General features: G+C 34.5%; 1 non-coding gene and 1 pseudogene across 1 annotated transcript; one reads left to right on the forward strand and one right to left on the reverse strand.

Moving 5' to 3' along the window:
* The first annotated feature begins 122,501 nt into the window (after window positions 1–122,501).
* LOC114208706 (proteasome subunit beta type-5 pseudogene) lies at window positions 122,502–123,293 on the forward strand (annotated as a pseudogene).
* A 102,308-nt stretch (window positions 123,294–225,601) lies between these two features.
* Window positions 225,602–225,731, reverse strand: LOC114208767 (small nucleolar RNA SNORA63). The gene has a single exon (XR_003609132.1). It is a non-coding gene; the product is annotated as a small nucleolar RNA SNORA63 (small nucleolar RNA).
* Between the last annotated feature and the right edge of the window lie 62,627 nt (window positions 225,732–288,358).

The following is a 288,358-nucleotide window of genomic DNA, read 5'->3' on the forward strand; positions in this document are numbered from 1 at the left end:
TTTTCACACATGAATATCCAATTTTCCTGAAATGCAGATACCTGTCTGTACATTTTGATGGCTCTTATAAAATGAGTACTTTTAAATTAGATTTAAATTAGAAGTGTGTATACTAAAGGGCCTTAATTCCACATTTGCTCAGAAATTGTTTGGTGTATTTTATATTCAACTTACGTGTATATGGCACATGCAAAAACTAATTTTTTGTATAATATGGGGAAGAAAAGGAAGCAGACTCAATGCATCTTCAAATCTGAAAGCTGGCAAGTAGCAGAGCCCCTTATATATAGATCTGTTCTGCACCCACATATTTGTCACTTTGTATGTCAAGCTGTTCCAGTCATTAATAAATTAGGTGGCACCTCATGACCTAGTTTTAGTGGGAGGGCAGAACAGGAATATGAGGAATCAAATTGGTCCCACTGTCAGTGAATCTGATCCCTCATTTAAATATACATTTGGGTTGTTTTGGTGACTATACAGATGTGTAACTATACACATCTATACAATGTGTAACTCCTTTTGTTTGATTTAACAAATTTTGGAGGCTGCCTTGTAAATTCAGCTCTCCAAATGGAATAGAAAACATAATTTATATACCCTTGCTTTTTTACACCTTGACTGTTGAATTTAGAAATGCTTTCTTTTTGGCTCACTCATTCATTCATTATCTATTGAGCATCTGAGCACCCAAGCTTTACAGGCAATTAAACTATACCCTGGGGATTCATATAATAAATAATATACATTGTTTTGTCATTAGAGGTTTTCTTTCTATGATGAAAATTGAGATGTTATCATTGATTTAAAAAATTATAGGCCAGAAAATAATAAAGCAATGATTACTATTAATATTTTTATTGTGATTATATTGATAAGTTAATATAAATTAGTAGCATTACACATATTACCTCACTTAATGAGATTTATTTAATTATCCATTTAATAAATAGCTAACTGATGTGAAGTCCATAGCAAAGAATCTGATCCAAAACAGGTATTCAATATATGGTTATAATTACAATTCTTAATAACTATTATTATTGTTCTTATCTGAGAGGAAAGGGAGTTTCTATCATGAAGATGTTAGGAACAGAAACAGATGTGATAGAGGCAGGATTCAAATCTATGTCTATATGATTAAAAATTATGTGTTTGGTTTTTATGATGAACATACTATGGACATGGTATATGGATTATGATTCCCAGCTTCACTTCAGTTTGGAATTCTCTTCTGTTTCCTACTGATTTGCTTATTTCTGCCTAGTATACAACAAGGACATCTTAAGGGCTTTGTCAATATTTAGACATTTAAGAGTTCTAAGAGGAAGGATTGCACAAGCCTAATACCTAGATGTGGAATGAAACAAGACTGAGAGTAAAACTTCAGATGCCCTGTTTATGAATTGAGTCATAGAGACTCATGTAAATTTGATCCAAGACAGAATGAACTTTAAAAGAAAGGGTGATAATTTGACTTTCTAAGATGAGGACTCATTTCTATGTTTCTCACTGTGCACAAATGGAGAGCATTCTTGATAAGGTACTTAATTGCTTGATGTAGGCATGTGGCCACATAAAGGAGAGGAATAACCAAACCTGCTGCTAGTATCTAAAGCTGTGCTCTCCAGTATGGTAGCCTTGGGCACATGTAGCAATTGCACATTTGAAGTGTGGCTAGTTCAAATTAAGATGTGCTATAAGTGTTAAATATAAATCAGATTTGGGAGTTTTAGTATGCTGAAAAAAATGATTTTTACATTGATTATGTGTTGAAATAATGTTTATACATTAGGTAAAATCAAATACGATATAAAAATTTATTTCACTGTTTTTACTTTAGTTAATGTGATTACTAGAAAGTTTAGAATTACTAATGTGGCATAAATAATATTTCTATTGGACAGCACTGATCTAGAATGCCATGAGGAGTTTTCACCATCTTGTAAACAGTTGATGGATAGGAAAATGGGAAGCCATACTAGTGAAGTATTAAACATGCAGAACCAAACAAGACCACCCAGAGATGAGGAACCATTTCACTAGAATGTGCAAGATGGGTCATCCAGAACAGGGAGGCACCAGTGGAATCACTAGCCTGGAGGGGCCCCCAGCATAAAAGTCACTATCTTCCTCCTCTACTTCATCATTATCATTATCCAGTGGTATCTTCAATGTCACTTGGAGAATACTCAGGGGATAGTAAGATTAAATACTTATGCTTTGCCTATGTAGATTTCACCCTTCTAAATATCTTTTTTTTAAAGATTTATTTATTTATTTGAAAGAGAGAGAATGAGAGACAAAGAGAACACATGAGAGGGGGGAGGTTCGGAGGGAGAAGCAGACTCCCCGCTGAGCAGGGAGCCCGATGCGGGACTGGATCCCGGGACTCCAGGATCATGACCTGAGCCGAAGGCAGTCGCTCAACCAACTGAGCCACCCAGGCGCCCCCACCCTTCTAAATATCTTATCCAGAGTGCTTTAATTTGGTATCTTGTCATTGTTTAACTGGGTGTTTATTATGAATTTTTTAAAAAGGTTTTTAGCTCTATCCAGTTTATTATGAATTTTTTAAAAAGGTTTTTAGCTCTATCCAGGAGAAGGGCAACACTGCCTACTCCCCTCAAATAATGATGCCTTCACATACTATAGGAATTTCAAAATTTCATGGTTAAATGTATAACACATAAAAATGGTATTTTTTATTTTCTATAAATTATCCCTACTAATAATATCATTATATAACCCGTTACTCCTGGAGAAAAGTATGACAGGAAAGAAAAGATATAGTAACATAAGGAAAATATGTATGTAAATGATAATATATCATTCCTAGTCAGCTTTTAATGAAATAAATGGCTGTGTTTTGAGATGAATCATCCCACCCTGGACACTGGTACTTACAAAAATTGTTTATGAATACTACCAGCAGGCAGACTAGGAACGTAAAATCACTCAAGACCACTAGATCCCATCAAGACTGCTATCATTTACTGAAAACTCCAGATGGAAATTTAAGGAGGAAAGAGGAGAGGAAAGGAGTCCAATTAAGACAGTTCAGGATTAATTTTCTTTAAGAAGTATAGTTGCTCAGCTGCTTGACATTAAGTTCTTCCTATAACAAAGCTACATCTGTCACTACTTATCTTCTCTGTGAACAAGACAGGTATCAGATTGCAAAAATTTCCAAGTAAAAACTTGTTTTCTTTTTCTCCATAAATTATTTCCTATATTCTGTCTTCTTATTTCTTCTGTTTCCCATTTATAACCAAAAAAATTTGTGGTTCCTTTATATTAAAGGGTCTTTGGTGGCTCTCTCTCTCACATAAAGAATTGCTGAGGTAGAGGAATAGTTCATGGTGTAGGGAAAATTGTATTTTTAAATCTGTTCAGCTTGTGTTCATAGTTTTGCACATGGTTATTCATGGTTACTTTACACGTGGCTTATAAGAAATTTCTCTGTATTTCTAGACAAAGCAAGTTAGTCGGCCTGATACTAGTATGGTTACTATAATCACCAAACCATTCAGTTTGTATTGCAAAGAGCAGTTAAAGTTGTGTTTGGACCTATCCAGAAGTCAAAGCCTTTTGTGAAGAGATATGTTTCTCTGCTTACCTGATATTTCCAATGTAGACCATCAAGACAAACGAGGGATAAGAAGGCCTCTTTTTGATAAATCAGTTTTGAGATAGAAACCGAATAGCCCATACCTCTCTTACTTTCAGAGATACAACTTTTATTCAATGTCTAATAAAAAGAGCACGAGGACTACATCTCAGAGACCCTCAGAATTCTTTTCAGGAATAGGCTCTTCTCCTTCAATTAATAGGATTTCCTCCCTCAGCTAATATGCTCCCTCAGATTGGTTGAGAAATATTTGTATGTTTCATAAACAAATCCTGGTGGCTATTTATCACCTCCAAAATATGCCTTCTTTATACTGTCTTCATTATCTTTTGCTACGTCTTGAGATTTGGTTCCTTCACTTTATGATTTTATTAAATAGTGTTCTTTCCCTTCAAAGCACTCTCTCCGTTAGTAGTCATGTGTTAATTAGGAGAATTATTTGATTATTATCTGTCTTCCTCATTTGACCATAATATCATAAAAATAGAAATCATGTCTGTTTTCACAAATTTTTATACCTTAAGTTCCTAACACAGTGCCTAGTTCATATGAGTACTCTAAAAGTAACTAATATTTGGGGAATGAAAGAATATTTATACTTTGCATGAATACCACTTTGCACTGAGTTGACAAAGGTTCATCCTTAATTCTAAAAGCTTATTACAGGGCAAGATAAACTTTACTCGAGGATTAAGGATAATAGAAAATGTAAAGAGTACCTTATCACTGCTAATTAGGACCCAGTGCTCAACAGGTCTCATTGGTCAAAACTATGCTCAAGTCTCCCCATTGAAATGTCAGGTTTCTCATCACTTCACACACCTAATCCAAACATCAGCCCCAGGGTGAGGAGGACTTCTGTCTTCCCCACATTTTCTGCCACAGGATATTTTATAGCTATTCTCATCAGGAAGAAACTTCATTAGGACTCAGGGTAACAATCTGCACTCAGGAATAAGGACAGTGCATTTAATCATAATGTTCAACAATATATTCCCCAAACTCTAGCTTATGTTGTGTTAAAAAAAGTTAGACCTTACTGTGTATGAAGTCTCTCACCACAAATCAGATCAAGCCTCAAGATTTACCTGTCAGTTTTCAGGAATTATAAAATATGAAGAAACATGTAAAATGATAGTCTAGTATCAGGAAAATCCATGCTTTGGGAAATTCTTTGAATCAAGTGCCTCAGTTTTTTTCAACAAATAAATTACAAGGAGCAAAAAGAGGTATTATGGAAATATATAATTAAATATTAATTACTTGAAATAAGTAATTAAAGGAGACCTAAGAAACATTGATCTCATTTGTATCCAAGTTAGATCAAATTATTTTTTAATCTGGTTATTTGGTGATATTAAGAAAATATTAATTTTCTTATCTGATAATATATTGTGATTGTTTTTATTTATTTTTGTTTTTGTTTTTGTTTTTTTGAGAGAGAGCATGCACTCATGAGAGTTGTGGGGGTAAGGAGTAGAGGGAGAGAATCTTAAACAGACTCTGCCCACTGAGCACAGAGCCTGAGGAGTGGGGGAAGGGGCTCGATCTCACAAACTTGAGATCAGGACCTTAGCCAAAATCAAGAGTCTGACACTCAACCAACTGATCTACCCAGGTGCCCCTGGGGTTATGTTTTTAAAACTCCATTTCTATCTGTCATCTATCTATCTATCTATCTATCTATCTATCTATCTATCTATCTATCTATTCAGATGAAGTTTTTAAAAAATCCAATTCATTAAGTTCATTGACTTAAACCGAAAAATTAAGTAAATATCAAAAATACAAACATACAAAATCAATATGTTCAATCTATTTAATATCACACCAAGCAGAGTCACTTTTCATACTTTTTCTTAAAGTATATCAGAGTATCAGATCTAACCATTTTACCTACAACACTATGGTCTTTCACTTTCCTACCAGTAAATTTCAGGGTAAAAAGACAAACCTTTCATTTCCCAATAGCAAACAATTTCCAGGCAAGAGGCACCTGATTATGAGCTTGTATTTAGGAAGGAAAAAAGGGAAAAAAAAAGAGAAACAAACAGAAATACTTACTTTCTAATAGGAGTATTTTGCTAATAATACCCCAATTTTCACCAGGAATAATATGTTAGTTAATACTTGATTATTTTGGGTAATCCAGTTAAAGCCAAATTTTTTGTGTCCCAAACATATTTTGAAATATTAGAATTTTATGAGGCATACTTGAATTGGTTAGATTTCTAAAAATTTTTAAATTTGAAAAATTTTTAAAAGCAAGTTTTTAAATATATTAATCTTTTTATACTGGCATTAAGAAAAATGATCTGTAGAAATAACAATTACAGGGGCGCCTGGGTGACTCAGTCAGTTGAGCATCCTACTGTTGATTTCAGCTCAGGTCATGATCTCCGGGTCCTGAGATCAAGCCCTGTATCAGGCTCTGTGCTCAGTGGGGAGTCTGATTCTCTCCTTCTCCCTCTCCCTCTGCTCCTATCCCCACATGCACACTCTCTCTCAAATAAATAAATAAACCTAAAAATAACAATTACAAATATTATTCCATCATGATATAATTGATAGATTGATATATATTATACTTTTTTGAGAGATGGAAATCTGATTCATGAAAATAACAATATTGAAAACCAACAGATTGAAGACTTTTTAAAATTGCTTTTTGTATTGCAGTATGTTCTTCCTTAATAGAAACCTACAACTGAACCAGTGGTGTATAGAAATGTTTCTTTCTAAGGGCCTTCTAAGGGCAATTTCCATTGATGGAAATTGAAGTAAATTATCTTTAATAACAATATTACATACTGTGGAAGAAAATGAACTTTTTACCCAATCATACTTATCTAGTAGTAGTTGGTAGGTATATTTTTTATTTTTATTTATTTTTTTATTTATTTTTTTTTAAAGATTTTATTTATTTATTTGAGAGAGAGAGAATGAGAGATAGAGAGCACGAGAGGGAAGAGGGTCAGAGGGAGAAGCAGACTCCCCGCTGAGCAGGGAGCCCGATGCGGGACTCGATCCCGGGACTCCAGGATCATGACCTGAGCCGAAGGCAGTTGCTTAACCAACTGAGCCACCCAGGCGCCCGGTAGGTATATTTTTTAAATGTTGTCTTTCCATGACCGCAGGTGTGATAGAATGAGAAGAGCAAGCATTGTGATACTTTGATTTGATATCAAAGCAAACATTTTAAACTATTATCTTTTCTTGACAAAATTTTTTTTCCGTGAAAATTCATCTTTTTCTAAAATCAACAATAATTTCACTTGGCTTTTACATATTGATATTAAAAGTTTTAAAATATAACTTAGAAATAAACTCAAGGCCTTTTCTTATTACATTTTTTAATCAAAATGATTGGAGTGATGATGTTTTGAAGTGCATTCTGAAGGTGAGTTGATGACTTTTATATGATGTTTCTCCAGTTCCAAAAAGAAACAATAATTAAGGCCCTACAGAACATTTTGTTACAAGGGTAAAAGACATCATGGAAGGCAAGTCAAAAGGAACATGTTCTTTATCAGACTAAATGGCTTATACATCCATTAAGTCAAAAACAGTTTGCTGGCTTCGTAGTTAGCCATTGTTCAGTGAAAAGTGGTGATACCCACTAGCAGCAGAATTGCAGAGCTATTGAATGAAGAGATCTTCTGAATCTTATAACTTGAAGCATACACCTTACCCTAGAAGCAATGTTAGACATAACAGAGTCTCTCAAACCCTGTCAACTCACACACGATGCAACTTGAAAGCCATATGGTTAATAGTAGAGCAAGGAATGAAATCCTGAGTTCTATGAATTTTCAACTTTATAGATTCTTTCTGGAGTTAATAATATGATTTAATACTCATCTGTAAGGTAACAACAGAAAATTAGCTTAACTAAATTGAAGAAGGGAAAGAAGGCATGGAAAAAAGAACATAGGAAAAAACCCCTGAATGTTATACTGAAAGAGATACTAGAAGTCAACATTACATATTTAGAGAGTTAGTGCTCTAGATGGTTATTTCTATTATTTTTAGTTAAATGATGTGAGAACTAATAGTATCATATAGACATTGTCTTGAAAAATCTCTTGTTTGATAAAAGGGCACAATTTATTAACCTTAACTTGTCTATCAAGCCTTTTAGAATTCCACTGTTTTGGTTAGTAAACTTTTTTCTGTGTTTTAAATTTTTTATTAAAGGTAGATAAATTTGTAAGTATAGTTATGCAAACAGTGTTGGTGTGGGGGCTTATGACTTAAGTCACTGGTAGCTTATAGTAATTTCATATTTGATGAAATTTCACATATGGTTTGTAAACATGATAACATTGACTCTTATGGATATTAAACACCCTACAAAACTTTAGTAAATCAAAAAGAAAGGCAGACATTTATACCTCTTGCCATTATACTACATTACTACCATTTCCTTATTCTCTGCCTTTGAAAAAGATTCAGGGATTTTTTACTCAGAGAATTTGCCTGTTTGTGTTTTCTTAAAAAGAAATAAAATTGGTTTGTATCAAATAATAGTGTATACCTCGTTAGAAAACATCAAAATACTGCAGGTATGATATAACCCCAATAGGTTCTTGATTTAAAAGAATTAATCATGTGTCTGGCAAGCAATTGTCCCTAATATACATTTCAAGGCATCTGTGAAAACTCATAAAGGAATGTGAAGAATAATGTAGCACATGTATTCTTTACATCTCTTTAACTGGTAATTCCACTAGGCAATCTAGTAATTCTATGTGAGATAATGATTAAGCTGTGAATGAGATACTAAATCACCATATAAGAAACAAATGTAATAGATTTTTTCCACTAACAATTTCAAAATCCAATTTTATCTAAATGGCTTATTAATGACCTTTATATTCAAAAGATTTTTGATAAAATATAAAAGTCTATACCAGTGCATTACAAGGATTCCTATAAGTCAATTTATGTTTAGTGTGATTATAGATTGGAGATATGATCTATGTGGCTCTGCTAAGCAAGTGGAGTTCTTGTTTAGATTTGCTATGTTATTGAAATTACAGTAAGTGCAATATATTATAATTCAATTAAATTAAATACTTTTTTTGAAGTATAGCGTGGCTATGAAAAACTTTTAACACATTGAATATTACTAGCATACCAAAATTCCTCCCTGACATCCTTCCCAGTCACCAGTACTTCACCCCAAATAAAATACTATCATGATTTCTAATTCTACATATTAGTCTTGCCCAGTTTTGAACTTAATATAAATTTTGTAGTTCTTTACATATATATATATATATGCTTTATGTATTCCATAGAAGTGATGTTTGTGAGATTACATCTTATTGCATGTAGCAGTAGTTTATTCATTTTCATTGCTATATAACATTCAATTCTAATAATACATCACAGGTAATTCATTTATTCTAATGTTGATGAATAACTGGGTTGTTTACAGTTTCAGTAATGAAAATGCTAGGTCATTCTTATAAGGAATTGCTGAATGAATGAAGATGCTAGGTCATTCTTATAAGGAATTGCTGAGTCACAGGGTATGCATATGATCCACTTCAGTAGATAATACCAAATTGTTTTCCAAAGAGTTGTACCAATTTACACTTACTACCAGTGTATGTGAGAATTCTCGCTATTCTGCATTTTTGCCAAAAATAGATATTTTCAATCTGTTGTATTTTCTTTTAATTTAAGGTAGTGAGTTTGTGATGATATCACATAGTGGTTTTAATTTATATTCCCTTTATATCAGTGGCACTGGACATTTGTTTAGGTGTATGTTAGCCATTTGGATATCCTGTTCAAACGTTTTCTCATTTGTGTTCCCTTCTTTTCTATTGATATATGAGGATACCTCATACATACTGCATATGAATCCTTTGTGGTTTACGTGTATTGCAAATAATCCTCCTCCACTCTGTGGCTTACATTTTTTATGCTCTTAATAACATCTTTTAATGAGCAGAAATTCCAAACCAAGAGCAGGGAAACATTCTCCTTTCTAGTTATCTCACTGTCATCCTTACCTTACACACTTGTATGTACAAACACAGAAGAGAACTTTAAAATTTTCCCTTTTTGCCATATCAAGCTCAGTTGAGAACTGAATTTCTTTACTATTAAAAACAACTCATTGCTTCCATATGGTTTGAAAAGTGATATGCCCAACTTCAACATTCTTTCCTTCATCTGACAATTTATGGGACAGGAATCATCAGCAGTGACATACCTAGCACAGGTGATACCCTGAGTAGGTTATTATCAAGCAGTAATCATGAATGAGATATCTAAAAATAGTGACCAGAAAGAGAACACAGACAGTAAAGATATATATATATATATATATGTGTGTGTGTGTATATATATATATATATATATATATATATATATATATATAATGATTATGTCAGTTAAAGTTAGAGAATATAAATTTGGAATTATTACAGTACAAAATAGGGAATAATGTAGTGGGTAATTTTTTTTTTTTTAGTTATTATTGTACTTTTAAAGAATGGGAAAGTATCTTACGCATATATTGGTCTACAGCTGTAATAAATTATAATCACTTTAAATTTTCTGTTTGCAAGTCTTAATCTGCAGGTTTGTCGATGACTTTATCAGGATTATCTTCTTAAAATATTTATGGTCAGTAGGCAATATAACCAGATTTGCAACTCTAATTCTGCTTGTAGTTAATCAACAAACATTTTTCATTAATTTTAATGAAAAAAAATCTTTCACATAATACAGTGGATATACATCATTTAAAAAATATCTAAAATATGAGGAAAAGTTTGGCAATATAATGATAAAAATCCTGTTTTACAATAAATTCCAGAAAGTACAGTATTATTTTACATTGTTGTTTCTTTAGGATCAATTCTTTTTTTTTTTTTAAGATTTATTTATTTATATGAGAAAGAGAGAGAAAATGAGAATCCTCAAGCAGATTCCCAGCTGAGCACAGATCCCACTAGGCTTGATTCCATAACCATGAGATCATGACCTGAGCTGAAATCAAGAGTCAGTCACTTAACCACCTGAGCCACCCAGGCGTCCCAGGACCAATTCTAATAGCTTCCAGTATTTTAAACTCGGACTTAAAATTCAAATGATCAATTCAAGTTTTTTCTGCCATTTTGTAATCACTGAACTATAATTATTTATTTCTACTCTGTTGTTTAAAGTGAGGCTTAAACTGTGCTTAGAGAGATCTCAAATGATTCCAAATCTTTATGAACTCATTCTGGAAACAAATGCATATATCAAGCCCAGCTTTAAACTGAGATTTAAATTAAATTCCATGTAGAATACAATGTTTACTAGAGGATAAATAACACAAATGTGCTAATTTGAAGCTTACATATATATTATTAAAACTCAGTAGTAACTGTAGCAATTGATTAGAACTTTGAACAATACAGAATTTTTTCTGGAAGGAAAATTTTATCATTGATTTAAGGTATGGTGTTAATAAAAAGTATACTAACTTCAGTCAAACTATACTATTGTTTTTAAATTCTCTACAGTCAATGTACCTCATGGATTGCCTACACCACAGATGGACTGCTCCTATGCCTATCTTTGACTTGCCTCTACCAATCACTGTGAGTTTTTTAACTTTAAAGATATCCAGATTTAAACTTTTAACTGAATTTCTGATTGATGCCAATACTTAATGGTAATGCACTATGAGAGGAACATCTCTGTTTGACATGTAAAACATTAAATTCTTCTCTTGAATATCCAATTGACAGCATTAAATAGTATTCAAGTTGCCTCTCAGGGAACAGATGTGCACTATTTAAGGTCAGGAAGGTTTATCACAAACTAGAAGCACAGTAACATTCTCACTTTGTATTTATGAACTTTACTTTGGATTTACAGCTCTCTGATGTCTATCATAGTATCATAAAATGCTCATTTTCATCACTCAGTGTCTTCAACAAGGATTCTAGTATTAATAAAAAATAATATTTTTTTACATTTCCATGTCCTTTATAGCTTACACAAACGACAGAATATTTTCATGTACATATACATACAAATCAAACAGACATATAGTTTCTTATTGCCATCACAGTTCAGATGTTTTTATTTCCATTTTTCAAGTGAGGAATCTGTGACTCAGAGAACATTAACAATTTGTCTGAGCTCATGTGTTTATTCAATCAACAAATATTTATTTAGTCCTTATGACAAATTCTACATGAGGAAATGGGAATAAAACGAGGTCATGCACAATTATTCCCCTCAAAAAGTTTTGAACGAATGTATGGCTAAGCTTGAACTTGACCCAAGATTTCAAACTCTTGGCCCATAACTCTTTCCACTCCATACTACTACTCCTGTGAAGCTCAGTGAGTGAAGGCAGATATATTGGAAAATCCCTGCAAGAATGCATTCAAGTAAAGAACATTGTTAGGATTACATGTTTTATATCTTAATAGTTTCATGTCTCTGCCATCCTGGTTTCAGGCTCTTGACATCAGGCTGAATGCAGTATGCTCTATCTTCTTATTGCACAATATGAAAGATCAGTGGGGAAGGCAAGATATATGTTTTTAAGTACAGAATATCAGAATGCATTCTAAATTGTGCTAAGGGGTGTGTCTTTATTCCTTCTAACAAGAACCAGAAGTAGCAGGGAAAATTCTCTTTAATGGTTGTAACTTCATTGATTTTTTTTTTTATCATTGTTGTCACAGAAGATGTAAAAGATTTTTTCTTAAGACAATTCTTTTCATGATGATGATAACATTTATATTCTACTAGCCTTCCAAAGGGAAAAAGGCAGAGTATAGTATTATGTTTCTTATTGTGTAAAAAGAATGGAGTTGTGTATAATGAAGTGGAAAAGAAAGAAAATGAACACAATATCATTATACTATATTATAAGCCATTAAGAGCAAGTGAGACGTACATGGGTTTTGTTTGGTTGTCCAAAGTTCTTTCAAAGCAGCTGCATTAGTAGTTGATGTTTATACTGTAAAGAGATTTTCTAAAAAGTTAAAGAAAAAAACTTTTATGGTTCTAAGGTGGTATTCCTTAGAATATGAGAAAAGGAAAATGAATTAAAAAAACGAGTGCAACTACTCTATATGTTATTGTTTATCAGAATTTATTTAACAAATCATTGGGTGAATGAATATAGTTCTTCCCATATGACTTGACTTCCTTTCGAAATTCTGCACATTTGCAAGTAGATATAGTTGTCTTCTGTTATTATTTATATACTTTCCTTATGCCATAAACTATTTGGGGTTTTCAGTCTGAATAATACCTAACCTCGCATCTACTATCTGCATAACTAAAGAAAGGCAATATTGGTATAAAGGCAAAATAAGTGTAGCTTGAACTAAGTTAGATTATTTATCCAAAGCCTGTGAGATCTTCCTAACCATGGATTCTCACCTGCTGATTGGCTGGTGGTATTATCTTGCCTTCTTCTCAGAAACAGTGATAGGAAATATATAGTATATTGGGCAGAGTCAGTAAAATGTCGTTTAGAATCTCAACTGTACTACTTTGTAAAAGTGCTGTAACAATATAAAATAGAATATCTGTGCCTCATGGTTATTATGGCTTTTTCCTAAAAATTTCCTAAAAAGAAATGTCCTAAATTTTTCTCTACAAATTGTCTAAAACCAAGTAAATACTTGGAAAATGAAAGCTATCATTAGCAATATTAATAATATAAAGATGAAATCAGTGGTGGATATGAAATATTGTTCATAAGGTTATTCATGTACAACTTATATTTTATTATTATCACTAACTTTAAAAGATACAATAAATCATATTGTATTGTATTTTTTCATAATCCACATGCAGTACTCAGTTTCTTAAGATAATAGAATCTCAGAGTTAGGACACAAAATGCCAAGCGCTCGTAAGTCAACATGATTTTTCAGATTCTTCAAATTCTCACACTTTTTTCTTATTTGACTATATATAGCAAGTCCAAGAAAGAAAAATAATATGCTAAAATTAAATATAATTATATATGATTTATATATATATATATATATAAATCATATATATTTATAATATGATTTCCTGCTTTATACCACTAAAACCTGTACTGTCATAATGACTGAATGGATACTCAGTTGAGTTTTTCTTAAAGACTCCGTAATAGTTATTTTCATTAGAAGAGCATCTTTTAATTATGAGTTGCCTATCTTTAATGCTTTCTCAATAACATCTAAGCCTTACAAGAATGAGGATCAATTGTAAAGTTGCCCTGTATTTAACATAGGCATGCCCTAGAAATCCTTGGTTCTACAAAGCATTTATTGAAATCAAGATTCACTTTTTAAATCTGTATAGAGAAGAAACTCTATTGATTCAAATTCTACCAAGTGGGAAGTGTAATGATTAGTGAGCAAAAACAAAACCTTAGAGTGTTCAGAGAGAGAACACACATTGATAGCTCAGCTGAATCAAACACCAAGTAAACAAAGTTAGAACTCTGTTGCTTCAGCAATTCTAACAAAACACCACATACCTATATTGTATGTGAAGTGTATTACATACTATTTTTCCCATGTGGTAATGTATGGTCTCTCACACAAATTGCTCTCTTTTACTATATTATGTTCTAGCCATTTTATTTAAAATATTTTACTAAAAAGATAATATGCCTTAAAACTATGATAAAAATTTCACATGATTTTACATAGGCCACCTTCCTCTGAAAATTTTCTTTCTCTCTTAATTTGAGCTTATCTCTTTTCAAAGTTAGTTTGAGATTATAGTACTTTGAAAATGATTAGTCGGGCAGTTCTCCATTTGTAAATCGCATTGTGAAAAATCATATTGAAATAAAATTTAGATAGGGAATCTCACAAACAATAATCAATATTTTTAGAAAAAATAAAAACATAATGAAGGCATTATTTGCAAGGTGATGCATAATTTCTTTACTTTGGGGAATATATGCTGCACAAAGAAAGAAAGATATTTTACTTAATATTCTTTTTCTTAAACACTAATGTCACAGGAAAGGCAATAATAGAGCACCTGTGAAAAAGAAAATCATAGTAAAATCTCAAAAAATTATGGCTGAGTAGGAATAACATACACCAAGTCACTGACCTTACGCTACAGAAAATTGATCCATTCATTAAAGAAAGGCTGAAAATGAACAGGATGGAATCATGATAGTAATTGTAATATGAGGAGACTATCAGAGACCCAGTTAAATATTTGGAGAGTGATCAGATGTATTTATGATGTTAAAGTTTTTCAGGATTGTACTAAAACCAGAAAATAATAGCTGCTGAGAACCTTTGCCTGTAACCCATAAACATCTGAGCCTAGCCTTCTTTACTAAGGTTTAGAGGATGTCAGATTGGTCCTGCAGCCATTAATCTACTACCACTCTCCAACAGACCAAGAAAGGGAATGGGTCTTTGGGCTTGTCCCTTAGAGAGGTGTTTGTGAGGAAAGGTTGTCAAGGGAAGAGAGAGACAAGGGCACTCGTAGGAAGAAGGGGAATCTAGCACATTATTCACTTCTCTCCTTGACATTTACATAAATGTGCACTTGCTGAACTGTCCCTTTTTCGTATGAGAACAAAGAGAGATGGCTGTTTCAAGAATAGGATAAAGATGTGTATGGGCTTGCCATGGTTGAAGTGGGCACCTGGAAAAGTAGCTTTATTTGAGCTCTGCTGCCTGTGCCCCATAGAAGAATTTGCTGGGCGAGGAAATCCCAGCAACATGTGCCCCTTGGGGAAGAGCTAAGGGAGAGTGAATGAGTTTGTGTCCAAGTAGGATCTCTCAAATGAGGATATTATGTGGTGAAGAGGTCTGCAGAGGTCTCATACAGTTTTCAGAGACTCCAAATGCCTAGAGGAAATTAAATAAGCAAACAAACTGTCAATATCAGTTACATAAAGGTACAATTTAGAAAAAAGTAAATAAAATAGTGACCAGTTTGAGTGATCTATATCCCATTTCTACCCTTCTACTTGTCTAGTGAGAAGGAAGAGCAGGTGTTGAGGAGGGAAGGAGTTTCACTCTTCATTAATCTTTAGCAAATTAATTTTCTACATCAAGATGGTGAACCACTCACAAGAATAGTGTACTGAGAACTCTGCAAACATCTCTGACTACAAATAGTAGCCAGTTGTAGGTATGTCTGTTTGCTTGATCCTTTCCAGGAATTCTTATTAAAACTTATAACCTTATTTATATGAAGGAAAATTAAGGAAAAGTCATTTTTGCACTTTTATTTGAGAGGGGTACAAGAGAAAGGAGCATTCCTAAGGGCCGTGATGGTAACTACAGAGGTCTGAGAGTATCTCAGTGGACCTGGACCATGATTTAATTCATATACAAACTGACCATAGAGCAACAACATAGATGGAGCTAAAAAGTATAATGCCAAGTGAAATAAGTCAGTTTATTATCTTTCAGAGAAAGATAAATATCGTATGATTTCACTCATATGTGGAATTTAAGAAATAAAACAAATGAACAAGGGAGAAAAAGAGAGACAAGCCAAGAAACAGACTTTTAACTGTTGAGAACAAACTGATGGTTACCAGAGGGAAGGTGAAATAGGTGATGGGGACTAAGGAGCACACTTGTCATGAGCCTTGGGTGATGTATGGAACTGTTGAATCACTATATTGTACACCTGAAACCAATATAACACTGTATGTTAACTAACTGGAATTTAAATAAAAATAAATAATTTTAAAAAGTTCGCACCAAATAAAAATAAACTGTAACACAAAAACATAGAAGTGGTGTACCTACTCATAGGACACAGACGTGCTACATTTATATAGCCATTCTCAGATGCAGGAATATTTCAAATCTCAGAAAATATAATAGAAAATAGCAATGCCTAAGTAGAGGTATATGACATTAATGACTGAAAAGCAGTTGATAATAAATTTACTTGGCCATCAATTATGTGAAATTATATAAGAATTATTCCCACTTTTTTTTTTTTTTTTTAAGAGAGGGAAAGATAGGGTGGGGAGGGGCAGAAGGAGATGATAGATAGAGAATCTTAAGGAGGCTACCCACCCAGCCTGATGCGGGGCTCAATCTCACAACCCTGATATCATGACCTGAGCCAAAATGAAGAGTTGGACATTTAACCAATTGAGCCATCCAGGCGCCCCCACTAATATTTTTAAATTAATCATGAAATTAGTCCTAACAGTGGATCTATAAAGCTATCATTCAGATTGTTTAATCTTACTATAAAAATCAGTCTTCACCTAAATCCATGTAAGTTACAAATTCCTATAGTCATACACTGTTCTTTTCAAGAATATCTTAAGTAATTTTTAATAGTATTTTTACTCATATTTGTATTACCACCCCTGTTGATTGTAACATATATTCTACCCAATCATAAATACTGCAAAGAGGCCTGAGGCAGAGGGGGAAATTAGTTCATTTAATGTAATGAAATTTAATTTTCCTTTTTGAGTGAAAAAATACAGAAACCCAAAAATAAAAATAAAGAGTGGAATTAAGTTATTGAATCATTCAATACTGATATTAAGCATCCAATATACCTGTAATAATTACTTAATTATTGTCATTTAAAAAGTTAAATACATAAAGCCTCTGTTTCAAGATATTAGGCTGAGCAAATATGTATTTCTTTCACCCTTCCAAGACCCTTCAAAAACATGAAAAAGGATATAAACCCTTCCCTGGGAAGAATACCATAAGAAGCCAAAATATTTAAATACAGTTTTAGACGATAGAGAGAGGATGGACAAAAATGACAGATTAAAAGAATAAAGAGAGAATAATTACAGATAAGCCAAGGAGAGACCCAAAGTGGAATAATGAGATTTGTTGAGGAGACTATTGAGAAGACTCGTGGAGATGTATTACAAGAAATTTCAGTAAAAAGTATATAAAATTTTTTTACAAGTTAAAAAATCCGTTTGAACATGAAACATCCTAGGATACAGTTTATTCCATTTGTTGTGTTTCATCCTTAAATTATGTTTCAAAGTTATTAAATTTCACTTTAACTGTAATTATAGAGAACTTAGTAGAACACAGAATTTAAACAATGCTTAATAGTAAAGTTCTTTTGAGATTTGGGGTATTAAATATGGAATGATATAGCATGCTGTTTAGGAATACTCATTATGGAGCCAGATGGACAGAAGCTCGAATCTAGCTCTCCTGCTCAATAGCTGAGGGTTACTGGGAAAGTACCTGAAACTTACAAAGCCTCAGTTTCTTTCTTTCTTTCTTTCTTTTTTTTTTTTTTAAAGATTTTACCTATTTGACAAAGAGACTGCGAGAGAGGGAACACAAGCAGGGGTAGGGGGAGAGGGAGAAGCAGGCTTCCTGCCAAGCAGGGAGCCCGATATGGGGCTCGATCCCAGGACTCTGGGACCATGACCTGAGCTGAAGGCAGATGCCCAACGCCTGAGTCACCCAGGCGCCCCATGAAGCCTCAGTTTCTTTTTCTGGGAAGCAGAGATGAGGACCACCTGATGGAGTATCTGTCACATATAAAGAGATAACACAAGTAAAGCCTCTAGTTAAAATGACATTTGGCACATTCAATAAATGTTAGCTTTTATGTTATTACTTATTATTTATACAGAGGGTCAACATTTCTTCCTTTCTTCCCACCATATTAACTAGTGTAGCAATATAGCTGCAGATAAATCTCATTCTTCACTTCACATTCTGGTTGAGCAGTGAAATGTCTCTCTCCCAGGAATAAATGGAAGAAATACTCTCCCAATGCTAGCTGCATGTATATACTATTGTTTCTAATCCACTGTACAGTTTCTGCATAGAAAACAAGAAAATGATGGTTAAGAATAAGAAAATCAAAATAAATCAAATGAATTGGGGTTGAAGCTGGAATTTCCTTTCCCAGAAAGGAGAAGAATGATGCTTGGATTATTTTATATAATTCTGTCTTTTCCTGATAAGTAGTGTACCAGAGAATGAATCTAGATTTGATCCTCTCCTGACAAAGGGAAGGAGTAAAATCCAGATTAGATGTTATAACACCAAGTGCATGCATAGAAAGGCCAGGTGAAAGCACAACAGGGGGGCTCTTTTCCTCTTCGTTTTATACCTGCAGGCTGTGTCTGTAGACTTTATTGCATTTCTTATGGACTTATATATGTAAAGGCATGCACTAGAGATAAGGTTTTAATGTTTCAACTCCAGTAAAAGAATATTGTTAATGTTAGGCAATGCCACTTCACCATCACACTCAGGTTGAAGATAATGCTCTATGAGAAGACTATGTAAATGAAAGTTCTCAACAAAGTAGGAAATTGGGATTTCTTTAGGGAAAATTTTGGTTTATTCAAATCAAGTTCATAATGGCCCTTGGAAAAGTCAAATAAAAAATTCTGTTAAAAATAGCTACCATATTCTGAAATTAATCATCTTTTCTCATTCAAATTATTCTTTCTAGCATGTAATACATATTATGCTATATGATGGGCACTTTAAAATTAGTCCAGTTATGTGAAAATATAGTGAAAATACATATTTCACATTATAAAATATCCATACTTAATTTAATATTGCATGTCAAAATACTTCTGATGCAAAGCACTGAGACCTACTTTCTTGCTTTAAGAAGGTTTTTAAGTGAGATGAACTAATAAGATACTGGAAATGCAGGAGATGATTGCTGAAAGTTCCTGAAGTTGCTCTCCATGGAATAAAAAGCCAAAAAAATACTGTTAAAATAAGAAAGGATAAAAGAAAAGGGAAGAAATCTCAAGGAGCAGAGGTAGAAAGGTATGTGGGATTCTGCTGAGGATATGTGGAAATACAAGCACAGTGGGGCAATAAAAAATAAAAATTAAGCCCATGCCTGGACTATATGTCAAAGAAAGACTTTTATGAGTTCATTGCTGAGTAGGAGGTCAAGCTATTATATACAACCTTATGACTTGTTATAAATACTTAAAAAAATGAAAATATTTCAAATTATTCTCCATGAGCAGTTACAGTATGTTTTCACTGCCCTTTCTGGGTCACACACCTTTCTTAAATGCATAAAACCACAGCACCCTCCTTCAAGTTTCCACTTGATTCAATTCTTAGAAAACTTGTCAAACTAAATCCACCTGGGTCCACTCACTTCCAGATATTCTTGCACCTGTGTGTATCTTGCCATGTCAATAGGAGCAATATGCATGTCTCTATCATTTATGTTTGCAGAGATTTATTTATCCTGGAGCTAACTTCTGTATTACATTGCCCTTGCAGGCAAGAAATATATCTTCTGCTTCTTTTTAACTCCTTGTGGCAATCTAGTATTGGACACGTACAGGACTATTAAAATGTATTTTGCTGTGTTTCTGGATAGTCATGTAATAGTTGAAGAGAATAAAACATTCATAAACATTTTAAGATTCTAGGGGAGAAAGATTTATTTCAGAATCATTCTCATTTACAATAGAATAGAAAGAGGTCTCAAAAATAGATGATTAACATGAGTATTATATAATGAGTATTTTCCTACAGCCACATAGATGTACAGATAGATGGAGACTTTTGAGGTCTATCCAAAAAAACTTAAATGTATTTCTTCCACTGGTATTATTTACGGATTTGTTCAACAAACATTTATTGAGCACCTGTGCTTCACTTGGGACACATTGATGGATAAGTAAAGTTTTCTGTCCTAGAGGGGTTTACAATTCAATAAGGCCAAGAGGGCTATAAGTAAACAATGGCACAGATTCAGCAAAAGCATAGATAGTCCCACAGTGCTATGGGAACATAGAAGAGAAAAACATATGTCTCTGTCATTTATCAGAAATTTTTTGAGCATCAAATATGTTCAAACACTTTTGGATAGATGGTAGGGACTTAATAATGAGTAAGTTTTCATAGAGTTTATATTCTGGTGAATGAAAATAGCAAGTAAGCAAATAATAGTATGATAGAAGAAATGCATTCAGAATTATAGTATAGCATGAGCAAAGACAGCTTGCCTAGGTACAAAGTCTGTCTCTTTCACTTGCTAAAGTTCAACATGGGATAAATTAATTAATGTCCCATTACCTCATTTTCCTCGTTTCTAAAATGTGGATGATAACCATGCTTAACCTGCAGCATTATTATGATTATTAAATACTCTAATATATGCAAAGTACTTAGAAGAATGTTTGGCACGTGTTAAATACTACATGTGTTTGATATTGTTATCATGCTATGATACCACATTAAAGGGATCAAATCAACACTTTGATGCTCAGGAAGACCTGCGGGAGGAAGTAATATCTATGGTAAAGATGGAAATGTGCTAGAGGATAGCTGTTGGAAGCTAAGAGTGTGAGGTAAAGGGGGAGGAGAGGACATATCAGACTGAAGTGAAAAGATCATAGCATTTGGGAGAAATTACTTTGATATTTCTGGAGGGAGGGTGATACAGAAACTGGAGAAAGCTAAAAGTTTGGAGAAATAATAGCCAGATACGAAGTATCTGAAAGAAGTAGTACCAAACTAAATTTTCAAGAATCAGCAATAATTAAATGGATCAAGACAGCCAGCTAGGAAGGACAGTCTCAGAGGACCGAGAAGTGAGAGGAGAGGTAAGAGTTGTACGGCGTTGCAGTGTGTTCCAGGACCTCGCACACTCTGGTTTTACCAACATATAAAGCGTGAGAAAAGCAGTGAAGAGAGATGAGGCTTTATAGTCACATAGGGATCAGGTTTCAGAGAAGGACTAGAGCAGAGATGTTCTTCACGGCCACAAAATGCCTCTTAGGCACTATCCTGTGAATAATGGGGAACACTGAAGTATTATATGAGTCATAGAGGACAGTGGAAGGATTTTCAGCTACAGAAGTGGTAGATAGTTTTGTTTTAGTGTGAGGGGATGGGTTGAAGCCACGTGACCTTCCTTATTAGGGCGTTATTGAAATAGTACAGGTAAGCACTGAATGAAGCCTGAATTTAAAGTGGATGTGGTAGGTATCAATAATTGAGAAGAAATATTTAGGATTCATACTGATGATAGATAGCATTGTGGGTTGCACTGTAATGAGGTAACCAATATGCTTGCCAATTCTTTTTTTTTAAATTTTTTTAAAAGATTTTATTTATTTATTCATGAGAGACAGAGAGAGAGAGAGAGAGAGAGGCAGAGGGAGAAGCAGGCTCCCAAGGAGCAGGCAGCCCGACGTGGGACTCGATCCCAAGACTCTGGGATATGACCTGAGCCGAAGGCAGACGCTTAACCATCTGAGCCACCCAGGCGCCCGCCAATTTTCTTTTTTGGGGTGACCAGAGGAATATAGAGGCAAAGCATGGAAATCTCTTACATTAATTTTGGACATGATGAATTTGGTGGTGGCACATTTAAATAAGGTGTTATGCAGATAAGTGTCATATAAGCCATCAGGAAAATTATGGAACGGAAATGCCAGTGTTCAGTCAGCTCCCTTTTATATTTTGTGGAAATGATGACAGTGGTTCAGATCACACTTGGCAGGTATTCAGAGGAAATGAATACCAGTAAACCAAATTCACAATTTGGGAGTATACTGATATGCCAAAGAGAGACCTGCAAAGACGGCCATCAATGAATAGTTCCAGAAGCATTCCGAGTCTTGAGAGACAATATTTATATGGAATTCAAAACACTTTTAAGTAAATACTTCTAAGAAAGATTAACAGGGTTGAATTAGTTGAAAGGCTATAAAACAAGATCTTTCTCTTGAGGTTATAGAGGCCATCAGGGACCTCTGAAAGGACAGGGTTTTTGAAATGGTGAGGGAGAGAAAAGACCACAGTCAGCTGAGAACTGAATGGAGCATGAGTCAGAGACAGTGATTATAGTTACGAAGGATGAAAGGTAAATGGAAAGGCATTTTTATTATAAGACACCTGGCTGTATGCATTGCGCTAAATTTAGAGGCAATGTGAGTAGAGAAATAGAGCTTTGAAACTTAACGGTGGCAGAGGAAGAGGAGAGGAATGATGATGGAGAAAAATGATAGTGGAGAGGATGGAATCAAGAACTACTGTGGAGGTATGTGCTTTCAAAAATAGGAGGGAAAATAATTTTCTAATGCTAAAAAGTAGAGTAGAGATGGAGAGAAAGCTTCTGTTTTAGGATTCAAAGAGACAAGCATAGCTGGTGCAGCCTTTTTTCCTCCCCCACATTCTCTTGACTTGAATGTTAATGCAAAGCTAGGAGATGGAGCTGTTCTCTGTAGCCATGGACAAAGTGCAAAAGAATTTTAAGAATGTTGATTGTGGTGTCAGTGGGCTGTTGAACCAATTCCAAGAGGCTCCTCCCTCCAGGGTCATAATGATTAAAATTTTAACAATTTTCATTTATGACATTTTATTTCAAGATGGTTTTTTTGCTGTTACTTACAGCCACAAGAATCCTAAATGATCCATTAAAAAATATCCCTGAAACACAGGAGAGGGAAACTTTAAACATATGTTGAAGTGCTTTTGTGGCAGTAGTATTTAGTTGGCATTTCATAGGAGAACAGAGAGTAGATTTGAGATTAAGCTGGGATCTTTCTTGGTAGTAATGGAGGAAGGTCAGAAGTGTAAGAGTTTTGAAATGATGAGTCTTGCCTGGGCCAAGGTTCAGGATGAAGTTGTGAGAATAAGTGACAAAGTAAAGTAAGGTGAAGATCACTGGTATTGAAAAGGCCAAATATCTGAAGATAAGGAGTTGGATGCGTTGTCTGTGTGAATACTGAACAAACCAAACACAAACGCATAAACTGGGGGTTAGAGGAACATTTTGAACTAGGTTTGATTGCAATATAACATATCTTACTTCATGTACTCAGATGTTATTTATCAGAAGATAATTCCAAAGTATTTATTTCCAATATTTCCTATACTTAACTGTCCTCAATTTTCCAGTTATATATTAAGCTGCCTCAACATCTCCATTTGGATAGCATATTAACATCTAGAAGTTAGAATGTCCAAAACAGACTCTTTGATTTATCTCTCCAAACCTGCTCTACCCTGTCTTTTCCATTCCATAAAAAAGCACACAAATCACCAATATTTTTGGCCAAAAAAATGTCCTCCTTCTAGAAGGAATCCATTAGTTCATCTTCTGTCTTCAAATACATGTCCCATATCTGTCCTTTTCTCTCCATCTCCACTGTTGCAACACAAGTCTAAGCCATCCTCCATCCTCTTTTTTTGTGTTTGTTGTGTACTGCAACCAGTAAGTAGTCTCCCTGTGTGTACTCTTGTGTGTGCTTTGTATAATTTTTCAAAAATTTTAATTAAAGTATAGTTGGCATATTAGTTTTTTGTGTACAACATAGTGATTTGATGATTTTGTACAATATGAAATGCTTATCATGAGAAAGGTAGTTATCATGTGTCACCACGTAAAGTTATTGCAGTATTATTGACTATATTCCCTATGCTGTGCTTTTCATCCTCGTGACGGATTTTATAACCGGAAGTTTGTACCTTTTAATCCCCTGTCTCTGCTCTTAAGTTCTTATAAGCCATCCATAATGAAGAAAACAAAATTGTATTGCTAGCTCTCATATCATATGATTGATCTGTCTAAAACAGATCAATCTGTTTCAGTGGATTCTTCAAATGGAATGAAATCTAAATTCTCAATGTAGCTTATATATTCATATCATATCTGATCCTTCTTTTTCCTCTATTATCTATTTTACATATTTATTCCCTAATTTACCAAGCTTCAGTCATACAAACCTTCTTTATACTCCTTGAACATAGCAGGCTACTCCCTACCTTAAAAAATTTGCACCAGCTGTTTCTTCTATCTGAAAGACTGGTCCTTTTGGTATTCACAAGGCTGGCTTGTGATCCCCTATGATACTGAGATCTCAGACTAAAAGTCACCTTTTCACTGGTGCCTTCTGTGAACATACAATCTTGTCAACTTTATCAGTTCTCCTTGTTTTAATTAACAGTATAGTACTTGACACTTGATGCTTGACACTGTTTTTTTCAGCTTATATTTTTGTTGATCCAGTGTCTTTTCCCTTCCCTCCCTACATGTTAACAGCTCCATGAGAGAAGAGGTTTTGAAGTCATGTGCACTGCTGTATTCTCATTGTCTACAAATTTCAGAGTCTTTTTTTAGGTATTTATTAAATTTTTGTTGCATGAATTAATGTATTTATGTTTGTCCTAGATTAAGAGTTCTAGTAGAGATTTTTGAAAATTATGGAAAATTAAGGACTGGAGATAAAAACATAGCATATGATTGAAGACAGTATGAGAGCAATAGAAGGAGGAGTGGTTAACTCATATCACATCTTTACAGAATACCATCCAAAAATTACTGGACATTTATACAGTTTAATTTATCTAAATAACTTTTCTTGCCCAAGACAGAGTAGGACTGAAGAGCATTCCACTGAAGAGAGTATATGAAACAACCATACTCAGGCAGAGGAAGTCCACACCAAACAGATGTCATAAAGAGCACAAAACAAACAAGATGCCTCATATGTTGGCTGAGCCCCTGTTGGTTCAATGCAGATTCTCAGCAGAAATCATTAAAGTTTATTCCTCATATAGAGTTCTAAACTTTTTAAAAATAAATTTACCAGGGCAGCAACTACAAAAATTAAAAATGGCAACTTAACATATATATCAGGATTATAGTTTATTTTATCTTAGAATATAAATGTGGAAAACTAAAGCAATGTTTGTGAGCAAATCTAGATATTAAAACAACTTATATTGAAGTGTGAAGATATTGGTATGTAGATACATTAAATTACCAAAAATTGTTATGATTGAATACTTAGAAATATTTAAATACTATTTATGAGGATGTTTTTTATGTCTTGGCAAATTGCTTATGCTATAATACAAAGCTATTAAAAGTAAAATACAAAGTAACACACACAACATATAATCTACAAATGCAGAGAAAAAAACAGCCATTAATTTATCAAATTTTAACAGTGGATATGTGTGGGTAGTGAAATTATTGATGGCTGTTATTTTTTTCTTTAAACTTTGCCATATTATCCAAATGAATGTGTATTTTATTTAAAATCAGACATAATAAATGTTTAATCATGAAAATCCCCTTGTAAATAAATAAATGATTCATAATATTTGACAAATGAAAAACACACCACTACTTGTTACAGTATTAATTCTCCAGAGATTTGTGGTACACTTTTCAGAGTTTTCATATTTGTAGGGGCAAGAGTTGAAGAGAAATAACTAATTTCTCCATCCCCAAAGCGGCTCTAACTTCAGATCTCAATTCATTGACAATCTGGTCAGATCATTTATTATATCACAGTAAGCTGGCCAGAGGCTTCCCTTGCCAAGGAATTTTGGCAGGCCAACTGTTCCAATGAACAACGTACTGCATTGTGTCTTGAAAAGATGTAAGCCACCTTGCTTTTCTGTAGCCAAATGTGAGGTCTTAGAAAAACCTCAGAATGACAAAAATAGTTAATTTTAAGGTTTTCCATTTATGACAAGTCAGTTTTTTGCTCTTTTATTCTAGTTCAGCATTGATAAATATGAGGAAGACAAAGAAACACATTCTGGACTTTATCCAACCACAATTTTGGGTGGAGAATACACACTGATTAAAACATTTCCATAGACATTTTCATCCTGTCCTCTGCTGACCAGCTTGGGAGATAAATGTGGTATTACTATTTTCAGGTCAATTATACTGAGTCATGGATTTTTCATGGCGCTATACATTTTAGACATGTTATTGATTTTATTCAATGTATATACACAGTAAAATACATATTATTCAAATACATTCAAAATACTCAACCTAAGGCCCAGGCATATGTTAAACAAGTAAAAACTATATCAAATCTGAAAAATAATTTTTTAACCAATGGGAAATAGTTCATATTTTATTTGATTATACCGCATGCATTGTACCTGAATATTCAGGATGTACATTTCATGCTGTAAATCTGAGATATAATAAACATAACAGCTTAATCTCTTGCCAATATCTAAATCTTTCCTCCTTTACAATGACCAATGCCAGATAACAATTTTCAGTTACCAGAGGGCCTTATCAGTGCTTTGGATCAATACATCATATGCATAGAAAACTTTTAATAACTTTTAAGTTATTCAAAATAAATTTTGTGTTTCTACTCATCATTCTGTTTGTTTTGTTTTGTTTTTCCAGCTGAAATAAGTAACTCACTTTTTCTTTTTAGGTTTAAGCTTTCAAATCATGCATTACTCAAAGACCAAAAGGGAAGACTGACCATCAGTAGATTTCATTCTGTCCTAAATGTTTTACTTTAACTATACAGTTGACCCTTGAATGCAGGGGTTTGGGGCTTCGACCCCCCATGTAGTTGAAAATCTGCACATAACTTTTGACTTCCACAACTATTAGGTTACTGTTGCCCAGAAGCCTTCCTGATAACAAACAGTTAACACATATTTTGTATCTTACATGTATTTTGTATCTTATTTGTATCTTATATGTATTCTTACGATAAAGTAAGCTAGAGTAAGGAAAATCTTACAAAGAAAATTCTAAGCGAAAACATTTATAGTACTGTGCTGTTAAAAAATCCATGTCTTGAGTGGACCTGCACAGTTAAGCCCATTTTGTTCAAGGGTCAACTGTGTATAGAAGATTGTTTTCATCTAGAATATTTGTAAGGAATCGATATACAAAAGTTTTAAATTCAGTGTGTCTTTCTACCTCTTCTTCCTCTATCATATTGATACCTACCTCAAAGTTGATGTGCCCTGATGCTTTCATGCAGCTCCCTAGCTTCCCAAAACTAGTCTTCTTCCAGCTTACCTCAGACTGTTCCTGAGGTAAAACTTTAATGACATACAATTTAGGCAGAGAAAGGGAGGACATGCTTGGACATGTCTCTTTGAACTATATTATACCTTCTTTTTTACTGAAATTTATATGTATTTACCTCATCTGCTCAAGGAAAATCTCTTTGTACCTTCCAAGGTAGAAAATTGATCCCTAGTGAAGGGGAAAAAAAAAAAGAGAGATATCCCTGTTACACATTAGGGTTTCTTTCCTTACCAACACAATGGTAACACATTTTGTTCAGAATTCTAGAAATAATGCCTCTGTTGCTCTGATCTAATCCACAGTCTCTAAAATTATTTCCAAGTAAAGGCAGAAAACATTTTGGAAGATCAATATGGTGACATTTCCACAGAACCAGATTTAAAGTATCCCTTGAAAGACATGATGGTCTGTTACCATCAGTTACTGCTCAATTATTGGGTAAATTCTATTCTCAGAGACAGCGTTCACGGATTTATATCAGTGGTCTGCAAACAGTGGTCAATGGAAACAAATGGCAAAGAGAACAAATTCGTCTTGCCTCATGTTTATGTATAGCCTGTAAGCTGAGAATGGTTTTTACATTTTTAAAAGGTTTAAAAAACTCAGAAGCAGAATAATATTTTATGACCCATGAGAATTATATGAAATTCAAATTTGAGAACTGAAAAATAATGTTTTGATGAAGATAACTACAGTTATTCTTTATGTAGTGTCTGTGCCTTCTTTCATGCTACAACATCCGAGTTCAGTACTTGTGACAGAGATGGTATGGCCTACAAAGCCTAAAATATTTATATTCTGGTTCTTTACAGAAAAGTTTGCCAACCTCTGGTTTACAGCATAACTTTTTCATTACTCACATCTTCCCTTCATTGCCCGGAGAGATTAAGACAACCTGAACAAATCCCCCAATGACACACTAGCTTCAGACAAAAATGCAATGGATAATTTTTGGAGAGGTGACAGTTACTGAGTCCATAAAGAAGTAAACTTCTCCCTGAATATATCTTGGCTCCTGATAATCCTTAGGTTGATGGGGAATTGTTACCATAATGATGAGTTTTAAATTTTTGAAGAAATGTAGAAATGGAGTCTCAAGTATATTCTTTTGACTACATATACATTTTAGTATTAATATTACTTATAAACCTTCCTATTGAATATACCACAGTGTATATACAAGCTTTAAAATAGTCTTTGTTACATTAAGAGTAGATGAGCTTTTGAAGTTTATTCAAGGATCATCATTAAAAGTAGGATTAAGAAGCACTTAATTTTTTTATTTTAATTTTTTTAAATTTAAAATTCTAGTTAACTACAGTATAATATTAGTTTCAGGTGTACACAGTAAAGTAATTCAACACTTCCATACATCACCTTGTGCTCATCACAGCAAGTGAACTCTTCATCCCCTTCACCTGTTTCCCTCATCACTCCACTCACCTCTCCTGGTAACCATGTTTGTTCTCTATAATTAAGAGTCTGTTTCTTGGTTTGCCTCTCTCTTTTTTCTTTCCCTTTGCTTGTTTGTTTTGTTTCTTAAATTCCACATATGAGTGAAATCATATGGTGTTTGTCTTCCTCTGACTGACTTATTTTGCTTAGCATAATACTCTCTAGTTCTATTCATATCATTGCAAATGGCAAGATTTCATTCTTTTTTATTTAAATTCAATTAATTTAACATATAGTATATTATTAGTTTCAGAGGTAGAGTGATTCATCAGTGATTCATCAGTCTTATATAACACCCCGTGCTCATTATACATCATGTGCCCTCCTTAATGGTACCCAGTTACCCCATCCCCCCACCCACCTCCCCTCCAGCAACCCTCAGTTTGTTTCCTATGATTAAGAGTCTCTTATGGTTTGTCTCCTCTCTGATTTCATCTTGTTTTATTTCTTTTTAATGGCTGAGTAATAGTCCAATGTGTGTGTGTGTGTGTGTGTGTGTGTGTGTGTGTATATATATATATATATATATATATATACACACACACCACTTCTTTATCCATTATTCATCAGTCAATGGAAACTTGTGCTGTTTCCATAATTTGGCTATTGTGGATAATGTTGCTATAAACATTAGGGGACATGTATCCCTTTAGGTTAGTATTTTTATATTTTTTGGGTAAATATGTAGTAGTTCAGTTACTGGATCATAGGGTAGTTCTATTGTTATCATTTTGAGGAAATTTCATACTGTTTTCCAGAGTGGCTGCACTAGTTTGCATTCCCACCAAAAATGCAAGAGGGTTCCCCTTTTACCATATCCTCATCAATACCTATTGTTTTCTTGTGTTGTTGATACAAGCCATTCTGACAGGTATGAGGTAATATCTCAATGTAGTTTTGATTTGCATTTTTCTGATGATGAGTGATGTTGAGCATCTTTTCACATGTCTGCTGGCCATCTGGGTGTCTTCTTTGGAAAAAATGTCTATTCATGTCTGCCCATTTTGCAATTGAATTTATTGTTTTTTGGGTGTTGAGTTCTATAAATTCTTTATAGATTTTGGATACTAACCCTTTATCAGAAAGGTCATTTGCAAATATCTTTTCTCATTCCAAAAGTTGCCTTTTAATTTTGTTGATTGTTTCCTGCACTGTGCAAAAAAGCTTTTTATCTTGAAGTTCCAATAGTTCATTATTGCCCTTGTTTCCCTTGCCTCTGGAGACTTTATTAAGAAGTTGCTATGGCCAATGTTAAAGAGGTTACTGTCTGTTTCTCCTCTAGGATTTTTATGGTTTCAGGTCTCAAATTTAGGTCTTTCACCTCTTTGGTTAGGTTTATTCCTAGGTATCTTATTGTTTTGGGTGCAGTTGTAAATGGGATTAATTCCTTAATTTCTCGGGGTGCCTGGGTGGCTCAGTGGATTAAGTGTCTGCCTGCGGCTCAGGTCTTGATCCCAGGGACCTGGGATTGAGCCCCACATCAGGCTCCCTGGTCAGTGGGGAGTCTGTTTCTCCCTCCGCTCTGCCCCTTCCCCCACTCATGCTCTCTCTCTCTCTCAAATAAATAAATTCTTTAAAAAAAATTCCTTAATTTTTCTTTCTGCTGCTTCATTATTGGTGTATAGAAATGCAACAGATTTCTGTATGTTGATTTTGTATCCTTTGATTTTACTGAATTTGTGCATCAGTTCTAACAGTTTTTTGGTGGTGTCTTTAGGGTCTTCTGTATAGAGTATCATGTCATCTGCAAATCATGAAAGTTTTCTTTCTTTCTTGCTGATTTGGATGCCTTTTATTTCTTTTTGTTGTCCAATTGCTGTGGCTAGGACTTCCAGTATTATGTTAAATAACAGTGGTGAGAGTGGATATCCCTGTCTTGTTTCTGGAAACAAGAAAAAAATCAGTTTTTTCCACATTGAGATTAATACTAACTGTGGGTTTTTCATAGATGGTCTTTATTATGTTGAGGTATGTTCCCTCTAAAACTACTTTTTTGAGGTTTTTTTTTATCATGAATGGATGTTGTACTTCGTCAAATGTAGTTAGCACTTAATTTTGATAAGTCTGTATTGACAAAAAAATGAACTGAAAAAAAAAAATCCTTTCCACTCCCAGATTCTTCTCCCAAGATTCAACATTTCCATTAAGCATAAGCTAATCTTACTGGTAAATCCTCCTTTTGTCAGTGATAATTACAAACCAAGGATTATTATTCAGTGTCATAATGAGCGAGTCAACAATAACTAGTAGCTTTCATTCCAGTGTACATTATTGATACTATCCATTTTTCTGTATGTTAAACCATTAGGAACTATAATATCTCTGGAAAAAATAGTCATCTTCCATAATAATCTCTAGGATCATCAGGCCTTTAATTGCCTCTGTTTTAAGGAAAAACAAACAAATGAAGAATACAAGTGCATTTTTAAAATAAAAACAAAATAGTAATCTTTTTTGAAATTTATCTACTAATAGTCAAAGTAAAGGAAAACAAATTTAAAATTGTTGCAAGCAGGTGTGCACTTAACTATTATATTTTTAGGAAAAAAATATAAAAAATGATATGATTCCATTTTAAATCTGTAGTAAACTTGTCTGATACCTTGTATTAGCTTTATTACTATATTTTAGGATATCCACATTGGAATGAAGAGGTACCCTTATATATTAAAGAGAAAGGTATAAGCCTAATGATTACACATAGTTTTAAATATAAAGAAATGTATAGTTATATTAGTAACATCCTGATGAAAACTGATGTGTGGTTTAGAATTATAATGACTGTGATTAAGTTTTTGTGATATCAATTTACCTGAAGTAGGTCCTATGGCATTTTGACATTTCCTCTTCTAGGTGATTTCTTAAAATTGCTAACATCTTATCAGAATTACATCTGAAGGGTCCATCACTGCGTAAGTCCTATTTTTTTTGCCATAGACTGACAAAATTCTATTACTGAATCAGAGTATGCTTTCATTTTAGTATCTTCTTTTTAGTAAAATTGAAACACAAATAAGAAGAAAAGAATCTCACTATTATAGTGGATATTTCTTGGAAGTTTTATCACTATCAAGAAATGATAACTGTAAGCATTAGAAAGCAGATTAAAGCTAAAATAGTTTATAACATTATCATTCTTTATTCAAAGAATAACCTGAAAGGCTACTAGAATATATAAGCTTAGCAAAGTTTCATTTATGAAATAAGTATAATAACAATGACCAGTTACATAATGGAACAAAAACACTCATTCACAGTAGCAATACAATTTTTTAAAATGAGAGCAAACTTAACAGGAAAAATCAGAGTGAATATGAAAGAAAACTTTCTGAAGGACAGCAAAAAAGACTTTAGTAAGTAGAGTCAAATTTGGTCCTGAAGGAAATTACTCATTATTATAAATACATTAGTGTAAGTCAAATCAATATATACATATTATAGGCAATTATAATGAAAACCTTAATAGATTTTTTTTTAAATTGAGGTAATAATGTTAACATCCATCTGAGATGTTTAGGCAGAAGTACACAAGAAAAGATTGATGAATGAATAAATGATATTTGAGTCCAAGTGCCCAGATCTTGGTTTTAAAAACCATTATTGGATTAAAGGAAGTAGGGTTCCCTTGGATAAATGATTGTTCCAGGACTATGGCAGGAATATACAAGATGAGCCTAGAACATCTTTCAGTGTCAGAAAACTACTGCTCAAAAAAAAAAAATAAAATAAAATAAAAACACATACATGTCATATAGCAAAAGGAAGCAGGAACCAATAGAAGAGCTCCCAATGACCCTAACTACAATTTGAGCAACAAAATAAAAGTAGCATGAAGTAAATACTCATATACTCATCTTTATATAAATAAATGATTGAATAAGTAAATGGGAGAGAATAAGCAAATTTCCCATGCAGAAGAATTTCAAACCATTTATATATATACTCCACCCTCAAATAAATGGAATGAGCCTAACTCTCTACTTCTTAAATGTGAACTGCGTAGTGACTTCATTCCAAAGGATATAGTATGGAAAGAGGAAAAAAAAAAGTTTCTTTACATTGGAAAACCTGACAAACACTACCTGAGCCAGGTGATCAAGATTAACAGTGGTAAGTCATGTTGATAGTTCCCTTGATACGATACTATGAAAAGGGCACTTTTCCTCTGTGTCATTCCTTCCGAAAACCTATAACTGTAGTTTAATCTTGAAAAAAAAATCAGAAAAATTTCAGTAACGATGAAGTCTACAAAGTATCTGGCTAGTACTCCTCAAAACTGTCAAGTGTGTTGTCTTAGTCCCTCCTGGCCACTGTAACAAAAATACTGTAACCAGATAGTATATAAACAACAGAAATTTCTCACAGTTCTGGAGGCTGGGAAGTATAAGATCAAGATGCCATCAGATCTGGTATTTGGTAGAGCCCATGCCCTGGTTCATAGACTGCTACCTTTTCGGAAGCAGAAGGGGTGAGGGCTCTCTCTCAGGTCTCTTTCATGAGGGCACTAATCTCATTCATGAGGGCTGTACTCTCATGACCTAATCACCTCCAGTAGGTCCCACCTCCTATTACTAACACATTGTGGGTTAGGATTTCAACGTATGAATTCTGTAGGGACATAACCACTCAGTCCACTGCAGTCATCAAAAGCAAAAAAGTCTGTGTAACTTTTATAGCCAAGAAGAGCCCAAGGAGACAAGAGGACTAAATGTAATGTGGTATCCTAGAGGGATTCTTGGATTAAAAAAAAAAGACATTAAAGAGTAAAAAGACATCAGATAAAGAGTAAAGTATCTGAACAAAGTGTAGACTTCAATTAATAATAATATATAAAGAATAATTCATTAACTGTAACAAAGGTAATGTACTAACATAAGCTGTTAATAACCAGGTAAACTGGGCATAGGGTGTTAGGAACCCTTTGCACTATCTTTACAATTGTTTTGTAGATCTAAAATTATTCTAAAATAAAGACTTTTTTTTTTAAAGGATGTTTGAAGTGCCAAACTTTAAAGTTTACTATAGAGATGTAATCATTTCTAGAACAAAGCACTGGTACAAATTTGGACAAGTAAATCACTTTGTGTGTCTAGAAACACAACTAACAATTATATATCAAGCTTTTAAATCATTAATTAAACAAATATTTATTAAGAATTGTGTAAGTGCCAGGCACCATTCTAGCAATGAAAATAAAGAAATGAACAAAATATATCTCCCTCACCCCCACCCCCTCACAAAAAGCCCTCATTAAACTCACTTTCTAGTTGAATAGGCAGACAATAAACAAATTAGTAAAATATTATGTATTTCAGGTGTTGTTAAGTGCAATGAAGGATAATAAACAACAAGGGGAATATGGAGTGCCAGCTCTGGGGTGGCAATTTTAAATAGAATGGTCAAAAAGGCGTAACTTTCAGTTAGCAAAATTTGAGAAAAACTGAGAAAGATGAAGGAGTGAGCAGTAGGAATGTATGGGGAAGGATCATTCCATAGAGAAGGAAAGTGAAAGTCCCTGAAATGACTCTGCTTGGCATATTTGAAGACAAGCAAGTGGACCAGTGTGACTGAAACAAAAGAAGAGAAAGCCAGTACTTTAGGCTGTGAGACCAGGGCGGTGACACAGTGAATGTTCTTGAGGAGTATCATAAGGTTTCTAGAGATTTCCTCGGAATGAACTACTTTTAGATGGCTATGAACAAAGGCAGTCCATGGTTCATCTGTATATTAAAAGCAATGATTTGGTATTGTGCTGAGGATTGAATGTAGAGGGAAAATAATGAAGTCAGGGAGACCAATTAAGAGGCCTTTGAAATAATCCAAATAAAAGGTGTTGGTGGCTTTGACTAGGATGGTAGCAGTGGAAGTGGTGAATTTTTGATAAATTTTGAATAGAAAACTGATGGTATATTATCATTGAGTAGATGTAAGCTCTCAGAGAACTAGAGAAGCTAAGATGAATCCAAGACATTAGTCTTAACTAACCCAGTGTCATTAATATTTATTAAGATTAGAAGGATTATAGGAAAAGCCTATTTAGGACCAAAGATAAGGTATTTTGGTTTTATTTTATTAGACTGGAGATGTTCCTTAGATATGCAAATGATGATATCAAATAGGTATATGAATATATAATTTTGAAATACAGGGGAAGGTTCTGGAATGGAAATATAAATCTTTATGTAGATGTATTTAAACCAAAGACTGGACAAAATCATCAAGGAAGTAAATGTAGAAACAGAAGAGAAGAGGTCTAAGAGCTGAACTCTAAGAAACAAGTCAGGGAGCCTGAGAAAGCACAGCTGGTGCGCTAAGAGAAAGGAAGGAGTAAGCAGTGTTTCAAACAGTGGTGTTGCAGCAGGTAGGAGGAGAACTGAGGACTGAAATTTGGATTTAGTAAGGTAAATAGGGTTAGTGTTCATGATAAAAAAATTAATGGCCCTGAAAAATCAGCCAAAGCTTGATTCGAGCGTGGTAAAAGAACTGTGAGAGAGAAATTAGAGCCAGCAGATTACACAGTTCTCTGGAGGTAGAATTTATAATTGTTGGAGAAAGATTTAATTATTGAATAAGGAATGCTTAAACAATTAGTCTACCACTTATAGAAAAAAATAAAATAGAAGGAAGACAAAAAGAAGGAATATACAAATACTCAGAAGAATTAAAATTTAAATGTAAATTTATAAATATATTTAAATCTTATACTAGGGAAGATTTATATATATATATATACTTGCCTATATAATTACACATAGAATATATTTAATCAAAATACCAATGGTAGAAAACAGAAGAAAATGATAATTTTTTTTAATATTTTATTTATCTGACAGAGAGACAGCGAGAGAGGGAACCACAAGCAGGGGGAGTGGGAGAGGGAGAAGCAAGTTTCCCGCTGAGCAGGGAGCCCGATGTGGGGCTGGATCCCAGGACCCTGGGATCATGACCTGAGCTGAAGGCAGAGGCTTAATGACTGAGCCACCCAGGCTGCGTCTTCACAAGACATTATAATACAAAAAGATAAGTGAATGACAACCTGGAAAAATATTACAATTTATAAACATTATACAAATTATTTGTCATTTGTCTCTTGGTCCCAAATTGGTCCTTGCCTTCTATATGCTGCTTTGTGCCTCTATAGCTAGACACTTTAAACTTATTTAAAGTGGTGGTCTCAGTGCCACTTTGGAGCAGGAGCTGCTACAGCTGTACCTACAACCAAGCAGCAGCAGGTGCAGGCTCATGGCTCCTGCTCAGGGGTATTAGTGCCTTTCTCATCTCAGGGTAATATCCTATCATCCTTTTAATTCTTCTAACATTCCCCTCTCCTTTTGGTTCCTTCACAGGTTCCAAAACATTATTACCCTATTTCAGGTATTAAATTCTCTCTGTTTGAAATAGCCAGTGTGGTTTCTATTTTTTGACTGGGTTCTGACTGATATGGAAAGCCAAGGTTTTGATGTCCTTAATATTTAAACAGAAATAAATAAAAAATTAATGTGCCAATAAAAATGGGTAAAGAAATGAGCAATTTTCTATCAAATAAAAGTGTCTAATACATGTATATATACACATACATAGTTTCAAACACACTAGTAATAAAAATGAATTCTCAGTGAGATTTAATTTTTATTCATCAACAGAGAAAGACTAAAGAAATTACATATGCATTATTGCCAAGTGTAAATTAAACAGGAACTTTTATACAGCGCTGCTGAGACAAACTTTCCGGAGGGCAATTTGGCATATATACTAAAACTCTTAAAAATGTACATACATTTGACTCAGCAATTCTTTCTAAGAATTTATCCTAAGGAAATAAATATGAATGTTTCCATGACAAGTTTGTTAGTAGTACTTTGTTAACAGTAGTAAAAATTGGGGAGAAATAATCATAGGCAGTTTGTCCAAAGTAGGAAATATTTCATATAAAATATATGGTACATTCATAGAAAGGAATAATCTACAGCCATTAAAATTTTATGAAAGAAGAGTATTTATTAACATGGGGGAATGATTATAATATATATTTAAGGAACTGAAGAAGAATAGGTACTGTATAAAAATCTTATTTATAACTGTTATACACATTCACATCTATCCAACAGAATAATATATCAAGGACTCATGATACAATAGAGGTTTCAAGCGAGTAAGATGACAAAACAAACTGAAAACTTTCAAAATAAACATTTGAGAATTGTTTTGTGGCAGGAAGGCCTTTCTTATTGGGACTCCTGACAGAGATAGAAGGTAGGATCAGATCCAGTGAATAAAAAAGAAAGTTTGTGGACAGGGTTCAGTTTTGTTTTGCTTTCTCTTTTGGAAAGTGTTTCTTCTATGCTGTGGTTCCCAGTCCCCTGCCCATTACCTCAAGTTCATTCACAGGAGCTCCACAGAGGTTCATCAGGTAGCTTGAAATTCAGTCCCAGTATTTAAGAGAGCACACTGAGCTGCTGTCGGGAACATGCTAAAGGGATAACAAGAACAGAAGAAAGACGTGGTTACTCCCGGAGGCAGTGAGGAAGGAACAGGATATTTGGGAAGTAAGCGCTCCCAACTCAGGCTTAAAAATGTATGGGAAAGAGAGTCTAGAACCATTGTAAAGCCTGCCTGTGAAGACTGCCTGGAAGGTTCTGCGGGACATGGATTGTAGGAAACACTAGGACTGCAGGAAGAATACTCACCTGGAAGAGATGCATCACAGCTATGCAGAGTTGTGGCAGGAGTGGGCAGGTGAGAGGGGCCTCTGAAGGACCCAGGAAATACCATGAAAGACCAAGTCAGAAATCACATATCCCACTGCCACTCCATCCCTCCACTTCTGATACCCTGAGCTCAAACCTGATGATCTGATAAGGTGAGAACCAAGCAGTTAATAGAGCAGTACAGAGAAGGACATACTAAATATACTAAATGCTGAACAAAACAGGGAAGCACTCTCCCTGCTGTGTCCCTGGCCATGGGGAGGGGAGAAATTCAAATGCTAAAACTAGTTCACAGTTTTGATTATTTTCTGGGACTGTAAAATTAGAACTGCTAAATTAAGACTATATTTACAATTAAAAATGACTGAAGATATTTTAATATCAAAAAATAATCAGAAAGATAAAATTGTGGAGAGTCTCAACCAGAGTCCCAGGTTTCATCAGAGGGCAAGGGAAAATTTTAATTTCCCACACCAAATACATTTTAATTGTTTATGGTAGAAAATACAAAGTTATATTTTTATTGTATTCTGCAAGAGAGAATGATTTTATATACTGGATACATACTGATATATATATATATAGAGAGAGAGACAGGCAGAGACAGAGACAGAGAGACAGGGAGAGAAGTGAGTCACTTCGTGATAATTGTGATCTCTGCATTTTTGGTATACATGATGTACTCCAATAAAATGTTTCTTATTAAAAATGGAAACATGTCGGGGCGCCTTGGTGGCTGTCATTAAGCATCTGCCTTTGGCTCAGGTCATGATCCCAGGGTCCTGGGATCGAGCCCCACATCGGGTTCCCTGCTCAGCTGGAAGCCTGCTTCTCCCTCTCCCACTCCCCCTGCTTGGGTTCCCTCTCTCGCTGTGTCTCTTTCTGTCAAATAAATAAAATCTTAAAAAAAAAAAAAAAAGGAAACATGTTAACCATGATTTCATTTAAATCAGATCACTTGAGAATTTCTGGACAGTCAGTGAAAAGTATTTTAAAGGTTAAGGTTTTAGAAAAATTATTTTATTATCATTCAGGTTTTGTCCATAGTGGGTGAATAATGATGTATAGAAGAATTTCCTGCCACTGTATCCAAGTTGTTTTAAGAGCAAAAAGCAGGTAAATGTATCTAGGACAGAATGTATCCAAATACTATCTGTAGACCTAAGGTCACATGAAATTTCAAAATCAGATACACTGAGGGTGCCGGGGTTGTGCAGTTGGGTAAGCATCTGACTCTTGACTCTTGGTTTTGGCTCAGGTGGTGATCTCAGGGTTGTGGGATTGAGGCCCCCCCCCCTTCCACCCACTGCCCCCACAGGGCTCACACTCAGTGAGGAGTCTGCTTGAGATTACACAGGGTAGGAGTGGGTCATCCTCACTGTCTTCTTGCAGTGACTAAAGCCGGGTTCTAGAGCAAAAAGGGATTGGACAAGATGAACTGATTAAAAAATTTCTAGAGGTAACTATGTTACTCGTAACTACTACCAAATGGTGAGAAACAAAATTAGGATTAACTCTTCTAAGAAATCAGCTTTCCTTTGTTTGAATGACTGATTCATCTCTAGAAACGGCTCACACCATTTAAGTCTTAATACATATACCTGTCTCCAGTCCCTTTAAGCTGGATGTCAACTCTGGTGTCCAGTCTTTTTTTTTTTTTTTTTTTAAAGATTTTATTTATTCATTTGAGAAACAGAGATACAGAGAGAGAGAGAGAGAGAGAGAGCATGAGCAGGGGGAGAGACAGAGGGAGAGGGAGAAGCAGGCTCCCCACTGAGCCAGGAGCCTGATGTGGGGCTCGATCCCAGGGCCCTGGGATCATGACCTGGGCCGAAGGCAGACGCTTAACCATCTGAGCCACCCAGGTGCCCCTGGTGTCCAGTCTTATTTAGATTTGTCCAGTATGATTGACTGAAAGTCTATCCCTTCTGTGGTGGAATAGTGTTTTCCATAATCACTGCTGGTTATATTTGATCATTTATGGACCATCAGACAGTCCTTACCTTGCTAGTGTGATACTCTTCTACATCATCCTAGATGTGGAACTCAGCTCCTATCTCCTGAGTTTCCCCCCAAACCTCACTCACACAAGTATAGACGTATATGTTTTAGTGCAATGAGAGTGTTTACATGGACCCATGGCTCTATTCTCTCCCCACCTTAGAATCTCTTCCTCTCCCTTCAGTTTCTTTCTTACTGTCATGCAATTTCTAGACCTCTTTTACCATATTTGAAGACTCTAATATCTCTGCCAAAACAAAAGAACCAACAACTCCCAAACCTACAGTTTAGCACAAAAAAATCCAAATGTCAATTCTCTTGTATCTCACTGTCAATTTCCAAGAAGGGACAAAAGCAGCATAAATTTATTTCCCCTTGGATTTGAATTTTGTATGTCTCTTTACAAAGGCTAGTTGCCTACAGTACTGGATAAAATGAGAAAAAACATACCTTCTCTTACTTTACTATTCTACTATTTCACTGCCCACATCTTCAACTCAATCCCCACCTGTACTTGATCCCCTTATTAATTTTTTCCTCCCATTTTTGTTTCCTTTTCCCAATTCATGTTCTTGCATCAACCATCCCTTATTGTTTCTTATTATGCTTTTCTTCTGTACTCCATCTTCATTCACTTATATGTCAAGGTTAGAAAATTTGATTTGAATCCAAGTCATTCTTACTTCAATGATCTTTTTCTCTGTACTTTATCCAGCTGTCTGTACATATATGCATTGGTACTACTTTTTTAAAAACAATTTCTGTCATGTTTTAAAATGCTTAAAGTTATCAAATAGCACAGTGAATCATTTTACATATGATCCTAAACATAGTTAATTAAAATGTAACAATATGGCCGTACTAAATCTAAATACTATTTGTTGTTAGCCTGCCAGTTTTAGAGTTCTTTTAAATAAAAATATATATTCTGATATAGAAAGTTTTTGTTTGTATTTGCACCTTTATAGTCAATGTAAGAATGACTATATTCACAACTTGATTTATATATATTCACTACTAGATAGATTTATATTATCTCACATGTTATTATTCACTTAACAAATATCTGAATGCACCTACATTATGTTCTGTATTTCAGAGAGAAGAGATAGACATAGTGATATGATAAGAATTAAACTAGAGCTATATACAAGGTGCTGTGGAATAATGAGGGATATAAGCAGAATATACAATAGTAATAATAATAATGACAGTAACTGTCATATGGAAAACTTTCAAAAAAGTGGTATTCTTATAGGTTTCCATTTTACAGATGAGGGGAAAAACAGTTTGGGTCATTTAAATAATTCTAGATTAATATGTGGATTCATGTATTGAAAATGTCATTTAAAGGCAAGATTTGAACACTTGCCCGTTTGACCATAAAGTCCATTCATAGTACTGTATTGCCTTCATCTACAAATTGCACCATTCTATGAAGTTCATTAATAAATACACATAACGGTAGACATAAATAACTTTAACTCAGTAAAAGCATTCTAAAAGAAATTTTCATTGGATAAACATTTCCATCCTCTCTGTTTCAAAAGAAAATGTTTGCTCAGCCTATACAATGCAGTGTGATCACTGGCAACTTCTGCCTGTAGTGCCGATTAAGATTTCTGCTAAATGACTGCAGAATTTAGGTTGTGGAATAAGGAGGAGAAGGGTGAAAGTCGGCCTGACCTGTGCTCAACCATGTCTTGCAGGGGCGGGGACAAACACGTGAACGTAGTAGTATTTAAAGGTAGCACTGCTCAGAACAGTGCTGGCCAACAATTAGAGACATTGCTTACAGGGGACTCAGCTCAGAACAGTGCTGGCCAACAATTAGAGACATTGCTAACTAGGTAACTCTCTATCTTATATATTCTGATTAATTTAAAAGACATTCCGTATGTTTTACCTCTGGGGATTAACTGGGAAATACTCATCAGTGAATCAATGGTTTATGGGCTTCTAAAATGTTTACCTTATATGACAGATAACTTTTCATTATAAAGTTATTTCATAAGTGAAATTAAAGTTGTACAAACAAGGACTTGCTTTTGATTCCTGTGAATTGGACCACCTAACAAATTTATAAGCTAAGACATAATATACCTTTGGTAGAAAACATTTTTATGTTTTTTCTCATTTTATCTAAAGCCATCATTTATGGCATACAAAAGTAAGCATCATAGGCACAGAAGAAGCCAACATTGACCACCAAAGTCATCTCAACTACTAGCACAAAAGTTAACAACTGAATGTTAAATCTGATTCAAGACTATAACATATTCCACGTAAATAAAATCATTTTTTAAATAATGCAATATTGGGCGGCGGCCTGGGTAGCTCAGTCGGTTGAGCATCTGATTCTTGATTTTGGCTCAGGTCATGATCTTGGAGTCATGAGATTGAGCTCTGTGTCAGGCTTCATGCTGGGCATGGAGTCTGTTTAGGATTCTCTTTCTCTCTCTCCCTCTGCCCCTTCTCCTGCTCATGCTCTCTCTCTAAAATAAATAAATAAAATCTTTAAATAATGCAACGTTGGGATTGAGTTACTACTTCTATCAGTGGGATCTCTGCCCAAAATTTAAAAGACATTACAGATCCTATTACTGTGTGTTTGTCCAATATTTCCTGTCATTGAAGAATAAATAGGAGATTTTTTTTTGAAACTCCTAGGCAAGAGTTTCCATTTCAGTTAAAGAAAGATGTTTATAATCAGCCATAAATTTGTCAGCTCAATTTGAATTTGTCAGCTCACAATTTTAAGTGTCCTCAAAAGCCCTTTCTTATGTTTGGAAAGTCCATTCCATTCTACTGTACTCATCACATCTTTGCTTACATCTTGCTCACAAATCATTTCTACATAAAGCCATCATCTAAGTGATCTACCTTCATATCTGATTATCCTGCTTGCAGCTTTTCTTAGCATTTATTTTGAAAGTTTTTAGAAATCTTATTTGTTAGCAGTTTTTCATGTAACATTTTATATTTTCCCACATACACTTATTTCATAACACCTTGAATGAAAACTTACACATTTTCTGGTCTTGTACCTCCCCAGAGTATTTCAAATTTCTAGCTTTAGCTGTTTACTTAGAATTCTTTATACTAACTCCACTTTCTTCACAACCTCCCTCAAAAGACTACCTATACAACTAGAAGGAAAAAGTACTTTGCCTGTTGATTTAAATTTTCTAGTACAATCCTGAGAAAAATTTGCAATACATTTGTTTATTGAGCACTTAATACCAACAACAATGGTAATAAAATATTTTGATTAAATTATGTGCTATGCATCAGAGTATTAAGCAATTTATATATTTAACTGAGAGCAACTATCATGTACAATATTATCAAGGCCTTATTTAAGTAATTTGGCCAAGATTACACAAATTGTACATGAAATGGCCAGTATTCTAATCAAGGTTTGTCTGAATCTAAAGCACATTCTAGTTATTATGTATGAATAGTTTCCTTGCCAGTGTGGGAATGATCAGAGCAGATAGTTCAAGCAAATGTCACCTGTAGAACAAATGTGTATTGAGTTTTCTATCCACATTCTAAGCATGTGATCAGATGACAAGTCGGAGTTTTCTCTTGCTAGCGTAAGCTTCACGAACTGTGTCATTAGTACATTTTCTCTGATGACAATATTAATACTAGATACATTTTAATATAGCATATTAATTTTTACTCCAATTGTTTTGAATGTGATTTTATTTCTTATCAACTGTCTTGAGTTGAACAGCAAAATTATGTTGCCTAAATAAGTGAAGCTTATCTTTTTTTTTTTTTTAAGCCAGCATCTGTATTTTATAGTAAAAAGAGAACTAGCCTAGAATGTGCCCTGCTGAGTAGTATCCTGATTTGGTCACTGAAGAACTGTGGGCCACCTACAAGTTATATAGGCCTCTGGACCTAAGTTTTTTTCTTTTTTATAGATATAAAGGATTAGAAATGATTACCTTTGTAGTAGTACCCAGTTATAATAGAAGACAGAAGGTTTACTATCTAGTTGGGATACAAGGGCACATATGCTTATTATATAAATAAAATAAATTAATTAAGACCCACAAATAAAGTGAACCAATGAAAAAGTGATAGTGCTATTATGTGATCCCTGGGTTTATTTTTAAAAACTGGGATACAGAAAACAAAAACAAAAACTATCTGAGTTCTACCCAACCATGTATATGGGCAAATCAAACTAAAATTCATAGAACCCATATCTTAAAAAGCAAGTGTATTTATCACAGCTCTAAAAGGCAAACAGGAAATAGTGGTAGATAAACTAACCCCCTCTGCCAGCTATCATTGAATCCTCAAAGACTAAGCAGTTTCTCTAAGAATGAAAGAGGTAGATGGCAGTGACTTTTCTTGGACCATGTTTAATTGATATCAGAACCCAGTTTCAGATGCTGTCTGGTGGGTATTTGGTGCCACATTGCCTGAGTTTAAATTATGGCTACACACTCACTATCTCTATGACCTTTGTTCATCTTTGTTATGCTTTGGTTTCCTTGTCTTTGTATATTAATATTCCTACCTCATAGAGTTGCTGTGAAGATTAATACAGTTAATATAGGCAGAGCATTCAGGAAGTGCTATATTAATCATTTAATAAATGTAACTTATATTAGTGGAGGGTATACGCTAAAGACTACAGATGGTTACCCAAGCATCAGGTTGTGACTAGAGGCATTCTTCTTGTAGAACATTTCTACTTTCTATCATTAGAGGGATGATGCTTTTTACCAGTCCATCTCCTGCAAGAATGCTTTATCAGAATCGGGGTCTTATTTTTAATTGTCATAATCACAACAGACATGGGAATCTACTCCCTATTTTTTTTTTTAAGATTTTATTTATTTGACAGAGAGAGACACAGTGAGAGAGGGAACACAAGCAGGGGGAGTGGGAGAGGAGGAAGCAGGCTTCCCATGGAGCAGGGAGCCCGATGTGGGGCTCGATCCCAGGACCCTAGGATCATGACCTGAGCCGAAGGCAGACACTTAACAACTGAGCGACCCGGGCGCCCCTCTACTCCCTATTTCTAAAATTGTATTAGTAGAACAAACTTTAACAACAAAGAATGTGCCCTTATCAGTTCTCCTTTACCCAAGATAAAATGTTCGTAGTAATATCTTTCCACACAAATAAAAGCTTATGACTTATTTACATAGATGATAAATCTGGAAGCATTAGAATTATCAAGTTTTGATCAGATTAACTCAAAAAGATTTGATAGTGGGAGTGAACTTTGGAAAAACAAATAAGGAAATGACAAAGATAAATGGGGAATGTATTTCAGAGTTCTGGCTTGATGAAAGTCTTGGAAATTAAGAGTGAATTTGTTGAACAATATATGCAACCAGGATTTAAAAAAAAAAAAAGACAACCTCCTAAATATGAAAAAAACACTTTTCCGGGGGGGAGTTGATTTAAATTTTGGAAACCTATTTCTTTCCATTACTCAGACCAAACTCAAATCTAGACACACCTCTCATTAATTTCAAATATATTGGATCTATAAAGTATATCAAATAAATGATAAAGTAGCTGGGCATGCATAAAGAATGGGTAAGCAAGAGTAAACCAGTAAAAATCTGCTACACAAATGGAAGTACCATATATTGAAGTCTGCCTAATATGAGACAAAACCAAATCCTCAGGCACCTGCAATAATTTCAGGGTGATCGGCTACTCAAGAAATGAAACCAACTTGGATCTATCAAAATAAGAACAAGGCAGTGCAAAAATAGGCCTCTTAGCCAAAGTGAAAATGAAAACACCAGGAAGCTTTCTCCAACACCCAGTTTCAAAGTCCAGAAAAGAGAAATCCTTTCTGGAAAGCTTTCGAGATATAATTACTTAAACTTTGTTTATAGTGGCACAGTGAAGTCTTTTTCTATTCTTACCTTGCCAAAAAATAAAACCTTAAATGGATTAGGAGAACATCAACAACTGAAATACAGAAAACCGTAGAGTAGAAGGATGCCAAGAAGTATGAAATGTTTCTATTTCCTCCTTTGTGTTAGCAGCTGGACTCTACATTACTTTCTTTCAACTTTATCTGTGTTCTCCCTTTTAAAAGTCACTTTTGTCAGTTGCTTTCAAGTTTTCCACTTTGTGTTGAGTTAATAGTATTATGGAATATACTGTCAGGAGTTATAATTTATATATATAAATGTTTTATATATATAAATATATAATTATATATAAAGATTTATGTAAATATATTTTATATAAGTAAAATATAAATATATTTATATAAAGATAAAATAATAAACATATAAATATAAAACATATTTATATAAATAAATAAATAACCATCTTACTTCCGTTACCTACCTAGTTTCTCAATATATGTGATACTTGACATATTTATTAACAAATTTTATAGTCTTGAGCTGCCTCACAAAGGAATTTTCTCCATAGTCAGTTAATTTAATTATAATTCTACTTGAGCTATAAACATTAACTGAGATATTTTACATCTTATTTTGAATGGAAAATGCTATGATTTTGAATTTCCCTATTTCATTTCCATGAAAATAACTTTTTTTCTCATAAACAAATTCGTTTAAAAAAAATAAGTACATATTTTGCACTGATTCTGTTTTATTCCTTCTGTGTATGTGCCAACTATTAACAAATAATTACATGTGGCATTTTCTTGTCCACAAACTAATTTACACCTGCGGAACTCTGAATAATGATCCTGGCGGACTCCAGATTTATGAAGCTCAGCTGTTTTAATGACCATGAATATGTTGCCAAACCTCTTTTATTTGTCTCCAAGCCTCTCCTTGTAAATCACAGTCCTCTTTTTCAGCCCCACCTGATTATCCTAACTGCACTATCCTCATTTCTAACCAACACCACATAAAAATTCTTTCCTTATGAAGACCTGCACCTAAACTGCTTCTTCCCCTTTCCTGATCAGACTGATTGGTTTGGCTGCATGTGTTTTTTTATCTTCTGCTCTCATGTTGGTTTTCACTCCCCCCACCTCAGCTCTCTTCCCTGGAGGTCAAGCCACCCTACTTTCCCAATTATGAAAATTCCAAATGCCACAGAGAAATCAAAGTCTTACCACTTGAGTAGGAGTGTGTACCTACACACACACAACTATACACTATATATATACATATATACATACATATATATATAGTTGTGTTTTATGCTTATATTAAGCAGCAAACATAAAATGTCCTGTCATATAAGCATTCTTGCTAGAAATGAATTTTAATTATTATAATCTGGCATTAATAAACACGGTGGCCACATATCATTTATGAAAATAGCACATTGTTTCATAATGGTGGTTGATTTAGAAGCAAAGTATCACAGCTTAAAAGAAGACAGACAGGTATGGGACCAGAAAAGACCCCGAATAGCCAGAGGAATGTTGAAAAAGAAAAGCAAAGCTGGCGGCATCACAATTCCGGACTTCCAGCTCTATTACAAAGCTGTCATCATCAAGACAGTATGGTACTGGCACAAAAACAGAAACATAGATCAGTGGAACAGAATAGAGAGCCCAGAAATGGACCCTCAACTCTATGGTCAACTTATCTTTGACAAAGCAGGAAAGAATGTCCAATGGAAAAAAGTCTCTTCAACAAATGGTGTTGGAAAAATTGGACAGCCACATGGAGAATAATGAAACTGGACCATTTCCTTACACCACACACAAAAATAGACTCAAAATGGATGAAAGACCTAAATGTGAGACAGGAGTCCCTCAAAATCCTAAAGGAGAACACAGGCAGCAACCTCTTCGATCTCAGCTGCAGCAGCTTCTTCCTAGAAACATTGCCAAAGGCAAGGGAAACAAGGGCAAAAATGAACTATTGGGACTTCATCAAGATAAAAAGCTTTGGCACAACAAAAGAAACAGTCAACAAAACCAAAAGACAGCTGACAGAGTGGGAGAAGATATTTGCAAATGACATACCAGATAAAGGGCTAGTATCCAAAATCTATAAAGAACTTATACAACTCAACACCCAAAGAACAAATGATCCAATCAAGAAATGGGCAGAAGACATGAACAGACATTTTTCCAAAGAAGACATCCAAATGGCCAACAGACACATGAAAAAGTACTCAACATTGCCCAGCATCAGGGAAATCCAAATCAAAACCTCAGTGTGATACCACCTCACACCAGTCAGAATGGCTAAAATGAACAAGTCAGGAAACGACAGATGTTGGCGGGGATGAAGAGAAAGGGGAACCTTCCTACACTGTTGGTAGGAATGCAAGCTGGTGCAGCCACTCTGGAAAACAGTATGGAGGTTCCTCAAAAAGTTGAAAAGAGAGCTGTGATATGATCCAGCAATTGCACTACTGGGTATTCACCCCAAAGATACAAATGTAGGGACCCGAAGGGGTACGTGCACCCCAATGTTTATAGTAGCAATGTCCACAATAGCCAAACTATGGAAAGAGCCAAGATGTCCATCGACAGATGAATGGATAAAGAAGATGGGGTGTGTATATACAATGGAATATTATGCAGCCTTCAAAAGGAATGAAATCTTGCCATTTGCAACAACGTGGTTGGAACTGGAGGGTATTATGCTGAGTGAAATAAGTCAGTCAGAGAAAGACATGTATCATATGATCTCACTGATAGGAGGAATTCTTAATCTCAGGAAACAAACTGAGGGTTGCTGGAGTGGTGGTGGGTGGGAGGGTTGGGGTGGCTGGGTGATAGACATTGGGGAGGGTATGTGCTATGATGAGTGCTGTGAATTGTGTAAGACTGTTGAATCACAGGCTTGTACCTCTGAAACAAATAATACATTATATGTTAAAAAAAAATAGCAGGAGGGGAAGAGTGAAGGGGGGAAATCGGAGGGGGGACAAACCATGAGAGATGATGGACTCTGAAAAACAAACTGAGGGTTCTAGAGGGGAGGGCGGTGGGGGGATGGGTTAGCCTGGTGATGGGTATTAAAGAGGGCACGTTCTGCATGGAGTACTGGGTGTTATATGCAAACAATGAATCATGGAACACTACATCAAAAACTAAAATGGGGGCGCCTGGGTGGCTCAGTTGGTTAAGCAATTGCCTTCGGCTCAGGTCATGATCCTGGAGTCCCGGGATCAAGTCCTGCATCGGGCTCCTTGCTCAGCAGGGAGTCTGCTTCTCCCTCTGACCCTCCACCCTCTCATGTGCTCTCTCTCTCTCTCTCAAATAAATAAATAAAATCTTAAAAAAATATTTTGAAAAAAATAAAATGTATGGTGATTAACATAACATAATAATAAAAGAAAAGTAAAAAGAAAGACAGCCAGTACTGTCTAAACAATTGTTTCTTAATTTTGTGTATCCATAACCCAATTTTTTGGACTAATAACTTGAAAAAAGGTTTTGCTCTTAAGCATTGACATACCTTATTACCTAATAAAATTTATTCCATGTTCTAATATAGTCAGTTTCATTATAAGACAATAATGGGGCTCTGACCTAATTATAGAATGAATTTTTAATGTCAACCAAAACAATCCTAACTTTAATTAAAAATACATTGCATCTCTAATCCTACTGATATCCAAAGTAAATATTTTTATATATTAATTTCAAATATAGTTGTAATATTCTTTATTTTGAAAAATGTATATGTTGGCCATAATAAATTTAGGAAATACAAAGAAAGTTAAAAATGAATGTAAATATCCTGTAATTCTTATGCATAAAAATAACAGTGACTATAATTGAAGATACCTTCCAATCATGATATGGATAGCATGGATAATTCATACCTTACAATAAAACATATAAGATAAATATTTTACATACAATGTCACTTATTTTTCCTACTTAAAAATAGCTCCTGAACCTCTCTTATGCCATTGTATCCTTCTGTACTGTGCTATCTAACCACAACCTCACTGTCTCCCAGCCATTCAACACACTGTCCTTAGTAGTATTTTCTAGATATCAGACAACTGGTAGTAGTAGTATTTAATTATTATTTCTAAATTACATATCTTCCATTTTAAACATTTTTTAATGCAGTTTTAATCTGAATTTAAAAATTTATTTAGCTTCATCTATGGACAGTTCATTTTAATGTTTCTTGCTGGTTTCCTGTTATAAGTTTTCAATTCATTAACATAATTTACTTTGTTTTTCAATAATTTATGTAATTATTTAAAAACTAATTCATAAATTATGTTTCTGAACATCTGCATATTTGAGGATGTACTTTTTTGGGTCATATATCTAAAAATCAAGTTCATTGGGTATAAAAATATTGAATACAGCTTTTATATGTCAAAGCTCTCTATTTTTTATTTTAATTTTTTATTGTTGGAGAAAAGTCTGTTGTCATACTAGTAACTCTTTTATATTCAACAAAGTTTTTCAACCGGGTATTTTTCATAGTGTTTTCTCATATGTGTGTGTGTTTGTGTGTGTGTGTGTGTTTAAGTACAATTTTTAAATTCAGCGGGTACCAAAATATGTATTACTTGTTATTAGATCTATTGAAACATTGTGAAATTTTTCATCTGAAAGAACAACCTGATTTATTCATCTCTGGAAAAATTTCTTATGTTCTAGATTTGATTAATTGCATTTTGAAAACCTTTTTTTCTGAATTTTCTTTTTATCCTGAATATTTCTTTAGGTCATTTTCATGCATGCATTATGTCCATGTGCCTTCATAAAGCTGCTCCTATGCCATATAGTACAAAATGTTTTCAGAACTCTTTTTTTTTTATTCATTAACACTTAAAAATAAGACTCTGATGTAATATTTGCCAGTAAATAAATAAATGTATACCTATATAGGAAGATCCCACTTTATTTAATGTTTTAACCCAGAGGTCAGCAAACATCTTTGGCAAGGAACCCAATAGTAAATATTTGAGGCTTTGCAGGCCATACAGTCCTTGCCATAGCTACTTAACTCCATCGCTGTAGCCAAAGACAATATGTAAATAAATGAGTGTGGCTGTGTTCCAATGAAACTATCTTTACAAAAACAGTTAGGGCCAAACAGGGGGCTTCAAGGCATAGTTTGCCAACCCCTGCTCTAATCTATAAGGTGCTTTTGGCTCTCTCCTCTTAATTATAATGAGAGAACAAGGTGATACACAGATCCAACATGATGACCTGCCCCTAGTGCAATACTCTATTATTCTAGTGCAATACTCTGGTATTCTAGTACAGTACTCTAGTACAGTACTACTACCGTGTTAACCCAGGGAGCTCATCTACTTCCAGTGTCTTGGTCTGATATTTGAACTTATACATGCTTGAAAAAACTTCATACTCTGGCATATTCTGCTATCATAGATCTTCTTCAGCTGCTTATCTGTCCTGCCTGTAGTACTCTACTCGTGGGGACTGTTTATCCAACATTGAGATGATCAAGCCTGTGTAATTTTCTGGTTATCTATTGTTGCAAAATAAATTATCACAAATTTAGCAGCTCAAAACAACACACATTTATTACCTCACAATCACCATGGGTCAGGAATCTGGGCGTGGCTTAACTATGTTTTCTGCTTAAGCCCTCAGAAGACAGCAGTGCAGATAATGGCTAAGTAGTGTTCTCATCTGAAGGCTTAATTGGAGAAGAACTCACTTCTAAGCTCACTTGTGTTGCTGGCAGCATTTCTTTCCTTAGTTGTAGAACTGAGGGCACCTCCTTCTTGCTGGTTATTGTCTAAGGTAAACTCTCAGCTTGTATAGGTTATCCACAGTTCTTTGCTAAGGGAGTTTTTCCCAAAATGAGAGCTTATTTTTTCAAGCCAACAAGAAGTCTAAAGGGAGTTTACTAGCAAGATGAATTCTCACGTAAGGTAATTTGATCATGGGAATGACATTCCATCACTTTTGCATATTCTGTTGCTAGTACCAAGTATAAGCACCAGGAGGCAGGGGTGATAGGGTCACCTCAGAAGGTATCTGCAATACTATTGACACTAAGCCTCTAAATTAGGAAATAAGGAACAATAAATGTATGAACTATTTTTTTGCCTTTATATTTTCATCTGTTTTATAGGAAGCATGTGTATACCATAATTGTAGGTTATGAAGCTTTAGAGCTAATTCCCTGATTTGGAAAATAGATTGTTAATTTTTTTATCTTTTCTAATCTTCAGAATTATTATTGGTGGAAGTTATTAAAGGTTGCATCAGATACTTTTTAGCCAAGTGGGGCATTTTAAAGCAGAGATCTCCAGGACCAGTCAATTCTAAACATAGTATTTCATTTGAAACATCTTGTCAAGAAGGCAGAACTTTCCTGTGTCCATTTAATAGAGGTAAATTCCTTTTAGGCAGCAACTACTCAAGCATGATGGTTTGAATCCAAAGGTATCATCATGATCTTGTAACAGAATAGCTTGACAAAATGACCTATGCTTACCAAGGTTTGCCAAAGCACCCTCATTATATTTAGAAGGTACCTTGACAAGGCTAGTTCACATATGCTCGTATTTCAAGCTATTGTAGCTCTGATACTTACTAGAAAGGCAAAGGACAGGAACGTAAGTCAGAATGACTTGGCCAGATTAAGTTCAAGGACAGGTAAGTGGCTGTTATTAAAACTTGAATCAGTCATCTACTGATTTCATATTCCTGAGTCATTATTACATTCTTTAAGCTACATAGCTTACCAGTCATTAAGATAGTTTTCAGAAAAATGTAAGTTCTGTAACTTTTGCTCACTCACTTTAGAAATTTAAGGCAAAAGATACATAATATCTGCAAATTGAGATTTAACATTCCATTTATCCTCTCATCTACTTTTATAGAAGTAGGTTTAATTTATAATTAGCCCTAAGTTTTCTCCTAAAATCATTAATTATTTCTCTAAAAATGCATGTGGATTATCTAAGACTGTTATTTGAGAATATAACCTTTTAATATTTATGCTATGATTTAAAAGAACTTTTTTTCCTAAAATTAAGGCTTATCTTACACATATATTCTTAAGATTTTCTTTTTAAAATTTTATTATATTGGTTAGTTGTATTTCATATTTAATCGCTGTTAAATATTAAACTTTGTTTTTTAAAAAAATTATTATGAAATATATCAGACATTCTTAAAGACTAAAAATTAGTATAGGAAACCTGTGTATCCCCAATCCAATTTATACAAAATGCTGAAATCATGAATATTGCACTTAAAAACTCCATTCCCCACCTCTTCTCATTATACTTAACTATTTTCAAAAATTTGGATGTTGTCATTTCCATCTATTTCTTTTTTACATTTTTTCTGAAAAGTATATGTATACAAAACATATATTATTGTTTTATACCAAATTTTTTTTACAAAATCTAGTCTCATATATGTAACATTATGCAACTGTTTTATTCAGTGATACAGTCCTGAGATTAACTTGCATTATTATGTAAACAATAAATAATTTATTTTCATTTCTCTGTATAAATCCATTGTATACATAACTACAGTTTAGAATCCATTCTCCTGCTGGTGAACATTTAAGTTGTTTTGTTTCTTTTCCCTATTTAAAGACACTGCTACTAGAAACATTCTTGCCTATCTCTGTCTCCCTATACAAATAAATATGTGACAGACGTTCTGTGTTCTATTACTTGAGGGGACGTTACTGTGTTATATGGTGAGTGCATCTTCAAATTTGCTAAATATTGCCAAATTGCTCTCCAATTTATACCAATTAATGAATTAGAATTACTAATTTTTTATGGTATGTTTTTTGCATCTTGTTTATAAAACTCTTCCCTACCAAAGTGGTATATTCTTTTATATATTTTTGTTAACGCTTTAAAGTTTGTTGTTTATGATATGAGCTGGAATCTTATTGTTTTTAATTATAAATAACTAAAGGTCACAAAACTGTTTTTGTCTAAGATACTATTAGTTACTAGAGTGTCATATTACAACCTAATATTGGTTAGGTTAAACCTCACTAAATTGTTCTATGAAATTTTCTTGGCTTCTCTTAGTCATTTGCTTTCTGTATAATGGTGAAAATCCATGTGCCAAATTAATTTTTGGCACAATAATTTTTATTGGAATTGTGAGAAATTTATGAATTAATATGAAGATAATTACCATACTTAGGATATTTTTCCTCTCGTAAATATGTTATATATTGCAATATAGTATTTATTTTTAATGTCTTTCAATAAAGTTTTTAATGTTCTCCATAAACATTATTGTACAGCTATTGTTGAATTTATTCTGAGACATTTTATAATCATTATTATTATTTTAAATGGTATTTTATATATTTTAAATGATTCTTGATGATGTATAAAAATGCAGTTTTACTTTTCACATTATTTATATTATGTTTGAGAATTAATCATCACTCTTATTAATAGCATTAATTTGTCTATAAGATCTCTGTGCTTTTTATGAAAACCATAATAATTGTAAATGATAAAAGATTTCTTTAGAAATTTTAGGGTCTTTGAAAATCTTCTTTCATTTCCTTTTTGTCATCCAACATTGTATAAGTCCATCATTACCATGTTAAATAAAATAATAATGGCTTCTTTATTTCTATTTGGCCAAGATACCTTTATCTTATGCTTTCGATTTTTTATCTTTTTGGTTTTATAAATGACATATGACCAGATTTCACTTTTAATCTAGATGTTTCTGTATTTTTTAAAGTGTTGACTCCATATGACACTTACATATTGAAAATAACATTTGAAATAGTTTTTGACAGTTAAGTCAGTGCCACATATTTTATTATGCTGTAAAAAATGTCACTCCAGATACCAACTTTTCTCCATTATTAATCAGAATAATATGATTAAGTAGTAGGAACAAACACTCACCAACTTTCAATGACTTAAGGAAAAAAAGTTATGTTCTGTTTGGTTTGGTTTGGTTTTACTCCCTCGTATTCTGCCATGTCCAGATAACACCCAAAATAACTCTGTTCAACAATGTCACTCAACAGTACACATTGCTCCAATCTTAGACTGACCATTTCAACATAAAGTTTTCTCCCAAGATTGCCACAAAGTAGAAAAGAGAAACAGCAGTACCCATATGCTTTACACTGGCTTATGCTGTAAGTAACACAACTTCCTGTCTTATTTCATGGTTCATAATGAGTCAGGTGATCTTCTAGCATGGGCCTGAGAAGGGCAATCTCCCTTGCATCTGAAGTGGGTAATGAAGCAGTTAATAGTACACACTAGTGATTTTTGATAAAATCCTGATGATGTTTTTAAGTGTCACAATATTAAATATGTGAAATAATAGCAGGAATAAATAAGATGATGATGTTGAGACTTCTTTTCTAATAAAATAGGTAGCCTTTCCATTTGTTTACAGTTTTCTTTGTGTCACTCAGGAATATTTATATTTTTAATGTAGAATTAGAGCATTTCTTACAAAGTTTATTTTCCATCCAATTTATCTTACTCACTACTAAAATAAATAGAACATTTACTCCATCATATTTCTTCTGGCTTGTCGTTGTTTTTGAAGTATATGAAAGTTATTGATGTTTTATATTATTAGCCACTAGTATATGCTAATTTTTTGTTCTACTACCATAATCAGTTATTTTCACTTGATTCTCTTAAGCTTTCCAGGTGCAAAATCAAGTCATCTGCAAATATTAGTCAGCCTCTTTCAATGTTGATATGTCTTATATTTCTTCTTTCTAATTTTATTGGATAATGGCAACAGAAAAATTTTAAATAATAGTGGTAATATATTTTTTTTCTCATTCTTGACCCTGGTAGAAATGTTTCTAGTGTATCTTTCCATTATGAATAATACTAGCTTTGGGGTTGAGAGTAATACATTTTCTCATGCTAAGCAAACTTTAGCTATTCCTGTTTTTTTTTTCAATTTTTCCTAGTTTTTTTTTTTTTTTTTAATAATCTGAGGACTTGAATTTCATCAAAGGAATTTTCAGCATTTACAGGAATACTCAGATGATATTTTGGTACTTCCCAAATAATGTAAGTTATATTAATATATACCCAATATTGAACCAATCTAGTCCTGTCATAAACCTCACTAAATTATATTATGCTCTTAAGTATTCCTGGATTTCTGCTAATATTTTAGTATGCATTATTACATCAAAACTCATAACTTATTTTTTACAACTTTATTGAACTATAATTAACAATTAAAATAATATGTATTTAAGGTGTACAATTTATGATTTGATACCACACCAAGATAATTAACATATCCATTATGTCCTGTAGTTACCATCTTCTTTTTGTCTATATAAGAAAACTTCAGGTTTGTTCTCTTAGCAAATTTCCAGTATACAATACAATATTGTTAACTATGTTCACAGTGTTGTACATTAGATCTCCAGAACTTATTCATCTTGCATAACTGAAAGTTTGTACCCCTTGACCAATATCTCGTTTCCCCCTTTCCTCACACCCTTGCAACCACCATTCTACTCTCTGATTTTACAAGTTTGACTATTTTAGATTCTACGTATAAATGAGAAACATGCAGTGTTTCTTTTTGTACCTGATTTATTTCACCTAGCAAATGTCCTCCAAGTTTATCCATGTTGTTGCAAATGGCAGAATTTCCTTCTTTTTATGAATGAATAATACTCCATTGTTTATATAACTGCTTTTCTTTTATCCATTCATCCATCAATGGGCATGTAGGTTGTTTCCATATGATGACATCTGTCTTTTAAAAAAAATTTAAGTTAAAATAAAAATTGTTATAAAACTTATGCTTGAAATGTAAGAATTTAGAAATTTTCTTTATTTTCTGTTCTCAATGGCCCTTTGTATTCTTTAAATATTTCATAGTATTTCTTGTGAAACCAAGTGAGGTTAGAGCTTTCAGGGGAAGTAATGGTTGGTTATTGATTTGAAAATGTTATTTCTTCAATGGAAATTGACTCTCTCTCTCTCTCTCTCCAAATATAATATATTTGTAGTTTTTCAGGTTTCTTGTGTAAGGGCTCCATTTTCTTTGGCTACAGCAATAGGCTGTTATAAAACATGGTATTTCTGTATTGTTGGCCCTCATAGAACCGGGTCTTGTTCAAGAGGGCTTTTCCATAACCTGCATCTCGCTAGTTTCTTAGAGTGCTGGATCTAGGGATGATAGCCTTCCTGGATGATGCATTCTTTTTTGAAGGTATATTTTGCTGCCAAATTCTGATACCTGCCAGCTCTAAAATATGTTTCTGGGACTCCAGTCCTTTACCCTGTCAGTTTTTTTCAGAGGGGTTCCCTGTGAGGGTGGATCTACCCTCTGAAAGTGAGTATTTGCTGAAGATTTCTGAGATCTATCATTACAAGGCCCCCTCACCCTTCTTGTTCTTTCCCACAGAACCATTATGACTTGCATAGCCTTCATAAATAGTTCCTTTGGTCTCAACTGCTTTAGGTAACACTCAGTGGTATTTGGATGGAGTTCTGGGTTTTCTTTGACTTCTCATTCTACTGAAAATGTACTCAATGTTTGTTGTTGGTTGTTGTTCTTCCAAAGACAATTTTTTAGAGCACTTTTAGGTTCACATCAAAATTGACAGAAAGATACAGAAGTTTTCCAGATACTCCACCGACCCCATACATGCATAGGCTCCCCTATTATTGATGGACCCCCACCAGCGTTATACATTTGTTACAATTGTTGAACCTACACTGACACATCATAATCTCCCAAAGTCCGTAGTTTACATTCTTGTTGGTTGTACATTCTATGGGTTTGGATAATGTATAATAACTTGAATTTGTCATTAGAACATCATACAGAATAATTTCACTGCCCTAAAAATCCTTTGTGCTCCACCTATTCAGTCTTTCCTTGCTTCCTCAACCACTAGTAACCACTGATCATTTTACTGTCTCCATAGTATTACTGCCTTTTAGAGCTGGGATCATACACTATGTAGTCTTCTCAGATTATTTTATTTCACTTAGTAATATGCATTTAAGGTTCCTCCATGTCTTTTCATGGCTTAATAGCACATTTATTTTTAGTGCAGAAAATATTCCATTGTCTGGAATGGAATATTTCTATTATACAGTTTACTTATCCATTCATCTAGTGAAGGATATCTTGATTGTTTCTAAGTTTTGACAATTATGAATAAAGCTGCCATAAATATCCATGGGCAGGTTTTCTGTGTGGTAGTAAGTTTTTAACTCCTTGGTAAATACCAACAAGCAAAATTTCTGGATCAAATGATAAAATTATATTTAGTTTTACAAATACTAAGTTTTTATTGTTGTTCTGGTTGCTTTGCATGGGAGACTTTAAAGTTTAGCACTGCTATTTATTCTTCTTACCAGAACCAAAAGTCCTGCTCACATCCTCTTAAATGAGATATCTCAAAATCAAAAGCTAACAGAATCCAGTCAAGAAAAAATAAATGAGGAAATTTGGCTGGATTTATGAAAATGCTATCTTGAATTTTCTGGGCACACATATTGCATATATTAGAAAGTAAGAATATTCTTCATTTCCACAATAAAGTGTCTTCTCTAATTTCTTTGAATATAAAACCCTCTCTTTAATGTTCCACTTTTGGTTGTCAAAGGAGAAGAAAAGCAGCAGAGGAAATAAAATGCTCTATGTGAACCAAGACTCGACCTCATTACAGGGAGTCATTACAGATTAACAAGGAGGGTAGCAAGCTAGAACGTGTGCACCCCAACCCAGCTTGAGCCCAGTGTGCCAGCTAATCAGATTATTCAAGAAACCCCAGAAATTTGAGTTTGTTTTAATTGATGGTGTATTTTAATTGATGGTGTATTTTTAAAAACATATTCAAGTCAAACAAACATTTGTTAGCTGTGTCTGAGCAGCAGACTCTAAGCATATGAAATCATCCTGATCCCTTAAACTTAAGTGTTATTGTTACATTTGGCATCAGCTCAATTTCTGTGTGTCTGAAAGTGGGCACATAAATGACATATTTCATTTTTGACTTTTATGTCTAAGAATATCACTGGCAGTGTAGGCTTACATTTTGTTTTAACTGATGGAGAGCACAGCTACTTCTATGTCAGTAAAACCTGCCAGTCATTTCTCATTTAAACACTTCATTAAATTATATATATTTTTTCTATTCCATGCTTTTGGTTTATTTTAGACCTTGATAAATTGAACACTTTTACATTTTACTCTCAGATATTCTATGCCTGATGCTCTGTTTACTACAGCAACATAAAGGATGGGTTAGTGATTTTACTGGGGAGACAGGGACATTCATTTACAGCATCCTCACAGACGTCACAGGGCTGTACAGTGCTCTAGATAATTACAACAAATGCCCAAAGAAAACATCAGAAAATGGCACGGGGGGAGAAATGAAGTAAAATCAGATTGTATTACATTAAACAATTTTATAATTCATAAGATACATGTGTTTATGATACATTTCAGCTTAAAGAAATAAAGGAATTAATCAGAGAAGCAAAACAAAACAAATAAAACCTTGAGTTTTATTTTCTCCTTTTCTTTCTTCACTTCTAAGTCTGTCTTTTAACAAACTTTCAGCATATAGTAAACTTCCAGCTTTCTCTGAATCACAGTGGACCCAAGACTTCTCTTCCTTCTACCATTTAACTTTGAAATTTTGATAAAAAATGTGATAAACTAAGTAGGATTATTGTAAGTTTTCTTTATTGACACCAACACCTACCAGCACATAGTAGGTACTCAACCAGTTTTTCTTTAAATAGCAAATTAATAAACATCACTGTATTGACGTCTATTCATTTATTCTAGCCTCATGCTAGAATTTTCACCAGCCTGGTGAAATTGGTTAATCTGAAAAAGACCCCTAAATTGTATCTCTGTACACACTCTCTCAATTACTACTTAATTCACTAAGTTTTCAGGCTACAGAGGGTGGCAGAATATGCAGCATGCTAAGTTTTGGGGTTTGAGAAATTCTTATAATTCAGTAGCATCTGTTAAAATTTTTAAAGCTGCATATCATTTAATCTAGTGGTTCAACTTCTAGATTATACTACCGAATGTACTCCCTCATTTGCAAAATTATGTTTTTCAGAATATAAGACTAAAATTTACTTTATATCCACCAGTCAGTAAGAAGATCAAGTATGGTACATTTAAGTAATGGAAGACTTTGCAACATAAAAAAAAGTTAGATGTCTAGTGATTTACATGCTGTGTACTAACTTTTAAATAATGCATGCTAGGTAAAAATGTGCTCTGTATTATGTTTCTGTTTGTAAAAAGTGAAAAAATATTCATATATACCCGCAAGGTACACAAGTACATATTATATGTATAATGTTCTTAAATATAAGGACTATCTCTAGATGATGCACAAAAGTATCGGTTTTGGGGTAGGTAACTGAAGGACTGGAGGTCTGGAATGAGAAGCTCATATTGTAATGAAGTAATAGTAGTAGAAGTATAGTAACATCTAACTACATACCAAGAAGTTCTATTTACTTTACACAGAATATTTCATTAAATATACGTTAAAATGACCAATAGGTCCTAGTATCATCTCTTTTATTCAAAGCAAAAAACTGACTCACAGAGAAATTAAATAACTAAAGTCATGGAATTAGTTATTTACTATTCCAGAATTAGCTCAACCTAACTCCAGAAGCAAGGCTCTTAAACTTTGTATTACACTGTATATATGTCTAACTTTTGTCAAGTACTTTTAAAAATTAAATCAAAGTTGTACCTGCACATTGTTTGAAGGGTCAAACAATTCCTTAAGGATAATTATGAGAAACCTTTATCACCAAACCTATAATTTTTTTTTCCTCCCCAGAGTCACCTACTTTCAATTTTTGCTAATATTCAAAGTGTTTCACCAAATGTTGTATACATAATATTATTATATAGCTACTCCCAGTTTTTCAGTTTTAGGCATTATCTATTAACTTCTCACTAAGAAAGATGTGATTTTTGCTTTATTATTCTCTTCCCTTTCCCTCCAATATTCCCACAACAAATAAGCACACTTGCCTCCCATTCTTCTAATGCAATTACTTCAAGTCGGGATTAGAACATTATCAAGTATTTAAAATGATGATTATATAAATACTATTCATCACTGAGCTGTAAAGCATATTTCTTTTCTTATTTTCCTCACAGTGAATTTTGTCTTGTTTTGTCTTGCTGTTTATTTGAATAGTTTTCTACTTTTATAACTTAAAACATCCAGCCAAGTGTCCAAGAGTCATTGAAATGCATTCAGACTTAGCAGATGTACAATCAATTCGATCTTATCAAAAAATCCCTGGCTACATCTCACCTGCTCCAATCTGGACTTTGACCTCTGCCTGTAGAGCACCATCATGTAGGTTTCTTGCTTTGTCATTATCCTGGAATCTCCCTTTGTCTCTTTGCCATATTTTGACCCCCTGATTCCTGGATCCCATCATATGTATTACCCTTTCAAAATTGTTTTTAATTTCTCATTTTGATTGAGTCTCTCAGTAGTCTTAGCTATCTTCCTGAACTTATCTTTACCCTCGTCTTTGTATGAAACTTCAGTTGGATGTAGAATTCTGGATTGGAAATCCGTTTTGCTCAGTAATTTCATTGTATTTTCCTTTTGCCTTTAAGCATACTATTCTGAAATTGAAACAGTAAAAATTATTCTTTTTCCTGAATCTTTGTGTAAGACAAGTTTTTCTCAGAAAGCTTGTAGGATTTTCTTGTTATCTTCATGATTGGAAATTCAGCAGTGGTGTATCATCTGTTTTCATCCATGACTCTGGATATATGTAAATCCTTCAGTCAAGAGACTCATGATTTTTAGCTCTGAAATATTGAATAATTTCATTATTTCCTCTACTCCAGGCTTTCTCTTCTGCCTGTTTCTGGATTTGTTTACTACTAGGATGTTGAAAATTTACACAAGCAGTTTATTTTTTTTTCTTTTTGTCCTATATTTCATTTTGTTCCGCTTTTCTCTTGTTTGGGGAGCAGAAACTTTACAGAACTGCTGTTGAGTTTTTCATGTCTACTTTTCACATTATTAATTTTGAAAAATTTTGCTTTTGTCTCTGATTTTCCTTTATTAACAATATAGCATCTCTTTTTGTTTGTACATCCAACACTTCCTGTATGTCTCTATAAATTTGATACAATTAAAAATAAGTAGTTTTAAATTTTAATTGTATACAGTGAGCTTTCACTTCTTTTTAGTTTCAAGTTTTTATTTAAATGCCAGTTAGTTAACATACACTGTTAACATTAGTTTCAGGTGTAGAATTTAGTGATTCAACACTCATACAATGCCCAGTGCTCACCACAACCGGTGCCTTCCATAATCCCCATCAGCCATTTAACCCATCTCCCTGCCTACCTCCCCTCTATAGTTAATCAGTTTTCTGGTTTGCCACTCTTTTTTCCCCTCTGATCATCTGTTTACTTTCTTAAATTCCACTTACGAGTGAAATCATATGGTATTTATCTTTCTCTGACTTATTTCGCTTAATAGTCTCTAGCTCCATCCATGTCATTGCAAATGGCAGGATTTCATTCTTTTCAGTAGCTGAGTAATATTCTGTTGTGTATCACAACAAACAAAGATGTACCACATCTTTATCCATTCATTAGTTGATGGACATTTGGGCTCTTTGCATAGTTTGGCTATTGTTGATAATGCTGCTATAAACATCAGGGTACATGTATCCCTTTGAATCAGTATTTTTGTATTCTTTGGGTAAATAGTAGTGTAATTGCTGGATTGTAAGGGAGTTCTGTTTTTTTTTTTTAAGATTTTATGTATTCATTTGAGACACAGAGATACAGAGAGAGAGAGAGAGAGAGAGAGAGAGAACATGAGCAGGGAGAGAGGCAGAGGGAGAGGGAGAAGCAGGCTCCCCGCTGAGCCCGGAGCCCGATGTGGGGCTCGATCCCAGGACCCTGGGATCATGACCTGAGCCGAAGGCAGACGCTTAACCATCTGAGCCACCCAGGCGCCCCAAGGGTAGTTCTATTTTTAACCTTTTGAGGAACCTCCATACTGTTTTCCAGGAACCTCCATTCTGGCTGCACCAGTTTGCTTTCCTACCAACAGTATAAGAGGGTTCCCCTTTCTCACATCCTTACCAACAACTGTTGTTTCTTGTGTTGTTAATTTTAGCCATTCTGACAGGTGTGAGGTAATATCTCATTGTAGTTTTGATTGGTATTTCCCTGAGGATGAGTGATATTGAGCATCTTTTCATGTGTCTGATAGCCATCGGGATATCTTCTTTGGAAAAAATGTCTATTCATGTCTTCCGCCCATTTCTAACTGGGCTTTTTGTTTTTTGGTGTTGTTTCATAAATTCTTAAGAGTTTGGATACTAACCCTTTATCAGATCTCTCATTTGCCAATATCTTCTACCATTTCGAAGGTTGCCTTTTAGTTTTGTTGATTGTTTCCTAAATTGTGCAGCTTTTTATCTTGATGAAGTCCCTATAGTTTATTTTTTATTTTGTTTCCCTTGCCTCTGGAGACTTATCTGTTAAGAAGTTGCTACTGTAACTGTTAAGGAGGTTACTGCCTGTGTTCTCTTCTAGGATTTTGATGGACTCCTGTCGTATATTTAGGTCTTTCATTCATTTTTTTAAAAGGTTTTATTTATTTGTTTATTTGCCAGGGAGAGAGAGAGAGCGCACAAGCAGGGGGAGCAGCAGAGAGAGGGAGAAGCAGACTCCTCACTGAGCAAGGAGCCTGATGTGGGGCTCAATCCTAGGACCCCAGGATCATGACCTGAGCTGAAGGAAGAAGCTTAACTGACTGAGCCACCCAGACGTCCCTCTTTCATTCATTTTGAATTTATTTTTGTGTGTGGTGTTAGAAAGTTGTCCAGTTTCATTCTGCATGTTGCTGTCCAGTTTTCCCAACACCATTTGTTGAAGAGGCTGTCCTTTTCCCATTGGCTATTCTTTCCTGCTTTGTTGAATATTAGTTGAACATGTAGTTGTGGGTCCATTTCTGGGCTTTCTGTTCTGTTCCATTGCTGAATGTGTCTGTTTTTGTGCCAGTATCATACTGTCTTGGTCACTGCACTTTTGTAATAGAACTTAAAGTCAGGAATTGCAATGCCTCCAGCTTTGCTTTTCTTTTTCAAGTTTGTTTTGGCTATTTGGGATCTTCTGTGTTTCCATACAAATTTTAGGATTGTTTGTTCTAGCTCTTGTGAAGAATGCTGGTGGTATTTTGATAGGGATTGCATTAAATGTGTACGTTGCTTTGGATGGTTTAGACATTTTTTCAATATTTGTTATTCCAATCCATGAGCATGGAATGTCTTTCCATTGCTTTGTGTCCTCTTCAGTTTCTTTCATAAGAATTTTGTAGTTTTCAGAGTACAGGTGTTTCACTTCTTTGATTAGGTTTATTCTTAGGTATCTTACTGTTTTTGCCACAATTTTCAATAGGATCAATTCCTCGATTTCTCTTTCTGCTACTTCATTATTGATGTATAGAAAGGCAACATATTTCTGTAGGTTCATTTTGTATCCTGGACTTTACTGAATTCATGGATCAGTTCTAGCTGTTTTTTTGGTGGAGTCTTTTGGGTTTTCTACAGAATATCATGTGGTCACAAATAGTGAAAGTTTGACTTTTTCTTGCTGATTGGGATGCCTTTTATTTATTTTTGTTATCTGATTGCTTAGGCTAGGACTTCAGTACTATGTTAAATAACAATGGTGAGAGTGGACATTCCCATCTTGTTCCTGTCTGTAGAGGAAAAACATCTCAGTTTTTCTCCATATAGGATGATAGTAGCTGTGGGTTTTTTGTATATGACCTTTATGGTGTTGAGGTTTGTTCCCTCTATTCCTAGTTTGTTGAGGGCTTTTATCAAGAATGGATGCTGTATTTTATCAAAAGCTTTTCCTTCAATTATTGAGAAGATCATGTTTCTTATCCTTCCTTTTATTAATGTGGTGTATCATGTTGATTGATTTGTGAATATTGAATCACCCTTGCAGCCCAGGAATAAATCCCATTTGATCATGGTGAATTATTCTTTTAACGTACTGTTGGATTCAGTTTGCTAGTATTTTCCTGAGAATGTTTGCATCCATGTTCATCAGGGATATTGGCCTCTAGTTCTCTTTTTTAGTGGAGTCTTTGTCTGGTTTTGGAATCAGGGTGATGCTGGCCTTGTAGAATGAGTTTGAAAGTTTTCTTTGCATTTCTATTTTTTGAATAGTTTGAGAATAGCTATTAACTCTTCCTTAAATTTTTGTTATAAGTCTCCTGTGAAGCTATCTGACCCTGGAATTTGTTTGTTGGGAGATTTTTGATTACCGATTCAATCTTTGCTGGTTATTGTTCTATTCAAGTTTTCTATTTTTTTCCTGTTTCAGTTTTGGTAGTTCATATGTTTTTAGGAATTTATCCATCTTTTCCAGATTGCCCAATTTGTTGGCATATAATTTTTCATAATATTCACTTACAATTGTTTGTATTTGGATATGATCTCTCCTTTCTCATTTGTGATTTTTTTTCTTATTTGGGTCCTTTCTCTTTTCTTTTTGATAAGTCTGGCTAGAGGTTTATCAATTTTTTAAATTTTTTCAAAAAACCAGCTCCTAGTTTCATTGATCTGTTCTACTGGTTTTTTGTTGCTTTTTGTTTCTGTATCGTTTATTTCTGCTCTAATATTTATTATTTCCTTTCTTCTGGTTTTAGTCTTCATTTGTTGTTCTTTTACTAGTTCCTTTAGGTGTAAAGTTTGTTTGTTGATTTGAGGTTTTTCTTGCTTTGTCTTACTTTTTATTGTTGTGTACTTCCCTCTTATGACTGCTTTTGCTGCATCCCAAAGATTTTGGACCATCATGTTTTCATTTTCATATATTTCCATGTATTTTTTTAATTTCTTCTTTAATTTCCTGGTTGGCCCATTCATTCTTTAGTAGGATGTTCTTTAGCCTCCATGTATTTGTGGTGTTTCAATTTTTTTTTTTTTCCTTGTGGTTGACTTCACATTTCATAGCATTGTAATCAGAAAATATGCATGGTATGATCTCAATCTTTATACTTGTTGAAGCCAGATTTGTGATCTAGCATGTGATCTATTCTGGAGAATATCCCATTGTGGACTTGAGAAGAATGTGTATTCTGCTGCTTTCGGACGAAATGTTCTGAATATATCTGTTAAGTCCATCCAGTCCTGTGTGTTTTAAAGCCATTGTGTTCTTGCTGATTTCTCCTTACATGATCTGTCCACTGTTCTAAGTGTGGTATTAAAGTCCCCTACTGTTGTATATACAATCAGTGAGTTCCTTCATGTTTGTTATTGTTTTATATATTTGGGTGGTCCCAAGTTGGGGGGCATAAATATTTATAATTGTTAGATGATCTTGTTGAATAAACCCCTTTTTTATGATGTGGGACCATTCTTCATCTCTTGTTACAGTCTTGGGTTTAAAATCTAGTTTGTCTGATAGAAGTATTGCTACTCTGGCTATCTTTTGACATCCACTAGTACGATAAATGGTCCTCCATACCTTCACTTTTCAATCTCCAGGTGTCTTTAGGTCTAAAATGAGTCTCTTGTAAGCAGCATATAGATAGATGGGTCTTGTTTTTTTATCCATTCTGACACACTGTGCCTTTTGATTGGAGCATTCAGTTCTTTACATTCAGAGTAATTATTGATAGATATGGAATTAGTGCCATTATATTACTTCATTCATCACTGTTTTTGGAGATTTTCTCTTTTCTAGTCTTTTTCACTTTTGGTCTTTCTCACTCAGAGAGTCCTCTTTAATATTTCTTGCAGGACTGGTTTAGTGGTCATGAACTCCTTTAGTTTTTGTCAGGGAAACTCTTTATCTCTCCCTCTGTTCTGAATGACAGCCTTACTGGATACAGTATTTTTGGCTGCATATTTTTCCCATTCAGCATGTTGAATATATCATGCCACTTTCTTCTTGCTTGCCAAGTTTCTGTGGAGAGTTCTGCTGCTAGTCTTATTTCTCTTCCTTTTAAGTTAGGGACTTCTTTTGTCTTACTGCTGTTAGGATTTTTTCTTAATCTCTATAGTATGCAAATTTAACTATAATACATCTTGCTGCCCTGCTTTTGTTGATTTTGGTGGGAGTTCTGTGTGCCTCCTGGATTTGGATGTCTGTTTCCTTCCCCTGATAGGAAAAGTTTTCAGCTGTAATTTCCTCAAATAAATCTCTGTCCCCTTTTTTCTCTCTTTTATGGTATGAACATTATTACATTTTTTGGAGTCACTGAGTTCCTAAGTCTACATTTATGATTCAACATTTTTCTTTACCTCATTCTTTTCAGCTTCATTAATTTCTATAATTTTATCTTCTATATCACTTATTTATTCCTCTACTTCTTCCATCATTTGGTCATTGCATCTAGTCAGTTTCACATCTCAGTTATTGCATTTTTCAGTTTGGCCTGACTAGTTTTTAGGTCTTTTAGCTCTGCTCCCCTGGTGTTTTCTATGCTTTTCTCAAGCCCAGCTAGTGTCCTTGTGATTGTTGCTTTAAATTCTGGCTCAGGCATATTACTTATATCTGTTTTAGTTAGATCCCTGGCCATGAACTTTTCTTGTTCTTTCTTTTGAGATGAATTCCTCTGTCTTGGCATTTTGTCTAGGTCTCTGTCTTCTTCTGTGTGTTGGGAAAGCCTGTTATATTCCTGCTCCTGAGAGTAATGGCTTTCCTACAGTGGGGAATGTTTGGCCAGAGTGTGGCAAGTTTTAACTAGGTGTGCTCTGATCTGCTTGTTAAAGTGATCTGATGCTATTTCCCCTAGAGCTGAAGCTTTGCAGAACTCTATGGTTAGTAGACATGGTACATGCAAGTGGTTTGTTCTGGTCTTCTGGTGGAGGGGCCCATGGCTCTCCTTCTCAGGCAACTTGCCCAAGAAAAGTACCTGCAGAGCACAGGGGGAAAGGGTTTGGTGTAAGCAGTTTAGACTGCCACTTTTGGCACTGTTCTGCTTATTAGAGTTAGTTTATGCTGAGGGGTGGGTTAGGGAAATGGTGCCAGCCCAGCCCATTCCCTCATCCTGGAGAGGGGAATTCATGCCCACCGCTGTCTGGGAAGCCCTTTCAGAAGAGCAAACAGTTTCCCCTCATGTGTCCCACGTGTCCCTCAGATCTCTGCCTTCACCCTGTCTGTGTTCAGGTAACCTGTCTACCTGTCAGTGCAGTGCACCTTGGTCTCTATCCCAGGCAGGCTGGCTGAGTTTTACAACTCCCAACTTAAGGGACCTGGCATTGCAGGGACCCATCCTGGTCCTCTGGGGGAAGGTCTCACTGCACTAGGACTGATGTTGGTTTGTCCCAGAAGGGCAGTTGCACCAAATTGCAAGGGCATGGAGTTTGTAGTAAAGCCCAGCAAAGAACCAAAGTCCAGGTTAGCTGCTCTCAGCAGGTGTCTTTGTGCCTATGCTGCAGGGTGGGGGAGAGAAATGGTGCCCTCTGGCTCTTTTGTTTCCAGAGAGGCAATGCCACCTCTCCCAGATGTGCTCCAAGAAGGGGAAACTTCCCTCCCATGTGTCTCAGAATATCCTCAGATCACACCATCTGCCCCAGGACTATCTGCCCTCCTTCTTCACAGGAGTACTGCAACACCCTCAGGTCTCCACAGCAGCCATGCCACAGACTTCTAAAACTTCAGTCTTTGAGCTGCACTGGTTATAAAATCTCATGAAAATCAGCCCCTCTCATATTCCCAGTTAATGGCTTTGGGGAAGTTTTTCCTTGTGCAATCCCCTGTGTATTTCTCTCTCTCTCTCTCTCTCTCTAGCCTATCCCTGTGACCAACCCTCCCTCCCCTCCTGAGCACCCCTGATCCATTTCTCCCCCAAACCACCTCTCTGCACCTCCTACCTTCCACAATTCTGTCCTCTTCTCTCCCTCCAGTTGTGCAGTTTTGATAGCATTGTACTTTTAGAGTTAGCCAATTTCAATGGTGTGAATTCTTCCACCATGGTAAATTTCAAGGTACCAACATGGAGTGACTAAATGGTGGGAGAAGATACTAACTATTGGCTCCTGCCCCCAAGCTGGTAGGCTCCAGAAGCATATTACTGAGTGATAGTTTATTTTAATTTATTATATTTAATTATTTAATTATTAGTGTCTTTAATTATTTTGATACTAACTTTCCTTTTATATATTTTGATCCTTGCTTACCATCTCATCTTTAAGAGTAATATGCTATAAAGCCAACTGGAAGCTCTAAGTATGTGTGTGGGGCTTATCAACTGGACTTTGCTATAAAATATCTAGCCTGAAATTTCCAATATTGATGTAGTATTTTATCTTAGGGTGCTTTGTTTCTCAAAGAAGGATCTTCTCGTAGCCTGCCTGAGAATAAAGGCCTAGCTGTTAGTATCCCAAAACAGAGTGGGGAAGAAGTGGTATTTGTTTCAGAATATATTCACTTATTTAATGCCCTTGTATTCTGTACACTAGCCACTTATTCAGATATGCATGGCCTCTGTAGGGTAGATACCCTCTTTTGCCCTCCTCAGAAAATAAGTCTTCTGCAATTTGTACCTTTTAGAATTTGCATCATGAAGGCCCAAGTACTTTTGTGGCAATTGTCGCTGATAATAAAGATAGAGGGTTTTGTTGTTGTTGTTCTTGTTTTTTTAAGGTATATTTTTTTGACACATATTATTGTTAAGAAATGAAAGTAAGAAAATAGTAAAAGAAAATATTTTCACTGTTCTTACTGTCCTGTGAGATCCCTATATTACTAAGGCTCTCATTAAGAAAGATTTTATTTAAATTTGTATTTTAGAGTGAAAGACAAAAACTAAAGTTTCTGTGTGTAGCCTCCAGTCCTTAATGCAAGCCAAACCATCAAGAGTTCTCACATCATCTGTAAACACTGCTTAGTCTGCATTGCACTGACCTCCACACAATGGGCATGAAAGCATCTTATCTGTATAGTCTAGTAGTCTTTTTAGTCACTGTCATTTAAAACTTGCTAAATTCCCAGGATTCTGTTCAATTTTTGGAGGCTTCAGTTTTTCTTACTCTCATTTTGGTGGTATGCTTTCTTTTCCTTAATACAGTGAAAAAGGGCTTTGAACTATAGTTGAACAATGATATATTATGCCTGTTAAGTTCAGTAATGCCTGGTTATATCTGTTGCATTTTCTGAGAAATTATGTGCATATATTCTTGAGAACACAAACAAATCTATAAAGTGTTTTCCATTTTTACACTTTTTTATGTCTTGGTTTACTTGATTAACTTATTTGGACCTCAGTCTACTCACCTATAGAGATATCATTAATGATGATCAATGAATAAAAATGTTAAAGAGCTGTATTTCTAATAAAATATCTACTAAAATTACTTATTGTATATACAAATGTTGAATAACACTTTCGAGAACTTTTATCTGACACTACACTTTGACAAAATCATACGTTTCTTTTTCTTTTTTTTTACATTAATGAGAGGAGATTCTAGAGACTTTTTGGCACAAGAAGGGAATATCATTCTACAATGGAATTTGTTTCTTGTAGAAAATTTAAAGTTTATCTGAGAATTATTTTTAGGTGAAAATTCTGTTACTGAATCATCACTGAATTACAGGAATTTTTGATAATATCATTGTGAAAAAAGTTGTTTCTTCCATTGCTAGTTGGGGGGGCCTGGGTGGCTCAGTCAGTTAAGCATTTGACTCTTGATTTCAACTCAGGTCATGTCTCAAATAAATAAATTAATTTTTAAAAATATGTTCAAAGTGATGCTAGCTCTATTGGGCAAATGATTTTCATCTAGGCATACCATGATCTGTGTTAGAAAATATGTTAAGAAATATGTGAATATTTTTTGAGCTGCTTACTTCATAAGCCTTAGTTTTAATTAGTTTATACATAGACTAAAATAGTCTCCTCTACAAGAGAATAAGCACATTTTAAAATATATCTTTTCACTTTAACGTCAGTTAAAGAAGCTAAATGTTACATTTAGTGATACTTTTTTTTTTCCTTGAGAAAAGTTGTTTCCATCAGAAGTGTTGACTCAGGTTGTCATTTTAATATGAAATTAAGACTTCTGAAATGCAAGCACAATATATTTATCAGTGGTCCTTCAGGACCCATAAGCAAAGTGCAAGCTGTCAGAAAGTAAAGACCAAACAAGTAGATGAATTTAGTGTATACATAGAGAATGAACTTGTTTTTGTAATTGTCGATTTGCTATTTTTAACCTAATATTAAGAAGGCATTTTAATGTTTATATACCATTGACAGATTAATAAAATAATAAAAATAAAACCAAAATGACACTGTAGTGTTGTTAGGAAAAGCCTATTGCTTATATACCCTCTTGTAGAATAATGTGGCAAAAAAAATTGAAAACCATAGTTAGTTTCATACCTTTCAAAAATATAATCTCTTTCCAAATATTTAAGCCTGAGGAAATAATTGAGGTAAAGAAGTATGCTCTGGAGATCTTCTTAGGATCTATATACCTAGCAATTTTAAAACATCCTAAAAGTTTCACAGATGTAAGGCATAGTTTAAGTAAATTATTGGTATTGATATCAATAGTGACATATTGATTCAGTGACATTGTAAGATGTCACTTAAATGATGATACAGAGATTATGTAAAAACATGAATCAGTGTTTATGAAGTAGTAATAAATGAAAAAGTGGCACACAAAATTTATGTGCACAATTAATGTAACGGCCAAAATATTTTTGTTCATGCATAGAGATGGAAAGAAAATGCATTAAAAAAAAAGAAAGCAAAAAAAGAAAAAGGTAATACATTAAAACAAAGACTTATCAGTAGGGTCATGAGACTAAGAATAATTTTAAAAGGTCTTTTATTTATAAAGTAAAAGAGAAGAATAAAAAAAATATTGATTCAAAAGTCTATATTTGAAACCATTGCATATATCATCTGAAATTGATTTTAAACTAATACTATTACTTTTAGTAGTAGAAATTATTTTAATCATTTGTATTTATTGAGTAGATTAGATATCAAAACTTGGTACAGTTGAGGAGTCCCATAATCCATGGTTCCAGTTTCATATTGCTGAGTGATTATGAATACAATTTTATCTTTATTGACTCTCAGAAGTGATAAAATTTAATTTTGGTAATTGAGCTGAGCATTCTCAATGATATTTCCCATTTTCAAAATATTTTTGCTTTTTCTCAATGAAACATTTTGTTCCCTAAAATCCAAGTGTCAATGGAGTAAAATATAGATGTTTCTGTGTGCACTATAACTGTATTAATATCCATAATAGCAACACTTCCCACTGTTTGATATTTTAAAATAGCCTATTCTTATCAACATATAATTCATTTCACTCATTATCAGTAATATTTCATATGATTCAGTGAAACTGTTCCCTGAACTGAAAATGAGGGCACTAGACAAAAGAATTTTTTTCCTTTGATGTGTAATTTATTATTCATAAATGATTTTTACAGTTATAAAAATTAAATTCTGCTACTTAAGCTTTTAAGTAATTGCCTTTGCTGAATACAATTTCATGAATGAGACTGTCCCATAAAGTTGAAGAATATAGTTGAATTATACCTTTTGCTATTATATTTCCACCTTAAAATGCATTGCCACACAAATTCATACACAGATTCAGTCACAAAATTAGCATTTTATAAAACTAGCTAAAAGCTCACATCGGGCACTTACTGAATGTAAGTTAGTCTACAACAGTTATTTAATTATCCTGCTCATAATAATAGCTGCACATTTTTGAAATGAGGAAGTTGTACAAATGTGCATAGCTGGCAGATGGCAAAATTGAAATCAAATTCTAAGTAGATACGCTTTAGAGCTTACATGGTTAGCTACTACCCCATACAGCTTCCCATAAAATTGTAAAGATATTTGTTACATAATTAAGGACTTATAATGTTAAGTGGTGATATATCCATATGTTTGTGTGCATGTGCATGCATTAATGCATGTGTATGTATGTATGTCTAGTATACATATCTTCCTAAATACATAGTTATATGTGTGTATATTCTATGTGCATAATTATCCATACCTGTGTAAATACATATAAACATAAAATATATTAACATGTACATACATGGTTCTAAAACCTTCATCATGTATATGTGCACATGATGATTTTTTTAAATCTTTTATGAAAGATAGTTTAAATAGCATATGTGTCAAACTGATTATCAGGCAGCTGCTTCAGGGTTTGTAATTAAAACAATGCAAAGTGCAATGTCTTGGAACAGTGGTGTTAGTGCCACTTCACCTTTTCCAAAAAATAAAAAATAAGGGAAAGAAAAAGCAAAACATACATACTAAAGCATGATTGAACTTAAGTCTATACAGAGCCCTTAATTTGAGAATACAAATCAATTTTAATTTGTGTAAGTAGGTTCATAGTAATCAGACAACTAAATGCAAACAGTAGTAAAGTCTGTAGTTGGTTCTGTGATAAATAAGAGAGAAGTGGTTTAATACCAAAAGCCATAATTATCCACAGCTCTCAGTTTACAATTAGTTTTCTTTGACAGTTATAGTCATAAATGCCAGCTTTAATCATGTGTTCAGGTTGAATTAGGCTCTGCCAATGCTGGAAGAGATCTAATCCGCTTTCTTTCCTACTCATAATGAAATAATAATGCAAATTCACTACATTGATGGGACGACCCATGTGAATTTATTATAGGCTTGGAGAAGTCTCTTGAAAGGGATAAATTCTTTCTGGGTACAGACTTGAGGTAATTCAAACCAGACAAGGAAAAAAATGGAGCTGTCATCAGAGGCCAGGATATGGAATGGATTTAATTTGTATGAATAGGCTTTTTAATAAGTGTAACAGGGCTAAGCTCCAGCTTTAGTTGGGGAATATTACTGCTGTCAGTTTCCAAATCTGGATGCACTAACTTTATTTGGGAGGATAAAGACCATTTCCAAAACTCATTTCTTGTAATAGCACAGGTCACTGTAACTAAAAGCACACTATGCAGCAGCCATGGTGAACAGGTCTAATTGTGGGAATTAAGTCAACAGGACAAATCATTTTCATAATTGGCCAGTGTCAAATGCAGTTGACATTTCCAACTACTGCTTGAATGTATATTTTAGACTACAGAAGATGTCAGTGAAATAGAATATATTTTAGTGACTTACTTTTTTTTCTTTTTTGGGTGAGAAGCATGTTAATTTAATACCATCTAAAGGATAAATAATCCTTTTTCTAAACCAATAGAAGAATCATAAGGAAAACACAGCTTGAAAAACAATACAAATAACACAGACTTCCATCACATCAACACATAAGGAGCCAAAGTTTGACCATTATAAATATTTCAGCCTTCTAAAAATTCATGTAACTTGGCGCATATATATATATGTGTGTGTGTGTGTATCATATATGTATATATGTGTATACACACACACACATGTATATATATATATATATATTTCTTCTTGAGGCCATATGACAAATTTACCCAGTTTCCTCAAACACTTTAAACTCTGTATCTTTGAAACAGAACTATGGAAACAAAGCTTATGGGTATAATGTCATTGATTGGTTTGATAAATCTAGTAAGAGATTAAGGAATGATGAGTATTCAATGAAGCAAAATAAAAACATCAAAAAACCCCACAAAATTGAGGGGTGCCTGGGTGGCTTAGTTGGTTAAGCATCTGCCTTCGGCTCAGGTCATGATCCCAGGGTGCTGGGATTGAGTCCCACATCTGGGTCCCTGCTCAGCAGGGGGTCTGCTTCTCCCTCTGACTCTTCCCCCCCTCATGCTCTTTCTCTCTCTCTCTGTAATAAAATAAATAAACAAAAACAAAATGTAGGTATTTCAAGTAAAAAATGTTAACTTTCCTCAATTTATTGTTTGGATCCACTGAATACATTGTTTTGCCTTGCATTAGCCTGAAGTACAATATACATATTTTATTCATTTTAAGAATTTAGGTATGACCTTCAAGTAGTTATTTTTCCTCATTTTAAAATATTTTAATTTTTATGAATAAAGTTCCAAATGAATTATTTCATCTAAAATTATCACAGTTCTTGATCCTGTTTTACATGTGAATGATGCAGTCTTTATGTAGTGAAAAGTATCATTCATTTTTATTGCAGTAGGGTCCACTGTTATTTCATGAAACACCTAAAATAAGGTCACTAAATAGATTATCAGGAAATAAGCTACAGATAATATTCAGTATTTCATCAGAAATCCTTTTGAGGATGACAAAGATATCAAAGAACTCATTTCTATTGTTTTTTAGTTTGCTGTGCTCTATGGAATCTTGTGTTATAAGTTGGCATTTAACAAATTGTGTCTACATACTCACCATGCTCAAAGAGCACATTTTACCAGATGACAGTTACATTGCTCACATTACAATTATAACTGTAGCACTGTAAGTAATTACTGTATCATAAAACAAAAAATGCATCTATATTATTACAGGGGCTCTCAGAACAGTGTAATATGTAACATCATGGGACAATGTGGGAGGAAGCAAAAGTCAATGAGAGGACTTTTATTCATGCAAAGGCTGTGTGATTTCCCCTAAAAAATTTTTTTTGAGTTTGATGAGAAATAGGTTCAGTGTTATAACCAAAATAAATTTAGAGTAGATTGTACCTCTGATAAGTTAAATGGTACTAGATAAAAATCAGCAGCAGTGTGGAAGTTTCATAAATTTTTTATACAGTAAAAATGACTCAAGTATTGTTTCGTAAGTAACACAAATAATTTGGTTAAAACTTAACTCAATGTTATGTATTCCAGTGGAACTGGTGTGAATGAAAAACTTGAATTATTGAACTCATATTGTAAAAGCAACAGCAGATTTGTTCTAAAAATACATACCTCGCGACACCTGAGTGGCTCGGTTGGTTAAGCGTCTGCCTTCGGCTCAGGTCATGTATCCCAGGGTCCTGGGATCGAGTCCCACATTGGCTCCTTGCTCAGCAGAGAGCCTGCTTCTCCCTCTGCCTGCCTCTCCCCCTGCTTGTGTGCTCACTCACTCTCTCCCTCTCTCTCTTTCTCTGATAAATAAAATATTAAAAAAATAAATAAATAAAAATAAAAATACATACCTCAGGAGCACTATGACAATCACTAATTAATTGCAGATAAAATATCACATTTTTTTATGTCCTATATAGTCAATAGTCACAAAAATATATCTCTATTATACTGAAAAGTAAAGCCACTATTACTAGGTTTCCACAAATACTATTTCAGAAAAAAATCCAAAATAATTAGTTTTATGTTGTGAATTAAGTGGTATGCATTTTAGTTTAGTTAGTTTAAAATAAGCACTTAATAAATATTAGCTATTATTATTATTATACCTGTTAAGTAAGTTAGGTCACTTACAAAGTACCATCAGTATTTGAGGGATTGAGTATAGAGAAAAACATTCATGGGCTTTATTAAATATACACAAAGAGGATTTATTGGACTAATATGAGCAAAAATATACATTGTTTTAGCCTGTTTTAAAGAGAGGTTGCCTAAGATTCAACTAAACAAAATGATCCATAATTTATTTCTTGCACTGTAAAAATGAAAACTTTTCTTGTTCACATATTTCATGGTACTTTCCTTCCACTCACTTTATTTTACTTTCACTGTACACCAAATGGTCAGAAAGGACAGGAACCCTGCAACTTACTTTATACTTGAGAAACTGAGACAGAGAGAGGTGGTGGCACACACAAGAGTGACTCATAAGCTAATTATTTAATTATAGTATTAGAATTTTAGAGAAAATATAATTATCTAAATTTATTCCTAAGCAAATGGAGCTCCTAAAATGTCAAATAACCTGTTCAAGTTTATATAAATAGGTAGTTGCAATGTTCAAATTATAATGAATCTTTTAAGACTTTCATTGTACTTTCCAACATTTCCAGCCATATTTTAATAGGAAATAATGGACTGAAATCCAGGATGGTATTCTTAATCTGAGAATGTTGGGTTTGCTAAGTAGTGAGCATGATCAAGAAAAGTTGATATGGCCTGTGTGTAGTGGACATTTGTTATCCTTCTACCCAGCAATAACATCCCCATCATCTTCTTTTATTTAGAGACTTTCCTGTAACTCTGAATTCAAGTAGTTGACAAGACTAATTCCTTTCTTCATCATAAGAGGTAGACATAAAACCTAGGCTGATCCAACGTATTTACAAACCTATGGCCAAAGTGACTTCTTCATGAAGAGCCTAAGAAGAAAATCCAAATCAATCATTAAAACTTTTCTGTAACTACAATATGGGGGAAATGAATCTCCTTGAGCAAAGGTTTCTGAGAATAAACCATGTGAAGACCATCTTGCCAAGACATGTGAAGAGCTTGCCTGAATGAAACTAAAATAAATGAAGTAGAGATGAGGAAGAGTGACTCCTGATGTCATTTGAGTACTTAGATCCATCTATACCTGATCAAACACTGGAAATTTTCGGTAGATGTTTCAATAAATTCCCTTTTTTTCACTGGAGCCAATTTGAATTGGATCTTATTCAATCATCATCAACCATCCTATTAAACTGTTTCATAACATATACTGATGTGGATAGCTCGCTTCCTAATTCAGGATGAATAAAATGAGCAACAAAACAGTATGTACCCTTGAAGTCTCAAAGGAAAGTGAATATTGCCATAGAGTCTCACAGGGAGTGTCTATCACTGCAAAGGAATTTCTACAAGGAATAGAAGCATTTTTTAAAAGCAATTTCTTGTTATCCTCAAAAAGATACGAGGCTACAGGAGGATATAGCCACATGGGGAAAATTGGAGGAGATAAGCCAAAAATTCAAGGAAGCCAAAGTAGGAAAAAAAATAAGTATATCTGCAACAAAATATTGGTTAACATAGACAAAAAATAAAGTTTTAACAGTAGTAAAGCTTTAATAAGTATTGTGGAAAGCAAAAATGGAAGGTGTCTCAGAATGCAAATAGAAGTCATGGGGAAGATGATAGAATGACTTGGAGAATGGAGATACCACTTAAGAATCAAAAATGAGGAAGTAGTTTAAATTGATTTCATTTTTCTTGGGTTAAAATTCAGCTTAAAAACATGTCTCAAGCAAAATGCCAGAATAGCTTTGCCCTAACTAAATTATTTAAGATAAATTATACTTTAGGTTATAAATGTTTAGAATTCTGATAACTTTCAGAGGCTTAGCTTTGTATTTGATATAATAATTTCAAATGTTTTATAAGTGGCAATATATTTTATGTGATAATGTATTTGAAAAATAAAATGGAGGATTATTTTTAATACTTTACAAATAGGAGTCCATTAAAATCCTAAAGGAGAACACAGGCAGCAACCTCTTCGATCTCAGCCACAGCAACTTCTTCCTAGAAACATTGCCAAAGGCAAAGGAAGCAAGGGCAAAAATGAACTATTGGGACTTCATCAAGATAAAAAGCTTGGCACAACAAAAGAAACAGTCAACAAAACCAAAAGACAGCCGACAGAATGAGAGAAAATATTTGCAAATGACATTTCAGATAAAGGGCTAGTATCCAAAATCTATAAAGAACTTATCCAACTCAACACCCAAAGAACAAATGATCCAATCAAGAAATGGGCAGAAGACATGAACAGACATTTTTCTAAAGAAGACATCCAAATGGCCAACAGACACATGAAAAAGTACTCAACATCGATCGGCTCAGGGAAATCCAAATCAAAACCTCAATGAGATATCACCTCACACCAGTCAGAATGGCTAAAATGAACAAGTCAGGAAACGACAGATGTTGGCGGAGATGCGGAGAAAGGGGAACCCTCCTACACTGTTGGTGGGAATGCAAGCTGGTGCAGCCACTCTGGAAAACAGTATGGAGGTTCCTCAAAAAGTTGAAAATAGAGCTACCATACGATCCAGCAATTGCACTACTGGGTATTCACCCCAAAGATAAAAATGTAGTGATCCGAAGGGGTATGTGCACCCCGATGTTTACAGAGCAATGTCCACAATAGCCAAACTGGAAAGAGCCAAGATGTCCATCGACAGATGAGTGGATAAAGAAGATGTGGTATGTATATATATATATATATATATATATATATATATATATATACAATGGAATATTATGCAGCCTTCAAAAGGAATGAAATCTTGCCATTTACAATGATGTGGATGGAACTGGAGGGTATTATGCTGAGTGAAATAAGTCAATCAGAGAAAGACATGTATCATATGATCTCACTGATATGAGGAATTCTTAATCTCAGGAAACAAACTGAGGGATGCTGGAGTGGTGGGGGGTGGGAGGGATGGGGTGGCTGGGTGATAGACATTGGGGAGGGTATGTGCTATGGTGAGCGCTGTGAATTGTGTAAGACTGTTGAATCACAGACCTGTACCTCTGAAACAAATAATACATTATACATTAAAAAAAAAAGATAGTGGGAGGGGAAGAATGAAGGGGAGTAAGTCGGAGGGGGAGATGAACCATGAGAGATGATGGACTCTGAAAAACAAACTGAGGGTTCTAGAGGGGAGGGGGGTGGGGGATGGGTTAGCCTGGTGATGGGTATTAAAGAGGGCATGTTCTGTGTGGAGCACTGGGTGTTATGCACAAACAATGAATCATGGAACACTACATCAAAAACTAATGATGTAATGTATGGTGTTTAACATAATGTAATAATAAATAAAAAAAATACTTTACAAATATCCACATCCTTAGAACATCTTTTTTTTAACGTTCTCAGTATATTGTGTTTTATTGCCATTACGTGAATACTATTTTTTTAAAGCTTTATTTATTTATTTGAGAGAGAGAGGGAGAGCCTGCAATGTTATGGGCATGAGAGAATGAGTGGGGGAAGGGCCAGAGGGACAGAATCCTGAAGCAGACTCCCCACTGAGTCTGGAGCCAGTTGTGGAGGTCATTCTCATGACCCCTGATATCATGACCTGAGGGGAAACCAAGAGGTAGATGCTTAAGTGACTGAGCCATCCAGGTGCCCCATACCTGAGTGCTATTTACAAACATTTATTTTATTTTCGTTGCTTACAATTAAAACAGTATAAGATTTATGAAACTCTAGGAATGAAATAAATTTGAAATTTTCATCTATTAAAGTATCTTTTAAAATTCAACCAACATTTATTGAGCACTTGCCTGGTGTCAAGAAATGCTCTAGATAATGGGAATATAGTGATGAATAGGACAAACCATAAAGTCCCTACCCTCAAGGTGAAGAGAGACAAAAATAGAGATGAAAAATATATTACCAATTTTTCAGACTGTGTTAAAGTACTGTAAAGAAAATAAGCAGTCTCAGAGGTACTGGGGTTAGGTATTATAGTTAAAAAGACTCACCACGATGATTTTCATATTACCAAAATATTTATTTTAATGTTTGCAGCAATTTCAAAAGGCTAGCATGTTTCATGACTTTGGAATAAGCAGACCTTAGTTCAAAATCTGCAACATGAACATATTAATGGAAAGGATAGCTGGGTAAAGGTGCTAATAAAAATAAAGTTATATTTTTACAAATCTATGGGAATGGGCATAATTTATAAAAAGCTGTAGCATAGTCTAGATTGTTACTAAATATTTCCTGTCCATAGAAAGATTTTTTAACAAAACAAAAAAAGAAGTGTCCGAACAAAAGTTAATTCCAGTGTCATTATTATAACTCCTCTTTAATTATGTGATAGTTATTCACCAGGTAGTTGTTATAATGTGAAATGAAAATGTCCTTGTAAATAGGAGCAAATCTTCTGTAGCCTTTACCTTCAGTTTGTGTTTTTCTGTGAAGGCATTTTCAGTAATCTCGTATAATAAGTTCTCATGGCTAAAATAATAACTAATCATTCTCCACCATATAAATTTGCACAATGGCAATATTCAAAACATATTCTCTTACCTAGTACTGGCTAATTCTGATCCAAATAAGGGAGACAAAACTGCAAAATGCCAAATGAGCTCTTACTATAGCCACTTTGAAAGGAAGTTGAAGCAGTATCTAGGCAAAGAGATTTTTCTCCTTTGCATGCTAATTTGATTTACATCTGCCACCACTTCAAAAATGGTAATACTGGAATACTGCTTCTTATACTATGGTAGCATGTGAGACACCTTCTCACATATTCTCTGTCAATCACAGTAATGGAGGCCATTGGGGGAATGCTTTTTTTGTGAAAAATTATCTGCAGAGAAAAAGCTATTGAGGAATTGGTCCTATTAAACCAAACCATGAAAGTGGCCAGCTCATCTTCATTTTAAATCCTGGAGCAGGATGGAAAATACTTGAAAATTTTTAGGAGTGCTATTTACTAAGACCTAGGATTTTTCTGCATTCATTGTTATGAATAAAAACTTCACTGTTTATATTGTTTTTTGTCAAATAGTTGTGTCTTCACAGAGCTTGTGTGTGTGTGTATGTGTGCATGTGGGTGTGTCTCAGGATTTTAAAAGTCTATTCATAGAACTATAAGAAAATAACTATAAAATATAATTAGTATATAATATCCAAATTCAAAACTTTTTTGAAATTGATAAATTAGTCTTCATTATTTCATGATAGGAAAGGATTATAATTATAATTATTTTTCAGTTTATAATTAAACATAGTGTGTTAGAAGCAAAATGTAGAAATGGTATAATAATCTAACCGTGATTTAAGGAAATAAAGTATATTACATCATGCATGTGAGTGTTTCTTTGACCTAACATGTCTACTTCACTTTGCATTTGCTGACCTTTTATCGAAGCTGAACCAGCACAATCAATCTACAGAAATTTCAGTAGGGATGCCATGATCGGTTTTCACAGCCGATGTCACAGCTGTAAAGAGGAATGTATGATAATTGTGACCTTACATCCATACCAAGTTTTAACATGTTTGAACTCCCCCATTATATAACAAGGCATAGTCCTTGTTATTTAATATAATATAATAATATTTCATAATATTTCAGATTTTAAAATTTTATACCTATTGATATTTTTCTTTTTTTAAAGATTTATTTATTTATTTGAGAGAGAGAGAGAGTGGGATTGAGGGGCAGAGGGAGAGGGCGGGAGAGAATCTCAAGCAGACTCCCCACTGAGGGGAGTCATCTCAAAACCCTGAGATCATTACCTGAGGGGAAATCTAGAGTCAAGACACTTAACCGACTGAGCCACCCAGGCACCCCTAAACATATTGATATTTTTATTAAACTTTAAGACACTTTCAAAAAACTCAACATTTACTTAACTTGTCTGGACATGCTAGAATAATTATTACTGAAAATATAAACATGTTTTTCTTTGGGTACTTTTTCTCCATCATTTAGTCTATTTGAAAACTGACCCATTAATCCAGAACTTTGAATTTTTGTGTTATGAGAAAGGTTGTATAATAAAGATTTTTCTATAGTTATAATGACTTATTTTAAAGTTTTCTTTTTTTATGCACATACATTACAAAATAGTTACAAATGTATCTAATCCTGAAAATAACTTTAGCAAACTGATGTCTTTTGGGAGGAGAGGGGCAAGACTTCCTAAATAGAATTGTAGTTCCACTGATTAAATCATTGGGTGATCATAGACTTACCTAAGTTGTGGTTTTCTTATCCCATTTATTTCTCACACAAAGCCTCTGAGGTAATAATATAAAGTTCTAAGCAAACTGTGGTCTACAGTTTATTCTCACTTTTTACAGTCATTTTATACTTTTATGTGCATATTCACACATTCTTTTTTAAACAGATTGTATTTTAATACTACTTAGTAACCTGATGTTTAAAAAATTTATTGATACATTATGAACACATTTCCATGTAAATAAATATAGATCTTTTCATCATCTTCAGTGACTCTAAGTACTTCATTACCTACTCCATCCCACTCCAGCAAAGGAAATACTTCAACTACTCCACTTTAATTGCTTGTGTCATAGTCACAAATCACTTCCTTGAGATTAAATCCAGTGGATGCTTTTCAACCACTATGTTGTTTGGAATTTCTGTATTATTTGACAGTATTGGTCATTCACCCAAAACAGTCTCTAATTTTCCCTATGGCACAACAACTCACTTGGTTTTCTACAACATTGAATATTCTTTTTTGGCCAGTTTTTGGTTTCTGCTACCTTCTTAAATTTTGGTAATTCTCGGAATTGTTGTAGGCCTTCTTACCTTACTCTACACACTTTCACAAATGATCTCATACATTCTTATGTTTCAACACAACTTCTGTGCCTCAAGAGCAAACATGTCCATGACTGCTACGTGTACTTCTCCAAATACCACCTAAGTTTCTTCTCTAGGATATCTTTGTGGCACTCAAATACCACATGAACATGACCAAAATTCTGCTGTACTTATCATCGCTGTCCCACCCTTCAAAACAAAACTGTTTCTATTTTAGTGTTCTGTATTTCATAAATAACACACAATCTGCTCATGTGTCTAGGTCAAAACAAGAAAGTCATCCTTGACTCTAGAGTTCCCCTCCTCATACCTCACATCCAGTTACCAAATCCTTTCACTTCTCCTTAAATGCTTCTTTATTTTTTTCATATTCATTGTCACCAACTAGTCCAGGCTGTAATGTTCTCTCTCTGGGACATTAAAACCACAACTTACCTGATCTTTCTGCATGAATTAGAGTGTACTCAACCATTTTTTATGACAGTTTCACATGGTTCAACTTTATACTAAATCTCTCAAATTTATTTGATATATTTTTTCCTAGAGTATTCTTTTTTTCTCATGAGTAAATGTGTGAAGCTATACTTAAATTTTTAACCCACTACCAAATTTTGCTATAATATAAATATTTCACTTGTATAAAAAATTCTATTATAATAAAGTTTTCATACACTACCCTCTGTACATGTCTAATTAATCTCTCAACAAACATTTTAAGGTAGAACTGTTGGGTGCTTCTCAATTTGCATCGCTGACAAAGAGGCCCAACTTCTATTCTGAGTGTGTTTGAACTGAACATATAACCCTAAACAAAACCAAGACAGAATTCAAGAGAGCACACTTCATAAATCCTGGAAATGATACTTTCTTAAAACATGCCAAAAGAGAGTTTATACACCCAAATGGTGTTTGCTAGATATTATTTTACCTAAAACATTAATTCATTGTAAGCAAGTTACCTAAAAGTGTCAAAAGTTTTTTTTTAACTTTAAGGATTTAATTATTAATTTTTTTTCTAAGAAAAAAAATCCCCTTTTCTGTATTTTCTGAAATGTATGGGGGAGGAGGGTTCCAGTTTGTCCCTGCTGTCACTGTTCTCTACAATGCAATATTACATCTAATAAGCATCCAGCAGAAAATTACAACAAATATCAGTAATATTACTTGCTAACCAAGTATTAGATATTGGAATCATGATATATATGTTACTTTCACTTTCCATCTAAAGAAATTATTATATTAAATGATGGCTAGAAAAGGCAAGTATGTTGAAATGATAGAAAGTAGATAAAAAAGGATCCCCTGAGAGACAAAGTTGTGTTAGAGAATTATATGTATGTGAAAAGCTTTAAATCAAATTATTTGATATTTAGCAGTAGTCAGCAGTACATATTTAAAACAAACAAACATTAAACCAAAAGTGAGGCAGAATAAATCAAATACCTCATCTACCCATTGATGTGTGCCACTATGTAATCATTGCTAGTATTTTAAAATCTGTGAAATAAAGTATCACATTTATTATTTGAAGCATTAGCTTTAATTTTAATCTACTGCCTTCAGTTAAAGGGTGAGTGTTCAGTTATCGGTGTTGTAGGTGGAATTTTTATTTTATGTAAGTTTTAATACACATCTTTATGGACCATAAATTCACTTATCAGTAAACTTTACCTATCTATATGCATTCTTAAAACTATACTCAGTATCATTGTCTTGGACCATGTACATTTATTATCAGAGCATTTCCACAACTCTGTATGATATTATTAATACCCATTTGCAATTTAAGCATCACTCTTTCTTTAGGTATCAGATATCACAGCTTTTTTCCAAAGTTTGTTCTCCACTTCAAGGGTGGCAGAATAGAGACAAAGAACAAAGCATCATATTACCTGGTCAAAGACAGCAGAGGTTGTGTTCAGGGCTGTCAGTGTTATCAGGAACTCAGGAAAAATTCCAGAGTGGTGAAAACTATAGAAAAGGAGAGTAAAACTAAAAAAACCTGTAAAAAAAAATTTCTTCTGCCTGTTGGCTGACTCCTTTACTACACATGTGCTAAGTAAATCTCAAAGAAACACAACTTAGAACAGCAACCATGTGGCTAAAGAAATGAACAAAAATTTGAGTAGCTATGGAATACTGGGAGATAGATTTCAGAGTTAAAACTTTACCAAAGTGTATGAACTCTAATCAATATCGTAGACCACTGGTTAAAACTCCCAAAATGTCTTGCTGTAAAGACTATACCCAAGAAATAAGTATGGTGCCTATGAATAAGGACTACACCTTATAAGGAAGGACAAACTGAATAGACAAGCCCTAGTAAAGCCTTAAATCTAGACACAACAAGATCAAGTTAATCACCAGAATACTAAAGCTTATAGAAGAAAAGTTTGCCCTTTTGGAAGAAGAAAACATTATCAATGTTTTCACGAGTGTATTTCAACAATGTTCACCATACTTAAGAGGAATACTAAAAAGAGATTGAAATGACTGAAAATTAATATAAATCAAGGATAGTAGATGAGGGCCCACAGATAATTCAGATATTGAAATTATCAGATAGGGACTTTATGACTAATATGTGAACCATGATAAAAACCTGAAAGAGAAGATGGAAAATAGACTAAAAAGTAAAGATATAAAGTAAAATGCAAGAAACATGTGAGACACTATCAAATGTTCTAACATATGCAAAATTTGAGCCCCAGAGAGAGAGGGGGGAGAGAAAATGACATCGAATAGATGTTTGAATAAATCACAGCACATAATTTTTAAAAAACTGATGAAAATTTCTCTGTGAATCCCATGCAGATGCAAATATTTCATTCAATTCTATGCAAAATAAATATTTTTAAAAAGACATATGCAATTACATCAAAGTGAAACTGTTGAAAATCAAAGATGAAGAGTAAACTTTGACAGTAACCAGAGAACCAAAAGATGTATTTGTTACCTTCAGAGGAGTACTGATATTGATGGCTGAACTTTTTTTTTTAATTTTATCTTATTATGTTATGTTAGTCATCATACATTATTACATCAGTTTTTCATGTAGTGTTCCATGATTCATTGTTTACGTATAACACCCATGATGGCTGACTTTTTAATAGGAGCAATCAAAGATACATTACAGTTTGATGATATATTTAAATGCTGGAAACATTGCCATTCACAATTGTATACTCAGAAGAAATATCCTTCAAATATGGAATAGCAGGTACCAGTCTCCCCTCCACAGCACTCTAAACAACTATAAAACTGGAAAAACTATACAAAGAAACACTCTTTAGCTCCTGAACAACACATGGAACAAGGCTTTTACCTGTAAGAGAAAGGAAACGCATTAAGTAAGCATCACATTCACCAAGAATTCAACTAAGGGTGGGGTAAACTTTCTGAACCATGATAAAAGAAGAGGAGCTCAAGAAGATATAAGCAGTCTCCCTGAGAAGAGGAAATCAACAGTTGGAATATGGGACTCCTGAGGCAGCTGAAATTTGGAAAGCAGGATATGAGAGAAAAAAGGAGATATGCAGAGAAAGAACACCAGAAATCTGCACAGGGATCCTTTGAGCCTTTGGCTGAAGATTAATCTGCAACGCGCACAGTCTGTTACTGCATGAAACTTGGCGGAGGACAACTACCGAAGAACTGTATGCCAAATAGAAATTCTGGAGGTTACAAAATTCTGGATACACTGGAGTTCATATAGCCAGTGTGGAGAGACTTCATGCTCACTCTGGACATTCAACAGAAATGACAGAAAGCCCTTTCTATAGAAGTAAGGCTACTGTCATGCTAGGTAAGGCTACTTCAAAACTACCCTAATAAATTCTATAATCAAGACTCAACTAGAATTGTAAATGAATTTTCTGTAAGAACAAAATTCATCAATTTCAAAGGAAACCAACAGAACCCAGACTTTCAACAATGTAACATCCATAAGGACCAGTATATAATCACAAACTGATAATCATATACAGAAGAAGGATCCTATCATCTGTAGCTTAAAGGAAAAGGTCAAGAGAGATTTAAGGATGTCACTAAAATTTAGCAGATAGGAAAATTAAAAGAGCTATTATATATAAGGTCAAAGATTTAAAGAAAAATACAGGCATCAAGAGGTAAGAGGTGGAAAATTATGAGAGAAAAATGGAAAATACAAAAAGGAACCAAATTATTCTGCTTCAGAGAATAATCAAGGGGCACTGGGTGGCTCAGTCAGTTAAGCGGCTGCCTTCAGCTCAGATCATGATCCCAGAGTCCTGGGATCGAGCCCTGCATTGGGCTCCCTGCTCTGCGGGGAGCCTGCTTCTCCCTCTCCCTCTGCCTGCTGCTCTACCTATCTGTGCTCTCTCTCTATGTGTCTGTCAAATAAATAAATAAATCTTTAAAAAAAAAAAAAAAGAATATTCAAGTATATGTTACTAGGCTAGCTCTCCTGCCATAAACAACCAGAAAATGTTTTCAGACATTGGACACTAGACAGTACAGAGCTATAATCCCAATAGAAGAAAAACAAATGAGATGAATTTTATGATTACTCTAGCTTGCTGACTGCCTAGAAGCACTTTCTGGACTCTAGTATAGTGAGGGGGAAATCAATCAGAGGAAACATCATCTCCGTACAAAGAAGATAAAGATCAGAGCTCATAGGCAGTGGGGATATATGGTGTAGAATACATATAAAAGATTGTTACACAGAAGAAAGAGCTCCAGAAATCTATGTGGACTCCTCTCCAGTGTTCACCAGAAGACTAGTCAGCTATATAACCATAAAGGATGATACTGCGCAAGACAGGACAATGAGCAACTACCTTGGATCTGTAAACTAAACAGTAATCAAAACTCATATAGTATAGGAAGACATTTGAATTGAGACAAGGAGGAGAGGGAGATATTATTGAATACTCATGGCTATAAGTAGAGTCACCAGAAATGGCTTACATACATTTTGAGTAGTGATAAACCATTCCTGAAGTAAAGACTACTGTAGATGTATTCTAACAGTGGATGTGGCCAGCTTTCAGAGGATCAATCTAATCCACAAATAATTTAACTTCCTGCCAAAAAAAATCAAGAAAGTATAAAATTTCATATATTCAAAAATGTAACATTTATAATGTCCAGCATTCAATCAAAATATATTAGGCACATGAAGATCCAGGAAAATCTAACCAATAACCTGATAATAATAAATTAGAAGAAACACATCTAGAAATCAATGCCTACAATTGAGAAACAAAATTTTAAAAAACACATAAAGATGTTCAAGAATCTAAAGGAAAGTATAACGATAATGAAAATAAATTCTATAGAAACAAAAAATGGAAATTTTAGGGATGACTATACAGTTCACTGGAGAGGAGTAATAGCAGATTATACACAGCAGAAGGAAAGATTAGTAAACTTGATGATAGGGCCTTCCTAATATAGGACATAAATGTTATAGATTTGATGAAGTATCAATGCCATTTGCCCTTTTACTGCTTTTTGTGTGCTAATTCATGGTTCTAAAAGAATCTACAAATGATGAATTGTAATTAACAAATATCATGACACTTGAATATTTTGCAATACTGAATAATTCATATATGTGTCTAAATGAAACATTTGTGATGATGAATGTAGTTATTGTACAAATCTAGATCTATTAAAAATGGTAAAAACTGCAATAGAAGTTAGTGATTTCTGTGATGAAATTAAAATATTTCTGTTTTAGGATGATAACATCTACAACTCCATTTCAGAATTTGGTCTCAACTTCAAAATCCTACTTTATTTCTGAATCTAAGAATTGCTTCAAGAATTTTATAGACAATTTCATTGCAACTTCCCCAAATAGTAACATTTTTTCCCAAATTAATGTTAATAGGACACAACATAAGAACTACAATGACTCAGAAAAAAATATGTAATTTGGCATTACTTTCAATTGAACAAAACTATGTGGAAGGGTAATTTTTTTAATTAACATAATGTATTTGTTTCAGGTGTACAGATCTGTGATTCATCAGTCTTACACAATTCGCAGTGCTCACCATAGCACATACCCTCCCCAATGTCTATCACCCAGCCACCCCATCCCTCTCATCCCCCCTCCACTTCAGCAACCTTCAGTTTGTTTCCTGAGATTAAGAGTGTCTTATGGTTTGTCTCCCCCTCCGGTTTCATCTTGTTTCATTTTTCTGTCCCTTCCCGCATGATCCTCTGTCTTGTTTCTCAAATTCCTCATATTCATGAGGTCATAGGATAATTGTCTTTCTCTGATTGACTTATTTCACTTAGCATAATACCCTCTAGTTCCATCCATGTCATTGCAAATGGCAAGATTTCATTTTTTGATGGCTGCATAATATTCCACTGTATATATATACCACATCTTCTTTATCCATTCATTTGTTGATGGACATCTAGGCTCTTTCCACAGTTTGGCTATTGTGGACATTGCTGCTATGAACATTGGGGTGCATATGCCCCTTCAGATCACTACATTTGTATCTTTGGGGTAAATCCCCAGTAGTGCAATTTCTGGGTTGTAGGGCAGCTCTATTTTCAACTTTTTGAGGAACCTCCATACTGTTTTCCAGAGTGGCTGCACCAGCTTGCACTCCCACCAACAGTGTAGGAGGGTTCCCTGGAAAGGTTATTTTTAACAACATATTTAGTGATTTTGCTGAAATTAAGGCATAAATAACAATTTTTATGAAATAATTATATAGTAATTTGTTAATTATTTTTTATTCACTCAAACATTGTAAGATGATTAGGAGATAATTCTCCATGGATGACTCATAGTTCTACACATGTTGCCAACAGAGACACTGTCATTCTTCTTATTACAGACTACTTTTTAAAAAATATTTGCATGGCAGACAGACTTGGGAGATAGCGATAGTGTGTTCTTCCAGGAAAGAGGACAGAATTTTTCTATTCAGAATAATGTCTCTCTCAGGTGCCAAGTTTGAACAGGTTTGTTTCCAGCTCCCTTAAAAGATTGAGATTTCCTATGGTCAGATTTTCACTCCTGTACTACAAGTCGCTGCATGCCCAGGCATCATGTGGCCCTTGTCCTGTCACCATGTGGGAATTGGGCTCAATAATCTGGTATAAGTGATAGCATTCTGGTTATTCTAATGCTGTGAGTAATGAGGTCCTTTGTCTCCAGCCCAAGATTCTCATGTCTTCTTTCAGTGTCCATGTAAGGCAGGCTAATTTGTTAGGTTGCAAGGACAGCAAAATTTCCCACATTTAACAGTTCTTAAATAGGGGCTATCCAGAGAACTATTAGAAATAAATACAAAGATTTGTCATCTTTGATATGTTTCACTTTAAAACTAGATTTTCTATTTTTTTCATTATGAAGATATATTTGTCAGAACAGGGCTACAATATCTGTTATGAAACATTTTATTAAACTCATTAATTTACAAATTAAATATTTAGTCAGGTGGCATGTGGACCTCCATTTTTAGTCTTATCTCAGACTCTATATATAATAGGGTAGACTTACTCATATGAGGTGATCCCCAGCCAGAATCCTTAATCCAAATATAGAATTACTCCAACCTTGAACATTGAACTTCCAGAAATTCTAATGTGAACTTTATTTCCTTATACTTCATGTGCCTACTGACAAGGCCATTTAGGTAGACTTGGAATGTTACAGCTCCTGTCATTAGACAGTATTGCCTACTCTGCATCTTATCCTAACCCTGATGATATCCTATCATATTTTTTAAATATGTAAATCAAAATTGATTTACTCATGTTGCCTGTATAAATAAAAACTTAAAATTGCCATTTGTCAATAAGGTAGTTGTACAGCTTTTCACTAATAATCTCTGCTATTTTTTATTTACATCTTTTTATTGTTTTAGATATAAAAGAGAATCTGGGTAGTTTCCTTTTTTGTCTATAAAAGAACATTCATATAGATGCACTAATTAACTGGATCATCATTCATTCATGGATTCATTGGACATTTGTTGAGTACATATTATGTGCCAGATTCTTTTTAGGCTGGAAATAAGACAAATTTTTTTTTCTAAAGTTTAGTAGCAAAATATAAGTAATAATAAGAAAAATGCAGAGCTATTTCAACATATATTGCCTAAAGAAATGTATTTCAACAAAGCAAACTTTAGCTTGAAGGGCTGTGGACAAAAGAACATAATTTCATTAATGGCATTTTTTTTAAGTTGGATGTAAGATTTCCAACTGACTACACGTAAAAACATCTAGATTTGTTTTTCCTAATTTAGTTTTGGGGTCAAGAGAACCTTAGAAATTTGGGAAAGATGGCAGATTTAGCACATTTTACAAAAATACCACTATCCAGTATATATTTAAATGAGAAAAAATAACAATAGAAAAGAAATGAAGTTACAGAAAGTCATTCACCTCATGTTACATTAAAATTTGGGTTATATTGAAAGGAAGCTAAATAAGCTCAAATTAAAACTTTCTGGACTCCGTACAGAATGACCTCTCAAAAGTGGGTGCCTTTCTGTTAGATTGTATTAGTATTTATCAGTTTTGAAAAGAGTGCTGAAGAAGTAGGTGAGCTACTCTACCCCTTTTAGAAATCATTTTACCCTTGCTGATAGACAAGAGTTGTAGAACTGAAGGAGAATATGGTAGGCCAAATACTAGCATAATTTCATTTTTTCCCCAGTCCAGAATCCTAGAAGGAAGAGTGAGGTATGAAAGCCAACCTCCTTAGGGTTCAGAAGCAATGTAAACATACAGACAAAATTACAATATAAACTCGATGAGTGGAAGAGTTTCATTCCAAATAAAACCTCACCAAAGTGAGAATTTATACCCAAATTCCAGGAAAAACAGTTATGGAAACAAATCATTGACACATAATCTCTCAATTTTGTTTGTCTGGCTGCAGATAACTTTTCAACAAATTCAGAGAGAAACTACAGAGACAATGTTATGAAATTCTAGTTTTCCATACATCTAGATTCCCCCGTCCCAGTCAGGAAACTGACTGAAGTGTAATTCAGGAGGGCAAAAAGAAGTAAGAGCCAGGGAATTAATTTCCTCCTTTGACTTGGGAAGACTTAATGCTGACTTTCTTTTGTGTTGGTAAATGAAAAATATTGGTTAAAAAATTATTTCAAACTACAAACATAACCACTAATAGAAGTAAAATTTTATGAAGCCAAATAAGGTAGCCACAAGCCATATGTGACTCCTAAACATTTAAAATATGGAAAAGGAACTTTTTTTCATATTATTCAAGTTTAAATTTAAATAGCTGCTTGTGACTAATAGCCACTGTGTAAAACAGTGCATGTACTGAACATTAATAACGTTTCTTCATAGAGTTTGCTTTCTAGTGGTGAAGAAACACTGCATATATTGAACATTAATAACGTTTCCTCATAGAGTTTGCTTTCTAGTGGTGAATAAAACAAAAAAGACAAGAAGTATGTAAACAATCACATGAAGTAATAAGATAATTCCAGACTGTGATGAGTACCATGAGTAAAATAAATAGAGTAATATTTTAAAAATGAATGTAACATGTGTATGTTTGTTGGCAGATAGATAGGGTGATGGAGAAAAGTGCTGGAATTTATGTTCAAGCCTAAAAGACAAACTGAATAGTAGACACGTGATTTTCCAGTCTCTCTTAGATGACAGTCAATGTTCAGAGTTCTTTGATTTCTCTGGCATGGCCCAAGTTTCGCTGATCATCTCCTTCTCCTGTGCTCATTATTTACAAGGGACATCTGCAACTGAGTGGGTGGCTTTCATGCACTGAGACCCTTATAATTATCCATAATATGTTCATTCTCTTACCATCTGCAGTTTTTTGGTTTGTTCTTAAAGCAGAGTTTTGAATATAGTCTTTCTAAAGAAACTTTGCAATTTTTAAGTTCTGCTGGATGTCAGCTGAAAATTTTAATTCTCCCAGATTTGCACAGAGCTGGCTCTCCCTTCTCTTCATTTTCAGTTATGGTGTTATCTTCTGTGAGGGAAAAAAAAAAAAAGAAGTATACTTTAATCATTAGAAATAATTCTCTAATTAAATTTGGATGGAATAAAGTATTTTCTTTTTTGCAGCAACTGACTGTGGGAAACCATTTAATATCCCACTTCTTGACTTTCAATGTAAAGCGATATTCATTTGTAGTCGGTAGATATCCAATAGTTTGTACAGTACTTGGTATTAATCATGGAAGTATACCCAAGGAATCAGTGGATCACAGGTTGAAAGGAGTTTCACTCAACTTAAACAGCTATAAAAATCTTTTCAAAGGAAATTGTTAGGCTTAAACTTCAGAATATAATAAACATATGGTATTGTGAAAAAACAAGCATAAAACTAAGGTTAAAAATTAGAAACTGGAAACGGGTTGATATAACTTTAGATATAACAAAATTAGAACATTATTTGTAGCAAACTATAATTATATAGATAATGTGATACTTCATAAAATAGTCTGCAAGTTCATAAACTCTTCATATTCTTAAATGAGAAAAAATCCTTAATAAAGTAATATGACAATGGCTTATTAATTCTGTTGGGGGACAAAAATCTAGTATTTTACTCTCTAAGTAAATTGTACATTGAATCCAGGGGAAATATGCTATTTTACTATAATGAAATCCATAGTATAGTGAAGATTTTGTTATTGATTTTACAGTTTACTTACCTGTTAATGAGCCTAGGATTGACAGTTTGGTCATTTGGAAATTCTCTCATAAGATATAAATCTGTAGGGCCACCTGGGTGGCTCAGTCTTCAGGCGTCTGCCTTCGGCTCAGGTCCCACATCAGGCTCCTTGCTCCGTGGGAAGCCTGCTTCTCCCTCTCCCACTCTCCCTGCTTGTGTTCCCTCTCTCGCAGTGTCTCTCTCTGTCAAATAAATAAATAAAATCTTAAAAAAAAGAGTTTAAGATATAAATCTGTAAATATTTTTAAAGATACAAAATTCAGCAATCTTATATGTTGACGCTAAAATAAGAATTCATTGTTTTATACATCGGTAAAATTACCTAGAGGATAATTCTATTAAGTAATTATGTTCTGGTGAAGGACAAAATTGAATCACATCACAGGGATGAGTATCATTTTTCACGTAATCAAACTTATAATCAAGAGTTAAAACAATTGAGTTGTTTTGCTAATTTCTTATTTGGTAGATTGGGGATTAACTTTGCAAGTAGTTCTTTAATAATGAATCAACACAGCTGCATTCTTTCGCAGTCTAGAGACAGAGGGTGTAACACACGCAAAAAACTCATCAATTGTTCTTATTATTAGTAGCTTTATTTGTTTTAGCATTTTACTGAATTTTCAAACAATAATTATATAACAAAGGATCAAACCAAGTAGATCCCATATTGCCATTTAGCTACAATACACACTTAATTACAAATAATCAGCATACTCATCAAACAACACTTCTAAGGGCTTGGATTTTTTATTACTACCATAAAGCCCTTCATTAAGCATGGAAGGGAGGAGGAGCAGTGAACTCTGTCTAAGAGAACAGAGAGAAAAATGCCTACAATGTTTAATTTATAATAAGACTTTTTCCAATAAAGTAGTCTAAGTTATTTATTACTTTTAGTTATATATTTATTTGGTTAATGCATTATTTGTCACCTAATTTTGCCTTGAATCAGAAGACTACCAAATAAGAAGGAGTGTTTAAGAAACAATTAAGGTATCCTATTCCACTCTTAAATATAACCTCTTATTTGAAAGAAATGTCACCTCAGCAAAATGTCATTGGCAAGACATTTTTTGGCATACTGTATAAAATTCTCTGATCTGAAGTTTATCATTACCACTTATACATTTTTTGGACTATGGATTGAAATATGTAAATACCTAAATTTAATAAAATATTCAGGCTTCCAGAGTTTTAAAAATAAAGAAAATATTAGAGTGAACATATTCAAGTTCTAGTATATATCGTTTTAGTAATATAAGATGCCTCTTTTAATAATGTAAAGAAAAACAGCAGTCAATTTCAGTGGGAAACTGTTCCATGTTGTTCTGTGCAGTGGTGATGACAACTAGTAATCAGTATTAAGTATCCATAATCGATATTAAGTATCTATACTGTATTCATCACTTGAAGGTTGAAGATTGGTCAAAAAATTTTTTTAAAGATTTTATTTATTTGACAGAGACACAGCGAGAGAAGGAACACAAGCAGGGGGAGTGGGAGAGGGAGAGAAGCAGGCTTCCTGCCAAGCAGTGAGCCCGATGCCACCCAGGCGCCCCAGATTGGTCAAAATTTTAAGAACACTATATAGTAATATATGGTCCTGGACTGTGTTGGTATTCAGTAGTGGAAACAATATCTGTATTATATTACCTCTTGCTTAATTATAAAATTGTGATATTTATAAAAATTCAGAGTGGAGTCCCTTATTTTGTTGAAAGACTCAACAAAACTCAGTTGTAACTTGTTATAAATTCTATTAAAGATTAGTGAAAAATCCCAGAAAATATTATTATCCATATTCAATACTATGGCAGTTTGATGCTCATTAGAAATTTTTTTCTTAACTAGATATTACGTGAGGTAAATACTTCCTTAAACTAAGAATTCTCAGGGGTGCCTGAGTGGCTCAGTCGTTAAGCGTCTGCCTTCGGCTCAGGTCATGATCCTGGGGTCCTGGGATCGAGCCCTGCATCAGGCTCCCTGCTTGGTGGGAAGCCTGCTTCTCCCTCTCCCACTCCTCCTGCTTGTGTTCCTGCTCTCGCTATCTCTGTCTCTGTCAAATAAATAAATAAAATCTTTAAGAAAAAAACCTAAGAATTCTCAGATTAAGGAAGAGGAAAGACTAGTTTTACTGATATGAGGAAGATGTTTTAATTTTTATGTTTTAAATGTGTTGTTGCTAGGGGGATAAAATTGAAAACACTGTCTTTAATCAATGCACAATATTGTTAAATCTTCTTCTTTTTATTATTTTAATTAAACAGGTTTTAAAGTAGGCATATTTACTGATTGCTTTAGGAACAAAATGCTGTGAGTTGAAATTTGATAACATTACCTCAGCCAACTATGTTTATGGGCATTAAGTTCCCCAGTTACAGTAGTGGCATTTTGGAATTGGTATCTACTTCTATATATACCCTTTTTGTTTGTTTGTTTGAAGTTTTTATTTAAATTCCAGTTAGTTAAGATGTAGTATAATATTGGTTTCATGAGAGGCACATGGGTGGCTCAGTCGGTTGAGTGCCCAACTCTTGATTTCGCCTCAGGTCATGATCTCAGGGTCATGAGATGGAGCCCCACATTGAGCTCCATGTTCAGTGGAGAGTCTGCTTGAGATTCTCTCTCTCCCTCTCCCTCTCCCAGTCCCCTAGCTTTCAGGCATTGCTATAAATTAAATCAATCAATCAATCAATCTTTAAAAAAAATTAGTTTCAGGAGTAGAACTCAGTGATTCATCACTTACATATAACACCCACTGCTCATCACAAGTGCCTTCCTTTATACTCATCACCCATTTAATCCATCCCCCCACCCATCTCCCTTCCAGCATCTCTGTTTATTCTCTATAGTTAAGAGTCTGTTTTATGCTTTGCCTCTTTCTTTTTTTTCCCCCTATGTTGATCTGTTTTGTTTCTTAAATCCCACTTAGGCGTGAAATCATACGGTATTTGTATTTCTCTGAATGATTTATTTCACTTATCTTAATAGTCTCTAGCTCCATCCACGTTGTTGCAAATGGCAAGATTTGATTCTTTTTTGTGGCTGAGTAATATTCTATTATGTATATATACCATATCATCTTTATCCATTCATCAGTTTTTGGACGTTTGGGCTTTTGCCATAATTTGGCTATTGTTGATAATGCTGCTATAAACATGTTACATGTGTCCCTTGGAATCAAGTATTTTTGTATCCTTTGGGTAAATACCTAGTAATACAAATGCTAGGTTGTAGGGTAGTTCTATTTTTAACATTTGAGGGACCTCCATACTGTTTTCCAGACTGGCTGTACCAGTTTGCTTTCCCACCAACAGTTGAGAGGGTTCTCCTTTCTCCACATCCTCCCCAACATCTTTTGTTTTGTGTGTTGTTAATTTCAGCCATTCTGACAGGTATGAAGTGATATCTGATTGTAGTTTTGATTGGTATTTACCTGAGGATGAGTGGTGTTGAGCATCTTTTCTGTGTCTGTTAGCTATCTGGATGTCTTCTTTGGAAAAATGTCTATTCATGTCTTACACCCATTTCTTACCTGGGTTATTTGGTTTTTTTGGGTGTTGAGTGTGGTAAATTCTTTTTTTTTTTTTAAAGATTGTATTTATTTGACAGAGAGAGACACAGCGAGAGAGGGAACACAAGCAGGGGGAGTGGGAGAGGGAGAAGCAGGCTTCCTGCGGAACAGGGAGCCCAATGCGGGGCTCTATCCCAGGGCTCCCGGATCATGACCTGAGCCGAAGGCAGACGCTTAACGACTGAGCCACGCAGGCGCCCCGAGTGTGGTAAATTCTCTACAGAATTTGGATACTGAGCCTTTATCAGATACGTAATTTTCAAATATCTTCTCTCATTCTGAAAGTAGCCTTTTAGGTTTGTTGATTGTTTCTTTTGCTGTGCAGAAGTTTTTTATCTTGATGAAGTCCCAATTGTTTATTTTTGCTTTTCTTCCTCTTGCCTCAGGAGATGTATCTAGAAAGAAGTTGCTTCATTTGATGTCAAAGTGGTGGTTATCAGTGTTTTCCTGTAGGATTTTTATAGTTTCCTGTCTCACATTAGGTTGTTCATCCATTTTGAATTTATTTTTGTGTATGGTGTAAGAAAGTGGTCCAGTTTCATTCTTATGCATGTTGCTGTCCAGTTTTCCCAACACCATTTGTTGAGACTTTTTCCCATTGCTTATTCTGCTTTGTCAAAGATGAGTTGAACATACAACTGTGGGTTTATTTCTGGCTTTTCTATTCTGTTCCATTGATGTATGTGTCTGTTTTTGTGCCATTACCATACTGTCTTGATCACTGCAGCTTTGTAATAAAACTTGAAGTCAGGAATGCCTCCAGCTTTGCTTTTCTTTTTCAAGATTGTTTTGGCTATCCAGAGACTTTTGTGGTTCCATACAAATTTTGGGATTGTTTATTCTAGCTCTGTGAAAAGTGCCGGTGGTATTTTAATAGGGATTGCATTAAATGTGTACATTGCTTTAGGTAGAATGACATGTTAACAATATTTGTTCTTCCAATCCATGAGCATGGAATGTCTTTCCATTACTCTGTGTCCTCCTCAATTTCTCTCATAACTGTTCTATAGTTTTCAGAGTACAGATCTTTTGCCTCTTTGGTTAGGTTTACTCCTAGATATCCTATGGGTTTTGGTGCAATTGTAAATGAGATTGATTCCTTGATTTTTCTGTCTGCTTCTTCATTACTGATATATAGAAATGCAACAGATTTCTGTGTATCCTTCAACTTTACTGAATTTGTGTATCAGTTCTAGCAGCTTTTGGGTGGAGTCTTTTGGGTTTTTCTACATAGAGTATCATGTAGTCTGCAAATAGTGAAAGTTTGACTTCTTTATTGCAAATCTGGATGCCTTTTATTTTGTTGTTGTTGTCTGATTGCTGAGGCTAGGACTTCAGTACTATGTTAAATAACAATGGTAACATGCCTGTCTTGTTGCTGACCTGAGAGGAAAAGCTCTCAGTTTTTCCCCATTGAGGATATTAGCTGTGGGTTTTTTATATATGGCCTTTATGATGTTGAGGTTTGTTCCCTCTATTCCCACTTTGTGGAGGGTTTTTATCAAGAATGGATGCTGTACTTTATCAAAAGCTTTTTCTGCATCTATTGAGAGGATCCCATATGATTCATATCCTTTCTTTTATTAATGTAGTATAACATACTGATTGATTTGCAAATATTAAATCACCCTTATAGCCCAGGAATAAATCCCATTTGATCGTAGTGAATGATTCTTTTAATGTACTGTTGGATTCAATTTGCTAGTATTTTGTTGAGAATTTTTGCCTCTTGTTCATTAGGGATATTGCCTATAATTCTCTTTTTTGTGGGGTCTTTGTCTGGTTTTGGAATTAGAGTAATGCTGGCCTCCGTAGAATGAGTTTGGAAATTTTCTTTCCATGTCTTTTTTTGGGGGGGAGGGGGGGAGGACAGTTCCAGAAGATAGGTATTAACTTCTCTTTAAATGTTTGGTGGAATTCCCCTGGGAAGGCATGTGGCCTTGGACTTTTGTTTGTTGGGAGATTTTTGATTACTGGTTCAGTTTCTTTGCTGGTTATTATCTGTGCAAATTTTCTATTTCTCCTCCTTCAGTTTTGGCAGTTTATATGTTTGTAGGAATTTATCCATTCCAGATTGCCCAATTTGTTGGCATATAATTTTTCATAATATTCCCTTATAATTGTTTGTATTTCTGTGGTGTTGGATGTGATCTCTTCTTTCTCATTTGTGATTTCATTTATTTGAGAATGTTCTCTTTCCTTTTTGATAAATTTGGCTAGAGGTTTATCAATTTTGTTAATTCTTTCAAAGAACCAGCTCCTAGTTTTATTGATCTGTTGTACTGTTTTTGTTTGTTTGTTTCTATATCACTTATTTCTGCTCTAATCTTTATTATTTCTCTTCCTCTGCTGTCTTTAGCCTTCATTTGTTGTTCTCTTTCTAGGTCCTTTAAGTATAAGGTTAGGTTGCATATCTGAGATTTTTCTTGCTTCTTGAAGTAGGCCTGTGTTGCTATACACCTCCCTCTTACGACCACTTTTGCTGCATCCCAAGGGTTTTAGACCATCATATTTCCATTTTCATTTATTTCTATGTGTTTGTTTCTAATTTCTTCTTTAATTTCCTGATTGACGCATTCATTCTTTGGTAGCATGTTCTTTATCCTCCACTTATTTGTGGTCTTTCCAGATTTTTTTCTTGTTGTTGACTTCATGTTTCATGGAGTTGTGGTCAGAAAGATGCATGGTATGATCTCAATCTTTTTGTATTTGTTGATGGCTGATTTGTGAGCCAGTATGTGATCTATTCTGGAGAATGTCCCATGTGCACTTGAAAAGAATGTGAATTCTGCTGCTTTAGGAAGAAATGTTCTGAATGTATCTGTTAAGTCCATCTGATCCAGTGTGTCACTCAAAGCCATTGTTTCCTTGTTGATTTCTGCTTAATCTGTCCATTGCAGATCTGGTGGGGTGTTAAAGTCCCGTACTATTATTGTATTATTATCAATGAGTTCCTTTATGTTTATTTTTAATTGTTTTATATATTTGAGTGCTCCCAAGTTGGGGGCATAAATATGTATAGTTGTTAGATCCTCTTGTTGGAGTTTCCCCTTTATCAAGATATAGTGCCATTCTTCACCTCTTGTTATAGTCTTTGGTTTAAAATCTAGTTTGTCTGATAGAAGTATTGCTACTCCAGCTATGTTTTGACATCCATTAGTATGATAAATGGTACTCCATACTCTCACGTTCAATCTACAGGTGTCTTTAGGTCTAAAATGAGTCTCTTGTAAGCAGCATATAAATGGGTATTGTTTTTTTTTTATTCATTCTGACACCCTTTTGATTGGAGCATTTAGTCCATTTACATTCAGAGTGATTATTGACAGATTTGAAGTTAGTGCCATTTTATTACTTGTTCTGTCATTGTTTCTGGAAATTTTCTCTGTTCCTTCCTTGTCTTGTCTTATCTTAAACTTTTGTTCTTTCTTTTCCTCTCAGTGACCCCCTTTGATTTTTCTTGCAGGGGTGTTTTAGTGGTCATGAACTCCTTTATTTTTTGTCTGTCTGGGAAACTCTGTTCTCTCTTTCTATTCTGAATGGTAGCCTTGCCGGATAGAGTATTTGTGGCTATGTGTTCTCCCCCCTCAGCATGTTCAGTGTATCATGCCACTCCTTTCTGTCTTGCCAAGTTTCTGTTAAGAAATCTGCAGCTAGCTTTATTCGTTTTCCCTTGTAAGTTAAGGACTTCTTTGTCTTGTGGCTCTTAAATTTTTTTCTTTGTTGCTATATCTTGAAAATTTAATTACAGTATGTCTTGTTGTTGGCCTGCTTTTGTTGATTTTGATGGGAGTTCTCTGTGCCTTCTGGATCTGGATGTCTATTTCCTCCCCCAGAGTAGCGAAGTTTTCTGCTGTTATTTCTTGAAATTTATTTCTTGAAATAAATTTTTTGCTCCCTTTCCTTTCTTCTTCTTGACTCCTATAATATGAATGTTATTACATTTGATGGAATCACTGAGTTCCCCAAGTCTATTCTCACATCAAATTCAATTCTTTTTTTTTAGCTTCACTAATTTCCAGTATTTTGTCTTCATATGTCACTAATTCATTCCTCTACTTCTTCCAGCCTGCTATTCATTGCATCAAGCCTGTTTTCAATTTCGTTTATTCTATTCTTCCTGTCTGATTGGTTCTTTTTTAATTTTTTATCTCTGTGTTAAGCATTTCACTGATGTCTTCTATTCTTTTCAAAAGCCCAGTGAATATCCTTATGATTGCTGCTTAAAATTCTTCATCAAGCCTGTTACTTGTGTTTGTTTTACTTAGATCTCTGGCTGTGGCCTTATCTTGTTCTTTTATTTGGGATAAATTCCTCCATCTTATCATTTTTTCCTAAGTTTGTGCCGTCTTCTGTGTGTTGGAAAAGCCAGTTATGTCTCCTGCTCCTGAAAGTAATGACCTTATGAAGAACAGGTCATGTAGTGCCCAGGGCATGGCGCTTCAGGGTGTGTCTCCAGTGTGTGCTGCATGGGCTCTGCTGTTATATTTTCGCTGCTCTATCCTTTAGGCCAGTCATACTCAGAGGCTCAACTTGCCTGCTGTTTGGTCCCTGGCCTGAATGTGGTGAGTTTTAACTAGGTGTGCCCTGGTCTGCTTATGAGATGAGAACAGACACCAATTTTACCTGATCTGAGGCCCTAGAGAACTCTCTGGTTGGGAGATGTTCTGTGGGCAGGGGTTTGTGCTGGTCTTCTCAGGGAGTGGCCTGCCTTGCTTGACTGAGAAGGGCAGCCCCACCAGAGAGTAGGAAGGTGGGGCTTGGTGTAAGCAAGTTTGGCAGCCAGTGTCAGTGCTGCACTGCTTCCCACAGGTGGCTCAATGTTTATGATAAGGGGTGGGGGAGGAAAGTGGTGCCAGCCAGCTCCCTCATTCCCCGAGAGGTGTCTCCAGGAATGCTGCCTCTCAGGACTATGTTCCAGAAGATCCCAGGCATTTTTCAGATAGCTGGGGTTGTTCAATCCACCTGGGGTTGTTTGCCTGCCTTCTCTCCTGGAGCTACTCAGTGTTCCTGGGCTCTATGCCAGCCAAGCCCACTGACCTCTAAAACTCCTGGAATGAAATTCAGACCCTTCATTCTCCAAGCCAGTGGCTTTGGGGAAGTGTCCTCCTTGTGTGTATCCCTATGTGCTCCTTTCTCCTACCCTTCTCCACAACCATGGCTCCCTTCCCTCTGCAGAACCGATAACCCATTTCTCCCTTAAACCATGTCTCCACACTTTCTACCTTCTTCAATGTGGCCTCCTCTCTCCCTTTAGTTGTTTGTTCTGTCAATCTTTAGGTCAATTTCTGGGGTATTTAGGATGATTTGATACTTATCTAGTGTATATGTGACAAGATAAGCCTAGGGTCCTCCTACTCCACTGTGATCATCCTCCCCTCCCTGAAAATTTTCTAAAATAATAAAAAAACACCAAAATACAGATCTAAGAAGCTCAGAAAACACCAAGCAAAATACATGTTTGAAAGAGAAAGAAATTTATATATATATATTTATATTACCTCAGACATATCATATTCCTACTTGTGAAAATCATTGATGAAGATACTGTCTTGAAGGCAGCCAGAGATAAAAAGATACATGACATGCGGAGGGAGCAAAGGATTACAGCAAACTTTGTACAGAAAGTATGTAAGCCGGAAAACAATAGAGTGACAGATTTAGAGTATTGAGGTAAGGAAGGCAACTGCCTACCCAGAATTCTATAAGTGGTGAAAATATTTTTCAAAAATAAAGGAGAAACAAAAATTGAGAGAATTCATTACCAGTACTCATATACTGAAGAAATATAAAAAGGATATCCTTTAAGCAGAAGGAATATATTGACAGAAAGTCAAATCTACATAAAGAAACACTTCTAAAGGCAATATAAAGACTCAAACTAAATTAAAACAAACAATGGTCATTTCAACATGACAAAAATGAGTCTATATACTTCACTGGAATATTAGATATTAGAAAATGATAAGCAGTAGAATAGGAGATATATCTAATAGGATTTCAGAAATAGTCTACCCTACTATTCCTGGAAGATAATGATGATGATTATGATAATGATGATGATATGATGATGAAGATTATGACAACTATATGCAGGGCAAATCTTTAGGCACTTTACGTATGTTAAAGTCTTTACTATTCACCACATATGATGAGGTAGGAGACATTATTATCACCATTTTTACCAGTGAGAAAACTGAGGACCAACAAGATTAAATACTTGACCAGGGTCACACAATCTGGAACTACAGCATCTGTATCTACTACACAGAATCAAAAGTACTTCTGTGATAACTTTCTTTTTCTTTTTTTTTCTTTTGTTTTGTTTTGTTTTATTTTGTTTTGTTATGTTATGTTAGTCACCATACAATACCTCATTAGTTTTTGATGTAGTGTTCCACGATTCATTGTTTTCATATAACACCCAGTGCTCCATGCAATACGTGCCCTCCTTAATACCCATCACCGGGCTAGCCCATCCCCCCACTGCCCTCCCCTCTAGAACCTTCAGTTTGTTTCTCAGAGTCCATAGTCTCTCATGGTTCATCTCCCCCTCTGATTCCCCCCCTTCATTTTTCCCTTCCTTCTGTGATAACTTTCAAAGCAGATATTTTTGAAGAAAATCTTCATGATATCCCATGGGCCTTTTATTGATGATATGCTAAGGTAGTAATAGCAGAACTGGCAATATTTTTAATTAACAAATAAATGCATCCTCCTTTACATTAATGAGTAAGATTTTCTTTTTGACTCTTAATAATCTCAAAACCTAAGTTTTAACCAACTGAGCCACCCAGGCGCCCTCAAAACCTAAGTTTTAGATGTGAAAAAATAAATTGTGATTTCTTCTAAAAAGCGATGTTTTTAATAAATGTTTATGAACCAAGTACATAAGATATAAGCTGTTCTCTATATTATGCATTGGATTTGTTCACCTTACAGTCTCTACAATACTCTAGTAAAATGTATTTAAAGAAACATATAGGAATCAGTTAATGTGCTGTTACTATTGTTGCCATATTCATAATAGAATGGTGCTTAATTATGCTGTTTTAATAGCCATGTAACTTAAATTACTGAATATTCACAAAATAATATGCTTAATTGGTACATCATTCAGTGTAATTTCAGTCACTTTAAGCATCAACACCTTGGGGTGTTCAGTATTTCAGAAATGTGATAATATGTTTCAATATAAATTATTTACTATGGATGCAGTGTAGCAGAAATGTAAGTATAAACAACTTAGAGGTTAGAAATAAGTCCTTAAATTTGGATTACTTGCACTGCAGCATTGCTTCCAGCAGCAGAAGGAAGGAAGGAAATAAAGGAACAAGGAAAGGACGGGAAGAAAGAAAGAAAAAAGGAAGGAAGGAAGAGAAAGAAAAGAAAGAAAACAGAAAGAGGAAAGAAAGAAAGAGAAAGAAAGAAAAAAGATCAATTAGTAAGAGACTTACAAAATAAATTACTATATTAGTACAGTTTGCTCTCTATTTTTGGTTCCTCACTGTCTAGGGTCATGGTAGGATGAACTTCCCTTGGCCCATGAAGTTTGGCATCCACCATAAATTTTAGCATACATTACCTGGTCATTTCTGGACTGAAATCTTAAGAGCTTAGATGTGTTTTACTCTATTTTCTCTTTGCACTGACACTCAGCAAATCTTCAGATGGTGGCTGCTTGGTCATTCGGGGTCCAACAGAGAAGAAGATTAAGGGCAGAGCCCACAAGAAACCTGTAATAAACGTGTCTCATGAGACATAAAGAAGTCTTTGTTGTTTTAAACCAAAAAGATTATGGATGTCATTATTACTATATGATTATTTACCCTATGTTGACGTATATTTTATAATCATAAACTGAAATACTGCATTTCTATTTAAAAGCATAAGATTCATCTATATATCAAATGGAATTAAAAGTATAAAGTTCATCTACATGTTGAATATATATACATATATAAAATTAAAAAAATCTGGACTCTGTGATTGAAGGAGCTGGGTAATGCAATATTACAGACTAATGCACAGTGATAGAGAGAGAGCAGTTGAGATAGATAGTAATGGTTTTTTTCTTCTGAAGGAAAAATGTTTTCTGATAAACAATGTAGTAAAGGAAATCAACTGCCTTATAGCCACATAGCTTGGATTAGGAAAAGTACTTAGTAATATTTTTCAAATCTGTTAAATCTAATTGGAAAGTTTCTCATAGACTACCCTGGGAGACTGAATAAATGTTAAATAATTATCCCTTACCATAAAGGCTGTTCTTGAATATACACAATTATGTAAATGAGGCAAAATGTTGGGCATTCAGTATTTTTGAAACTAAGTAAGAAAGGACATAAAATACTAACAAACACCAGTATTTGTTTATATTATGTTCAAAACACTAACTTTAAAAGCCCCAACTTTATTTTCATATTTTTCTATATAACAATTTTTTAAAGATTTATTTACTTATTTTAGAGAGTGAGAGAGAGACAGCACGAGTAGGGGGGAGGGCAGAGGGAGATGGAGAGAGAGAATCCTTAAGCAGACTCTCAACTGAGCACTGAGCCTATAGGGCTTGATCCCAGGACCTTGTGAGCATGACCTGAGCTGAAATCAAAAGTCTGCAGTTTCATATCTCTACTAAATATCTACAGAGACAAACTACTAGCTTAAAACAATTGTTACATACTTTAAATCTCTTTTAAATGAAAAAAATTGATTACCAATCTTCAAGTTAGATTACTTGATAAATAAAACTTTCTGAACAATTGACAAAGCAAATGTATGAAATAATATTTGATACCTTACCTCAGGAAAGGGCCTCTTATTTTACCTCACAAAAAAGTACATAGGACAGTGCCACAATAAAGTGCAAAATTGAAAGTATGGCTTTGGCTTTATTGTTGTTTTTTAATATAAAGGAAAATTTTATTGAAAACATTGAGAATTCAATTGATACTTATTAAAATATTTGTCATCTATACATTAAAATATTTAGTGTATTCTGAAAAGAACAAAATTTGTAATATGCTGTTGATACTTAATTACTATTGCAATATAATGCTTACTTGTAAATATTCAGATTTGTTTTAGCAGTACCTTAAAATAACTTCTTAAAATAATATTGGTCATCTTTTCCTACTGACCAGTTTTATCTATTTATTTGAATAATTATTTCACATCTTGTAATTGTACACCTAAAGATAGGGAGGCAAAAGAATTTTTCCTTGGTTGTGTATAAAAACTTTCCAGAGAAAAGTGGGAAAATGGGAAAATATCCTCTAATGGAAAGCCAAACAAGATCAAATTTCTTTACTCATGCACAAAAGCTAAATTGAAAGCCTGGCTTGTCAGCAAATGTTTAACTACAATGTAATCCATGCCTACCTCTAGGACCCTAATTGGAAATTCCAAAATAGTTGAACTAGAAGATATTCCACATAGTAATCTTATAGCAACATTTCCTTAAAATTTGGTACTCTATCTTTTCATTAAATATTCATCATTCTGAGTATAAACTTCTTCAGAATACTCTTCTTTTAAAGGAAACTGGGAAGAAATTTGACTTTAAGAATAGAAATTTTCAATCGATAGGAAAATATCTATTAGCTATAGATAAAATTGTAATAGTCATGTTTTACCACCAAATAATGAAATACCACCATAAAAACCTATGAAACATAATAAGGATAATGAAAAGAAGTGCTCATAAAGAGAATCTTCATCAGCATCAGAGTAAATGGCATCTAAGCAAATCTAAGCTTAATATCATAGTGATAGAAATAAAGAAGAAAACAATTACAATGAAGACTTCCTACCTTTCAGGTCATATAAAAATGAAAATAACAATGTAGATTGTTGTTATATTAAAGGAAGCAGCCTCTCCCAGGACTTCCAGAATGTAAGGAGACAAGGGTTCATACAGTACCTACGTACCAGCCGGTCAAATGACTATCTAGCCAGCAGCAGGTAGTTAAGTTGTACTGAAGCCAAAGGAAAATGTAGGAGAATAAGGTAAGGACACCAGCGGGGCCACAGGCAAATTTTCCTTCATCTTTTCACTCAGGTATTCATTCAGCACAGATTTATTATGTAGCTAGTATATGGTACACACTGTCCTAGATATAGCAGATATAAAGATGAATAAAACAATGTCCTGTTCTCTCAAAGGACTAAATCTAGTAAAGGAACACAAATAGATGAACAAATTGATGTAACAGGGCATTGGAGGTGCTCAGATAGAAGCAGTGAAGTCAGTTCTGCCTTCAATTTGAATAACTTTTTGAAAATTTCCCCTCCAATTAAGCAGAACAATTTTTTCCTGCATCCCTAGGATCCTTGTTCCATATTTAGATAGAATCTGAGAGATGATACTAATTACATTATCAGAATATACATAATTAAATGACAATTGAGTGGCATATACAAAATTTTCTGAAGGAGTATGTAGAGGGGAATAATGTGGGCTGGAGTACTAAGACATGAAGTCAGAGGCAAGATGGAATTAAAGAGAGATGGGAAAAGAGTCTGTAGTTAAGTACGTAGGTACATTGGATTTATACTGTAGGTATGAGAGAAACCATTATGTTCTTTGGTGTATCTGCATCCCTGCAAAAGCTTTCTAATGATGCTCCATCATACCTGCTTTTTAACTGGTTCTTTTATGAAAACCTTAAGTATTTATTTTTATTTTTCTTGTTATTGGTTCTTTCTCCTCAGTTCTTTCCTGTTGGCCGTATTTTTATTAGATCCTTTAAATATTTATCTTGGTTACTTTAAAGTTGCTATCTGATTGTTTTAATATTTGGCTTCTCTAATAAATCTGATGATTTTGAATTCTTTATTCCATGATATTGGTGTGTGTGTGTGTGTGTGTGTGTGTGTGTGTGTGTGTACTGTAATTTTGATTGAACACTGACATCGTATGTAGGAAAAAGACCAAAGTCAATATTATTTATACCTAGAAGTGGGCAGCCTCACCTGCCAGACCATTATTGTGGGAGATTGAGTTAAATGAATTAGAGACTGAGATGGATTTCCATTTTGCCATTTCTGTCCTGTCCATTAATTCACCAGAGTCCAGTTCCTCCAGAGAAGGGCTGCTATTACCTTGTGCTTAAACTGTGGCTTGGGATTCTGAATGGTTTTTCTCATTGTTATCGCTCAACCTTCAGCTTTTAGTGGTCCTAACACATACCTGTGCCCCTGAGGAGGTCCTTCAGCACACTCTTACCCCTCCCCCCGTGGTAGATTGATTTTCTTGTTGGTGGGAGCAATGTAGCTTCTGTTCTCCTGGCACAACTTCAGTCTTCCACAGGGACCTGTGCTCCCAAGTGCTCAGTTTCTCAACACTCCTACTCTTCTAATGATAGCCAATTTCTGCTTTGTGTCTGTGTCTTCTTGAGTAGAGGAGTTTCCTGACTCCCAGAAAGAGCAGGCCTTTCCTTTTTATCGTAAAGAAGGTTCCTTGATCCTCCTCAGAAGTAGAGGACTTTTGCTTTTACCCAACCACCAAAAGCAATGAATATTTGCCTTGACCCTGGAGGTGACAGTGTTTGTTGCCACCGGTGCCTTTAAGATTTTGCTACATGATGGAGTATGTCTAGGGAAGAAGGTGATGTTCAATTCTTGTCCCGCAGTATCTGATCACCTCCTGTCTACTGAGTTCCCAAGGGGACTCTCACCTGTTCCCTGCCCTGCCCCCCCTTCAGTCTTTGTTTCTTTTTCTTTTTCTTTTTTTTAAGATTTCATTTATTTATATGAGAGAGAAAGAGAAAGAGAGCATGAGCAGGGGGAGGGGCAGAGGAAGAAGCCCACTCCCAGCTGAGCAGGGAGCCTGATGCAGGACTCAATTCCAGGCCTATCCCAGGCCCCTGGGATCATGCCCTGAGACAAAGGCAGATGCTTAACTGACTGAGCCACCCAGGCGTTGCCCACCCTCCACCCCCACCCCAGTCTTTCTTGTGAGTACCTAGCAAAGGATCAGGGGAAAGAATTTATGAGTGAGTGCAGACTATCTTGTGTCTTTGGCTCCCAGTGATTCAAAACTAACATGTTAGCCTATATATCAAGGCTTTAAGGATCTGTAAAATTTTAGCTGATTTCTTCTTACCTGCTTGTACGGTGGTCAGTTTTTCCTCCAGAAAACTGCCAAAGTGAAACAAATGCTATGACTCATTTTTCCTTTGTTGTCACTTCTTGTAATATAATTACCTACCTTGCAACTGTAGTTTTCAGATGGTTTTAGGAAAAATTATGATTTTTGCCAGTTACCTGCCTTTTTTCTTCTTAAGTGACATTCTTTTGCTAATTTCTATATCTAATCAGAAAACAAGAGCTAATGTTTTCTTTGAATTATCAACTTAAGTCTTCTTGATATTACCTTAATAAGAAAGGAGACTGAAGAGGATTTGCTTAATAATTATTCAGTATTTTACATTGCTTTGAGGCTTGGCCAAATGTAGTACTAACCAAAATTTTTGTTAACAATAGTGCAGGTTTTCTAGAAATGAATATAATAAAATATGCACTGATATATCATTAAGCTGTAGCCTTGCTTTTTGAGTAAATACATTTAATCATATCTCAGGCTTCTCTGTAGAGATAGAATTAACTTCTCTGATTTTTCTCTTTCTAGAAATAAATGGAATAATGTATGATGGAATAATGTAATAATATTCAAACTTTTTACTCATGCAGCTCTTTCATCAAATGAAAGTTGCATATATTCTTAATATAGAATTATCAGGAGAGTAGGAATGATCTATTTAAAAGTTGGGAGGGGGAAGATGAAAAGGTAACTTTCTGTTCTGCTCTGCATCTGTCCCTCAAAACTCCAGAGTGGGCCATGAGCAGCCTCAGAGTAAACTGGGGATTTCTCAGTAAAATAAAGCCAAACTAGCCCAGACCTTCTCAATCTGAATTGTTGTAAATAAAGCCCAAGCATGTGTATTTTAATCTGCTCTTTAGGTAATTCTCATGCTCAGTTGGGCATTTTGTAGCAAATGTTAAGACCACTGAAAATAGCAGAAAATTACCATTTTAATTTGACTCTCTAATTTATCAAGTAAGTACTCATGTACAGTAGTTTAAATAGGAACATTCAAACTCTGAAGCACGAATTTCACTAAACTTTCAGAAAGTCTTATACTAAAGACCATCTCCACATTTTTTTCTAAATAGTTTTGATTTACTGTTTTATAAGAGAAGTGCCAAATTAAAAATTGCTAAATGGAATGGTATATGAAAATATAGAAATTAGGGAATACAAAAGTGATACATTATAGTTATTTTTCCAATTAAAATATGCCAACTCTTTTTATACACTAGAAATGGAAAATAAATACTTGTTTTAAAATAAGCTACAAGAACTATTATTTTAAAATTGGCAATCATGTGAAACACATACCCAAAGCTTCTGGCATTTTATAATACATCTATTGAGACTGTATGAAATCTTATCTGAGAAGTGTTAAAACATATTTAAAGAAGAGTTACAAAAAACAATTTAGCATAGAATAATCATAGGATCTGTCTGTTAAATTTCCTCATTTATAACTAATTGTGCATAAAGAAATGTTGAGGGTGCCTGGATGGCTCAGTCGTTAGGCAACTGCCTTTGGCTCAGGTCATATTCCCAGGGTACTGGGATCGAGCCCCTCATCAGGGCCCCTGCTTGGGAGGAAGCCTGCTTCTCCCTCTCCCACTCCCCCTGCTTGTGTTCCCTCTCTCGGTCTCTCTGTCAAATAAATAAATAAAATCTTAAAAAAAAAAGGAAATGTTGATTTATGGTAGGTCTGGAAGTTCAGGTTGATAAGCCTCATGTATTTGAGTTTACAAAGTGATTTGAGTATTTTGCAACTGAAAAGAAACAATATTTTTTTTTCTGATTCAGAGAGACTCAATATTACTTTATAAATGTTATAAAATATACAATTCACTTTTTTCAAAGTCTGGAAGAAAATTGTTAAGTGTGAAGTATGGGGAAATTATTATCTAAATGAATGAATATGACATTATTCCACTATGAAAATGCCACAAAAAGAAAACCTCCCAAAGAAAGATTCTAACTTAGAAGAAGTGAAACCAAGAACTCTAAGGAAAGAAACTGGTGATGTGAAGCCCCCGGAGCAAGGGAACCTTGAGTTAGACCTACCCCGGAATATATAAAGGCAAGAAAACATACTCCATCGTGATTAAACCAGATTGTGTTGTGTCTTTGTTGTCACTTAAAATCCAGAGTCCTGAGGCTTTGCCCATTCCATCAAATGAGTATGAAGTATTTTTATATCATTCCCATCTACTAGCATAAAATGTATATAAGGATAATTACCGTAAAACTATGAGACTAGAGTATTCTCTTAAAACGTTGCATCTAAGGGCACCTGGGCGACTCAGTTGGTTAATCCTCTCTCTGACTCCAGATTTCAGCTCAGGTCATGATCTCACAGGTGGTCAGATTGAGCCCCTTACGGGTCTATGTGCTCAGCCGGGCATCGGTTTGAGATTCGCTCTGTCCCTCTCCTGATCTGTGCCCCCAAATAAATAAACAAATCTTAAAAAAAAAAAAAAAAGATTGCTTCTTAATTTTGTTCTGCCCACTTCTATTTTTCTGTGTTGGGTATGTTTATTTTCGTCTTCATTTCCTGACCAATTTGTCGTTTCTCTGTTTTTTGAATTTTTTAAATGAATAGGTTTGCTAGTTATACTATTCTCTTATTTCATTGACTTTCCTTTTTAAAATATTTTTTAATCCTTAATTTAAGGTATTTTTTCTGTTTTGTTAAGCATTTTGTAATTATTTTCTTAGCTTGTTTCATATTTATTTTGATAGCTTATTTTAATAAATAATATGAAAATTTATAACATGATAAAATGATATAATTAAATGTATTAATTTTAATTCAAATATCTTATTTGTAATGTATCATAAATTTTTACTTACAACAATTAAATGAAATTAGTTTCCAGTTAAAATGTTTTTTTTGGGGTGCCTGGGTGGCACAGTTGGTTAAGCATCTGCCTTTGGCTCAGGTCATGGTCCCAAGGTCCTGGGTCCCATGGTCCCAGGAACCTGAGCCCCGCATCAGGTTCCCTGCTTAACGGGGAGTCGGCTTCTTCCTCTGCACCTCCCCCTGCTCATGCTTTCTTTCTCTCTCTCAAATAAATAAAATCTTTAAAAATAAATAAATAAATGTTACTTTCTTTTTTATTTCTTCTCTTATCCAATGGTTAAAATTTTTAGTTTTACATACTTTTTTTAAATTTTTTATTGATTTACATACTTTTATGTTTTGTTTACCTTTAATTTCTATCTTCATTACATGCTGATTATAGAAAATGTTCTGTATAACTCCTATCTAAAATTTGTTGATTTTTTTGTGGCCTTCTATATTTCTAAATATCCATTTACATTCTACTAGTCTATTGTCTTTGTTTGTGTACTTGTAGGTTATTTTGTTTGTGGGTTATTTATCAATAAAAGCTTATTCATTAAATTTCTCTTCTACATCATACATCTTTTAATTTGTTCTATCAAAAACTGAAAAAAATGTTGTCTAAAATCTGTAACTATGTTGTAGCCTTGAGTTTTTATCTTTACACAATTTTTCAGCAGATACTTTAGTATAGTATCAATCATTGCTGTGTCTAGGGTCTCATTTCTTGAGACATGGCACCATATAAGAAAGAGATGCAATATGGAGCCACAATAAATTTACTTTTATAAATGGTATGACCGAGTTATCAGAGATATAAAATATATATGGGTCCCAAGGATCCAAAACCATCATCTTATAATTTCATCCCTTTTTTAAATGATGAAAACTCCTCTAAAACACGTACAGAACCTAAACCCAAAATACCAGACCATGTCCTAAAGCAACCAGGAGTGCTCATGAGCATTGTAATTTTTACTGAGTTCCAAGTTCTACTTGTTGGGTTTCAGCTGAGATCTTGGCTCATTACTTTGTAGTACAAGGACTCTGAAATTCCTCTCTTCATCTTACCTGTTTCTCCACATTAGCTTGCTGACCTGGTACCAATCTCCTGAATTCATTAATTTAGCACACTTTATTTACATGTGTATTAATTTTATTTTGCTATGTAACAAATTATCACAAACTTAGTGACTTTAAAGAATACTCATTTATAATCTCATTTTATATGAGAAGTTCATGAATAGTGTGGTTAGGTTCTCTGCTCAGAATGTGTTAGCTGGGCTGTGTTCTTTCTGGAAGCTTGAAGAAGGATTACTCCCACACTCATTTAGGTTATTAGCTTGCAGTTTTAGGACTAAAGTCCCTGGTTTCTGACTGATTGTTAGCCATGAGCTGCACATAAATCCTAGTGAGGTCCCACATTCCTTACCATCTGGCCACTAATGGACAATCTCACTGATGCCAAATCCCTCTCAAGCTTTGAATCTCTGTCTCTCTAGAAAAAGCCCAGTTTTTTTTTTTAAGTACTTTTTTCATTTTTTTAATTGAAGTAAAATACATATAATAAATCGAGAGATGTAGAAAGCCTTTAATTGAGAGAGATCAATTTCTTAGGCAACCCAAAAGCAGCACTTGCAGCCGAGTTTTTGCTATGGAAGGAAAGTGGATCTTTAAAACAAGAGGCAGACACTGAAGGAGGGGACAAATAGCTAGGCTACTCTCTTTCATGAGGCAAAGTCCAGGTATTATAATGTGAGCTCTAGTTTGCTTGGATTTATTTGTTTATTAATTGTTTGCTTGTTTGACGTAAAATAGTGCCTTTAAATTCATAACTATGACTAACTCCTCCCATAATTTGACAGTAGTTTAGCTAAAGTATTTATATTCAAGTTGGTTTTTTTTTTTAAAGATTTTATTCATTTATTGTGACAGAGAGAGAAACACAGCGAGAGAGGGAACACAAGCAGGGGGAGTGGGAGAGGGAGAAGCAGGCTTCCTGCTGAGCAGAGAGCCCTACATGGGGCTCGATCCCAGCACCCTGGGATCATGACCTGAGCCAAAGGCAGACGCTTAATGACTGAGCCACCCAGGCGCCCCTCAAGTTGTTTTCATTTCTCTTTTTCTTTTATATGGATTTTAGTGATAAGTTCAGAAAAGGAAAGTGGTTTTCAGGATTAATTTTAAGCCAGAGTAAACTAAATCAGATTTTAATAATCAAAATATATAATTCCATAATAAGATGAGTATTTTTATAAGACTCACAGTGAAACAATGAATTTTCATTGGGAATAGAAAATTGTTTTTTACATTTACATTGGAAAGTGGAACACTATGCACATTATCATAATAAATCAACATGACATCAAAACATTCTTTCAAGTCAGTCTTTCAATAAATATGTTTTGAGTGTCTACCATGGTAGAGAGACTGGGGAAAAAATGAGTATCAGAACTGTAAGGAATTTATATCTTTGCAGAGACAGAGCTAGCATACACTGGAACATAAATTCTACACACCAATTACCTACTTGGGCAGTTCAGACCATAAGCACTAAAGAACTTCAGAAGAGGACAAAATCAATATGGAGAACTCTGTAAATGAGGTAACCAGGAAATAAGAACAAATCCAATTTGGTTGGACTAAGTTATGAGAAGTTCCACCCTGTCCCCCCATGAATATATGTATGTATGTCTGTGGTCTCACAGGGAGAGACTCATCTGTTAGAACTTTAAAGCCACACAAATATATGTATAGAGACATATAACATATATATACTATATAACCCAAAGTGACAGAGTGACATGGGAAATTATCTCATTTGATAACAGAGTATAATGACATGATTATTGAAGTTTAAATTAATTTTTTGAGTCACTAATAATGTATTGATTTAAACAAATTTAGGAATGGTTGTATTTAAAAATTAATGTAACACCCATATTCATTTGGGTCATGTGGTTCTGTTCAAAAGAAATATCATAGTCTTCAGCCCTTCTCCTAGGAAGTTACCTTTTTTTTTATGTTAGGTTAATCACCATACATTACATCATTAGTTTTTGATGTAGTGTTCCATGATTCATTGTTTGCGTGTAACACCTTACCTTTTGATAGGCTACAATTCATTTGGCAGAATTTCTGTTGGATGACTTCCCTAATTGGTTTTCCCCCTTAAAATGACCATGTTTTAATGTATATATTTTTCTGATTTCAAAAGCAAGTATGTGGAAAATATAAGAAAGCATGAAAGAAGAAGAAAAAAGATTAAAAAAATACATGATCTGATAAAAAAAGAAAGAAAAGAAAGAAAGAAAGAAAGAATTAAAAAAAACTAAATGTGCCAAAATTCTCACATTCAGAGATTACTATTTTGTTTAATTTGATGTCTTTATCTTGCATAATTGTCTCTCCTGATTTTCTCATGTCATTTAAAATTTAAATGGCGATTTATAAAATGAAATTTTCTTTTGTAGTATCCCTTAGATATCAGTTTCTTAGTACATGTTCCCTTTAATTGATATCAGTTGTCATTTGTGATATCCATCTTGCAAATATATCCATCTTGTAAGCAAAATAACTTCAGAAAAAAATTGCAGAATGCACATTTAACAAATTAAAACACTAAAAAATAATAAAAATTACTTTTTCCTAGAACACAATAGTATTGCACTAACCACAACTCTCTTTGATTATTTCAATACCTACAAAGAAACTTAAAAATTGTTACAGTAGTTTCATTTATATAAGCCTTATCAGGAAGTTTGCTTCTTAGGAAATGCTACTATCCCCTCTACCACAGAGTTTCATCTCCTTAATACAGCCTCTGAAGGCTCTTTAGTTAATGTGTATTTGAAGTATCATTCTACTCACAATGAACTGTACTGAAAAGTACCATCAAGCCTTTAGTATTGAAAGAAATCAATCTAGTGATGGTAAATGGTCTGTGGTCTCACAGGGATAGACTCATCTGTTAAAACTTTAAAGCCATACAAATCAAATATCCTTTTCTTTTGTAGAGTGCTTTATGTGGAATTAATGTATTTTAACCCACACAACACTAGCATTTTCTATTCTTGTGATATGTACAGAAAACTCATTTCTTGAAGGTGCTATGAAATTAACCATTTCAATTTGATTCAGCTTTTTTCACTGATCATGATGATCAGATGTGGAGACACTGATCAGTGACCAAACAGTGATTTAACTTGTTTGTTGTTTTGTTATTTTGCACAGCCACAATTAACTATATGTGTGCCAGTAATTTGCAAAATTCTAATAACAGATTTGATAGACTCTTAAATACAGCATTGGCAATTGCCTGCCGTTTCAAAATAGCTGAATCATATCTGAACCATCCCCATGCCACCTACAATAAAATAAAACCATACAAATATATATTGTTGAGACTGAACGGACACAAAAGTGATTTTATTAAAATGACTTTTGTATTTTAAAATCGTGATCACAAGAGAGCTATAACTTTCCCAGTTTGCAATAAAGTCTAAAATCATGTGGCTTTTCCCACCTACTCCTTATGGACAAAAAACCAAAACCAAAACAAAACAAAAAACTCACATCAATTTTTCATAGAAATTTTAAGACAAACTTATCAAAGTAAATGCATAGATTCTGAAAATTTGCTAGATACAATATAGTTTTTCATTTTAACATGAATAAACATTATTCCATTTTCAAAACCATATTTAGTCACCAAACTATGGCTTTGGTTTAATTGTTTGATTTTGTTCAAGCATTTATTACTTCAGAGTAAATTTTACACTTACTTTCATGTGAATAGGGAATATGCTGACAGAGAGATTGTAGGTCTGTTTTTGTTTTCTTGTACTCTTGGGTATTAAACATTCTGTAAAAACACTTGGAAAAATGAACGACTTCATTTGGGAGAGACATTTTCATTTGAATGTAGATAATTCAACAAAATCAACAATTTTAATACAATATTAATTACTTTGGAGCACAAAGCCATAAAGGCAACAGAAGCCTAGCAATACTGAGAAGCTTTTCTGTGGGCCCAGAAAGCAAGTAAAAGCCAGGACAAGTGGTAAAAAAATTATACTGAGAACTTTTACCAAAGAGAGAACGTATTGCCAAGCTACTAAGGAAAATTATTTTGCTAACAAGAATTATGTAATTTCCTCCATTGGATATCAAGCATATATTTATTTAGCTTGTTACTCACATACTAATTTAAAAAAGAAAAAAAAAACATATTCTTTTGAACCTACGAGTTTATGACATACTTTGTTTTTAAGAATTCCCTGAAAGATACAAAGCTAAAATTTGGGTTAACATAGTTCATAAATTTCCTAGGAATTAAATAGTATTGCGGATAGTCCTTGAAGAGGACCCCTGGAATTTTTCAGCATTAACAAGCTTTTCGGCAAACCAAAGCAATTCAGTAAAACCATTATACAAATGTGAGAGTCTCCACATATTTTCTCTTCCCCTTATAAGCATAGATAAGTATTAAGATAGTTTTCTATACAATTCACACACACACATACACACACTCCCTTTTGCAATATGTTAGCTATTGTTTTGGTCCTTAAGAGTGGTAGTGTCTCTTTAGGAAACACTAGCACTAAGAGAGTAGCCCTCTAAAATTCCACAACGTCCTGGGGAAAAAAAAATTCAAACATAAATCTTGGAGCTATGCTCCTCTCCTCCCATTGATTGCTTGAAAGCTAGAACACAATTTGTAGCACATCCCTAGCAGTAAAATCCTTGAATTACCACTCTTACACTTATTTTTATTTTACCCTATTATTATTCAGATCTGTTTTCATCACTGACAGCTAATCTGGTTTGATCCTGGCTAATGTTAACATATAAGGAGTTTATCTGAATGAACGGGAAGAATGGCGGAACTTCTTGGGTATCTAAGCTATGAATCTAAAAGATCCAGTCAATCAGTTATGGAACACTTTGATGATTAATACTGGTTTGTTAAATTATTCTAATTTATTGCTATAACCGCCCCTTCCAATTTCGATAATGAGAATGGATAGATAGATACATACATACATAGATGAGAAACCTGAAATAAAAAGAATAAATGAAAACATAAACTGGTGATAAAGGAAAATCTCTGCCTATCAATAATTAAGACACATGGTGGTATTGATGTATAAGTAATCTGCCCTATGTTATGTAAACCATAAACTATTTCGGAGTGAGGGAGTGGTTGTCCAGAGCTAAAAATATTATGAGGCTATAATTATTTTATATTAGATTCCTTTTGCATTTTAATATAAATCAAAAGCATTTATTGTACAGGGCATTTTTTAAAGTTTGGGTAATAAAAGTGGTGATTCAAAACATTAAACAGCATTTCTAGCTGTGACTGTAGGTCATGTGGAATGTTAAATGCCAGCATGCCAACCAATCACAATCCAAACTCTGAGCTGCTCTTAAGATTATATATAATGAATAACAGATTGTAAATTGTGGGTTTATGCATGATTCTAAGATCTTTTTAAAACCTTTTTCTTGAGAGCTTGTTTGGAGGTTCTAGCAGGGGAGCGCAGCTACTCCTATACCCTTGACCGAAGAACAGTCCTCCTCTATCGGGGAAGGTCGTCCTTTTCACCTGAGCGCGTGGCTTCGGGAGGGACGCACATGGAGCAACGAGGGAGGAAGGGGACACCCACCTAGCCAGCCAGATCAGCCGAATCAACCCTGGCGATCAATGGGGTGACAGATGTCGCAGCCAGATCGCCCTCAAATCCTTAAAACCTTTTTCTTAAAATGTTGCCTTTCGACTCTGCCTGTTTGACAACTACAGCCATCTTTACATGACAATGCCACATTATCTCATAGTATATGGTTGTTCAAACTAAGATAAGCTGCTCCCCAAGATCACAGAACAATGACAACAGGAGAGTTTGTATTTTACTTTTTATGCATTAATCACTAAAATTTCCACATTCAAATGAAAATATGCCTCTCCCAAATGAAGTCGTTCATTTTTCCAAGTGTTTTTAAAGAATGTTTAATACCCAAGAGTACAAGAAAACAAAAAAAGACCTACAATCTCTGTCAGCATATTCCCTATTCACATGAAAGTAAGTGTAAAATTTACTCTGAAGTAATAAATGCTTGAACAAAATCAAACAATTAATTTGGCAGATATTCACTAATTTAACAGTATCTATTGAACACCTCATAATTGCCAGAAAATACTTTAGGTGTTTAAAATGTAACAATAAAGACTTTGGACAAATTCCTTATTCTCGTGGTGCAGAGACCTATAGTGCCAGAAAAGCAAATTATGCACAATTACACAAACAATTTTTACTATCTGAAATATAGTATAGGATGTAAAGAAAAAGCAGAGTAGATAGGATGGTGAGAAAAAGCCCTTTAGATGAGGTGATATTAGAGTAGAGACCTTAATGAAAGGAAGTCAGAGGTTGGGGACTGAAGGAAAACCATAAACAAATTCCTGATCCATAGGCAACCTTGGAGAGTTATCTTTAACTTACATACTTAAATATTAATGTGGGAATATAAATGTCTCTTTTTTTAACCATATACGCTGGGGATTTATCAAACATGCAGTATCACTTTTACCATATTAGTATATGAGGAGTTATCATTCAAATGCAAAAAAATAGCATGAATCTGATCACCATTGGAATTATAGAGGAAGTAATCCACTAAACAAAGGAAATGCTTAATTTTATATAAAGATCAAGTGAATCAAAATATATTTTAAAGCACTGTAAAAGGTAGAAATATTAATTTCCCAATTAAATTACTGTCTTTTTTTTAATTTATTTACTTTAGAAAGCGATAGAGCACAATGGGGAGGGGCAGAGGGAGAGGGAGAGAGAATCTCAGACAGACTCCCCACTGAGCAGGCAGTCTGACGAGGGGCTCAATCTCACCACTGAAATCACACTTGAGCCTAAACCAAGAGTCAGGCACTTAACTGACTGTACCACCCAGACATCCGCCAATTAAATTACTTTCAATGGAAGCACCGTAAAAGAAGAAAGTGAAAATAAAAAACTTTCATATTTATTAGAAACATTTGTTAGGATGCATAAAGTGTTCATGTGTTTGAATCCACTGATTCTCATTCTAAGATCCTAGACTAAAAATATAATGGATAAAACAGTAAATACTTTATGATGGGATTATTTTTCCTGTTTAAAAAAAGTCTATGACCAATATAAGTCAAATGGCTAAGTAAATTATAGCGAGGCCATGTTTGCAATTATTCACCACCATTAAGTATGGCATTTTCCAACACTCTAATTATCCTTAATTAACAACATCATAGCCCTAAATTGTAGGTAACAAAAATGTGTTACAAATAGTATGTAATATAAGATATCTACTGTTTAATATGAAAGTCTGGCTTATCAAAAATGCATATAATACACAAAATATTTATAACCAAAATGTAGAAAGATCTTTTACTGATTAAAGAGAACAAGCAGGATAATAAAATAAATGAACAAAGGTATAAAACAATTTCAAAACAGAACTGCAAATGAAAAGGAAATAAAACCTTGCTTCCTTTAAGGTCTAGGATAAAAGTAGAGCGAATATGATGTAACTGTTTTCATTAGATTGTGAAAAATTTAATCCTGTCATACATTGTTGAAGGAAATGAAAAAATAGGAAATATTTAGTAGTATAATTTCAATGCACTTACTTTGATTTAGCCACTTTACTTTTGGGGATCTATCAGCATATCTATGAAACAATATTTACTGCAGTATTATCTCATTGATCCTAAATAAAGGAAGGATAAAATACATTAGTTATATTCATATACGTTATGTAAATTCTGAAGGTATTAAAAATAAGAGTTATATGTATTAATACAGATGGAGGCATGTGATGTGTTTAAGTTTTTATTTTAATCACAGTTAACTAACATACAGTGTTATATTAGTTTCAGGTGTACAATAAAATGATTCAACAATTCCATACATCACCTGGTCCTCATCAGGTGTTTAACCCATCCCCCCCACCCAGCTTCCCTCTGATAACCATCATGTTTGTTCTCTATACATCAGTTTTTCTCTATAATTAAGAGTCTGTTTCTTGGTTTGTCTCTTTCTCTTTTTTATCCCCTTTGCACATTTGTTTCTTAAATTCCACATATGAGTGAAATCATATGGTATTTGTCATTCCCTGACTGACTTATTTCACTTAGTGTTAAACTCTCTAGCTCCATCCGTGTTGTTGCAAATGGGAAGATTTCATTCTTTTTATGGCTGAATAATATTCCATTTTATGTATATATATATATATATATATAAATATGTATATGTATGTATATATATACACTTATATAAATATATATATAAATATATATATACATACACACACACACACACACACACACACACACCATGTCTACTTTATCCGTTGACCTATCCATAGTCACTTGGGCTGTTTCCATAATTTAGCTGTTGTAAATAATGCTGCAGTAAATGTAGGAGTGCAAGTATCTGTTGGAATTAGTGTTTTTGTATTCTTTGGGAAAATACCTAGTAGTGCAATTACTGGATCCTAGGGTAGTTCTATTCTTAACTCTTTGAGGAACCTCTATACTGTTTTCTTCAATGGCTGTAGCAATTTCAATTCCCACCAACAGTACACAAGGGTTCCTTTTTTCTACACACACTTCCCAACACCTGTTGTTTCTTGTGTTCTTTGTGTTATGCCATTCTGACAGTTATGAGATGATATCTCATCATAGTTTTGATTTGCATTTCCCTGATGATCAGTGACGTTGAGCATCTTTTCATGTGTCTGTTAGTCATCTTTATGTCCTCTTTGAAGAAATGTCTGTTTATGTCTTCTGTCTATTTTTAAGTTGGATTATATGTTTTTTGGGTGTTGAGTCTTACAAGTTCTTTATATATTTTGGATACTAATCTTTTATCAGATATGTCATTTGCAAATAACTTCTCCCATTCTGTAGGTTGCCTTTAAGTTTTGTTAATTGTTTCCTTCACTGTGCAGATGCTTTTTATGTCAGTGTAGTCCCAATAGTTTATTTTTGCTTTTATTTCCCTTGCCTCAGAAGACCTATCTAGAAGAAAATTGCTACAGCCAATGTCAGAGAAGTTACTGCCTGTGTTCTCTTCTAGGATATTTATAATTTCAGGTCTCACATTTAGTCTTTAATCCATTTTAAATTTATTTTTGTGTATGGTGTAAGAAAGTGGTCTAGTTTCCTTGTTTTGCATGTTGTTGTCCAGTTTTCCCAACACCATTTGTTGAAGAGACTGTCTTTTTCCCACTGGATATCCTTTCCTGCTTTGTCAAAGATTAATTGACTATATAATTGTGGATTTACTTCTGGATTTTCTTTTCTGTTCCATTGGTGTGTCAATTTTTGTGCCAATACTATACAGTTTTGATGACTATAGCTTTGTATATAACTTGAAATCAGGAATTGTGATGCCTCCAGCTTTGCTTTTCTTTTACAAGATGGCTTTGGCTATTCGGGGTCATTTGTTGTTCCATACAAGTTACATGAATAGAAATGTAAAATCCTCAAAGAATACTGTGGTATTTCTGATCTCTTCTGGTCAGATCTCTTAAAGAAATGTGTTCAAGCTTACTAGACATGGTGCTGGCCAGTGTATTGGAGAGGCCGCTACCGGTGAATGGGCTCGGGTTTTTCAGACCCGGGGGTCATGCAGATCTGCTGGACCTGGGTCCAGGGAATCCCAGCGATGGGCTAAGCCTGGCCTTGCCCAACTGGGGTGTCACGGAGGAGCCGAGAATTGAAATGCTTCATGGAACCACCACCCTGGCCTTCAAGTTTCAACATGGAGTCATTGTTGCATCGGACTCTCGGGCCACAGCCGATGCCTATATAGCCTCCCAAACAGTAAAGAAGGTGATAGAGATCAATCCCTACCTTCTGGGCACCATGGCTGGGGGTGCAGGGGACTGCAGCTTCTGGGAGCCGCTCTTGGCTTGGCAATGTTGAATCTATGAGCTTCAAAACAAGGAACGCATCTCGGTAGCAGGTGCCTCCAAGCTGCTTGCCAACATGGTGTATCAGTATAAAGGCCTGGGGCTGTCCATGGGCACCATGATCTGTGGCTGGGATAAGAGAGGCCCTGGCCTCTACTATGTGGACAGTGAAGGAAACCGGATCTCGGGGGCCTCCTTCTCTGTAGGTTCTGGCTCTGTGTATGCTTACGAGGTCATGGATCAGGGTTACTCCTATGACCTAGAGGTGGAACAGGCCTATGATCTGGCCCGTCGAGCCATCTACCAAGCCACCTATAGAGATGCCTGCTCAGGAGGTGCAGTCACCCTCTACCATGTCCAGGAGGATGGCTGGTTCCAAGTCTCCAGTGACAATGTAGCTGAACTATGTGACAAATATAGTGGTTCTACCCCTTGAAGGAGGGTGGATGTGGCTGCTTGCATTTCGTGGGGGGACTATTGCTGATAATGTGGATACAGCTCCCTATCCTGTAGTGGAGGGGTCCTCAATTGTATTGATAATTTTTTTAAGCTCTGGTGCCATTGACCTCTATGTGTTACTAGTTGTTAATGACCTGCTGCAGAAGTGATTTTACTTTCTTAGATGTTAACATTGCACTACTCGAAAAAAAAAATGTGTTCAGTTCTGGGCAGTAAGATTTAAGAAAATATGAAAAATAAATAAATACAACTATTAATAAAAATAGCAATGATAATAAACCAGATAAGAAATAGGGATCAAGCTGCTATATGGAAATAAAAGTCATATCATATAAGGGAGGTCTCCAGGTTGAAGGAAAGAGTATTCAAGAAAGACATCTTAACTGTTTCAGATATTTGGAAGTTTTGAAAGTTTTTTTAATGGAAAGAGATAAGAACTATTTAAAACTCTAGAACAAAAGAAAAAAAGAACCAGAGTAAGTGGGTTTAAATGAGAAAGATTTCTGTTACATATAAAGATCACTTTAATTTTCACAATTCAATGAAGATGGAAGGAATACCTCCTGGGAGGTGTTCAAAGCAGAGACTATAAAATCAGGATAGCAGAAATGTTATGCTGGAATATAGACCTGTTTAGTTGTTGGAATATCCATCTGTTGCAAATTCACTGCTACAAAATGCCATACAGGAAGTCAATCAAATGGGTCTTTTTTAAACAAAATTATTACACAACCTACCAATTAGAGTTAAATATTGTTAAATAACAATTTTTGCAGTGAAGCTTAGGTTATTTTCAACTAAATTTAAGAAAATTTAAAAATTTCTTTTTATTGTGTATTTAGAAATAGAATCATTGGCCCAATTAGTCTATTGTTATGACTAAATTTACATAAAGTCTCCTGTTTTGGATAAAGAGAAGGGGACGAGGTACATGAGGCCTGAAAAATGAGAAAGAGATTATAATTTGTACCCTTCCCCAAATATCCAACTCAGCCACAGAGGATGTTTGTATTCTACTATAGGGGTAGGCAGAAGTTAAAAGAAATGTTTTCATGAAGGATATTTTTTAATTGAGATAAAATTTACATACAGTAAATATATAGTTCTATGAATTTGGACAAATGCATAAAATTGAGTATCCACAACCATAATCAAGGTATAGTTCCATAACCCCCTAAACCTCCTTCCTGCCCCTTTTGTAGTCAACCCTCTTCCTTACCAACAGTCCCTGGCAAATATTGATCTGTTCTTTGTTCCAAAGTTTTGCCTTTTCTAGAATATCATATTAATTGAATCATACAGGATGAGGCCTCTTGAGCCTGGTTCCTCCATGAAAGTCATTTAATGACTGAGAGAAAAGTAGTGCCTTTTAAAGTCTGTCTTGTTTAGGCTGCATTGAGATATCATAATCAGGACAAATATAGCAGAATGATGAATGACAAGTTGATACAGTCAATCAACAGTGGAGACATGGGGGTAAAACAACAATACTGTGATGTGTAAGATCAGTACTGAACAAATGTGAAACACTCCCTAAAGAGTCTCAAGAGTACCAGTGAGACTTTTCAGGGGGTTGAAATCCCGTTGTTGTGCAGGTAAAAGATAACACCAACATGGAATTCCCACATTAACGTTAATGTGACCTCATTTATATCTCTTGGTTGATGAGTCTTATGAACTTTAGGCTACAAAAGCATAACAAAATTGTTTAAAATAAATAAATAAATACCAAACTCATAAACTAAATGCTTTGTCAACTGGAATGTTGAAATAATGCTGACAATCTGAGAAAGATATAAATATACTGCATTTGTTCCAAAACTCAAGATGAAGGAGTTCAAAGAAAGAAAGCAGAAACTATATGTGGCCATGGACCAGATAGAAATAGATTAGTGGAAGGAAGGAAGTTGTTAAGTAAATGGTTCTATTCTAAGAAGTTGCCATCAGACTTCTTTTTTAACCATGGTCATTGGTCAGGTTCATTCTAGTGAATTTCACGACACTAGATAAATTCAAGGATGAGCTGAAATCATATAGTTATTCATAGTGATGTAAATAGAAATAGTTTACTCAGAAAAAAAAGTTTAGTCAAACTTCTAAAATGATCAGTCACAGATTTTGGGTTGTTTTTTTTTCCCAAATATACTCAATAGTGACAATTTTTTTTATTTAAAGAGACACTATTCGGAATTGAGGATTTTTTGTTTGCTTATTTTGGTTTGTTTGCTGTTTATGTGTTTTTAATGGTAATGACAAGGTTGGTTAATAGCTCAGTTTTGCTCAGCCATAAAGTCTTACACATAATATGTACTCATGTGTTTGTTGGATGAATGGTAAAAAAAAAAAAAAAAAATTATTATTTTTAGTTTGCTTATGAAAAGACATTGAATCTATAAAATGACTAAAGTTTTCTACCAAATGCCTTGGCCTTACTCTAGAAAAGAATTTCTTAGGCTAGATACTAAGATAATCTGGCCCCAAATAGCTATTGTCAGAAGCATACTGTCTTATTGTTAGTAGAGCACTGTGATTCTACAAATCCCTTTTAAAGGCAAGAGAAGAGTAGGTAGCTTGAAGGAGAAAAAGGAAGCTGTATCTCATGCCTTAAGACTTTTAGGAAGTAAATGAGTCATTCGGTCAGCATATCTGTCCCTATGCTCCTTCCTCTCTTTCTTCACTGTGGCATACATGACTAACTTGTTATAGAACATGTTTAGACACAAACTCACCTAACATGTTTTCTTTGCTGCTCAAATCGAATACAAGGCTTTAGGGGAACTTCAGAAGACACTGTCTTATTATGGCAAGGAATCTTCCTTCTGTCTAAAAAGTTGTTACCAATTTACCCATGGGAAAGTGTTACACAGGGAAATTGGCTCTCACTTGCTCCTGTGTTTGGATGCTACTCCTCTTTCTCTGGCTCTTAACAAGAATTTAAATTGATGGTGTATCATATGACAAGTAATTCATAGCTCCATCTCTGCAAGGCCTCACATTAAGTGACATAAGGTATGCTACTGTTCAATCAAGAAAATTTTTGACACACTTGGGTATACTAGTGGTTAGAGATAGGTGAGGACTCTTTTCTCTCATCCACAGAATAAAAAAGTGTACTGTACACAAACATTTGATAGGTTCCTGCTAAAGAGAAATATTTATTACAAAAGCTCCGTAAAAACAGCCCTATACCTTTTTGTGGTTTTGAAAAGTTTCTTTCCTATTCCTAGATACCTTCAGAGACCTTAAATGGAAAACTAAAGGCAATAACATTCTCAGAGCAGGCACAGTGGCTTGGTAGTCAGGACGAGAAGAAGGGTGCTCCACTCACTACCAAAGATTGAGATCTCAAAAGATGAAATCAAAGAATTGAATCCTTATCTAAGGGCAGAAAAGTGTGCAATATTCCTTACCAATCTAACATTAATGCTAAATACTCAACTTGGTAAAGACATTAAAACTAACTTAATTATACTTAATGGTGAAAGTTAAAATGCTGTCCCTATAAAATAGGGAAAAAAGGCAAAGTGTTGACTCTCAACATTCCCATTCAATGTAATACTAAGATGTAGCTCCTGAAGTGAGGCAAGAAAAAGGTAAGAAAGACCTATAGATTGGACAGGAAGAAATAAATCTATCTCTATAGTTACAGATGGTATGATTGTAGAAAATCACAAGTAATCTACCATAATAGTCCTAGAATCCTAGATCACAGGATACAAAATTAATATCCAAAAAATTAATAGTATTTCTATATACTAACAATGAGCTTGAGAAAAACAGCAATTGAAAGCACAAATACTGCTTACAATTACTCCAGACATAATGAAAACTTAGACATACATTTGACAAAATATGTACAGGACATATATATTAAAATTACAAAATTCTGATGGAAGAAATAAAAAAAAACCTAAATAATTGGAGAAATATACAAAGTTCATGGATTGGGAGACTCAGCATAATAAAAATTCTCCCCAAATGGACTTGTGGGTTTAATGCAATCTCTACAAAAGTCCCAACAGAGATTTTTGCAGACATAGACAATTCTAAAATTTACATGGAAAGTTATAAGCTCTAGAATAGGCCTCATTATCTTGAAATAAGAATAAATGGAGGAATCACTTTATTTGATATTTAAAGTATACTGTATAGCTACAGTAATCAAGACACTGTGCTTCTGGCAGAGAAATAAACACATAGATCCACATAATGGAATAGAAAGCCCAGTAATAGCCCCCACAAATGTGCTCAACTGACTTTGTAGGAAGGTAAAAAAGCAAGTCTGTGAAAGACTGCCTTTCAACAAGTGGTACTGAGAACAGTTGAGCAGCCAGAGGCAAAAAATGGACCTCAACTTAAATTTCACAGCTTATTTTACAAAAACTAAAAATGGATCATGAACTTAAATGTAAAACTTAAAACCATAAAGCTTTTAGAGAAAAGAAGGAAAGTCTTAAGGATTTTTCAGCAAAGTATTTTTAGGTTTGACACAAAAAAGTATGATACGTAAAAGGAAAAATTGACAAATTGAATCTAATCAAAATTAAAGTCTTTTGACCTGCAAGAGCTCATAAGAACATAAAAAGACAAGCTACAGATTGGAAGAAAAAATTTTAATTACATATCTAACAAAAAGCTGGTATTTAAAATATGTAAAGAACTCTCAAAACCCAATAGCAAAAATAAAATTCAATAAGAAGGGCAAAAGATATGAACATATATATTTCACTGAAGAGGATACACTGAAGGCAAATAAGCACATGGAAAGATGTTTAGCATTATGAGCCACAAGGGAAATGCAAATTAAAACTACAATGAGCTATCACTACACACGATCAGAATGGATATAATAAGAAATATTGACAAAAACCAAACATTATTGAGGATGCAGAGAAACTGGATTGTTCTACATTACTGATAAGAATGCAAAATGGTATAGCAGTGTGGAAAGCAGTTGAACAGTTTCCTAAAAAATTAAACATGCAATTATCATATGACCCAGCAATTTTACTCTCTTTAGCATTTATCTCTGAGAAATGAAATTTTATGTTCACACAAAAACTTAAACCAGAAATTCATAGCAGCTTTATTTGTAATAGCCCCAAATGGTAAACAGCTCAGATATCTTTCAATAGGTGTATGGTTAAACCATCTCTGGTACATCCATAATATAGAACACTACTCAGCAATAAAGAGAAATAAGCTATTGATATATACAGTGACTCCAAAGAATCTCTAGAAATTATTTTAAGTGAAAAAAGACAATCTGAAAATATACTATATGATTTCTTTTACATATCATTTTGATATGACAAAATATTTGAAGGGGAGAACATGTTAATAGTTGTCAGTAGTCAGACCAGAGACGACAGGTTGAGGAATGGAAGGAGATGAACATAGCTGTAAAAGGACAACAGGAAGAAGCCTTGTGATAAAACTTTAGTTTCTTAACTGTGACAGTGGATGCACAAATCTACCTATAAGATAAAATTGTAGGGGCACCTGGGTGGCTCAGTCATTAAGCGTCTGCCTTCAGCTCAGGTCATGATCCCAGGGTCCTGGATTGAGCCCTACATCGGCCCCCGTGGGAGGCCTGCTTCTCCCTCTCCCACTCCCCCTGCTTGTGTTCTCTCTCTTGCTGTGTCTCTCTCTGTCAAATAAATAAATAAAAATTTCAAAAAAGATAAAATTGTATATAATTTAAATACACAAATGAGCAAGTAAATCTAGAGAGATATGGATAAATGGGTGGATTGTATTGATGTTAATACCCTATTTTTGATATTGTACTCTAATTTTGCAATATGTTTTCATTGGAGTAAACTGAGTACAAGGTTCACATGATCTCTGCATTATTCCTGAAAACTAATATAATTTATGTCAATAAAAATGCCAGTTAAAAACAAAGTACAAGGGAGACAATGAAATAATCCTCCACAAAAAGATCAGAAAATAAGGGGAGACTAATGTCCATTCCCCAGTCTTCTATGGATCAAGCCTCCTTTATGGGTTTAAGAGTACCACGGATTTCAAAAGAACAATATATAAAAGGTAGTAACAACAGAGTTTTGTAACTTTGTCACATTAAAATATTTTTTAAATTTATAAGGACACTGAGAAACTAGGACATGGCAGTTACAAACTCCATCTTTCTCTTTTCAATGCCCTCTCCTTTTACTGAAACATTTTACTTTGTCTGCCAGGCCAGTGTTTCTACCCCACAAAACACAGAGAGCTCTTTCCTTACAATCCTCTCCCAAACCCCAATCTATTCCCTGTCCATGCCTTCTAAATTTGAGTGCCTCAGCCTTCACCTATGAAAGAGGGAAGGGAGACTTCCCAAATTCCAGTACAAGAGGAGGTTTGCCCAATTTTGCATTAATTGACCTAAAAAAACAAGTACATGCAAAGGTGGGGATGAACCTTTGTCAGAAACAAGCACTACATTTTCATAAGGTGTGACTTAACCACCTGTTAACATTGCTATGACCTTGCCCTTTATACATAATAGCCCCAAAGAATCACTCACTCTTCTCTGAGAACCTGTTTACCACTTGATGGCTCTCTCTCTGCTTTCCAGGACAAATGGCAATTAGAAGAAATCAGATTAGATTACATTGGATCCCATTACCAATACTCTTTACCCTCACGATAAATCAACACACCACAGAGACAGGCAGAATTTCCACTTACCTCATTGTTTCCCCAGATTCTCTTTTCATTCATCTCTCTCTCCCCCAAAGCCTTGTGAATCTAGTTCTCCAAAAAACACGGGTCCTGTGCCTCCCAGTAGTGCCACACCTCCATAGTTACGCCTTACTTCCCCTTCTAATTTTTTTTTTTTCTCTTAGCCATTCAGGATCTTTTTCTTCTTCACTATCTACTTCATTTCTTGTGAACGGAGAAGTATCACTATGGAAATAAAGACGATTGTGTCCACTACTGTGCGTTTGCTGCCGTTCCACTTCTCCATCTTCAGATTCAAGAAATTCAGACATGCTTGCTTTTGTTCGTTTTGGTCTTCACACAAGAATGTGTGTGACAGGTGTTCTCTTTACTGGTCCATTGTGACTAAAAGCAAATTCAGGCTGGCGATGAATATCCTGAGAATTTCCTGCAGAGGAGCCATCATAATACTCGTTGATAGAAAAATCTATCCTAGCACCTTTTGGCTGATAAACATAATTGAAGATAAAGCTGCTGTGGCAGAGTTCCTTCAGCATATTGAAATCATCCATCAGAGCTGTTCTCTGCTAGATACCACTTCTTCAAATGTAAATAGCTGATATGCCTAAATTTTATGCCAAAGGCAGGCTTATTAACGAAAAAGTAGGACTGAAGAGAGAAATGCTTCTAGGCTGAAACCTTGTAATGTTTCAGACAGGGGCACTAAGCTAAGCAAAGCAAAGCAAAGCAAAGCAGTATAATACTGGAGGTCAGAAGTGCTTCAGTCAGATGTTTTACTTGATCATCCCTAGAACTATGTATGTATCTTTGGATTCAGTTAAACTACAGATTTTCAGAGTCAGAGAATGAAGGAGTTGGCAACTTATAATTATTTAAACGATTTATAATAAACCCACTAAAACTATGAATTCCCTATATGGATGCAGCCTTTCTTCAACTTCTTTTCTGAAATAAAGGTATATCATTTCCAAAATATAATTGTCATCAAGAAATATTAAATTATCCCATTAACATTCAAATAATAGTATATTAATTTGATAAGGCTAAATGTCAAATATTTATGCAAGTGTGATAAAAACTTTTTTTTAAAGATTTTATTTATTTATTTGACAGAGAGAGACACAGCAAGAGAGGGAACACAAGCAGGGGAAGTGGGAGAGGGAAAAGCCGGCTTCCCGCAGAGCATGGAGCCAGATGTGGGGCTCCATCCCAGGACCCTGGGATCATGACCTGAGCAAGGCAGACGCTTAACGCCAGAGCCACCCAGGCGCCCCTGTGATAAAAACTTTTAACTTCAAAATTAGATAAGCTATTTTAGAGTTTAAAAAAAATTTAAAATTTGATTGCAAAATTTTTGCCTTAGATAATTCCTATATCTAATGAATCTAATGAATATTGTAGTTGAAGCCAACCAATAAAAAAAGTAAAAGAAGAGAAAAAATATCTCTAGGCTTTTTTTTTTTTTCAAATCAAGTAAGGTAAATTAAACATGCTAGGAATTATCGTTACTGTGCTTATTTGTAGGCAAAGTAATTTTTCACATAAAAGCCTTACAAAGAAGTTTACTTTAGATAAGAGTCCATATATTGAATAGGAGAGGGGAAGAAACAGCACAGATATTTACAGCAAAGCAATACAAATACTACTTGAGGCAATTTCACTTACTAATTCTATTTTTTGAAGAAAAAGTCATTTAGAATGATTACCTTACCTTGAATTTGTCAAGATAACTAATTTTCAAAACATCCCTATAGCTTGCAGTAAGTATTCTATATATCAAATGGAATATTCAATTTTGTATAATAACCAATACCTTCAGATTGGAAAGGTCACTCAATTCACACTGAAATCCATCCATATATCTCTCAAGCTGTCATGTAAACTGGGCTTGAACACCTTAATAAAGAGAATTCCATGTCCCAGGACAGAGAGTTACATTTTAGGCCAGGCATGAAATTAGCAGGTCAGATATATAATGAGTAAAACCTGTATCCCTCTAACTTACACTCATCAGATACTATTTCTGCCTCATGGAGTGCATTCTGAAAAAGCTTTAATTTTCTTCCACATGACACAATGTATTTGAAAAAGCTGTTATTTCTTACCTTCTAGTCTTTAGGTTAAACATCAACTCCTCCTCAAATTGTGCTTCGTATTATATAATTCCAGTGCCTTTGACCATCATGAGCAGATTTCAGTTAGTGTCTAATCTGTTTAAATTTTGATGCCCAAAAATGAATGCAATATTTCGGGTAAGAATGAAAGGTAAGCTAAGTGTTATCATTATCCTCACCTAGAGATTTCTTAAAATGCAACTAACAATGGTCATCTTTTATTTATAATATCAGACTCAAATTTATTTTAAATCTCTTTTCATTAATTTTTTTAAGATTTTTTTTATTTATTTGACAAAGAGAGTGAGAGCAGGAACACAAGCAGGGCAAGTGGGAGAGGGAGAAGCAGGCTTCCTGCTGAGGAGGGAGCCCGATGTGGGGCTCAATCCCAGGACCCTGGGATCATGACCTGAGCCAAAGGCAGACACTTAATGACTGAGCCACCCAGGCACCCCTCTTCATTAATTTTTTGACACCCCATATTCACTTTACCAATTAAATCCCATCAGCTCTTCCTTCAAATAAATTCAGAATCTACAACAATTTCTCATTGTGGTTTAATGGTGAAAAATGGAATATTTCATCGTGGTTCAAGGCATCATCATCTGTCACCCAGACCATTGCAACAATCTCCTATCTGGTTTGTTTCAAATCTTGTCCACTACAGTCTATTCTCTATACAGTGCCAGAGTGTTAAAGTGGCCGTTCAAAAGAAGTCAGATCATGTCTCTCCTACTCAAAACTTTCTAGTGCTTTTTATTCTCATTCAGAATGTGGATTTGGACTTTCCATTTTTACTAAAATATAAGGTCTATGAGGGAAGGGAATTTTGTCTATTCACTGATGTATCACTAATCCTTAGAATAGTGTCAGGCACTTAATAATTTTTAGTAAATAATAGTTAATTGTGACTAAAGCAATAAAATCATTTTCATAATTGCTATGATACCTAAGCCATAGCTCTTCCGAATGCTGTGTTAGATTTCATTGTAGGACATTGCTGAGCTTCATCTTGTATATGGAATTATACCTTTAAAAATCTAAGACAATCAAAATGTATTTGGACTAATTAGAAAATTAGCCAACTGGATAAGGTGCAAAACCCAATATATCTTCCTGTATTGTGATAAAAATCAATTATGAAATATAATGGAGGAATACTCTCATAATATTAATGAAAAATATAATCAGCCTAGCAAGAAACTTTAAAAGAAATATAAAAACATATCAAAAGCACTATAGAATTGTATTTATGCACAAAACTGACTTTCATAAATGGAAAAATATGACATGTTCTGAGATAAATACTGTGAAGGTGTCAATTTCTTTACAATTAATTTATAAATCAAATGAAAAATACGTTTCACTCAAGATGCTCAAGATGCTCAAGGTAATATGGAGAAATCTGTTAACTTTAGTTTGGGGGATTAGCTACTAGAATATTAGTTTAAGGCAAGTTTTGAAAAAAATTTAAATGTTTAATGAATTAAGCCAAGTAACAACAGTCTAGGCCAACCAGACAGCAATGGACATTTATTGTTTAACATAATTGACATAATTAATTTTAAAAATCATTATTTTAGTGCAAACCATATTTTTAGCCTATCATTGTCTTTTAGTTCATAATTTTTCAACCAGTAAATGAATATCCTTCCCACTTGAATGTAATCAGCATAATTTATGACCATACTCTCAAAGTGTTTTAATAGTTTAATCAACCAATATTTATCTGCCTAACATGTTGCAGTATAAATCATTGACAAAATGTTAATTATGACAATCTTTCGTAAGGCTCTTAATTATAAATTTTCCTTCAAATTTATACTTATTAACTTGTTTTTGTATATTTCTCAGAATAAAGTTTAAAACATGGTTTTTCCTTTAGAAATTCCTAACATATTTTCTATACTGCTTTAAAGAACCTTACATGGATGCCTGGGTGGCTCAGTCAGTTAAGAGTCTGCCTTTGCCTCAGGTCATGTGGGATCGAGCCCCATGTCAGGTTCCCTCTCCCTCTGCCCCATGCCCACCCCAATCCCCGGCTTGTGCTCTCTCTGTCAAATAAATAATCTTAAAAAAAAATAAAATACCCTACATGTAGTAGTAATACAATACACAATAATTTAAATTTTTGTTTTTGTATTTCTCCATATTGTCCATAAACATAAGAAGTTGTTTCAAACTTCTGACTAATGCTGAGACATTATTTTTTTTACCATATTTCTAATCTAATAATGTATAAATTATATAAGATATTGATGCAATTATTCTAAAATGGTTTGTTCTTTGCCCATTCATGTGGATCCTAATCATCACTGATTAATTTTTCATGTTAACCTAAGGCATCCTTTAACAATATCTTCTAAACTCTTCCCATATATTGACTTGAAGCTCACCAGTCACTTTGTTTTCTGGTTATTTGATTTGGTTTATTGCCCATCTTCTGGAACCTTTCCCAGTTTCTGTTTCTCTCTAAAGCCCTGGCAGTGCTTCACTAATCTCATTTAAGTAGACTTACAGTGCCCTGAGCTGTAATTGCAAACTTTATTTGATTAAGCTTTGTTTTAATTATTTCATCTTGGCTTTCATATTCCTCTTTCATGACTTCCTGGATGTACGCTTCATTTCAAGTTTATGTTATGGTCACACCAACTTGACAGATATCATCAGAATTTGCATTCCTTTAGGAAGTTCATATAAAATTACATAGTGAATTTTTGTAACAGTACTATTTAAAGATATCTTCAGAGGACTTAATCAGTTTATAGAAAAGGAACTACTTGAAAATCTGGAAATGCCAATTTTATGGAATGCATCTCATTAAAGGATTTTGCCCATGCTCTATTTTTGAAACTTTTGTGTTATCTGTGTGTTGACCATGAGAATAAATTTTAAAACTTGGGTTTTCCCTTTTATATATTCATATCACATCTCTCATTTTTATTGCTTTACAATGTCCTACATATAGTGATCACGTATATATCTACACGACATGGCAATGGTGTATGCCTTACCTTTGATTTCAGCCCAAAATTTAATTAAAACATGGTAGGTGCTAAAAACAAAAGGGAAGAAGTAAATATAATTGAAAGAAGGATTAGTAAAAGTTTAATAAACAAATCAAAATGTATGTATTCAGATGTGATATTGTGCTCAATCAAGTTGGCAAAAGTTTTTTTTCTTTCTTTTCTGTTTTATTTTTTGGTGAGAGTTTTAAATTCAGATATATGCAGTATATAATGAGCATTGCTTTTGGGAGAGTTCTGTTGTGTGTGTGTAAAAATTTAACATGATGTATGAAGAGATAAGAAAATGCTTTTAATTTAAAGAAGTAACCAAGGGGTGCCTGGGTGGCTCAGTCAGGTAAGCATCTGCCTTCGGCTCAGGTCATGATCTCAGGGTCCTGGGATTGAGCCCCATATCGGGCTCCCTGGTCAGCGAAGAGTCTACTTCTCCCTGTCTCTCTGCTCCTCCTCCCAGCTCATGCTCTCGCTCTCTCAAATAAATAATTAAAAGAAAAATCTTTAAAGAAGTAACCAAAAATATATATGTAGCAATTACTATTCTCTTCATAATAGCTAAAATTGGGATTAACCAAATGCTCAAAATATAGAATAATGTGAGCTATTTACAGATACATTTTGAAACACCATGCAGGTGTATAAATTGAGGCTTTTGAGTTTTTAATAGTAAAAATACATATACACCTCAAACAAAAACCAAAGATAGGAAAGTGCTAAGTTATATATACAGTATGACATCTATAAAAAAGGAGGATGCTGAAGGGAGTATGTGCAAATTAAAACAATTATCTCTAAATTATAAAATAATGAATAATTTTTATTCTCTTCAATCTTCCTGAATTCTCTATATTCCTAAAATGTTTTTTCAGTAGTTATATATGAATAAATTGTTTTAAAAAATTAAGAAAAAAAAAGTATGGGCGCCTGGGTGGCCCAGTCGTTAAGCGTCTGCCTTCGGCTCAGGTCGTGATCCCAGGGTCCTGGGATCGAGCCCCGCATCGGGCTCCCTGCTCGGCGGGAAGCCTGCTTCTCCCTCTCCCACTCCCCCTGCTTATGTTCCCTCTCTCACTGTCTCTCTCTCTGTCAAATAAATAAATAAAATCTTTAAAAAAAATTAAGAAAAAAACACAGTTTTGAAAAGAAATAGGATGACAGTAAAAACAGTTCAATACCCAGAGTTGTAACTAATAAAATTTCATTTTATACCATATTTAGAGGCATAACTACTATTATTTTTAACTAGGAACTCTAGCTCTCCATATTCTTGCAATTGTTTACTCTCCAAAAATAATTGCAGCAACAAAATGTCATTCACCCAGATTTTAGATCTCATTTGAATCCTAACCCCACAAAGTAGCCACAATTTCACTCCATCGCTCCAATAATGAACTGAGAACATGAAAACACAAGATTGATGTGTTTGTTTTAAAAGAGCTAATATGTCATGCTTGGCTAATGCTGCTCAACTTCATCAATGATAAAGAGAAGAGAATGTTAGTAATGAAGCATCTACTGCACATAGTTCAGTGATAGAAAGTGACATGAGAAGTACAGCATTTGCTATTCTCTTCAGATTCAATCTTCTGAACCATGTTGCTCTGGACAAGTCATCTTTTAATCATTTATAGAGAAACCGAGCAACTTGATGCTTCAGTAGTAGAACCCAGCTCAAAATTTAATTAAAGCATTCCAGGTTCAAATAACTGAATGGAGATGTAGACCTAATGAAAAACAAGGAAAGGAGGGGCAGAGGGACTGAGAGAGAATGGAATAGATAGAGGGAGAAAATAAGCTCAAGGAAACTCTATGAGCTTAAGACAAAACTAATATATTCAGGCAATGCTATTTATTTTTAGACCTTATTCTTTCCACCTGTATCATCTGTCCTTTCTAAATTCCTTAAACAATAGCCACATCAAGAAAAGTTATAATTTAATCAAGTGTGTGTGCTTTACCTCTCTTTACATACACTGTATGTTTGCTACCAATGTAAGTTTTGTGGGAAAACACTTTTTTTTCTCTATGATGTCAACTATTAGGCATCTATTTTCAAAGGATTTCCGGTTCCCCACAAAAATGTAAAAAATTGACTTTTCTGAATTACGCTGAATGTGAAATCCTCACCTACATACTATACAATGGGAAATATTATTTATTCTTCTTTTTGTTTTAATCTTACAGAGTCTGCTGAAAAAATCCTGCCCTTACTGACACTCAATTATTGAGCCATTAGTTCGTGTATGCTAGTTTTGGGCCTTTTCATGAGAGGTCAGTGGCATATCTAATACATGTAATATATTAGAGCTAGAATGGGCTTGTTTTCCTGAGATGCCCTTGCTTGCTTTTTCTTAGTTCTTTCTACCTTGGTAAATTTGGATGAAAAGTTCAAAAATACATCCCAATTTCTCACATATTTGGGGATCAAAAAGGACTTTGGTCAGTTTGGAAGAGTTAGGTTCCTATTTGTATTTGTGTGTTAAGCATCCATTAAATGAACAGCAAGATAGTCTTTCCAATTTTCTTCCTAAAGATCAAAATTTAGGCACAGGTGCTCACCCAGGACCAGTGTTCATATAGCTTCCCCTTTACCTGGAGTAGGATGGCTCTCTGATTAGCTGATTTCCTACCATGCCCTCTTTCTTTTTTTATTACTTCCCAGTCTAACTGCTCAGCCATGCCACTGGTTTGCTGTTTAGTTACCTTTTCTTACTGTTGTAACTGCACCTTGCTCACCAATCCAGTGATGATTTTTTTTTATTTTTATTTATACATGCTAGTAAATATTTGTAGAAATGCACAAATGATTTACATGAGCTAAGGGAAATCAGAATTCTGTTTCCCTCCCAGCTACAGGAATGGATATTACTAAAATCTAAATTGTAGAGTGATAGTTTCCAAGTGAGTCATGTTTATGGACTTCGTCACTTGTTTTTAAGCAGAGGAGGAAAAAAGCCTTACTGAAATATTCTGAGTCATGAACCTGTCTTTTCTTTCCTTAATCGCACAACACGTGGAATTAGTATATACCTGAAAGGACTATGAGCAGAGCTCTTATGACTGCACGTTTCCACCGGCACCTCCTGGCAGGTAGCCAATGCTTGTTGCAAACTAAGGAAGACTTAAAATTAGCCACTGGCAATTCATTATTAACGCTCGTATATTCTCCTGTTGCCGCTGTGGAGGGCTAAGGCAATATATTTAGTGTGAGAAAACTATAAATGTTCTAGAAGAAAATTAGAGAACACAATAAAATGTAATGAAAAGAAAACAAGCATAACTGTAAGGCTTGAGACTAGATACTGAGAACACTTCTAAAGAAAATTCTTCATACAATTAAAACAAGTTGACATGTGGTATACTCTTCATTGTTATCCTTCATAATGGAAAGTATAAAATAATCCTTCCATTTAGGCCTTTTTCATTTGGAATGCAAGATAATTTCGACAGTGGTTCAATGTTGAAAAAAAAAGGCTTAAAGTCCTATATTAATTGCGCAAAAAAAAAATAAAGGAATTTGAATTGTTGACTTACAAATACAAAAATTGAAGAATTTAGAAAGGCTTACATATAGCCACACAGTCTTACATAGTACTGTATATTTAGGAAATTTATATTTTTCTATTGTATCTTATATTATTTACTCAGAAATACTTTCCTTTGTTTGCCATAAGATTGGTTTATAATGTAACAAATGACCCTAACAAACTCTTTGCCTCTTTAGTTTGAGAAAATATCACTGATTTCTCACTGTAGTGGGGGATAAGTACCCATAAAAAAGGTACCATAGAGTCCTGTTTCATGTCATTTTAAGAATTCCAAGATATCAGACCATATCCCTGAGAGAAATGGCAAAAGGATTCCAGTACTAACAAGTAAAATGCCAGAATACCCTTCATCACAAAACAAAAACAAAGGCTGCACCAAGCTCTTAGGGGGTAAGGGGACACTGTCTTACCCTTTGATTAAACTTAGTTGTCTCATAATACTCTTAAGTCCTCAATTGATGAAGATTATTGAATTAGTCTGTATTTGTTAGTAGTGACCACTTCAGGGCAAGGAAGTTGTAATGGTGCACACCCAGTGGAAGATGGGGTAGATATAGTGATTGCCAGGATGTAAAGGGGGTGACTATGTGATCAATGCTATTGCCACTTTTTTCTCCCAAGCTTAAATATAGTGCCTAAGAAAAGCCACATACATATAATTTGCACTTCCTTTTCTTATCACTTTTCAGACCCTCTTAAATATGATAGAAATTATATCAGATACACAACTTGACTTTGGAACGTGGGGAATACACATATATGCATGGAGAGGTGGCAGGCGGTAGATATTTAGGACATAGGAATTAGAGGTAATGTACACACAGACATACATTTGTGAATTAGCTGTGCAACTGCCATTGTGGTGATGAGTAAATCAAAATGACCTTGTCTCCTACATTTCCTAGGAGATGATCCTGACTCTTAGTAGTTACTGTATTTGTATCTGAATCAAGAAAAAGATATGCAGATTTGGATATAGAGGAAATAGTTTGCTAATAATAGCCATTCTCGTTAGTAATGCCAAAGCCAAATATGAATCTTACCGTATTTCCTGTTTGCTTCTCTTTCTTGTCACATTACAGAAGAAGAGACTTGTTAAATATCACTTTAAAATTGTATAGTACTTTTAGGAACATGAAATCTATGGTTTGACAATGATTGGATTAGTAAAACCAGGAGGTTCTATTGGAGCTAATTTTTTATCTTTGAGATAAAGTGGCAGCATTCTAATGGTGCCATTTAATAACCCTTTGTCCATTTTATTTGAAGAGTTGGTAAAATCATTTGTAAGGGTTACTTAATGACTGTACTAGTTTCCTGGGACTGCTATAAAGCACCATAAACTGGGTAGCTTAAAACAACAGAAATTTACTCTTTCACAGTCTGGAAGCCAGAAGTCCAAAATCTGGAGGCTGTAGGGAAGAATCCTTCTTTGCCTCTTTCAGCTTCTAGTAATTATTGGCAGTCCTTGGCTTACTTGGCTTGTCACCACACCAGTCTACTCTCCTTGTTTCCACAGCACCTTCTCCTCTTCTTTCTGGCAAATCTCCCTTTTGTGTCTCTACAAGGACATTTGTCATTAGGTATAAGGCCTACCCAAAATAATCTCTTCATCTCAAGATCCTTAATTACATCTATGAAGAACTTTTTGCCAAATATGGCAAAATTTAAGGATTCCAGGGCTTTGTGTGGGCCACTCTTCAACCCACTACACTCATTTAGAATGTGTAGGGGAAATGCAATGATGATATTTGGCACATGTGGGTCAGGTAAGTCCTGAGGAAGAAGACTTGATGTGCTCTGTAGAAGTCATTTTAAAAAGTTTAGAGGTATGCTTCCTTCCTTATTATTTGGGGTGCTCTGTCCATGAAATATATAGGTGAGAGCAATGCTGTTTATCCCATGGAAGCAGGTTAAAAGTACCCTAAAGAACTATTCTCCAAGGGTGCCTGGGTGGCTCAGTCATTAGACGTCTGCCTTCGGCTCACGTCTGGGAAGCCTGCTTCTCCCTCTCCCACTCCCTCTGCTTGTGTTCCCTCTCTCACTGTCTCTCTTTCTGTCAAATAAATAAATAAAATCTTAAAAAAAAAAAACTGTTCTCCCTACCTGAAAATCAAAACTGTCAGATAAGATACTGAAACTTAGGTTAGGAAAAAGAATACTTTAGCTCCTCTTTTTTCCTTCTCACTTCAAACACTGTCTTAGTCTTTGATTAAACTTAGTTGTCTCATAATACTCTTACGTCCTCAGTTGATGAAGATTATTGAATTATTCTGTATTTGTTAGTGTGACCACTTCATTGATAATATTTTCAAATATGATTCAGGTCCTTAATAAACATAGAAATATACTCAGTTGCAGAAGATTTTGACAGTAAAGTTTACTCAGTATTGTGATGGATTATCCCTGGCTCTTGAGATAGCATTAAGATGTCTTAACATATGCAGTTAAACTATTAAAATATTCTATTCTTATAGTCAAAGCTTCAGAAAGTTTGCTGCAATTATCTATAGTTTTAAGAGTTGCCTACAAGATGTCAAAGAATTTAATCTGTGTCTGAATTTTACTAAGAAGGAAATTTGTATGAAATCTTTTTAACAAGCTATTGAGTCTCTATATTTGAAGGAGTAAAGAACACACATATTTATTATGAAATAAACCAGGCCCTCAGCATCATACTAGTGGGATTAATTAGTGTAATTAAATTAAAAATAATCAGAAACTACCAGTTATCATATTGCCCCAATAAAGAAAGGTCTATATTTGCATTTAAAATTTTAAACAATAAAATATGAATCAAGAGTTATGCAAACTTAAATGTCTCTTTTTCAAATTTAGATTCAGAGGGCATAAATACACTCTGAAAACCACAGTGTTCACCATTTCCTGTTCAATTTACTTTCAACCTCCTATGCTTTCTGAGAATGAGAAGAAGAGCAGAAATCTATCTTGGCATAGTTTTATCATTTCTGAGATCTTTCAAATGTAAAGGAAAAACAAAAGACATTATACTGGCATTATGTACTTATTCCTGTTAAGCCAAGATAATTGAAATCTAGTACATTATAAAAAAAAGGGATTTTTCATTAAGCAAAATGACCAGATACTTTAAAAAAGCAATAAACTTACTTCTTTATATTAAAACATTTGAAAATGCAGTTCAATTTTCAGTTTGAAGTAGATTTCATTTTCTCATTTACTACTTGCAAACATGCCTCTTTCAATGCTAAAGTCATCTTAATGGTGTCTGTGATGTTGAATTAAGAACTCTAGTATGATGATTACAAATGCATATATCAAACTCCCATCTCAAAGTCAATAGATACAATTTTACACATACATCGGACATTATGATTTTTGATAATCATTTAAGGTAAATAAATAATGAGAAGGGTGCTTACTTGTTAAGCAGTAGGACAAATTCCTAACGTAACAACAACAGAAAGGTGTATTATAAGAGAATATATCTTAAACTATCCCTAACTCAAGTCAGTGGAATCTCCACACAATGGTAAGGAGGTTTTGGACTGTTTTACATTTCTCCACTCAATCAGAAGAAGAGTAGGTACTGACCAGAATATTTAATCTGAAAATGATTTAAATGACTGTTACATGTCTGTGAGCTTTGTTCTCTATTTTGTAGAAGACAGGGGTATCTCAGAATTTTGCTAATTGACTCTCCTTCTCTCTCTCTCTCCTTCACCCTTCTCTCTTGGTCTCTCTCTCTCTCCATATATATATATACATATATATATACACATATATATATATATCTAAATATATATATATATCTAAATACATATATATATATCTAATATATATATATATGTATATATATATCTAAATACATATATATATGTATATATTTAGATATAATATTTTGCAAATATTACAGAAAATTTACTCATTTCAAATGCTGACAGTGCTCTTTTGTTTCCCTGTTAGGAATTCAACAACTCCAAGTATACATTGGTATGTTTAGTCATATATATAAATTTTGGTCAAAAATCAATACATTTTTTAAAAAGTAATAAATAGAAAAATAGGCCAACATGAAATTTCAAATAATCTTTGAAAAGTAAATATTATTGTTATATTTGGAAGGGGAGATAAATCACAGGATATTTCAATTTTGCTGGCAAATGTGATAAAATGCTAGTCCTTATTATAGACACAGCCTCTATCTCTGTGAAGAAAATCTTAAGAATTGGGATGTTACCTAGCTAGAGATCTATCTGTATGTTGGTGTATTTTAGGCGTCTGCCTTCGGCTCAAGTCATGATCCCAGGATCCTGGGATCAAGCCCCGCATCAAGCCCCGCAGGTACATGGAAAGATCCTCAACATTGCTTATCATCAGGGAAATGCAAGTCAAAACCACAGTAAGGTATCAGCTCACACTTGTAAGAATGGTTATCATGTATTTTAGCTATATGGAAATTTAAATTTTAAATCCGTATCTAATATATAAAGAACAGTTTATCAACACTCATCACTTAATGAATTTCTGAAGGTGTCAAGTCACATAAAAACTACGGATAATCAGTACAGTTGTATTTCAAGCAGATGTATTTCTTTGCTATTTCACTGTAAACATTTTTACTTCATACATATAGCAGTTTCAAATGGCAGAGCCACTGGAGTTGTCAGGAAAAAACATGGCGTAAAGCATTAGCATTTTCATTTTAACCAGAACTGAACTGTGAGAGTAGCAGAGTCTCATTTCTTTTACACTTGATTTCACACCCACTGTGTACTTTCTCCAGGAATGTCCCCCAGATTAGACAGATTAGTGAATAAAAACATCTCCTATAGGTTCAATGATATCTGGTATTCATAAGTCCTTTGCAGACATCATTCTTTTATTGATTTAAAGATGAAATATTGTTAAAATGTCCATATTAACCAAAGCTATCTACAGATGCAATGCAATCTTTATCAAAATTCCAATGACATGTTTAATAGAAAAGCAATACTAAAATTTGTATGGGACAACAAAGGACTCTGAATAGCCAAAACAGTCCTGAGAAAGAAGAAAATCAGAGGCTTCACATTTCCTGATTTTAACTTATACTACAACACTATAGTAATTAAAATAATATGATACTGGCATAAAAACAGACACATAGACCAATGGAACAGAATAGAAAACCCAGAAATAAACCCTACTTGCATATACAATCAACTAATATTTGACAAGGGAGCCAAGAATACTCAACGGGGAAAGGATAGTCTTCAATAAATGGTGTTGGAAAAATGGATATCCACCTATGGAAAAATGAAATTTGACCTCATCTTACACCACTCACAAACATTAATGGGAAGTAGATCAAAGACTTAAACATAAAAGTTGATATTGTAAAACCTTTAGAAGAAAACAGGGAAAACCCTCCTTGATACTGACCTTGATGGTGCTCCTTGAATATGACGTCAAAAGCATAAGCAACAAGAACAAAATAAATAAGTGGGACTACATCAAGCTAAAAAGCTTGGCCCAGCAAAAGAAACAATAAAAAAAAAAATGAAAAGGCAAACTAAGGAATGGAAGAAAATATTTGCAAACCATATACATTATAAGAGGTTGATATCCAAAATATATAAAGAACATTCAATAGCAGCAACAACAACAAAACAAGCAACCCAACTGCAAAATGGGGAGAGCACCTGAATAGACATTTTCCAAAGACATACAAATGGCCAACAGGTACATGGAAAGATCCTCAACATTGCTTATCATCAGGGAAATGCAAATCAAAACCACAGTAAGGTATCAACTCACACTTGTAAGAATGGTTATCATCAGTAATACAAGCAATAACAAGTGTTGGTGAAGATGTGGAGGAAAGGGAACACTGCCCTGTTGTTGGGAATGTAAATTGGTTCAGCCAGTATGAAAAAGAGTATGGAGATTCCTCAAAAAATTAAAAATAGAACTACCATATCATTCATACCATATCATCCCACTTCTGAGTATATAGCCAAAGAAAATGAAATCAGCGTATCAGAAAGATATCTGTACCCCCATGTTTATTGCATCATTATTTATAATAGCCAAGATATGGAAACAACCTAAGTGTCCACCAACAAATGAATGGATAGAGAAGAAATGAGAGATATATCTATATCTATATCATTGATATCTATCTACACACATACACACACATAAACACACTGGAATATTATTCCACCACAAGAAAGAAGGGAATCTACAATTTGTGACAACATGGATGGCTGTGAGGATATTGTGCTAAGTGAGATAAATCAAACAAAGGAAGAAAAATACTATATGTTATCACTTTATGTAGAATCTAACAAAGCTGAACTTGTACAAACAGTATAGAATGGTGGCTGAGATGTGGAGATTGGGGAGATGTTGATCAAAACGTACAACCTTTCAACTAGAAGATGAGTAAGTTTTGGAGATCTAATGCACAGCATAGTGCTTATAGTCAACAATACTGTACTATATACAAAAATGGTAAGAAAGAATAGATATATAAATATGTGAGAATTTGAAATAATCTTTTTATATTAGAAAATGGGCATTCCTCAGGCACTGAATAATGAAACATTGTTTCCATCTTGATCTGTACCCTTGAGATATTCTTCACCCAGTTTTCACCTAAATTAAAGTCTATAAAACTAGCCATAGACAGTATTTCCATACATAATTCCAGAGTGTCTAATTGGGACTGGTGTGCCTTTTAACACTGTTTTCTTCCTTGAATGAAGGGAATAGATCAAATATGATGAAGGTCCTGTTTACATCAAAGAAAGAACTTTTTCTTTATCTAGGCTGTCATTACATGGTGGACATGCAAATACACCACTAAGAAGCCTGCATTTTAAGTCTACTTCCTCTTTAAAATGAAGAATGAGAATCATGTCTCTATTTCATGAAACGAAGTTTCCAGAAAATCTGGAGTGAGAAAGTAATTTCGCTAGGATTCAGACTTAAAATTGAGGTTAATAATGCAATCTGTAATAGATTTTCATGTCATCGATTCTACATACATTGCCCATAGAGATCAAAAGATCTCATTCACTCAAGAGGAGATATACCCTCTAGTAAATGAGTTGTTTCAGGTCAGAAATAATTCTGGTCCTTGTAAATTCCCTGGGGATTCCTCAGACATAAACTATTTGTTGAATATAAATTCTATCATTCAATTTTTTCTACCTTCCAAGTGGAGATTATAAATATTATTAAAATGCATATTAATAAAATACTCTCTCCAAACTGCCCATTTTCAAGAGGCTTTTCCTCTCATAAAAATAGAATTAGATTTCAATTTATAAGAGAATAAATATTTCTGAGTGTTTATTTAGTGTTTATCAGTACTGCCCAACACACCATATGTATAGCTTTGTCAGGTTTAATCCTTGCACATAGAACCAAAGAGGTTGGGGCTATGCTCATTCCCATTTTTCAATTGAGGAAATATGGCATAGAGAGTCTAGTTAATTAGTTCAAGGTCTCTGCTTCTGTAAATGGTAAAAAAAAGATAAGTACTCCAGTATTCTGGCACTTCTGGCACCAGAGCCTGCAATATTAATCTTTATGTTGCCTTTTTTTTTTTTAAGATTCATTTATTTATTTTAGAGAGAGAGAGAGAGAGCAGGAGGGGCAGCGGGAGAGGGAGAATCCCAAGCAGACTCCACACTGAGTGTTGAGCCCCACGTGGGGCTCCATCTCACAACCCTGATATCACGACCCAAGTGGAAACCAAGAGTCAGACGCTTAACCGCTGTGCCACCCAGAAGCCTTGATTGGGCAAGTCTTTTAATTTATCTTGATACCATCTGTGAAAAGTAGAGGTTGAGGACTTCACTACATAATTCTTATGGTCCCTTTGGCTCTAAAATTTGATAATACATTGATTAATATTTTCCTTTCAGTACAGCACATGTTACAGAAATGGACTGTGATTATTAAATATAAACATTTAAGATGTATCAAATAAAAACAAATAAAGGGTTATATATATAAATTCATATATAATACAGATAATATGTATATGTATATATGTGTAGTCCATTGTACTTTCTGTTTATTTAATTATTCAAGGTTAATTATTAATGTTTCCAATAAATATACAAACGAACATTAGGTTGAAAATGCCAATTTCAAGTAAGAAATTCTAGATAACACTAAAAAATTTGCCAAGTATTCATGCTACGTATTCCACAATCCATGCTAATGACAAAATACCTCAGTAAATTTTAAATGAAGACAAAATAACATAATAAATAATTATTTTTAAAAGTCTCAAGGTGATATAAGGTAATGAATTGCATGTCTTGAATTCAATCTATTTGGCTCAAAGATGAATCAAGCTGGAGATGAAGAATTACACAGATATTTATCAAATGCCCACTCCATCTTGTTTGTGAACATACTGTAATTTGGGGTTTTCATTTCTCTGTGTCATTTACCAATTCTAATCCCAGAAGAAGGGAGAAAATAATATTTGGGGGCTAGTTTCCCACCATATTCTAATAAGTAATGAAAAAGACTAGTACATCAGTCCTAGGTAATGAGTTTGGGGGATAGCTATCTCATAAAAGCTTATGAATTTATCCTGAGAAGTAGTTTGAGAGGTCAGCTTGTCTCTTTCAACTTATAATGAGACAGCAACTAAACTATCCAAATTGATGGTATCTTATCCTATTGTACATGACCTTGAGACAAGATTATCCCATTTCTTTTCTTGATAATACAATGCAATAAAAAATCTAGCCATAGCCAGAGCAATGCAAATTTACCCTCCTTCAACAATGACAGAGGTTATTGCCACATGAAAAACAAAATGAGTAAATTTTCTATAGTGCTTAATTTACTGTTAGAAAATAACTATGGAACTCTTTGAAGGCTGAAAATACACCATTTTTATTTAAAATGAAGGTTTAATCCTTGCACATAAAACCAAAGAGGTTAGGTCTATGCTCATTCCCATTTTTCAGGCTGAGGACGCTGAATATAACTAGAATGGTCAGTGATGAAAGCCCTCAACTTATTCCATAGGCTTTCCTTAATTCTCCTCACTCTAGAAGGCTGGAGATCAGCGCTCTGATGCTTAGCATTGCCACAATCTGTCCAAAGTCTTCTCTGCACAAGATATCCAAAAGTTAAGAGTGCCATGCCCTCAAACTGTGCATCTTCCAACTTCTCAGCACACTACTATTAAAGATATGACAAACTATTCAACACTATTATGGTAATAACAAGCAGACTGATCTATTATTCCCACTAAGAAGGTTAGCTATTTTATAACAGGCAGGTTTTAGATTTCAATTTAAGGGAAAGTATCAATAATATTTTATACCAAATTTATTTGCCAGAATGTCATGTAGTTGGGATCATATAGTATACTGCCTTTTCAGATTGGCTTCTTTCAGTTAGTAATATGCATTAAACGTTCTTTCTTGTCTTTTCATGGCTTGATAGCTCATTTCTTTTCAGTGCTATATAATATTCTTTTGTCTAAAGTATGACAATTTATTTATCCATTCACCTGCTAAAGGACATCCTAGTTGCTTCCAAGTTTTGGCAGTTATGAAGAAAGCTGCTGTAATATCCATGGGCAGGTTTTTGTGCAAACATAAATTTTCAACTCATTTGGGTAAATACCAAGGAGCACAATTTGGTTTTATAATTTTTTTAATTTTTATTTATTTTTTTGAGAGAGTGAGAGATAGTAAGAAGGGGGGTGGGGCAGAGGAAGAGGAGAGAGAAAATCCTAAGCAAACTCCACCCTCAGCTCCACGCAGAGCCTGATGCAGGGCTCAGTCTCACCACCACGAGGTCATGACCTGAACCAAAACCAAGAGTCACCCAACCAACTGAGCCACCCAGGCACCCCAGAGTATATTTATTTTTTTAAGAAACTAACAAACTATCATATGATCCTCTCAATAGATGCAGAAAAAGCATTTGACAAAGTACAGCATCCTTTCTTGATCAAAACTCTTCAGAGTATAGGGATAGAGGGTACATACCTCAATATCATAAAAGCCATCTATGAAAAACCTACAGTGAATATCATTCTCAATGGAGAGAGGCTGAGAGCTTTCCCCCTAAGGTCAGGAACGCTGCAAGGATGTCCACTATCACCACTGCTATTCAACACAGTATTAGAAGTCCTAACCAGAGCAATCAGACAACAAAAAGAAATCAAAGGCATCCAAATCAGCAAGGAGGAAGTCAAACTCTCACTCTTTGCAGATGATATGATACTTTATGTGGAAAACCCAAAAGACTCCACCCCAAAACTGCTAGAATTCATACAGGAATTCAGTAAAGTGGCAGGATATAAAATCAATGCACAGAAATCAGTGACATTCCTATACACCAACAACAAGACAGAAGAGAGAGAAATTAAGGAGTCTATCCCATTTACAATTGCACCCAAAACCATAAGATACCTAGGAATAAATCTAACCAAAGAGACAAAGGATCTGTACTCAGAAAACTATAAAATACTCATGAAAGAAATTGAGGAAGACACAAAGAACTGGAAAAGCATTCCATGCTCATGGATTGGAAGAACCAACATTGTGAAGATGTCAAGGCTACCTAGAGCAATCTACACATTCAGTGCAATCCCCATCAAAATACCATCCAATTTTTTCAAAGAAATGGAACAAATAATCCTAAAATTTGTATGGAACCAGAAGAGACCCCAAATAGCCAGAGGGATGTTGAAAGAGAAAAGCAAAGCTGGCAGCATCACAATTCCAGACTTCCAGCTCTATTATAAAGCTGTCATCATGAAGACAGTATGGTACTGGCACAAAAACAGACATACAGATCAATGGAATAGACTAGAGAGCCCAGAAATGGACCCTCAACTCTATGACATCTTTGACAAAGCAGGAAAGAATGTCCAATGGAAAAAAGACAGTCTCTTCAACAAATGGTGTTGGGAAAATTGGACAGCCACATGCAGAAGAATGAAACTGGACCATTTCCTTACACCACACACAAAAATAGACTCCAAATGGTTGAAAGACCTAAATGTGAGACAGGAGTCCATCAAAATCCTAAAGGAGAACACAGGCAACAACCTCTTCGACCTCAGCCGCAGCAACTTCTTCCTAGAAACATCGCCAAAGGCAAGGGAAGTGAGGGCAAAAATGAACTCTTGGGACTTCATCAAGATAAAAAGCTTTTGCACAGCAACAGAAACAGTCCACAAAACCAAAAGACAACCGACAGAATGGGAGAAGATATTTGCAAATGACATATCAGATAAAGGGCTAGTATCCAAAATCTATAAGGAACTTATCAAACTCAACACCCAAAGAACAAATAATCCAATCAAGAAATGGGCAGAAGACATGAACAGACATTTTTCCAAAGAAGACATCCAAGTGACCAACAGACACATGAAAAAGTGCTCAACATCACTTGGCATCAGGGAAATCCAAATCAAAACCTCAATGAGGTACCACCTCACACCAGTCAGAATGGCTAAAATTAACAAGCCATGAAATGACAGATGTTGGCGGGGATGCGGAGAAAGGGGAACCCTCCTACACTGTTGGTGGGAATGCATGTTGGTGCAACCACTCTGGAAAACAGTATGGAGGTTCCTCAATAAGTTGAAAATAGAGCTACCATATGATCCAGCAATTGCACTACTGGGTATTTACCCCAAAGATACAAATGTAGGGACCCGAAGGTGTACGTGCACCCCAATGTTTATAGCAGCAATGTCCACAATAGTCAAACTGTGGAAAGAGCCAAGATGTCCATGGACAGATGAATGGATAAAGAAGATATGGTATATATATACAATGGAATATTATGCAGCCATCAAAAGGAATGAGATCTTGCCATTTGCAACAACGTGGTTGGAACTGGAGGGTGTTATGCTGAGTGAAATAAGTCAATCAGAGAAAGACATGTATCATATGACCTCACTGATATGAGGAATTCTTAATCTCAGGAAACAAACTGAGGGTTGCTAGAGTAGGGGTGGGGTGGGAGGGATGGGGTGGCTAGGTGATAGACATTGGGTATGGTACGTGCTATGGTGAGCGCTGTGAATTGTGCAAGACTGTTGAATCACAGATCTGTACCTCTGAAACAAATAATGCAATATATGTTAAGAAAAAAAAAGAAGAAGATAGCAGGAGGGGAAGATTGAAGGGGGGTAAATAGGAGAGGGAGACGAACCATGAGAGATGATGGACTCTGAAAAACAAACTGAGGGTTCTGGAGGGGAGGAGGGTGGGCGGATGGGTTAGGCTGGTGATGGGTATTAAAGAGGGCATGTTCTGCGTGGAGCACTGGGTGTTTTGCACAAACAATGAATCATGGAACACTGTATCAAAAACTAATGATATAATGTATGGTGATTAACATAACAATAAAAAATTTAAAAAAAAGAATTATACTAACAACAAAAAAAAAGAAACTGACAAACTGGGGCGCCTGGGTGGCTCAGTTGTTAAGCATCTGCCTTCGGTTTGGGTCACGATCCCAGGGTCCTGGGATCGAGCTCCACATTGGGCTTCCTGCTTAGTGGAGGCCGGCTTCTCCCTCTCCCACTCCCCTGCTTGTGTTTCCTCTATCACTGTCACTCTCTCTCTCTCTCTCTGTCAAATAAATAAATAAAATCTTAAAAAAAAAAAAGAAACTGACAAACTGTCTTCCAAAGTTCCTATACGATTTTGCACTCCCATTAGCAGTGAATGAAAGTTCATGTTTTTCCACATCCTTGCTAGCTTTTGGTGTTGTCAGTGTCCTGAATTTTGGCCGTTCTAATAGGTGTGTAGTGGTATATGATTGTTGTTTTAATTTACAATTCCCTAATGGCGTATGCTGTGAAACATCTTTTCATATGCCTTTTTGCCATCTGTATGTCTTCTTTGGTGAGGTGTCTATTCCAGTCTTTGGCCATTTTTTCATTGGGTTCTTTATTTTCTTATTTCTGAGTTTTAAAAGCAAATTTTCTATTTTGTCTATTTTGGACAACATTCTCATAGGGGATAGGTCTTTTGCAAATTTTCTCCCAGTCTATGGCTTATATTCTCATTCTCTTAACATTGTCTTTCACAGAGCAGAAGTTTTTAATTTTAATGAAGTCCTGCTTATCAGTTATTTACTTCATGACAATAATTTAATGTATCTAAAAAGTCATTGCTATATTTAAGGTTACCTAGATTTTCTTCTATGCTGTCTTCTAAGAGTCTTACAGTTTTGTGTTTTATATTTAGGCCTGTGATCCATTACGAGTTAATTTCTGGGAAGAGTGTAAAATCTGTGTCTAGATTCATTTTTTTACATGTGGATGTCCAATGGTTGAAGCACCATTTATTGAAAAGACTACCTTTTTTCCATTGTTTGCCTTTGCTCCTTTTCAAAGATCAGTTAACTATATTTGCATGGGTCTATTTCTGGGCTCTCTATTTTGATTAATCTACTTGTGTCTTCTTCTAATACCACACTGTATTATTATTATTGTTGTTTTTATTTTTATGTAAGCTCTATGCCCAGAGTGGGACTTGAACTCATGACCCTGAGACCAAGAGTTACATGCTCTACCTACTGAGCCATCCAGGTGCCCCTCCTGTCTTGATTATTGTAGCTTTATAATAAATCATGAACTTGGATAGTGTCGATTCTCTGACTTTTTGTTCTTCTCTTTAAATATTTTGTTGGCTAGTTTGGGTCTTTTGCCTCTCCATATAACTTTAGAATTCGTTTGTCAATGCACACAAAATAATTTGCTATGATTTTGCTTAAGATTGCATTGAATATATAGATCAAATTGGGAAGAACTGGCATCTTGAAAATACTGAGTTTTCTTTTTCATGAACATGACATATCTCAGTTTATTTAGTTCTTCTTTATATCTTTCATCAGTTTGTAGTTTTCCTCATTTAGATCTTGTACATTTTTTAGGGTGTTAATGTAAATGGTACTATGTTTTTAAATTTCAAATTCCATTTACCCATTTATGATATATTAGACACTTTAGTTTTTTTGGAATAGCTGAAATATTCTGTTCATGTGACATATTATGCTTTTATAATCATAACTTTTATAATGGATTCTGTATCTTGTTCTTAATCTTTCATTCTTTCCAACTCAAAGAAAGATATAATGTACTATAACCCCCAGGTAAAAGAATGTAAAGTGTTTATTTACTTTTTCAACAAAAATATACAGCATGCCTCCTTTGTGTCCATCATTATGAATTCACATGCAATAATAAATAAGGAATGGTCCCTGGCCTCAAGAAAGCTTTCTGGCTAATTGGGAAGACAGACATAAACAGAGTGAACATGGAGCAGCAAGCTGGCAAACATTGTCTAAAGATAGTGGAAGATACTTGTATCAGTTGCATGTCTTCCTGTTGGCTTTTTACAAGTTCATAGTCAAGTCAAAACCAAAATTGTCTTATTATGACATACCTTACATTTTAGAAATTCACAAAGTATTTTTTAAATGGACAGAAAAAGGAATTTCAGAGGTAATAATCAACCTTCTGTAATGACATTTTCTTGAATGTAGCAAAAGATATATGGTCATTAGCTGGATTTCTGTTATTATCATGATCTCAAGTCCATGCCTGTGAGATGTGATACACAGATCCTGATGTTAAAAAGTTAGCATTCTTCTTTATAATTTTGTTTAACCAAATGACTTTAAGAGAAATCCATCTTCACTTCTCAATTAAGAGAATAAATGTTGGTATCACAAATAATTAGTAAAGGCATCTTTTACGTGAATATCCATGGTGATCATAACCCCATTGAAAATAAAAAGCAATAAGACATAAAGGCAAAATCTCTAACAGTTAGCTTTTTCTCCAGAAAATGTCATACTTCTGCCAGATTCATTCATCTAGCAGTTTTCACCATCTCCAACTGATTGCCAGATGCCTATGACAATATTTCTGTGTGTACACATTAAGCAAGATTGTTGTTGTTATGCTTTATTTTTTATTTATGTTAATGAGGCAGAATCTATATAGTAGAGAGCAGGAAATTTTCCATTCTGATGGATAAATAACATCTGGGAAAATTTTAAACATTCAAAATGTGTCTGTCTTGAGCAGCATGAGCCACCAAATTTTAATGACAGACATACAAACACATTCATCCAGAACTACCTGACTGGATTAAAAATTCCTACCCCATTAAAATAATATGCAGTGTTCTCTTTGCAGCTGTAATTTGTATTGATGTGGGAGATGAAGTATCAGTGTAATATTCCACGATTAGTTGTGCAGATCTGTTGAGGCCCCTTTACAAGCTCAGTGCTATGAATAGATTCAGTGAGTTAAATATCAAAAGCCATTCAGATGGGATTGAAGCATTATTCTCTAATCATTATTAAAACTGAAGTCTACAGTGGGAGGGGGAAGTACAGAATGAAAGTAATGCTGAATTAACCACACCCTTACTGAAGTCTCTCAGGGAGTCTTAATTTAAACATTTTTTCTTTCTCCTAATGTGGTCCTGACCTTCTCCACTTTCACCCCAGAAGACAGAGCTTTCGAGGACTACGGTCCTCACAATGTGCTTCTTTTTCTCTTTGCTTATTTGGTATTAATGTAAATTATTATTGATAGATCAGATCTTCATTTCAGCCCAGTACTGTGGTATAATTTGCAACATACTATTTTCACTTCAGAAAGCCTCTACTATTAGTAATTTCTGACTCCTGATAAGGTATAGGAGAGGAGGAGAGAAGGGGAGCAGGAGAATTGTCAGCTTTTCAATGAAATTATTGCTGGAAATTAAAACGCCTAATAGGGCTGTCTGCTCCAATCAAGGATTTTATATTTTAAGATAACATGTATTTAAATATATGAATAAAAAATAAATATATTGATATATTTAATATAATTCTTAAATAATATTTTAAAAATAAGATATAGTGAATGAAATTATTCGATGAAATTATTTTTTTCTTAAAGTAAGAATTGCCCAGTTAGGAATAATTTCAACTATCTTCTAGAATATTAGTATGTAAACTTTGATTAACAAAAGAAATTTACCCACTATATTGAACATAAGAATGCCATTAAGCTCTCCCTATGCACCTAAGTGAGAACATGCTCTTTCACCAGTAATACTGAAGTTTCCTCATAAAATCAAATGGATTTAATCATTTTCAACTGCTGATCTGAATAATTTCAGGAAGTAGTAGACCTATGAATTCAGTTGTCATTTTTGACTTATAAAATGGAGCCAGTTTGTCAAATAATAATGGTCTATGGGTGCATTTTGCTTTACACATGTTCTCTCATCCCTCAGGTCACAGCTTAAATGGCACTTCCTCTTTGTTGGTTTTTCTTTCACCTGGCCTTGTGTTAAGCACTGTAGCTATGTATGCCCAGAGCAGCATTTAATTCTCCTTTTTATTGCAATTACAGTTAGAGTCTATTGAATTGTCTCACTTACCCATGAGGCGATATGTTCCACAAGGGCCACCACTATGCCTATCTTATTCAAACATTTTTTGAAACACTAAACAGAGTGCCCGACACATGGAAACCATGATAAATATTTCTATTATTGCTGATAGTATCGAAGAGAGACTCAGAAGAATAAGTGAATGACAGGGTGAGACTCAGCATCTGACAACTCCCAATCCAGATCCAGAATCCGGACTAGAACAGGCTTGCTGGAATTAGAACTTGTCACTCCTACCAGATTGCTCTCCCCACAACATGGCCTCTCTCTGGACAAAGACTGCATTGGCAGTTGGCTACAATGCAAGATGTTATGGAATGGTCTCCTTCTTTTGGATATGTTTCATTCTCAGAAAGGTGTATAAAAGACTACTTTTTTTAAAAAGTGGCAAAGATGAGGTAGTTTAAGGAACAATTTCAACAAAAAATAATCTCAGTGTGACAATTTATAACACCTTTTTTTAAAGACTCTCAAGGTACTTACAAGCATGCTTTGAATTTAATTTCCACATAATATAAGCTTTTCTAGCAAATGAATATTCATCAACAATTAGTATTTCTAAGCTTGCTATGTATCTCTTTGTAATGCAGTTTATTAGGCCAAAAAAAAGCATTATCATTTATCATTATTGATTTTGCCCCAAACGTGAATTTTGGTGTATCTAAAAGAGCTTTTGTTTGAATTATGAAAACACTGCCTTTATCTCCCATAGCAGCCCCCAAATCTCCAGAATAGGGCATAATACCCTTTATTACTTGAGGGTCTGTAAACAAACCCTCACAGGTATGGCTGATTTTCTTTTAATCTCTGAAGCTACTGGAATTAGTTCAGATTCTAAGTTTGCATTCAGGCCATTTGTTGAAACAATGCTTGTGCATTTTTAAAATGCCTCATTGATTGAAGAGTATACCGTTAAACTGTTTTTCACATATTCCACAGCTGTGCTTTCACGGTTTGACTTAAGGAAAAAAATCTGAGAAATTAATTGATACCGGAACTTGTTGGCCATTTTAAGCACTTGTCTATAAGTTCCATTTACTGAATAAGTAGTTCTATTATCCTCAAACACTAGCAATTTCTGCATGTGAATACCACATGCAATACCTACTTGAAAATAAATAAGTGCTAAATTTTGTTTTGCCTAGGAATTACATGCTAATTGGCTGGCTGCCTTGATGCAGATCCCAGACAAGATTCCAAAATGACTAATCCAAAAGAGTGAACCCATTCTCTTGATGTCTACATTTCTGAAACTAAGCTAGATTGCTGGTTTTATTTTCCAACTTGCATTGAATCTTACTAAGGCACATGAAATGAACAAGATGATATTGCTTATATATTACCTAAGATTTACAGTTCTGCTCAGGAATGTCTAATATTATGTTGTATATGAGAAAATAGGCCCAGGATTTTCTTTTTTATTTAAAAAGGAAGAAAAAGAAAAACAAATCCAAGCCTATCTAATTACCATCTGGTTAATCCAGGTGAGATTATGTCCATCTGATTCCAAAACTGAGTTTCTCCTCCCACATTATACTGAATATAAAGAAATACTGTGATATGACTACAATTTTAGCATAGGTAACCCTATAATTTCTTTTATGCCCAGAGCTTATTTTAATTCAATGCAATTCTACAAGTGCTGGGAATGAGAAAACAAACAATTCATTCATAGATGTTTCTCCTATACAGCTGAAAATCTGTTTGAGAAAAACTGTATCCAGTCATAAGCAAGCAAGGCCAACAATGAAAAGTGAAGACGAAAAGTGCAGTTTTCTTTGGTAGCACAAGTGAGAAAAATATTGTTTCAACTGGAGAAAATTACAGAATGAATCACTGATGCACAGAAAAAGTGAATCTCTGAGTAGAAAGTAGAAGGAAGGCTAAAAAATCAACAGGCATGAGTGTGGTAGAGTGAAACCCAGAGCAAAAGCACGGTATGAGCAAGAGCAGATCAGGGATATTTGCTAAAAACTTATATTGCTTCATAAGCCTAAACATAAAGTAAATCAAAGGGACTGGGAGATACATATGGAAATGCCACCTCTCTTCCTTCTTTACCTGGCAAACTCTGCTCTTCAGCTCTGTAATATCTCCAGTGTGGAATTCTATTATCTACTCTAAATGCAGGTAACAGAGGCAGCAATAAGAGCAGGTATATTAGTCATCTAGAAATGTATAACAAATTGCCCCAAAATTTAGCAACTTAGGACAATAATGTTTTTATCTTATTTCACAGTTTCAGTGGGTCAGGAATCTTGGAGCAGCATTGCTGGGAGGTTCTGGCTCAGGTTCTCTCACCAGGTTGCAGTCAAGCTGTTGTCCAGGGCGCAGGCATCTCAAGTCTTGACTGGAGCTGAGAATGCACTTCCAAACTCTCTTGTGTGGTTGTTGGCAGTACTTGCTAACCACTGGCCAGAGACCATCATTCCTTGCCATGTGGGCTTTCCATATTCTGCTTGTATTTGAGCATATGTATGTCTATGTGGGATATATTTAACCATAGATAAATATTTGAGCATTGCAGAACAGCATAGAATCTTTCTCTTAAAATCAGGTCCCTATTCTGTTTTTGTAATCTCACCTCTATTGCTGCCACCCTTTAAAAACAATAGAAATAAATCTCCTTTTAATGTTAAGTATTGTTTTAGTAGCTATAGCTAACTTTATGTTTTAATCAAAAATAATGGTGATGGTATTAGCCACTTTGTGGTTATAGTATATTGTGATACTTAAAAGGGCATTAAAATATTCCAACTTAATATTTCCACTACAGTTATTTTAAGTATTACCTTAAAGTTCATTTGTTGTAATACATACATAATGCCTCATATTCATTTGTACAAATACATTTCATTGACTCAATTAAAATAATTATAAACCAACTGATAAAAATATTTGCACCTTGAGATGGCCATTTCAACTGGTAATACTGAAATAGTAATGTCTCTATACTAAGAGAAATTTTTCACATCAGATTTAGTGATATGCATGAATTATATTTATTCTGAGTGATATATTTATCAAACAACTTTTAAGCTTATCTGATTTTTAAAATTTCAATTAAAGTCATTTCTTAAATGATGACATATTATTATTCAGTGACCCTCAGTTATAAATTCCAATTCCTTTGGAAATTGAATGAAATTATTATTAATGGCAATTCAAAGATCATCAACAAAACAAATGGAGGTTTTATCCACACAAATAATTAAAGAACTCCAATTAAGGGAAGATTTTACAATACGTAACAAGTATATACTCTGTTTAAAATCTTGCACAGATTTCCCACAAGGGCATGATTCTCTCCACTGGCTGCAAAATAAAATCTTCTGGAATATTTTATAGGTACCATTTCCTTTAGGGGAGGTATTGGCATTGGTGTTTTTTTGAAAAATTGCCAAGTAATTCTATGTGCTATCCAGATTGAGAACCACTGCAGTAAGCAAAGGATGACAGATGAGACTGAAACTATATTGATTAATCATCTGTAGTTACCAGTAATTAGGAATACATATATGTAATTGAGAGAAAGAAGATAGTTTTCAGTATTGGTTTTAATTTTACAATTCATATATATATATTCAGTATATATTCAAATATATATATTATATATCTATGTTATACATACACACACTCAAAACTATCTTCTTTCTTTCAATCAACTGGTTATTTTTAACAGTAGTTCTTCAAATTACATTAGATTTTTAGACCTAGGGATATAGAGTCCAATCCAAATCAATTAATGGCAGACACAGGAATGATAATTTCTAAATCCATGTTCTCTATTATAATCACTATTTTCTCAACTTCTGTTAAGTGATAATTGTATAAAAGATATAGAAATTTAAAGAACTTTTGTATATTTATTCATATATAAGTGAAAGATACTGACATTAATTGAACAACCACTATTATATGCCCATGACTATTATAAGTACTGTGGCTAATTTAATCTTCAAAACTATCCTTTGAGGTAGAATTTTATTGTTTTGTGTTCTTTTTAAAAATAAATTGAACTTGACATAATTCATGATTATTATTATTGAAGTAATACAAATTATTTCAAAGAGGTCTAAGATCCCTTTAGACCACACACACACACAAACACACACGTATACATGTATATCCACAAAAAGTATATAGTATTTTGTGTGTTTGTTTTGTTTTGTACAAAGTCATCATCCTGTATATATCCATCTTTTACTTACTTTTAAAAAGTATGTGCTTTGGATGTAAGGATCTTCATTATTTTTCTTAATTAGTGCCTAACAATCCATAGAAAAATAAGCCAAAATTTATTTAGCCCCTCCCCTTTTAATGTCTTTTAAGTTGTTCCATTTTTGCTGTGAACCTCCTACTTGTGGAAACAATACCTCCATAATGAACATCCTTCCTGTGGAAACTGGTGGATATTTCTAAAAGGAAGATAATGAGAAATGGAATTGCTATGTCATGGAATGAGTATATTTTTAAGAGATAATGATGAATTGCCTTACATATGACTGTACCATTAGTGTCTCCAAATATCCATTTTACCATTTGTTCGCCAAATCTTGATATCATCATACTTCAATTTTTGGTATGGTGATGTATGAAAAAATTGGCATTTCACTTGCTATAATTTGGATGCCATTAATTATTAGTGAGATTGAACATTTTTATATATTTATTGGGCATTTTTATTTCCTTTTCTGTGAGTTACCCAGTCATAACATCTGCCCCTTTTCTATCAGAGTATTAATCATTTTGTTTTTTTTTTAAGATTTTATTTATTTGACAGAGAGAGAGACCACAAGCAGAGGGATTGGGAGAGGAAGAAACAGGCTCCCCATTGAGCAGGGAGCCCAACACGGGGCTCGATCCTAGGACCCTGGGATCATGACCTGAGCCGAAGGCAGACGCTTAACTGACTGAGCCACCCAGGCACCCCACAGTATTAATCTTTCCTTTATTAATTTTAAAAATTTGGGAATATTTTATATATATTTTCTTCTAGTCAGTCACCTGTTTTTTTTGACTTCATTTAGCATTTTTGGGGGGGTCTTTTTTAGCAAAGAAGTTTTTAATTTTGATATAGTCAAATTATTAGTTTCTTTTGGACCTTTTTTAAAAAAATGAATTATAGTTGATATACAATATTATATTTGTTTTAGATGTACAACATCGTGATTTGACAATTCTTTATAGTACTCAGTGTTCATGGTAAGTATAGTAAGCATCTGTCACCCATTATGCCTTTTGTTTTTTATGCCTTATTTAAACAGGGTCTTTTTTTATACCCAAAGTCATCACTATACTTGTTACTGTCCTTTCTGGTATTTTATAGCTTGCCCTCTTTATATTTAAGTTTATGATCCATTTGAAAATTATTTTATAAGTGATATGAAATAAGGATTGCTTTCTTTTTTTTTTTAAAGATTTTATTTTTTATTTATTTGACAGAGAGATAGAGAGAGAGAGCACAAGTAGGCAGAGAGGCAGGCAGAGGGAGAGGGAGAAGCAGACTCTCCACTGAGCAGGGAGCCCGATGCGGGGCTCGATCCCAGGACCCTGGGATCATGACCCGAGCTGAAGGCAGCCGCCCAACTGACTGAGCCACCCAGGCACCCTGGATTGCTTTCTTTTTTTAATGTAGAATCAATTATGCAAATCTCATCTATTGAATGGTTCACTTTTTCTCCATTTAATATGAAATACTACAATTATCATAGATCTATATACATGGTTCTGTATGTAAACCTTCTGTCCTATTTTATTCATTAATTACCTATTCTTGTGCCAATGCAGCTTTACAATGATATCTTTAGAACATTTGATATAAGTAGGATAATTCCCATTGCCCTGTTCTTCATCAAGACAGTATTGGCTATTATTTCTTTTCTCTCCCATATGAATTTAAGATCAGCTTGTCATGTTCCACAAAAACCTCTATGAATTGTGTCAGGAGCTTATTTTTGACTTACATATTTTTTTAAATTTTTTATTGTTATGTTAATCACCATATATTACATCATTTGTTTTGGTGTAGTGTTCCATGATTCATTGTTTGTTCTTAACACCCAGTGCTCCACGCAGAATGTGCCCTCTTTAATACCCATCACCAGGCTAACCCATCCCCCTACCCTCCTCCCCTCTAGAAACCTTAGTTTGTTTTTCAGAGTCCATCATCTCTCCTGGTTCGTCTCCCCCTCTGACTTACTCCCCTTCATTCTTCCTCTCCTGCTATCTTCTTCTTTTTCTTTTTTCTTAAAATATGTTGCGTTATTTGTTTCAGAAGTACAGATCTGTGATTCAACAGTCTTACACAATTCACAGCGCTCACTGTAGCACATACCCTCCCCAATGTCTATCACCCAGCCACCCCATCCCTCCCACCCCCGACCACTCCAGCAACCCTCAGTTTGTTCCTGAGATTAAGAATTCCTCATATCAGTGAGGTCATATGATACATGTCTTTCTCTGATTGACTTATTTCACTCAGCATAACACCCTCCAGTTCCATCCACGTCGTTGCAAATGGCAAGATCTCATTCCTTTTGATGGCTGCATAATATTCCATTATGTATATATACCACATCTTCTTTATCCATTCATCTGTCGATGGACATCTTGGCTCTTTCCACAGTTTGGCTATTGTGGACATTGCTGCTATAAACATTGGGGTGCATGTACCCCTTCGGGTCCCTACATTTGTATCTTTGGGGTAAATACCCAGTAGTGCAATTGCTGGATCAAACGGTAGCTCTAATTTCAACTGTTTGAGGAACCTCCATACTGTTTTCCAGAGGGGTTGCACCAGCTTGCATTCCCACCAACAGTGTAGGAGGGTTCCCCTTTCTCCACATCCCCGCCAACATCTGTCGTTCCCTGACTTGTTAATTTTAGCCATTCTGACTGGTGTGAGGTGGTATCTCATTGAGGTTTTGATTTGGATTTCCCTGATGCCAAGCGATGTTGAGCACTTTTTCATGTGCCTGTTGGCCATTTGGATGTCTTCTTTGGAAAAATGTCCGTTCATGTCTTCTGCCCATTTCTTGATTGGATGATTTGTTCTTTGGGTGTTGAGTTTGATAAGTTCTTTATAGATTTTGGATACTAGCCCTTTATCTGATATGTCATTTGCAAATATTTTCTCCCATTCTGTCGGTTGTCTTTTGGTTTTGTGGACTGTTTCTTTGGTGTGCAAAAGCTTTTTATCTTGATGAAATCCCAATAGTTCATTTTTGCCCTGGCTTCCCGTGCCTTTGGTGATGTTTCTAGGAAGAAGTTGCTGCGGCTGAGGTCAAAGAGGTTGCTACCTGTGTTCTCCTCTAGGATTTTGATGGACTCCTGTCTCACGTTTAGGTCTTTCAACCATTTGGAGTCTATTTTTGTGTGTGGTGTAAGGAAATGGTCCAGTTTCATTCTTCTGCATGTGGCTGTCCAATTTTCCCAACACCATTTGTTGAAGAGACTGTCTTTTTTCCATTGAACATTCTTTCCTGCTTTGTCAAAGATAAATTGACCATAGAGTTGAGGGGCCATTTCTGGGCTCTTGATTCTGTTCCATTGATCTGTGTGTCTGTTTTTGTGCCAGTACCATACTGTCTTGATGACAGCTTTATAATAGAGCTGGAAGTCCAGAATTGTGATGCCGCCAGCTTTGCTTTTCTTTTTCAATATTCCTCTGGCTATTCGGGGTCTCTTCTGGTTCCATACAAATTTTAGGATTATTTGTTCCATTTCTTTGAAAAAAGTGGATGGTATTTTGATGGGGATTGCGTTGAATGTGTAGATTGCCCTAGGTAGCATTGACATCTTCACAATGTTGGTTCTTCCAATCCATGAGCATGGAACGTTTTTCCATTTCTTTGTGTCTTCTTCAGTTTCTTTCCTGAGTATTTTATAGTTTTCTGAGTACAGATCCTTTGCCTCTTTGGTTAAATTTATTTCTAGGTATCTTATGGTTTTGGGTGCAATTGTGAATGGGATCGACTCCTTGATTTGTCTCTCTTCTGTCTTGTTGTTGGTGTATAGGAATGCCACTGATTTCTGTGCATTGATTTTATAGCCTGCTATTTGACTGAATTCCTGTATGAGTTCTAGCAGTTTTGGGGTGGAGTCTTTTGGGTTTTCCACATAAAGTATCATATCATCTGCAAAGAATGAGAGTTTGACTTCCTCTTTGCCGATTTGGATGCCTTTGATTTCTTTTTGTTGTCTGATTGCTGTGGCTAGGACTTCTAATACTATGTTGAATAGCAGTGGCGAGAGTGGACATCCCTGCCGCGTTCCTGACCTTAGGGGAAAAGCTCTCAGCTTTTCCCCATTGAGAATGATATTCGCTGTTGACTTATATTTTAATTGTTTTCTTGATGATATTGGATCTTCTCTTCTATGAACATAGTATATCCACCTGTTTATGCAGATCTTCCTTATTTGACCTTGAATAAATTTGTATCATTTATAAAAAAAATAAATCTTGAAACTTCTTTTAAGGATTTTTCCTAGGTAGTATACAATTTGATGAAGCAATATTTTTATTTCATCTTGTAACTATTATTTCTGGAATATATTTCCTCTCTAAGAAACTAAATAGTGTTACCTGCTCATTCATTTATATCAAGCAGAATTCATTGTGGAACAAGTTGTTGTTCTTGCCAATCTGAAAACCCACACAAACTTTGTGAGGACTGGTAGAACTCAAGGTCTAGCCAGTTAATTCTCTTGGACTCCTGGATAAATCTCCAGAAATAATACCATCCACAAATACTAACAATTTTATCTCTTTTACTTTCTCATCTTTCTATCTCATTCATTTCTGTGACTAAAGGCTAGAAGTCTCAGGAAAATGTTAAAAACTAAATGTTTCAGTTGGGATTTTTGTCTTTTCCCAAATGTCAATGAGAATGTTTTCACTATATCACCATTAAATATAATGTCTACTATAAATTCCTTCCTCAGGCCAAGGAAATATTCTTCCTTCAAATAATTTTATAGTTTTATAATAATAAAACTTATTTCATCTATTTTGAAATAGGACAAACTATCACCAGAAATACATATTAATGAGACACCGCTAGGCCCTACTGGCATTAACAATAATGATGGTAGTTAAAGAAGTTACAAATTATTGTGTAGCTAATACATATATGGTATTATAGAAGTTTATATACTTCTATACCTTTAAACAATTCAACAGTATTTCAGTAGTCATTCTTATGAATTAAAGAGGTGAAATATTATGTCCAAATTCACACAGCTGAAAAAATGGGAAGCTGGAATTTGAACTCAGGTCTGGGTTACTACTACCCAGACATCTGCCACATCTTCTGCCACCACACCGGATTCTATAATGTGAATAGAAGCTGTTTATACAAGCCAAAGCTTATAGAATTATGATGTGGATGGAAATGTTTTAGTTAATATTTAAATTTCAGAGCTGTTTGAAAAATGCTTATAACAATGCCTATAAGAGTTGGGACATTTCTGTGTCAACTGAATCTTGCCCTAGATCTGCTTGTTTCTGCACACTAAATTTAAAAGAAGCATTGAAAGAAAATGTGAAAATCCTAAAGTAAATCAGAGACAGAAACCATGTTGCAGACTATGAACAGTTGTTGATTACCCCCTGCCCTCCTGTTACCCGGCATACATTAGTAACTAAATAATTAAACTAAATTTGATTTGTATGATATAGTTCATCCCATCACTACCACCAGGAAAAAAAATGGAAAAATCCATATTCATACAACAGTGATTGGATACATAAGGAATGACGCTCCCTGGTATTTTAGGTATAGTATACATTTATGAGCCACAATATCTTGTTCATTATTCTGAAGAACAGCTCTTGTTTCACTTGTTATATCTCCTAAAATTTTCAGAACATTTCTGTAATACTTTGCCCTTGAAGCTGTCAGAATTGTGAATTGAAAATATTTTCTTCTCTAGATTGGTATTTCCTTGCAGATAAAATGTGTTGAGTGTGTTTTTAAAATGCTACTTGAGAGCTGAAAGTGGAAAATAGTGTAAATTCTGACCTTCAAATTTCTTTCTTGCCACTGGATAAAATACTTAGTTTATTCCATACAGAGTATCCTATCTTTTTTGGTATAATACAGGCTCAGTCAAAATAGTGTCTACATTAACAATATCACATTATAGTGCTGAGCTGACATTCAGTAGTATATAAAGGAATACATTAAAATTTCTTAAAAGTCCATCTCAAAGTTGTATTAAATTTAAAATGCTGTGAGTAATACTTCTAAAATAAAAGTTATTTATCTCATTTAATTGTACAAATTATATCTGTGCTTAATTTATAGACATTAACTACCTTAGGCATATTTCTAAGGATATTGGAAAAGAAGCCTCAGATTAAGTATAAGAAATATTGTTGGGATATATATGGTGAATTTTTTTTTTTATATTCAGTTAGCCGGCATATAGTACATCATTAGTTTTTGATGTAGTGTTCAACGATTGATTAGTTGTGTATAACACCCAGTGATCATCACAACATGTGCTATTGTGGCGAATTTTTAACCCTACCTCATTGGTTAAATGGTTACCTCATATTAACCATTGCATATATGATTTATTAAAAGGACAAATAAAAGCCAAAAAGACAGTATTTATTATAAATATAACAAATTAAACAGAGATATGATTTACAAATTATAAGCCCAGATATGTTTTTGTGATTTTAATTATAACAAAGAAGTTTAAGACAATGTTACACACTAGTACAAGTTAGCTAGCAAATAACAATAACAATAATAATGAAGAGGAGGAGGTGGAGGAGAAGAACTGCTCCTTCTATAATAGTTACTATCAGGTTGGCTTCATTCTAAGCTCTTCACGTATGATAACGCATTTAAGCTTTCCAACAACCCTGTGAAGAACTTACTTCTCTTGTAGAGAAGTTATACTTCTCTTTTTTGTCAATAAGCAAACAAGCTCAGTGCAATTAATGTAGTAAATGGTAGATCCAGATTTTAAATCCAGACAATCTAGCCCAAGAATGGATAACTCTGTATGCAGTGATCCAGAGTATGGCGGTACCAAAAACAAATCATCATTAAAAAAATTGACCTCAAGCATATATTCTATTAGCTTTCTTTAGTGATCCAAGAAAAGCTGCATTTAATGTACATATTTTCCCAAGAACTGTCTTGTTCATCAGCAACTATGAAGGGGAGAATTTAGTAATTTTAAAAATTTAGCCAATTTAGAAATTCTAAGACCCAATTAAATAATGCACACACATATACCTTTGGCAAAGACAAATTATTTTCACTAAATAGCTTCAGTATATATCATATCATATTCTTTCCCTCTCAGTAGACTTCTCTAAGACAAGTGGTATGAACTACATGGGTTTTGGGTTGTAGCAAAAGAATCAGTACTGAAACATAAAAGGAATTTATAATCTTGGGCATATCACAGAGCTGTTGGAAATATTGGACAACCAGGCTCAGGAAATAAATAGGAATTAAGGGAAACTGAGTATCAAAAACATAGCCAAAACAGTCTGAAGTAATAGACCATTTCAAAAACTATTAATGGCGCACCCCTACCCTTGACACCACCACTGCCTCCATGAATGTTCTTACCTGCCCCAGTTGCCTTACTGCTCCCTCCAGAGTCAAAGTCATAAAAAAGTAGTACTTCCTGATTGGTGAGCCTGACTAATATACTTACTCCTTAGCCAACTGAAAGAAGGGAAAAGGAAGCGAGGTTCTCATTCCCTTCAAAACCTACACAGTCAGAACTTCTGCCCTAAACAAGAAGAAAAAAGTTTAATGTTGTTTAGCCAAAATATATTTCTATATGCTCAAAATCTTTAGCTCCCAACATTCAAATGTCTTAGATATGTGTCATTTGCAATATACTACTACACCAGAGAAATGGTTAGGAATGGTTAATTAGGTATTTCATTACTAAATTGATTTATTTAACATCATTTACTACTTATGAGCCTGACACTCTCCTGAGTTTTGTAGAAATGCTGATTTAATACTCACAAAAACTCTTTGATGTAGGTACTATGATTAACCCTGATTTTACTCATGTAGGAACTGAAACATGAAGAAGTTATGTAACTTAACAAAGTCACTCTCTAGAAAGTGGCAGAGCTGAAATTTGACCAAGGCAGTTGGATTTGATAATACCTGCTTTTTTAAGCATTACCATGCTGCCCTTCATTGCAAGTCATGGTTAGCTAGATGACAGTTCCTGAGTACTAACAGCATTTTCACTACTTGTACCACTAAGTAGTGGTAACCAACTAAAGATTCATTTAGTTTTCCATGAAAATATGTTATCTGAAATCCAGTATTTTTTAACCAGTTGTCTATAGCAAGCACTGTCAGTGCCTCATTTAAAAACCTTTTCTCTCTTGTCATTTCTGTGGGTTCCTCTTCTCCTCCCCTGGAATCTCTGTAGTTTTGCTTACAACCTGCAGCTACAACTCTGAGGGCTGCCATTGAACTATTGCAACTGTTTGCCTGAATAAGCAGCAGGTGGACAAGCCTGAAGATTTATAAACCCCTAAAGTGGGACTACTCCAATAACTGACCTGCATTCAAGTATGTAGTTCAGCATCATTGCCTTGAAGAGGACAATCTGTAAGGTGTAACTTACAATACAGAGTTCCATTTAGGAAACTCACCCTCCATAGGGCTTTGCTTGAAATCATGTCCACACTTAGCATCTTCTTTCCCTGTCTTGCTTGACACATTCTTTAACCATGAGAACTATTCCTTAAAAAAATCTCTTAGCACAGAAATCCTCACTTCAGAGTCTGCTTCTGGAAAATCTGATCAACAGCAGAACCCTGTTGAAAACAAACAGCACTGTTCCTGTTTAACTTAAGCAGCAAAATGATGCTTTGGAGGCATTTTGAGCACCTCATGAAACCACTAGGACATTTAAAAAGCTGAAGCAGAAATTAGTAAGAAACAAAGTGACTGGAAAGCTAACAGCATAAGCAAGGTCACATCATAAAATATGTGATTCTGTAGTTCACACACATTGGTACTACAGTACTAAAAACTCTTCACCACATCCCACAACCATCAGGCATTGGCCCTGCCAATGGACTTTCAACTCTAATGCTTCCAGTGTAAATTGTGCCTGTGCCCACCCACCACCACCACCACCAGGATAAAGAATGGGAAATGCCTACATGCTCTACTTTCATTGGACCTATACAATGCGAGGAAAGCCAAATATTGGCTACATTCCAAACTTCTGGGGATTTATCTAAAGACTCCAGTTATCTGTCATAATTATATTAATTTCCTTTACCTTGAATGCTCTTCTTCCTTGTCATCTTGTGTTCTCATATCTAAATCCAACCCATCTTTTATCACATAATCCCAAAGCTAGTTAGAACATCACATTGTCCCTGATTCACTTGGATAAAACTTGTCCCTCTATATTCTGGACACTATTTAGTACTTTTATCAATATTTTAATATTTTTAATACCTACATCCTATGTGAGACTAAGTTCTTTCCCAGCATTTAACATGGCTTTTACCACAATACCTTGGTGGCAATTTGTCAAATAAATTAGAGAGACAGCTATGGAAATACCAGGAGATGGATTTGAAAGACTCAACAGGATATAGCAAATGATTAAATTTGAAGGGTTTGGAAGGAAAAGTTGCTTCATTTGTTTCTCGGAACTCAAGCTTAAGTATCTAGGTACAAGATGATGTCATTAAGATATTTAAAGATAGTAGAATGAGCTTGATAATTGGAATGTCTAACAATAACTAGTTGTAAGTTTGGGGTCTTAATGTCCTTTATGGTTGATAAGTCTAATAGAAACTCAGAAAGTTGAGTTTCAAATTAAAGTGAGAGATGAGAGCCAAAAGTTTATATTTGTTTTCAGAGTACAAGTAATAATGGAAACCATATAAGTACATGAGACCACTCAGCGTAGGTGGGGGGGAGATGCATAGAATGAAAAGAAAAATAAGTATTTTGATAAGGAGCTTACAGAACTCTAGCACTTGAGAAGCAAGATAGAAAAAAATAATGAGTAGAGAAAAAAACAGATTGGAATTGAGGTTAAGAAACCTATGGGTTCTAAAGAGTACATAGAGGGAAGACGTCTTAGAAGAAATCATCCTTTTGGTTCTTGGGGCTATATGGCCCCAATTCTTCACCTTTCTTGGCATTGATGTTCATTGCTTTGTAATTTTGGGACTCCTAACACAAAAGACAGAGGATACTTCCCAACCTCTTGCCATAGGGCTCAACTGTGGGACTTACTTTGGCAATTAAATATGAACAGAATTGAGAGTGACCAATTCTAAGCCTAGGCCTTAAGAGACCTCACATGTTTCCACTTGTCCTCTTACACTTTTGCCATCACCATGAGAAGACTATGCCCTGACCAGGAAGGTCAGCTTACTGGTCCAAGTAAAATAAGAAACTCATGGAGCATACCTGGACTCAACCTGTACTTAGAGCTGCCGCCTCAGCCCAGCCAAAACCAGCAGAGCCGCCCCAGCCAAATTGTAAATATGTGTGAAATAAATGCATATTATTCTATACTACTGAGATTTTGTGTCTGTTAGAAGCAAGAGCTGACTGACAGAGGACACTGGTGACTTCAGAAAAATCATTGACGAGGCGCCTGGGTGGCTCAGTTGTTAAGCATATGCCTTCAGCACAGGTCATGATCCCAGGGTCCTGAGATCAAGCCCTGCATTGGGCTCCCTGCTCCACAGGGAGCCCGCTTCTCCCTCTCCCACTCCCCCTGCTTGTGTTCCCTCTCTCACTCTCTCTCTCTCTGTCATATAAATAAATAAAATCTTTAAAAAATATATTTTAAAAAAATTGTTTACTATATCCTGATGGGTCCCTTAATCAGAAATTAAAGTCTTGAAGGATGAGTTAGAAAGAATTAACTAATCAGTGAGAAGTTGGTCATTGAAGGGCTGCAAATATTGAGATGCTAACTTTATGAAGACTAAATATAAGAAGATAATGGAGAAAATGTGCAAGGTTACATGCCCTCATTTTGAATGCATAATTCAGGAAATGGGACTCCACATACACAAGCATTTAAACCATTAATAAGTAATGGAGAAAATTTCAGGACAATGAGGGAGCTGATTTTGGTTAGGTAAGTTTTTAATAACATAACTTACATCATGTTGTGTAAGAAAGATAACCTTTATTGTGCAGCAGGAACGTATCAGATAAATATAAATTTCCTTTTAGCATTAGAAAAACTACTAGGATCTTACTTGAATAATAGCAGTTTTATAAATTGGAAACAATAGATGAAACATAGATGAAATAGATGGAACAAGATGATTCACATGAATGCTAGAAAGAACAACTGAATGTTGCCCGTCTGGCAAATTGGCCTATATGGAAATTAGTAATGTTTTAAATAAAGAAAACACATCAAAGGCCATGTCTGTTCATTTATTTTGACATTTTATAATTGAGCCTAATTATTCGTGAAACTGTAACCCATTAAGCTGGCCGTTGGTATACTTTGTGAAAATAATGACATTTTAGTCAAAGAAGCACTTACTTTCACTTTCTATTGCACATTCAGGCAAGATACTTAGTGGAGTAATTAATTAAAAACTAAAATGTCAAGTTTTACCCACATCTCTATGCATTAGCCAAAGATACATACAGACTGGGAATCAGAACATTCAAAATGGGCTCTTGTTTAATAGGCATTTCCAGAGATAAATCTGTGAAATTAATTCTCTGAACAAAGTATGAACTATATTATGCCTAATTATTTGCCTTACATATCACATATACCTTCATTCAAACTAATGTGCCTGATTTTTGCCACTTTGCCAGTTTCTTTAAACTTTGTATAATCTTAAATTTCAATGTCACATGTACCTATCTTTGTTGATGTCACTTTGCTCCTGGAAAGCCCAAAAGTAATGATGCAGGGGAATTATAACTCTATTTTCAGCCAGGCTTGTGTTAACATTATATTTTGCAGATGATTATTTTAAGAACAAGTAATTATGGATTTTTCTTAAAATTGAGCTGTCATTTTTATATAATTTACTACATATGAAATAATTCCTAGTTTTGTCAAGGCCGCAAACATATTTTGCTTGCTGCAAATTATCCAGACCACATACAAGTGCAGCCTAGCAGCATTTCCTCCAATTTGGTTTTCTAAGTAAACAAAGCCTGCAGCACAGTCTTCCATTAATGAGGGATGAATCTGAGTCTTTTTTGATAAATCAAAGGGCTGTGCTTATTAAACAAAGACGATGTTATTGATTCAAAGGGCACGCTCTTTAAGCAGTTTTTTCTAATTGTTTGTGCTGATCCATCTATATTTTACATTTTACTTCCCATTTTAGCCACACAGATTTTATAAAATGTCCAGCCAGTCTCAGAGGTTTATTATAGTCATAGCATGATACAATACTCAACGGCCAATGAATAGTAGGCCCCGTGACCTTCGCATTATTAATGGCAAGTTGGGCTTACTGCCTGATAGGCACATTAATCCTAGTGTCAACATCAAGGAGAATTTTCGTTTGAGGCAATATAAATTATATATGCACAACTAAGGGAAGAAACTAGCAATATGCTTGGAAGTAAACTTTTTGTAGTTAAAAACAAAACAAATTTTTTTCATCTTCCTCCTGTGCAAATAACATTTTTTTTAAAATAAAAGAAATAACATTGAACTTCCCTAGCAAAAACAATGACCCATGAGACATTTATCATGAGTTTGTAGTCCTCTTTAATTGCATGAGCAACATTTACTCACAGGATAGAAAATTGCCATAGAATTTTGCTCATTTTCTTTGTGCAAGATGTACTCCTAAGTTAATAGTTCTGCTGGAATACCCGGTAGATTGAGCATGAAACAGTTCCTTAGTAAGATGTAAAATTTTATTTTACAAAGATTGTCTTCTATCATTTCAGTAAATGCACCATGTGCACCTGAAAATAGTTTGAATTTTGTCATTGTTGAATGTAGGGCACACTATATAACAGTGCTGGTAATTGTGTTAATTATATATGGGGCACACTATGTGAAAATAAGACCTATTAATTAAGTCATTTATTGTGTTCTTCATATATTCTATATTTTTACTGATATCTTAGCTGCAAGTATTATCAACTTTTGAAGTTTTGTGAATGGTAATTTCATATATATTAAATCTATATATTGATTGCATAGAAATTTAGAATAGTCAGGGCGCCTGGGTGGCTCAGATGGTTAAGCGTCTGCCTTCGGCTCAGGTCATTCCTGGGGTCGAGTCCCGCATCGGGCTCCCTGCTAGGCAGGGAGCCTGCTTCTCCCTCTGCCTCTGCCTCTGCCTCTCTCTCTCTCTCTCTGACTTTCATGAATAAAAAAAAAAAAAAAAAAGTTTAGAACAGTCATATTTTCCAATTGATTTATCTATCATTATGAAATTTTACTGTTCATCTCTAGCAATGCCCTTGCCTTAAAATTGTCTCTGATATTAATATAAATCTTTTGCTCTGTATTTGCATGGTTTACTTATTATTCAATCCTTCGTATTTCAGTCACTCTCCATTCTTATATGAAAACATTTCTCTCAGGAGTAAAGTATAGTTGAGGTTTTTAAAAAATCTAATCTAACAATCTTATTCTTGAAGTATTTTGTTCATTCACATTAAATGTAATTAAAGATATACTTTACTTCATATATGGCATCTAATTACTTGTTTTCTATTTGGCTCACCTGCTTTATGCTTATAAAGCTTTCTTGCTTTCTTTTCAGTTCATCTGTGTTTTTCTGTTTTGGTTTGTTGTTTTAACTATTCCATTTTCCCTCTATAAATTTGTTAATTATAGCTTCTCTTTCTACTCTTTTAATGATTTCTGTCAATTACAGTATTCATTCTTCAATCATTATAATGTAATACAGATTATTATTTTTAGCATTTCTTCTATAATGCTAGCAACATAGGAACTTTTAACTCCATATACAGTCTCCCACCTTTCACATCATTGTTTTCATGCATTTTAACTATATATATGTACAATTGCACAAAGTATTATTTTTCTTTCCAGACAGTATTCATCTATATGAATCTCTCCTTTGCTGGACACTTATTTATGTACTTACATATCCTGGGATCATTTTCCTTCTACCTGAACAATTCCCTTGTAATTTTTTTTAGTGCTGGTTTGCTGGCAATACATTCTGTATGTTTTTATGTATCTGAAAATATCTTTAACTCTTCTTTGTTTTAAAAATTTTGTTTTTATATTTTATTTTTAAATTTTTCTTTTATATCTTTATTCTTTAAAAGAATTGTTGCTCAGTAGAAAAATCTTGGTTGATTTATCACTCTTTTTTTATTTGTTTGTTTCTTTGACAGTAATGTGTTTATCCCTTTTGGCTACATTTAAGATGTTCTCTTTGTCTTTAGCTTTCAACAATTTTATTATGACATATCTATGTTTGGTGTACTTTGTATTTACTCTACTTGGGTCTCACAGAAATTCTTTGGTCTGTATATTTCATCAGTTTTAGATAATTACACCTTCTTTTTTTTTTTTTTTTTTTTTTTTAGTTACTGCATCTGTCCCAATCTTTCTCTCTCCTCAAACTTCGATTCTAGATGTGTATTATAGCTTTTCATTGTATGTTGTGTGCTTCTTATGCTCTTTTTGGTATTTTTCATTCTCCCCCCATTCTTGAGTTTGGATATTTGCTATTGATATGTGTTCCAGTTCACTAATACTCTTTTTTGCTTATTTCTAATTTCCTGTTAAACCCATCTGTTGAACTCTTTATTTTAGATATTTCAGCTTTCAGTTCTAGAATTCCTACTTAAATCTTTCATAGATGATATTTCTCTGAACAAATTTTTCCATCTTTTCATCTATTCTTCCATGTCTTTGTCTATTTTTAATCATAGTTATTTTAAAGTATTTTTTAACATTTTTATTTTATTTATTTGAGAGAGAGAGATAGAGAGAGCATGAGCAGGGGTGAATGGGAGAGGGAGAGGCAGACTCCCTGCCAAGCAGGAAGCTCAGTGCAGGGCTGGATCCCAGGACTCCGGGATCATGACCTGAGCCAAAGGCAGACACTTAACTGACTGAGCCACCCAGGTACCTTTTTATTAACTCCAATACTTGGTTCAACTGTGTCTCTTTTTAATTGTTTTTGTTTTGGGTGATATCATCTCTAATCATTTTTTTGATTGAATTCTGAAAATTATGTATTTTAAAATCTCTGGTCTTACATGTCCTTAGGAATGGTTCACTCTGCCTTTGGAGGGGAGATAGAGTAGTGGCTGATAATTATAATCTAATTGGGGATTAAACTGAGTAGAGGCTGGGTCCTAATTTTCATAAGACTCTGTAACTGGTTCATAGTTATTGCTAAAAGTGAAGAACCTGCAGGACTTCCAGCTGAAGCTTAGTATGCTTATCAAGGACTCTCTCAGATAAATCTCAAAGTCTACTTTTAAAGACAGTAAATGAGGCAGCAGAAAACCGTGCTCTCGCTTTCAAAATCTTTCTTCGCAGCTTTTCTACTCCCCACCTTGAGCAGCTTCAGAATTGGGTAAGTAAGTGGGGAAAATCCACAGTGTGTCAGGTAATTTCTCTTATCCTTTCTCACTGAGATCTTGGCCCCTCATGTCTCTTAACTTTTTCTTGAGTTTTAGATCTTGTTAAAAGTTCTATTGGTATTAGTATTCCCTGGAACTTGCCCTCTGTCCAGGAAAAGACTGGGTTCTCCAACTAATAAACTAAGCCTAGAATCACAAATGACTCCAGAGAAATGCAGAAACTCACCTCATTTCACCTCCATTTTCCCTTTTCCAGAATCTTGATCTTTTGGTTCTTGTTACTTCAGCTACTTTCCCAGGCCTTTAAGTAAATGGTTTTTAAATGTTTCATTGAGTTTTTCCATTGAGATAAGGTTTGTCTATAGCAAGGTACTCCATCCTATTCAGAAAAGAGAATACTTTTTTGTCTTTACTTTCCATTTTGGGGATCATCTCCTCAACCAAAAGGAAAATTAATGTTGCTTATCTGTTTGCTTGCTTTTGCAATTAGATTTTTCTATTATTAATACTTAGATTTATAAGGATGAATTTCTTTTATTTAATTTTTTAGAACCACCTGTAACTTGAGCTCTGTCAAATATCAATATTATACAATGGACTTATATATCTGTTTTTTACAAGCACACTTATAGAATTGCCTCAGTATATAAAGAAATACAACTAGATGAGTTCCTAAACTGTAAGTTATACTGATTAGATACCAAGTTAGGCTGATTTTTGGACCAGAATCTCTTTTGAGAATAGAATTGAGAAAGAATCCAGCAACACCTTATTAAATATTTCTTTAAACTATATGTAAAGATTAATGATGAAAAGTGTCACATTTTCTGCTTTGGGATTATTAGAAATCATAGAATAATTTAGGAAGTTGTTTCATGTTCTGTGCACTCAAAGAAACCTGCGTAGGCTACCTAGAGATTCAGTTCAAAGCATGCCATTACTTTGGATAAATAATATAATATTTCTGTGTTCTATGTACCAAAATCAATAACTTTATAATGAGGCTTTAAGTCTCCCTAGATATTAAGATGACAGAGTTCAAAAATAATATATTCTTTGGTTTTATTTTCTTTCTATCAATTTACTCTAACCTGGGCTAGCTAGCTTTTAGAAGTTAACAAAACTGAAATTTTTTTTTTTTTTTGCAAAATAGTCTGTCACCCAATAATTTATTTTGGTTTAGATTACAAAGAGCTCATGTGTTACACATTAGCTTCTTAACATTTAAAATAAGTTATTTTCATTTGCTTTCTCATTTACTAGTTTCAGATTGGAATATTTTGCATTTGTAAAATGTGTATAAATCAGTATGTTTCATAGGTAAAAGCAGGAACGGCAATAAAAAAATGGCTTCTTACAAATTATTCACATTTGAAGGAGAAGGAATGGATAGATAAATATGCAAACTTACTTTTCCAGTACTGCATATAAATTGATATAAATGTTCTACTATATAAAACAAACAAACAGAAACTTGTGTGTAATGCCCTCAGGAATCACAATGACATGTTTAATTAACAGGTATATCAAATACTGTTTCTTCTCTGAGCACCCTCGTGTATTCTCATATAAAAATAATTATTTTAGTAATGGTTATTTTTCTTATCAGTTTCAGTTTTGAAGAAAATAACTAACCAAACTTTAGTTTCACAATTTTTACTGGATTCAGAAATAAATGTGCTACAGAATGCTAAAATTAAAATGGGACCTCCATTTAAAATTGTTACAGAAAAGAGTCACCTGGGTTGCTCAGTCAATTAAGCGTCCAGCTTTTGATTTGGGCTCAGGTCATGTTCTCAGAGCCTGCTTAAGATTCTCTCCCTCTCCCTCTGCCCCTCCCCCTCCATGCCCCATGCTCATGCTCTCTCTCAAAATAAAAAAAATAAAATAAAATAAAATAAAATAAAATAGTAAAATAAAATAAAGGAGCACCTGGGTGGCCAGTCAGTTAAGCATCTGACTCTTGATTTTGGGTCAGGTCATGATCTCAGGGTCTTGAGATCTAGCCCCATGTGAGGTCCGTGCTCATCGGGGAGTCTGCTTGAGGATTTCTCTCCCTCTTCCTCTGCCCCTCCCCCCTCTCATAAATAAACAAATCTTCAAAAATAAAATAAAATAAAATTGTTACAGAATGTCAAGACCAAATAACCATATAGAGATTTTCCAAGGGAATGGGAAAAACTCTTAAATCCCTTTATGAACTCTGAAAATACAATTTTCAGAGTTGTATTTAGAGTAGCTCTTTCTACATTATCTCCATATTCTCACACTTTGCAGGAAAGGGGAGGTACAGCAGGTAGCCAAGAGTTCCAGCTGCTACTCTGTGGTTTGTATAAAGGCTGCACCTCTCATGGACTGCCCCCAGCCTGTGACTTCATGGTGCAGGAATACCAACAGAAACTCACTCTTAGGAGACACAAGACTCCCCTTACAGACAACAGTGGCTTGAAGACCCCTTCATGAGTTTGCCTAACCTTCATCTGACTACACAGAAGTCTATGACCATTCTACCCAACCTTCTCTTTCACTCTCCTTCACTCACGGTCAGATTAGCATCAGGTATGAAGACTCTCCCAGACTTCCTGGCTCCCTTCCCATTGTCTCTGTATAGGCTTTCACCTAGCAAAATACTATTCTTGGCATCTTCTTAGAGGGCCTGGAAACCTCAGGAGGTGAACCTCTAACTACAGACCTAGTCTGGTGTTCAAAGGGTCCTCTAGTTTCCCTATAATTGAAAGATTTTGAGTACTGGGTTTGGTTCCTACCTGTAGAAGCTAGAATGGACAGTGTCCTGTGGTTTCATTTCTAGTAAGAAAATATGACAGAAAGGCAAGGCAGAACTAGGAGGGTGCCACTGCACTGAGGTCTACTTATAATGCCAAAATTAGCCAGCAGAAAGGATGAATCCGTATTTTTCTTGGACTAGATGTGTGCCACACTGCATAGAGCTGGCATGGGATCATCATGGGTCCTGTAAAATAGACCTTCCAAGAGAAATTAACATCTTATCAGAAAGAAGATAGAGCTGTACAGTTGAACCCCAAATGCCAAAGAAAGTGACAAGGTACTGCTACAGAGGAGTTACTAAACCTGCATCAGAAGAACTGGAGCAGTGAGGCGCATAGCAGGAGCCTCTGAAGAGTCTTTAGAAGGAGGGGACCCCAAAAGTAAAAAACAAAACTTAAAACATCTGCTCTCAGCTCGGTCACATCCCTTTACCTGTTTTTTCCTCTTGTCTCTCCAGAAACCTGGAGAAAAGACAGTAGGAAAGAATAGGACAGGGAATAAGCTGACAGAGAAGTAGAAAACAGAGGTGAATTGTGCTCCCTTTTTCTCACTGAAGGTTTCCAGCCTGAAATAGGGGGTGGAGAGGGCAGATTTAGATTTTATAGGAAATCAAGCTTGAAATTCTGGTTGTTATTATGAGTCTGCAAAGGCTATTTGGAGAATTGAGTAAGTATATTCAAATTCAAATATTGTAAAACTATCCATGAGCTCAACAAAAGTAGAAAATCTGTGGGAAGCCTGTAGCCTTTTATGAAAAGGTAGAAGTTTTTCTCCCAATAAAAATTTAAGGTCATGAGTTAGGTTTGATCAACCTACTGATCAAGCATATTAATTTTCATAGAGAATTAGTAAAAATATAATAAACTTGTAGTTAGCAGCATAATGTCATTGTTAGTCAACAGTTAGCATTACAAAAAGCCATAATTTAAAAAATCCATAATTTAAGTTCCATACAAGTAAGTGATTATCTGAGGTAATTTACTAATATCCTTCACATAGCTTGGAAAACTATATATTCCCGATTGATATTATTGCCGTGAAAATAGTGCAATTGTTTATATAGTAGTATATGTAAATATACTTGTAAATATTTTCAATTTACTATTTCAACTGCTACAAAATAGACATGATCAGAAACATTAAAACTATTTTATAATAGTCCTAAATTTCATTACCAAAAGAACCTAGAATAAAAGTAAGCTACAGTGAGGTCATTAGAAAAAAAGGGATATCTTTGTGCTGTTTTGCAAAAAATGAAATAATAACACCAAAGGATTTTGTCTTGACTATTTAGCAAAAAACGTGAATTATAAACACTTTGAGCACATTTCTCTTTCTAAACAATTATGTACCTATAAACCAAGATTCAGGCAATGAATACAAACTCGATCTTAATGAGCAACAAGAATCTAGGAGATGAAAACCAAACAAAAGGCCAAGAGAACCACTAATGATACTACAATTGCTACTATGAGCTTTTTACATTTGGATAACAGCAGCATGATTCATAAGCTAACTAACCAAGTTTCATTTTTTTCCATTATCAAATTAAAGACTTTTGCTAATTTTTTATGACCTCAATCCATTAATTTTGTCTTGATTCTTCATTTCCAATCTTCACCAAATCAAGATGCAGAGACTAAAAAATGAGTCAGATTTCAACTTCTTGCCTGGAAAGCTAACATACTCTTCTCATGAATAATTTATTAAAAAATAAAATAAATTGTTTTATGGCTTTTTAGACAAACCAAACACTAAAACTATGGAAAAACTGTGGTCTCTTCTTTAAATACTCTGGATTTTACAAGGGTATTGACTTTACATGTGCACTTTTACTCAGTTGGGTTTGTAATTCTATTTCCATTTCAACAGAGCAGTAAGTCAATAGTACTCAATTATATTTGAGCATGTCTATTTCTGGGAATAGCTATACCTAAGGAAGATGCACATGTTAAAGAAAAATGCTTCCTTTAAAAAAATCACAGATTAACATAGATTTTTTAGTTGCCCCCATCTATACGAATAAAATATTTTGACATATGGTTAACAGGTGATTAAACCTGGCCAATACCCACTTTGGGCTAATTTGAACGATCTGATATCAGTTAGCATATACTGGTTAAGAGGTCAATAAAATTCCCCTCACCTGATTTCCACATTTTCATTAATGATAACATTGCTAACAATGACCCATTTGTAGGTGGGAAAAGCTTGAGGTAAAAGATGGTCATAGGAAACAAACCATTCACTTGATTCCCCCCATTCCCAATTCTGTTTGGTATGCAATGTTAGAATGCAGCATATCAGTTTAAGATAGTGATCTGAACATTCTTCTCCCTCCTTGTAGTAGTGAAAAAGTTCTAAAAAAATAAAGTTTATAACCCCAGATTCCTATGCCCGGATTAGGTAAAAGGAACATTTGGTGAAGGCACAAAAAAATGTATAGGAATTGTGCATAAACATATCTCTAATGTTCTCCACCTGAAAAATTGCTTTAAGAAATAGTGTAGCTCTTGGGGCACCTGGGTGGCTCAGTCAGTTAAGCGTCTGCCTTTGGCTCAGGTCATGATCCCAGCGTCCTGGGATTGAGCCCCATGTTGGGTTCCCTGCTCAGTGGGGAGTCTGCTTCTCCCTCTTCCCCCTTCCCCTCCCCTCATGCCCGTGCTCTCTCTCTCTCTTTCACTCTCTCTTTAAAAAAAAAAAAAAAGAATGTAGCCCATGGAAAAAGGAGCACAAAAATTATTGTAATAAAATTATTTAAATATAAAAATTACTTTTAAAGCGAGGATAAAAAATGTAATGAAGCAAACGTATTATAGTTACTGAAGTAAAGATTAATTGAAAGTGTAATAATTCAACTAAAATACACTGGGTCAAAATCCTAGAACATACTAGCAAAAATGAGAAACATGTAAATAGTTGCAAACTTAACTCTGCTAATTTCTGCATCTATGAGAACTCAACAGATAATGGTTTCATTTTTATAATTGATAACTTTTCCCCATTTTGGAAATCTATATTTACCTTAGGTATTTTTTTATTTATTTAAATGCAATTAGCCAACATATAGTACATCATTAGTTTTTTTTTTTATGTTAGTCACCATACAGTACATCATTAGTTTTTGATGTAGTGTTCAAGATTCATTAGTTGCATATAAAACCCAGTGCTCCTCACATCATGTGCCCTCCTTAATGCCCATCACCCAGTTACCCCATCCCCCAACCCATCTCCCTTTCCTCAACCCTCATTTTGTTTCCTGGAGTCAAGAGACTCTGATGGTTTGTTCTTCCCATTCAGTCTTCCCTCCCTTCCCCTATGATCCTCTGCACTATACCGTATATTCCACATGCAAGTGAAACCATATGATACTTGTCCTTCTCTGATTGACTTATTTCGCTTAGCATAATACCCTCCAGTTCCATCCATGTCAATGTAAATGGTAGGTATTCATCCTTTCTGATGGCTGAGTAATATTCCATTGTATATATGAACCACATCTTCTTTATCCATTCATCTGTTGGAGGACATCTCGGCTCCATCCACAGTTTGGCTATTGTGGACATTGCTGCTATGAACATTGGGATGTGTGTGCCCCTTCTTTTCACTACATCTGTATATTTGGGGTAAATACCCAGTAGTGCAATTGCTGGGTCGTAGGGTAGCTCTAGATTGAACTTTATGTTTACATGGATAGACTTAATGCTCATTTTTTCTAAGCTTTTCATTCTAATTGTTCATAACTAACTGGGTATTTTTCCTCCTTCCTTCCTCTCTTTCTTTCTTTCTTTCTTTCTTTCTTTCTTTCTTTCTTTCTTTCTTTCTTTCTTTCTTTTTCTTTTTTTGAGACAGAGAGAGATTCCACATGCACACACACACACACCAGAGGGGGGTGGAGGAGGGGTGGAGAGAGAATCTTAAGTAGGCTTCATGTCCATTATGGAGCCTAACGCCCAGCTTGATTTCATGACCTGAGCCAAAATCAAGACTTGGATACTTAACCGACTGAGCTACCCAGGAGCCCCAATTAACTGGTTATTTTTTAAATTTATTTTTGATTGGCTGGATTTCATCTTCAAACAGATTTCCCAAGGCTTACTGTTTATTTCCCTTTGTATTGTTTCTCCCCATGATGCATTTCTTTGCCTTCACTCATGAATTACACTTGGCTGTACACGGAATGTATTTACTCCTCCCTTTTTGAATTTATAGACATGATAATCTTCTATGCTGGCGTCTAAGTGTTACCAAGTCTTAAGTCAACTTAATTTTTTTCTACAGATTACTTCTGCTAATAGCAATCACTCTGTTGTAGCCTTGCAAAGATACAGTGTGAACATGCAAGCATAACTGTGTAAATAATCTGTTTTTAATTAATACAAATGAGAACACATCATAAACAAAGTTTCTGAACTTCGCTTTCTTAAAAAAAAAGTTCTAGTCAGCAATATTTGAGACCTCTTGTGTGTTCATAACTTTAACCCACAGTATTTTCAAACTGTCTGATGTTTGCCAACTAACAGTTAAAAAATGGAATTTCATTATAGTTTTAATTTGTACTTTATTTCTCTGATTATACATGGGGTGAATATCTTGTCATATGTTTAATGATTCCCATGATGTTTACTTGAAATCTTTGTTATATTCTTTGCCCATTTTCTGGTAGGTTACCAATTTATATCTTATTAATTTGCACTGACTTTTTATATATTAAGGAAAGGGAACATTGTTCATAGTAGATGTTTCAAATAATTTTCCTCAGGATTTAAATGTATCTGCTTCCTCAGTTGTCCCAATATGCACTTACTGAATAACTCCTCTTGCCCCAATGATTACATTGGTACTTCTGTTATTTTTCAAATCCTAACAAATGGACAGTCCTAACAAATGGACCCTAACAGTTTGCTCAGTGGAACTGTTTCTATATTCATGTGCTAGTATTTCCTTTTAAAATGACTAATCTTATAGATGTTTTAATATTAATTTGTATTAGTCATATTTATATTTTTTCCATAGTATCAGAATATTTCTAAAATTTTCTTCATTTTTTATCTTCATGTACTTCAGAATAAGTTGGTCAAGTTTCAAAAAATGTTTTGGTAATTTTAGGGTGATTGCATTACATGTACAGATAATTTAGGGAGAATTTTAAATGTTTCCTGCTTGAGCTATTACAAAACCAAAGTATACTTCTCCATGTATTTGCTTCCTTTTGTGTCTCTCAAAAGTATTTTATTTTTTCAGGTATATATGCATATATTTATTTTTCATTCCATTTGAAATATGTTTATAAGTATGTTATTCTTTTTGTTACTATTACAAATGGTATCTGTCTGACAATTTTTATTGTATTTTCCTGCTATATGCTTCATCTTCCAGTCTGAAAATGTATACCTCACATTATTTCTAAACATGACAGATATAGTTATGTCATCTTTTGATTTTTTTGTAATTCCATTTTCCGTGTTCTCTTTCCCAGAAATACCAGTTATTTACATGTTTGCTTTCAATTGCCTTGTTGCACACAGTCATTTACATATCTATAAACTTTTCTAATATATGAACAGTAATTTTTCTCAAGTCTTCCCTCTGTTGAGTTATTCTGTTATAGTTTTAAGTACTGCAGTGTTATTTTTCCTTAATTTTATTTCATAAATCTGTAAAATGTCTTGATATTCTCTCATTCTATCTCTCTTTTTCTTTCTTTCTTTTTTTTAAGGGTCAATGTGGTCTTTTTTAAAAGCTTCTTTCATTCTGTCTCTTATAACCATGTTGTGTTTAATTACCTTGAGATTGTGAATTATGTGTTCTTTTAGACCCCAAAATTAATCTTTTTCCTATGTGTGCTAGTCATTTGTCTTTTGACAACATAACTACCACTTAATTGACTAAAAACTATGTAGATCTCATTTGTTTGAATATGTGATTTTGTTGTTACTGTTACTCCTGTTGTTAACCTATAAATGCATTATCTCTAGCCTTTATTTTCTCTGAAACAAAAGATAGATTCTCCTTTACTCTTCTTATTTATTTATTTTAACATTCTTTGTGAGTTCTGCTTAAAAAAATGAAATCAGACACTAAATATTGACTGTTTATATTAGCTAGTTATTAACTTTTTAAGGTATTAAGGAGGAAATTAGAGGCCTGGGTTGTCTTAGTCAAGAAACATTGTTCCTGTGAGGTTTCTCTCTAAATAAGTTGCAGTGCCATATTTGAGGGGTCTCACTAGATTGACAGTACAAACTGTCACACCAAGTGGTGACATTTTTTCATGGTCATTTGGCTAATTTGATGAAAGGATGAGTAAGTGACAAATTTCGTGATCCTCATACTCTGTGTTGTGTGAACATCCAACTGTTTTTACCACCATTGATCTTCAGTGCCTTCTAGGAAATTCTTCTTGGTGCCCTTCATGAGACTGGCTATGTGAGGCTGGGTAAGGATTTCCCGCATTGCTCCTAATACACATCTCTAGTTCCATTGATTTTGCTAAACTGGTGGATCAGGTGTTTTAAAGATGGTTTTATCAGAATTTTCTCTACTTATTCCCTCTAAATAGCATACTCTATCAAAAAGACGAGTTGTGAATTTATTTTCAGCATCTCCCAGTTTGGTCCCAATTTTATTATATTTGGCCAATATTTAAAATATGTTGTATTGAGATTATTCCCAAATTTGGTTAATGGTATAACATTACCTAGAACAAAGTGTATTTATTGATAAAGAACATAATCTAAGGGGTGCCTGGGTGGCTCAGTCGTTAAGTGTCTGCCTTCAGCTTGGGTCGTGATCCCGGAGTCCTGGGATTGAGCCTCACATGGGGATCCCTGCTCAGCGGGAAGCCTGCTTCTCCCTCCCCTCCCCACTAGTGCTCTCTCTCTCTCACTATCTCTGTCTCTCTCTCAAATAAATAAATACAATATTAAAAAAAGAACATAATCTAAAATGTAAATATAAATTATGCACTTTTCTTAATTGAAAGTACTTAAAAGTGCTTACAAATAGAAGAAACTGACAGAAACATAATAATAAGAAATCTTGATATACCTTTCTTCATTATTGACTGATCAAGAAGGCAATGACAAATATGAATTTGGACCATATTTTGGAGTTAATAAATACACATCAAACTTTATATACCATAATCTGTGATTAGACCGTATTTTGAAGAGCATGAAGCATTTATAAAAATGGTAGCATACTCACAGGAAGATGAGGCTGAACTACCTCCAGAGCCACAGAAACCAAGAAGGACGATATTAGAAGATTAAGAGGAATAAATGAATCCACTATCACAGTTGGAGATTTCACAACCTTCCCCCTTATAACTAGACAGATCCTGCAGGCAGATAATCAGGATGAATATGGTTGAACTCAACAACACCATCAATCAAGAGGATATAATGGACATCTATGGACTACTTAATCCAACAACAGCAGAATACACATTCTTCTCGAGCTCACATGGAATATTCACCAGGGAATACTACATTGTGGCCACAAAACTCATTTTAACAAATTTAAAAGAATAGACATCATACAATGTCTGCTCTCAGACCACATTGGAATTAAGCTAGAAATCAATGACATAAAGATAGCTAGAAAAATCTCCAAATATTTGGTGATTAAACAACACTTGTAAGTAACATGATCAAAGAAGAACTCTTTTCTTATTATTATTATGTTCAATTAGCCAACATATAGTACATCATCAGTTTTTGGTTTTTTTTTTAAAGATTTTGTTTATTTGACGGAGAGAGATAACAAGAGCAGGAACACAAGTTGGGGGAGTGGGAGAGGTAGAAGAAGGCTTCCCGCCGAGCAGGGAGCCTGACATGGGGCTCGATCCTAGGACCCTGGGATCATGACCCGACCCAAAGGCAGACGCTTAATGACTGAGCCACCCAGGCGCCCCACATCATCAGTTTTTGATGTGTTCAACAATTCATTAGTAAGAAGAACTCTTAAAAGAAGTTTTAAAATATTTTGAATATAATATAATGAATAACAAATACTTTTAAAAGGAAAGTACAACATATCAAAAGCAGTAATTAGTGGGAAATTTATAGCATTGAATGTAAATGTTAAAGGCATAAAGTGGAGATTGAGTCACATCTACATTTGTTACATTGGATTTATCTGACTGTAGTCTCAAAATAGACAAGAAAACAGTTTCTACAGTGCCACATCTTGTCATAGGCTGAGTATGTCACCACTCCTTCCACTCTTGTGTCTTATCAAGCTGTCCCAACTCTAACCCTGCTTATACTCTCATCAAAATGTATTTATAAAACTACATGTACACAAACTTACACCTTGTTGGAAAAGATGTGTGTAGGGGAAAGAGGACACTGGGAGATATGTCCATGTCTTAAATGAATCAGCCAGACTTTCACAGAATTGAGTTACAGCCTATGTGTGGCTTAGATTCTAAAGGTAAAATGTTAGATAAAAACTTCACATATTTAAAATTACCTTGAAAATCCCCTAGAAGCCTATCACACAAAGAAAAAAAAATGTGCCTCTAAACACTAAATTCTTGCACATAATGTGAGATACTGATCATTCATTCATTCATTCATTCATTCATTCTCTCTTTCTCTTTCCTATTGTTTTTTGAGCATCTCTGGTCATATTCGTATATGCTAAAGTCAAGATAACCATATTTACCAATTTTCTCTGTGAAGTCCCAGTTTATGCCCATTATTAGACCCCTCTTACTCTCAAAATATATTCCAGTTTAAACTATAAAGGTATAACACAACAGAGATCCTTTGTGGTGAGGAGAGTGTTCCAAAACTTGATTTTGGTGGTCGTTAATATGAATCCATACATTTAATAAAATGTCATAAACTACATACAAAGACATTAAAAAAAAGTAGAGTCCAAGTAAGGTCTGGGTCAAAATCATTGTAATGTGCTAATGTCAATTTCCTGGTTTGGCCAATGTATTCTTGTTATATAAAATGTTACCTCTGGAGGAACCTGGGTGAGGTAGGTACAAATTACTTCTCTACTATTTTTTTAAACTTCTTGAGTCTATAATTATTTCAAAATAAAAAAATTAAATATAATAACATTATAGTGTGCTTTTTTGTCACACACTGCCCCCCAAAAGAAAATGAATGAATGATGAAAAGCCGATACTTATCACAGTTTTTGTTGTTGTTTCCACGGCAGGTGCTATAAGACAGGATCACAAAAAAATTGGATATATAATGGACAAATTGCCCAAATGTAGCTCCTCAAAGAGGAACCCTATCTAGATACTATTTTCCATTCTTGAATTCAATTTGAATTTCAGTAGATAAATCAGAGCTCTAAGAGCATTTGGATCATTTATTACTTACTTATTTTTAAGTGCTAGATTTTATTTTAAAATAGATTATTTTGAAAAATGTATTTTAATCTTAACATATATATATGAATAAGAACATATTTTACTGCAAAAGATTAATGTTACATTATTTCTATTTCCCATTAGTTTCTTTTTTAATCATTATAAATTGGTCCTTATTTTAAAATATTCACCCATTAGCAGTCCATTCATTCTGGAAGTATTTCTTGAATACATTTATTGCACTGGAGACTGGTTTTGCCTTACACGAGTCATCTCTTTTTATCCTTAAAACCATCCTATCAGGTTGGTTCTATTAACATCACAACTTTAATATTAAGGAATCTAAGACTGAATAAACTGACTAATTGGCTACCATGTCTAAACTTATTATTTGGACCAATTTTACTCTGAAGGTCATCCTTTTAAGTTGTAATTATAAAACCTGGTTGTATATTAGTATAACTTAAAGATATTTTTAAAAATTCGTATACCTAGGTCACATACCATATTGGCAGAACCTCCAGGGGTGGGGCAAGGTATCTGTCCTTAAAAAATTAATAACAACAGTAATAGCACACTCATGTGCACACACACACACAGAGCATATATGTATTGTTCATCTGCTTCCAATGTTGAGACTCTTGCTTTAAAATTATGCAACAATCTTATTAATATTATAGCAAAATTGCTTTTTTCATTAATATCAATATATTTAACTGGTTTATATTATTGTGTTATTCTCAAAAGATCACAAAGTTTCAATATTGAGAGACCAGAACAATTGCAAGAACTTTAGCAGGTATAATACCTCGTTCCTGTCAATTCTTATGTACTATGTATAAAGATAATAATTTATAAAGATTCAGCATTTTAGCTTAGATTTTCACCAGCCTCAAACTGTCTTAACACTTCAAAGATCACATCCACGATAATTCCTTCGCTCCCTTTGCCCTTTCCTCAGTACATGAACACTGGCACCTTTCCAGACCTATCTGCCCATTGACTCCTGTACAGTTGGCTACAGTCAAATTGGGTAGGAGGAGATCCCACTATATGAGGTTAAGAACTAAGGTGCCACTTTCTTACGTATTTGCAAAGCTCTGCCTGACTCTTCTTCAGCCCCCAAATTTCCTCAGTTTTGGAGCCTTTGACTCTTCCTTTTAGTCACAGCCTTGCCCTGAGGCTCTAGTAAAATTGTAATCTTAGAAAGAAGAGACTTGCAGAGGTCAAGTACCAGCTTTTATCATTCAGAATCAAGATGCACCCCACATTTTATCCCACTCTAACTCTGAGCCTTTGTTCTGTGTAAGACTCAGCCTTTTCCCCAACACTCAGGCTCATTTTCTATCACTGCTATTATTAACTTCTTTCCATTTCTGACCATCCTATACATGTTTAATGCTCTAGATCTCTGACCGCTAAAGAACAATATTATCATGTTTTCTTGTAGTTTATATATAGGTTGGTTTAACTGTACATTTAAGGATCACAAAGTCAGAATAGTGGAATTCACCGAACAAAGAAGGAAAAATGCCTGCCCCTCTCTATCTAATGATCTTTCTTTAACAAGATACAATACTCAGATTTTCCAGGTGATTTTGTTTTCAGTGGATTTGCTAGTGATGGGTGTAATGCTAGTGAGGTCTCTGGGACACTAGCTTATCTGCTTGGTTTCAGCCCCAGCTGCTTGCATAAGAACTGCCTTGAATTAAAGATGTTCTAAAAAAAAAAAAAAAAAAATCACAAAAAAGCAAGAGAAACTCAACACCTTAACCCTGACCATATCTCAGTAATTGCTAAATACATTCTGCTCTAAAATCAGGAATCAGAAGAAAGAACCTGATCCCATTGGTTCATGGTCCCAAGATCTCTATTTTTCATAAAATAACCATATACCTTTTTAGAGTTGCATATCAAAGGTCAAGACTTTCTCATTGTTTTTTAAAAATTACTTGCAATGCAAAAATATGTTTGACATTTTCTCTCCTTTTTCTTTAAGGCAAGGTAATCCCAAACAGAATTTAATAACCTTTGTACAGGCTAATTTTCATGTTGGTCTTATGGCATTCATGTTTTACATTATAATTATATGTATTAAATGTAGGTGAAATTTTAGCCCATTTTTTTAAGTGGCTTCATATTGGTTGTGCCCATGAAGATAATTAAATTACTTGATAGTTCTCCAAAGTGTTATCTTTTGACAGATAGAGCAAATTATGAAGGGTGAACAATAAATTCTTAAGCTAATTAACACTATGTATAATCATGTGCAAGTTTCATTCTACAAAATTGACATATTAATATTTTTATCTTCCCTGGTTGAAACTAATGTCTAAAATTAAAAAGCCCATAGAACATTACTCACTTTGGACCATGTCCATTTCATACTCAATCTGTCTAATGAAAGTAACTGTGTTGTGCTATTTGGCAAGATAAGTAGGAAATATTCAGTTGCCTATATCCCTTTCATCTCAGACAATCTTTTGAACCTGCCTAAATAAGTGAACCCAAATACCAAATTATTTGGCAGAACAAAATAAAAATTGAGAAGTGAAACAGACTGTCTTTATAAAGCTCTGCATTTTCTTTTTCTATAGGTACTGATTGTTAGCAGTCTTTCAGGTGTATTTTACTAGTGTTCCTTGTGATGACTGTGATAACTGGGCTTAACAATGAGAAATAAGTTTTGAGTAATGCATGTGTAATAGTCTCCCATCTTGACATAGTAATTTGCTCACATGAGAATTTTTGCTTGTAAAATCTGCCATGTCCATGGTTTCTAAATTTTATGTGTATGAACTTAGAAATAATTCCAGATACTCTTTCTATTATGTGCTAAACAGAACTGATTAAAAGCCAATGAAAAACCTACCTCCAAGGCTTTATCAAGCAGAAATCCAGAGTCCCTAAAAGCAGATAAGGAGACATAAATTTGCATTACAGGACTGAAGGCACTGGATCAGTTCACAGAATCAATGAGCTAGTTTAATAATGGGGAAAATCATGGACTTTAGCATTAGGCATACTTAAATTCTGGCTTCACAACTTATTTCCTGGGTGAGGTTAGCAATATTGATTAACTTTTGTGGACCTCACCTTTTCTCATATATGAAATGGATGTAAAAATGTCTAATTTGTATTTACTTATTCACTCACTCATTCATTCATTCATTCTATGAATATAAACTCAATGGTCACTATTTAGTAAATGACTAAAAGCTAAATAGCAAATTGCTTGCTTAGACTCTTTAAATTATCTTGATGGTGGCTCAGTTGGTTAAGCATCTGCCTTCAGCTAAGGTCATGATCCCAGGGTCCTGGAATCGAGTCCCATATCAGGTGCCCTGCTCCGCAGGGAGTTTGCTTTTTCCTCTGCCTCTGGTGCTCCCCCTGCTTGTGCACGCTCTCTCTCTCTTTCTGACAAATAAATAAATAAAAATCTTAAAAGAAATGCTTGTTTCTGTGGACTGAGTTTTTTGAAGCTGAGTTATGCTTAATAAGAATGAAGCTTATCTGCTATTTGTGTGGAATTTCTCTTTAATTCCGGGGATTCAGACGTTGATCATAGTGAGTCACTATTTCTTGCTCTATTCATTTGCACTATATTCATCTAGAAAAAGTCCACTGAACAGAGAGTTTTAACAGAAATTCACTTCCTAGAAGTCAGACCCCTATGCAGTTGTGTGTCCAACTGTGCATTCATGCCATGTTTTTTGATATGTAGCAGAAGATGAAGCCAGTGTTTAGGTGCCATGGCCTTCATCTTCCTATGCCACAATGCCTCTTTGTGGTGCAAAAGAGCAAGGGAACATTTTCTGCCTATTATCATCATTGCTAGTTCATAGCTCATTTACTCTGGACTATCACACAGAGATTTATTTTGCCCCTAACTGTTTTCTTGGGTCTGTCCCACCCTCTGAGTAGCTGCATTAGGTTATTTCCTCCCCTTATGTAATGATTTGCATTTTTACAACTAAAATGTTGGTTTTATCATTTCCTTACCACACTTCTAATGCCTCCGGGTTCTTTATTAAAATTATTTCCCTGTCCTCCCCAGTGTATGCAACATCATCCAAATTAGTACCATCCACAAATAAAAATGTGTTGCTTATTATCTTTTCTTGAGCATTCACCAAAAAAGTTGACTATAAATGAACATAAAAATTCCAACTTTGAAATATTCTCATTCATTGCTAAGAACCCCAACATTTGTGTATGTTGTTTTTATTTGCTTAAAATAATAAAGCCAATACAAACATTTTTAACCAGCCATATTTAGGCTAATTAGATTATGTTACATTAAATTATATTGTACGTCAGATTAAATGCCTTAAGATATAATAGACTTTTTTCCTCTCTTTTACTCAGTACATCCTTTCATTGTTCTTATTGAACCTAAACTGATCTAATTCTAATAGATTAAATTTTATTTATTTTTCATCAGTAAGTATAGGTTTAAAGAGAAACATCCTGAAAGGTTGATGTGCTCTTCTGGATCATGATATTGACTTTTAATAACTTTTACATGATGAGTCTCTAAGGAATTTTAACCAAACTACATTCAAGAGAAATTTATGTGTGATTCACAATTCAGTAGTGGCTAGTGAAACAATTTGTCTTTGATAAATTACACTTAACTATCAATATGCCAGAAATAAAAAGGCATTGGTTGAAATATTTTAAAAATAACATCTACTGTCAGTTAGTTTTTCCTCAGGGCCCTGCAGGAAATGATGTAGAAGTAGAGAAAGCACGTTTTGAGGCCTAATCTGTATGGAATTACCTGTCTCCTGAGTACAACCTCAGTCAGTTTCTGTAAATGGAAAATCCACAGAAAGGAATATATGTGAATGTTGGGAGTGAGTTTAAAATCGTCTAGTTCAATCCCTTCATTTCACAGATGAAGGAAAAGAAGCCCAGAGAGATTAATGGCAAGGACCAAGGTCACACAACTAAGGAAAATATCTGTTTCACATTACTGTTATGGACACTACCTGAATCCTTCCAGATTACTTTGTTTCCTTTAAGCCGGAGGCACATGCTTCTAGTATTTTCTAGTAAGGCATTACTTTATGATAAATGTATCTAAAACTTACTAAATTAAAACCAACTTAATGTTATATGCGTGAAAAATCATTTCCACATTTATATAAAATTTTAAATCCATTTTACTTAAATTTAGTGGTTAACAGCCTAATTTTATTGCTTGAATTTCTAAATACGATTTTTTAAAGGGCTACCTAAATATGTTTGCAAAGCTTTGTTACTTGTCACAATATCAACTAGAAATCTCTAGTAATAAATACTGGTATTGTCTGTTCTCTGTCTTTCTCCATCAGTATCCCAGTGAAAGTCCCATTCAGAAGGTAGAGGGAAACTATGATGGTGAGGGAAAATGGCTCTAATTCCCCAAATCCTGCGTAAACACTGTTATCAAGAAGGCATGTAGACAGGATATCAGGTTCTATTCTGGAAGAAGGAAATACGTTAAATAGAAATGGATATGTGACGTGAGAGAATCTGACACTCTTGGAAGGGTGGCCACCAACCTGGCCACCACCTACGCAGTTGTGTGTCCAGCTGTGCATTCATGCCATGTTTTTTGATATGTAGCAGAAGATGAATCCAATGTTTAGATGCCGTGGCCTTCATCTTCCTATGCCACAATGCCTCTTTGTGGTGCAAAAGTGCAAGGGAGGAATAGAAGAAAACATTTCTCCAGAATAATGCTCTGAGAATAAAATTATATTTAGCTTTGTAAAAATGTCCACTTATATCTCTTTAAACAGGAAAAAATAAGATAGAAATCAACACAAGACCCTGAAGAACTTAGTTTTCCCTCTCTATAGTATTTCTACTCCTTGCTGTCAAATCAGCATTATTAGATAATTATTTGCAAGTCTATAGAGACACCCAAAGCTTTGGGGTCATATCAAGTACAGATATTAAGCATGTAAAATAAATTTTTAAATATTGGTATTAAGCAACAGTAAAGCCCCTTGAAACTAAGTATCTATAAGCTATAGCTGAATAAATGTTACTAATTAAAACTCTTAATTAGCCAGTCTCAATTCTTATAATTTAGCATAACTAATATTTTTACTAGCTAATCAAGCACTGTTGCTTAAACAAGGGCAACATTGTCGAACCTAAATATTCCCCTTTGCTTTAGTGCAAGGTACTTTGTTTCAATTTGGATGTCAATCAATTGGTAATTTAAATATGTATTTTTAAAGATGAGCAAAATTCTAGAAATGAAATTGTCTACAGAAATATTGCTAAGCCACTACAACTGCAATATACTAATTCTAACATATCTTTTGCAAATGAATTTAAAAGATAATTATCTTGTGGAATTAGAAATGTCTTTTTTTTCTGAGTTAGACAAATAAACGTTAAATTCAGTAAGAGCATTTGAGCAATCAATTTGTATAAAGCATTATGGCAAATTAAAATGTGGTCCCTGCCATCAAGGGGGTTTCATTCTAGATAAGATAAATTATTATTCATCTTAGATTTCACTAGCAACAAAAATAATTATATGAGGTAATGTATTTAAGTAACCTAGACAGCAAAAAATTACTTTATCAAGAAAAAAAGTATGAATAATAATAATATGCTGCACCAAATCTCTAATTTTTATATGCTGCGTAAAGTATCTGTATGTGGCACAAAAGGTAATATTACATGAGAGCTGTATGAATTATGAATAATTATAAAGCTATAACAGTTTTTGAAAAGATAATTGTGTTACCAGTCACACAGTTCATACATTAGCTTCTAAGTTATCTTTGGTTCTCATTTAATCAGCTCTATTTGAAAACAGTCATTTTATTTCTATCTCAGCCAGTATTAAATACTCATTTGTTACTGCCCTTGGTACTGTTATCTTAGCATACTTCGAGAATGTGTGTGTGCTGTAAGCACCTAAATTAACATAATAAACCAGGTCACTTACAGGCCTAATTGAACCTATAACCAAAGCAACATAAATTATGTCTGGACATATCAATAATGAGACAATTGGGAGAAAGAGGAAAACATCATCCACAAGTGTGTGTGTGTGTGTGTGTGTGTGTGTGTGTGCGCGCGCGCCCACGCACGCATTTATAAGCTAGAAAATAAGTGCCAAGTCCTGTGTCAGTGGATTCCTTTTAATTGAAATGGAATACAGACATTTCTAATTTTATCACTTGCCCCCAGTTGCTGCACAGCCAAGCCAAGGCCAGTAGGAAATCATCTCTCAGATTCTCTTATAACACGTTTATTTTCTGGATACAACTCATTTGGGCCTTCCACAGTCTAAAACAAAGCAGAAAACAACACCTAAAAAAAAAAAAAGGAAATTTGTGGGCAGAGATGTATAGTTAGCATTCGTGCACACAGTGAGGAAGAAGCCTTTTCAAGTTTCTTTCTCTCATTCTCATTCTTTACAGGAATAGAGATATTTACCCTGAGTTATATAAAAGACACACCCTTGAGTTCAAGTTAATAATTGCTCCCCCTCAGCACACCCTCTCCAAGTCTCTAAGCAAGAGTACACTTCTTTCTATTACTGTTTCAGGAATTAAGAGATATAATTCTGCCTACTTCTTAATTCAGCTTATAAGCAATCTTCATTTTTACTGTCTTCCTTTTTTAGTATGCCTCAAAACTCTCCCAGATGTTCTGTTAGACTGCTGAGTGTATCAATCTCTCATTTCAAACATGTGTGTATACCTATATTTATATATACACGAACATTTTGTCTTAAAGTTGGAGTATTCATTCAAATACATGCAGTAAATTAGATCATGGTTTAATCTTTTTCAAATGACTTGGGTAGAACTGCATCGAAATTTATATTAATAGGTATTCTAGACTACCACCCTCAAATTAGGTTGTACCACCTTAGTTGCATTTACCATAGAAACTTGAACTATTTGGTTCTTTAACAATAAATTACATTTGGGATACACACCTATTTTCAATGTAATGCAACATTCATTGAGCACCTACTTTAACCATGACACTGTGTGTGAGAAATCAAGAGATGACAATTTTTAAATGGTGGACAGTCACTTGCCATTTACAAAAAATGAGAACTCTGTATCTTCAGACTACTTCTTCAGGAAAGGTTTTATAATATGGTTGTACTTTTTGTTCCGTTTTGGTGCAGATTATAGTGGGAATACAAGTCAAGGTTTAGTAAAGGTTTTGACTTTTGTAAAATGAGGGAAGCATGCAATTAAAAACTAGCAGTTGGTGGGGCACCTGGGTGGCTCAGTCAGTTAAGCATTGGACTCTTGATTATGCCTCAGGTCATGATTCCTGGGATCAAGCCCCGTATCAGGCTCCCCACTCAGTGGGGAGTTTGCTTGAGATTCTCTCTTTCCCTCTCTGTCTGCTCTCTCCCTCAGCCCCTCCTCCCAATCATGCGCTCTCTCTCTCTTAAAATACATACATCTTTTAAAATAAATACATCTTTAAAAAATTTTTAAATAAAAATAAGTAAGTAAGTAAAAACTAGCAATAGTGATATTTATAACACTCTCTAAGGATAAATCTATGAAAAATAAATTCTTTCAGCTATTACTCCTAAATCAAATGTAATTCCCAGGTTCAAAAATGTAAGTATATATATTTTAAAATTCATCTCAAATAAACAAAAGTGTTTGGCTAGGTTGGTATAGTGCAAATATCTGTTCCTGCTACGTGGCAAGATTTGAGATTCTACTTCTCTGCCAACGGTTACAATTGTATTCCATCTACTTCTCTAATCTCTCTATTTACTATCAATTTCTCTATACATATGGGTATCTATGTACATTTAATAGTGAAAATATCAATTCTTTTGGAATGGTGTTATTCATAGAAAATTGACTCAAGGTTATAAACAGATATAATTTAGGTATTTCCTCATTGGATAAATTAAAATAGATTGTAGGGAACTGAAAAAGTTTGAAAGTGCTTCTCTGGTATATATGAGACATTCTCATTTCTCAGGAGTTTTCTCTCTAATATTTCAAGAAGCATCTATTTATAATAGCAGATATAAATAGAGACACAAGTTGTCTGTTGTGTACTCTGTGAACAATGCAACATGGTTTTAAAGACATAGATTTTGGAATCAGACAGACCTGGATTTAAATTAGAAATTGCCCAATGTAGTAGGATTATAGATAATTTACTTCATTTCTTTCCATTATGTTGGCAACATCTGGGATGGCTTGCAGGAATAGTGTGTATTTAGAAAGAAAATAATTTTACCTTTAGAGAATTAAATCTTCAGCCAGGGTCCTGAAGATGTTGCAAAAGAGGTCTTCACCATACCCCCAAGTTTCCTATAACCATGCAGTGTTCCTATTGGATGGGTAGATTTCTTTCTGTCTCTGATTTTCTTTCCTTAATCCACCAGTCCTGGTCTAGGACTTTCTTCCCAACCAAGACTGGGCCCTGTCCTTGAGAGATGTCCAGCCTTGGAGTGCTCTGCAGGAGAATACTTCAAGTACTGCCAATTACTTCAGTGTAGAGTGCCTACAGGGTTGCTATTTTGTTGCTGCTGTGGGGCGGGCTCTCATAGCCTAAGGTATGAAGTTAATTCTGCTGCTCATGCCTTTGTCTCTTGACTCCATCAACAAAAAGAATTTCTTCCATGGGTTGGAGGGTGAGCTGGAGGGAAATAAAGAAGCAGGTTTGGGAACAAAATCCTGTATTGCTATACGTCAATGATCTGTAAAATAAATGCAAATAACAGTACCTTTTGAAGAGGGCTATTGTGAGGACTGTTTAAAAGGGTCTGTAAAACAGGAGGCATAGCAGAAATACTGGATAAATTATAATTATCTTTCATCATTATCATTGTCCCCAAATACGACTTTAGAAAGTTATCAAGAGTTTATGATTTTTTTAGTCTTCTCATTCACTTGTAATGCCAATATTCTGAAAATGTTTCGTGATCACATTCGCATACAACATGCTGTCTGTAGATACCAATATACACAGCACATAGACAAAAACACATATGCGTATATGCATATATGTTCAACATGGTTATGTTCTTAAATACCAGCTTAAGAAAGAAATCTTCTAACCATACTAATTTGTGGCTGTTTATTTCCCAACCAAGACAGAATGTAGAAAATCTATGTGACTTCCCTACCTTGTCTTCCCCTAGTCCATCTTCCTTCTTTCTCACACCCTCAGTCTTCCTGTCAAGAATGGTGGAGTATATACCCTAATCAAAGTAAGACACTGCAAAGGCAGCAAGATTCACTGGGAATATTAGAGTGGAGTAAAAACAGTTCTAGAATGGTCCACTGATAAGAGTAAGCTTGAGGACAGACATTTCCGACAGGTACAAATGTAAGAGAATTCGCCGAGGGCTGTCTCAAAGCCTGTCACTACTGGGGAAAAACTCACAATAGGAGAGAGGAAGACTCCTTTCCTTCTTATCTTTACATTTGTATGCTAGTCCCTGCCTATAGCACTTTAAACTGATTAGCTCTTTATTGACGTAATAGTTGTGGGCCTGGACACATATTGGGACACATTGACTCACTTATTAATAAGAATTATTACTTTTTAGCTGTCACAAGGGCTTACAAAGGAAAATCTTCATGATGTTTTTTTCATTACTTGAACATCATGACAAATTTCACACTTGTAAAATATTTGTGTTGCCTTGAAGCTGTTGGAACATTTATATCTACTAATAGCTTCTGTGTTCTTTTTTTCATAAATTAGAAGGGAAATATGGAGAAAAATAGCAAGTTTTAAGAAAACCACATGCTATTTTAAGTGAAATCAGAAGCTTTAACCAAGAAAAGGCAGGTGTTTAGATTTGTCTTTCATTTCTTAGGGAAATAAATGCATAAAGTTTTAAATATAGTCATTTCTATAAGTATTTTATTGGAATAAACTACTAAGAAAGGCAGGCTTAAATAGTTTATCATTTATTGTAATATAAAAGAGAGTTCTCCTGTTAATATAAAGTTTTCTTAGTGAATTGTTCAACAATTTGAAGGGACATTGTTTACTAGTCTCCCGATCTGTAATGCTCTGTCTTCAAGATCATAATCCAAGAGGTAAGTAATTGAGAAATCTGTTTGCAGTCCAGAAATTCATAAAATTAGGATGAAATTTTCATCCCCCTCCTCTTAGTGGCTAGTCACCTCATAATGAGGTTTGGTAAAAGCATAATACCAAAGGGAAACGAGAATAATGTTGTGACATAGATAGGTTCTTGAAAACCATTGGGTTTTTATTACCAGGCAGCTTTTCTACCATGTCCAGGATGGCCAAATCACATGGGGTAAAGTACATTACTTGACATGATGTCAAGTGCTTACAGGATTCTGGATGACTAAGCATCTTTATTTAACTGCCATGCTGCTAACCCCACATGAGAAAGGGCCTGAAAAGGTTAATGTAAACATTGCATGCTTCCTTCAGACTATACCAGACTACCACATCTGGTGGGTCACCTCACCCTGCAGTCAAAACTGAAAGGACATTTGCTTTGTGAATGTCAGGATAATTTTATGAGAACCAGACACCAGGCAACTGATGGGGGCTCAGAGAAAAAGGCAGGTTGTTGCATGTGAACTATTTGGGTTATAAAAAAAGGGGGGGAGGGTTATGAACGTGAGGCCAGGACCCACTCTAGTAGTCATTGAAGCTTCCAGACAAATTACATCCATGCTACACATAACATCAAATGGCAAGGAAACTCTAGTAATGAGATTTTGGAGCACAGTGGCCACATGAGTGAGTCATGGATTAGACAATTCAGTCACATGGGCCAGTTTTGTGATAAGAATAAAGAATACCAAACCACAATACAGGACATATTTAAAAAAAAAAAAAACTGCCATTATCTGTAAGCTAAAATTTCATTGTATGCATATTTTATTTATGGATTCAACTTATGCGTACTCAGGTTGCCTCCCACCCTACCTTCCTGCACCACAAAAAAATGCTGCAGTGAGCTTCTTTGAACATCCCCACTAATAAACGTGTGGGCACACACACACACACACACACACACACACACACACTCACATTCACAGATCAGGAGGTATATGTACACTAAAATTGCATAAATCATACCAGATTGCTCTGATGCACACCTGTTACAAATATTCTACAATGAAAACATTACGTTTGTAATTAGGTAAAATGATTACTGCTAAATTTAGGAAAAAATTCTTTTCCCTATCAACTCCTCTTATTCATCTGTAAGAGCACCAATACTTATTCAGTTATACATTGTAGAAGTCTGTCTAATCCTTGGCTTTACTTGCTTTCACTTCTGTAAAATGACCAAATTTTATAGAATCTATAGTATCAATAGTAGAGTTAATATTGATAGTGACTTGTACCATTTTCTGTAATCTCCCCACTAATCCGTGAGTGCTCTTACTAATTCACTAGCCTTAATTCTTTCTGACTTAATATGGTCCTTCATAATATCTTGATATTGTGACATCTGTTCTCCTTCCACCTCAGTAACGCTACACAGTTTCTCTTCCAACCTGAAATTTATTTCATATTATAGTGATATCCCAAACATCTTTAAAGACGTAAGGAAAATTTCACCTCCCCTATATACCCACACCAGTTTACAAAGATATTTTTATAGTACTTTTCACATTTTATTGCAATTTTCTGTGAATATCCATCTCTTACAAGTCACAAATTCCTTGAAGAAAGATTTATATTTTATTTGTATTTATATCCCCACTGCCTGCAAATGTTAACTGTTCCATAAATGTTTGTTGAATGGGCTTTTATTATTATTCCCTCAGGCGCTTATCTCTTTTCAAATTATAATTATCTGACAAAATAACTTTACATTAAGATGATAATAAAATTATAGCCCTTTTAATAAGTTAAAAATAAACAAAACTGCACAACGTTTTTGTTAAGCATTTATATATGTGTGTAATAGAAAATATTAAAGAAAAACAAGGGAATAATAAGCATAAACTTCTGAATATATGATACTTCTGGATGAGAAGCCAAAGACAGTATATGAGGATAAGTACATAGAGAAATGTAAATTTTTGGAAATACTTGAATTCTTGGAATGCATGATACATTAGAGGTGTTAATTATATTACTAATAAATATTTTTAAATGTATTCAGAGAGCCATGCATGAACCAAAATTTCAGTAAGCTGTGAATAACAAAATATCATTAATGCAGTTCTGTGACCTGGGTTTTAAAAAAGAAGGAAAAAGAAAAAGATGTGTGTATGTGTATATTTCTGAAATGTATTGCTTCTTCAGAGAAACTTGGATTTTATAATTTTATAACAAGAGAATTCTACAAAAGCACTCATAATTAAAAATAAATACATTGTTACAAATGTTACGTGATTGTGGGCAAAATATTGCCTTCCAATTGCTTCACTTAATGAAATGTTTAGTTTTAACACTATGGTATCTTTTAGCACTGAAGTTTATAATTTCATGGACAAATAATCTTGTGTTATTTTACAGCCAAGAATTCTTTCAGCATGCTTCAAATCATGTTATCCAGGCTGCTCCCTGTTCTAAACACATAATACACAGACTGGTTAAGAAGTTATGGAAAACATGAACTATGATGGTTAGAATCACTAATGTAAATACTCAAAACTTGAAAAAAAAAAGTCCACGTGTCTCAACTTCAAGAAAAAGTTGAGTTATTCACTCCATCGGTAGCAAAAGGGGCTGGAACACTTATTAAAGACCAGTAAAACCAGGATCTTTCTCATGATAACTTCATGAAATAATCTCAACGAAACTATAATTCTTGCCATTTCCTGTCCTCTCCATTTGAGCATCCCTGCACTTTTCTTGATGCAGTTTGCTGAGCATAGTATGCTTGTTTAGATTTAATTTCCAAATGCCTTCTCATTGTTTAAGGAGTAGCCCAAGTGCCTTTTCTCTGGAGCCTTTTTTTTTTTCATTTCTCAGTTGTAATCAAGCCCCTTTCCATCTACAATCTGAAAGTTCACTTACCTCCTATTTTATTCTAACTTCAATTATAGCTATAATATTATATGCATATATATGCATTCTAACTTCTATTAGAGCATATGGCAGTTTTTGCATATCTGTCCCCCTTTCATTGAAAGCACATAGTAGAGCTTAGAAAAAAAGTTTGTTGAATGAATTATTTAATAAATTTAACCAGTGTGCACACAGAGCCCAAATCAGGGGGAGATAACAAATGGCCAGAGTTTTTAAAAAGCCTGAAATGAGAGATGAGGTGGTGGGAAGTATCTTGGACTCAATACAGCAACTCAGGGCTCTCTCTCCTGGCCAATCACCACTATTCAGTGAAACCTACTTATTAAAGGGTCAAAAGAGATGGAAGACAGCAAAGTATAGGAAAAAGTTCACTGACTGGTAACTGAAGATAAGACACTCTCTGGGTCAGTTTCATTATTTGCAAACTAAAATATTAAACCTGAGTAACATCTGAAGTTCTACAGGTAAATATACTATGATTCTATACATGAAGAAATTTAATCTGAGGCTAAAAGAGAACCAGTGAGCTTCTATTTTTCTGTATATGGTATAAATCTTTTATATTTTATTTTTTTCAAGAATTAGGAAGTGCAAGAGAAAACTACAAAGTATCCACCATTAACCAATAAGAAAGAATCTAAAGAGGTATAAATCAACCTATCTTATATGTTAAAGAAAGGAAGAGTATTTCTTTCTTTTTTTTTCTTTATGATACTGAGTGCAGATGGGTACTTTATGCTAGAGCATGTTTTATAACAGATGCCCATTGAAGAGTATGTATAAAATCACCTCTTCTGAACACAAGAAGATATTGGAACTTTTAAGATTTAAAATCATATTGGGACTAATTCTTGACTGGATTCTGTATCTAGAATATTTTCCATATTCTTCTCATAGATTGGAAAATAAAGCCTTTACAGTAATGGCTTTGTGGTCCCTTTTTTAAAAAAGCGGGGGAAAACGAATATTTCAAAAAATGGCATCTCTTTTTAGAAGTTAAAATTTTGCCTTAAAATTCTGTGTCATCTAAACAGCATTCAAAATCAAATGATTGTTGATTAGTATAGAAAGAATGCTTAAATATTCAAAAGTAAAGTACAGTGCTATATGATTTCTTCCCTACATAAAATCCCATTTTAGATTGCATTAAATCAACAAAGTACCATAAGATGCAGCCACAAAAACACTGTTTGTTTGTAATTTATATCTCTACTTCTTCAATTATCCCCCGAGGTGGAAGATGAACTAAAATGCTTGCTAAGAATTTAATGCTAAGTAGTACTAAGGAAAGCTTAGTTCTCACATCTAGCAAACATGTGGAAAGAGAAGTCTTGTGAGGCCTAAGATGGTCAAGGTAGAAGAAAAAGCTGTTACAGGAAACTCTTGAAAAAGGAAAAGAAAGATCTTAAAAGAAGGCTTGTTTTTCTGTCTCAAAAGAGATTATCTGGCCAAATGCAGAAGAGATAAAACAAGAGATTGAGTATCTAACCCACCAGAAATTCAGTTTCTGAAAGTAGAAATGGCCTTCTCTGGAGATTAATTTGGGACTGCTTTCTTTTTTTTTTCTTTTTTTTTAATTTTATTTTATTATGTTATGTTAATCACCATACATTACATCATTAGTTTTTGATGTAGTGTTCCATGATTCATTGTTTGCCTATAACACCAAGTGCTCCATTCAATACGTGCCCTCTTTAATACCTATCACCAGGCTAACCCATCCCCAACTCCTCTCCCCTCTAGACCCCTCAGTTTGTTTCTCAGAGTCCATAGTCTCTCATGGTTCATCTCCCCCTCTGATTCCACCCCCCTTCATTTTTCCCTTCCTACTATCTTCTCTCTCTTCCTTTTTTTTTTAACATATAATGTATTATTTGTTTCAGAGGTACAGATCTGTGATTCATCAGTCTTACACAATTCACAGCGCTCACCATAGCACATACCCTCCCCAATGTCTATCACCCAGCCACCCCATCCTTCCCACACCCCACCACTCCAGCAACCCTCAGTTTGTTTCCTGAGATTAAGAATTCCTCATATCAGTGAGGTCATATGATACATATCTTTCTCTGATTGACTTATTTCTCTTAGCATAATACCTCCTAGTTCCATCCACATCCTTGCAAATGGCAAGATTTCGTTTGTTTGGCGTTTTTTTGATGCCTGCATAATATTCCATTGTGTATATATACCACATCTTCTTTATCCATTATCTGTTGATGGATATCTTGGCTCTTTCCGTAGTTTGGCTATTGTGGACGTTGCTGCTATAAACATTGGGGTGTATGTACCCCTTCGGGTCCCTACATTTGTATCTTTGAGGTAAATACCTAAGTAGTGCAAATGCTGGGTCGTACAGTAGCTCTATTTTCAACTTTTTGAGGAACCTCCATACTGTTTTCCAGAGTGGCTGCACCTGCTTGCATTCCCACCAACAATGTAGGAGGGTTTCCCTTTCTCTGCATCCTCACCAACATTTGTCGTTTCCTGACTTGTTAATTTTTAGCCATTCTGACTGGTGTGAGGTGGTATCTCATTGAGGTTTTGATTTGGATTTCCCTGATGTCGAGCGATGTTGAGCACTTTTTCATGTGTCTGTTGGCCATTTGGATGTCTTCTTTGGAAAAATGTCTGTTCATGTGTTCTGCCCATTTCTTGATTGGATTATTTGCTTTTTGGGTGTTGAGTTGGATAAGTTCTTTATAGATTTTGGATACTAGCCCTTTATCTGGTATGTCATTTACAAATATCTTCTCCCATTCTGTCGGTTGTCTTTTGGTTTTGTTGACTGTTTCCTTTGCTGTGCAAAAGCTTTTTATCTTGATGAAATCCCAATAGTTCATTTTTGCCCTTGCTTCCCTTGCCTTTGGCGATGTTTCTAAGAAGAAGTTGCTGCGGCTGAGGTCAAAGAGGTTGTTGCCTGTGTTCTCCTTTAGGATTTTGATGGACTCCTGTCTCACGTTTAGGTCTTTCATCCATTTTGAGTCTATTTTTGTGTGTGGTGTAAGGAAATGGTCCAGTTTCAGTCTTCTGCATGTGGCTGTCCAATTTTCCCAACACCATTTGTTGAAGAGACTGTCTTTTTTCCATAGGACATTCTTTCCTGCTTTGTCAAAGATTAGTTGACCGTAGAGTTGAGGGTCCATTTCTGGGCTCTCTATTCTGTTCCACTGATCTATGTGTCTGTTTTTGTGCCAGGACCATACTGTCTTGATGATGACAGCTTTGTAATACAGCTTGAAGTCCGGAATTGTGATGCCACCAGCTTTGCTTTGCTTTTTCAACATTCCTCTGGCTATTCAGGATCTTTTCTCGTTCCATACAAATTTTAGGATATTTGTGCCATTTCTTTGGAAAAAGTTGATGGTATTTTGATAGGGATTGCATTGAATGTGTAGATTGCTCTAGGTAGCATTGACATCTTCACAATATTTATTCTTCCAATCCATGAGCATGGAATGTTTTTCCATTTCTTTGTGTCTTTCTCAATTTCTTTCATGAGTATTTTATAGTTTTCTTAGTACAGATTCTTTGCCTCTTTGGTCAGATTTATTCCTAGGTATCTTATGGTTTTGGGTGCAATTGTAAATGGGATCGACTCCTTAATTGCTTTCTTCTGTCTTGTTGTTGGTGTGTATAAATGCAACTGATTTCTGTGCACTGATTTTAAATCCTGCCACTTTACTGAATTCCTGTATGAGTTCTAGCAGTTTTGGGGTAGAGTCTTTTGGGTTTTCCACATAAAGTATCATATCGTCTGCAAAGAGTGAGAGTTTGACTTCTTCTTTGCTGATTTGGATGCCTTTTATTTATTTTTGTTGTCTGATTGCTGTGGCTAGGACTTCTAATACTGTGTTGAATAGCAGTGGTGATAATGGACATCCCTGCCGTGTTCCTACCTTAGGGGAAAAACTCTACCTCATTATCATAAAAGCCATCTATGAAAAACCCACAGTGAATATCATTCTCAATGGGGACTGCTTTCTGATTCACATCCTAAATTTCTCTGAAATGCACTGATCTCCCTCAGGGCACTCTGTTGTAACAATACCTCCTCATTCATTCTGCTTTTGACTGCTATTTGACTTTAAATATTAATTTTAGAGGAGGTTTTACTTGCAATTAACTATGCCATTTTATTGTAGTCATATTGAATTCCATACTCTGAAATGAATTTAGCATAATCTGGACCTAAAGAAGCAATAAAGTTAACACCCTCGGAGTTTACTAGGAAGTCAGACATCTAACACCTTCACTAATTAGAGACATAAACAACTGAAACAGGAAGTTTAATGAAACAATAAAAGAAAAATCAAAGACTGGAAGTAAAAACATAAACATCCTTACCTGTCTATTCAGTCAACTAGGCTATCAAATATAGATTGAAAACCAATTCACTTCTAACTAGAATTGGTAATGAGAATGCAAAAAGAGGGTTCTGTGGACTTGATCCAGTAAAAATATAGGCTGCTGGAGAGGAAGCGGGCAGAGCTTCTCACATCATCAGTCTGTAAGGCCCTGGAAAAGGCAACAACACATCGAATGGGATATTTACTAATCAAAAACATTCTCATTATGACCCATTAGGTACTTGTGAAATTTTTGAGGGCATTCGCATTCTAGAATCCTAACCACTATTGCTCAGTTTCATAGTTGAAAATTGAGATTCTTAAGTGTTTAGATATTGAAATGAAGGAAAATTATGAAAGAATTTATGGCTTTACCTCCACTATTAATACATACGTGTGTATGTGTAAACACACACACACACACACAAACACCACCACACAGGTATTTATGTATATAATGCTACAAAACAGGATCCCTAAACCCAGAGTTTGATAAGTGAAATTTAGATTAAAACTTGCTGTTGTATAAATACCATTTATAATAAAAGTGCCTGGTGAATAGTATGGCTAATTGTTTTATTTCATTTAATCATTTAATTATCCCACCAGCCCTATGACCTAGTATCAATCCCATGTTAGAGTTGAAGAAATTGAAACTCAGATAAAATTTTAGTCACTTGTGCAAAATGAAAAAGCTACTAAGTAACAGAACTATGACTCAATCTGAGTCTGAATTTTATATATATTATTTAATAAATATATGTAATAAATATATAACAGTAATATATAAGTATATAATATATGTAACCAAAATATATAGCATTCATTTATATATTTACAAATATATTTTTGTGTTGTATATATTATAATATATATTTGTAAATATATAAAAATATACTGCAGAAATTAAAGCCACCTATTATTCCACCCTTTAGCAAAAGTCTTTGTCAATATTTTGGTGTATATTCTTTCAGTACTGTAGTTTTTTGGTACTCTCTATCTCTATCTAAAGTTATACTGAATATAGTAAATTATTTCTTGCTTTGTTTTTATTTAATGTCATGCTGTGAGTATTTTCATAAGTCAATAAATGTGTTTTTCAGTATTTTTCCTAAATAAATGTGGTTTGGATTGTTAACTTCAAGTGTCATTTATTTCTTGATGGGTACTTTTTCTCTTTGTAGCATGTGTTTCTCTAATGTAAATGTTAAGTTTATACTCATATGCATAAGCCACATTTTTTCAGTTCCCTCTTTTGGACAAATTCATAATGCTAAAATGACTACATCAAAGGATATAGGTAATTCTATGGCCTTTCATGTATATTGTCAAATTCTTTCCAAAAAGTCCTTACTCCTGACGCTAGTGCCAGTACCAAGTATTCAAAATATTGTTAGTTTTCATCAAATTTATAGGTTTTAAAAAGTTATGTGATTGCCATTTTGTATTCTATTTACTAGGAAAGGTGATTTTTTTTCATGTTTATCTTCCAACTATAATTATTCTGGAATTAGTAATATATAATTTTTTGACTACATACTTGTGATGACATAATTCTTATTACTAATTTCTAAGTACTTTATCTATTTGAGGAAAATATCCTCATACCCAATAAATGTAAAATATACATTATTTATTGGAAACAATGTGTGATTTCCATTTTTAATTATTCATGTGCTATGGATTTTTACAGAGTTAGATTAAATCTATAAATATTTTCTAACTTATTTTTTTCCCTCAGTCTATTTCTTCAGATTTATTAAATAACAATCTATATTTTTGTATATTTTATTTCAATATGACATAAAATTAGATATCTGATTCTTGTGATTTAGTTAATACATTAGTTAATTTTCCAAAGAGCCTAATCAACAAATTTGTTGGAAATCTTTTTCCTTACCATTACATATTTTAACTAAAAACTACATACATATACATTGTCAAAAAACTGAAGTATAGAGAAAAATTATAAAGCAAATTTTTATATTCCCATAATCTCTCACACCATAAAAACCTACATTCTCCTTAAATAAACGTTTCAGATCAAAATTATTTTTATGTTTTAACTATTACCGTATAAAATACCTCTTAGAATGGTTTTGAGCTTTTGCACTCATTTATAGTCATAATTATAACCATTATTTATACTTAATTTAACTAGTTGGTTTCAGTGTTCATCCTCAGACATTTAATGCTATGACTTTACCATTTCTGAATTCTTGATTTTGATTTACCTCTCACTTGGCTGTTAACATCAGTCAGATATTTTACTTGCTAAGGGTACTCACAAAATATTCTTGGGAAGGATAAAAGCATGGTACAATTTCTATTTTTTATGTAATTATATAAATATTATTCTCATGTGAATAAAGATTTAATGAGGTTCACTATCCTAGGATGAGATTAATTGTTACTGAAAATTTTGTTGGCTTCTGTGATTTATATTTGGAGAGAAGAAATGTCACACAAGTCTGATTTTTATTATTTTTTTATGTAAACTAATTTCTCTGCCTCCATACATTATGTTTTCATCTTTAATATTTCTTTACTTTAGAAATGGTTTTCTTGTATATTTGATTATTTCTTCTATACATAAGGAGATTATTTTATTTTACTCTTGACAGTAAATTATAAACTAGATCTGTCACCTAGACAGTTTTTTTTTTTTTATTTGCATTCATAATAAAAATCTCAAACTTGTCCTCCACATTACTGGGTGAATTTTCTGCTACAAGTCTTTTCTGCCTCAAAAATGCATTTCAGTTTACTTGTTAGATTTTTAATCTCTTTTCTTCTTTTAGTTTTCTGATTCTAGCCATATTATTTTACATCTCTGAAGTCAGCATAGACTTTTATTTCTTATTCCCTGCCTCCAATCCCTTGCTCCTCATAGCATTTTATTTTCTGTAGAAAGTTTTTTTAAATCTTCTAATTCTTTAGATTATGTGTGTACTTTCCTTAAGTTGCCTCTTTTTTTCCCATCATGTGCCATATTTTGTTTAAATTCTGTTCAGCAATCACCAAATTGGAAAAAATAGATCAAGGTTCAGTGTTGAGCACATGGTAAAAGAAAAGCTGTCAATATCCCTCTTTAATATCTGCTTCTATGCTGACAGGCAGCTCCTTTTCTAACATACATGTGAAGGTCAGGCTGTCATCAAGAATCCTAAATCACTATGCAAAACTTAATAAGCTTGATCTAGTGTGAGTCTATTCCCATGAGGTTCAGTTTTCCTTTTTCAGACATCTAAGTTCTTTAACTCAAAGAATACAGTAAAGAGTATAGTTATTATTAAATTAGGTAATACTTGGGAAAGCACATTACCCAGATCTCCAACTCATTATTACTTTTCTTTATAATACTTTTTCCTTAGAAGGAAGTATAACAACACGCATCAGAAAAATATATAGGTGATTTATTTCCTTATTTCAGTTCAGGGAAGAACTTCTTAAACTTAAAAGAATATGGAAATAATACAAAAAAGAAAGTAGATTTTATTACATAACTTCTTGATGTCAGAATTACTATGTATAAAAATAAATTGAAATAATTTTTCAAAAAAGAAATATTTACCATAAATATGATGGCTAAAGGGTAAATAACCTTATGGAATAAAAATATTTACCATTCAGGGGTATGCTATGTGCTAGGTTCTCAAGTAGGTTCTTTAAATATGTTTAACATAAACATATTTAAATTAAATATATTATTTAATTAAATCCTTTTAACACCCTTATTTACAAGTTTAACATCTTGATTTAAAAAAAAAAATTTTTTTATGGAAGCAGAAAGCTTAAAATGGAGTTTCCAGGTTTTGAATCCAAATGTGTGCAACTCTAAAACTTATTTTTGTCCCACTGTTTCAGGCCACTGGTTAATTATTAAGAAATATAAATGACCACAGCATTTGATTCAATAATTCCGCTTCTAGACATGAATCATCATTTATAATAAATAATTACAAAATATATCAATACCAAACAGTAGAAGTCTGGTTAAATAATTAATGGGATGACTATATGATGAAGTGGAATATTTAATAACATGGAAACACAGACAAAATATAGTCTTAAATTTTAAAAAATCTTGTGCTTTTATTTATGATATAATTTAATTGATGTTTTATGTCCTATTTATATGTATCTTTTCATTATGTCCACCTATCTCTCTATACATAGGTATTATTTTGATATGGGTCTCATGGTTGTTTTTACTTTACAGTGTTTACTATTTTCCAAATTTTATTCAATGATCATATATTACTTTGATGCCTGGGAAAATTAAATCATATACACAAAAGCGAAATATGTTACAATAACAGACTTTTTTTAAAAGATTTTATTTAGTTATTTGAGAGAGAGAAAGCGTTCTTAAGAGAGAGCACAAGCCAGGGGAGGGGCAAAGGGAGAGGGAGAAGCAAGGAGCTTTAACTGAGCCACCCAGGCACCCCTACAATAACATACTTTTTAAACATTTGGATGGATATAAATTAGGTCAGCTAAGCTTCTAGAATTCAGCAATATGTTAATATTGAAATGGTATTTCTGGTACTTTAACTCTGAGATCCTACTGTATTGATAAAGTTCCATATAAAGTTAAAATAACAAAAAAGTTATTTAACTCATATTCATCAACCTCCCCCAGAAATTTTAGAAATTATATGAGTCAGAGTATAACTTGACCTCTAAAAGAAAGCTAAACTAAAAAATAATAACAAGAACCTATCAACCCTACCATTATTCTTTCTACAAAAGGCAGCAAATTATGTATCAAATGGAAAAATGTAGCTCTAATTTTCTTTGCAGAAATAACCCTTGATGAAGCTCAAATCTCTGTAGCTTGTGAAGTGAATTACATATCTTAATTAACTGTTTTTGCAGAATTTTCCAAAAATGGCAGCCTCAAGATAGTGTCTTCAGCCTTTTTCATATCTATTCCAGACCCCACTGGCTCCACCCCCTACCCAGAGACTAAACTGCTGCCCCCGTGACAAAACTCATAAGAAAAACTGTCTCTGCGTCTCTTTGAAATGGAGATGAATTTTTCTTGTCTTTCACGTACCCAAGGACTTCATATTCAACAATGAATAAATAGAAGGCAGAATGAAGTAGAAAATCTCTGTACACCCACTCTACTTTACTGCAGATCCTGGAACTTGCTGGGGAGTTCAAAGTTTTCTTTAGGGATAGGGATAGTACAAAAAAAATTCAGAAATTTGAGCTCTGTCCCTGGCGCTTAGGGAGGAGAGAAATAGGTCAGAAGCAGCAGATGGTTCCACTTCTAAACTTTTTTAATATTAGCTCAGTTTGTGATACTTGTCTGTCTTTAAACCATATTTTAAAGTTATATGTAAGCTGTAACATTTGTCTCTAATTGATCTCTGAAAGCTTTCTGTGACATTGAATATATTGCATTTGTATTCCCAGGTTACATTATGTCTCTCTCTATCTATCTAAATATGCATATGTATGCAGCTCTCTCTGTGTCTCTTTCTCTCTGTCTCTCTCTCTGTCATATCTATACAATTTACCTTTGTTTGTTTATTTGTTTATAGGTATATGCAACTGTCTGCTATTGCCTTTTAGACCCAGTAGTTGAGAAAGATTAAATGACTTATAGAATTAAGTGCATCTTTCGTAGGCATGAAGATTGCATTTTTTATAAATATATCAGGGACCCTTCTAATTATAAGGCAATTGAAAACAATTGTTCTAAGTATTATAATTTTTGCTTGTGTCATTTAATTTTTATCCTATGAGGTTATGCTCTTTTCATTTGTATGTATTTTCTAGTGAACACTGAGTTCTAATTCTCTTAAAATTTATTTGTAATTTAAGCTTTTGTGCAATGTTTTTATAACAATATAATCAAGCTGATAGTCACTTTTCATACTTTGCTAATGAAATGGAATGCAGTTTTATAGGTAAATGTTTAGCCTCATTAGCTATTTTCCATCATGACTGAGTCTTATTAAATAAACTCTGAACTTATTAAGAATAAGTATCTTTCTTAGGTTAAACTTCTCCTTGCCCTACTCACTTTCTATTTAGATCTGTAGACTAAAATTCTATGAATTTCTATCTTCTCCTTTTCCATTTTTCACGTGTTGGTCTAATTTCCTATGTAGCTTTACTTCTTTCCATCAATCTTGCCTCAAATTACTTTTTCTAAATAAACAATGTTTATTAAGCATCTTTTATGTGTCCTGAGATACTCATTTTTACTTCCATTCAACTTTGCTATGACAGGATTATTTGAAAATGTTTAATGTTTTTTGGGTATTAATACTTGATTCAGAAAGAAAAGATCACCTTGATGGGGCATTGTATTTTGCAGTGATTACTTTTTTGTCTTAGCATTGGGTGGATTTTCTCCAAAGCCAGGAGGAAAATGTTTCAGGATGTTCTTGTTGCTGTATCTCCTGCTTTATTGGCAATTTGTAAAATGTTCTCTTTGTTCTTAATATTTTAAGCTTTAAACTTAAAACTTTTAAGGTTTTAAAACATGACAAGTTGAGGCCTGCGAATATTCTGTGTGTGTGTGTGTGTGTGTGTGTGTGTGTGTTTCTACTGAAAGAAACTTTGTTGCTTTATATCCATTCCAAAGAATCATCATGGGTAAAATAAGTTTGCCAACTAATTTGTTCATCTCCTCTCCCCCCCCCACCAAAAATTTGAGTGAGTATTATTGGCCCATCATTTGGCTAAATACTTTACATATATAATCACCTCTAATTATCTCAAAAATTCTATGACAGCTATAATGGCCTATTTCTAATGAGGTATCTGAGCTTTCAAAAGATTAAATAGCAGGATCAGACAGCAGACAAATGACAGATTGGGATTAAAATGCATGTACCTCTAACCTTAAAGCCTAACATGAATTCCTTACAGATTTGGCCTTTCCTATTTGCACTTAATAGCAATTATTTCAGATGACTGAACTTCTGTATCTTACTTTATAAGCTTTAGATACTCTTGCATTTAATCATGTGTTTTTGTAAGTTACCTTGAATTGAAATACTGGATTTTTATGCTGGGGTACTCTCTTGTCTTCCATCAATGTTTTCACTTTATCTTGCATTTTTAATTTTAATATTATTCTTTTAGTATCACAGCATATTTTTAATAGACGTGTTCTTCATTTATTTCCTATCATTTATATTTTGGAAGAGATAGCTCATACTAAACATCCCACTGGTCCTTTTTCCTGTTCTTCATTTTTATTTGCTACTACTGCATTTGATAAATAAACATTTTGTTTTATTTTGTTTTGTTTTGAGATTTGTTCCTTCTTCTCAGGCTTAACTTTTGGGTCTTTATTGTTTTGTTAATCTTTGTTTCATATTATTACATTTTAGCAGTATTATTTTTATTATAAGCCTTCCTAGTATACTATTATATTAATAGGATGAAGATCATGAATGTTTTTCTGGGAATAGAATATATGTTTATAATAGTTTGAGCATCACTTTTCATGAATTGCATTTTCATGGGAAGGAGTATAAATACAAATTCTAAAATACCTGTGATCACTCAGCCAGGGAGGGGAGTGACTCAGACCAAATCAGGGCTCTTGATTGCCTTTCAAAGGCACTTTCTTTTCCAATTGAATCCTTTCATACAGAATCACTTTGTTAAGGAGCTTAGTTTTCCATCAAAATCAATCCTTTTTAAGAATAACTTGTTTTGTTCTGGTACAGACAGGATAGCAAATATATTACATCTATTTAGATGATTAGTTTTTCCTTGTATTGGGTCACAGATTTTTATTAACTTAAATGGAGACTATATTGCTTAATGTGAGCATGAGAAATAAATATTAGAGATTAAAGCAAAAAATATAGAGCAAGTATGTTTTCTATGTTCATGTAAAGACATTTCAGGGGTTTTTTAGCATAACAAATCATAAGAACTTAAGAGTGATGTCTGTATGCATTATATACTCAAAGAAAATGCCTATGTTTCCAGATCAATGTGAATTTTTTCAGTAATAAGAAAAAAGAAACTGCCGACATAAATTGGATCTCCCTAAACGGTAAATTTAAAAAATTTGTCACAGAAGAATCTTAATGAGTTCTCTTTACAATGACTTCCAGGTGCTTATACTGTATAATGAGTAAATTAAAGAGAAAAATAGTTTAATATTTCAAAATCTTAAAAGATTAAAATATTATTGAAATATATCCTTTTTATTTTATTGCTAATGGAAACAGAATCTTAAAAAATCAAATATTTGAAAATATGGAATTTATCCCTATTTTAGAATCACATCAAAATTTTCAGCTTTCCAACTTTGATTAAATTTTTAAAGAGGGGCGACTGGGTGGCTCAGTCAGTTAATTATCTGCCTTCCAGCTCAGGTCATGATCCCAGGGTCCTAGGATTGGGCTCCCTGCCCAGTGGGGAGTCTGCTTCTCTCTCTCCCTCTGCTGCTCCCCCTGCTCATGCACTCTCTCTCTCTCTCTAAGGTAAATAAATAAAATATTTTTTAAAAATTTTTGAAGAAAAGTCAAATTCCTTATTTAAAAAAATAATATATAGAAATAGCTCAAAATATTTTTACATTTACCAAAACAATCTCAAAAATTGCTTTAGGGTGTTTAATTAAACCATATTATCTTATAAGTGCATGATAGCCTATACTTATAAAATTAAGTGTATATGTGGCATGTCTAAGGAGAAGTGACACAGTTCTGTAAGGAAAGATGCTAATACATTTCTTTTCTTTTATTTTATTTTATTAACTGGGAATCAGAAACTTTGTTATCAAAAGAATCTCCACAATTTGAGATATTTAACAATACTTAAGAAGCCTTTTTAACAGCGGATTTTATTAAAACTACTAAAGAACTTGTTAAAAAATACTTATTATATATTCTTTAATAAGAACAATGTACTTTTTATCATGTAAGATTACATACATGAATTACAAGTACTGTACAGTGATTCTAAACTATGTTTCTAGGTTCTTTTCACTAAACAAACTTTTGTTTGGACCAATATTCCAGATCAGTCCAGATCTATGTTCATTTTTCTAGAGTGTTACCACCTTATACCAAGATTTTTTATTCTCATTTCAGGTTTTTCATTCTATGACCCTGAATTTCTCAGTTTTTACATGTTAATTTGGTCAAAATCAGGTGGTAAGCATGGAGTCATATCTGTGATCCCTTCTATTATGCTTGATAAAATGGTAGCTGCTTGCCTTATTATTTAACATAAATGACTATATGTAGCTGCAACACTTTATCTTTCAAACTCAGCTGTTGAACATCTTATGTCTGTCTGCTTATCTCTCTACCAAGATCAGCATTCTATACAATAAAAGAAGACTCATTTTAAAGTTATCCTTTATTGGGAAATCCCTTTCCTTTTCAAAGTCAGAGCTTTAAATACTTCAGATATTACCATTGAACATTACCATAAATGGATACTCTGTTGGGCAGTATTATAACATTTACTATGTATCATACAAGCTTTCCCCCATGGCTGCAACATGTAAACAGAATTTCTCTTTAGGGGCGCCTGGGTGGCTCAGTCAGTTGGGCGTCTGCCTTCCGCTCAGGTCATGATCCCAGCGTCCTGGGATTGGGCCCCGCATAGGGCTCCATGCTCAGCAGGGAGCCTGTTTCTCCCTCTCGCTCTGCCTGCCTGTCTGCCTACTTGTGATCTCTCTCTCTCTGTGTCAAATAAATAAAATCTACAGAAAAAAAGAATTTCTCTTTAATTCATCCATACATAAACAATAGCACCTAAGATAAAGATATACCAAAGAGGCGTGTGTATTACATATATTCAAATGATTATATGACCAAGCAATAAAATTTGTTGAATAGTTTTTAGTATTCAACACTGTAATATCAAATACTTTGATACTTCTCTAGTATCTAGACACTGAGAATACTAGGTCTTATTTAAGGTAATACACATACCTCTTTTGAAGTAGGTAACATTTTTTTCTAACATATGGGACTCAACACATAGTTCTCAAAACTATCCCAAAATCTCTCTACAGGTTCTCTGTTTCCTTTATTCTGTTCATTACAGGTGAGAGATAAGCTAAGGATTTTCAACCTTTTTTTTTTTTCCAAAGCAAATTTATAGGTCCATTTATTTAAAAAAAGAAAGTTTAAATCCTTCTACTTATTTTTAAATCTTAATTTTGTACCCACAAAAGTTGTTTTACCTAAACAAAATATGTTTTAGTGTGAAAAACCTGAATCAATAGGTCCTTTACCTGAGATACTATATAGTAAGGAATATATGTCATTTTTAATTTCAGGTTAACATGTAAGAAGCCAGTTAGCTTTCTTGCAGTTCAAGCCTTCAAAAATAGCATACACGTATGCAGAGGAGCCAAACGTGATTACAGATAATGTATCTTGACTCAAATAAATTCTCGATCAGGGACTAGCCAAAGGATATGTCTAATGACTGGCTCTCTTATGCCATTTTGTCTGTGATTGTCAGTGAAGACCTAAGTAATACTTAGAAATATACTACCTGCATTTGGAAGTGGGGTAGAAGGCCACTAGGTTCCTTTAATCATCTCCTTAGTGACAGTCTTCCCTATTAAAGTTATTTGGCCAAGAAAAAGATCCAACAAACTTGTTTACTACCTAAGTACTCTAACCAAAAATAATTGGTATGTGAAACATTTGTACTAAATGTGAATTTTACAAAGATAGGCTTCCAGCTTTAGAAAATAGTAGAAAGATCCTCATTTGAAATGTACACGTGCAAATTATCATTCTTGTCTGAAACTGACATACCCTGGGATTCCTGTCTATTTGCTTTGGAGACTCAACCTGGGGCTACAGATATATTGATTTAGAGAAAATGTAAACAGCTTTAATCTGGGAGCCATGAAATCAGAATTCTCTGCTTATGCCTGTCATTAACTTCTTCCTTAGGCATATATTAATCCTTTTGTTACTCAGTTTCCCTACCAGGAAGTGAGGTGTTGGAAAAATACATATATATTGTATATGGAATTATATAAAATATTTCATATAAATGCATATATATTTCACAAATCCAAGAAAGAATGGGAGAATCAAGATGCTGTATTAATGTCAGCCATTAGTTGTAGTAATCTAAGAAATACCAACATTTGAATACTTAGTTTCAAAATTTTATAGGTATTTATTTCTTCCTCCAACATACATTTCCAAACTGTGAATGCCTTGGGAATTTAGCAAATCATTTACACATTTCTGAGAAACAAATATGTCCTTTCATCCATCCATGCTACAATCTTCCAAATACCCCTTTCTGGAGAAAGACTAACTTATAATTCCTCCCAGAGGTATTCTTGGTTAGGCAGAAAAGCTATATATAGGAACATGGTGCTGTTGAAAGCTAGTTACATTCACGTTCTTATTTGCATAGTTTTTTTCCTGTTCAATGTCACCCAGGAACTACTGAGCTTAAAAGAATCAGCATAACTTCTGAAAACTGCTTTATAATCTCCCCTTTGCTCTCAACAACATAATCTAAATCAAAGTTTGGCAAATTATGGCCCACCAACCAAATCTGAGCTGCCACATTGCCTGTTTTTATAATCTAAGAGCTACTGAAACAGCTGACTTGTCTGCCATTGTTTTCGTGCTACAACTTGGAGTTGAGTGGCTATGAAAGATACTCTATGGACCACAAAGCCTCAAAAATCTACCATCTGCCCAATTAACATTTGTTCATGCTAGGTCTAAATCATCATTTCCTTCTTTTACAAAGCTCTGAAGACACACGTATTTTAATAGTGAAAGATATGGATTTAATGTCAAAAGGTCTAGTTTCTGTCTCAAACCTCAATTTCTTTACCTTTTAAAAGATGACAGGTTAACCTTGTCCTTTCTTTGAATATGGAAGGACTTTAAAATCTGGGAAGTTGGGTCTTGCATCTCTTGAACATGATGTATCTAGATATTTAGTCCCCAATTCATTTTTCCCCAACACATGATTTATACATTACTGTGAGTTGAAACATGATGCTTGTTTCTATGCCACAGACTGTTATAGGGATTCTGAAATAGATTATGTGGAAAGGAAAATTATAGGGCAGTGAAGCTCTATTTCATTAGCTATATCATCTGAGAGGATGTAAAACTTTTGAAACATGAGTCATACAGTGTTACTCCTCTGCTCAAGACTTCAGAGTTCTTCATTTCACTTAAAGTGAAAAGGCTTACAATGGCCTAATAGGGCTGATATAATCTGACCTACCCTTAACCGCATTCTCTCATCCTGTGCCACTCTCCCCTTCCTCTCTCTAGTGTAGTCATACTTGTCTCTTCGCAATTCCTAAATCACTCAAGATGGTGGAAATTTAAGGCTTTCGCATGTTAGGTAGATACCTAACATACTTCAGGTCTTTGTTGAAATGCCATCTTCTCATTGATGCTTTTCTTGATTGCCCTCTAAAATTAAAACCCATTTTTCCTAGCACACTCTCCAAATCACCCATTCCCTCTTCTGTTTTTCTCTTTATAGTACTTACCACTTTCTAGAATGCTATATAATTAACTCATTTTGTATCCTGTTTGTTGCTCTCTTTTTTAAAAGTTTTACAGTGGCATAGATTTTTTCTGTGGTTTCTAAGTTATTCCTAGTTTCTAGAAGAGTGCTTGACACATAGTAGGAAATCCCCCCAAAATATTTTATGAATGAATAAATGAATGGAGTGAAACCTTAAGATAAAAATGAATATTTATAAATACTTAATGTGTGCTGAGCCCTTTGAACATTCCTGAAAATATTTGCTGAATAAGGCACAATATCTGTTCTTAACAAATGCACAGCCTGGTGAGGAACAAAAAGATACCACAAACAGTCATCAATTTGACCAAGTCTTACAAGTGAATAAGCCAATTAAAATAAAACTTGCCACTATTAACCTTGCTCCAATAGATAATGCTCTAAACCTTTTCTGTTTTACAGACTTTCATTGGCTTCCTTCTTCTCTCATTTCTTCTTTTCTCTTTTTTTATAGAGTTGACTAGTTTTTCCTTTATCATAATTTTATTCTTTTGATTCTTTTTATCTTAATTTCTAACTTTCTCTAGTTACTCTCCTGTAAGATTTTACTAATAACTGCTTCATAAACTTTTTCTAATAATCAAGGAGAATATTCTATGTAACACACTTACCACACTGTCAGTCATATTGAAAGAGCTCCATATGAAAGAAACCCTTTTGGGATACTCCATGCTTTCATCTACCAAAGGCCAGCAGGAGAGCTAAGAGAATCCATTCATTCTGAAGGCTTCTAGAAGTATAAAGCAGCCACCATCAGTTTTGGAAAGAACATGGCATTGCAGCAGGGCAAATAGAGGTTTTCCAAGGCAGAAAAATGTGGAGGCAGGACTGGAAAGCAAAGATCATTCCCAAATGGCCCAGCAAGCTTATATCTAATTTGTGAGGGATAGAAAGAGATGATATAGTTTGACCAGTAAATTACCTATAAAGCACTAAGAAGCCTCACCAGCACTCAGATCCTTTGTTCTACAGAAGGAAAAGCCCTGATCACAATCTCAAAATATGCTAGGTCAGTAGTGAACTAAATCTGCAACAATGCCTATAAACAGTTTAACTTAATTCAGATTGACTTAGCCTCCAGTTGTAGCAGCCTGTGAGAAAATGTCATATAATATTTTCTGGAGGTAAATACTGTATAATTCAGTCCCTACTGTTATTTAACACAAAATGTCTGGCAGAAACCAAAAAAATTCCAAGTCACATGAAACAGCAACAACAACAAAAGTCACTAATAGTCAAAAAAGAAATAGTTGATAGAAGAAACATAAATGGCTTCATGATGCAATTATAGATGATATCAGTTATAGGATAGAGACACTAACATATTGTTTTAGTCCACTTGAGCTGCTACAAGAAATTTATTTCTCATAGTTCTGGACTCTAGTGGAATGGAGAAACCTGACAATACCACGTCACCCAAGTGATTCTGGGAAATCTAAGATCAAGTCACCAGAAGATTCAGTGTCTGGTGCATACCCACTTTCTAGTTCATAGTTGGCAGCTTCTCACTGTAACCTCACAAGGCAGAGGGAAGGGACTAGGGAGGCCTGGTGGGGTATCTTTTATAAGAACACTAATTCCATTCATGAGGGCTCCACTCTCAAGATCTCTCTCTCTCCAAAGGCTATACCTCCAAATACCTTTATATTGGCATCATTTTCAACTTACGAATTTTAGGGGGATATAAAAATTCACACCATAGCTAGTATCTATTGGAAATGGTGGACATCCATGGCAAAATATTGAGAATATGCAAAAGGACAAAATGGAATTGTATAAATGAAAAAATGAAATCAATGATTAAAAATGAATTCATCTGTTGGATTTAACAACAGATTGAGCACAGAAGAATAATGAATCAATACACTTGAATACTGATCAATAGAGTATATCCAAACTAGAAAAAAAAAGAATTAAAACAAAAACAAGAGATAATAGATATGTGATATGTGAGAAAATATCAAATGGTCTGCATAATTTCAAACCTGAAAGGCAAAGAGAGAGAAAATGGATTAGAGGAAATACGTCAGGATAAATGGTTGATGACTTTTAAAAATTAGTTGAAAGAAATCACCCACAAATCCAAGAATCTCATCAAACACCTCGACTTGGATAAATAAATTTTAAAAATCACTAGGCACATCAAACTGCTAGAAACAATGTAATATGCAAATCTTAAAAGTAGCTAGAGAAAAAAAGACACATTAAATATAACAGAAGGGGTCCTTCTCAGCAGAAACTTTGGGAGGCTAGAAGATAATACAATAAGATCTTCACAGCGGTGAAAGAAAATAAAATACGAACCTAGGAATCTATAATTGGTGAAAATATCTCCCCAAATAACAGTGAAATCAGACATTTTTAAGCTGACAAAACAGAAGAATTTGTCCCCAGGAAACCTGCACTATTATAACTTCTTCAGCCTAAAGGGAAATGATAGTAAATGAAATCCTGGATATCTTCTCTTAAGAAAGGAATGAAGATCAGCAGAAAGAGTAAATATATAGGAATATATGCATACATGTAATACACATATATATGTAATATTATATATATAAAGATACTTAAATTTCCCTAAAAGGCTATAAACTATTACAAATAAAAAATAATACTTGATAATGATGTATTGTGGGGTCCATAGAATATGTAACAAAGGAAGGGTTATACTGTTGTAAGTCCTTCCATTGTGAAATAGTGTAATATTTTTTGAAGGGAAGCTTAAAACTATATCACTAGAGAAACACTAATAACACAAAATGGAAAAACTAAAAAGTCTATAGAGATAAAATTGAATACTAAGAAAATAATAACTTCACATGAAAAAAGTCAAGAAAGGAAGCGCAGGGGCAGAAGAACATGTGGGAGAAATATAAAACACATAGCATGGCAAAGAATTAAACCCAACAATAGTGGGTGATGGACTAAACACAAGTCAGAGATTCTCATACGGATTAAAAAAACAAGACCCAGCATACTTTATAAAGACAGACTAATACACCAACTTGCACTTTCAGTTCCAAAAAAGAAAGAGCTCACACACCGTCACTTCCATCCCTACTAGAAAAAGCTGGACAAACTGAAAATCAGTTATTTTTCTTAGACTCATCAGAACACTGAGGTTGCAGGGCAAACCCACCCCAAAATATGGAGAGTCAAGAGCATCTAGGGAGACACAGTCAAGATCTGCTTACCTGGATAGAAATCCTAGAGCTATAATATACTGGCTAGAGCATTTAAATGGTGATTTTGACTAATTGCTAGATTGTGTGTGGAGGATTAAAGTAATATAAAATAAATACCCAGGAGTCCATACTGTTATAAATGAATGATTGAATAGATGCTTAAATAAGAGAAAAGAGACAAATCTTCCATCCAGGAAATTCCGAATAATTTATATAGATACTGTGCCTTACAGGAGATGTGAAGGCTCTAAATATGGGCTGCACATAATGACTTACTTCCAAAAAGCACAGGTGGAAAGCATGGAGAGTGGCGGAAAAGAGGAACTTTGTAAGTGGAGAAACCTGACAATACCATGTCACGCAGGTGATAAACGTCAAAATCTATAGTAATAAGTTCTGTTGTTAGGATGTACTTTTGATAAAATGTAACAAAAATAACACATTTCATCTGTAGTTTTCCTGCCAAAAACCTAAAACCACAGCCTAATTAGGAGAAAAAACTTAAGACAAATCGTAGCTTAGGCATAGTCTACAAAATATCTGACCAGGAATCCTTAGAATCATCAAGGTCATCAAAACAAGAAAAGTCTGAGAAACTGTCAACAACCAAGAGGAGCCTAAGGAGACGTGACCACTAAGTGCAATATGGTTTCCTGGCTGGAATTCAGGAACAGAAAAGGGATATTAAGGAAAAATGTTTTAAAAATTGAAAAATGTATGGACTGTAGTTAATAGTAATTATGGTAAATGTACCATACTAATAAAAGACAATAATAGGAGAAACTGTATAAGTGTTATATGGTAACTCTCTATACTATCTTCTAAATTTGTACTTCTAACTCTATTCTAAAATAAAAATTGTATTTAAACAAAACAAACAAGCCAACGAGACAGTAGATTCCAGAATATTCTTAGGTTGAAGGAGGCATGACTATCAGGAGAGAGAAGACTGAATTCACAGGCCAAAAGAATTAAGAAGGCTGGGGTGAGGCCAATAGAAACATGTTCCTTCAGTTTTCCCAAAATAAAGATGGTGTAAGAACTATCTTTAGTTTTACGTCAGACGTTTTAATGAAGAGGGAAGCAAGGAGAAGAATGGTTGGCATTTGTACTGTATATGAAAGGTTGTCAAATCAAACTGAAACATTGAGATTTTTCTACATGACTTGTCTAATCCTCATAAAGTTGGTGCTCTCAATGGTGTCTAACAAACCAGCCAGGATGTGTGTGGAATGGTGGACAGCCTCCTGAGGAAGAGATGTCATGGGTGGGGAGGCTGGTATTGCAGAGTAGGGAGGAGCCCAGTGGAAAGATCATAAACCCAAGAGCTTAGCCTAAGGAGGAGAAAATCCTAACCTTTTGGCAGATTGTAAAGAAAACTCTTTCTTGAACAGAATACCTTCTTCTTCAGACAGCCAGGGCACGTATTTTTTTATATCCTCACTGAGGGTACATAAGTAACCCAGATCAAATTGTATTGCAAAGATAAGCCACAACCAAAATGTATGAAAGGCAAAGGCAAAGTCAGTTTCAGTATTCCAGTTTAATAAAATAGAATTTTTTTAAAAAAAGAAGGTATACCGGGCGCCTGGGTGGCTCAGTTAGTTAAGCGACTGCCTTCGGCTCAGGTCATGATCCTGGAGTCCTGGGATCGAGTCCCGCATCGGGCTCCCTGCTCAGCGGGGAGTCTGCTTCTCCCTCTGACCCTCTTCCCTCTCGTGCTCTCTATCTCTCATTCTCTCTCTCTCAAATAAATAAATAAAATCTTTAAAAAAATAAAAATGAAGGTATACCACAAAAACCCTAAACTCAAGAAAAATGGCATGCGATCATTCTCAAAAAAATCCTCAAAACAAAGAATACATTAGAAATTAAGTGGAATATTTCCTAATGATAAAAATATCAATTCACTAAGAAGTCATGAAAATTCTAAACTGCATGCCCCTAATGTTTGAGAAAATTCTACTTTCATTTACCTAGAAAATGTAATATAATACAGAACTTTGGAATACACATTGCAAAAAAATTCAAAACTAAAGGAAGACATAGACGAATCCATAAACATATTGATATCCCTCTTTCAGTATTTGGAAGAATAAGAGACAGAAAATGTTAGTAAAGGCAAAGAGGGTTTGAACAACAGTATCAACCAACTTATAATTTACATTTAAAGAACATGACATCCAACAAATACAAAATATACTTTCTTCTCAAGTGCAAGTAGAGCATTCAGCAGGATATATACCTCACACTGGTCAAAACAAGTCTCCGTAAATACCAAAGGACTGAAATAGAACTGAGTATATTGTCTGACTACAATAAACTGAATTAGAAATTAATAAGAATAGTATGTTTTTTTCTAAAAGTCCCATATATGAGAGGGAGAGAGAGAGAGAAGAGAGAGAAGAGGAGGGAGGGAGGAAAGGATCGCAAGGCAAATTAGAATGTATTTCAAAATGGGTGGTAATATAACAAAATATTGTCAAAACTTACTGTACAGAGTTAAAGCAGTGCTTAGAGGGAGATACATAGATTGAGATGCTTAGATTTTTATTTTCTTCTTTTACCATCTCTCTAAAATACAAAGTGAAAAAGAGGGAAGAGAAATTAGGAGATAAGGGGTATTCTTATATATTTCTTCTCAGCAAAATTATTAGAGAATTCCCTTTTTGCTGGGTGTGTGTGTATCTTCCTCCTTTTTTGTCATTTAGTGGAATATAGTCATAATTGATGTTTTATTTAGTATTTTTTATTTCAAATATTTATCTAAAAACCTATTTTATAGGTTTTTATAGTTAATGAAGAACCAGTGTTTATTTTGTTTTATTTTTTTAAAGATTGTATTTATTTATTTGACAGAGACACAGCGAGAGAGGGAACACAAGCAGGGGGAGTGGGAGAGGGAGAAGCAGGATTTCCGCAGAGCAGGGAGCCCGATGCGGGGCTCGATTCCAGGACCCTGGGATCATGACCTGAGCCGAAGGCAGATGCTTAACAGACTGAGCCACCCAGGCGCCCCACCAATGTTTATTTTAGCCATGTACTCACAAACCACCTTTAGAAAAATCTTAATGTGATTTCATATTCATTTACATCATTTTTTCAAAAACAGAAAAAGTACAACTACCATCAAAGAATGTTGTGTAAACTTTTCCAATTTCTGCTCCAGGCAGAATTAATTAATATTAGCATTTACCATGCTCATTTGGTTTTGATTATATATATACATCCATCAGTATTTCAAAATGTTGTGTTTTAAACTTCATGGAAATGGTCTTAGTGAATATGTCATTTTGCAGTTTGCCCCTTTTTTGCTCAAAATACTGTTTTTGAGATTTAACATATTCATAAATAAAGCCACATGTGTGTTTCTTTAGAGAATATACCAGGGTCATAAATTATGTTAATATTCATCTCTACTTGAAATTGCCAAAAATAATCCTCTATTTCTTTGCTACTCTTCAGAATGTATGAATGTCTCAGATACCTATTCCTGATCAAGATTGCTCTCACCAGACCATTTCCATTCTGATGGATATGAAATAATTATTTTATTGTGGCATTAATTTGCAATTTCATGATTACTAATATATTTGGACTTTTCCTTGTTTAACCGTTCTGACTTCCTTTTCTGTGAATACTCTGTGTTTATCTCTTGTCATTTTTTTCCTATTGGATACTCTGTGGGTTTTTTTAAGACTCATTTATTTGAGAGAAAGAGAGAGAGCCTGCGCAGACTTGTGGTGGGAGGCGCAGAGGGAGAGGGATGGAGAGAATCTCAAGCAGACTGCCCCCTGAGCTCAGAGCCCAATGTGGGGCTTGATCCCATGACCCCGAGATACTGACGGGAGTCGAAACCAAGAGTCAGAGGCTTAACTGACTGAGGCCCCCAGGCGCCCCTGGATACTCTATGTTTTTTTATTTATTTGCTGGCATTTGTATATTCTCCAAACACTTCCTGATTATATATCTTGGGAATATTTTCTTCTAGTGTGAAGCTTATCTTTCTCCTTTCTTTATTTTTTGAATATAAATGTTTAATTTCATTAACTATTCCGGTGTCTGGAGGGTTTTGGTTTCTTTTCTAAGAAATCTATTCCTAATGTCTCAATGATATATTTTCTTCTCAAAGTTTTAAGGATTTGCTTTTGACATTTACTTTACTCCACCAGACATTTTATCTTTCTGTTGTTTAAGGAAGGGATCTAAATTTATGTTCTTCTTATATGAATAATCATTTTTTCACCAGCACTTACTAGCTAGTCTATCATTTTTATTCATTTACAGTACTACCTCTGTAATATATTGTCAATATAAGTGCAAATTTTTTTCTTTTTTCTATTGATCTATTTATCAACCCCTGTCTCTATCAGCTCACACTATATTAATTACTAAGGCTGCAAATGAATCTTCATATCTGATAAGAATTATCTTTCATACACTGTTCTTCAAAATTGTCTTTTTTGTTTTTTGCTTACCTGAGAACTTTTTTTTGTGTGTTTTTTTAATTTTTTTTTTTTAAAGATTTTATTTATTTATTTGACAGAGAGAGACACAGCGAGAGAGGGAACACAAGTAGGGGGAGTGGGAGAGGGAGAAGCAGGCTTCCCGCCGAGCAGGGAGCCCGATGTGGGGCTCGATGACCCAAGCCGAAGGCAGACGCTTAATGACTGAGCCACCCAGGCATCCCTCAAGTCAGTGTTTAACTTGGTAAACATGTCTGAGACCATGCATCCCTGGCTGCTAAGCACCATGGCGGACAGGGCTAGAAAGGTAACAGCTTTATTTTGAGCAGGGGCAAAGACAAGGCAGCACTTTACAGCTACATTGTAACTAGATCCTGCATCTCCCTGAGAACTTTTAGGGTCAGTTTGAAAGGTTCCAAAGAGCAGTTTCAGTTTTGAATGGAAATCAAATTTATTGATCAATTTGGGGAAAAATGTATATTTTCAGGCTATTGATTGGCCTTCCTTTATAAATTTTTTATATTTAGATCTCCTTATATATTCTTAACTAGTTTCTAATAGTTGGTTGCATCATTTTTAGGTTTATTTCTACATATCTTACAGTTTATTGTTATGGAGTATTTTTATTATATTTTAAATGGGTTATTTTGTATAAAATGCTATTGATATCATGTTAATTCTTGTGTTCAACAACCTTGCTAAATTCTCTTTTAAAATACTAGATTTTCTATGTAGAATTGAGGAAGGGTTTGGTGTAGATATTTTGTCCAAAAATAAGAACAATCTGGTTGGTTACTTTCCAATTTTTACGCCTTTTATCTATGATTTATCCAACAATTTACTTTGTTTTTAATGGAGGGTATGTCTAAATCATGAGGTTCGGTATCATCTTAAACTGTAACTTTCTCGATTATTGGCCTAAGTAAAGAAGAGGACCCAGTGCAGCTAACTGTACATCAAGAGAATAATGGAATGTTTTAGGAACAAATTACAAATTTCTTATTTTTAATTCAGACTTAGTTATCCTTGAAAATTTTCTCAAGATAAGAGAGAATGGTTGCCATTTGCAACGACGTGGATGGAACTGGAGGGTGTTACGCTTAGTGAAATAAGTCAGTCAGAGAAAGACATGTTAGTTGCTCAGTTTTAAAATTCTTACTTTCAACTTCTCTTGAAAATCAGAAGATGAGGCTACATTCCAGATGGCAATATTCTAGTGGATTTAAGTAGTGTTTCCTCTTCAAATGGAGCATGCATTCTCCTTTGTGCCATAATCCCAGCTACCACTTTTGGCTTCTTTTACACTGAGACAAAGTGTCACTTGCCTATTTTCATCCTAATTTCTGCTTTTATTTTTCCTCTCCCTCTCTTCACTGTGAGTTAAGATCTTCCCACATTTGCACTACTTCCTATCTGCTATATGCATTTGAGTGTTCTAACCTTCTTGTAGGGTTTTTGTTTTGTTTTGTTCTGTTTGTATGAAGTGTTTTCCTCCTACAAATCTCCTCTTTACTGAACATGGAAAATTTAATTCAGTGGCAATGTGTACCTTGTTGGAATCCACCGAGTTCTGAAATAACACATACTCTATCTATAACAATACGCATTTCCCCCAGATTCTCTTTCCTAGGTTTTCAATCTCATTTCACTGTGATTCAGTCAGTTTCTTTAACTTTTTAGTGATCTCTGCTTCTACGCCGCTGACTTGGCCAGAAATCCTGAATATGCTTTTGTCTCTCTGCCCTGGTTATTAGTGGTGACCTGGCAGATTCAGTTCATTCAAACAGAAGCTGCAGTTTAACTCTAAGCTGCATAAGGCTTATGCACCTGCTCTTCTGGGACCTGGACTCTGGTGTTCATCCCAGGTTGTCTCCTAGAATGTGAATCCATGGAGAACGGAATTATAAGGTAGCTTTTCTCTTGAGGTTATATAGTTTGACTCAACGTATTTCACACAAAGGAATTTTCCCATACATATAGTATTCACCTTAAATTTAATTTAACCCCATTATTCCCTTCAAATGTGTTCGGTAATTACTCTCTCCACTTGTTATTTATTATAACAAGTTATAGTGTACACACTATTATCATTTTCCTACTTTGTTGTTCTTTAGAACTTTCAAAAATCTTTAGCACCTTTAGTCTTGCTTTATACATTTTTTCTCCATCCTCTTTCTCATATTCTTATCAATCTTATCCATTGATCTTCCAGAGGTTCTTACATGTGTACACAGCTCTTGGATAATGAGATGCCAAGGCTGACCATAGAGACCCAGCATCATTCTGGATAGCCACTCCGAGAGGGCTCATTTCATCCCAGCTCTGTGATGTGGGGCTATTTACATTCCCTTCCAAGTAATAATGGGATCATTTCTCTTTCTCTGTGTCTGTACATTATTTTAAATCATTTACTAAACAAGTCTCACACTAAATAGCTTTTTTCTTTCCTTTTTTCATTCAATTACACTTTCTGACATTTATTAGTCAATGGTAAAGTATTTTTATTCTGTCTTCTCATGTCTTCTCACATGCTGACCACTTTATGTATTTTGTCATTCACTTACCATATATGCATTTTCCAGTATTATATGGTCTCCTGTGGCATGTCAAGCAACTAACAATTCATATTTTGTTGAGTAAGTTTTTAACTCAAGATCAGACTATGACAAATAATCTTTTTATAAAATCATAAATATTTTAAAGAAAAATATTCACTAGAACCTAAACTATGAATTTACATACCCTTGATTAATTTTTTTTGTTAAAATGATAGTTTCAGTTTTGTATCTCTTGGACTTACTCAAACATTTTAAAAACTGAAATGAATAGTGACTAACTTAAAAAAAGTTTGGGTAATTGAATCTTAAATTTGTAACATATTGGTATTAATTTAAATCCTATATTCTGTCCTTAATTAATATCTCAGCTGAAAACATCTCCTCCCTCTCCATTATAAATATTGTATAATACTATATGAGAATTTGTGAGCTTCTGTTAGGTTTATCACACTGTAACACAATCTTTAAAATACTCTTTTTGAATTCTGAAATATTTTAACACCAAATAAAGCTAAAACAATGATGACAAACTTATAATAACTAAATGGATAACTTACTTTCCTATTTAAAATCTAAACCAGGGCGCCTGGGTGGCTCAGTTGGTTAAGCGACTGCCTTCGGCTCAGGTCATGATCCCGGAGTCCTGGGATCGAGTCCCACATCGGGCTCCCTGCTCAGCAGGGAGTCTGCTTCTCCCTCTGACCCTCCCCTCTCTCATGCTCTCTCTCTCTCTCTCTCATTCTAGCTCTCAAATAAATAAATAAATAAAATCTTTTTAAAGAAAATTAAAATCTAAACCAGGCTACTCAGATTATTTTCATCTCTAACGTAAACACTTTTTAACTTCCTATCATGTGGTACTTGGTTATCTTAGAGCTCATCTCTGCCTGTGTGAACTTCCTTCAATATTCAGTTTTTAGTATGTAATTTCCCTTTCCTGAGACCTAGAAAATATTTTCAAGGAATATATAAAAATGTTATTGTCAATTTTAATAAATTATTGAGCAAGTTCAAATTATTTCATGTAAAATCATGTTAAGAAGAAAGGACCTCTGTAAAGAATTATGATGGTGGCTTGGTTTAGGAGGGCAGATCTGAAATATATGTGGAAGAAGTACAGAGGTAATAAGTACAATCTCTCTGTTACTCCCTACTTCCCAGGCTAAATGGTAAAGGGCACTGTCACAGAGTAATTTTGTGGAGCAAGGAGAAGGGACCAGACCAGCATGTGTCTTTTTCTATGCCTGTTATTTGCTGTCTCCGGCTATTCCATGTTCTCCTAGACACAAACTTCCTACTTCCTCAACCCCAGTGTGACAGGCCCATTTGTTATCAGTGACCTTAGTGAACATCCAGTCTAGGTCAGAGATTTTCCACTTAAGGAACTATAAATTCTACAGGAGCACCAGATGAAACGTTTTTCTTTTCTGCGAGAGAATGGGGAAGTGTTTGTTACCTAGGATCACAACAGAATTAATAGAAAACTATTTTTCTTTTCCTTTGAAAACAACATAAAATTCAAACCATATAACTTAATATGATTAATTGGTTATTTTTACTAGTTAATTGGCTAATAAAAAAGTTTACATTATTAATTGGTAAATAACATTTTTTGAAGTCAGCTTGGAATTATGTTCACACTCCACCGTACTAGCTTCTTTTTTTTTTTTTAAGATTTTATTTATTTATTTGACAGAGCACAAGCAGGGGGAGCAGCAGAGGGAGAGGGAGAAGTAGGCTCCCCGCTGAGCAGGGAGCCCGATGCAGGACTCCAGGCCAAGACCCTGGGAACATGACCTTAGCAGAAGGCAGACACTTAACCAACTGAGCCACCCAGGCGCCCCATCATACTAGCTTCTGTGTTTAAGTTCCTTCATCTGAAAATGGGAACATTTACCGTTAATACCCTAAGGTTGTTTTGAAAATTAAGGAAGGCAGTGCTTATAAAGTGCTTAACAGTGCCTACAACGTTGTAATCTTTCAATACATGTTAACTCATTATTTTTTGTTATTATTATCTCAGAGTTGTTTTTATGTAATCACCAAAGGGCATTTTAGGATTGCACTGTGATATGTTAGCTATTTGTTTCCTTCCTGTGTAGGTTATTTCATATGTAGTAGTAGTAGATATAAACTAATTACAGGTAAAGATTAGTTACAAATAAGAAAACAAGGTAGCCAAATTTCACAATTATTAATGCAGTACTAAAATAGATGTCAAAATAGAGCTCGGTGTGAACATAGAGACTCTTTGACCCAGGGCTTCCTGGGTCAAAAAGAGTCAGAATAATAGAGACTATTGGATTGCTAACTCTGAAATCAAAAACAGTAAGACAAATCCATGATCCACAACTCAAAGAATGCTTCAAGCAAGTTAAACACTGAATGAAACTAAAAGAATTAATGAATTTTCTAAATGGGATTACATATAGTAACCAAGGAAGATACTAGAAAGTGTCATTGTTACATTGTGTCAGCGTACTGAAATTCTCAAAACAACGCCTAGTGGTCCTGTGTTCATTAAAGAATAGTCACTTTGGATGAAAAAAAAAAGTCTGTTAAACTCTGATAGTTACTTTTTTAATGAAAAAATTACCATTTTTTAGTGAAATATTTAGAATGTTATCACAATTTTCAGGGTAGGAAGAAGCAAATGGGCAGACTTTGGCTTTTAGACCAATGGTGTAAAAGAAAAGGAAAGACTATCTCAATTTATTAATTTTTAAAGGAACTACCATTTACTTGAGGTCTGGATAAAAAGAAGACATTCTGCCTAATAGCAGGGATCATAAAGAGGGACCTGCCATTTATTATGTTAGTTTGTACCAATTGATGAAGGGATCAGATCCATGTGTCTCTCGAAATAAGTATAACAATAGGAAATTTGATCATGCCATATTTGCAGGAAGAACAAAATGTTAGGATAGGTAAAGAGGTAATATGAGAGTTAATTTGATTTGGTGAACTCCAAATGACTTTGGAGACTGCACATGAAATTTTGATGAGTGGTCACAGCTAGGTTGGAAGAGCCAAAGATCAAACTTCATACTTCTGGCTGCGTCTGTTTTTTTGTCTTTTCTGTATGCTATCAAAAGATGCATTCAGTCTCTGAGAAAGAAAAGTCTAATTAAAGTGAAACAATATATTAAATAATGTAATGTATATAATAATGTAATGTAATGTATATTAAATAATGTAATGTAAGCTCACATTTGCCAATTTTAATTTGTCATTCTTCTATGTGTAGAAAAGAGATACTCATTATCTTTTGTTCTCTACCAAACAAATCAGAATTTCTATGAAGTCTAGAAGTTGGATAAGGATAAATAATATGAAGTATAGAGATATTTCCTTTAAAAAAACAAATTAAAAGGTTAAGTGAATGATAACTGGAGAACATAATGTAAAGGCAGACAAAGATGAGCCTTTTCAAAACTAATCATAGAATCAAAGTACTTCAACTATTTGAGAAAGAGGTTCATGCTTAAAAAAGTAATACATAAAATATTATTTTATGCAATCAAAATAGTCAGTGATTCCCAGCTGCCTCCAGGACTAAATCTAAATTCTTTACATTGGTCTAAATTTACCTACTTCTTACCATTTCCCTAATCAAACAGTTTATTCAAGGAAAACTGTTTAATGTATTATCCTGAAAATAGACTTGTGTGTGCCCTGATTTTAGTATTTACTCACACTTTATGTCTTTTTAGAATGCCCTCCATTTTTCTCCATCCTCAGCTAAAATCTGCCTTTCCTTCTTAATACAGGTCAGAACTTTTTCATCTTTAAAGCTTCTCCTATCATTTCATCCCATGGAATTCTAGCCCTCTTTTAGTTTCCCCTGGCATTTATTAAGATCTGCATCATTAGCCTAGAACTAGCTCTAGGATAAGGACCCTGGAGATCTTGCCTTTGGAACCCTGATACTTAGTACTAAACTTTGTATAGATACATGTGTAATAATCATTGTTTTAGGTAAGGATGCTGTTGATGAAATGAAATGTGGTGATATTTTATATCCAGATACACTATTTGCAGGGCATTCTATAAGGAATTATTCCTTGTCAAACCCAGAGAATCCTGAAGTTAACTACATATAGGTAATCTTTCTATCACTTTAAATCCTACTATAAGAAGTCAGATATACTATTTGCAGGGCGTTCTATAAGGAATTTTTCCTTGTCAAACCTAGAGAATACTGAGGTTAACTACACATGGGTAATCTTTCTATCACTTTAAATCCTACTATAATAAGTAGGCTATGGTTCTTCAGACGATTGAAAGATAGAATTTTAGAAAATAAATTAAATTTTGTGTATCTACTTAAAAAGCATCTAAGCAGTGATTATTATGTACTAGACATCAAGATAGGTACTATTTGGGAAAAACAATCAATGACTATAAAATATTTCACTATTCTATTTTTCTTCAAAATGGCTTTCCCTTATTTACTTTTGTTCTATTTTATGTTAATAATTCTACAAATAGAGAATGAACAGATTAAAAGAATACATTAGACTTTCTGACGATAATTTAGTCTATGTTCTTTAGTGGCTGCAGCTACCTTTATCTCTAAAGGGTTTTATATATATATATTGCGTGTGTGTATATATATATATATATATATAATAAATTTATTTATTTATATTTAAAAGGTTGCTGCTTCTTACAAATGAAATAGAGAAGGGTTAAATAATTAGCATATTTTGTATTATATGTGAATGAATAATTTCCCATGAAATCACTTAATTAGGAAACCTACAAAATAATAGGCATGAAATCATTAAATAAGAACTGAGCTGGCTGCAGTGGGAGTAGGGGTAAATAAATGACAAAAGAAAATATTTAATGTTATTTGATAGAAAGTTTATTATTTATTTATTTGTTTTATAGCCCACAGCAAGTGCCATTTTCAAATGATAAGAAGATGACAACTAATTTTGGCCACATAAAATTTTAAACCCTTCTCTCACTGAGGCAGGGGTGATATTGATGTCTGCAACATAAAACCTAGCACACAGATGCAAGGGGAGCAATGCAGTCAAAAATTTCTTATAAATACAAAAAGGACTCTCCTAGTTGGCCAAAATGCATTCAGTCACATGGCTTTGAAAGTCAAATATCCAAAATAAAAATCAAAGTCTGAATTAAATAAGGTACATTTATTCCCATGCAATTGTTTAAAAATACATTAAATAATTATGCTTTTATAGTTAGGGTTACAAGAGGATATGACATGAAGACGATCCAAATCTTCCAGCCCAAAATTTTTTCAGTGTTTAAATGGATACATTTTAAATGAAGTAAACCTTCTGAATATTCAAACTATAAAAATGCTAAAAATATGTTGTATAAACAAAGCATTTATTGTTAGCATAAACTTAGGAAGTCACCATAGCTACCTTTAAGCAAAAGGGGAATTTTTACAATGATCGTTAAGTAGCTCATGAATTCTTAGAAAGGCAAGAGAATTAGATTAGAAGCTATGCAGCCAGGAATGAATCCCAGATTGCACTAGGATAACCCCAGTAGTAACCTACTGTCCTCACTTACCACACCCTCTGATGCAGGGCAGTGTTCACTACATTTGGAATCTGTCACCAATTCCTTTTTTCCAGAACATACAGGTTGAGTGTGTGTGTGTGTGTGCGTGTGTGTGTGCGTGCGTGTGTGTGTGCGTGTGTGCATGTGTGTAGATACACTTATATATCTATATATTATCTATAAATCCATATATACTATCAAATTCATGTAGGTCTCTTTCAATATGTGGGTTTTAGTTGTTCTCAATGCAGCCTTTGATGTTTTCATAAAGTACTGAAGTAGGAGAACACTCCAGATATTTTATATATATTTATTTACAGTGGGTAAAATGGGGAGAAGCAAGTTTATTTGTTTATTTATGTATTACCAGAACCACTTTGGTATCTTTCATCACACCGTGCCCTGAAGGTACTGGATTGCAGTTGGCTGGAAGAGTCTGGCAGATGTAGGCGGACAGCTACTGCAGGGGCGTGGGGCCTGTGGAGGGAGTACTCTCCTTTGCCTTCATTCTACTAACTTGTACAAAAACTATTTTGCCATACGTGGAAGAATGTTGTTAGAGGTTAAAAAGAGAGAGGAAAAAAAAAACAACTGAATTAAGGATATCACGTGCCTGCAATCACAAAAATTGAACTTCAAAGGATTAAAGGACCCAGGAGAGCTAACATTCTTTAACATTCATGAAACATAACCCTGAGATTTCTGTGGAAAAAAGCATTAATTAAATTCTGATTCAACAAAATGTTTTCCTCCAATTTAAATTTAATTCTATAAAGAAAAGTTTTCTTGCTTTACACCCAAAAATGGGTTTATTTATAGACATTCTCTTTCGCAATTATGCAAGTGCTAGCAATTATAAGTAATGGTGTGCCTTTCTCCATTCCTATTCCTTTCTAGTATTCTTTTGTCTCCAGTAATTCTTACTTCTTGTGATATAACTCTCTCTTAAAAGAAAGAAGAGAATTGACTCTGAAAGCAAATTGTTTTTTCTTTTCTTTTTTTTTTTTGCTTTTATTATCAAAACCCATTTAGATTTGCTATGTGTTTTAAGAAGAAAGATGATTGTAACATTTTTCAGGTTAAGTTGGTTACTGTATTATTAAACATCAAAAAAAATATGCAGTTTAACAAATCCAATCAATGAGTGATATAAAAGTCTTTAGGTTTTCTGGTGACAATATTATACATTGACAATATTCAACTTAGACAGCCCTCTAGTACATCAAAGAATAAGGGTGGTCTCCATTATTTCAAGTACTGCACAACATATTTGTTTAAAAATGTTTTCCAAAGAATAGTTTTAGTAAATGGAGATGATTACTTGGATAATGTAAAACATCTTAACAAAAGAAATTCTAATGAAAGATGTACATCTGTAATTAACTTTTTGGCCTCAGTGTGATTTTTAATCTGGTATGAAAAACCGACACTATTAAGACTTACAGATATTGATGAGAAAACAAATCTCCCCCCCCGCCGACTAAAATTTTGTTCATACAGATATTGATATTTTTGGGGTAAAAAGATCTGGTGAATTCCTCCTGGTCTGTCTTGGTCAACAATGCTACCTAGTAACAAGATAGAACTGGCCCCCAGGTATGTCTGACTTATGTTTCCACTATGAAACATGATGGTTATTACCCAATTGTGTTATTTTTTATAGCACTTCCCCTCCTCAAAAAAAAAAAATTGCAAAAATACAACAATCATAGTATGCCCTTCTGTCATTTAGGCAGGGGAAGACTTGTTTCTTTATTAATGCTTGATTTGAATATTTTGTCTAAGAACCTCCAGAGGGCTCTCTGAGTTACAAAATAGTCTGGCAATCTTCTCAGGTATGAGGGTGTTCTCCCTGGGTGCTATTTTCCTTTCTTCCAAACACTAATGCAGGGCAACAGGGTTAGCCATAACTGTAGAAAACCAGTCCATCAGCCCCCAGCCAAATGCAGGTTAAGGTGGTGCCATAGAGAAGAATATATCATTTTCAAGACAACATAACTCTTCTCTCTGCAAGTTAAGGGTCAAATATACTATGTCTTGTTTCTAAAGAAATGAGAAAACTGAATCTAAGTGATAGCCAGAAATGATGTCAAGCAATGATAAACACAATCATATTGTATGATGAATAGAAATAATAGCCAAGGGTAGCAATAGCGGAATGAACTATCAGGGACCACCTATGGACTAGGAGTGAGCCCTCCCAGTAGATAAGGATCTAAATCTAAGTGACCCAAAGGGTAAAAGTAGATTTTTAGTCAGACACAAATTTCATATATATATATGTTTTTTACTGCATATTATGTATACAGGAGCATACATAAGAAAAATTTCTTATTTTACATGGTAAAAATTTTCTAAATACTAGTAACAACAATTTCTAGTAGTTTCAAAAAAAGAGAGAAAACAAAAAAAGATAATGCCCAGATGCCCACCAAGGATCTGAATTCATGTATCTTCAAATCAGTATTTGTTATTTCTTTGAAATGTTAGCTGTAGAAAATTCAGATCCACATTATATTCAAACATAAAATGTTATCAATTGTCTTTCCAAGTGACAGAGCACTACCTACGTCTTAGTGGCATGTGATGTTAAGTTACATGTACAAGATGTGTACATGACATGATATGGTTCAACTATAAATGTCCAGGGAAAAGGAAAAAGTATTGCTCAGTACAGGCAAAAGAGAAAATCTTATAGCAGCAACCAGAAAGCTTCCAGAATGTAAATGGCTTCCCCATAGTAGAGTGGTGTTATTGGTTGAATTGTGGCCCTCAAAAAGATGTATTTATGTCCCACCCCAGGAACCTGAGGGGTGACCGTATTCGGCAATAGGGTTTTTGCACATGTAATCAAGTTAAGATGAGGTCATACTTAATTAGGATGGGCCCTATTCCCATAAGACTGGTGTCCTATAAGAAGAGAAGAGACTCTTAAGGATAGAGAACAAACACTGAGGGTTGATGGAGTGAGGTGGGGGCGCAGATGGGCTAAATGGGTGATGGTTATGAAGGAGGGCACTTGTTATGATGAGCACTGGGTGTTATATGTAAGTGATGAATCACTAAATTCTACTCCTGAAACTAATATTACACTATACATTAACTAACTAGAAATTAAATAAAAATTTGGAAAAAAAGGGAAAAAATAAAATAAGCTATCCAAATCATAAATAATTTGTTTCTTATATGCTAAGAAGAAGCAAAGAGATTCAGACACACAGGGCGAATCCATGTGGCAAAGGAGGCAAGGGTTGGAGTCATTCATCTACAGGACAAGTATTACCAAGGATCATTGATAACACCAAAAGCCAAGGGAAAGGCAGGGAACATAGTCTCCCCTAGAGCCCTCAAAGAGAGTGTAGACTTGCTGACCCCTTGATTTCTGACTTCTAGCTTCCAGAACTGTGACAGAATAAATTTCTGTTGTTTAAAGCCACCCAGTTTGTGGTACCTTGTTATAGCAACTCTAGGAAACTAATGCAGGGGAAGATCTCCCTAGTGATTCTATACAGAAATTACATTTTTTTTCCAGAAAAGTTTGCATATTTCTGACTTCTCTAACAGAAGTAGAAGAAAATAAAATGTAGCACCTGTTGGTGGCACAGCCTTACATTGGAGAAAAGCTAACATCTGTTGACTTTGTATATCAGAACTGAAATAGTTAATGCAAGTTAGTTAAATTAAAAAAATAAAAATAGAAATAATTGTTGGTGCAGAAGAAACACTAGTGATAACCATAAAAACATTTTTATTAATATATTATTTGATACAAACAAAAGAACATATGTGTGTATTATAAAACATAAAACACTAACTAATATGCCTGAACTATCAAAGAACCCAAGAAGAGTAGTAGGGAGATGAGGTTGGGGAGAGAATGGAAAGCCAGATTATGCAGGATTTTGTAGCCCACATTGAGAACATAATCTTTCACTTGAGTAAAAAAAGGAGCCATCCTAAGATGTACCTTAGATTTTAAAGCTGATCCCTATGCAAGGATCATGACACAAATATCTCTTGTATATACCCAAAGCTCTGGTACAGTACTGTGCTTCCATGTTGATTGGCCAAATGATATATGAGTGCTTTCACATATCACTGTTGACTTCACAAAAATCTCCAGGATAAAAGAACTGAAAGACCAGCCTGCCACTCTCTTAAGTAAAGCATAATCCATACAGGAAGGCAGTATTATATACTGACTGAGACCACAGACTCTGGAAGCAAGCTGTCTGGGTTTGAAACTCTGTTCACCATATACTAGTTTCAAACCTTCAGTTTCCTCATTTTTAAAATCCCTACTTCCTAGGAGAGGGGGGAGCTGATGTAAATATTAAAAGTGAAATTGTGTGAAAAGCCATAGCATCATCTTGGAACAGAATAAGAAGTCTCATGTATCTGTATCATACCATAGGTAGTTGTAAGGATTTCATGAGATGATTCAAGTAAGAACACACAGTAAGCACTCTATAATACATATATTTGCATGTCATTATTATTGCTGTTGGCAAAACCAACTTTCAAAATACATTATTAAACATTATGCATTTTCAGGCAATAATTTAATAGACTCCATTGTATTTAGCATGCAGAATGAAAACGACAATTACAACAATTACAATTCCCATTTTAATCCAATGCAGTTCAACAGAAGATTAGATACTTGTATGAACACTAATAATGTTTGCAGAAAATTTACGACAAAAGAAATTGCAGGCATCTAGAAAAAGGGTCAGGGAAAGAACATAAAACAGAACCTTTCAGTTATTGATATCATTCTTTTTAAAATGTACACAAAATGTTTCCTTTGGGCCTTTGGACATTTTTCTTGCAACACACTGTTTATACCACATTTATGGATGAAGATATTTTACTAAGATCATACAAAAGGAGATAAAATTGTCCTTTTGACCCTTACCCTTACCCTAATTATACCCCATGCTCAGGAGTCAAAGCCATAGTCATTTTTCGAGTCAACTAACAAATATTTAATCGATTTCTTGAACAGATATATCCTAGGCATTATTGGAGTTTTATCACATTATGGCAAATTCTGAAATAGATCGGCATCTGGGTAAATTGCAGTTTCAATATAGATAATATTTTCCCCCTATTATTGGTTTGCAATGAGCAACCTACCATTTTATCTTTACCGAGAAGTTCTAGAAATTTGCCCTTTAATTTAATGTCTAAATTGATTCCATTCTCTTTGCACAACTAATAACCGCATTTGGTTCATTTTCAATAAAACTTAATGACTAAATTAAAAAGGTTAATCAGGTTTAAATAAAGATGAGGGTGACATTTCTTCCATATTTGTCTGGCTCCCAACCTGCTTTCTGCTAACTTTGAATTCTGCCTTCTGTGAAAATTGTGCCCTCTAAAAACAAGTGTTGTGAAAAGGGCCATATGGGGCAAAACTGAGTTTTGGCATCCAAAATGTAAGAATATTTTTAAATAAAAACTTTATAACAAGTGAGGTAGCCACTTAATTAACATTTTAGGTAGGGGTCATTGCTTTTCATTTAGATGAAGAGAAACTAAAAAGAAAACCCCAGGAGAAAATATAACATCAGAATACTTGGCTAAACACTAAAAAAAATGGGCATGAGACAGTAACATGAGGTCTATACTGAATCCCATTGAAGGCTGTAATTAGCCCATGCTTAGTATTTTGTACAATACAATGAAGCACTATTTTACCCAATATATCTTAATTAAAAGCAAAAACACAATACAACACAAAGCTACCATCAAAGAGGCGTTATTGGCACTCACATAATACAGAAGATGGGGAAGGATTTTGTTTTCTTTGTTTGGCAAGGAAATTGGAACTAGGCCTTCTATTTTCCACACAGCTCTTAATATAGAAGCATTTGTGTACCAAAAATTGCATTTGCACTGTAAATTATATGGATGAAAGCCACAGAGAAAGAGATAGTTTGTTGTTTTATAATTCAATAGTAGTAATGCTTGGATTTCTTTTCTTTCTCTTTCACAAAGAAAATAATTATTGAAAGCTTGGTTTCTACCACAATGTGTTAGTTGAATATTCTGATGTACATGTTTTATATTCCTTTTTCACTAGGATGCGTTAATTATGTGGTAGCATTAAAATATACACACAAAATAATTTTCTTGTCACCTTTATTTTAAATTTTGAATATCAAAGAAACCAGAACAGACCACTGTGGTCTGTTCTTTGTAATTTCCTAATATGAGGGAAGAAAAACAGTGAAGTAAATTCTAGTCTTTAAAAATTATGAATAAATTCTCTCCCAAAATCCAGTTGTCTCTATACTGAATATAAGCAAGGCGGGGGAAAGGTGAAATAAAGGTGTTTAAATAGCATCAAAGATCCATGATGTGACCATTTATAAAGAGATTTTAGCCAACTTAAATAAGACAGTTGAAGAGTAAAAATGAAAAGAGAGTTCTAAATAATTTTTATGGAGAAAGACAACCCAAATACCAGAGTCAACCATAAGACAGACCATAAGGAATGTTTGAAGTTCTAACATCTTTTATTTTACATCTGATATCTAAGATGTTATTTCTAGCAAATTCCTCAAGGATTTGTAAACTGCAACGCCTTACCAACTGGGGAGCAAAATGAACAATGATATACCAGCCATATTCTTCCACACAGTACTGAATGAATCTCTCTAACTTGCTGTAAAGCTTAAACTGAACTATGAGGGCTGGCTCATTCTAACTGCTCTTGAAAAATGGGAAGCAGGAGAAGAGTCAAGATAATTACAGCCTATCATTAATATAGTGTAGATGCATTAATTACAGATGAGGAATCAGAGAGATGAACTGAGTTTCCCCAAGCCAAAAAGATAATACCAAAGGGAAGACCAGAACCCAGGACATCTATTTCCCAAACTCTTTTCTTTGATACCAACTTTACAAAGATGAAATGCTTTTTAATATACAGCTCTACAAAAGATAAGCCAGTTGACCAAGACAAACAGGAAGTTGTGAAGTAGGATTCAGTGCCTATCTTGAACCTCTATACCATCCTTCTAATAATTGCCCCATGACAGTGGAAGAACAAATCCCACAAATGTGCCAAGGAGAACAAAAAAGTAATGCTCTTCAGTGAACAGTTCATGACTTAATTTATCTGTGTCTTTTGAAAGAATTATGGCAACTAACCTAAAACTGTGGAAGGTGAGGGTCTTTAATAAGATGGAATGAAAAGTTTAGATGGGATAAGAAGTTTAGAAAAATTATGGAACTCACGTTTACTGGGATCTGCCTGAATCTAGGTCATATATAAGTCTTGATTTTAGCAATAATATCAGAGTGTTGGATCTGATAAATGTGGCTGAAATAACAGGATATTCACATAAAAATCCATTAGTACTGCATTTGATATGTCACAAATACCTAATCAGTGAATATTAGGTATTGTTGATTATTTTATCATAATGTAACAGAATGCATTTATGAAGATATATTCTTCATTAGATTAAAATGTTGATGATAAAAACTGTATTCAAACCAGGGCAGTGCCTGCTAAAGATCAGTAGGAAATGAGTTGGGTGGAAAAGCTAAAGGAGAAGCAAAAATGAGGAGATAAGTCAAAGGCTGAAGTCTAAATAGATCGTACATAGAAACTACATAAAACCATGAAGTAGTCTCTAGTGTGTACTTACATAAACAAACCTTCCCCCTAATCTGCAGGAGAGACAAAAGAGAGAGGGTGGGGGGACGGGGTGAAGAGGAGAATAAACAGCTCTATTTCTCCATCCCTTCTAGCTCCCCTCTGTGTTTAAACCTACTAATGAATCCATCAGGAGAAGGTCATCTCTAGAGGCAGAAAGGTGTAGTCACTTCGGAAAAGTTCTGCTCCAATGATTTATATTGTGTAGTTTCCTTACTGGTGTTTTTAAGAGGCACAATCTTAATGAGTCAATCTTAATTCGTTTCACTTTTGAGCCATCAATAATCTAGTACATATTTTTTTCAGTCAAACGAAGTATCTGCTTTCTGATTTTCATAACAGGCAATATACTTAAAGAGTATTGCACAGTAACTGTGCAAACTGCAACTGAATGAATTTCATAGCAATATCTGTGTGGCTCTCTTAAGTCCAGATTTCCAATTTACCAAATTTCAGAGTTATTGGCCAATTTTTGTATAAGAAATCCTAAAGACAGGGATGCCATCTTTGTATTCCTTTTGTGCCCAAAGTCTAACAAGGGGACTGGTATATAGTAGGTACTTAAAATATATAAGGAATAAATATATGTGTAAATACGGGAAATAAATGCTGATATGACAGAACTTAAAAGGGCTAGGTTTTGCTTTTGAATGATTTTATTTTTTTATGTTGTGATTTAAAAGCAGGCAGTTTCTTTTTTTGCATATACTTTACATACTTTATCTTTCTCCATTTGCTGTGGTATCTATGAAGGCTTAAAAACAGTAACAGTTGAGCTGTAGAGGGAAGAGAGCCCTTGCCACTGTGAGCTGGCCTGGCTCTGGGGCGCAGGCCACAGGCCTGTGGATGGGGAGTCTTTGCTGGTGACTGTCACCTCAGCCCTTCCCACGTGGCCGCAGTGGGGTTGCTTTGCTGGGCTCCATTACCTTCTTCTAAAGATTCATCCTGACTTAGCTCCACACTCGCCTGCTGAAGAATGCAATGTCTTCATTAACTTGCTTAAGGAATGTCACAAAAATCACAGCATTCTGAAATTTTGTGGTCATTGCAATGATCTTAATCTGGAGATGAGAAAATGCTTGAAGAATGAGTACATGGAAAAGAGGACCAAGAGCAGGGAGCATGACAAGGCATGTGAAAAAACCTTTTTTTTTTTTTTTTTTAAGTATACACTTTTTTTAAGTGGGGCTTAAAGTCACTACCTTGAGATCCAGAATCTCATGCTATTCTGACTGAGCCAGCCAGGTGCCCCTGAAATACTTTTTAGTCCTGCAGAGGAATCTGAAAAATAAATGACAGGCATACCTCAGGAAAAAAAAAGAAAGAAAGAAATAGTTGGCTTTATTATGAATTTTATGATACCTTCAAAATTCAATCTGGATAATAAAAACCTATATATCCTTTATATATATTTGCATAAATTTGGTAAATAATAGCTTTTATATGTAGAATAAAATACAAAAATTTCCCGCATCTATATATGTTATGCCTAATATTCCCTTAAGTAACTTGATTTGATTCCATTGACATTGTTGAGAGTTCAAACAAAGCTTTCGTGTTTGCTTGCTTGTTTTTAACCACAAAATCATCCTGTATTCTAAAAAAATTGACAAATGAGTATAGCACAGGGAGCAAATGCAGACTGAATATTGTCTTTAGAAAACCTCTATGTGGATCTGTCACCACCATGGCTACTAAAACATTGGAAGTACTGCAGAAACAGTGAGGAAATGAAATGAAATGGTAAATAATTGTCCTGTCATCTGAGCATAGATACGAATGAATATGCTTTCTGTCTTAGTCTGGTGAGATTGCCATAAAAAAAAAAAATACCAGAGACCAGGTGGTTTAAACAGCAAAAATGTATTTTCTTACCACCCTTGAGTCTGGATAGCCCAATAACAGGGTGCCAGCCTGGTCAGTTTGTGGTGCAGGTTCTCGTCCTGGCTTGTGGATAGCTGTCTTCTCACTATGTCCTCTCATGGTGGAGAGGGATAGAGATCGCTCTCTTTTCCTCTTCTTACAAGACCACCAATCTCATCTGATTATGACCCAACCCTTAATTACCACCCAAAAATTCTCATTCTGAATATAGTCATATTAGGGGTTGGGACTTCAACATATGAATTTCAGGGAACGCAATTCAATCCAAAGCACTTCCCTTAACTAATTTCACTTGCAAATGACCATGTGGGATAAATGAATGAATAGACACTAAGAAAAAGGTAAAACCAGAATCCATTTTAGAGTAAGTAAAGTCACTTAAATTGAAATCTTGTTGTACCTTGAGTCATTGTGTTTGCAATAATACAGATCTGACGATGGCAGATACTGGAAAAACGTGATGGGGTAGATGTACTTTGTTCCATCCAAAATTGTTGAAATAAATCAACAGGTATTTTCCCCGATTTTAAGTTGGCAGCTGTAATTTAATCGTCAAGTTATCCCTTCTGGGAGATTCTGAGCATGTGAAAATTGCAGCCATATTTTTCCCATTTTAATTTCCTCGTCCTACATTTGCGTGCACCCCAATCCCTTTTTCAACCTGCTGATTGCTGCCCTTAATGCTGCTGTACTATGGCACTAATATGACGCTCACTTCAGTAAGAAGCTTTCTGCATATCTTGCTTTCATTTCCTGTTCTATTTGCTATAAACATAGTTATTTCCATTCTGTTGCTTTCAGTCACATATGGCATTTTGAAACAGTTAAATAAAGAGATTATCAATATTAGATCTATCTCAGCTGTAAAACCTACATTTATGGAGAAATATGATCTATTCAATTTCATTTCTGAAAGCCCAGCATCCAAGCGATGGTCATAAATTCACATGATTACCCTAAGCATTAGATTTTGCATTTGGATCACTATTTAACTGGAAAAAGAAATCAAACATTCATGCAAGCAAGGAAGCAGCTCTCTATTAATGACATGTGCAAGGAAACTGCAAAATATAAATGATTCTGACTAAGATCATCAATAAAACCTGACACTCAAACAGAATGACTCCATAGTATCTCCTTTGGGGACAGAGAGCATGAGAAGAATATTAATATTTTGCCAAATTCAACATTTTTCAGGAAATCACTTTCTCTGTAAAATAGTAAAAATGGTATATATTATGGTCTGTAAAAATGCAAAATACATATTGACCAATATTTAATTGAAGACTTCCTGAAAGAGCTTCAGTAACATCAATTATTTTAAACATAATATTATTATAATCAGGCCTGATCCAGGTCCTAATGAATGATGTACCTAAAACAGTCACTTAACAAATAAAACCTTTTTAAAAATCATAATTTTGATGATTACAGAAAATAAGCTCATTTAGAACATTCCTGCAGTGAAAAGGAATGATGCTTACATATCTGAGAAAATACATAAGAGAAATTAATAATGGCATTTACTTTTTGTTATGATCTGGGAAAAATTCTGAAAAATATTATTTCGCTGAAAAACAAATGCATTTGATTCACCTTTGTTCCTTTGGCCCCTCTCCTGACAACAGTCCAACTTAACCATGAAAGGAAAAGGGAGTCACCAAAGGAAGTCGCTTTCTTGGCACTCTGACTAGCTTCTCCATGGTTATTCTGATAGTATATCCCTTAGGGATGTTTGGGGACTAAGACATATAGATGTTATAATTGAAAACCAAACAGGGGCTAATGTCCACCACAGGGGAGATAATTAGAAAAATCATGTATTGGGCTACTGTTGTGAATGATAATCAAGTAGAGCTCTATCATTTGATTACAAGCCTCATTCAGTAGAGCCCACGTGTTCTTGGGCATGAAGTGATTAAGAGTAAACATGCTGAGCTGCTGCTGGGGGGTAGAGGGATGGCAGAGATAGGAGGGATGGCAAGAAGTTGTTTATTAGCATAGCGAGGAAGCGTCATGGTGCTGAACAGAAGAAAAGAGAACCAAATTGAAGAACAGTGCTCAGAGAAACTCAGAAAGGACACCATGATCTTACATAGTCATTTCTGGTATTAAGCAACAAAACAGGCAGCCCACGTTTTACAGATCATTTTCTTGCCATTAGAAATAATAGATTTGATAAAGATTGAACTTTGAGATAAGTGTAAGCATGACGAGCTGTGCCCATTTTCAAATGCATGCCCACTCCACTAATAAATGAGAATCTCCTTGATTGGGTCTTGGCATGTTAAAATATGGTAAATTCTGATCTACAAAGTTTGAGAGCCTCTGGCACATACAAAAATAAACACCTTCAAAAAACCAGCACTATCTTCTCTGAAGCAAGAAGAGATATCTGAGCAAAATATCGAGGAATAAGAGCACCCTGGGACACATAAAATAAAGTCCAGAACAGATCTGACAGAAATAAAATATTTTGTTGGCTACACACTTAAGCAGGCCAAAATTAATACTAAAATCCACTATGTATTCTTTATGGCACATTTAAATGTTGACAGACTTTCTGGCTCATGGATCTGAATTGAAGGAACACATCTTGAGGAATTTGTTTGTTTTTTTTTCCCCCAAATGGAAACTCTCTTATAATTTATTTAAGGACTTTCACAAAATTCCTCTGCTATGAGTTAAGAACGAAATAAAAGACTAGAAAATCTTTAGCCAAATCTCACATAGGATACAACAAAGATCCCTTTGAAACTTGTTCCACCATATTAGAAATCTTAGTCTAATATCTGAATTTTTATCTAATCACCAGTAGGATCATTTATGCTTATTTCCTTATTTCCTCCATTTCATCTTTTTAGGATGCCCTTTTGGTGTCGGTGAACAATAGTCCATATAGTGTAATGTCATCTATGTGGTAAGTGCGTTTGGTTCTGATGATTTTACAACATACTATCAAGTAAGAAATGTACTGCTAAGAATCTTTAGCACTTATATATATTCATCTTCAGAAACCTCAGGTTTAAATTCCCTAACTAGCAATCTTTAAAGTAGGGGGACGTATATATTCTTTATGGCTACCAAGAATTTTATGAATAAATATAATGAAAATGTAAGGCAACCTAACACTATGCAAATGATTTGGCCATTGATAATTATAAAACATGCACATATTCAAGAATATGAAACTTCCCAAAGCAGTGTACCCTATAGAAACATGTAAGAAAGTGTTCTTTCTTTCAGAAAAAAAACCAGTGGGTAATTCTGATCATTGATAAATGTCTGGTAATTCTGATTGCACAGATCCTTTGGAAAATCTATTTCTCATATATGCTGTGAATGAATGTGTTCCAGTAGGGTTAACTGTACATTACGTACTATATCTCACATTGGATATTAAAGGAGATAATTCTCTAAATTGTAGTTATTCAAGTTATGTTTTAAAAAGCTACTGTCTGTACCTTTTCATATAAATAAAAAGCCTTTCAATAAAAAGCTATTGTTTTATATATTATATTTATTTAGTATACTGCTATAGCATATATTCATAACAAATTACACAAAACAATCACAATAAAAAAAGATGTATACTCAATTATGTTCTTAATGATTAAGGTCTGGATATTTTTCCCATGACCCTTGTACTTTTCTGAACCTGGATTGAAATTTAAGCACCCCCCCCCAAATTCTACTCTGAAGACCCTAACAAGAATGCCCAAGAAATATTTTAAATAGAGAACTAGAATATATGACATCACTATATATCCATAACATTTAATGTCATGAATTTTAAACTATATCTTTGATACATTTTTGGTTACAAATGCATACTATAGTTGAAGAATGCCTTACCAAATAATAGGTATGTTCAAAGGAAAGAGACTAAGAATGTTCCTCTCTCCACTCAAAGATGACATGAACTCCATCTCCAGGCTGTGATCTACCAACCCAGTCATTGATATCTAACAGACATAGTTTCCCATTTATAACCCCTTAAAACTTTAGCCCTTTGACCCCTCTGCTTTAATACCACACTTTCCAAACATTGCAGTGTGTTAGAATAAAATACAGAATTACCTGACATGTTAAACTACTATTCCCAAAAAATGTCCTATGGAATTATATGTGAGCTAATCAATGTATCTTTGAAAAGCTTAAATTTACATAAATCCTGAATAAATATAAAAATTATTAAATAAAGACTCTGTACAAAATTTTCCCAATAGTTGTATCAAATTAGTTATTGAATTTTCATTACAAATATTGCAACCTATATTAGTCAGGGTTCTCCAGAGAAATAGAATGAATAGGATGTACGTAGATATATAGAGTGAGATTTGTTTTAAGGAATTAGCTCACACAATTGTAGGGGATAGCAAGTTCAAAATTTGTAGGGAAGTCCAGCAGGTTAGAAATTCTGGCAGAAATTGATGTTGCAGTCTTGAGTCTGAAGACAATCTGAATGCAGAATTCCTTCCTCTTCAGACAACGTCAGTCTTTCAAATGATTGGATGAGGCCTACCCACATTGTAGAGGGTAATCCATTTAACTCAAAGTCTGCTGATTTAAATGTTCATCACATCTAAAAAATATTTTCACAGCAACATCTGTAGCTGGCATTTGACCAAACAACTGGGCACCATAGCCTAGCCAAGTTGACATATAAAATTAACCGTCATACTACCTAAGTCAGGATTTCTCCCCTTGTCTTCCTGAAAATCACACCAAAGCAACAAAGAAAATGAGCATCACCCTGTAACTTCAATTTCTCAAGGAAATTAGGAGGCAACTATGATAAGCTGCCTTCGTCTTACATGTGTGGGCTGCCAAAAGAAGCTTAGATGGACAGAAGCCATGAAGGAAGAGATCATAAGAAGGCAGTTAGTTCAAGGGGCACTAGGAGAGCAGTTCTCTGACAACATCAACCAAGGTGAGGGAGCACTCACTCAGAAGTGCAAAATCTACGTCTCTTGAACAGGAGAGAACATGACCTCTGGCCCAGATATGATGAAGAGAAAGAGAAGGTGTGGGATGTTGTGGGAATGCACAAAGACATGCAAAAGGAACCACATTGATAGGAAGCAGTCTGTCTCTATGGCAGCAGCAGGAGAGCCTTAAAGTTGTCAAGTCTGGAATGCTGCCTAGCATCCTTTCACACTCCACTTTCATAGGAACCATCTACAAATAGCTAGTTCAGGAAAATCTAACTTATTCAATAATATATACTAAAAGAAGATGTGGCACAGAATCCATATATAAATACTATAAAAAAGTGGTAAAGATCACCAAATAACCATAAGATTAAAAATATTCAGAATGCTTTCATCTTTCACTTCATATATTGCAAGTCTCCCTCTCCATCTCACTTAGCAAAAGCTAAACTTAAGAAAAACCTGCAAGGCCCCATATGATCTCACTTCCCATTACCTTTGGTTTCTCATCCTTTCTGTCCCCTACTCTTTTTTCTTTTCCAAGAACATACAAGGTACATACAAGGTATAATCATCTCTCAAAGGCTTTTCTTGTTCTTTCTTCTGCCTGGCATATTCTCCCCAAGGTATCACTATCACTCACTCCCTTAGCTCCATCAAATTTTAATCAACTGTCACCCCCCAAGAGTGATCGTCACAGGTCACATTATTTAAAATTGTGACAAACGCATCAACATTCCTTATCCCTCTACTCTGATTGGTATTTCCCTTCATAATACAAGTCACAATCTGACATATTATTTTCACAAAATTTGTATTATATTCTGTTTTATCTACTACTATATTCTCAGTGCCTGCTACAGTGTAGGAATTCAAAATATACTTATTAAATAAATTAGGGAATGTACTCTCTTCAAACAAATGTTCCACAGAACAGATAAAAGGCATGCCCAAACATATCACTAAAAATTAAGAAAACCGAATTATACCTTCACTTCTGTGTAGGAAATTCAAAAAGGACAAATTTAAGAACTTAGGACAGAGATGGGGAACAACAGGGAAAGATGCAGTAAGAACTGGGGAAGACAGGAATATGGAGGAAAAAAAGAAACATCACATATAGAAAAATGAAATTTGAAATTTGATGAAAGAGACACCTCAGAAAACCCAATAAGGAACATATGAAATAGAAACAAGTAGAGCAAGCAAAGGTAATAGGAAATAACTGTTTATGCAGATTAGAATAAGCAAAATGTGGCATATCCATATAGTGAAATGCCACTCAATAATAATAAAGGAAAAAACTATATGCAGAATACAGATGAAAGAAGCAAGTTTAAAGCCAGCATACTAGATGATTTCATTTTACGTGAAGTCTAGAAAAGGTAAAACTATAGCAACAACAACATAGATCAGAGATGGCCGAGGGCCAGTTGCGGGAGCAGGAATTGACTGCAAGCAACATGAGAGAAATTTGGGGGGTCTATGAAAGTGTTCTAAAATTTTACTGTAATGGTTATTGTACAACTATAGAATTTGCAAGCCCATAGGATTCTGTGCTTACACTAAAAAAAAAAAAAAAAAACCTCAATAATTCTTTTTGGTTTTACTTTTGATTAAGGATTACAGAGAAAATATAAAGAAAACAGGCAAATAACAACTAATACATACATAATTGAAGTTCTCTAAGAAGAAAATCCAAATAATTTTTAAATACTTAAAATCATAAGAAAACTTTTCTGAAAGAAATTTATTTTGGTTTATTTATTAACTTATTAAATAAACAGTATAATTTACTATCAAGCACAGTATTAAGCATTTTTAAAATGTAACTTAATATCATAACAACCTTCTTTGTCAATCCAATTGTTTTCCCTATTATAAAGATAAGGAGACTTAGATGCAAAAAAGTTAAGTAATTTTATCAAGTTTCGGTTAATAAGTGGCAATGACCATTGTATTTACGTATTAAAAAGGCACATTATATGGCAAAGTAATCTGAGTAGGACACTCATCAGCTAGACATGAGTTAGTAAAATTACTAGAGTTTAACTATAAAGCAGCAAGGGAAAATAACCAGATATCTATAAGGGTAAAAAGTAAGGCTGGCTATAGTAAAACTCAGTGCCAAAAGATGGTGGAAAACATTTTAAAACATAAAGATAATTAAAAAGATAAAAAAAGAAAGGTCGTTTGCAAATTTTTATAGTAAGTGCAGGTGTCATGAAGTCATTGAAATTTAAAAATGAACAGATTCAGAAAATGCTGTTCTTATGTGCTCCTCTTAAAACTAAAAGTGTTAGTAAAATGAGAATGGGGGAATTTAGATTAAAAGGTTAGGTGGTGATTAGGGTTCTTCAGAAAAACAGAAGCAATAGGATGTATGTGTGGAAGAGAGACAGACAGAGACAGAAAGACAGATTTTAATTTGATTCATGTGATTTTGGAGGCTGGTAAGTCCAAAATATGCAGGGTAGACAGAAAGGCTGGAGACCCAGGAGAGCGAGTATTCTAGTTCAAGTCCTAAGGCAGTCTGCTGTAAAACCAAGAAGGGCTGATGTCCCAGATGAAATCTGAGGGGAGTCTGCTAGAAAATTCTCTCTTCCTTGGACAAGGCCAGTCTTTTTGTTCTATTCAGGTCTTCAACAGATTCAATGATTGCGTGATTCCCACCTATACTGTGGAGGGCAATTTACTCCCAGTCCACTGATTTAAATGTTAATTTCACCCAAAATACTGTCACAGAAACATCAGACTAATGTCTGACCACATATCTGGGTGAGCCATAGCCCAGTCAAGTATATATATAAAATTAACCATCACAGGTGATAAAGACAATATTCTCTGATAAAAATGCAATAAAATTAGAAATTAACAAAATAAATAAATGTATGTATCTATAAATCTGGATATAGAAAAAATTCTTAACTCAAACACTGATCAAAACTGTAAAACTTCCATATTTGAACATATGGAATATAGGTAAGTAATGTTCAGGGAAAAATGCACAGCCTTAAATACTTAAATCAGTTAAATAGAAAAAACAAATTAAGGAACTGATTCAGATGGAAGTACAGAAATAAATTGAAAGCAAGCATAAGGAAAGAATAACAATAAAGGTAAAATTTAATGAGATAAAAATATGTAAACAACAAAAATAATTTTTAAAAATTCCAAAACTGCTACTTTGAAGAAAAAAGTAAGCAATAAAAAAATCACTAATTAATAAAAATCAATTAGAAGAAAACATATAATAGGAAGTTATAATGAAGAAAAATTCACAGAAATGAAATTGGATGACTAATAAATGCTATGTTAATACTATGAAAATAAATTTAAAACCTGGATAACATATTTTTCCTAAGAAAAATAATTTGTCAAAACTGATACTGAAACTCAGGAAATCAGAAAAGGTTAATTTCCATAAAACAATTGAGAGAAAAATAGTCAAAGATTAATCCTCCTAAACAGCACTAGGATTAAAGGGCTTCACAGGAGAATTCCAACATATATTTAACAATCAGACCATTGAAATACTATTAAACTGCTCCAGGCATAAAAAAAGAAAGCAAGCTTATAAAAAGAATATGACATTGATAATAAAGCCTTAAGACTGTACTTTGAAAACAAACTATAGAATACTCTCACATAAATATTAATAAAGAAATCCTAAATAAGGTACTGAAACAGAAAATACAGTAAATTTAAAAGGTAATTGTACCATGACTAATTTTTATTACATATATGTAATGATTCAACAGTAGGAAATCTATTAATATAAGTAATATAAATTACCACCACCCATGATAAAAAAACCTTTTTAAAAAAATTAGCAAAAATTCAGTTTATCCCTGATAAACATTTAGTTGAATTATGTGGAATTTATTTTTGTAGGTGAAAAAAGAAATCAAATATTGTTCAACCTAATAATACCAAATGAAATGGAAGTCAATGAATTCGTGGTAAAAAAAAATCTATCCCAACTCATAAGCCAATGAATTGAGCTAGAGTAAGAAATTGTAGGTAGAACATTTTGGAACATTTGGTTAAAAAATTACCACTATTTGCTGAGATATGATTGTTTACATGCAGAACCCAAGAGAAAGAACTAGAAAATTATTACAAAAAATTCAGTAAGTTAAAGGGTTATTAAATTAATATTCAGAAACCAATAGCCTTGGGACACCTGGGTGGCTGGCTCAGTTGGTTAAGCATCTGCCTTAGGCTCAGGTCATGATCCCAGGGTCCTGGGATGGAGTCCTGCATGGAGCCTGCTTCTCCCTCTGCTGTTCCCCCTGCTTGTGTGCACTCTCTCTGACAAATAAATAAATAAAATCTTAAAAAAAAAACCCACCAGAAACCAATAGCTTCATATATGCAAATAACAACCAGTTAGAAAATATAAGGAAAGAAAAAAAAAACCCTATATACAATACAAGGTTAAATAGAGAAGAATAACAATAACAAGGACAAAAAAAAATGTCTTTAAAGAAAGCTTTAAAGTAGCATTGAAGGACAAGACACAGACATGAACAAATATAACAGCATACTGTGTCATTGGATAGGAATGCTCAATATCATCTGTAAGTTACTCTATAAATGTGATACAACCGAAATAAAGTGTTAATTATGCAAACTGTAATAACTAATCATAATCATAACTAATCATAATGTTTAAATAGAAAAATAAAGAAAAATTCCCAGCAAAACTCTGAAAAAGAATAAGGAAGACAGCAAGAACCAATCTTACAAGATAACAATTAATTTGTAACACATTTATAATAAATATTAGTAAAGCTTCAACATAAAAACAGTGAGATATTGGCTCATAAACAGAACAGTGGCCCAGAATAAAACATTCCAAAGCCTATACAATGTATATAAAAATTTGAAAGATGATAAAGTTAGCATATCAAATTAGTGGGGAAAAGATGAATTATTCAAAAAATGGCATTGGAATTACTAGAGAAAAGTAAGCTGTATCCATACCTCACACCAGACACCAAGATAAATTCCAATCAGAGCAGAGCACATAAATATGCCAGAAAAAAACTGGGATAATGACTTCCTAAGACTGGAAAGACAAAAGCCTTTCCAAGTATAACTCAAATTTCAGACATCATTAAAGAAAAGATAGATTTAACTACACAAACATAAAGAAATCCTGCAAGGCCAAAAAAGAAAAATTATAACTATAGTCAAATAAAAGATGAAGACACAATATTTTTTAAAATCAGATAAAATATATCTCAATATAGGGGCTCCTGGGTGGCTCAGTTGGTTAAGCGTCCAACTCTTGATTTCGGCTCAGGTCATGATCTCAGGGTTGTGAGATCTGGGTTTGGAGCCTGCTTTAGAGTCTCTCTATCTCTCTCCCTCTGCACCTCTGCACCCTGCACACAGGAATGTGTGCTCGCTCTCTCTGTAAAATAAATAGATAAATCTTTAAAAAATAATAAAATAAAATAAAAATTTTAAAAAATTCCCCAAATATTGTACTAAGGAATACTAGTAAGAAATATTAATAAAAAATAATTCAATAGCTCTTTGGTGAAAGGATATGATCATACAGTTTACAGGAAGGCAAATGCTCTTTAAAATATGAAAAGCAAAGCAGAAACTCAATGAGAATAAAAGAATACACATTAATGATACAGGAATGCCACTTTTTTGACCTATCGATTTGGAAAAAATAATATTCCATTATACATTGTCAGTAGGGCTGCATTGTGTGGAAGCCAGTTTCATATATTTCTAGAGTAAGTACATATTTGTACTTACAAATGAGTAATTTGGTAATTAGCAATGAGCAATTTGGTAATATCTATGAAAACTATAATTGCATATATATTTTGACCCAGTAATTTCACTTCTGGGAAGTTTTCCATGAATACATTTTTTAAAAAATAATATCAGCAATTCGGGCATGTGGGTGGCTAAGTTGCTTAAGCAACGCACTCTTGATTTCAGCTCAAGTCATGATGTCAGGGTTCTGAGATCAAGCCCTGCACTGGGCTCTGCGATGGGCCTGGAGCCTGCTTAAGATTCTCTCTCTCTCTCTCTCTCTCTCTCTCTCTCCCTTTGCCCCTCCCCCTGCCCTGCTTATTCCCTCTCTCTCAAATAAATAAATAATATAAGCAATAGATTACCTATTACATTTTTAAAAATTTTCTTAAAAAGCAAATGTTCATCAATAGGGAGCTGTTTAAATTATGGTACATCCATATAATACAATACCACACAACTGTAAAAAATGAGAAAGCACTTAATGTGTGCATATAGATTTATTAAATGAAAAAAATCACGGTCTACAATACATATATACAATACTATAGTTTTTTGAAAATAAGAAAATAAGAATACATATTCATATTTGTTTATGTATAAAGAAACTGCTAATATTGGTTCTCTGTAGGACAAAGGTGATAGGAACAAGGGGTAGGGAAAGATCTTTTTTGATAACAATATTTAAGGTATTTTATAATTTTTGGCCATAAAAATATTAGCTAGTAAAAAAATTAAATTTTAAAAAATATATTATAAATTTTAATGTTTAATATTGTATGGCTATATCTGAAACTTAGCTTCCTATAATAGATTTAGAATTGTGTCTTTATTCTGTTTTTAAGTATTCATTCAACAGTTCCAATCCTGTTTATTTCTGCATTGTTCTCATCTAGTTTAAGTTGTAGATATATTACATGGCTGCCCAAATGTTTTATATTTAGCAAAAAGCATGAAATTTGAATTCATATTGATTAGGAGAGTTTTTGTGAGTGTTTTAAAACAGTAGAAAAAAAATACACTATTTAAGTCACTGATTTTGTTGTGCTCCCATCCTTCCCCTCCCTCCTCCAAAAAACAAGCAAACAATGGCACATCATATTGGGAATTCATTGAAAAGTCAATTCAAACCAAGCCACTTCTGTTCTTTCTACCACCACCACAACCATACACACACCCACTTGAAAGTGGAACTATAGGATTGGAGCAGTCCAAGGAAATTGTACTTAGATTTTATGTTTTCCCAGACAGTAGACCAAAATTAAAATGTCACCATGCTGTCCAAAAACATTTGTTGAAACTTACATGTTTGATATGTGAAAAATGCTGACAGTTTTGACACCCTGTAGAAATTAGGACAAGATGTATCATTACGATCTCCAGTCACTGAATCGGTAGCATACATCAACTCCACTGGTCATTAACCAGTACATGCTGACTGGGTGTTAATGGAAGGACCAAATATCACCCTATGGATAGGCCCTAAGACTCCACTGTAGAAGGAAAAAGAGGCAGCTAGGCCAAAACTTCCATTTGTCCCACTGTCTTGTACTCCCTGGACCAGACCATCCACCAGCTAAATACCACCAATTGATCCAGGTCAACACAATGTGGGGCAGAGGAATTACCTATCCAAGCCTTACCCAAGATCCTGATGCCTCAAATTTTGAGATAAAATAAAGTGTTTGCTATTTTAAGACACTAAATTTGGGGGTGTTTGTTACATAGCATATATAACAGGGACAGTAAATATAGGAAAAATTATTGACTGATATAATTTTATATATTTTTAAACAAAAAATGTTTAAATTGATTTGACTTCCCATCTTCAAACAAGCAAAACACCCTTTCCTAACAAAGTGCTATTTAACTAAGATCAATTTTCATCTCCCTATAAGTATTCAACCTACGTGCAATTACACTACCATGTCTCACATCAATTAAATACTGTATTGTCATAATGCAAAGAAACTAGAAATTTTAAAAATTAAGAAACTATTTCCCGAGTGTTTGAATAGTCATTCATATCATGATAATATCAAAGATTCATAATGAGCATATTTTATTAGATATCAACCACCTCAATAATAATGATAATTTTTCAATTATTCTAGTCCTTTTTCATTTTTCAACCTATAAATCCAATATTTCTAAAACTGAAGATCTGGCAGGCCTCTCGTGGCCTGACAAGGCTCCTTTAATAACTCCTTCTTGGGAAGAACAGCAATGCTGACATGGGCCTGCCTAGAGAAGGCCTTTTAATATTAGCTTTCCATCAGTCCAGTGGTGTGACTGAGACTCGAGCTACATTGCTTTAGGCCTCCTGGCAAGAGAAAACCTGTTTAATTACCTGCCCCAGCTGTACTTACTAAGTGGAATGATTATTAAATCTGTCTCTCGATTTCACAGTTTCAGTATACAATTCAAATCTATGCCAAGAGGAATGGAGGACATAGATTCTGAAGGAGTAGGCAGCATTAAAATCCTCATCGCGACAGGTGTCTTAAGAGTATTGTTGCCTAGGGCTCAGCCAACACTCTGTCCTCTAATATAAAAATGGAAGGTTCTTAGATGGTCTGCCAACTTTATAACTGAAAGTAACCTCTCATCATTTATCCACATTATTGTCCAGCTCATGCTCAAAGGAAGATAATAATTCTTGGCCTTTTTCTACTTTTTTACCTACCGAAGGATAATTTGAGTCCTTTACTCTGAAGTCCAAAGACATGATAAAACCACAAACTTGTATTGCTTCAATGTGTAGATTCCCAACATCTGTTTCTCAGAGTCGATTGCTATCCTACCATTTGTAGCAAAGGGAACTAACACCTATTCTCAGAGAAAACTAAGTGACCTGCTTCCATTATAATTCCTGCTATATTGTAAAAAGTGATGTAAGCTTTGATTCTACCCCATTATATATCCATGTTCATAATGTATAAAAATAATGGTTAAATCATTAAAATGTTTATTAAAATAGAGTCTCCAAGAAGATGAAATGTGTTTATTTTGTAGTCTAACCTATAATTTTAACGGTCCTCTGCACACTCCTCAGAGGTAAGCACCGAAGTTTGGAAAGTTCACTCTAACTTGTACTCATGGGTTTTTTGTTTTGTTTTGTTTTTTTAATTTTATTTATGTATTTGAGAGAGAGAGAGAGCACAAGCAGGGGAAGTGGCAGAGGGAGAGGGAGAAGCAGGCTCCGCACTAAGGAGCCAGACCCTGAGATCATGACCTGAGCAGAAGGCAGACACTTAACTGACTGAGCCACCCAGGCGCCCCCATACACATGCTTTCCTAAAAACATTTATTTATTCATAAAAGCCCTTTGTTGTCTAATTTTATAACTTATCTCTCTTTCTTTGGTATTACTTCACTTTATTAATCAGTGGTGAATTAAATCTCATTTTTACCTGTAAACTTTAACATAGGATTTGTTAAATTCTGCAACCAGAAAGTAAACTAGCTTTGCACTAATTTCACTTGTGTCGGTGATTATGTATCTGGGTCTAAGTGCCAGTTTAAATAAAAGAGTATCACTTTTTATATTTCACCATTAAAATTCATTTGTTTTGCAGTTTTGTTTGGAATTTTTAATCAGTATGTTAGCACCATGATGTAGCAACTCAGGTTAAATGAATACAGTAGGCCATGATAATTGGCTATATTTCTCTCCTGTCATGTATACTAGACAGAAATTTGGTGTGACACATAGTGTCAAATATGACTACAAATCATAAAAATGGAGTTCATTGATAAGCATTTATGAAGTTTATAAGGGAAAAATGGCACCCTTTCCTCACCCCATCAAACCATAAAGTTTTCAGTATAAATAATGCATTGTCATTTGGGATAACAATGCATTGTGTCTGACCAGCCATGATTTCTTGAGTAAGCCACAGAGATAATATCAATATTGAATAAAATACAATGATTTAAGCATGTCTTTATGCTCATTCTTTACTGAGAGGTTTATGCCAATAATTTTGCCCAGCTGTGTAATACATCACAGAGCCTTTGTATAATCTTTGGGATCTAAATCACAGACATGAGGAATAGTGTGATGGAGGAAAAACACTCTGGATTTCCCATTCTGAGTCCAGTCTGAGTTTGAATCTTAACCCTGTAATTTAATTTTTATGTTATCTGAGACTCTTCATTTCACTTTTTTTCTTTTTAAATTATTTATTTTTTCCTCTTTTGTATGAGTGTCTGTGATAAATAAAAATGCCTGATCTCCTGCTCATAGGATGGTCACTTTATCTATCAGCATCTTAGGTTTTTTGGGAGTTTTTGTGTATTTGGTTTTTATTACACTAAAATTGACATATAATATTGTATTTGTTTTGGGTGTACAACATACTGACTTGATATTTGTATATATTGCAAAATGATCACCATGCTAAATCTAGTTAACATCAAGTTATGAGTTACAAATTTTTTTTCCTTGTGATGAGAACTTTTAAGATCTACTCTCTTAGCAACTTTCAAATACACAATGCAGTATCATTAACTATGGTCACCATGTTGCACATTATATTCCCATGAATTATTTATTTTATAACTGGAAGTTTTTACTTTTTCATCTCATTCTTCTTTTTTTTTTTTGAAAGATTTTATTTATTAGAGAGAGTGAGAGAGCTCACATGAGCAGGGAGAGGGGCAGAGGGGGAAGAAGAGGGAGACAGAATCTGGAGCAGACTCTGTGCTGAGCATGGAGGTGGATACAGGGCTTGATCCCACCACCTGAGCTAATGCCATAAGCCAAAACCAAGAGTCAATGCCTAACTGACTGAGCCACCCAGGCACCCCTTATTTCATTCTTCTTAATATCAGTTCTTCATCTGTGAAATAAAGGGTTTGTTCTAAGATGATCATTTGAAAGTTCTCTTCCAAGCTTGAAATTCAAAACATTATTAAGAGTTTATTGTATTATTGGATGGTTGTGAGGGTTAAATTACTGAATTATTTTACTATGTACAGGTTTAGCGCAGGGCCTGGCACAGAATGAATTAGTACAAAGTGAATCCTCGCTATTTTACCGAAGGCCAAACTTAGCCTGTCTTATGCTATATAACTTCACACTGGAATAGATTAGCATTACCTCAGGTTCCACCATAATTCACTAATCATCATCAATATTTGGTTCTCCTTTCCCTCTAGGCATTCTGAATGATGTAGGAAACATTAGGGTTCAAAACCTAAGAAAAAATTCTTGAGACATCTTTGGTACAAAAAAGTGATTTTATTAAAACCCGGGGACAGGACCCGTGGGCAGAAAGAGCTGCACCGGGGTCATGAGGAGTGGCCCATTATATACTTTCAAGTTGGGAGGGGGTTAGGGATAGCATAAGTCTCTAAGGAATTTTGGAAGCAAGGTTTCCAGGACCTTGAGGGGGCTAGCTATTGTTGGGAAAAGGTCATTTATTACTGTCTAATAGACCCTGAGTCATGAGACCCTTCAGATGTATATTAGTGGGTCATATGCTTGGGGGATGATTGCCAACATGTATCTTGGGGGATAGAGATAAAGGAAGTTTCCAAAGGACTTTTTATGTTAAAGAAGACTTATAAGACCCTGGGGGTTGGGCTAAGATTGCCTTTTGCCCTTAGCAAAGTATGAACATCGAGGCAGCTGAGTTCCTAGAGCAATGTCACTCTGCCTGTTTCAAGGACTTGTCAATGGGCTGTAGATAGTAAGGAAATTTAATAATTTTTTCTTCTGCCTTTGTTTCCTACATCACTGAAGATTACTTTTATCAGGTTTCTGTGTAAATTGTAAGTTGGATGAGGACATTTGACTAGTTCTGACCAAAGAAATGTAAGCAGAAAAAAATTGTTACTTCTTGGCTGAGGTGAGAAATGTCTATGTACATTTCTCCTGACCATCCTTCCTCTGCTGCTAGGACATGACTCCATTGCTGCAGGTACAAAATGGTGACACTGTGACAGATGGGATCCCTGAGGGCTTGTGTGGAGCAGAGATCTCTCAATAGTCCACACAGGCTATGTACCATGAGCAAGAAATAAACTTGCTGTTAATCCATGGAAAGTTTTTTTTGTTTGTTTGTTTTTGCTGAAGCATAACAGCCTATCTTGAGTAACATCCTTCATGCCGTTAAAATGAATTTACACACTTCCCAAGGGGTATATTTAGCCCTGCCTTCCTCAGTGCCATTTGGAAGCAGTTATTTATTTCCTTCCCCTCAAGTTCATAATTAAACCACAAACCAATTTGGTTAATAATTAATATCTTTACCTCTGTGGAGAAGGAAAAAATAAATTTCCCTCTGCTATTCTAGGTTCTTGGCTGAGACCACCACCTCCTCACCCCCGCCCCATGGTAATAGGAGAAAAAGAAACAGAAGTTTAATATCATATATATCTCCTATACACATAGTAGAGACCCAGGAAAACTGATTAACTCCCCCAAATAGCCTAAGTCACCACCTTAAATACCATCTCCAGCTAAAGACAAAAGAAAGATACTGGGTATTGGGTGAGGTGGAGGAGGGCAGTTATGGAAGATTATCAGTCAAAGCACATTAAAGGAGGCTACAGTTGTGATGCAGATTTAAGTCTATGCCTTCTTCATGGGTAAGAGTTTCTAGGAGTTAGGTCATCTTCCTCTTCCTGATACAGAGAAAGAGAGACATCCTTACCAAGGGAGATTTCTTTTGTAGACGTAAATATTACAAAAGGGTAACTTCTGCTTGGTTTTCACAGAACTATGTTGGCTCTTTCTTAGAAATAAACAGCCTAAAATGATCTTTATTCCAAAGAAATATATTTTGGGGTGACAAATTTTACTCCCCTTCATCTCCTAAATCTCTCCCACATGTGGTTCTTCGTTTCTAGTCTTACCATTACTCTCCTAGTCCAGGCCTTTGGCTGTTCTCACAAGGTTACTGCTATAGCCTCCTGAGAGGTCTCTACCTCCAAATTATACCACTCAGATCTCTTTACCTTTGATTAAATTTAAAATGCAATTTTGCCTTATTGGTCTCCTTTTAAAAATATTTTAATGTCAGGAGTCCAAGCATGGCAGTGTGGCATAAAAAGTCTTCCCATGATTTGGCCTATTAATCTCTCCATTTCCCCCTTTTCTTTGCTTGGAAAACTAAAGTCTAGGCAACAGTGAGTTGCCTATAATTCTAGATACACCGTGATGATTCACACCTATCTGATATTGCTCATGCTCTTCTATCTACCTAGAATGACCTCCCACTCATTCTTTATCTGACTCATTTCTACTCATTTGTCATGATTCAGTCATAACATCTTTCTTCAAATCCCAGACTTTGTTGTACTCTGCTGTTGCTACACCTACTCTGTGTGTACTTCTAAGCCTGTTGTTATCCTATTATAATGAAATTGTGTCTTTTTTGCCTACTAGATTAAGAACACCTAAGGCATGGATATGCATTTCATGTATCTCTGTATTTATCACTTGCCCCTATAATGTCTCTTAGTGCTCTGTAAATGTTGGTAGAAAAGTCTTAGCCCAGAGGGTCACTGTTTCTTAATGCCTGAAAGTCCTATGCTGTTGTCTGATTCTTTACTTGCCCCCATTTTGCCATCACATTTTCTCCTTACACAGCAGTCCTTCTGAATGAGCTTCTGTTTCAGGTTTCCTGCTGAGGCAGAAGCTATGCATGCCATAGACCAAACCCCTTGAACATGGACTAGCCCTGTGATGCTGTTGTCATTTTCATTTTTTCAGAACTAAACTTGGTTCCACATGCACCCTGCTAAGAGGATGGATCTTCCAGAAACAAACTGATCACTTTATGATTCTTGATGTAGCCATCTTTTTGACATCAAGTATCACCCTTTTCTTAGAACCTTCCTTCCTTATTCTACCTATTGGATTAAACTGTTCATATCTAGCTGACCTAAGTCAAGCCCACAAGACCACAGTTCTATCTTCTGCTTTTCAAAGATAAGCACTCTCCTGTAATAGAAAGAACCATTTTTGAAGGTCTGCTATTGCCTCTGTACTTTAAAGAAAACATTAGGAATTTGCAGCCCAGTTCTAAAAGATCTTTCCACTTTTTTTGGAGGGAGGAGCAGGTAAAGAAAAAAAAAAGGTAGTTCATATTGAAATGGTAGATGACATGATGATATCATCCAGAATAAAAGGAATGTAGCTTGAAGCAATAAGATACCAGTGCATAGAGAAGCTGAGATCAACTGCAGTAGCAACTGCATTGTACCTTTTCAAATTAAAGTCTTTTTAATCTGGACAATGTCACAATTTTCAGTTACTTTATACTAAAAATACTGCAGGGGGAAATGGAATTATATAACTGTATAATTAAAATACTCATATAATTAATTTTATAATTAGGCTCATTTCACAGAAATTACACCCAATAACAGTCACTGTTGCCTCTACCAGAAAGGCTTGGCATGTTCTCAAGGATCACTCAGTGTGTTATTGATGATCAGTTAAAGTCTGTGTGTTAGGGCTCACTTGGAACTCTTTTGAGAAACAAATCCATTCTTCATTTGCCCTTCATCAGCATCTATTCACAAAAGAAGAAGCACAAATTAACCCCACTTGGCCAATATAGGAATTGAAAGAGCAGATATAAGAGACTCCATTATATGAATGAGCAACCTGTGAGACTCGAAAGGGCCCCACACTTCGTTGAATGCTCTGTTGTCAATCTGTTAATTTTTTTTTAACAAAGGACCCACATTTTCACTTTGCATTTGGTCCCACAAATTATGTAGCTGATCCTAGCTGAAGCAATAGTTATCAGTTTCTCATGAAACTGTTGCAGAATTCCTTTTTCTTGGTGCCCGCAGTTGTTGGTAACACAGCTTCAAAGAATGAAGAGATAGGCCAGACGAAGAGTGGTGGGGAGCAAGGCAAAGTTTATTGAGTGATAGTACAAAGCTCCCAAAGAGGGAGGGGACCTGAGACGGTTGCCCTCCAAGCTTCTAGGTCTAGAGGTTTTAATGAGAATGTTGGTAGGCTGTTTTTATCTGATTAACCATCCTTGCACGTGTCGCCCAATCAGGTTTTTGTCCATGAACTCATCTACCTATCAGGTAGTTGCTCCCATGGGAAAGGGTGGAGGGCTCCTTCCAGGGTGGTATAAAATCCTTTTAAGGGTAGTTTCCTCTTAGAGTGGGGACCCTTGTCCCTGCCTGCCTTTCTTCCGGACTATCCTACATTAAAACCTTTCATTAAGGTGCCATTGATCATTCACAGACTGTGACATGAATCTAGACAAAAAGAAAAAAAATACATGACCCAGAAATATAGCTGTGATCATCAATACAGTCCAAACTGAGTATTTAGCTTTAAGTGTTTGGGAAAGGAAAAATAATTTCCCTTTATTCTCCTAGGGTTTTGGCTGAGAATCCCTTGTAATAAAAGACAGATTAACAGGTTAAAAAAAAAAAAAACAAAAAACAAAACCAGAAGTGTAATAACATATATACATCTTGTGTAAGTGAGAAATACCGGGAAAACTGAGTAACTCCCCAAAATGGCCCAATCTGCCATCTTAAATACCAACTCTAGCTAACAACAAAAGATGGTGAGGAAGGGGAGTTATAGGAGGTTATCAGGCAAAACACCATAAACAAGGCTATGGTTGTTATGCATATTTAATGCCTGCCCCACTGGTAAGAGTTTCTAGGGTTTTAGTGATCCTCCTCTTCTTGGTACTGAGAGGGACCCACCCTTAAAAATGGAGATGTCCCTTGTAAGTATAAATGTCTCTTACAAAAGGGTAACTTAAAAAAAAAAGTAACTTTTACTCTGTTTTCAGAGTTTTTCCTATGTTGTGCTGTTAACTCAAAATAATTGGCCTAAAATAATCCTTATGCCAAAGAGATATATTTCAGATTCAAATTCTGTTTTCCTTTGTGTGCTATTAACAGAAAATTTGGTTAGGAGAACAGAAAAGAGTCATTTTTGGGGCACCTGGGTGGCTCAGTCTTTGGGCGTCTGCCTTCGGCTCAGGTCATGGTCCCAGGGTCCTGGGATTGAGCCCCGCATCAGGCTCCCTGCTCGGCGGGAAGCCTGCTTCTCCCTCTCCCACTCCCCCTGCTTGTGTTCCCTCTCTCACTGTGCCTCTTTCTATCAAATAAATAAATAAAATCTTAAAAAAAAAAAGGTCATTTTTAAGCTCAAAGTCTCCTGCAAGGAAACGTATAGTTGAAAGAGTAAACAATTATCTTGACAACAGTTAATGTGCTCCTCTTCCTTTGTAATCTAAATTGTAGGAAGAGTTGTTAAAACTTTAGTTATTATATCGGTATAAATTTAAACTATTTTCTTTATAGTTCATCAAACTGTAACCCAGTTAGGAATTGTTGCATTGTAAAGAGCTGTACTTTGTTTACAATTAATTCATTGAGCTTTCCTTTTAGTAGTCTCAATCAGAACAATTTCATTTGTTATTCATGCTGATTTACATAAATACTACACAGTGTTTTCCTATTAAAGGACACTTAAAATGAAGGGCAACATTTGCTTCTCTCCTCTTCTATGCAATTTATTTCATGTTTTCTTTGAAGAGGGTTGTTATGATCAGCAGACAGGAGCTGGTGAAAACATAATCTTAAGTCTTGAATGGTGATCATTTTCAGTCTTTTAAAGACTTCTTGCCTTAATTGATTTGTCTCCAGTGTGAACTGAACTGTTATGTCTGAAGAGAAGCTTCCTTTTATCTCTCTTACATTCTGAGGATTTAAGCGTAATGAATAACTTGCTTTAAAAAATGATATTACTAACTCATTCATTCATTCATATAGTACTCAAAAAATACTAGTTAGGTATCTGCTATGTGCAAAGCACTGTCCTTAAGCATAGGAGATATAAAGACATAAAGACGGGAAAAAAACAAACATGATCTATAACATAGAACCAAATAACATGAGATACTTGGAAATGTTTCTTTAAAAAATATGTTCAAGAAATGCATGGAGGAAATCAAACAGTGGACTTGAAGATGTAAAACAAGACTTTTAAAATGTCCATGCACTAGGGGCACCTGGGTGGCTCAGTCAGTTAAGCATCTGACTCTTGATTTCAGCTCAGGTCATGCTTTCAAGGTTGTGAGATTGAGCCCTACTTTGGGCACCTCACTGGGCATGGAGCCTGCTTAAGATTCTCTCTCTTCCTCTCCCTCAGCCCCTCTCTCTGTGTACTCTCTCTCTCCCTCCTAAAAATAAATAAATAAATAAATAAATAAATAAATAAATAAATAGCCCATGCACTAAAAACTCATTATCAAAATTGTGTCAGTTTTCCACAAATTAATCTCTAAATTCAATGCAATTTTAAACAAAATTCAAATAGAGGATTTCATTGAGTTTGATAACCTAATTCAAAAAATGCTTGTGAAAGAATAAAGGGCTAAGAATACCCAAAACATTATTAAATAAGAAAATTTACTCTACCTAATGTCAAAACTTACTTTATACAATAAGTTATAATATGTTAATTATTGATACAAGAATTTAAAAAATAAATCAAGCAGAGAATTCATGATACAGGACAGTTTTGACATTGTAAATTGTTGGGGGAAAGTATGGACTACTTAGTACATGGTACTTAGAGCTTTGGTTATATATGATCATAAAATATGTCTCTGTTTCATATGATACACAAATGAAAATTTTAAGCCTAAATACAAGAGTCAAGCACAATAAATATGAGAAGCTCTAAAACTTTGAGAAGAGTATGTAAGACAGTATTTTTACAATCTTAGGATATGGAGAGATTTCTAGACAAGAAGCGGAAAAAGCAATATATAAGTTAAAAAAACTGAAAAATTTTAATTACATTAAAATTTAAAATATCTTCCATAAAAGATATCATAAACTAAGTTAAAAGAGAAGTTAGAGAGATAATCCAACATGTTGGAGGAGTAGGAGTAACCTTGGTTTGTCTGGTCTCAGGAATTCACCTCAATAACTATCAAATCATTTTGAACACCTGCAAACTCAACCAGAGATCTAAGTAAAGAATTGCTGCAACTGTACAAATAGAAAAGTGACCACCTTCTGCAAGGTAGGAGGTGCAGAGAAGCGAATTTAAGGTGATATATGGGAAGATAAATCGCGGGGGGGAGAGAGTCTCTGTCAGCCAGCACCAGAAAGTGATGTAACAGTGGAGAGCAAAATCAGAACTTTTAACAGCCTGCTCCACTGAGGGACATCCCTGCCTGAAAGACACTCATGTCGTGAAACAGGGCAGAACCCTAGATGGGACAGTGTGGTCTCGGGATCCCCGGGATCACAGGAAGACTGGGGGTGCCTGAGTGTGGCTTCAATCAGTGAGCCCAGGAGAGGGCTCTCAGCTCAGGATTACCATATACTGCAAACTTTGGCACAGTTGGGCAATTGCTCTCTGAGCAAGGGCCCAGCAAGCTGCAGAACCACTGCAATACCCCTCCCCCTTCCCCCAGGAAGAGCAGCACAGATGCACACTGCAGGAGTCTGCAGGGTTTGGAGACTTGAAGCAGGGTCATGTGCCTGAGATAGAAACATTGGGTCACAGGCTGGGTGAGCATGCACTGTGGACAAAGACCAGGGAGATAGGAGTAATTGACTGCTTTTCCCTGAGGGCACACTGAGGAGTGAGGCCCCAAGCTCTGGGCTCTGGGGCTAGAAATTAGGAGGCTGCCATTTTCATTCTCATCCTCTAAAGTGGTTCATAAAGCCCTCAGGAAGCAAAAGCCACATAGAAAATCCAGAAAGAACCACTTATATAGCCTGGCCCCCTGGCGGGGGTGGTGCAGTTCCACCTGGGGAAAAAACATCTGAAAATCAGCACAACAGGGCCCTCTCCCTGAAGATCAGCAAGAACATCCAACTAAGACCAAGTTTATGGATCACACAGAACTGCAAAACTCCAGCTCTAGGTGAAAATGGTATATAGAATTCATGTTTTTTTCCCCCATGATTCTTAAGTCTTTCAAATTTTAATTTTCTCTTCCCCTTTTCAACCAATTTCTTATTTTGTCCGTTCTTTTTTTTTTATTTTTTTAAAGCTTTTATTTATTTATTGGACAGAGAGAGAGGGAACAGAAGCAGCAGGAGAAGGAGAGGGAGAAGCAAGCTTCCCGCTGAGCAGGGAGCCTGATGTGGGGCTCGATCCCAGGACCCTGAGATCATGACCTGATACGAAGGCAGACGCTTAATGACTGAGCCACCCAGGCGCCCCTTGTCAGTTCTTTTTTAAAATTTTTTTCTTTTTCATTTTTACACTTAGATTCTATCCTTTCATTGTATTTAATTTTATTTTTGTGTATATATAAATTTTTCTTTCTTTACCATTTTGGGTTGCATTCAGGATATTATGTATTGCTCTGTTCTGCTCACCTGTCTGTTTATATTCCCTCTTTTTTTTGTCTTTTAATTTTCATTTTTATGGATAAATTCTATCCTTTTAATGTATTTAATTTTATTTTTGTACATATAAACATTTTTCTTTCTTTACAATGTTGGGGTCTAGTTATCTAAGAGACCAAAATACACACAGGATCCAGTGTATTACTCTGTTCTGTTCACCTGTCTGGTTATATTCTCTCTCTCTCTCTTTTTTTTTTAAATTTTTAGTTTCTTTCTCTTCAGTTTTGGGTCTCTTCTGATTTGTGTACTGTACATTTCTCTGGGGTTGTTGTTGCCATTTTAGTATTTTCTCTCATTCATCTATTCTCTGGTCAGAATTACAAGATGGAAAAACTCACCTCAGAAAGGAGAACAAGAGGCAGTACTGACTGTCAGGGACCTAATCAGTATGGATACAAGTAAGATGTTGGAACTAGAGTTCAGAATAATGATTATAAAGATACTAGTTTGGCTTGAAAAAAGCATAGAAGACACTAGAATCTCCCTTTCTGGAGAAATAAAAGAACTAAAATCTAATCAAGTCAAAATCAAAAAGTCTATTAATGAGATGCAATAAAAAATGGAGGTTCTAACTGCTAAGATAAATGAGGCAGAAGAGATAATTAGTGATATAGAGACAAAATGATGGAGAATAAAGAAGCTGAGAAAAAGATAAAGTTATGGATCATGAGAGGAGAATTTGAGAGATAAGTGATATCATAGAGTGAAACAATATTAGAATAATTGGGATCCCAGAAGAAGAGGAAAGATGGGTGGTGTGGAAGGTATACTGGAGCAAATTATAGCAGAGAACTTCCCTAATCTGGGGAAGGAAGCAGGCATTCAAATGTAGGAGGCACAGAGAACCCCCCTCAAAATCAATAAAAATAGGTCAACATCTCGACATATACTAGTGAAACTTGCAAATCTCAGAGACAAAGAGGAAATCCTGAAAACAGCTTGGGATGAGGTCTGTAACCTACAAGGGTAGAAACATTAGACTGGCAGCAGACCTATCCACAGAGACCTGGCAGGCTGAAAGGACTGGCTTGATATATTTAAAGGTGCTAAATGAGAATTATGTAGCCAAGAATACTTTATCCCAAAAGGATGTCATTCAAAATAGGAGAGATAAAAAGCTTCCACAACAAACAGAAACTAAAAGAATTTATGATCACTAAACAGCCCTGCAAGAAATATTAAAGGGGATCCTTTTCAAAATAGGAGAGATAAAAAGCTTCCACAACAAACAGAAACTAAAAGAATTTATGATCACTAAACAGCCCTGCAAGAAATATTAAAGGGGATCCTTTAATCAAAGAGAGAGCCCAAAAGTAACATAGACCAGAAAGGAACAGAGACAATATACAGAAACAGTACAGGTAATACAATGGCACTAAATTCGATTCTTACAGTAGTTACTCTGAGTGTAAACAGGCTAAATGCCCCAATCAAAAGACACAGGGTATCAGATTGGATAAAAAGGCAAGACCCATTGATAGGCTGTCTGCAAGAGACTCATTTTAGACCCAAAGACACCTCCAGATATAAAGTGAGGGGGTGGAAAACCATTTATCATACTATGGGACATCAAAAGAAAGCTGGCATAGCAATCCTTATATCAGACAAATTAGATTTTAAACAAAAGACTGTAAAAAGAGATGAGGAAGGACACTATATCATAATTAAAGGGTCTATCCAACAAGAAGATCTAATAATTAGAAGTATTTATGCCCCTAATATGGGAGCAGCCAATTAAATAAACCAATTAATAACAAAATTAAAGAAACACATCAATAATAATACAATAATAGTAGAGGGCTTTAACACCCCACTGATGGCAATGGACAGATCATCTAAACAGAATATCAACAAGGAAACAAGGGCTTTGAATGACACACTTGACCAGATGGACTTCACAGATATATTCAGAGCATTCCATCCTAAAGCAACAGAATACACATTCTTCTCTAGTGCACATGGGACATTCTCCAGAACAGATCACATAGTGGGTCACCAATCACGTCTCAACCAGTACCAAAAGACTGGGATCATTCCCTGCATATTTTTGGACCACAATGCTTTGAAACGGGAACTTAATTACAAGAGGAAATTTGGAAAGAACTCAAATACATGGAGGCTAAGGAGCCTCCTACTAAAGAATGAATGGGTCAACCGGGAAATTAAAGAAGAATTTAAAAAATACATGGAACCAAATGAAAATGAAAACACCACGGTTCCAAACCTTTGGGATACAGCAAAGGCTAAGAGGCAACTATATAGCAATACAAGCCTTTCTCGAGAAACAGTAAAGATCCCAAATACACAACCTAACCCTACACCTAAAGGAGATGGAGAAAGAACAGCAAATAAAGCCTACACCCAGCAGGAGAAGAGAAATAATAAAGATCAGAGCAGAAATCAATGAAATAGAAACCAAAAAACATTAGAACAGATCAATGAAACTAGGAGCTGATTCTTTGAAAGAATTAATAAGATTGATAAGCCCCTGGCCAGACTTATCAAAAATAAAAGAGAAAGGACCCAAAGAAATAAAATCATGAATGAAAGAGGAGAGGGAGATCACAACCAACACTGAAGAAATAGAAACAGTTATAAGAACATATTATGAGCAACTATATGCCAACAAATTAGGCAATCTGGAAGAAATGGATGCATTCCTAGAGACATATAAACTACCAAAACTGCACCAGGAAGAAATAGAAAACCTAAACAGACCCATAATCAGCAAGGAAATTGAAGCAGAAATCAAAAATCTCCCAACAAACAGGAGTCCAGGGCCAGATGGCTTTCCAGGGGAATTCTACCAAACATTTAGAGAAGAATTAATACCTATTCTTCTGAAACTGTTCCAAAAAATAGAAATGGAAGAGAAACTTCTTCCTCATTCTATGAGACCAGCATTATCTTGATCCCAAAACCAGACAAAGACTCCACCGAAAAGAATTACAGACCAATATCCCTGATGAACATGGGTGCAAAAATTCTCACCAAGATACTAGCCAATAGGATCCAACAATAATACATTAAAAGGATTATTCACCATGACCAAGGGGGATTTATTCCTGGTCTACAAGGGCTGTTCAACATCCACAGATCAATCAATGTGATACACTACATTAATAAAGTACAGGGGGCTCCTGGGTGGCTCAGTCATTAAGCGTCTGCCTTCAGCTCAGGTCATGATCCCAGGGTCCTGGGATCAAGCCCCACCCACATCGGGCTCCTTGCTCAGTGGGAAGCCTGCTTCTCCCTCTACCATTCCCCCTGCTTGTGTTCCCTCTCTCTGTGTCTCTCTCTCTCTGTCAAAAAATAAATAAAATGTTTAAAAAAGAAAGAAAGAAAGAAAGGACAGGAACACTCAGGTGGCTCAGTCGGTTAAGTGTCTGCCTTCAGCTCAGATCATGATCCTAGGTTCCTGGGATCGAGTCCCACATTGCACTCCTTGCTCAGTGGGGAGCCTGTTTCTCCCCTGCCTGCAGCTCCCCCTGCTTGTTCTCTCTCTCTGACAAATAAATAAATAAAATCTAAATAATAAATAATAATAATAATGAAAGGAAGGACAAGAACCATATGATCCTCTCAATAGATGCAGAAAAAACATTTGACAAAGTACAGCATTCTTTCTTGATTAAAACTCTTCACAGTGTAGGGATAGAGGAAACATACCTCAATATCATAAAAGCCATACCTGAAAAGCCACAGGGAATATCATTCTCAATGGGGAAAAGCTCTCAGTTTTCCCCCTAAGGTCAGGAACATGGCAGGGATGTTCACTCTGACCACTGTTGTTCAACATAGTACTAGAAGTCCTAACCTCAGCAATCAGACAACAAAAAGAAATAAAAGGCACCCAAATCATCAGAGAAGAGGTCAAACTCTCACTCTTCACAGATAACATGATACTATATGTGGAAAATCCAAAAGACTGCACTCCAGAATTGCTAAAACTCATACAGGAATTCAGCAAAGTAGGAGGATATAAAATCAATGCACAGAAATCAGTTGAATTTTATACACTAACAGTGAGACAGAAGAAAGAGAAATTAAGTTGATCTCATTTACAACTGCACCCAAAACCATAAGATACCTAGGAATAAACCTAACCAAAGAGGCAAAGGATCTGTACTCTGAAAACTGTAGAACACTCAATAAAGAAATTAAGGAAGACACAAAGAAATGGAAAAATGTTCCATGCTCATAGATTAGAAAAACAAATATTGTTAAAATGTCTATGCTACCCAGAGCAATCTGTACGTTCAATGCACCCCCTATCAAAATACCATCAACTTTTTTCACAGAACTGGAACAAATAATTCTAAAATTTGTTTGGAACCAGAAAAGACCCCAGATAGCCAAGGAATGTTGAAGAAGAAAACCAAAGCTGGTGACATCACAATCCCAAACGTCAAGCTCTATTACAAAGCTATAACCATCAAGATGGTATGGTACTGGTACAAAAACAGACACATTGATCAATGGAACAGAATAGAGAACCCAGAAATGGAACCTCAACTCTATGGTCAACTAATCTTCGACAAAGCAGGAAAGAATAGCCAATGAAAAAAAGTCTCTTCAACAAATGATTTTGAGAAAATTGGACAGCTACATGTAGAAAAATGAAACTGGGCCATTTTCTTATACCATACCCAAAAATAGACTCAAAATGGATGAAAGACCTAAATGTGAGATAGGAATCCATCAAAATCCTAGAAGAGAACACAGGCAGCAACCTCTTTGACCTTGGCCACAGCAGTTTCTGGGTAAACATGTCTCTAAAGACAAGGGAAACAAGGGCAAATATTAACTATTGGTACTTCATCAAGATAAAAAGCTTCTGCACAGCCAAGGAAATAGTTGAGAAAACCAAAAGACAGAATGGGAGAAGATATTTGTAAATATCAGATAAAGGGCTAGTGTCCAAAATCTATAAAGAACTTATCAAACTCCACACCCAAAGAACAAATAATCCAATCAAGAAATGGACAGAAGACATGAACAGACATTTCTCCAAAGACATACAAATGGTCAGTAGACGCATGAAAAAAATGTTCAACATTATTCAGCATCAGGGAAATCAAAACCACAATGAGATATCACCTCACACTGGTCAGAATAGCTAAAATGAACAAGTCAGGAAACAATGGAAGTTGGCAAGGATGCAGAGAAAGGGGAACCCTCTTATCCTGTTGTTGGGAATGCAAGCTGATGCAGCCACTCTGGAAAACAGTATGGAGGTTCCTCAAAAAGTTGAATACCCAGCAATTGTACTACTGGGTATTTACCCCAAAGATACAAATGTAGTGATCTGAAGGGTCACCTATACCCCAATGTTTAGAGCAGCAATGTCCACAATAGCCAAACTATGGAAAGAGCCCAGATGTCCATCAACAGATGAATGGATAAAGAAGATGTGACACATATATACAATGGAATACTACTCAGCCATCAGAAAAAAATGAAATCTTGCCATTTGAGATGATGTGGATGGAACTAGAGGGTATTGTGTTATGCTAAGTGAAATAAGTCAATCAGAGAATGACAATTATATGATCTCACTCACATGTGGAATTTAAGAAACAAAACAGAGGATCATAGGGGAAGAGAGGAAAAAATAAAACAAGACAAAATTAGAGAGGGAGACCATAAGAGACTCTTAATCATAAAAATTTTTTTAAAAATTCTGAAACAAATTTGACAAAATATTTAATTCAGTAAATAATGTCTAAACAATGGTATTTGTAGTTATTCTATGTATGTTTCCTAACATTTAAAATAATGCAGGCATTGAAAACTGTAAAGAAATCATTAGGATATAAGGTGAGTTAAGAATATTCCAGATGGAGTAACATATACAAAGATTTGTGGCAGGATGGAACATGATGCATGCAAGAAAGTTAACCAATTCTTGTGTTCTAGGGTAGAGAGGCCAAGAGAGGCAGGGATGTGAAGGGATCGTGTAGGCTGTCTAGGACTTATTAGGATCTAGTGACTTCATTCGAAGAGCAAAGAGAAGCTCACAGAGAATCTCAGATATGTGTGTAAGGGGCCTTGGGGTGGTAATAAGATTGATATTTTAAAAAGGGTTTAATTTAGTTGCCTATGAGAAATGATTTGGAGTGAATCCAATGGATGTGGGTGGGTATTTGAAAGGCATTGCATACTCCAGGTGATTAAGAAAAATAGTTAAGAAATATAACAGCTTTAGCAGGAAAGAACTGAGTAAGGTATAGGCATTGAGCTAGACACACTACTGCACTCATTGGAAGATGGAGAGGACTGCACAAAAATAATTGATGATTCTTGCATCTAAAAATTGAAAATTATTACCAAGAATAGCTTCTTGAGCACATTTTCAGTCCCTTAAGCCCAAATGAAAAGATCATTGTATAGGATAATGCCTCTACATAGAGAATTTAAACCAAGAAGTATCTCCTGATAATTATTACACTGTTTTATTTTGATCTCCATGGGCTCCAAAATATATATATTTTTTAATCTGATTTTTACAGGGATTGCATATCATCATTCAGGCTTTAGTTCAAATACCACTTTCCCTAAGATACTCTGATCACTACCCCATCACATCAACTTCATAGGATTTATTACTCCATGAAATCATCACATGTATTTATCTTGTTATTTTCTCTGGTAGAATAGAAGTTTCACGAGAGCAGGAAAATTACCTGCTTTTTAAATGTTCAGATTCACCATCTAAAGCAGTACCTGGCATAGAGTAGGTACTCAATAAATAGTTGTTAAATGTACGAGTGAGTAATTTCACAGGCACAAGGGAAGAGAGCACAATGGAAAGAAAGTTTTTATTTCTGTCACCAAATTTTGAGGGGAAAAAAGAAAACAGAACAGAAAAAAAAAGGCTAAGTAATGTCTTTATTTATGAATTCTTTCCTCAAAAGAGCTTACAGTCATTTTCAGAGATGTCAGCCTTATTATCCATTACACATCAACGTGTACACTGGCATTCAGTATGGAAATTCCATATGCATGTAGTCCATCTCATAAATTTTGGTGTCATGCTTTACAATTAATAAATATTTACTACCACAATTGTCTACTTCAAATGCTGAGGAGCATATTTAAGTCTCCTCAGGAGACATAAATATTTCATGTTAAGCATTCTATGTGACAAGTACAAAATATAACAACAAAATTCAATGGGTGGAGCACATTTCACATAATCAATCATGTCCCAAGACAAGTGTTACAAATAAAATGGATGAGTTCAACATTTCTGGGTCAAATATAATTGCCACTGTGCACAGACATATTTGATAACTGTGAAGTGAATAGAAACATTAGATACAAAGCATATTTTACAAAAATAAATGTATATGAATGTAAAATTATTAAATTTTCATATTATTTATATTGAGAAGGAATTTTTTTTAAGCAGACTCAATTTAAAAAAAGTATCTGAGTAGTTATAAGTGTAAGCGTATATTCATAAACTCCCTACTGGTAAATAAAAGCCCCAAATTTGTCACAAGGGACCAGGCTGCAATAACAAACACCCAAAGTCTCCACAGTTTAAGACAATAAAAATTTCTTCCTTATCCATGCAAAGTCCACATAGGTCTAGGCCACTACCGAGGCCATCTGTCTACCATGCAGTGACTCAGGAATTCAGGGTGCTTTAATCTTTTGATTCTAACTTCTCAGCTAATGAAGCCTACAACCACCACAGACAAGGAAAGGAAGACACTATCAAGTCACTAAGAGGCTTTTAATTTCATTACCCTGGTGTGGCACACACCATTTCAATTCATTTCACATTTTATTGGCCAGAATTAATTACATGGTCCCTTCTAATTGCAAGGTATTGGAAAGTATAATTTTTTGTGTGCCCAAGAGGAAGTGACAACCACACTTGATTTTTTTTTAAAAACCCTAAAACTCTTCAAAATTAGCATGATAACATATCACAAATCCATCACAGATTAAGCAAAATAGATTCCCCATCTAAAAAATATATTCTGTATAATCATGGTAAATTATCATTCAAGAGTTTACAGAATACAGATGGCAAGAAATAGTCCTAACATCTAATTTGATGTATGATGGAATTTAATTGGCAGATGTTGGAATTACTTTTCAAAAGAACATTTGGTCAGCATCAAACTGTAACCAAATAAGCAGGCTTTTACTTTGTGGCACAACTAAATCTTTCAACAAAAAATTTTAATGTCACTCACTAAGACCAAGAGGAAATTACCCGTAAGATGTAGAAAGGCAGTCAAGAAAAGGATCTTTGAGCTCAGAGATATAGATCAAACTGTCATCTCATTTCTATAAGATACTAAAGATTAGCATATTTCCATTTTCAACGTTATTCTCCTTAAAACATTATTCTCTCTTCAAATATGCCCTGAAATTTTTGCAAATTGGTAATAATTTGTCATTCCTTATCAGAAGAAAAAAGAAGCCCCTGCAAATACTTAATATAACTTCTGAGCAGAAAATTAAAATTGTAGAAATATATCTAGAAAATAATTCAAATATATATTTGACTTTTACATTTTAATTTGGACTTTGATTTTAATGAGTTCCCAAATAAACATACCATTTCAATAATTTCCACAAACAAGTTATTTTTTTAGGGCAGAGTAAAATGTTATTTTGTAATTTTCCATTTTAAATGCACTTTTATCTTTATAATTCCTTCAAAATACTGTCTTTTTCTGGACATTTATACTAATTGAATTTATCTCACATTTTAATGTTGATGAAGATAATTACAACTTATCATGGCTTTCCTACCTTTTCCAACAATTATACTGTCTGAGCTTTGCTGTAAGTATATGATGTTCTCAGTAGACATATGAGAATAAACTATGTTCTCTTAGAAGTAGATGGTTTGAATACTATTACTTAAAAGGAGATATATAAGGGGGAAAAGTAAGAAAAAAACAATTATAGTGTTTTTAAACCCACATAATTAGTCAAATAAAGAAGACAAAATATGTAAATAACATACAAAAAAACCAAATGAAATAATATAGAAAATAGTTTAATTGATAATACATGTAAATATACATCTTATAAACAGAATACACAACTTTTCAATTACATGAAACAATTTTTAGAATTTATGACATTGATCAGAAAGAACGCAGTGAATCCAAAGAATACAAAATATGTGGCTACATTTTTATAACATAATACAGAGTAAGTCAAGAAGTTAATAACAGAGGGGTGCCTGGGTGGCTCCATCATTAAACGTCTGCCTTCGCCTCAGGTCGTGATCCCAGGGTCCTGGGATCAAGCCCTGCATCAGGCTCCTGCTTGGCGGGAAGCCTGCTTCTCCCTCTTCCACTCCCTCTGCTTGTGTTCCCTCTCTTGCTGTGTCTCTCTCTGTCCAATAAATAAAATCTTTAAAAAAAAGAAGTTAATAATACAAATGTAAGTGAACAATATGAAAATAAAACTATAAAATCATGTAAGCAACTTAATATAAGCAACTGATTAGTATATAATGGTGATAAACTTGTATACTATTTATAAATAAAATAATTTTAATATGTTTTTTAAAAAAACATTAAAATAAGAAATGGTAAATAATAATTGGAGATTTTTTAAGTTATGAAATAGTGTCCATGAACTTATGCTAATATGCTTTATATCCTAACATAGTGAATTTTCTGACAGAATTGGAATTTTGAATTCCCATAATTAATTCAAGAATTAGAAAATCAAACCAGACCAATGACAATAGAAAATCTAGGAAAAATTATCTCTAAAATAATATCTTGGTTCAAATAACTTTACTGGTGAATTCAGACAAATATTAAGCATTGAATAATTCCCACTCCTTATAATCCCTTTCAGAATATGTAGTTGGATTAAGTGTTATTCATTCCCCTGCTTTAAAAAAAGATAAAGATTGAACAAAGAAAAAATCATGGAATGAAACATAAATCATATGTCAAAATGCCAAATAAAACACCACAAATTTAATTCAATAATTTATTAAAAATTAGTTCACCACAGCCAAATGAGGTTTTTCCCTACACAAAATTTCCCTACACAAATATTTTTATATAAATTATAACACAAATAGACCTTAGGTAAAAAACTATATGATCATCTCAACAATGCTCAAAAGATGTTTGATGAAACTCAACTACAATCCCAAGAAAGATCCGTAGTAAAGTTGCAATAGATAAGCACTCTCTAAAAAATGCTATAGAATTTGTCTTAAATGAATAAACAACTACACATTAATGGACAAGCATTAGAGGCTTTCCCAGTGATATTTTAAGTTTCATAATAAGGATGCCTACTGTGCTAATTACTATTTACTTCATTCCATCCAATGCAATAAGACAAGAAATAGAAATAATAGATGAAAATTTTATAAATTCAAAATTACTATGTTTAAGATTGATGGTCTATCTAGAAAATCTAAAATAAAATACTAAAATACAATTAGATTTAAAAAGCAAATTTATTGGGTGCCTGGGTGGCTCAGTCATTAAGCATCTGCCTTCGGCTCAGGTCATGATCCCAGGGTCCTGGGATCGAGTCCCACATTGGGCTCAGGGAGAAGCCTGCTTCTCCCTCTCCCACTCCCCTGGCTTGTGTTCCCTCTCTCACTGTCTCTCTGACCAATAAATAAATAAAATCTTAAAAAAAAAAATTATTAAGGTAATGGACAGAAAAACTAGTATTACAAACCCAAAATAAAGTTGCAATAACAATACAGAAAATACAATTAAGAAGATAACTTAAAAATAGGAATTAAATAAATAAAAATACGTGAATAATGTATAGAGAAAAGTATCAAATGTTGCTAAGAAATATAAAACCAGGTTTGACTATGTAAGAGATACAGAAAGTTCTCGACAGGAATAATGAGTGTTATGAATATGGTAATTTCCTCCAATTTAACATAATTCCAATTAACATCCTCATTAAATCAGTTTCAATTTGATAAAATTACATTTTTAAAAATGATTATGTAAAACAGAAGAATTTTGAAAAAGAAAGTCATAAAGGAAAATAAGAACCAAATTAGATTCCCATGAATTCATCCACATATCTCCTAAAAAGAATGTTGTTAAAGCTTTTAATTAAAATGGGCCTGGCAAGAAGTCCAAAAAATGTTCTAGGTCTTCTCTCAATTCATCCATTTTATAGCAACTTGGTTTGCTTCAGGGAAATGTTAGTTGCTTAAAAAAAAAAAAAAAAAGCATTGACAAAATAGCATACACTGACTAGAAACAGGTCCAGAATTTCATTAATGTCTACAGAGATTTTTAAGAAACCGCCCATGAAATAACAATTTAAACCAAACATAAATGCAATTTTAAAATAAAAGAAATTATATATTCTTTCACCAAGAAAATATTTTTTCCCTTGAAATGAGATTCTTTTGAAAGACAATTACCAGTTTGTCACAAATTTATTGATTTTAAATTTTCTCATTTGAAATAAACAACACAAATTTATGTGGCATGTTCATAATTGTAATTATTTTATTTAATGAAATGTATATATTTATTTGCAGTTAAGCATGAATGAAGAAAAAGTTAACATGTTAATCTTCTCAGAGGGAAACAGGATGGCATAAATTTAAATACTCACTTTCCTGAGAATAGACAACATTGTCATAAGGAATAGCCTCCTATGTTTCTCCTTTCATTCTGAGAAATGAATATTTCACAGACATGGATTTAAATTAATATTTAGGTTTATCAAGTATATCACTATAATTTGGAAAAAATAAAATAGTACTTAAAGGTTCGTAGCTACTTAATTGAAGTTCCCTGCTATTCTTGCACAAATCCCAGTCCTTCTTAGGAGAGCAGCCTCCAAATCTTAGCTATGACTTCTGTAATGCTGAGATGACACTAATAAAATCTTCAAGTATTTTGCATTTTTGAATTTTATATATTTCTATCTCTTATAATCTAATACTTTTTGTTTTGTCTTTAGCTGTCATACTGTTTTATATATATTTTATTATCCTCATTTGTACTATTTAATGTGTATCTTGTCCCTCTAAATCATCTTCAGTGATTTTAATTTTAAATTCCAACTTGTTGTAAGATAACTTTGTCAATTTTATTTTCTTTTGCTTTCAAATACCTGGTACCTCTTTGTCCATCTCTTTGCTTTTTCCCTCTTCACCTCCTTTTCTTCCTCCTCCTCATTATTATTACTATTTTAAGTGTATTCCTTGGAAACAGCATATATCTCCGTTTTGCTTTCTATTCTAATCTACGTCTGTTTTTTTAATGGATAGTTTCATTTCAGTCTATTCATATTTAGTGTAATTAATGATATCTTTGATTTTATTTTAACTTTATTAAATTATTTTAGATTTTATTTTATTCTTGGTCTATTTTTTTGCTGGCTATTTTGACTTCTAGGTGTCTACCAATTAGTTTGAAGATTTTTCCTTTCTATAACAATGTTTTGTCTCATTACTTTCTTAAACACACACGATTGTATTATTTATTCTATTACTTTTATATTACCAACTTTTCCCTCACTTAAACCCACTGCCTCTCTCACGATGATGTTCTAATTCCCATATTCTTTTGCTTTATTTCTTCCTCCCATAGAATAAAACCTATAAAATAGGATTCCTTTTCTTTCTTCCCCATTTTTAATTTCCTCCTCATGATCAGTGAAACATTTAGGATGTTTTTATCTCCTCCCTCCCAACCTCCAAGTAGGGTTTACAGAGGTAGTTTCTATTAGAATGTCTCTCACAGAATGTCTTTTCTGTTTTAAACAGTCTTATTGAGCATTTGTATTATGTATCTCCAGGAACTCTATCCTTAATCATTATATTTCTATCTCTGTATTGTTACGTACATCTATATCTTATGTCACTATTATTATTCACTAATATTTCCTTTTTTTTGGGTTTCAGTTCATTTGAAATTAGGTAGAATCTTTTCTCTGACCACAGGTGGTGTTGGCAACTCTCACTGTTCAGTCATGGGCTCATAGGACCTTTTCCCTTCTCTCCAGGTACGTGACAAGATCTGTACTTCCCACCCTTTGCAGTTAAGTGCGTCCCTGACACTGGTCTAGTCAATGATGAGAAACAGTAGTGTGTGTTGCAGTGCCTGGGTGTCTGGGTTGGTTGTGTCTGCCTTCAGCTCAGGTCATGATCCTGGATTCCAGGATCAGGATCAAGCCCCACGTTGGGCTCCCTCTGAGTGGGGAGCCTGCTTCTCCCTCTCCTGCTCCCCGTTTGTGCTCGCTCTCTCTCTCTCTGTCAAATAAGTAAATAAAATCTTAAAAAAGAAGAAGAAGTAGTGTGTGTTACTTGTTTCTGCTGTGAGAAACTCCAGGGTTCTCTTGTCAAGGACACTAATTTGAGTCTTAGCAATGATCAAAAACTGATTTGATACTCATATTTTTTAATCACAAATCATGTTTGTAAGTTCCAGAAAGTATTACTTTTGGTGTGTTTGTCTTTTCCCAAATTACTATATTAATTCAGGTATCCAGATATCTCCACAAGCATTTTATTTCATTGGGCTTTTATCTGGGTGTTTCAACATGATTGTTTTCTCTCTACTAGACCTCTCAGATGGGTGCCTGCTTTTCCATGTCAGCTCCCTTGGGTTTAGATCTCATTGTTATAATATCCTAAATGGTGGGACTCCTATAGTATGAAATGTAAAATGTCATTCATCACTTTCTTCCATTTCAAAGCTACGGGCATCTATAAGAAACCCTGTTCAGCAGTCTGTCCATATTCTTACAGCTTCATGGGTAGGGGAGGCTCATCCCACGGACTCACCCTTCTTCCAGTTCTCTAGGAATCTGCAATACCTGGTACGCTAATATAGCTCAACATCCAAGTGTCCCTTGAGTCCACAGTTGTCTTAAGCACAGCTTTTCCTATAATCTACTGCCCTCAGGGCCTCGTCCCTGGTCTCTAACCCCCAAAGTCCATATCACTGTTTGGCTCAAAGAGAAGAGAACCCAGGATACTGCAAGACCTCAACAAAGCCAGATACCTCATGCACAGAGACCTCAGACATATGGAGTTGCCTAATGGTCTCAGGAAGGCAAGTAAATTGGAATTGGGGAGTAGAGAAAAAGAGGGAGGAAAGGAGGAAGCCAATTCCAGACTTCTCTCCCCTAATGGCTTTCAACTCTATTAGCTATTTCTTTTGGTATTCATCACTATTTTCCTAAGTAAAATTTTTAAAACTTGTAGTTCTTTATCTGTTCTTGGCAGCAACTATTGACTTCCTGTTTTAATGTTTAAATTCTCTTATTCCACCATCACCACTTCCAAATTCCTCTCCCACAGCATTCGAATACTGTACTATTTTGTTTGGTGAAATCATTAGTCGATTTTATATAATTACAGTCTTGTAAAGACTGTTTATTTATTGCTATGTCAGGTGATTTATGTTTTCTTCTCAATACAAGCTTTTTTTTCCTTAGAGTCCATTTCTGCCTTTCAAGATTTCTTTGTGTTCTGTGTATCTATTGTTGATATTTATCCAAATGTTCCATCAAAGTTGTCAAATGCCCAGTAATAATTTTCCGTAATACCCAAATATTTCAGAAAACTTGAACTTCTTCCATGCAGCCCTCTAACCACTAGCTCTAATATGAAGGATTACTTCTCTCTGTGCTGAAACACAGCTGTCACTCTGGAATTTCAAATCTTCATTCTCCTGTATTAGATAGCCTTTTTCCTGGATAGCGTGCTTTTTTGCACACGTGTGGGTTCATTTATTTTTCTTAGGTACATTCGCTAGAACCTTCCTAAGGCAGATTGCACAAGAGCTAAATAATTAAGTCCTTACATTTTTGAGATTATATTTTTTCTTTTCTCACAGCTGATTGACAGTCTGACTATAGTCTTACAGGATGAAAACCATCATATTAGAGGCATTGCTTTAAGAACTTCTAGGATATGGGTTAGCATTGAGAGATGAATGATATTTTGATATCCTATTATTTGTATCAGAACAGTTACCCCTCACACAACATTTTGAATCTTTTAGAAATGCCTCTTTAGTGTTAGTGTGTTAAAAATCACACAATGATATGTACACATTGGTATGAGATTGTTTTTTGTTTTCCCCATTTTATTAGAGACTCGGTGAAACTTTATCTGAAGACTGGTATCTTTCAGATATGAGGAATTTCTGGTATTATTTATTTGATACCATTTCCTTATTGTTATAGTTCTCCTTTCAATTTAACTTCTATTATTTGCAAGTATATAAACTTTCTTTTCCACCTCCCAGAATGTTAAATGGCCAATTGAATAAATGTTGGAGGTGATTTAAAGTGTAAAATTAATAACGTTGATTATAGGAAATGATTCATGTTAAAAAGTCTAAGAAAATAATCAAAGCATAAATTACTAAGCTATGAATGAACTGTAAGATAGTTGTACCAATGCTAATTAACTTTAGAATTTAGGAAAATAAGCATATTATGCATACATATTATCATAATTAGTCTTTAAGGACACATGAAATGGGAAGAATGATTAATAATAAGAGGTAGCTGTGACATAATAAGAACTATCTATTTGGTCTCTGTCCCTGATTCCTAAAACAGTGCTCCTAAAACCTTATAATTTCCTGAGTGATGGAAGTGATAGGAGTGTCTCACACAGAGCTCCTAAATCCCTTGGAATTTTGTGGATGCTAGGAGCATATTTTGCTCTAATGAGGCAACTCTTGCTAGGCTTCTCGATGGGGGCTGGTAGCCAGAAAGGCCAAGCATGGAACTTTCAGCTCCAAACTTCATCCTCCAGGGAGGGGAGCGGCATTGGAAATTGGAGGTTGATCACGCTAACATGATGAAGCCTCCATAAAAGTTTTCTAAACTACAGAGGGTAGAGAGCTTCCAAGCTGATGAACACATCCATATGCTAGGAGTGTGGAGCACCCCAAACTCATAGGGACAGAAGCTCCTGCATTCAGGACCCTTGCACATCTCACCCTACGTACCCCTTTATCTGACTGCTTGTCTGTATCCTTGATCATATTCTTCATGATAAACCAGTAAACATAAGTAAATATTCCTTTGAGGTCTTTGAGCCTTTATAACAAATCATCAAAACTGAGGACAGGGTTAAGGGAACTCTCAATTTACAGCCTGTTGGTCAGAAGTATAATTAACAACCTTTGACTTTTGACTGGCATCTGAAGCACAAGGCAGTCATGTGGTACTGAGCCCTTAACCTGTGATATCTGCACTAACTCCAGGCAGTTAATGTCATAACTGAATCATAGGACACCCAGTTGGTGTCAAGAGAGTTGGAGAATTGGTTGGTGTGGGAAAAAAAAAAAACCCACACATTTGGTATCAGAAGTGTTCTGAGTAGAGGAAAACAAAATTTCCCATTCACAGCAAATAGGACATTTGTTATATCCAGGTACCATGCTAAGTTGCTTTCATGTATCACTTATTTGAATTCATATAGCCATTTTAAAGATGAAAACGTTCAAGAAGAAAGAGTTTGGAGAACAGTTGCATGTGCACATTTAGTAAGCAATGGATCTGGGACTGTCACCTAGCTCTGAACCATAACATGTCCATGGCCCACACACTTCTGCCTCTCAAGTTTCTGTTTGCTGTAGTCCTGGTGATACTTTAAGCTTACTCTAGTCATGAAATACAGTGTAAAAAGAAGTACACTTTCAAAATGAGATGATTAAAGGAATTAGTTTGAATAGCTTGGTGACTCCCATCAACCTGAACCTCGAGACAGGAAAGGTGAAAAACTATTTCTTTGCTCACACAGTTGATACTTCTTTTCTCCTTTCTTACTTCTACTAACACATTTTCTTGGAATCCACATCCTATGCATTATGGGAGATGTAAAATGAATCGGATAATGAATTCTGCCCACAAAGAACTTAAAAGGCTATAAAGCATCAACTCTCATTATGAGAGTTCAGGGAAGGTGAAATGACTCCTGGCTGAGATTAGTTTGAGAAAGTGTGTAGAGCTGGGTATGGAGAAGAGTGAGCAGCTCCTTTAGTGTAGCAAAAGCACACAGAGCATGAAGGAAGAATAAAGGAAAATTATGACTGAAAAGCAGATTGGGCTCAGATGCCAGAAATCATAGTATGAAAAGCAAGGTATTTTGACCTCATTCTATGAGTCAAGAGCCTATAAACTTTTTTGATTAAATATCCTCTATCATTTAAAAAATAGAATAAAATCAGTAGCAAAATAAAATGTTAGATGTCAGTGAAAAATAAAACAGTAGTGGCATATAGTGTGGATAATGATAGATAGTTACAGATATGGCTATAACTATTGTTAACTAATATTTATAGGCAAATATCCACTTAGAGTGAGGGTTAGCACTAAAAATAGTAGGTGTAAATCTTCCTGATTATTTTAAATAATATTTGGCAACTTCTCACTGTGTCATTTTAGAACATACTTGTTTTTGTCTTTTAACAAGGTCAGCAAAATGCCCACGAACCAAATGGAAAACAGCAACACCACTATTTTCACCTATACTTATTTATGATTTCTTCAACCTGTAATTTCTTTTTAGGAGTATCTTAACTCCCTTATTTTGTGAAAATTCATGTGGTTAAAACTAAATATTACAGCCTATAACTCCACTTAGTCTGGCACAAATAAATTGATCTAGTAAGAATACACTGACCAAAAAGAAAAAAAAAAGAGGCTCTAGTGTCCCCTTGTGTCTACTGTGTCACTTTTATGAGACAAATAATAATATAATATTCAATCAACTTTTATCTGATAATCATGATGATTCTTGCAGATGGATGTTACGAGCAAAGTGATAAGATCTTAGTTAAACTATTTGTGTTAACTAAATACTAAGTTTAATTATTTCTAATTCAGGAATCTATGTTGTCAAAATATAACTTAAAAGAAAATATGATCATATTTTAGTGTTCCAGTCTCTTATGATCAAGTTGAGATTGTTTGAATTACAGTGAACAGAATAGCTGACAAAATATAGTTTAATTCAATAGTTCTTAAACTTCAGTATGCATCAGAATTACCAAGAGCACTTGTTAAAACACAGAATGCTTGGTTTCATCTCCAGTGTTTCTGATTCAGTAATCTAAGGTGGGGCCCGAGAATTCTCTTTCCTAACAAATTCCTCAGCAGTGCTGACATTGCTGGTCCAGGGGACTACACTTTGAGAACCATTGGCTTAAATTTACAAAACTTCTGAAGAGGTAGGTTGTTTCAGCATTGCTTGATCCAATAACAAAATGGCTTCATCAGTGTCCTATGTGCTTTCCACCTCTCTTCCGTTTTCATGCTTTGCCCTCATTGTCACAAGATTTTGCTGTAGCTCCATGCATCATGTGTTCATACAACCGTATCCAAAGACAAGCAATGTGGCTAAGTGTCTCCTCTCTTTATCATCAAAAAAAAACCTTTCCTCAAAGCCTCCAACAGGCCTTTTCCCTCAGCTCCCATTAGCCAGGATTTGATAAATGTTATTGTGTATAGCTTTAAGAGATGTTAGTGAAGAGAGTATCTGGCACTTGGGAACTTAAAGACTGACTGACTTAAAGACTGACTTTTGCAGCCTAAAAGGCAGAGAGGTGGGTAAGAACAGCTATCTTCCAGGAGGTTACTACAGCCTGGCCTACTCAAGCCTAATCAGATTGACCACAAGGAAACATTCAGCTTTTAAAAAATAAATGTAAAAAATAAGCCTGAGGTTTATGTAGTCTGTGTTAAGTTAATCCATGTCCTAACAACCCTCCATTATGAAAATCAGTTACCTAGAAAAACCACAGGACACACTCATAAAAGTGAAGGGAGGAGAAGAAGTCTCAGTCTAATTAAATAAATGCAAGTCCTATAAATTAACCCCAACCTGTGGAATAAACCATCCCTAGTGTCTGAAAACACAGAACTATAGGATATGAGAGTCATTACTGCTATTAAGTGGCTTTCCATAATATTTGCTGTATTACTTCACACCTGGATATAGGCATCAGACACTTGATTGGCAATATTTCACTGTATTTAACTCAAAATTTGGGCTAAATTAAAGAAAATGAAGTGTTTCTATCCAAAACTGGCTACATAATTTGCAGGCCCAGTGCTATATAAAAATGCAGTTCTCTTCTTCAAAAATTATTAAGGATTTCAAGATAGTGACAACAGAACATTAAACCAAGTGTGGAGCCCTTCTGGATGCAGGGTCCTGTGTGGCTGCACAAGTCACTCACCTGTGAAGTGGCACTGCTAATACCCCTTCCTTAGCTCCTGTGATGCCTTTGAACTCCAGATTCTTCTCACTTTCTTACACATTTACTTCTTATTTGCCTCACTGAAATATAGGGAGGAGGGACTACGGTACTTTTTTAAACAATCTCCTCTTGGTTATAAATCATCCCACTCTCTAGTATGTGGAAGCAAATGCAGGTGACTTTGGTTTATAAGCAACATGTTTCCATCCCCGCTACTTATGGACAGATAGATGAATAAGTAGCTTGATGGACTGAGTGACTCAGCAGGTAGGAAGATTTTTGTCAGTTTGAGATAACAGGGTGTTTATGTGTAAAAGGTGAAAATTTTGGACCTAGAATAGAAGAAAAAAATAACAGAGAAGATTTATCTGCACTTGAAAAGTGAATATCAATGAGGGTCATCAGTTTTTCTGAGAGTTACAGAACAGACTTTTAAAAGTTAAAGCACTCCACTTCCATGTCAAGTTCAATGCAGGAGCAAATTTTATCAGTCTGGTGTCCTTGTAGCATCAAAGGAATATTCGTCTGTTCCCTCTTGTAGCACCCGGGAACAGGGCACGTTTTGCCTTTGTAGGGAAGATGAAATGCTGGCCTGATAAATCACCTGCCAATTGAATCAATGTAGAAGGCTAATGTAGCTAAGTTGAGAGGGGAGAAGGGCTTGAAAGGTAGGGCTATAGAAGAGGGATTTTGCAACTGCACAAATAACGCTTTCTTAGTAAATTACTTTTTGCTTTGGAGAAAGGATATAGCTGTGAGCTCTCTGAAGTGCATTTTCTCTTCTTTCCACTTCCTCCTTGAACTACATCCCTTTAGGTATCTTTTGTATAAATTATAATTTGCATATGTCATGGGTTTAATTGAAATGAGGTAGCTCCTCTACACCACAGGAGCTTTCCATTGTCTGTCTGCTTTTGAAGAGTCACTGAGACCACACTATTTTGGTGCATCTGTTACCTCACAGTACCCAACAAAGCATTTACTATACCGTCTCAATAGTTATGATGTTCCTGAAGTGAATTATGATGCAATTCATTAAATAACTCGTTAGAATCTAACTTTATTATAAAAAAATGGATTTCCAATCATTCAGACTGAGTTTTTGCATTTCAAATAGGGCTAATTATATCTGTGAGAGTTTGTCTGGAAGAGTTGAGTTGTGTGTGGCTCCAGACTGGTGGCAGTTGAACTGTATCTGCTATGTAGGAAAGCCAACACTCCCTAGACAACCAGTGAAAGTGGAGAGGCAGTCGTTTGATCAATCTGACCAGAATTAACATCCACAAACAATTGTTTGGATTTGCTGTTTCTGTCTCTGGTGACAAGGAAACATGAAGTTTAAAAATTGATTGTCTTTTCCTGTCCAGGCTTGTGACAAAAATCTGTAATTGTGGATATGTACCAATGACACTGTTTCTAAAACTTCTTTTAATGTCTGACATTAAAATATTCAAGGGGGGAAATCCAAGGTATTTTTAAGAAGAGCTGCAACTTTTACAAATGTAAAACTGGAAAAAGTCTTAAGGTAGATGATGATTTAAAATATTTTCTTAAGAAAATAGTTCAATACAAGTGCATAATGTCTTCTTTAGGATTTATGCTATACCATATTATGTGAGGAATACATGTGCTGTTTTGTATCGTGGAAGCACATTCCCCCCCACATTTTCCTAGAAAATTCCTTCAAGCCTGAGCTCAATTGTTGCCTTCCTTAGGCCTTCCCAACTCCCAGAGACCAATAGGTGATCCTTCATTATGTTACCATGACACTAGTACTACTTCTAAGAGGTAATGGTGTGTGAATTTTTGAGGTAATATTGGAACTTGGGTTTGGAAAACCAGATTAATCATATTGTTGAGTTTAGTTTTTATCCTGTAACCAATAGCATGAGGAGAAGAGTTATGTTTTGTTCTTTGTTGAAAATGGAGATTTTAGAAGACTTGTGATTTAGTGTTTTGAATAATTTTTTTAAGGAGATATCATTCAAGAGATGGTGATTTTAATGTCTACTAATGCAACAA

Source organism: Eumetopias jubatus, unplaced genomic scaffold (assembly GCF_037043125.1).
Source record: "Eumetopias jubatus isolate StellerSeaLion01/CBP00866 unplaced genomic scaffold, mEumJub1_p1.0 scaffold_5, whole genome shotgun sequence".
NCBI classification, from domain to species: Eukaryota; Metazoa; Chordata; class Mammalia; order Carnivora; family Otariidae; genus Eumetopias; species Eumetopias jubatus.